Source organism: Schistocerca americana, chromosome 5, assembly GCF_021461395.2.
Source record: "Schistocerca americana isolate TAMUIC-IGC-003095 chromosome 5, iqSchAmer2.1, whole genome shotgun sequence".
In the NCBI taxonomy this organism is placed as follows: Eukaryota; Metazoa; Arthropoda; class Insecta; order Orthoptera; family Acrididae; genus Schistocerca; species Schistocerca americana.
In genome coordinates, this window is record NC_060123.1 from 362,600,562 (window position 1) to 362,888,919 (window position 288,358).

Below are 288,358 nucleotides of genomic sequence, written 5' to 3' on the forward strand. Positions count from 1 at the left end.
GAAAACGACTACAGAGTACTTTCAATACAGGATAAACAATATTACCGGTACTACAATGATGTGTGTAAAAACATGGCAGATTTACAAAAGTCGATCCGCACTGGAACAAGGTAAGGACCTTGCTGTCTAATCAATTATCCACTGTCTTGCCATTATAGAATATATCAAGATGTGTTATTCTATTATTGACATCCAAATGACGAAATAAATCTCGGGTGAACAGCCTGGTATGAGCGTGATATACATTACATCCTTAGCAAGGCGTGGGAACCAGCGATCACCCAGATTAAGAAGAAAAAGGATATTTCCCAGAGCGTACCGACTTCGGGGGAGGACGGAAGAATAACGAGAGCGGTGCCGGCAGACCCTCCTGAACGAGAAGACCTAGGACGCAGCGCCCAGACGGCGGGAGAACGGATGCTGTACCTGGACCGCGCGTGGGGCGCGGACCGCACCGACTCATACGAAGCGCCTGAGGGGGGAGGGGGAGGGGGATTGTCCTATATATACCTGGCGTCGGCCCACCGCCGGTCAGTACATCAGCGCACCTGATGATGGCAACGTGGTCGATTGCCGAAATATTGTGTCCTATGCACGCTCAGACCAGGCTGTTCACCCGAGATTTACTTCGTCATAAAATATGCCTGGAGAAATTGAAGAATCACGACATCCGAATGGCTCTAACTGGTGTGTATATATACGCAAGTATTCAGAACACAAATTAATACGACATACACAGTCAGTTTAGGGACATGGAACGAAGAAGTGTCAAGTAAAACTCAGAACATACTGTTATTTTACTAACATCAGGAGAAAGTCTCACAACATACTCAAAACTTGTGTATCATGTCAAAAGCTAAACTACAGAATTCATCGTCAAAGACAGATTTTCGTTCCTTAAACTCAGTAAACCTATGGGAAACGTTAGTACAGACATAAGTGGACCCCGTTCGACCAGCAGCAGCTGTGTAAATTATGTATTAGCCTTTTGTGACATATTTTCTAATCATGTTAAGCTTTACACCATAAAGTCTGCGACTGCAGACACTATCATCTGACGACTTTCATGTGATTACATTCGTCACGTGGGAAAACCAAAGTCAGTTTCATCTACAACGCCACGTACTACTTCTTTTGATATTAAGAGCATTTTTATATCGAAACATAGCCCTCAATCTAATCCCATAGACGGATTTTCAGGAAACCGAACAGATTAATGAAGACATACTTACCTACATAACATTCTAATTGGGTAAGGTATTTAACTCTTTTTGAAGACGTGCACAATAATCTCAGCATATATGATACTAATTACATTCCTCAAGAGCTAATGTATAACCCAAGAAATCTAATGAATATGCCAACCCGTTGCCGAAATTTACAAACTAACAGGTGTCGTATAATGAAAAGATTAGGGATGGTTTTACGAAGCTAGAACAGAATGCTAGTTACAGTAACCGGTTTTACGCTAATGCAATAGATAGAAGACAAGAATTTAAAGAAGGCATGCAAGTACTGTAGCGTACTCACCACAGATTTCTTACAATGAACCAGTGTAATGCAAAGTGGCGTCTGCTATACGAAGTCCCATATGTAATTGTTAATATGTCGCATCCTGGTGCATACGTAATAGAAAACCAGACAACAAATAATCACTGGACCTTATGCACACAGAGATCTGAGAGTATTTGATTCTAAGTAATATGTTTATCTGTAACGGGTAAGTAAACAAAATGCAGTGAAGTATACATACTGCACACCTCTTCAGTAGGAAATGTAGATAGCATTAGAAATTTCATTTTCAGCAGAACCAGCCTTCAGGAGACAGAAGAGAAAGGAGGACATAAGAGGTTTGATCTTCACCTTATATCAGAAAGGGATATTAACGCAAATTTTATAACGATATCTACGCATAAGCCATTCAAAAAATATTAATGACATAGTGAAACTGACAAACTGTGCCGTCGACCGGTGCCAATCTATGACTGATAGACGTGTACCCTAAACGAGAAACACTTCACGCTTGAAGTAGATTAGGTACACGTCATGTAGAATAAATTCTGATGACGTCAAGTCAAGGCCATATACACAAACTGCACACAAACAAAACGCGAAATCTCTGTATGTTTGAACTAAAATTTGTTTCGTAAGACGTTTATCCATTAGTATATATGCGCTTGAGCTTTTCTGCTGATGTTATCGAGATGCCGTGTCTAATCTTTCTAGTTTCAGGTGACATCATTTGCTAAAAGAAAGATTGATCGAGAAATCTATAAAATTTGTAAATATTTGTAAATGAATGTAAAGTGGAATTTGTAATACGTTAAAAATATGGGTAAAAGCAGAAGACTAATGTAAAAGGGAGGGTGAAGGGACATTTTCGTACATCACAGTGATTGTAATCGCGCTGAAACATTTGTGTAAAACCGTTAAAACCATTCTTTGTACCTCGCAATATAGTCTATAATTGCGATGGGACAGTGTATGTGAAACTGCATTGGCGTTTTTCGTTCATCGCAAATTAGAAACACCTAAACTGTTGGACCAGTGGTCGCAACGCATAAGCACTGAAGACAACTCTACATGTGGAGGTCTTTAGGATGAGATTTCAAAGAACGAAATGTTCTCGGAATGCGACGGCCTCTCACCTGAATTAATCGTGGAGCGATGCCAGAACGTTGCCGTCTGAAGTCTCATTCCATGCCTTCACGAAACAAGATATTGTAGAATAGTTATCCACTGCTCTTCATTCACACGACGCAAGACCTAGGAAAGCAGTGAAGATAAGTTTAAATTAACAACGCAGCGTGTGAACAAAGTCACGTAGCTGATATGAAACAGCGAACAATAATATCGATGTGCAACAACGTTTGCGTAGCAAACAAAAACTAGAAAAAAAAAACTTACCTCTGCATTATTATTCTATACATGTTGTGTGTATGAACATTGAACGACGACCCGCCGTACAAAGAATGGAAATCTGTAATCAAGAAACAATCTAAAAGCAACAAGTTCTGTCCAATAAGACACTCAACCAAAATTAATTGTATTTGTATAAACAGATATAATAGCTTTAAGATTATTTTACCTATTATAGATGTAAGTAGATAGTTTCTTCTGAATACTGCATGTAGTGTTCTGTTGCTCTGATGATTTTCACATACACACACACACACACACACACACACACACACACACACACACAGACACGGAACTGCTAATAAACTGTCAACAGTACGTTGCGAGATGGACTGGTAACGTAACAGGTCTTAACCGCACTAGAGACTACATGACTACCCATGCGTGCGGCAACTGTTGCGACCATTGAAATGTACATGACGCACCCGGCATACTTAAATTTGTGTACCTTGCACTGTATGCGAACATCACTTGTAACCAGAGAATAAGATGTGCTTTAGGGTGAATGCACTCCTGCAGGTGCGTCCTTTTGCCTCGCGATTCAGGGGGAACGTAATAAACAAATAAATAAAGTATCAGTTAAAATAAAGTACTATGAATGGTTGTATCGACTGTAGGATACAGACGCAGAAACAAATGTAGAATTAAGTCCCTCAATCGTTCTTGTGAAGCAAATGGCGCCTTTCCGTTTTAGAAGCGAGCCGAGGCTGGCGATTTTCTGCGACTACGGCAGATTTATACGGCACAACTCCGTTGTCTTTTATAATTTGTAGACACGTAATCACATTAGGCGCATTCCCATATTGTTGCATACAGTAACTGGTTTAATGTAAGTCCCATTATAAATTTGTTGTTTGTGTGTGATATTACTTAATATTTGTTTCATTCTGTGTCAAAAGTCATCCTCAGCTTTACTGCGCCTTGATATGGCGAAAGATTCCGTGTTCATTAAATGCACATAAATAATCCAGTACGAACACTTTCATCGGTGATTAAATACACTCCTGGAAATTGAAATAAGAACACCGTGAATTCATTGTCCCAGGAAGGGGAAACTTTATTGACACATTCCTGGGGTCAGATACATCACATGATCACACTGACAGAACCACAGGCACATAGACACAGGCAACAGAGCATGCACAATGTCGGCACTAGTACAGTGTATATCCACCTTTCGCAGCAATGCAGGCTGCTATTCTCCCATGGAGACGATCGTAGAGATGCTGGATGTAGTCCTGTGGAACGGCTTGCCATGCCATTTCCACCTGGCGCCTCAGTTGGACCAACGTTCGTGCTAGACGTGCAGACCGCGTGAGACGACGCTTCATCCAGTCCCAAACATGCTCAATGGGGGACAGATCCGGAGATCTTGCTGGCCAGGGTAGTTGACTTACACCTTCTAGAGCACGTTGGGTGGCACGGGATACATGCGGACGTGCATTGTCCTGTCGGAACAGCAAGTTCCCTTGCCGGTCTAGGAATGGTAGAACGATGGGTTCGATGACGGTTTGGATGTACCGTGCACTATTCAGTGTCCCCTCGACGATCACCAGTGGTGTACGGCCAGTGTAGGAGATCGCTCCCCACACCATGATGCCGGGTGTTGGCCCTGTGTGCCTCGGTCGTATGCAGTCCTGATTGTGGCGCTCACCTGCACGGCGCCAAACACGCATACGACCATCATTGGCACCAAGGCAGAAGCGACTCTCATCGCTGAAGACGACACGTCTCCATTCGTCCCTCCATTCACGCCTGTCGCGACAGCACTGGAGGCGGGCTGCACGATGTTGGGGCGCGAGCGGAAGACGGCCTAACGGTGTGCGGGACCGTAGCCCAGCTTCATGGAGACGGTTGCGAATGGTCCTCGCCGATACCCCAGGAGCAACAGTGTCCCTAATTTGCTGGGAAGTGGCGGTGCGGTCCCCTACGGCACTGCGTAGGATCCTACGGTCTTGGCGTGCATCCGTGCGTCGCTGCGGTCCGGTCCCAGGTCGACGGGCACGTGCACCTTCCGCCGACCACTGGCGACAACATCGATGTGCTGTGGAGACCTCACGCCCCACGTGTTGAGCAATTCGGCGGCACGTCCACCCGGCCTCCCGCATGCCCACTATACGCCCTCGCTCAAAGTCCGTCAACTGCACATACGGTTCACGTCCACGCTGTCGCGGCATGCTACCAGTGTTAAAGACTGCGATGGAGCTCCGTATGCCACGGCAAACTGGCTGACACTGACGGCGGCGGTGCACAAATGCTGCGCAGCTAGCGCCATTCGACGGCCAACACCGCGGTTCCTGGTGTGTCCGCTGTGCCGTGCGTGTGATCATTGCTTGTACAGCCCTCTCGCAGTGTCCGGAGCAAGTATGGTGGGTCTGACACACCGGTGTCAATGTGTTCTTTTTTCCATTTCCAGGAGTGTATTTTCCAAGTCCGATAAAAGAAGTTTACATTTAAAGAGATATTCACGGTCGAGTAAAAGAATCAGAACAGACCTTACACACTAAGCCATTGTCAAGCGTGCCAAACAAGAGTAATGTATTAACAAACATTATTTATTTAAGAAATTACTTGATTATTTTAGTAAGTGTGAGCCACTCCCTGCCATTTATCTATCCATGAACGGGTCGAAATTAATAAAAAAGAATTAAATAGTGAATCCATTTATCATCAACACTTTGGTATTGAATTACTATAATATGCGAGTTTTCAAAGGATCTTTTCATTTAAGCCAAATAACAAGTAAAATCACTGTCAAGAATTAAAAAAGTCTGATGACCATCTTTAAAGCACCTATAATACAAAATTGTGCAAAATATGTGCGCCTACTCAGTAACCACGGCAGTAGTAACTAGATCCAGGACACTGTGAGAACAAATATTTATTCTTCACACAAGTACACTATGTTACACGACAGTCATTCAAATGACTACGCACTTGCAGCAAGGTCTCACACCAACCGTTAGTACGGAAGTGCAGCCATTATACATACACGGTGTTGGGAACACAGGTGCATATGTTATCATCAGTGGTACCGTAATATGTACCCACTTCAGTGTTTGAGTTGTTTTTCCTCTGTGTCGAACAGGTTTCCCGCAAACACATCACTAACACATCACAAAATATACTACCTGATGTTTTCTGCATGGCGGTAACTGTGCCATGAAGTGAACCACACCTGTCAGTATAGACTTTCCGTGCCACGACTGTAACACTACGTTCAAACTCACTTAAATCTTGACAAACTGCCACTGTAGCAGCAATAACCGATCTAACAATTGCGCCAGACACTTGCCTTATATAGGCGTTGGCGACCGCAATGCCGTATTATGCCGTTTACATATATCTATATTCGAATACGCAAGCCTACACCAGTTTCTTCGGCGCTTCAATGTATTAATTAGCAAAAGCAGTAAATGCTGACTTAATGTTGTTCAGTAGACTGACCTCAATCATCAGTAGAAATATTTGCTCTTGTACCCCCTGACACCCTATATAATTCAACATGTCAGTCTAACACTGGAAAGAAAACACAGCAGACTGCACAACACAGTGGCGAGAGAACCCCGAAGATATAACTTCAAACAATATGGCTATACATGGCATTTGAAACAGAAACATAAATCTGTATAGTGTTTGGAACTATTCTTGTTCAAATTTTTCAGCTGACTGAGTCCATCGACGTCCTATATCTACAGAGCGTCCATAATTAAGTTCCAGACTCAAAACGCTGTAGAAAGAGAACCACTTCTCAGAATGACGTCAAATTCGAAGAGATTATTATTGACGCAGGATGAAATGCCATGAAACAAAAAACAAAAATTTGACAAATAGATGGCATGGCACACTGCTGTTTCTCAGTTTCTCCGAGACACCCAAATTTTCTGTCTCCACGAAGGATCGTGCGCTGCTGGTAAATTTCTTTCACAATAAAGGTGACTGTGCTCCAGAATCCCTCCAGAAGCTCCCTACACTCAAGGATGTGAAAAAAGGCATTGGTCCGATGTCTGCTAAGGGTCTGGGGGAAATAATCACGAAGTTGAAAAACACTAGTTCTTTTGAGGTCCGTTGTGGTGGAGAGTGGAAAACAGTTGATCTGACGTCTGTCAAAGATGTGGCCACAGCATGGCAGGAGGAGTAGAACGATGGTGTGTAAATATACGGAGCGCGGTAAATTGCCCGAACGTAGGACTTGCCTGCAAGCACGGTGGATGAAATCTTACGAAACATCCCGAATTGCTGTCTATACAAAATCACCCATGTTCAGGAATTGCTTCCTGATGACCTGCCAACAAGAAAAACATTCGCTCTGGAATTTCTTGCTCGTATGGAAGTGGACAAAAGTTGACAATAAATAGTCATGGAACATTCTTTGTACAGACGAAGCCCATTTCATCTCCAAGGACTGGTCAATACGCAGAATTGCTGAATATGAACAACTAAAAATTCGCACACACATCAACCGGTACCAATTCATTCTGCAAAGGTAACCGTGTGGTGGGGGTTGACGGCATTGGTTCAAATGGCTCTGAGCACTATGGGACTCAACTGCTGAGGTCATTAGTCCCCTAGAACGTAGAACTAGTTAAACCTAACTAACCTAAGGACATCACAAACATCCATGCCCGAGGCAGGATTCGAACCTGCGACCGTAGCGGTCTTGCGGTTCCAGACTGCAGCGCCTTTAACCGCACGGCCACTTCGGCCGGCTTGACGGCATTGTAGCGCCGTGTTTTTTCGAGGAAATTAGTCCCGCAGATCTTATTAACTGTACCGTCACTGTTAATACGAGGAGACTTTTTCCTTCAACACTGTGGGTGTTTGGGAAGTAATATTTTTATGCAACACAGCGCTCCTCCGCCCGTTGCACAGCCAGTGAAGCGACTCCTGCAGGTGCATCTCAGAAGTATTAGAATTATCAGGCGTTATATCCCCACAGCCTGGCCGTCGATATCACTTGATCTTAATCCGTGCGACTTCTGGCTGCGGGGTTATCTGAATGACGTTGTGTTCATTGCTCCAGTTACCAACGTACCAGAACTGAAGGCACTCAGTGTGCAAAGCATTCTGAATGTTGATATTTTCAACATTTCACGGACCTGTCAGCAACTGTATAAATATTACTTTTAAATTAACAACAACCTCAGTTGCAATGTAAAAATCTAGGTAAAGATTGAAACTGAGGCTGTTGTTAATTTAAAATTAACATTTTCTATGTGACCGCTGAGATACTCCGTTCTACTGTAGAACATGTTGTTTCTCGATTTCAATTTATGGCAGAAAAAGATGGACAGCATATTGCATATGTCTTGCCCCAGTCTTATTACAATTAGAAATCGATGTCATTTTGTTTTTTATGCGGTTTTCGGCTCCAGGACAATTAAAAACCGGTTTAACTTAGTTTTCGTGCGTTTTTTGGGTCCAGAACAGTTAAAAACCGATGTGGTACGACCTTTCTGTTGTTTCTGGACTTTCCTAGCAGTGCCACAACTGTTGATTGTCGAACTTTAACAGTCATGGACATTCAGTAGTACGGATGGTTTAATGTGCAACTCAAACCATAGCAGTCGAATTGTGATTCATGTGGCATCTGTAGGCGACCGCATTTGCTTTAAGACGTTTACCGCCTTATCTCTTCGTAAAACTTTCGTTAAATTTTTTCGTCCCATGACGTTTCCCTTCTTCAGTAATACGCTGTCCAAATTTGACGTCATTCTCTGAATTGGTTCTCTTTCTGCAGTGTTCTGAAACTGGAACTCTAATTATTGACACCCTGTATATTAGGCACTGTGATGGTCATCGGCTGTTGCGTAAGTCCTAGAATCCTCAAACATCAAAATACGACGTCCTTTAGGGACAGTTCATGTACACCATCTCGAAATTCACGGCTGAAGTCCGACTCCACACAATTGTTCCGTGTGTGCTAATGTGTCGCGGTAATAGCAACCCCCCCTCCCGCCCCCTTTTAATTTCGACTGAAGATAATTTTAAAAACATTCTTCTTAGGTTGGAGACTACATAATGTTTCGGTCACAGTCAAAAGTGGCGTTCATCAGGGGAAATAATACTACCGGGGCAGTGCAACTTTAGCTGTGATATATTCTCTTCACTACTGCAACTGAATTTCCATAAAAAATGTAATTAAATTCGTCGTATGTGTACCATAAAACGTACTGTATCTTCCTAACCTTAACTGGACACGCGGGAGCAGCAAAATGTCAAAAAAAAAAGAAGCTTCATCGTAGAGCTCTAATGCGAGCCAATAAAAAATCTTAAATTATTATTATTAATAAATAACGTCAACTTCCTACCTCCCCACTTCAGACGCTCAGTTATATGATTAATTTTATCGGAAAACTCCTGCTTAATTTCTCGTTAGTGACGATTGAATGTGAAAGCTGATTATTATTGGAAAATGAAAAACAGACGTAATGAAACAGTGATATCACATGAAAGAAAGATTTGTCAGTTTTGTCACAGAAGCGAAGCGCTGAAGATGTGGTGCTACGGGCTGACGCTGAAAATTAAGTGGACGAGTAAGATAAGTAGTGAGGAGATCCTGCGCATAGTCGATTAACTGACGAATGTGTGGAAAGCGCTGACTATCAGAAGGGAACGGGTGTCAGTTCAGGTGGTAAGAGATCTGTGAATAACTTCTACGGTTCTAGATGGAACCCAGAGAACAAAACTTCGTGGGGAAGAGAAAGGTTCGAATATAACCAAGAAACTGTCGGATACTTGTGTGTAAGTGTACTCTCATTTGGTACAGGAGAGAAGGTGATGACGGGCAGCATCAAACTTGTCGGAAGCTAAACAACAACAAAAAAGTTGCACAGTGCAAATGATCATAATTTTAGATTGGGACATCTATAGGAATGTACAACAGTTTCTGTATATTTTATATGCACTGCTAAAATCCTGCATAGAGACAACTATAGAGATTTCTTATGCTATGTTGGGGGCGAATAAACCACTTTATTTAAGATTTGCGTTGACTATAATTGACGGTAATGCAGACCGCACTACTCGTCATCCAATCGTGTCTCATACGTGTCCACTAGGAACGCATTTTCTGATGTATTATTTGTAACTCACAAGAGTCGATAAATAGGAGGGTTGACTGAAAAGTAATGCCTCCACCATCGTAACTCTTCAATAATTGGCAGCATTGGTATGTGCTAGGTACTGGCTTGTTCCATAGCCTCTCCTTTACAGCTCCAGTTGGCGGGAAGCATGAACATTGAACAGCTGTGTTGTTACAGTGTAATATATGGAACCCTGCGCAGACGGTAGGTCAATGCGATTTAAGCAACATTCAGTCACTGAATTCTTGACAGCAGGTGTCACCCCAAAGGAGGATCATCGGAGAATAAAAGCAGTTTACGGTAATTGTGTTGTGAGTACTGTGTGTCGCTGGGCGAGTAAGTTTAAAGATGTTGAGGCAGGAACATCTGACCTGCGTGACGAAGAGTTGGACGTCCTGTGACAGCAACCACCGAGTTTCACAGACAATATTGAGAGATCGGTTGACGACGATCGTCGTATCACTCAGAGAGAAATTGCAAGCTCAATTGGCATTTCACAAGGAAGGAAAAGGGAAATGTTTTCCTGCAGTATGACAATGCCAAACCACACACTTCACGTGCCACCACAGCAGGACTTCAGAGAATGAATCTCATCACCGTACGGCATCCTCCAAACAGTCCATATTTAGCACCGTCTGACTTCCATCTATTCCCGATAATGAAAGGCGATCTGCGGGGACATCATTATGCTTCTGATGAAGACGTTGAGAGAACTGTGAGACTGTGGTTGCGGAAAGAGAATGTCGACTTCTTCCGTGACGGCTTCAGAAAACTTGTTCATCGTTGGCAGAAATGCATCCAATAGGTTGGTGATTTTGTGGAAAAGTGAATATTGGTAAATAAAGATCACGTTCTAAGGATTACTTCTGCGTCTGATTTATTACAATTATCCCATCGAAACCCAATTATCGAAGGTGGAGGCATTACTTTTCATTCAACCCTCGTATCTAAGATCAGTGGATTACCATTGTCCTGTTTGGGGATGATTTCACTGCGTATTACATTTACTATGTGCTCTCTACCGTTCTGCTCTGTTTCCACAAACTTTAGAGGTGTAGGGCACAACTCGCTCTTGGCACCTCGAGTTGACCCCGTACTTCTCTGCATCACGGAGGGTAGTAGCTGTCCCTCTGTCTTATGGAAAGTCTGTATGCTTCGCCGACTCCGACTAAAAATTATGTACCCAGCAGTGTCAACACAATTCATAATCCAACCCAAAAATCTTTGCATTTGAAGTGATTTCTTCGCTCAGTGCGAACTGGAAATTTCTGTACTTTATTGTGAACAGTAAGCTCTCTGGGAACATACCTTACAGAAGACATGAACTAGTTCAGTTTGTTTTGAGTGATGGAATGAGTTGTGTCGACAAGGTATGTATTTCATAACTGATTGTATACCTCAGGAAACAATTAGCTCCTTGGGTATAATGGAAGAAAAATACCATGTGGGTCACTATATTTTTTATTAATGGTGACTGGTTTCAATACGACAAGCAGATAATCTTCAGATCTAGTGGAGCAAAGCACACTAATGACAAACTACACCCATATTTTAGGTGAGTGTGGAGTGACTGACAGGTGGGCCTCAGTGACACACTAGTTATGACAAGAAACAGTTTATTCAACTTTACATATACATCACGTCATTAGTATTGCGAGGCACATTCTTCTCTCTCCGGTGACCCTGGCCAGCATCGGCTCACAGGTGGCTGCTTCCGCCTTGGCGAAGAGATACAAGCACAGGTGCCCAGCGATGCTGAGGTCAGGCCCAGCTCCGGCCGGTGGCCAGGCTATAGGCCACGGTCCTCACTCCTTCTCCTACTTCAGATGCGATGGCGTTCCTCTGAGGAACGGCCGCACTCTGCAAATCAGGCCGCGCTTGCATCCACTGAGGAGGAGAGGGCAGATTGCCGTGGACTGGACACGAGCCGCTGCTCACTGGAAGTGACTGGCGACGGCAGGTGCGGATGGCAGGTCTGGCGCTGCCGCACCGACTTCCACAAGGAGGCTCAGTGCAGGCGGCGACTGGCCCACTCCAGTCTCCAACTAATGGCTGCAGCTGGCACTGCACAGTTATCTTGTTGTAAAAAGTGAATCTGACACCGTGCTGGTACTGCTGGTCAGTAAATGAATCTGCTTCAAAATTCACACACTTATGCAACCCTGGGGCGCATTTGTTGCACTATTACCCAGCTCCCGCTCACATCCAACAACGTGGCTCTTGCTTTGGTACGGTGACATCACCCTGCGCATTCCAGCTGTTACCGCCACATGGTGCGGGTTTCCACTGGGCGAGGTTAGCCCGTCACACAATCGTTCTTTTGCTTATGTGTTATTCTAACACATATGTTATCACGCCACGCTTAGCAGCCTGCAGTTGATACTGAAAAACTTTACGGCGGCTTCTTCACAAATTGCACTGAAAACCGGGTAGCGATACGACATATACATTAGCCACATTGAGCCCGATTAACGTTAGCAAAAAATGTGATACATTCGTTGTTTTTCATTGATTTACACGATATCTTCCAGGAATTTGTTCAACTGTATATTGTAGATTTCTTAAATAAGCGAATCAACAGAGGCTCCCAACGCCAAGGTCGTCATTGCTACGAGACGCCGGGACCAGTGCTTGCTGGTTAGGCTTCTGCGGCCACTTCTCCACCCACGTGTACAAACGTGCATTGTTTATGCAGTTACTATCGTTGTGTCTGTTCATCCAAGAGAATATTTCCGATTAATGTTCACTTTCCGAAAGTGTAACTGGTATTACAGTGTGCTGTTCTGCAAAATAATTTTCTTCACGTGAAAGGGTCATTGTAAATGTGACCTTAGAAGCTATGTTTATGGTTGACCGAAAACAATCTATCAGTGTTTGCACGGTTTCCAGCTAACACGATAGACTGAATTCCCTGCAGTAGGCGTTGCACTCATTACACATGGTGAAACGGTAACTGTTTACAACTTACTACGTTGGTGTAGAGGAAATTGAGGCGAACAATTAGATGTAGGAAACTAGTGAAAGTCAGGAAATTATCTCTAACTGACCTAAGAAAACCATCTAAGATACAGCACATGCAAGTCACGAGAGATTTTGTATTGACTCGCTCTCTTCGCGTAATCTATTGGAGAAAAACGAATGATTTTTTTTTTTTTTTTTTTTTGTAGGAAATTTAAAGTAGTTTACTTTTGTACGAGTATACGTTTTTGCTACAGACCGTGTTTTTTGATATATTCAAGGAAAACTTACAAAAGTGAAATAAAAACACACCCCCAGCTCTGCACTCATCCAGAACCGGTCACGATTTTTAGAATTGTTGATAGCAGCCGGTCACGGTGGTCTAGCAGTTCTAGGCGCTCAGTCCGGAACCGCGGGACAGCTACGGTCGCAGGTTCGAATCCTGCCTTGGGCATGGATGTGTGTGATGTCCTTAGGTTAGTTAGGTTTAATTAGTTCTAAGTTCTAGGCGACTGATGACCTCAGAAGTTACGTCGCATAGTGCTCAGAGCCATTTGAACCATTTTTTGATAGCACTCCCATCTACAACTGTACGAATGTTTACGAATTATTTACCATGTTTGACCTTTTTTGGTCTTGACTGGGCTGTTACACCAGTGACGTAGTCGTGCTCTTTCATAAAACTGACCTGTGTAAATTTTATCTAACACTTTTGCGAATTTTAACAACATAAATTTAATAATTAAATCATTTTGTCTGTATGGTCCTCTTACTATGAAATTGCATTACTTGTATTTTAAAAAAGTATTTTTTCTTTGATTACCCTTACGGCAAAGCTTAAATTAATAAAGGTAACGAAATAAAGTCGAATGTGGAAAATAATTCTTAGAGTCGTAAATTTTTTAGAGCTGTAGAAGGAAGTGCCATAAGCAAATGACTAGAAATCCTGAATGGTGGGGCGGCGGGGAGGGGGGGTTTAGTCTTGAGGTGGGGATGCATTTGATGGTCACGTTTTATGTTCTCTTTGAAAAACTGTAAGACAGTAGCTTCAGGCGAACACGTATTCCGGTACAAAATTAAACTACATTAAATTTCCTAAAAGAAAGGTTCTATTGTAAGTAGGCTGTTTATGTTTTCTTATTGGCAACGTTACGTAGCGCTCTGTATGACAATCACTGGCTGTGCTGTGTGCAGTCTGTGACTAGTTTGCATTGTTGTCTGCTATTGTAGTGTTGGGCAGCTGGATGTGAACAGCGCGTAGCGTTACGTAGTTGGAGGTGAGCCGCCAGCAGTGGTGGATGTGGAGAGAGAGATGGCGGAGTTTTGAAATTTGTAACACTGGATATCATGAACTGCTATATACATTATGACTTTTGAACACTATTGAGGTAAATACATTGTTTGTTCTCTATCAAAATCTTTCATTTACTAACTATGCCTATCAGTAGTTAGTGCCTTCCGTTGTTTGAATCTTTTATTTAGCTGGCAGTAGTGGCGCTTGATGTATTGCAGTAGTTCGAGTAACGAAGATTTTTGTGAGGTACGTGTTTGTGAAAGGTATAGGTTAATGTTAGTCAGGGCCATTCTTTTGTAGGGATTACTGAAAGTCAGATTGCGTTGCGCTAAAAAAAAATTTTGTGTGTCAGTTTAAGCACAGTCATGTGTACTTGTTAAAAGGGGACGTTTCACTATTCATTTCTCCTCATGGACTAATACTAAACAAAGAGGGCGAGAGAATGCATGCACTGTCGCCATGGTAGTTTTTGTGGACCAGTTTTAAGTAGTTTCCAGACTTGATACACTGCAGGAGTCCTATATCAATTTGTTCGTCTATGACTCCCTATCCTCACTATGGTACATTGTAAACAGTTATGCCTCGGGCATGGATGTGTGTGATGACCTTAGGTTAGTTAGGTTTAAGTAGTTCTAAGTTCTGGTGGACTGATGACCTCAGATGTTAAGTCCCATAGTGCTCATAGCCATTTGAGCCATAAACAGTTATCGTTTACACCCAGAATTTGTTTGTTTTATTATTAGAAGAACCTCTTAAGCCAAAACCAGTGTTGATATCATTTGTGTGTCTTGAGGCTGAAATACGGAACAAACATAAACATAAAAGTGTCTGTGTTACGCTGATAAAGGCCGAATAAAAGAGCTACAAACTACAGAACAAGATGCAGCAACAGCATTCAAATACAGTCAATAAAAACCGTATACTGAGAAGGCTATAAACACAAGTTATATATATTACGGTAAATTGATAACTTTTGGCCGGCCGAAGTGGCCGTGTGGTTAAAGGCGCTGCAGTCTGGAACCGCAAGGCCGCTACGGTCGCAGGTTCGAATCCTGCCTCGGGCATGGATGTTTGTGATGTCCTTAGGTTAGTTAGGTTTAACTATTTCTAAGTTGTAGGGTACTAATGACCTCAGCAGTTGAGTCCCATAGTGCTCAGAGCCGTATTGATAACTTTTATTTATGGACCGTCTGACAGCAACTGAATAAAACACAATTTTAGTGCCATACGCGTTACGCCTTTATTTTCTGCAAGGCATCATCAGTGGCCTGTAATATGTACATATGTTAGCTATTTTATTTACATTTTTGTCACTGTGCCTATAGGTTATAAACAGATCTGGTGGTTGGTATTTCCTATTAAGTAGTAATATTTTGAACTGTACTTACAGGTTGCGTGGACAGTTTCTTACATATTACACTCCTGTTGCAATTTTGGTGTTGTTGTTCTTGTTATGAACGCCAATTTGCGGTTTTTTTGCACATTCCACAGCACTATGCACTGAACGCTTGTTTTAATGCAATGTTTTGGTTTCTGTTGCCGACTGTCAAATGTTTCTGCCAAAGATCAAATATTATTGCCAAACTTATGAGTGTAACTATTGAAGTATCTGTGGTCTGTTCGTGTATGCATTTCTGTGTGCGTTTGTTTGTGCATGTGTGTGTGTGTGTGAGTGTTTTTTGGTGTGATATTAGTTTTTTTTTGTTTTTTTTTGTTTTTGTCCTGTGTGTGTGTGTGTGTGTGTGTGTGTGTGTGTGTGTGTGTATGTGTGTGTGTGTTTGTTTTGGTGTGATATATATTTTTTGTGCTGTGTGTGTTTGTGTGTGTGTGTGTGTGTGCGTGTGTGCGAGCGTGCGTGCGTGCGTGTCAAAGAGAGAGAGAGAGGGAGATGTTTTTCCCGTACAATATATTTTTTCCTTCTGTAAAACACTTTTTGTTCTTTGCTCTATTTTTTCAGAAACATAAAAGAAGCGCTTTACACTAAAAACATCTTTCTCCCTGTCTCTGTCTCTCTCTTACTTGTCGGCAAAAGGAAACGGTAACAGAGCGATAGCAGATGCTTCCACCACTATCAAAACAAACTAAACACGAACGCATCCCGCAATAGCAAAACAAAACACGCAAAATAACGAGAGGACAGTCCACAGAAGTGTAAAAGTGCAGTGCAAGTGCTGTGCGCAAATGCCGATACTCAACACATACACGTGGGAGACGAATAACAATGGTACAAACAACAAAAAACCGTGAGTAGTGAAAAGAAGAAAAACTGCTTATAGTAAAAAGTAAAGCATGAGAAATGTTAATGATCAAAATAAGCAAAATTTGTTAGAGGAAAAAAGCCATACTGTTACAGTGACCACTGTAGATACTAAAGTAAAGCGAAACGCGTCTGGTCGGAATAAGACTTTCATTACATTTGCTAAAGAAGGCAGTTAACCTACACAACTTATATAAATGTAGCACGTCAAGTGAACTACGAAAGCTGGAAAAGTGTCTTGGCCAAAACAAAGTTATGCGAAGAGTAATAGATGCTGTATTTCGTCTAATAATATAATGTTCATAATCTGTAAACGAATAGTAAGTAGCCATTCATACACAGAAACAAATCGCGCCTGCATAACGCGTGAACAGATTAGCTCCGTATCATCCTTATAATTTATGGAAGTACCAAGTTATCTTTTGGTGAAACGGACAAAACAGTGTCAGTATCTGAAACTGTCTGCAGAAGATGGTGATGTCCTCTCCTCTATAGATACTCCAGACTGATACAGGGTGTGTAGGCCGCTGTCTCTCACGGCGTGGCGTGAGAGCTGACTTCCTCTACGTTTAATTCGCGACAGTGACGTCCGCGCCGCCCGTAGGAAACGGCGGCTCAGCGGCGAGCTGAGTCGGCCCGTCAGCGCCACTGACAAGGTCCGTGCCGAGATAAGCGCGCCAGTGCTGCTGCAGCAACTCGATGGTCGGCGGGCGGCGCCCGCGGCCGGCCGCTATCGGCTGCCTGCTGTCGGGGCCAGGCGGCGTGTGGCTGCTGCCGATACCTGGCACCGGCTCACTGGCCGCCCAACACAACCCTGCACCCTTTTCCTTACGTACAGATGAGACCAAAATTATCAGCGATCTTCCAGGCATCCATTCTACACTACTGGCCATTAAAATTGCTACACCACGAAGCTGACGTGCTACTGACGCGAAATTTAACCGACAGGAAGAAGATGCTGTGATATGCAAATGATTAGCTTTTCAGAGCAATCACACAAGATTTGCGCCGGAGGCGACGCCTACAACGTGCTGACATGAGGAAAGTTTCCAACCGATTTCTCATACACAAACAGCAGTTGAGCGGCGTTGCCTGGTGAAACATTATTGTGATGCCTCGTGTAAGGAGGAGAATTGTGTAGCATCACGTTTCCGACTTTGATAAAGGCCGGATTCTAGCCTATCGCGATTGCGGTTAATCATATCGCGGCATTGCTGCTCGCGTTGGTCGAGATCCAATGACTGTTAGCAGAATATGGAATCGGTGTACTCAACGACGAACCTGGGTGCACGAATAGCAAAAGTCATTTGTTCGGGTGAATCCAGGATCTGTTTACAGCATCATGATGGTCGCATCTGTGTTTGGCGACATCGCGGTGAACGCACATTGGAAGCGTGTATTCGTCATCGCCATACTGGCGTGTCACCCGGCGTGATGGTACGGGGTGCCATTGGTTACACGTCTCGGTCACCTCTTGTTCGCACTGACGGCACTTTGAACAGTGGACGTTACATTTCAGATGTCTTGCAACCCGTGGCTCTACCCTTGATTCGATCCCTGCGAAACCCTACATTTCAGCAGGATAATGCACGACCGCATGTTGCAGGTCCTGTACGGACCTTTCTGGATACAGAAAATGTTCGACTGCTGCCCTGGCCAGCACATTCTCCATATCTCTCACCAATTGAAAACGTCTGGTCAAAGGTGCCGAGCAACTGGCTCGTCACAATACGCCAGTCACTACTCTTGATGGACTGTGGTATTGTGTTCAAGCTGCATGGGCAGCTGTACCTGTACACGCCATCCAAGATCTGTTTGACTGAATACCCAGGCGTATCAAGGTCGTTATTACGGCCAGAGGTGGTTGTTCTGGATACTGATTTTTCAGGATCTATGCACCCAAATTGCGTGAAAATGTAATTACATGTCAGTTCTAGTATAATGTATTTGTACAATGAACACCCGTTTACCATCTGCATTTCTTCTTGGTGTAGCAAGGGTAATCACCAGTAGTGTATATGACGTTCTGATGATTGCATCAGGTTGTGATACTACATATATTTTACTAGCGAATTAACCAATAAAACAAAATAAAAATCCTGCCTCTCAATTTTCTGTGAGTCCCCGATACGAGGGTGAGTTGGAAGTTACGTTCAATTGTTCCTCATGAACAGGACTAATTTCGGGTCAGGTTAATTTTAAGGCGACACCTTTCACATTATAGTCACTCTTACTCCATTAAATTTTGCGCGTGAAGCATCACGAAATCAAGCTCGTCTTCTAATATGAGAGGCGATGAAAAGTTTCAGTTTGAGGACGTTGCTGCAGCTTGACTTCGAGGTGGGTATATCAGCACCGAAATGTAAGTAAGGGATTGTGTGCCACTAGCGTCTTTCTAGTGGGTAAATGTAGAACGTGAACTGCGGTGACGTTATTACCAAATGTGCCTAAACAGGGCCAACGTGCTGTTACTCTTTTCTTGGCTGCCATGGAACAATCTGCTGTCGGTAGGCATCTAACGGAGAATGAAGAACATATATGCAGCAGCATATCTGCCGAAAACCGTTGTGGATTGAAAATTGTGACAAGGGTACTGTTGCTTCGTGATAACACACGCCCTCTAGTCTCAAATCTCGTAATTCAGAAGTTACGCCAATTCAGTTGAGAGACACTCGAGCAATCCCCCTCCCCTCCCCCCCCCCCCCCTCCACCCTCTCACCCTACGAAACCGGCCTTTAGTCCTCTGCCCATGCAATTTCACGTCTTAGGTCCCCTAAAAAAAGGTCTTGAAGCCTTGGATGGTCGACGATTTACATCGGTCGAGTATGCGGAGCTTGCAGTTACACACTTCTTCACGCAGAAGGACACTGTGTTTTACTAAAGAACCTGTGTTACTAAACAACTATGTTCAATCTGATGCGTCGTTGAGATTATTTCCTCAAAATTCAAGGCTATTTTATCTAGTTGACGTACTGATTCTCCACTGTACGGTCTTCGAAAGGAAACTTTTTGATCGCACGTTATATTTCAGCCGTATACCTTTCAGCCATATTCAGAGTGAGTCGAAAGACTGACGGTGCAATACTCGCTTCGACCTATTAAACTCGCGGACCGCGCCACTGAGCATGTGGCCACAGACACATGAAGATGTTGGTCACCAAGATTACGACGATCGTCACCGAAGATTCCTGATGTGAAGAAAGTCCCCAGGAGTGCAATGATACATTCGTGGACGGTAGTTATGGATTAGGAACAGCAAGGTAAAGGTAACCTGACAGGTCAGGAGAGCTGCCTTAGAAGTCACTAATAAGATATATTTTCGTGGGAACTGCCGCTTAATGAGGCAGTAGAAGGCAGTGCACTACGTGATTGTCTGCTGTATCATTTCTGGGACCGCGCTCTTAAACAGAAACCGGCGGGGAAATTCAGCCTCACTTTTGTTAAGTGTCCTGGATCAGTGAACAAGTAGCACCCGTGTCCATTGCAGACGACTTCGTTGACAAAGGTCAGACGCCGTCGACAAGTACTACCGCCTACAGCCTAGGTAACTCGCCATCATTCTCCACTGTTGCTCCTCGTTCGTAACAGTACTTCCTCTCGTTCGCCTTAAACTTATAGGAGCTTCATGGATTACATTTTTATAACTTTTATTGTAACTGTCACTTGATAATAATACTGAACACTAGCGTACACTTTCCTTCCGATTTCAATGCTTTATATTCTTTTCTGTCGCTTTGTAAGCCGTTAATGCCTAATATATCGCGATTACGGAATCAAATGTATGCTCTTCCCATTGTTGTGACTGTTGTGTGGCCCCTGCTATTCATCTACACGCCAAGATCAGTGTTAAAATTGACTGAATGAGTCACAGCAGCAAGTAGAATCGAGTCAGATGCTTCCAGGCCACGTGCTATGGCGTCACCCCGACACCTTCACTGGGTTCCGTTTGTTACAGAAGCGTTGAGCAGGCTAGGTGCAACACTACCGAGCCTGAAAACCCGGTTGATTTCTTGCATTTTATAAGTGAGGGGAGGTTCATTCAAGATGACTTATCAAGATTTACAAACCTCTGATATCGTAAAAGTAGGGTAAAAGCCACACACCTGTTACCACTAATGCTATGTACTTTTATGAAATGCCAGTTTTAAATAGGGTGTAACTATGTATTGTAATCACAGATGAAACTTTTTAAATTTAGTCTATTAACATATATAGACTATTAAACTACACAACATATAGTCATGTAAACATTCTGAGCATCTCGAGTGAGTCATCAATTTCACTCCGGAGACACACAAAGGGCGTCCGGAGTGGCCGAGCGGTTCTAGGCGCTACAGTCTGGAACCGCACGACCGCTACGGTCGCAGGTTCGAATTCTGCCTTGGGCATGGATGTCGTGATGTCCGTAGGTTAGTTAGGTTTAAGCAGTTCTAAGTTCTAGGGGACTGATGATCTCCGATGTTAAGTCGCATAGCGCTCAGAGCCATTTGAACCATTTGAACACACAAAGAAATACACTTTCTCTTAAAGTAGGCCTTCATGTTATCCATGAGACATATTAACGCCGAATTAACTTGAAAGTAGTTCCCGTCCACAGGGGACAACCAAGGTCTTGGGGGACCTTGTGTCGGTTGTGAGGAGTGTGTTGGAAATGCATAACCCTTCCCAAATGTTCCGTGTTGGGACTCACTCTGCACCGTTACCAGCTAGACTGCTATTTGCCTAATATGACGTAACTCTACAATGAGTCACAAGAATTTTAAATAAACTGAACTACTATAGTTTGTTAAGACAGTTGTCGTATAGTCAAACGACGTAATTCGTACGTAGATCCTTATCTTCACTTTCACGTTTCCATGATTAACATTAGACACTATTTTTTATTTATTCATACTTTTACTTCTTTTTATCTATTGCTGGATGTTGTTTTACTCGTCTTATTTCGTAATTTAGGGAAACAATACACTGTGAGCTTCATACTCATCAACAACACATTATACATTATCTGCGAATAGTGTGTATGACGGTTTGAACTGGGATCACTTTCAGTCAGGTGCCTCAATGTCTGAGGACGAATCAGCAGGCGGTCAGGTGACATTTCTGGAATATTATTGTACACAAACCGTTTCTTCACAGGTGCTGCTTTGTGACATGGTTCATTGAGATGCTGACGAGCAACTATAGTCTGCAAACTCTGTCTCTAACGTGCGCAGGACACAATGCTGTAAAATTTGTTCATGTCCTTCAGCATTAAGTTTTGTCTTAAGCGCAATAAGAGGACCACATCATAAAGAAAATGCGCCATAAAGACGAAACCACCCCCTCCGTACTTCACTGTTGGCACTACACATGATGGCAGATAACGTTCTCCAGGCATTCGCCAAATGCATAGCCCACCTTTGGACTGCCACAGGATATGGTCTGAGTACTCGCTCCAAATCATTCGTTTCCACTCACTGTCCACACATTTCACTTTTAGACCTAAACGTAAAATATTTCGTACACTATTGTCATAAGCGATTATCTTTCACACGTACCATGCCAAAACCGACATTTACTACCTAGTATAAAAAACTATTCCTTTCTTTGATTGTTCCAGTCAGTTTCCACTGCACTCACACGTAAAAAATGTAGTATCTTTCTCGTTCCACATACTCCTACCCGTATACATTAAGACTGTCGTCGTATACATGAATGGTGAACATAATCAGGGTATTGAGACATCGTCACAAAAAAGAGATGTCAGAAGTTTTTTCCTTTTTGTAAGTCGAAAGGTCGCAGTTGGGTAGCACATGAATGCACTCGATAAGTCATTCTCTTTCTACGTTTACACCCATTCTACTGTATCCACAGTCATAATCTGAAGACCGCTGTAAAGTGCAAGGAAGACGGTAGTTCTCGTTGTACCAAGCACAAGGATTTCTTCCAGTTCGATTCGAGTAATGAGTACGAGAATGACTGCTTAAGTACTTCTTCCAAGCTGTAATTATTGTAGTCCTGTTTTTGCGGTCCCTGTGGCACGGTAGGTAGAGTACTGTAGTATATTCCTAGATTTCTTATCTAAACCTGCTACTTAAAACTTATTAAATGAACTTTGGCATAATAGCTAACGTCTATCCTCAAGCGTCTGCTTGTTTACAGTTCTAGCACTTCGGAATCCAGAATGGTTGGCATGGATGACGTCAGTGCGTTCGAGAGACATTACGTTTAAGCTAAGTGTATGTATGTTTTAATATCCTACAACTGATAGAAGTAAATGATACAAAAAGGTAGTTCGTGGACCACTTGGCTCTAAGCATTATGGGACTTAACATCTGAGGTCATCAGTCCCCTAGACTTAGAACTACTTAAACCTAACTAACCTAAGGACATCACACACATCCGTGCCCGAGGCAGGATTCGAACCTGCGACCATAGCAGCAGCGCGATTCCGGACTGAAGCGCCTAGAACCGCTCGTTGTGGACCACTTCTGCAATCCTTTTTGTTGATGCATGTGACCCATATTGTCTACCAACTAATGGCCACAACTATTCATTCGAGGGATCTTTAACATATTATGATTTAAAGAGAGGCTAACTCAGCGGCGAAATTTGTCCACTCCGTACTTTTGTTACGATTGAATATACATTTAGACGGCAATCTAGACGTCATGCTTTTCGTTCTGTATTAGAAATGACGGGTATGGCTTATCACGATAGATGATGCCTCTGCTCGGTCTCAGTTTTTACACTATCTAATATGCTATGTGAAAATCATACAGCTGACAATTTGCTACAATGTTTCCTCCGGGTCCTGCAGACGCCAATGAGGAGAGTCTGCAAAATGTTACATAAGCAACAGCCTAAGCATTCCGTAAAGACATGACTCCTCGAATATGTGCAAGAGATTGCGTGCTTGCCAAAACGAGTCATCTTGAGTGTGTTAATTCAATTCTTAAAGTCTAGAGGGTAAAGTATGGACTGGCATTCAATAAAACCAGCGTTGTTACAAAAATCTAACGCAGGAACTCAAAAGTAAATAGTACTTGGTAGTTTCTAAGTTATGTGTATTTCTCATTTTTCTTTGTCTAAGGAAAGTGCCATAGGTCTAGGCGTTTAAAAGTAACCACTAAATCTTAAATCGTACGTTCGCGGAACTTTCGAGCAATCTTCCCGTTACAAAGAATTGGACACTCGTTACTTCTGTTACGAATCGCATCTGACAGAAACGCGCTGTTACCGATGTGTCGTGATTGGTTGACGGAGGACGGTGCACACGCCACATTTTATGTCATTTTTTTGAAGGTAAAGCTCGGAAATTTCGTTAGTTTTATGTTATAGCTTAAATCCCACGGAAAACTTCTGGGTGAAGCCGCTGGCGTTTCAAGAATCCATAAAGAAAAACCATCGTATTTGGTAGAATTTATTAAAATAAAGTGATAAATAAAATATAAATTTTGGTATGTTACGGATTCGACGGTGGGTATATATCAGGCTCCCTCTGTGGTATCTGGTGCCAGTGATACACCATTAAACCACTCTACACCTCACATGAACTTCTGAGCTGTGGCCTTTTCTTCGTATGTCGCCACCTTCCTGTTTGGAGCATCGTCTAGCCCGTGGGTAACGTCACAGGGCACCATACTTTTGTTGCATTACGGAGGAAGGTTGTAGACACAGTTGAGCCAAATCTGAAATGGGAGAGAATTAAGGGGATTCGAAAAAGGAATATCTTGTTCCGCAGTCTACGTCGTAGACGGGTTGTAATTGGCTGGAGTACGTCATCAGTACCTCCTTGTGTTTATGTCTGGACTGATGGCGCCAGTGCTGTTGTACAAACGGAAAAATTTAATTGGCAATTTTATGTGTCTCCTCAGCGTAAAGAGTTCTTTTACAAGCATTACTGGTATTATAACAGCTGCCGTACTTGAAGCTGTCCTCACAATTCCAACTTTTACTGATGCTTTAAAATCAGAATCACATTATCTAGAAGCGCGGAAGACAATTTTATTTTCTGTGTTTATTTCTGTGACTGTGCTCAGTAACTGCTGCTTCTCATGTCCCCAACTTGAACGTTCCTTTGGTTCCCTGCACAACAGTCGGAGTGGTAGACAGACAGCTGCAGCAGCTATGTGATGATCCGAGCAGCACGAGATGGGGCGGTAATCAGATTAAAGAGTTGCAAAAATTATTCTCCAATCTCTTTGTTATGCGGATGTATAGCTCCAGCAAACCGCACTAGTGTCTTGAGGAAAGATTTTCTACAAACAATAATGTCTTTCAGTTAAATGTCTTCGTTGCGCCAGTCGGCCTCATTCACATACACTCTTTCACGGTGGATACAATTAGATAGCTTTTAGGACGTCACAAGAGCGACTGTCATCATCACCGTGGCTGCTACTGACGATATGGGCGTCCGAGATCAGTTAAAGTGTGTTTCATACTAGCTCTGCCGGCCGGTGTGGCCGTGCGGTTCTAGGCGCTTCAGTCTGGAATCGCGTGACCGCTACGGTCGCAGGTTCGAATCCTACCTCGGGCATGGATGTGTGTTATGTCCTTAGGTTAGTTAGGTTTAAGTAGTTCTAAATTCGAGGGGACTGAGGACCACAGATGTTAAGTCCCATAGTGCTCAGAGCCATTTGAGCCATTTTTGAGTAGCCAACCTGCATTTACGATATTATCACTTGACTATTCTTGGGGATGTCAATTTAGTAAATTTGTTCTATATTTGAATAATGGAGTATATCCGTCTAATGTCGTCCGAGATCTCTTCCTCAGAAACAGTACAGTGACTTTAGAGAGTCATCGAATTATTCCGGTACTGGTATAGATAGAACTACACTACTGGCCATTAAAATTGCTACACCACGAAGATGACGTGCTACAGACGCGAAATTTAACCGGCAGGAAGAAGATGCTGTGATATGCAAATGATTAGTTTTTCAGAGCATTCACACAAGATGGCCCGGTGGCGACACCTACAACGTGCTGACATGAGGAAAGTTTCCAACCGATTTCTCATACACAAACAGCAGTTGACCAGCGTTGCCTGGTGAAACTTTGTTATGATACCTAGTGTAAGGAGGAGAAATGCGTACCATCACGTTTGCGACTTTGAAGAAGGTCGGATTGTAGAATATCGCGATTGCAGTTTACCGTATCGCGACATTGCTGCTTTCGATGGTCGATATCCAGTGAATGTCTGCAGAATATGGAATCGGTGGGTTCATGAGGGTAATACGGAACGCCGTGCTGGGTCCCAACAGCCTCGTATCACTAGCAGTCGAGATGACAGGCATCTTATCCGCATGGCTGTAACGGATCGTGCAGCCACGTCTCAATCCCTGAGTCAACAGATGGGGGCGTTTGCAAGACAACAACCATCTGCACGAACAGTTCGACGACGTTTGCAGCAGCATGGGCTATCAGTTCGGAGACCATGGCTGCAGTTACTCTTGATGCTGCATCACAGACAGGAGCGCCTGCGATGGTGCACTCAACGACGAACCTGGGTGCGTGAACGGCTAAACGTGATTTTTTCAGATGAATCCATGTCCTGTTTACAGCATCTTGTTGGTAGCATCCGTGTTTGGCGACATCGCGGTGAACGCACATTGGAAGCGTGTATTTTCATCGCCATACAGGCGTATCACCCAGCGTTATGGTATGGCGTGCCATTGGTTACACGTGTCGGTCACCTCTTGTTCGCATTGACAGCACTTTGCACAGCGGACGTTACATTTCAGATGTGTTACGACCCGTGGCTCTACCCTTCATTCGATCCCTATGAAACCCTACATTTCAGAAGGATAATGCACGACCGCATGTTGCAGGTCCTGTACGGGCCTTTCTGGATACAGAAAATGTTCGACTGCTGCCCTGGCCAGCACATACTCCAGATCTCTCACCAATTGAAAACATCTGGTTAATGGTGGCCGACCAACTGGCTCGTCACAATACGCCAGTCACTACTCTTGGTGAACTGTGGTATCGTGTTGAAGCTGCATGGGCAGCTGTACCTGTACACGCCATCCAAGCTCTGTTTGACTCAATGCCCAGGCGTATCTAGGCCGTTATTAAGGCCAGAGGTGGTTGTTCTGGTTACTGATTTCTCGGGATGTGTGCACCCAAATTGGGTGAAAATGTAATCACATGTCAGTTCTAGTATAATACATGTGTCCCATGAATACCCATGTATCATCTGCATTTCTTTTTGGTGTAGCAATTTTAATCGCCAGTGGTGTATACATGGACTGAGATGACAAGGCAAACATATCTGTAAACGCTGTAGATGCGTCTCTTACGACTGTATACGTTCAGGTTGGATGGAAGCTGCGGCTGGGAGCAAACCTCTTCAGCATGACTCTCTAAGCTTCGCTGCGCTGGCAGCAACGCTGCGCGAGCCAACCCGCAGTCGCAGCTGCTGCCGCACTCAGCACTCAGCGAGGGCCGCCAGCGGACTGCCGGCAGAGAGCCACTCCACTCCTGCCCGTGCCGGGGCGGGTGGGGCCAGCAAAGCGCGGCAGCGCAGCAGGGCAGCCTACGTGGCATGGCGCTGCTCGGCTCCTGCACAGGCTCAGGGTTGCTCATATATGGCAGCCGTCACACGTGGCGCCAGCAGCGGCGGCGGCGGCAAGCGGAGACCGCGCTAGTCTCTCATGCTTCTACATGCAAGCTATATAGGGTGTTGGTTTCAAGCAAATATCCTCTAAACGATGCGTCATACGAAAAATGTTCTGGGTGAAAAGTTAATATTAGTAAAGGGGACACCTGTCTGTGCTACAACTGGCCGCCTCCTAACCACCCTTACTGCGTGGGCGAGACAACTTAGTATTTTCAAATGGTTACCCACGACTTTTATTGCATACTCGTATTCTATGCCAAAAAATACATATCGTTTACCCAAGCTATACTTGTTTACCATTGGTGGTAGATAATACTGTAACTGAAAAATATCAAGTGTGCTTCTTTTTTGCGATTAACAACCTACGCATTCTATTCTACAAGTCCTTTACGATGTAAAAGTAAAACTGAGAGGTCTAACGGTTGGGATTTATGTTCGAAATTTACTTTAGTGTTGCAAATTTTATTGTTCAGTACAACTGTTAAGGTCTAACAGTTGTGATTTATGTTCGAAATTTACTTTAGTGTTGCAAATTTGATTGTTCAGTACAATATGGTCAGCCATTTTAGTGTCTGGTTAGAAAATACGTTTAACTTGACCCAGGAACAACGACACGGATATAATAGTTTTTTGTTCCCATTAGCATGTAGCGAAGCAGCCAACTCATGCCATATAGAGTTCATATGCTTTCCATTGTGTTCGAGTCTAGTTCACTATAACTAGCTATGACGTCACGAATATTGCGCAATACCTTAAAAGTAAAGTAAAGGTTGCAAGGTACAGCCGTGGATGTTGTATTATGTAATTCGGTATGCACGTAACAATGTGTTCGTGTTGTGGTAAAGTGTTAATTGCGGAACGACCTGCGCGATTTACTCTCAGTTTGCGTATGTCGTATTTTTACGTGTCGCCACAGGACGTACTTTCTACCATTACTAGCGTGGTGTTTGATGAGGATTAACTTCAAATTTTGTCGAGCATTCACTTTGAACATTTACATCGATAACGATTACTGAAGAGTTCCGTTACCTAGAGATAACAAGATCCGTGCAATAGACTCTGAACAGCTCTGATAGTACAAGAGCTGATAAGTAACATTGCTTGGGTAAACTTTTGTCTGGAACTTTAAGCTTCATCGTTTTCAGAATGTAGTGAAAATTGTTATAGTAAACTGCATTTTCTATGAATCCCAGACATCAGCCTAAATCCTCAGCATAATAAACTGCAATGATCAATAACTTTATTTCTCCATCAGAGTGGGCACAGTGAACTTTAATTACAGGCATCACGATTTTGCTAATCACTTTCTGGTTCCCAACATTGAAGTTAGAGAGCCTGTGTTGAGAATGGTAACAATAGAAATTTCCACCTGCCGCCCCACAAGCATGCTTAACATCGAGTTCACTTAGCTCTCGCTGTTTGTGATGCTTAATTTGGTTGGTCACCTTGCCTCTCACCACTGAGGTACCTGGTTTGTGTGAGTCCCTGTGCCTCTCACCATAACAGTAATTCACAATAAACGCACAAACCGACGACCTTCCATTTAGATACACTCATTATTTCGAGCGTGGAATTCACGTATGCAACTTAAAAGCATGACTGGTTGAGTGTTTGTGCAAGTATTTCCGATACGTTCTGTCATGTTCTGTCAAGTAGTTGGTACTTCTCCATATACTATGTCCTCCATATAAGCCCACAAGAAAAGTTCTGACGACCTAAGGTCGAGTGCCACTCTACCGATCCAGCCACCACTGTAATCGCGATTCAGGGCTTCTTTGGGTCCAGTGGAGTAATGTGCTGGACAGCCATCATATCACAATCACATGTTCTGTCGCACAACGACGGGTGTATCTTGTAACAAAATGAGGAGCTCCCATTGCAAAACTTATAATATCTTTCCCCGTTCAGTCTGCCTTCCACAACAAGGGCGCCAATTAGCTTGACGCCTAAGATATCACACCAAACGTTAACAGACTAGGGACGCCGACAAGAAATCTCACGTATCCACTGCAGATGTCCCACACTCTAACAATGCATGTTATATCCTGATTCGAAACATACTACTTCGGGATGGTTGATCCGTAACTGTATAGTATTGAGGAAATTTTGATGAAATTTTATTTTTTCCATCTCAGTTGCATATACTGCATGCATTCTACAGTATACACAAATATTTCTGTGTGACATGTACTTTGTAGTTCTTATGTGTGTGCATTGAGAATGGGCGAGTTAGCCTGAAACCGGTAATAACTGCACTAATAAATTGTATATTCATGCAACTGAGACGGAAAAAAATAAAAACTGACGAAGAAAATGCATATTATGCCGTTAACTTCGCCGTGCTTCATAAATGTTGACTTGTCAGTGAACATTGCCTGACAAAGGAATTTTGTGTCTCTGTGTTTGCTTGAACGCTCAATTGCTAAATCACATCTGCAGCAGAAAATTATTCCCACGGAGTTATTTAGGCATGGAGATATGGTAGGAATGATATTTTTGGCGGTGTAGTGTCGCCAAAACATCTGCGTGAGCAATTCCAGAATGCTGCTATATGTCTTATACATCTGCATGTGGATTATGAGCCATTGGAGTAGTACAGCAATTTTATTATTGACGTTCCCCCTACAGTTGCTCTACGAGTTCATTTCTTAAGCTTCACGCTTCTTTCGACAGTAAACTATTGTACAACATGAGGAACAGTTCCTTGGGATTGTGGCCAATCAGCAAAACGTTCGGCATAAAGAGCAACAGTAGAGTCAAACTTTCTTGCGGCCTCACCATATATTAAAGTTATCCCCATCTTCTCTGCAAAAGATGCAACATTCATTACGCCAGCTGTGTCAGAATAGCCTCCAGAGAGGAGTGGTGCAGAGACTTTTTTTTCTTTTCTGTATTGAATTTCAGTTCCCCATCTGGGGCAGGCTGGCAGCAGCTTTTGTGCTGCTTTTCAGCCAAAAGACAATAAGCATACAACAGAAGACATTTAAAATTACAAAAGAGAAAATATGGCGAACCAAAACATAAAAAAGGGGAACATAATGGACGAGACAGACAAAAAGGAAGGCGAGCATAAAACGGAGACAAAAACCTTAAAAAGTATTGAGCACAAAAAACCACACACTGGGACAATGAAAAGAACACAGGGTGCAGTATGTCTGCAGCATAAAAGTGTCGAGGGTCGGTGTAGCACATTACGATCACTGACAGTAACACTATGTTCAAGTCCAGTACACAATTAAAATCACAGCTCGTGATGCACAGGAGAACAGCACCAAACACAACACTGAAGTAGCACACTGATGATGATGAGCAAAACACAGGATATGCCAGGGGCATGGAGATGAGGGAGAAGGCAGAGAGGTGGCAGGAGAGGGGGTGATGGATGGGGGCACGTCGAAGAGGGATAGGGAGGGAAGGACGTGGGAGGGACACAGTTGAGAAGGGGGTGCAGGGACTCAGGGGGGGGGGGAAGGAGGAAAATCCGCTCTGGGAGGAGGGGAGAGAAAAAGGGAGGACCCTGGGGAGGGGAGAGAGCAAGGCCAAGTTACAGTTGAATGGAAGGGTATAAGTCATGGCGAAGTTCAACATCTGGGAGGGGGAGGTGCTGGAAATCTCCCTGATGAAGGAGATGGAGTGTGTGGAGGTGGAGAGAGGGAGGGATACAGTGATAGAGGCGCAGGAGTGGGCAGGGGGTGGGGCAGAAGGAGGAAACCAGGGGGTGGGGGGGATCAAGCCTGCGGACAGTGTAAAAGATGCAGAGATGTTGGAGGAAAAGGAGGAGGTGGGGGAAGGGAATGAGGTCATACAGGAGCCGTGTGGGGGAAGGATGGTGGATACAAAAGGAAAGACAGAGTGCGTGGCGTTCGAGGATTTGGAGGGCCTTTTAAAAGCAGGTGGGTGCAGAGGTCCAGGCAACGCTGGCATAACAGAGGATAGGATGGATGAGGGATTTGTAGGTGTGGAGGATGGTGGAAGGATGCAATCCCCATGTCCGGCCAGACAGGAGTTTCAGGAGGCAGAGGCGGGAATGAGCTTTCTGCTGAGTGGTCGGGAGGTGAAGGGTCCATGTGAGGTGACAGTCGAGGGTGAGGCCAATGTATCTCAGGGTGGGGGTGAGCTGGATGGGATGAGCATAAGGGGTGAGGTAGAAATCATGGAGATGGAAGGAGCGGGTGGTGCAGCCTATGATGATTGCCTGGGTTTTGGAGGGGTTGAGACGAAGGAACCACTGGTTACACCAAGTGGTGAACTGGTAAACTTTGGAGGGTGTGTTGGGACCATTGAAGGGTAGGATAGACAGCCAGGATGGTGGTGTCATCAGCATATTGGAGAAGGTGGACAGGTGAAGGGGCTTGGGCATATCAGCCATAGACAAGAGTTAAAGGGAGGGGAGAGGACGGAGCCCTGGGGGACGTCAGCAGTGGGATAAAAGATAAGGGATTTGGTATTGTGTTGGGTGACATAAGAAGGACGGCATGAGAGGAAGGAAGCGACCAGACAGACAAAATTGATAGGCAGGGCCTAGGTTTGGAGTTTAAAGAGGAGACTGGGATGCCATACATGGTCATAGGTATTTTGGAGATAAAGGGAAACAAAAATGGTGGAATAACGGGAGTTAAGCTGGAGGGAGGAAAGGTGAACGAGGTTAAGGAGTTGGTATTCGGTGGAGAAGGAGGGTTGGAAGCCACACTGGGTAAGGGGGAGAAGCTGGTGTTGATTAAGGTGCTGATGGATACTATGGGAGATGATAGATTCGAAGACCTTACTGAAGATGGAGGTGAGGCAAGTGGGACGATTGGAAGAGGCGACAGAAGGGGGTTTGTTGGGTTTGAGGAATAAGAGGATGCAGGAAGTCTTCCACAGTTCAAGGTAGAAGCCAGTAGAGAGAATGACATTATAGAAGTGGGCAAGGACAGTCAGGAAGGAGAAGGGGCTTTCACTAAGGTGGCAGTAGGTGACAGAATCGCGACCAGGGGCCATGTTGCGTTTGGATTGGAGGATAAGTTTAATGTCTTGTGCTGCGATTGGAGTGTTGATGTCAGAGGGGGGCAACTGCCCCACGTATTGGAGACTAGGAGCAAATGGAGCAACCAAAGTATCGGCGTATTCCATGAAGGTGGGGAAAAGAGAATAATCAATATGGGGATCATCAGGTATGGAGAAGACCTCGGAAAGGTGGGAAGTGAAGTGGTTGGCCTTACTGAGGTTGTCAGGAAGAGGGCGGTCGTTATGGGGAAGGGGGTAATAGGGTGCAGAATGGGAACCAGTAAAGCGATGGAAGGCGGACCAGTACTTGGAGGAGTTTATAGGGAGGGTAAAGTTGAGTCATGTGCAGGTCTAGCGCCAGTCCCAGCGTTTCTTTGCTGTAATAAGGTTCTGTAAGTGTCGCTGTATTTTCCGGTGGCGTTGGAGTGTGTCCCTGTCTCGAGTGTGCAGGAAGCCGCGATAGAGGCGGTGGGATTCGTGGAGGAGGAGGACAGCCCACAGAGGGCGAGTGGGACGGTGGGGGTGGATGGTTTTAGTAGGAACATGGGCCTCCACAGCATCAGTAATTACCTTTGGAAGGAAGGATGAGGTGTAGATGATGTCAGCAGGATGGTGTTAGGTAGGAGGGTGGCTTTCGACCTGGGTGGCGATGGATTCCCAGTAGGCATCTCAGTTGACACGATGGTAGTCATGGACCACCTTGGGAGGGGTTGCAGGGTGAGGAGTCAGAGGGGGGTGGTGAGCAGACTTGACGGTGAAAAGGATGGAGAGGTGGTAGCTACCCTTGGGGTCAAGGACGTTGATGGCGAAATGCCCAAGGAGGTTGGCGGAGGCAATGACAACATCGGTGGTGGTGTCGCTTTGGGCCAGGTGTGCTGGGGAAGGGGAACAAGGTCACATTGGATCATGAAGAGGAACTGATGCCACCGCCGAAGGGCAGCAGGGGAGTGGCTATGGATGTTGATGTCGGCGGCAGTTACATAGGTGGAGAACGTGTGGTCAGTGTGGGAGATGAGGTCATAAGGAAGAGTAGCAGTGGAGCGAAAATAGATGGTGGCGCAGGTAATGGTGAGGGAGGAGAAGAAGACGCTGAGGGTAAGGTGTTCGGTGGGGTCATTGAGGAGGGTTTGTGGTTGGGTGGGGATATGCTTAAGGTGGCCAATCGCGACTCCGTCCTGGACTCGAGGACCAGGAGCGTCAGTGCGGTGGATATAGGCGCATCCTCTTCAAGAACATCCACTCCTTCCGCACCAACAAATACCTACTCATGAACGCCCTCTCCCACCGCCAGGTCGACACCTACCTCTTGAACGAAACCTTTCTCCAGCCCCACAATTCTATCGGCCTCTCTCTATATATCCACCTCAGAAAGGAAAAAAACACAGAAATATTAAAGTGAAAAGAAAAAGTGGATAAATTAGTATAATCACAGTCTTTCACTCTGATATTACTGCAGTGCATATGCATTGTGTGTATAGGATAAGATAGCTATATAACCTCAAGGACCTATGTTTTTGACAAAGTCTAATTGCGATTACTATTATAATGCAAAACTAACTTTTTGCATTAACGTTAACACTAACATGCTTCCGAATTCCCAAGCTCGGTGCTTTCCAACGACGACTACTTGGCCTGAAGCTAATTCTTGTAAGAGAATGAACGTAACTTCCTACGAGTAAGAATGATGTTAAGCTGTAAGAAAAACAGTAACTTCTTGCCGATTTTATGATTACATATTTCCTTTTCTTAACGGAAATATGATGTATCCTCTTTTTCAAAAACACTTCTACTCTCATGTACAAATTTAAAATAACGGAACACATACTGCGGAACAGAGGTGATGTATTACACTGCCCGCTGTTTTAAAGGAGCATTTTATACCAATTTTATGTCATTACATCAGTACCCCTCCGCTGAGTACATGGGGTTCTTTTGAGACGCCCATACCGTTTATACTTTTTACATTTCATTGCTTACTAATCTCGCAATGATCATGGTCCATGACATCTCTCTTCTAGTTGTCATCTAGATGACCACTGTGCATATAGGCCATTAATTATTTCTTTAATTTATAATTACTTTGGTTAGGAATCAACGGAATTAGACACTTGGGGTCTTCAAAGACCCCAGCTGATTTAACAGTCTCGGTGTTGCAAGCAAATGGCTACAGTTGGCTGAACTTATTAAAATGAAAGTACATTTCTTGAGTTTCATACAGCATTGTTTATGTGCCGAAAGCAGTTGATGGAACAATATTTGTTTTCGGATATTACAGTTTTTCATGTGTGTGGGTGTTCCTAAATACAAAGAAAGGTTTGTTCATTACGGCGTAAGTAGATCGTGAATTATGGAAATTGTAGAAATTGTAGGGAAAACTATTGTCTGAGAACGTAGATTAAAATTTAAATGTAGGGTTAATTTTTGGTTTAGGGTTGATGGAAAACTTGTTCGGGCTTGAGAGCTCGACAAAATACTTCTTCAGTTGTGGGACGATGCTGATGTCGATAACAAAGGCATCTTTGACCTGGATGATGATAGATTCTTGCCTTCAGATAGTGAAGAGGAGGAAGGCAGTGACGTAATGGCAGAAGAAGAGGAAGAAAATGAATATTACGTCATTCATTGTGATGTTGATGTAATAATGACAACATTATGAAAAACTATTTCACTGGAAAAATGGAATGATTTGGTGCAGAGAGCCTCAACTACATGCGAACCTCCACCTCATAATATGATCCGTGATAAACCTGGTGCAAACGAGGCACCCCCTAGTTTAACAAAAGAAGCCTTAAAGCTCCTAATTACCTCAGAAATACTGAAACGTCTCCTTAGAAAAATTTATGAATGACTGTGCTGATAGAGCTCTCACATTATTTTATTTTCAAACAGCTGAGCAAAACTGAACGTACTCAGACATTTCTCTCTTTACTTATTCTGATCATCACTAAACTGACACACAATATTTTTAGCGCAACGCAGTCTGACTTTCAATAATTCCTACAAGAGAATGGCCTGACTAACATTAACCTATACGTTTCATAAATCACTTACCTCACAAAAATCTTCGTTACTCGAACTACTGCAATTCAGCGAGCGCCACTACTGCCAACTAAATAAAAGATTCAAACTACTGAAGGCACTAACTACTGATAGGTATAGTTAGCAAACGAAAGATTTTGATAGAGAACAAACAACGTATTTACCTTAATAGTGTTCAAAAGTCATAATATATATATCAGTCCATGATATCCAATATTACAAATTTACTCTTTCTGATGGACACACGTCCAGATCGTCCGCTCTCAAAATTCCGCCATCTCTCTCCCCACATCCACCACTGCTGGCGGCTCACCTCCAACTGCGCAACGCTACACGCTGTTCACATCCAACTGCCCAACACTACACTAGCGAATATTACAACAATGCTAACCAGCCACAGACTGCACACAGCACAGCCAGTGATTTTCATACAGAGCGCTACGTGGCGTTACCAATATAAAAACATAAACAGCCTACTTACAATACTATCGGTCACCGGTAAAAGAAACTAACAGAGAGGTTAGGCAAGTGTACAACAAGTGGAATGAAAATTATCGTAATAGTATACTTGAGATGTGGAAGGAACTATATGGGAAAGAGTTAGAGATCTTCATTGGTTTACTTAGATCTTTGGAGTCTACACATCAGGGCAGAAGGAATTGAGTAAACAGTGGAACGAGGAAAATGTTAGGCCTGTTTTTAGGGTAACAATCCGCCTGAAAAGGTTTCAATTTATCAGACGTTTTCTCAGATTTGACAATAAGGAAACAAGGGCAGATCGCACGATACATGATAAATTAGCTGCATTCGCAGACATGTGGGAAATGATCATCTCACGGCTTTCTTCCATATACAGTCCAGGTTCGGACATACCTGTTGATGAAGAGGTTGTTGAATTTAGAGGGAAGTGTCCATGTCGACAATACATGAAAAGCAAGCCTGCTGAATATAGTATAAAAGTATGGTGGGCTTGCGATTCTAGAAATGCATTTCCACTAAATGGACAGATTTACTGGGGAAAACAACCAGGTCAGCAGAGTGAAATCTTCGAAGCTTCCAGGGTCAGAAAAGATCGAACTGCAAAATGGTTCAACAAAGGCCACAATGAGGTGGCTGACAATTTTTTCAATGACATACCCATAGTGAAGGAATTTCTCTCAGTGAAAACCACCTATGTTGGCACTCTAAGGAAAAACAAGATTGAAATTCCTAAGGAGATGCAGCCACATCGTTCAAGATAATTCATCTGTTTTTTCGATTTTTTCATTCCATATGTAGCACCATATGTATAAAAAAATCGTCAGAAGTTATACTTGTTTCCTTCCCCCACTAATCAACAACTGTGGTAGACGATGAAAAGAAGCCAGAAGTAGTAGAGCATTACAACAAACAAAATGGGGGTGTTGACACCCTGGATCAACTTGTGGACACTTACAGCGTGAAACGCAACACCAAGCGTTGACCTCTTGTACATCGTACAATTTGATCGACATTGCTGGAATTGCTGCAATTATTACATAGTTGTGTTACCACCCACAAAGCCTATCTTCAAACCAGAAGAGGCGGCAGTTTCTGTTATAGTTAGGACGACGGTCTGTACATCCTTACATCAACAGAAGACAACTTCATAGGAGGAGCGTTCAAATGGGGGCAAAATGTGGTCTTTTTGGACTTATATATGACCAAGAGCCGAAAGGACACAGTGCGCGTTTGAATCACTAACCCACCAACAAGAAAAAATGTGTTCCGTTTGTGCAAGAACCCTAGAGAAAAATATAAAAACAATTTGTAATAACCATGGAAAATTTGAATGCAGTTACCATTGCAGACAGACTGTGATGTGCTACGAATGTGATAAAAATGAGTAGGTGTGCTGTGTTGCCATGACCATTTATCAGCACAGTAAGACTAACAGATTTTTCATTGTATTGAAATTTTCCTTTTCAATTTTTTTTATCACCATAGAAATAACATTAACTGAGAAATAAAAGAAATATTTCAATCGTAAAAAAAAGAGGAGAGAGAAGAAACGGTAGTTTACGGTAGCAAAAAGCAATGTAAAACAAAAAGTTGGAGACTATAGAATGTTGAAATTTTCCCATAAATCATAAAAAAAGCAATTTTCATTTGATTTATACGATCCAGTGATAACAAAATCAATGTGGAATACAACAATTTGATGCTACAACAAAGAAATGATGACAAAACCCAACAATAGACAAAGTGCTCCATTAACATGAACTGGGGTATTGAAAGACCCCAAGCATCATGTCATGCAACTTCTCCAACGTGTCCAGCGGAAGGTTACACGTTGTTCTTCCCTGTTCATTTTTTCGTCTCTGTGCATGTTCTGGATGTAAACTGTAAAATACTGACGAAAAAGGGCCGAAGCCAAAGAAGAATAGGGCGTATTAAAAGTAATTAACATTGTAAAAAGTTTTCAACTATTTTAAGATGGAAAAATGAAGTTAAATAAATTTTTTTAAACTATTTGTGTTCTTTATGATACAATGTATGAGGTGGGAACACCATTACTTATTTTCTTTGCCTAAGCGGTCGAATTAACAGTTAATGGACCATTTTTTGTTCAAAGTTTGAAAATTTTAATTTGTTGGTTCTTAATTCCTATATTTACAGAGGTAATTTACGTAAAATGACTGACTCTGTGTAGTATTTGTGCAGCATGGCATGGTGAAGTTACATTGTTTCATTAGAGTAATATCTTCTGACTGAAAAGTTCAAATTTTGCATTATTATTATTTGATTGCTGTTATTCAATTGGAATACGTAATTTGATAATTTCATCCCAGTTGGTCCCGGCGGAGGTTCGAGTCCTCCCTCGGAAATGGGTGTGTGTGTTTGTCCATAGGATAATTTAGGTTAAGTAGTGTGTAAGTTTAGGGACTGATGACCTTAGCAGTTAAGTTCCATAAGATTTCACACACTTTTGAACATTTTTCATCCCTGTTTGTGTTACGGCAATGACAGCAAAATCTATAAAAATGGAATGTGCAGGACATAATGATGTAAAATCATAGCAGAAGCTAGAGGATTCACTGAATCAGCGGTCGAAATTATTGACACTTGACATGCGAAATGTAGTCGCAGGCTGAGAGCGAAGAAATTATTTCATCAACTAGTTCTATTCAGGATCCGTTTGTGGTATTATATCGGTGTTCATAGGCAATGATGAAAATCATTTTGTCACACTTGTCATTACAGCAAGATAAAATATTCTGTCAGCGGGATAAAACGTCATCTAAGCTAAGAAAATTGTCATCGCCACAGGATGCTCTAATAACCGATATTTTGGAATTGAAAACCACTGATCAGGACATTCCTAAGGTCATACGAAGATTAACAGATGAAAAAATTTATATCAAAGAAACTATGCGGAAGCTAAGTGAGAAAGTAGGTAATACTACTGCTCAGCAACAAATTAACGGAACAGTTTGACGCGCGGAGGGAATGCTTTTACAGTATTTTTCGCAGTTTATTTGAGATAAGGACACCCAGATTATTGCAAAAATTAGATTCAGTATTACAACTTGTTATAGTACAGTCTGTTACTGAAGTGTTGCGTGAGAGAGGCAATTCAGAGGAATTGGTCAAAGTTAAACCATATCAAAACTACTTTAAGTAAAGATTTGTCTGAATAACAATATGCGGTTTTGTTCCCCAAATATCAGTAAATATTGAAGGGGCAGGATAAACTACAATACTTTGGAAAAACAGCATTTCCTTTAAAAAGAAGGATATCGGCTTTTTATAGTTTTTGTTTATCTGTTCGCACAGTCAGTTTTTTTATGAAGCAATCGCAACCGGTTTCAGCCTCATTGCCAATCTTCAGACGCTAAGAGTGGCATTTAACGTATAAATATTGACAACGAATAAACATTTGTTCACTAAATGCACTGCTAGTATCTGAATGTGGCCATTGTGGCTGAAACTAGTTAGGACAGTTCCATAAAAAGAGTTCTGTGTCAATAAACATAAGCAACTCACAAAACTGCAATATTTGTTGCGCATCATCTCATATGCGTATATGGCTCTGAGCACTATGGGACTTAACATCTGTGGTCATCAGTCCCCTAGAACTTAGAACTACTTAAACCTAACTAACCTAAGGACAACACACACATCCATACCCGAGGCAGGATTCGAACCTGCGACCGTAGCAGTCGCGCGGTTCCGGACTAAGCGCCTAGAACCGCTAGACCACCGTGGCCGGCTATGCCTATATGAATGTGCTTTATGCTAGCCACTTTCTGAAACCAAATATTTCACGACTTCCTATCTTCACTAAGAACTCTAGGTCGAGTGTAAAAATTCCTGTCTTGGTGAATCTGGCCTCTGTTCCTTAGATGCGATATCCTTCAGCAAATGTAAAAATTTTGAGTTTACTTACGACCTCAAGTCAGTGGTTAAGTAAATCTGTCTCCTGTGTGAGTCATTATCCAGCGCCATCATCAGACATGCCAATTAATGCTGCATATTCGACATACTGATTGTTCCATTTTCTCGAGAGTACTTCCACGGGTTTGAAAATAGTTAAATGAAGCCATTAATTTCGTTTTCACGATGGTAGAACTGGGTTTGTCTCTAGAGCCAAGGGAACAGCTGAGCTGCCAGCAGGACTGAGATGCATCGCCGCGCCCCCTGCCCTGCTGTGAGCTGCAGTCCTCGGCTCCTGGCCACATCCAGCCTCCCTGAGGGCCGGACGGCCTGATTGATCGGCGGCTGCTGTCGCAGTTGTACCGCCGCAATGGACGGAACCCCGTCCTCCAGAGTAAACACACGAGTTACTGTACAACGTCATACAGAAGACCCACAGGTTGGGCAGTGAGGAAGGGAAGGAGAAAATGTCTTTGGCACCAGTGTATTTCTCTGTTTACGTGCCAAATTTTTCATCTTGATCTGCTACCCATCCAGTCCTGCTCGTTTCAGTATAGATTATCTTCCCATACGAATATATTCTTACAGATACAATCAACTACGCTGTTGCCTCAGTAACTGCATCTCAGAGGCTGAGTGAAATGATTGCCCACTCAGCCTTTTATGGTACATGAAGACAAGTAGGTCATCAATGAAGAGTGTACGATCGTGCTCCATTGTTTTTTTATTTACTTGTGGCTTTAAAAAGTAAGTAATATTTACAAAATGAATACGAAGTGTCATATGGAATTATTAAAATGTACGTGTAGGTACACGTACATACACAACGATCCCTTTGGGCATATACCAAAAACTGCTAACAGGCTTACCTTGTACTGCACTACGGCCATTACATGGAGCTGCAAAGGGTGTCCATCTGCCTGGATTCCGCAGTGTATACTACTTCTATGATCTCTTAAGATAATTAATGTAGTCTTGTGTAAAATCATCAAGAACCTGATCAACAACAAAACACTTATTCACCAAGAGGATCAGAACGTACGTTTTTGAGTGATTACCGGTTTCTGTTATTTTTAAGCAATGCCTCTGTCAAAATAGGGAAGAAATATGACGTGACTATTATTTGCTAAAGAAGCCGAAACAGGTAACCTCCAACTACGGTAGTAGGCTTTGTGATCATAGGTTTCTCCAAGACACACTGTCTTTTTATATCACCTTCATCATTAACCCCGTCAGACTTTCATCCAGTACTGTGGCAATACATTCGTATCTGGAGTATCTACATCTGTAACGTCGTTCTCCGCCGGTCGGAGTGGCCGAGCGGTTCTAGGTGCTTGAGTCTGGAACCGCGCGACCGCTACGGTCGCAGGTTCGAATCCTGCCTCGGGCATGGATGTGTGTGATGTCATTAGGTTAGTTAGGTTTAAGTAGTTCTAAGTTCTAGGGGACTGATGACCTCAGAAGTTAAGACCCATAGTGCTCAGAGCCAACGTCTTCTCGAGGTTGTATATATCTTAACGATATGGGGAATATCATGGACTCTGGCAGCGATCGAAGCCAGTATGCATACTCGATCACTATTAGCCTTTCGACTAGAGGGAAATGGGGCTCTCTTTCCTCCGCAAACAAGCTATTAACGAAGCTTGCGCCACATTTCTCCGAGGTAAATCTGATATCCTCGTGATGTACGAGGCCCAAAATTTTTGAAGTTATATATATACCCATACAGTGAAACCGGAATCCAAACGAGACAAAAATAAGTGTTTTTAACATTGCAGCACGTACGAATAATCTTAACCTAGTTATTTCCGTTTCATCCCCATCGACGCGCAAGTCGCCGAAGTGGCGTCAAATCGAAAGTCTTGCACCCGGCGAACGGTCTACCAGCCGGGAGTCCCTAGTCACGCGACATTTACATTTACTTATTTATTTCCGTTCAAATACATCAATTATGTTCAATACTTTAAGGGCTCATATTTACGTCAGGCAGCAAACCTAATTTTATACTAAGTAAGATGCATAGGAAACTAGTCGAAAAAATGAGAGAACGGTGCACCTCAGTTTCAAATAAGGCGCAATGAAAAAGGAACGATCGTGATTCAAAGCAATACATACTGTTTTGTTAGATGAGAATTAAAACGCTTTGCACCAAATTATTTCAGCGACTTGTATGTCAACTAGAGAGATGATATAAAGAGACTGAAACTGGCGAAAAAGTGGGAAATTTTCCACGATTAATACGCAGTTTACAATGCATTTATCGCTGTTGCGCATAACTGAAAGCAGTCCACTGAGAAATACCTTTAGCTTGAGGAAACTTTTTTCCTGTCTCCATGCTGACAATATACTCTCTCTATACTGACAAAACGACTGTGTCATAAAACCAAAGCTCCAGCGCTCTGGTGACAGACGGACGAATCAGGGCTGACCGGACGCCCTGTCATCCTTAGCCACTGGCCAATGGCGTCATTTGGATGCCTTGCGGAGGGTCGTGGGGTCAGCACACCCCTCTCCCGGTCGTTGTCAGTTTCACAGATGTAGGAGGCACTCCTCCTCATTCAAGTAGCTCCCCAGATATCGTCACGACACTCAGCACATCCCTTTCCGGTCCTTCCATCAAGGAGAAACCATGAAGGCTCTGCCTGGGTTGACCGCAGACGTAATACAGAGACGGCCAAGAATACCCAGTCCTGTAACAGATAAAATTAGGTATGATGTACGTTTTAAACGCCGAAGAATATGCTTACCAGGTGCTTATTTTGCTGGAGCGCCTAATATATGTCACCTCCAGTAGTACTAGAATATCAAGAATAGAATGATTTATAAACCCACAGGCAAAAGAGATACCGCTCATATCACTCAATATGGTCAGCTGCCCCAAATTTCTGTTGACCACATAGGAGATTCTGGATTTGATATAAACTTACCGCTGTTTTCTTTCACTTAGTTCACGCTAAAGTAGCGGATGGCGAACGACTGATATTTTCAGTCTTCTGATTCGTTGAAGACGAAGCGTGGAAGGCGGAGCTCACCGATCTTCTAAACCGAAACAAACTGCTGTTTCCATCTTATTTCTCTGACGGCGGACACAACAACAGGTCACAGGATTTTCAAATTTCCGCCCTATGACTGAAATGATTAGGGTTTAATTAAGCACTATGTAGCAACAGATAGTTACATGTTCAATACAGTGGTAATTCGTAAATCGTTAGAGGGAAAAGTGCCACAAATCAAAGCAAAGAAAGGAAGCAATTTTGTGCATCACTTAGGTCTTAAAAATAAGAGAAAATAGGTTAAGGAAGTTCGAAAGGAAATTAAAGTACAAGGAAACATCGAAACCATACACATTTCTAACGGATCTTCCATCTATTACAGTACAAATGAAAGTCTAGGATGGAAATTAAATTGTGTTTAACCTCACTCACAAATCATCAGCCGGCCGGAGTGGCCGAGCGGTTCTAGGCGCTACAGTCTGGAGCCACGCGACCGCTACGGTTGCAGGTTCGAATCCTGCCTCGGGCATGGATGTGTGTGATGTCCTTAGGTTAGTTAGGTTTAAGTAGTTCTAAGTTCTAGGGGACTGATGCCCTGAGCAGTTAAGTCCCATAGTGCTCAGAGCCATTTGAACAAATCATCAGCTTCCTTCAGTGTGCGAAGCTATATATTGTGTTTCACGGTTATGCTTAATGACTTTCAGTGTTTTACTAGAAAAACTCTATATCTCACTTTTATAGAAATGCCGAAGTACTACTTATGTGCTACATACACTACTGTAAACGGTTTAAGCGGTTGATACTTGAAAATTTTTATTTAATTTCACATGAATTATTTAAAAATTCCTTCCGTATAGCATACTGCAATTAACCGCGACACTGGACTCGCATTCGGAAGGACGACGGTTCAATCCCGCGTCCGGCCATCCTGATTTAGGTTTTCCGTGATTTCCCTAAATCGCTCCAGGCAAACGCCGGGATGGTTCCTTTGAAAGGGCACGGCCGACTTCCTTCCCCATCCTTCCCTAACCCTATGAGACCGATAACCTCGCTGTTTGGTCTCTTCCCCCAAACAACCAACCAATTAACCGCGAATCACAGTGGATACTGTGAAGTGCGTTACACTGACCATTGCTTTTACCAGGTGTAGGAGTATGAATCCGAAATTTGGATGCAATAATTATACATCTGTTGTTTGAAACTGATAAACAACATTTTATTCACAATAATCTCCACTGCTTTTTATACATTTCTCCCATTTCTCTCGCAGGCTGTCAATGCGACCCAAAAAACCAGTTCTTCTTCTGAAGAGAACGAGTCAGCAAGCCATTTTCATACGAATTGAAGCGTTGTTCAGCGAGAGCGTGTCCCTGTGATGCAAACAGATCATAATCGGACGGCGCCAAGTCTGGAGAACAAGCCGCATGCACTGGTATTTCCCAACTGAATGCCTCGACCGCTTCTCTCACCGTTTTGCTGCCTGTAATGGGGCGTTTATCATGGAGCAATATGCCTTCGTTTTGCCTTTTTCTATATTCCGGTCGTTTTTCACATAATGCTCAATTTAAATCGATCATTTGCTGCTGGTAGCGATCAGTGTTAACGATTTCACCAAGTTTTAGCAGCTCATAGTAGATTACACCCTTCTGATCCCACCAAACGCCGAGCATTGTCTTCTTTCCTAAGCGATTTGGTCTTGCAGTGGATGTCGATGGTTTGCCGGGTTTCACCCATGATTTACGACGCTTAGGATTCTCAAAATATATCCATTTGTCATCATCTATCACAATTCGATGGAGAAACGACTTTCTTTTCTATCTTGCGAGCAGCATTTCACTAGTGGTCTTTCGATTTGCTTGCTGTCCTTCATTCAGTTCATGTGCAACCCATTTTCCCACTTTCTGCACCTTTCCCATAGCTTTAAAGCGAATAGAAACGGCTTCCTGCTTCACATTCAACCGTTCCGCTAGTTCCTATTGAGTGTGAGTATCATTTTCATACGATAATGCCTGCAATTCGTTGGCTTCGAACTTTTTCGGTGGTTTCCCGCGTTTTCGTCTCTCACGTCAGAATCACCAGTTTTGAATTTTTTGAACCACTCGAAACATCGTGTTTTCGCCAGCGCATATTCGCCGAAAGCTTCGACAAGCATTCTATGTGATTTTGCAGCAGTTATCCTCAAATGATAATAGAAACCCAAATCTGCCCGCAAATCGTAGTTCATACTCGACGTGTTTACCGGTGTGAATCAGATACCGACGTGCGGAACTTGGGTTAGTGTGTGTTGACATTCGTCGTCAGCCGTTGTAGGGAGCAGATGGCGCTGCAGATTCGGCCTCACGGGCCCTACACTGACGGCCATCATCATCCATAGGGATATTCCGGTTTCATACTTCTACGCCTGGTATGGAGAGTTATAAACTGGAAGACAGTACTATATCACAGCAGCATGAATCTTAAGTGGTAAAGCTATTACCAACTAGCAACGCGAACTGCATAGCGTCAGTGGGGTTGCGAGTAACGTGTTTAGTATGGAAACGCTTAGCTGTTGTTGACGAGACCATATTGCGCGCGCGGTTAACGCCGTCCCACCCTCCCCCTCCCATCTCGTTATTCTGATGCTTTTATTCGTTATTCTGAATATGCCAATAATGCATTTTTGTGGGAAGGTCCACCGAACAGCTGCAGTTTTTCTTTGGCCCTTATACGGAGGCCAGTCTGAGAACAAATTTAAAAGAAAATCTGTAGCTGTTCGCTGGATCTTCTTTCCTTACAGAAAAGATTACAAAGAGACGCCATCCAAATATCAGCCATGTGAAAATGCATAATAACAGTGAGTTGATTTGCACTTGCGAAATCTACATGGTTCGACCTAGTGGTACCTACAGTTTGATCGATAGCAGTATGCGTATAGGTTACCACATCGTACTCGCCTATCTAATCGGACAAGTGCTAATCCTATTACAATATGGACATTTATTTGAGCTCACCGACGTCGCTTTAAATGACACTATCAGGATTGTAATACATATGATCCCGCCGGGTCTCAGGTCGTCTTTCTAGTGGCATAGTCCTTTGGATATAGCTCTTGCTTGAGACGGTGAGGTTTGAGGTGCACATTAAGTGTCGTGGATCGATTTGCTGCTCATTCGCCTTATTTCACTGACTACTCTGTGTGTAATATTTGGTGGTGCTACGGAGGCAAGTTGGTAAATTTTGAGGCCAGGCATCCGGTTACAATCCTGGCAGACAGTGTCATTTAAAGCGCCCTCTACTTATTTTGGGTGGCTAGAAGCCTCTCACTATTCTCCGGCTACAAAACTGAGTCCCAATGCTGGTGATCAAAGAATTTCAGGTTGCACTCCCCATATTGAAACAGTTGTTTAATGTGTAATATTGTTTCTTGAACATATTTTTCCTCTTAAATCAGTGCACTGTTTTTGAATGACAGTGTAAGTCAAAAGTAAATATTTTGGCTTAATGCATTGTTGTAGTCTAATCCCTCTCCATTCTATTTCCAGCTGCCTTGAGGCTCCTCTTTTATGCAGGTTGGATGCGCATACTTGTGTTTTTTCAGGATTAGGTAGCTGGTGGCTACGGGTGGCTGTGGCCGTGCGGTTCTAGGCGCTTCAGTTTGGAACCGTGCGACGGCTACGGTCGCAGGATCGAATCCTGCCTCGGGCATGGATGTGTGTGATGTCCTTAGGTTAGTTAGGTTTAAGTAGTTTTAAGTTCTAGGGGACTGATGACCACAGATGTTAAGTCCCATAGTGCTCAGAGCCATTTTTGATAAACACTATGTAAAAATTAAATACATATAAATTAATTTCATTAAGTTCTGTATTCAGTATTTCAAGAAAAGGTTTTAAGTGAGAGGCTGATGCCGGAATAGCAAGCACTCAGTAAGCTCCGTCTGCAGCGTCGTGCGTCGTGAGTCACCCCTTTCGGCAGAGGAGAGACTGCAGAGCCTACAGCCGCTTCGAGTAACTTCTGCCAGCCCAGCGAAACAATCACATCCGTTTGTCACAACGCACTCTGCCGTAAGTGATTCACCTCTGTCGTGGGCGGACTTCAGCAGTGGTTCAACGAATTGCGCAAAAATTCCTACGTAACCAGTCGCACCAAAGAGGCGAGTTTACTTTTTTATGTATACTAATTTCGCTTTGCAGAGAGGCTGCCCTAAATTAAGACTTCTTGCCAGTATTTTGGTTTTGGATAGTATGAAATATGTCTGTAATACTGTCAAACCCGCTTTGTCTGTCCATGCTCTTGCATCGCCCTGCATGAAATAATGGTAGATTTCTCCGTTAGCCATTATTTTTCTGAGGTAATGTTTCTGTTTGCAAAATACAAACCTGCATCCCGATGAGGAAATCGCACAAGAGCAGCAGCTACAGTATAGCACATGGAGAACATCTAATAGGTTAAGAACAGGAGTTGCAAAACACAAAGTAAACATTATGTGGGGCTACTCTGAATTTGACCAGTGACAATGTGGGGAAACACATTTGCTCATGTGCCAACGGATAGGGTTTGTGTGCGCAGCGAAAGATCTATTTTTGTGCAGTGACCAGACCATTATAGGTGCAGAATTCTAGAGGAAGTGAGAAGTTCTCGCCCTTACAGGGAAAGTGAAGTAAATGAGCACAGTAGTCCTCCGTAGCTGAGTGACCACAGCGGCTGACTGCCATGCAGAGAACCCGGGTTCAATTCCCGCGGTGGGAGGGTAGGAACAGGGTGCACTCCGCCTGATGGTGACGCTTTAGGAGCTACTGGGACGCTACTCAAACTATGAGTAGCGGCTTCGAGGTCTGCAAAGCTGACAACGGCAGAGAGGGCGCTGTGCTTGCCCAACGCCCATCTGCAACACATCCAAATGACGTCACTAGCTGAGGATCATAGCGGGCGGGCGGTCCCGATTAGCCTTTGTGAGATCAGAACAGCGGAACTCTGAATGAGTTAACTCGGTAAGTAAAACGATAAAATGACTATCGGTCGCTCAGCTGTACGAATAATATGATTTTCCCTTCCCTAACATTAACTTCTATTTTGTCATCTTGATACCTCTCATACACTAAATCATTCGCATGCAGGTACGTTTCGTATTATACCAATGCCAATGGATAACTGAGTCTGAACCACAGTTTCTTGTTAGTGTTGCACAACTGCTGAGGTTCTTAGTTGTTGACGGTTCTATAGGATGTCCTAATAAGAATTATCTGTACTCAGAAATAAGACAGGAACGATAATACGGGCTTATCCGCTTTTCCGAATGGTTTCCGAGATACAACATGTTTAACAAATATTTTTATTTATTTTCTGTGTTATTCAATCCTTTGGCAGGTTCACGCATAAACACCTATGCTGCAGTTAAAACATTACGACATGCGTTTCACAAAGTACCTATTGAAAAATATTTATTTTTAACATATTCACCTCAAAGCGTTATCGTGCACGACACATTATACCTGTTGTACAGTTCACAATAAATGTTGGAACATCCCACAGTCAACTTCAATGGATTTGTGCACCCTTCGGAGAATATTTTGTGTTGTTTCTCTCTGCATGTTCCCTAATGAGGGAAACACCGTCATTGGAATGACCAAGTAGTTCTTCTCGCAAATTCATCTCCGACTATCCAACTCCGTAAACAAAATTCTAATGGCGTAAGGTTTGGCGACCCTGGTGGCCATTTAACTCCGGTTGAACTGTTCTTCACACGTCTAGTCTAGTAAAATGTGGAGGGGCTCCGTCGTATTGGAAGTCTATTGCAGTCCACGAGGCCAAAGGAACCTCCTCAAGCCATTCAAGGGACGTATTTTCTAAAAAAGTGCAAGTAATTCTATACCTTCACTCGCTCTTTTAAAATGACTGGAACTATGAACATACTATCAATCATACTGCAGAAACATTGATCGAACAACTACACTGGTTTCCACTATAGCTTGTGCATTTTACTGCGACCGTCGATTATTATGTACGTTGTTGATTTCACTCCGTGTATACGTGGCTTCATCATTGAGTTCAAATGGCTCTGAGCACTATGGGGCTTAACATCTTAAGTCATCAGTCCCCTAGAACTTAGAACTACTTAAACCTAACTAACCTAAGGACATCACACACATCCATGCCCGAGGCAGGATTCGAACCTGCGACCGCAGCAGTCCCGCGGTTCCGGACTGCAGCGCCTAGAACCGCACGGCCACCGCGACCGGCTACATCATTGAGCAGTATTAACGGAAACAATAACTGTTCTCATTTAAGCAGTGACAAAATACAAGTCGTGTGGCATTTTCGACAATGTGAAGATTGGGGAAACGCTCTATGTGAAATGATACAACTACTGTTCTCCATACATACGTTCGTGGGGCACTGATGCATGCAGCCGGCCGGAGTGGCCGTGCGGTTCTGGGCGCTACGGTCTGGAGCCGAGAGACCGCTACGGTCGCAGGTTCGAATCCTGCCTCGGGCATGGATGTGTGTGATGTCCTTAGGTTAGCTAGGTTTAATTAGTTCTAAGTTCTAGGCGACTGATGACCTCAGCAGTTGAGTCGCATAGTGCTCAGAGTCATTTGAACCATTTTTTGATGCATGCAGAATGTCGCCAGATGCTGGTAGTGGGACTACGCTGCACCACTTCAACAATGTGTCGCTATTCCTACACAGATTGCTGAACTCAGTTTCAGAAGAAAATTGGAAACTTGGAAGAATACTTGTTCCACGCAATACGCTAAAAAGGTTGGTAAACACTCAACGATCAGTAATTAGGTTAGTTAGGTTTAAGTAGTTCTAAGTTCTAGGGGACTGATGACCTCAGAAGTTAAGTCCCATAGTGCTCAGGGCCATTTGAACCAGTGGTCAAAGAAGTATGAACGATGAAGTGCAAAGTGGCAAGCCAGCTCGGTAACGACCACGTTTCACAAGACATGTGGGTGCCCAAGTGCTCCAAGAGAAGAAATTTGACCTCTGTGTCCGGCCAATAGAGATGACTTCTTTAGCGGCCTACTCACTTTGTGGCGTAACGACCACATACCGTTGTGAAACTCGGCGTATTGCAGCAGCGCTGAAACTGGCGAATAGGGCATGTTGTCACTGTAATAATTCAATAAGACCGATGCAGTTTTGCTTGACAGGTTAGCTTGATAAAACAGCGAACTGTCTCCGCAAACTAGTGTAGTAAATGGCGAGACAGATTTCCGTACTGACAGTAGCAGTAGGGAAGTTAAAATCTTCTGCAATCTTAGGACGCACCATATTTCTACAAACAATAGACGTTTCGAACCTGCTATTTGAATCTTCTTCTGGATTTATGGTGTTCACGGTAGACTGGGCACTGTCAGAAACCAGTGTCGCCTTCTCTTATAGAGGAGAGGTTTCCCTCACGCGTGCTGGAGAAGTCGCATTATTGGGTAACAACATTGAGCTGCCACTGTTGGACCATCGTTACTGGATAGTAAGACAAGTTTTCCCAAACTAGTGCCGAAGGAGGGGATTATTGGCTAGGACTCCAGTGGTTACCACTAGTGGGCCAACTTCATAGATCAAAAAGGAATTTTTCTCATACTTATGCTGGAGAAGGATTATTGTTTAAAATTCCTCCTGCTGCTATTAGTGGGCCCATATGATTGGCTAGAAGTGAAACGGCCAGAGCAAGAGAGGAGAAATGTTTATCTAAATTCTTTTTTTCTCCGCAGAAGTAGCTTTTAGAGTGTTGTTTGTATTGCTCGCATGTCGCGACTGCGTATTCACTTCCTTGATGGAGGGGAGCCACGATGCCGGACCACAACATTTTGGATGAGCATTCCCTCTCTCATGCTCTGCCGTTTCGCTTCTAGACAACGATATGGGCCCACCAAACGCAGCAGAACGAATTTTAAACAGTAACTCTTCTACAGCATAAGTGTGGGAACAATTCTTTTCTGGCCAATAATGTTGGCCCATTAATGGTAGCCACAGGAGTTTTAGCTAATAGCCCTCTTGTTGAGCAATAGGGCGGAAAAACTTTTGCTGTCCAGTGACGATGGCCTTCCAATGGTAGCCCAGTATAATTACCCGATAATCCCACTTCTTTAACAGAAGCCAGGCCAGGATGACGGGGCTGTTTCAGATAAGGACCCGCTAGTAGCAGCCACCGGTTTGAGGCGACGGCAGAGCAGTGCCTCTACGTACTATGTCTCTCCCGTACTTAATGCCACGGTGTAGCGGTCAGCACCAGATCACCTGCAGCATCATGTCTGATTCCAGCCCAGGGGGCGGCGAATCGCTCTCCTTGCGCACAAACCGTCGTCCACTATTGCGCGTCGGGCGTGTACACGAGTGGGCATCCCCCACCGTGAGGTAGCAGGGCGTCGCCAGGGGCCATAACATATACGGCACGGTCGAGAACACCCCGCTGGTGCGGAATCAGTGCGGCGGGCTTACGTAACGAGCTCTCTGGCACGGTGGAGTTCTGCGTCAGCAGCGCTGTGCCTGCAGTCAGCCAGCGAAGCAGGATTCGGCGACTTGCAGGATTCAGCGACCAGCCGGCTACTGATCTGGGGTATATGTTTGTGAATTGTAGGTGAATGCAATGAAAGAATGTATTGCGTGTATTTGTGTTGCATGATGGTGGCGAGAGTGAAACTCCGTTCTAGCTCATAGCCAGCTCCTCTCGAATACCGCTAAGGGGGTCCCCTAGATTAACGTTCCCATCCGATGGACGGATCTCAATCAACAGCATCACATGCCCTCACTTCATGGCACTTTGTGGAAAGGTTTGAAATTTAATTCAAGATATCGTCGTAAAGATTGCTGATCAGTAACTTTATCACACCATCTTTCCGCCCCTGCCTGTCAAATACTGGCACTGAACGTCTCATCTACGTCCAGGAGTCGAACCAGTTAACTTCCAGTCGAGTACCACCACGCAGGCGTCCTTATATAATAAAATCACGAGAGAGCCAACAAATGCACGTTCATATCATCGTGTATCCATGGTCAATATACGTGACACTTCCCTACTGCCATTATCCTAGACATTCCACAGTTTGTTTCAAGTGGCTGTTAGGTGATGATGAGGTTCACAAACTGACACCCCCGATTCAGAATACGAGCACACGGGATATAGGACCAGCTATGGGAATGTACTCAGTGGTTTCTAGTAAACATAGCATGTCATTCTCAACGGAGTGAAGTCTTCAGACATATAAGTAACTTCGGGCGTATCCCAGGGGAATTTTATTGGACCATTAATTTCCACAATGTATATAGGATGAGTCACGTAAGACGTAACCCCCCTTTAGTTTCGTGAACGGTTACACATATCGAATCGTGGTTTCCGGAAAATGTTAGAGCGTCGAGAGCTATGGATTATTGTTTTCTTGTTTCGTTAATGTTTTTAGCTTTGATATCTGAAGAAATATTAAAGCGAGTATAAGGTTTTTTTTTTGTTTTTTGTTTTTTTATGGAACCGTACACTTTTTATAACTGCATTTGACAGCTCTTGAGAAAACGGTTACAGTGATATAGCTTTTGTTAATGTTGAACGTTGAAACCTGACGTAAAAACTTCGAGAAACGTCAAAAAAATGGCTCTGAGCACTATGGGACTTAACTTCTAAGGTCATCAGTCCCCTAGAACTTAGAACTACTTAAACCTAACTAACCTAAGGACATCACACACATCCATGCCCGAGGCAGGATTCGAACCTGCGACCGTAGCTGTCGCGTGGCTCCAGACTGTAGCGCCTAGAACCGCTCGGCCACCCCGGCCGGCGCCCGAGAAATGTCCTAGAATTTGGGAACACTGTGGCCCGAATGAACATTAGTGGTGCAGACACCGCTAAGCAGAGCTCTCGTGCTACGCTGTGTCAGAATGTTGACACATTTGCCTGTTTATTTGTCTGCACTGCAGGCCACACATTTCTGCTTCAAGATTCGTTGCATGCAGACATGTATATCAATGAGGAGAAGTTGAATATACTACTTTCGTATGGAAAATGTAAAAGAAATTCGTGAAAATAGTACAGCGGTATATGGTTATCCATCCGGATCGCCAATGTCCGACGCACCAGGCAGCTGCACGAATTATTAAGACGCTAGCGCGGACAGGCTGCTTGAACCCCAAAATAGGACAAGAAAGAAGACTGTAACTGACAGAGAACACGAAGTTGTTGTGGCTACGACGCTAATTAGTCCGCACAATGATACGTGACACATTGACAAGGAACATGCAGTCAGCCAGACGAGTGTCATTCGCATCCTACATCGACAGAATTTCCATCCCTGTCATCTGTAGCTACACTGGGCATCCGATGACCGTTATTTCGAACATCGTGCAGAATTTTGTTGGTTTGTCCTACAGCAACTGAGAGATGACCCTGCGTTTTTCCAAAGTTCGCCCTTTACCGATGAAGCAACATCTGCTAACCATAATAATGTAAATTTGGATAGCATACGCTACAGGGCAGCCGTAAATCGACTCTGGCTTCGTCAGGTGCCACATCAACGGTCGTGGAGCGTAAACGTATATTTTGGAATGATAGGAAATTACATTGTGGCATCTTACATCATCTTAGGCGTTCTAAATGGACATGCGTATGCACATTTCTGAGGAACATTCTGCCGGTTCTTCTTGAAGAGGTACCCCTGGAAATTCGACAGTGTATGTTGCTGCAACACGATGTTTTTCCACCTCACTCGTTCTGTTTTGCAACGAAAACACTGGATGAGAACTTGTCTGGAAGTTGGAAAGAATGAAATTCCGATATCAAATGGCTTGCCTGGTCCCCTGATTTAACTCCTCTCGATTTCTTTCGTTGGCGAGCACACAAAGATGCAGGCTATGACGAAGCCCTAAATACACCAGACGATATGCGTCGTCGAATCACCTACTATAATTACATCTGTAAAAGTACCTCTCAGTCCATGCTTAACAGATTGAATACATGCATAAACAAAGGATGAAGTTTTTTTGGATGACCAAATTTATCTTATGTGATTTGGGAGGTTACCATATCATTGTTAATAAGCTGTTTATTTCATTTACTTGTGTACGAAACTGCACTGCGGTGTCAAATAACCCGACAGCGTGCATTGCACATAGCTGATCACTGTCATTTACGCGCTTAAGTTCAACATGAAACGACGTTTAGTTAAGAATATTTATTTTTCGGAGTACAGATGGTCACCAAAGTAATCTTAACAAAACGTTTACTTAAACTAATGTATCCCACATGATATAATTTAAAGCTGTGCATAAAGAGACAGTTGTCCGACAGCATGTATTTTACCTCTAAGAAACACACAGCCACGTACAGGAAAAGATAAATCATATCTTCTTTCTTCAATTAGATATTTAATACAGTAGTCGCGTTTTGCAGCGCGTAAGACCTCCTTATTTTTGAAGAATGAACAGCTGAGATCTCTGTTTCAGCTCCCGTAAATCTGGGAGGATACACAAATGTGAAATATTTTTCTAAGCCCTTTGTGATATGCTGTATTGTAGCTTATGTCGTATTTCCATATGCAGTATTCGTAGGTGAACTTGCATCTAGGTAGTAAAATGGTTGAAGGAGATATACAGCTTTATTCTCGTAGCGCAGGCCTACCTTACGGTATACAACTTCGCAGCCTGATCCGAGACGCATGCTTGGTAGTGTTTGCTCCGAAAATTGTAGGATAATTCTCTAATTATTTTGAAGACAGACTTCAACGTCAACGTTAACAAACTCTATATCGCTGTAATTGTCTTCTCATGAGCTATCGAATCCAGTTATAAAAGTATACGGTTCTATTTAAATAAAAAAAACATACTTCAGCATCTCAGTCGATACTAGCATTAAAAACATTAACCAAACAAAAACATACGTTCCTCTCGATGCTCTAACATTTGCCGAAAACCGCGTTTTGATATGTCTAACTGTTTACGAAATAAAAGGTGTGTTACGTCTTAAGTGACTCACACTGTATACAAATGGCGTAGAGGATAATCTAGGACGTTCGATGAGGATTTTCGCTGATGGAGCTGTTGCGGAATAAACCTTTAGCCGTCTAAATTTATAGTTTCTATTTTATTGAGCAATCCGCTACAGTGCTACAGTACGCCATCTTCAGGACCCCTGAGCGGCGTGTAAGACGAATCCCAACTTCGATCCAGTCAAAATGTGAGCCAGCATTCAGTGTCTAGTATACGTAGATTTTTGTCACAGCGATCGCTTCACCAAGTGATGATCGAACGGATCGCCGTGTCAAAAATCTACGGATACCAGTCACTGAATGCAAGCCCCTATTTTGACTGGACCAGAATTGGGATTCTTCCTACATGCCGGTCAGGGGCCTCAAAAAGGCTTAATGTAGCATTGAAACAGGTTGCTCAGTAAAATAACAACTGTAAATCTAGACAGCTGAAGGTGTTTTCATTCGACATTTTGTAATGAGCAGAGGAGGTCCTGCAACCATCGAATAAAGACGGACTTACCGAGCTTACAAATTTGTAGCAAAATGCAGGAAGACCCATAGAGGTTCGATGATTAGTGCACGAATTGGCAGCTGACCCCCAATATAAACAAATATTATATATTGGGCTTAAATATCTTAGAAGAACCATTATTGTATTGTTACACGGTTTCAGAACAACATCTGGAAGCTGTCACATCCATAAAATATGCAGAGTACCTGTACGAAGCAACTTAAGTGGAAATACCTCATAAAACTAATCGCGGGTAAGTCACATGGCAGACTAAGATTCATTGGATGAATCCTCAGGAAATGTGGTCCACCCACAAAGGAGGCAGCTTACAAAACCCTCGTTAGACCAACACTTGAATATTGCTCGTCATCCTGGCAGTCTGGGGTCTGTATTAGATGGGACTGATAAAGAAAATTAAGAAGATCCAAAGAAGAGCACTACTTTTCGTTGTATATTCATTTACTAAACACGAAACTGTCATATAGAAGTTCAGCCAACTCCAGTAGCCGACACTCTGAGAGAGTCATTTTGTATCGGTGCGGTTTACTATTAAAGATCCAAGAGCTTACATTCCTAGAAGAGTCAACCAATATATTGTTTCTTCTTATGTACATCTTGCGAAAATACCATGAAGGTAAAATCATAGACATTGGAGATCACGCAGACGCTCACCAATAACCGTTCTTGCAGCGCATCATTCGCGAGTGGAAGAGGAAAAGGGAGAAGTAAGAATTGTACGTGAAGTAACCTCCGTCAAACACCGTAACGTGGTTTGCGGAGTACAGATGTAGATGCAAATGTACGCTCTTCGGTTCTAAGCGCTCAGTCCGGAACCGCGCGACTGCTACGGTCGCAGGTTCGAATCCTGCCTCGGGCATGGATGTGTGTGATGTCCTTAGGTTAGTTAGGTTTAAGTAGTTCTAAGTTCTAGGGGACTGATGACCACAGATGTTAAGTCCCATAGTTCTCAGAGCCATTTGAACCATTTTTTTTGTACGCTCTTCTGTGGCTTCTAGCAGATTTTGTGATAAGTATCACTTTGCCTGTCCTCTGGAAGTTTAAATGGTTTAAATGCTGTTCCGCTTTACTTTCCATTTGTACCATTCAGCAAGTTAATAAAATATCGAAGGGTTCAACCTGTCAATTAAAAACTTAGCTGTTGTTCTTTTCTTTCTCTCAATGATTATGCTCTCCAAATTGCACTTACCTTTTGATCATACAGTATAAGAACAAAATTTTATGCACAACCTCGTTCTCCATCAGACACAGGACGTTTGAGTTGAGTGAACATTAAACCAGTAGTGAAGCCTCCACTATTTTGAGACCACGCCATTTGTTCGCGTGTTGCTGCTCGCAGGGTCGCTAAGACGAAGAGCAACGACTTGAGTGTTTAGAGATGGCGAAATTAATTAGCTATCCTCCACCTTTTATTATTAATCATTGAATTCCTTGTTTTTATTGATGAAGTTCAACTAACGGTATTTTTCTGCCTAGTGGCCGCTAAAGCCCCAGTCACCTGCCCTGGAGGTGTCGCGTATGGTCGCAGATTCGAATCCTGCCTCGGGCATGGATGTGTGTAATGTCCTTAGGTTAGTTAGGTTTAAGTAGTTCTAAGTTCTAGGGTACTGATGACCTCAGTCCCGTAGTGCTCAGAGACAAATGAACCATTTGAGAGTATATTCGCGGCAGTGTACTTTTCCTCGCCTTGCCGCTGCTGTCAGGTAAGGCGTGTAGTTCGACAGCCTCCTTGATTGTGGTCCGGATATGTCGTTTGTTTTGGACTACTTTGGTCGTAGTGGTACCTTCTGCTTCTGGATGTTCTAAACACCAGATTCTTAAGACGCAGTGCTGACCGCCAGTTCCGTCTTGTCTGGGTTATTCCATCGTTCTATTGGTTATCAAACGATTCTGCAAGAGTGTTGGTCTGCGTTTAAACCATCACTAGTTTGAGTTGCCATCCGGTTAAGTGAATTCAACTTTTGGCTGCCTGTCTCATTGGTTATGAAGTTGACCGTCTTTCCCAGGCCGATTCTAGGAGCACTGTCTGAGGCCTACTTCTCTCTTGATTTGGTCAGATTGTGATGATTGTCAATAAGTCCATCAGCAGTGAATGCAATTTGTCTTGAGAATTTTTAATTACATATTGTCTCTTGGTATAATTGTGCCTTTTTTTATAATATCTTAGTAAGAATTTGCTGTCTAGGCATTCATCTGTCAAATTGTTTTTGAGTAATTACTATTGGGTCCTTCAGCCGACAAATAATTCGAATTTCTTGTCAATAAAGCCTTCAGCTGTGAATGCAACTTGTCTTAAGAATTTTTAATTAGACATTGTCTCTTAATACGATTGTCCTTTTTTATAATAGCACACTGGACTCGCATTCGGAAGGACGACGGTTCAATTCCGCGTCCGGCCATCCTGATTTAGGTTTTCCGTGATTTCCCAATATCACTTCAGGCAAATGCCGGGATGGTTCCTTTGAAAGGGCACGGCCGATTTCCTTCCCCATCCTTCCCTAACCCGAGCTTGTGCTCCAATGACCTCGTTGTCGATGGGACGTTAAACACTAATCTCCTCCTCCTCCTTTTATAATATTTTAGTAAGAATTTGCTATCTAGGCCTTCAGCTGTCAAATTGTTTTTTTTTAGTTATTACTATTGGGGCCATCAGCTGACAAATAATTTGAATATCTGGTCAATAAGGCCTTCAACCGTGAATGCAATTTGTCTAAAGAATTTTTAATTCAAAAAATGGTTCAAATGGCTCTGAGCACTATGGGACTTAACATCTATGGTCATCAGTCCCCTAGAACTTAGAACTACTTAAACCTAACTAACCTAAGGACATCACACAACACCCAGTCATCACGAGGCAGAGAAAATCCCTGACCCCGCCGGGAATCGAACCCGGGAACCCGGGCGCGGGAAGCGAGAACGCTACCGCACGACCACGAGCTGCGGACGAATATTTAATTACATATTGTCTTAACAGTCAAATTTGATAATCGTTCCTTGTTGTCACCCTTATATACAATTGGTTCCAAATAAAGTGTAGGCGCTTAAAAAAAAACCTGAGCAACCAATGGTAACTGAGTAAGGCCCCGTCCACACCTAACGCTGCCTTTCCCTAAGTACCATGTCTCACTGGTCTAGTCCCAGTAGCCAGATTTCGTCACCAACATGAATATTGCAAACAATAAACTTTTAAAATGACATGAAGTTTGTGTCACGAGAAGAGATAAAACGGTTTTATCTAGGAAGACAGCAGAATTAGGAATACGTGTAAGTACAAAAGATAAAGACGATATTCATGCTCCATGAACTGTGGAAGTTCGTAGCAATAGCTGCCGCTATGATCTAAGTGCTTGATAGCACGGGACGATGCAGAATGACGTCACGTTTACTGCAGTCTTCTTGCCCTCGTTTAGGAATCGACGTGTTATCTGGAGGCACAACGAGCGACTGAACTAAGCTGACGAGCCATCAAACTGGGAGCGACCACCATAAATGTAGTTCACCCCGCTCTGCGCCGGCACGCCCGCTCGAAGTCCGGAAGTTAAATGAGCAACGCATTCCATGCTGTCCCCTCCAGGCAAGACCATCGTCTCAACAATCTGTGAATCTCTACGAGCTTATTGCACTAACGTTGAGTGTTCTTCCTCCTACTTGGGAATATTGTCTGCAGGAGAGCTACGTAGCTGTGTAATTGTATTTGAAAGTACAATGACTTACAATTTTCAGTTCCTGTCATCGAATCACGGTGGTTCACCATAAATATAAATCTCATGTTAAAGCTCGTAAACGAGAGTAACAGCCCGACAGTATCGGGGTTACAAGTTCAAAAGGTTTCAGCTCGTCACATAGTTCACACGAGGGACTGCGAAGAGCAGGAAATGGAACAAACACATTAGTTGTTGACAGTAAAAATGCCTTAAGGAAATAGTCATCAAGGCTGTGGATCACTATGTTTTAAAACTATACCCTCGTATTTCGGATCCCAAAAAGATACGCCTGGTGCCAGGTATTGAAGCAATTCATGTACACACTATCGGAGTGGTAACAGATCTGTAACTCTTATTTAGAGCTGATATCAGAAAGACAGATTTTAGTGACTACAATTTTACCCATTTCTCTCCCAGTACCTTACAACATCCATTAAATGCCCATATATAAAGCTGCTTACTTTAAACTTTCCGTTTCACATATCGGGAAACGTACTTTTAAAACTTTAGTTGGTATTACATGCAATTTTTATTCTTCTGTTTATTTTTTACCTGTCAGTTCTGCCGTTGTCTTCAACTGTCCTGAACAAAAAACTCTTCAACTGCTGATCCACTAAATATTATATTTCGTTTCCTAACATTTGCGCGTATCCATTGCGACCACCTTAGTGTGAGTTGACAGAGTGAAGATACTGCCCGCTTGGTTATACGGCCACAGATGCACATGGGGCAGAGGAACTGATAGGCGGCAATGACGTATGTATATATTGAATCTGTGGCTGCGCTGTCTATCCATGCTGGGATTTTGCCGCATATTATGAGCTGCACAGTAGCGACGTCTTTACAAGTTTATTAAAGAAATCTCCGGTTTTCACGGTTTGTCCAAACTGAATACGCTGTATCTGTTAATTAAATTCTTCTCCAAACTAATTACAACGGCTTCCTTCACCATCTGTTTCCGAAAAGATGAAATCGAAGCTGAAATTTCGGCATCTTCATAATGCTTTGAGTGACCGGTGGCGATGTAATGTCCTGTCACAGCCGATTTAGTGGACTGTAAGAGCCAGGTGTACCTACGATGTTCCGTGCATCTTTCATGGATTGTACGAATCATCAGTGCGATGTACGAAAGGCGGACTTCCAAGGAACCATGTAACCCGAGCCTTCCGAAGCTTCAGTTCATCTTTGACGGAACCGGAAGGTGCTGCTGTCTTCAGTGAATGGCAAAAAATCCCTTCACTTTGCGTTTGGTGAAGAACTACCCCATTTTTGAAGACAGGCTTCTCAGATATGCTAGGAAAGACACACATTTAAATCTTCCGATATCTTCTTCCTCTTTTCTTACGTTCACCTAATATTTTATCCGCAGCGCCTCAAATATCAGGTGTCTTGGATACCCATTTGTTCCAAAAACTTCCTATAAATGTAGACTTTCAACCTGCACACTACTCTCACCAGCAATAATATATGCTCTGTGAACCAAGGTTCTGAGAACATTGACTCTTGGGAATGATGACTGCGGTTTGCATGTATTGCAAGTCCTTGTGAGTCGGCTTCCGATAAACCACGTGTCCCCAGGTGCTGTCATCTTAACTATGAACCAAAAGATTCAAAACTGGAACGCATTCCTCTTTTTCGATTTCCATTATAAACTGGGGTTTTCAGTGGACGGAATTTAGGTGGTTAAAGATTCTTCTAGTTATCTTCGCAGTGTGGCCCCACTAAAACGTGTCACCAACATATCTCGGAAATACGAGTACTATGGGATTCAAATAAGCAGGCTGCAGTGCTTTTACCTCGAACTCTTCCATAAATTAATTGGGCACTAAGGGTGACAACGGATTACCCACGGCTACAACATCAGTTTCTTCCAAAAAGTTGTTAAGGAATTTAAGGAAGTAGGTAGGGGTCAACACATGTTTTAACATACGCTCACGGTATTTTAACTGTAAGTCACGCCGTGATCGTATAGTGAAAAAACGACAACTAGTATAATTTTCTGGCAATGGAGCCATAAGATTGATTCCCAAGATGTACGGTGAGTACCAGTTCCGCGAGAAATTGTTCCTATTTAGTAGGAGAATAATCTAACGCACATGAAATTTATTCACAGTTGCGAATGAGGACAACGAAAATTTGTGCCGGACCGGGACTCGAACCTAGATATCCCGCTTATCGCGAGCTGTCATCTTACCATTACGTTACCTGAGCACACTTCACGGCCAGATCCAAACTTCCATATGTCGTCAATCTTGTGTCTACAACCTGCACTCGTACACCCATTACGCATATTCTGTTACTTGGGAAGCATTTTAATTTTTTAATTGAAAGTCATTTGCCTGGCCCTCGCTTCTAAATACGATATTGCAGAGCTTGTGTTCTTCAGAGGTACGATGCAAAGTTCTTTCGGCCATGCATTGCACAGCAGTATCGTATCACAACAATAATCTGATTGGCTGCTGACACAGGAAACAACTCTCCAGATACGTCAGATTTTCTTATTGACATTTGACAAAGTGTAGTCAGGCTCGTCTGTAATGCGGAATACACTCTCCATAGAAAGCTTTAATCCACTTATTTCAGATCGCATTTTTACAACATTTCATAATAAGAGATTTAATAATAAAATTTGAAATCACGATGTTCTGCCAAATGTGCTCTAAGAAGCAATGTGATTCGAGCTGTCCAGTCAGTCTGGTGCGAGGGATCGAACGGTATGGCTCGCGTCACTGGCCGGACAATTAAGATCTCTGATGAGCACCACACAAAATTGTATTCAAATGAGGCTACTCTGCTTGCGAAGCTGATAAGAACAGAGTAACAATGTATATAATTTCTGTGAACATCTTTTCTTTAATTTGCCATTGACGAAGGCACTAATGTACGCAAGGCACTGCAGTACTTTGAGCATTACGCATGCATTGCACATGTTTTGGTTCAAATGGTTCAAATGGCTCTGAGCACTATGGGACTTAACTTCTGAGGTCATCAGTCCCCTAGAACTTAGAACTACTTAAACCTAACTAACCTAAGGACATCACACACATCCACGCCCGAGGCAGGATTCGAACCTGCGACCGTAGCGGTCGCGCGGTTCCAGACTGTAGCGCCTAGAACCGCTCGGCCACTCCGGCCGGCGCACATGTTTTGAACGTAGTCCTGAAACACATGCTGCAAGACAATTACTTGATAAATAAGCTTGGAGTAGTTTTTCCATGATGACGATGATGATGATGATGATGATGATGATGATTTTTGGATTGTTGGGCGCTCAACTGCGCAGTTATCAGCGCCCGTACAAATTCCCAACCTTTTCTCAGCCCAGTCTCGCCACTTGCGTGAAGGATGATAAAGTGATGAGGACAACACAAACACCCAGTTATTTTGAGGCAGGTGAAAATCCATGACCCCGCCGGGAATCGATCCGGAACTCTGTGCTCGGGAAGCGAGAACGCTACCACGAGATCACGAGCTGCGGGCTTTTTTTTCCCACGATATATGCTGGTAAATATAGTGACCGTTTCATGAAGAAAACTGGTGACATGAATTCGATGTAGACAATCTTTAAGCAAGAAACGTAGAGTAAGTGTAACAGCTTGTTTAAAATGCTACACTATGTACTAAAGCACCACGACAAAGTCATGGAATTACATCCGGAGAGGGGTGTCTCTGAAAAACTTACAGATTACGGAAACATTGCAAAAGAACTCCAGACATTTTAGAGCCAATCAGAGATGCAACAGGAATGATAGAAGGCGAGAATTTCCCAGCGGTTCAGATTGTTTTGTTATGGGTGCACAAATCAAAAAGCCGTTGCAATGAAGGACTCGAAGATATAAAGGTGAATACGTTTAAATTACTGTAGACTCGCTGCATGTTCAGCAAATGAAAATTGCGCTTAATTGTAAAAAGCCACTTTCAGTGTCACAGGCATTTTGGAACAAGACTACAACGGCCGTATTATCATCTGTTAACTGTAAGTACTACGAGTACTGAATCATCGCTGACTCCGTCTCGCAGATGAGAAAGTCGAAACTCCGGCGTTGCACAGAATAGTAACAACTGGAGACAATATTTGTTTCTGACAGAGATGAGACGTTAGATAGTGTGGGTCAAATATGTGATGAAATATCAGGTTCTGATAAGCTAGAACAAAAAAAAATTTAGTGCGGTTTGGAACGTTATCTCTGACTGAAAAAGCGAACTTGATCCGAAACGAATCGATTCATTGTAATTACGCCAACAGCGAATAATTTGGAGAGAGTTTTGTTCTTGTTAGATTTCTAATTTGTTAGGTCGTCAAGTTCGCATAAGTACATTTGAACCAATAGGGCAGATGGTGTCATTAAAAGCAGTAACCTGATTTTTCATTATGACACCCACAAAAGTTGGTAGATACATAGTTTTCCTGTGAAATTCCAATTTGTTTCCAAAATTTCGTTGTTGCATAAAGCGAGCTTTTTGTCTTATGGATCACAATGATGTCACGATTAGAAACTGCCACCCAGGAGTATACTTCTACAGCGTAAACAAACTGATCTGACAAGTGAGTGTAGTTCCATCAGGTGGTGGACCGACACCAGCCTGCCGACACACATTGGTGGCAGCACCAGCGCGGCGAGCGAGCAAGACCGGCCGGCTTCTGCCTTCCCCAAGCCAAGGAGCCTCCTTCGACCAGAGCCCGCTTCGAACGTTCGTCCTCGGGGAAGCCATAACCGTGCGCGTAGCGGCCGAGCGGGTACGAGCGAGCGAAACCCCCAGTTTGCAGATCTCTACTGTAAAGTTGTTGGATTTGTTTCACAGTGGACTGCTCAACTTGCCTACAAGCAATGGCTGGGTTGGGTTGTTTGGGGGAAGAGACCAAACAGCGAGGTCATCGGTCTCATCGGATTGGGGAAGGATGGGGAAGGAAGTCGGTCGTGCCCTTTCAAAGGAACCATCCCGGCATTGTCCTGGAGCAATTTAGGGAAATCACGGACGCGGGATTGAACCATCGTCCTCCCGAATGCGAGTCCAGTGTGCTAAACACGGCGCAACCTCGCTCGGTCAAACAATGGTGTAAAGGCCCGCTTAAAAGACCAAACAATCTGTCAAATTATAGTATGTTTGTCTAATATTTGATCATGTAAAGTGCTGTGATGTATTTCCCAGATATTTTGGAAATTTGTGGTAAGTTCCTATGGGACCAAACTGCTGGGGTCATCTGTCCCTAGGCTTGCACTCTAACTTTAACTAGGGACAAAACACACACACACACACACACACACACACACACATGCCCGAGGGAGGCTACCCTGCGTGGCCAGAAATTTTGATTGACGGAAAATTTGACAGGATGGTACAACGCCATCAGTGGCATTGTAGCGAGAAGGAAGCGACTTGCCTTACTTCTTTGGTTTCTGTATCACTAACCTGGTGTCTTGCTGCTTCGGTATTCCGTCCCTCGTCGCACAGTAGTAGCGCTCAGGCGCCAGATTCAATGTAGGTGATGTTGTGAAATGTCAACAACGATTTGTACTATATTCGTTTTAATAAAGAAAATACTTTGACTCACACTTCACAGAATTTCCAATATGGTGGCTCTTGGCTACGCTGTTATTCAACCCTTTACAACACACTAACACCTTTCTGACTTCCCATAATCGTGATACACACTGGCCACGAGACATGGCATTCGCAGACCTTCACTTTATGTCATGTTTCACAGCTGGAATATTTACTCGCGACCGTTCTTTTGATGCCGCCCCCGGTTACCGGTTACTCGACCGTGCTTTTTGAGTGGCGCCTCGCGACTAACTCGCCCTGTCTTCCCGATCCACAAGAGAGACCCCTCCCCCTTTCTCCCTCAGCCAATAAGGACACTTCTCTCGTTTCCTACACACACACACACACACACACACACACACACACACACACACACTTTCAGCCAATGGGCGTTCAGATCGCTGTCGCTAGGCGGATCTGACATCACTTTTGCGGACAATGTGACGGAAGTTTGTCTCGTAACACTGTCTCAGATTGTTAGATCCTACTCTCGAATAGTCTGGATCTTGTCCCTACTAAGGTTGCACAACCTTGCCTCCTATAATTTCATCACTAATGCTCCTTGCTGACGCTTAATTGTCGAATGTACATTATCCTGGCTGCTACTGAGCATTCCCGATCGCATAAATGTGCGTAATACTTGGCTTAAACACGTGAAGGGAATGCACGTATGCTTTACAATGGCAGACGTTGTGTGTGTCGATGTTTCCCCAGATATCTTTAGTGAAAAATAGTTTTATTGCAATTTGTCTCACTGTATCGTCAGTTTCCACTACTATGGAAACTACGATCAATGATAAAAACAAAATAGTACTGACAGTGACCAAAATGGTAGCGGTGTTGCACCTTCCCAACCATGTATTACGCAGGAAGAAGTTAAGAAAAAAATTAATGTCCTACGAATACCATACAAGAGGGAGTGCAACGAAATATAAGAATGTAAGTTCCCCGGTTCTTCCAAGGGCGATGTGGGCTATATCCTCCTACGTTGGGCCGGCCGGAGTGGCCGTGTGGTTCTAGGCGCTATAGTCTGGAGCCGAGCGACCGCTACGGTCGCAGGTCCGAATCCTGCCTCGGGCATGGATGTGTGTGATGTCCTTAGGTTAGTTAGTTTTAATTAGTTCTAAGTTCTACGCGACTGATGACCTCAGAAGTTAAGTCGCATAGTGCTCAGAGCCATTTGAGCTCCTACGTTGTGGTCATTAGAGGACCAAGGGCAAGAGAAGATTCCATATTCCTAGATTTCCGTTTATCATTTGACACGGTGCCACGATTCCGGCTGTTCAAGGAGGTACAAGCATACAGCATACGTGCTGAGGTATGTGAGTGGTTCGAAGGCTTTGTAACTAATATTGTCCTCGACGGCAAGCGTTCATCAGAGATAAAGGTATCGCCAGGAGTGGCCCAGAATTGTGATAGGGCCACTGTTATTTTCTACACACATAAATGATGTGGCGGACAGGGTAAGTAGCAGGTTGCAGCTGTTTCCTGATAACGCTGTAGTGGTTGGGAAGGGGCGTCATTGAGTGACTTTAGGAGGATGCAAATGACTTAGATAAAATTTCTAGTTGTTACGGATGAATGGCAGCTCGAAAAATATAAGTTAATGCAGATGAGCAGGAAAAAAACTTATAAATTTCGAGTATAAAATAAGTAGTGTGCTGTGCGACAGTCACGTCGATTAAATATATAGGTGTAACGTTGCAAAGCAATATGAAATGGAATGTGCATGTAGGGATTGTAGTAGAGTAGTTGAATGGTCGACTAAGGTTTACTGGGAGAATTTTAGGAAAGTGTGGTTCATGTGTGAAGGAGGCAGCATGGAGGACACTAATACGACCCATTATTGATTTCTGTTCGAGTGTTTGGGAGCCGCACTAGGTCGGATTAAAGGAAGAACTTGAAGCTGTTCAGAGGCAGGCTGCCAGATTTGTCACCGGTAGGATCGAACAGCACCCAAGCATTGCGGAGGTGCTCACGAAAATGAAATGCGAATCACTGAAGGGAAGACGACGTTCTTTTCGAGGAACACTATTCAGAAAATTCAAAGAAATGCCATTTGAGGCTGACTGCAGAACGATTCTACTGCCGCCAACGTACGTTTCACGTAACGGGCACAAATATTAGAGAGAGCAGGGCTGGTACAGAGGTACGTAGGCAGTCGTTTTTCCCTTGCTCTTTTTGCGAGGGGAACATGAAAGTAAATAACTAGTAGTGGTACAAGGTACCCTCCGCCACGCATCATACCATGACTTGTGGAGTATGTACGTAGACGTAGATGAAAAAGTACAAGAGAATTGATTTCAGCATACTTGTATTTTTTAGTAGGACGACGAAGAAACACTAAAGAAGTTATTAGAAGTTTCGTTGTACATCCGCATAATATTGATGTTATCACTAGGTTCTGGAGAGTAACATTTACTTCAATAGGTTTTCGTGTGTATATTTCTCTTTTTAAACCATTCCCGTGACCAGTCTCTTGTTTTCTTCTTCTTATTTAAACACAGTACCAGAGTCAGTGTTAGAAATGTTTTACCTGCTTCTGTATCCATTTCCACTAGTATCAAAATACAGCATACACAATGAGCGTCTGCTTCTAAAGTAAAGTTAAATTTGCGAACTAAGTTGGTACGTGTACGAGCTTGTTTGACACATCCGTGGCTATATAAGGGCAAGTTTGACAAACAAGTTAGCTCATTTACGAAACACGACGTCAGAAATGAGATCCGAGAAAGATCCTGACACTGCGACGGGAGCTTCATCCAATGAGGCCATGGCTCACGTAGACACAGGAAGCTGCGCGTTTCCAATGGGCTAACGTCGAACTTTGACAGTACCTGACTGGCGGAATGTAATGTGGCCACGCGAATCAAGTTTTTCCCTATATTCAAAGGACACACGCTGTCTAGTGCATCGCAGGCCAAATGAAGTATTTCATCCTGAATGTGTGCCATGTCATGATCAAGCCGGAGGTGGATCTATGATGTCTTTTGGATATTACCCTTACCATCAATTTGACCGGCTCCCTTAACTGAGCACTAAAATGAACCAGTACGTTTTTCTGAACATTCAGAATTATCAGGTTTTGCCTTTCAGTCAACTTCTGCATGACGTGCATGCCATTGTTGCCCCTACTTCTCGAGTCGGCAACAGAAAAGTTCATCAGACTGGAAAAATAAATGAGTCGTTATTAGAACACTTCCCCACCATATTACATCTCGATTGCCCTGCAAAGTCACCTGACTTGAAACTCTTAGAAACTGTAGGACATGTAGGGACAGCGGGTAAAACCCAGTACACACAGCAAAAAATGTTTTGCATCACCCCGGTTCCGAGACTACCGGAACCAGTACAGAAAATTGGAATAGAGATCAACATAAACATTATTTCCATCATTACTATTGCTCATGAAAACCACACATTGCGAGACCTTCAGAGGTAGTGGTCCAGATTGCTGTACACACCGGTACCTCTGATACCCAGTAACACATACTCTTGCATTGATGTATGCCTGTATTCGTCGTGCCATACTATCCACAAGTTCAGCAAGGCAGTGTTGGTCCAGATTGTCCCACTCCTCAACGGCGATTCGGCGTAGTTGGTGGATCACGTCGCCGATAAACAGCCTTTTCAAACTATCCCAGGCATGTTCGATAGGGTTGGCACTCCAGCCGAGAGATGTCGTTATCCTGAAGAAAGTCATTCACAGGATGTGCATGATGTGGGCGCAAACTGTCGTCCATGATCGTCCATGAAGACGAATGTCTCGCGAATATGCTGTCGATATGTTTTCACAATCGGTCGGAGGATGGCATTCTTGTATTGTACAGCCGCTACGGTGCCTTCCATGACCACCAGCGGCGTACGTCGGTCCCACATAATGCCACCCGAAAACAGCAGGGAACCTCCTCCTTGCTGCACTCGTTGGACAGTGTGTCTAAGGCGTTCAGCCTGACCGGGTTGCTCCCAAAAACGTCTCCGACGATTCTCTGGTTGAAGGTATATGCGACACTCATCGGTGAAGAGAACGTGATGCCAGTCCTGAGTGGTCCATTCGGCATGTTGTTGGGCCGATCTGCATGGTGTCGTGGTTGCAAAGATGGACTTCGGGAGCGAAGTTGCGCATCATGTAGCCTATTGCGCACAGTTTGAGTCGTAACACGACGTCCTGTGGCTGCATGGAAGGCATTATTCAACGTTATGGTATTGTTGTCAATATTCCTCCGAGTCATAATCCGTAGGTAGCGGTCTTCCACTGCAGTAGTAGCCCTTGAGCGGCCTGAGCGAGCATGTCATCTACAGTTCCCGTCTCTCTGATTCTCCTCCATGTCCGAACAAAATCGCTTTGGTTCACTCCGAGACGCCTGGACACTTCCCTTGTTGAGACCCCTTCCTGGAACAAACTAACAATGCGGACGCGATCGAACAGTGGTACTGACCGTCTAGGCATGGTAGAACTAGAGACAACACGAACCGTGTACACCCTTCCTGATGGAATGACTGGCACTGATCGACTGTCGGATCCCCTCAGTCGAATAGGGCGCTGCTCAAGCATAGTTGTTTACATGTTTGGGCAGGTTTAGTGACATCTCTGAACAGTCAAAGGGACAGTGTCTGTGATACAATATCGACAGTCAAAGTCTATCTCTAGGAGTTCTGGGAACTGAGGTGATGCAAAACTTTTTTGATGTGTGTATTATCACCCGCGCAGTTTGATGATATTCAACGATCAAATCCTCAGCTGGTGGCTTAACCTGAGCGTGACGTACGTGCACAACCTTGTGTACTCACGTCATGACCTAATCCAAACGGTTATCAAGTCTAAGGCGGAAATACACGGTATCAAATGAGGCGTGTAATGATTTCTGTAGGGCTTTGTCCAGTGAGCTTACCTGGCTGCAATAAAGCGAGGAACGGCCCGGCTCAGCACTGAGAGCTCCAAACAGCTTCCGACGCCCTTTTCTGCCGAGTGTATCACCCATCATCTCACACGCGTTCGAACCCAGTTTCATTCAATCATCACAATGCCCTAATTTTGGTGCAACGTAGGTGGCTGTGGCTCAGTCACAATGCCTCATTCCATAGGCTCTAGCGTATTTAACTATTATTTTCATGTTTAACTTATAATTTGTATTTCAGATGTCATTCGTATATAGCATTATTGCAGGTACACTATGTGATCAAAATTATCCAGACAACCCTAGAAACATACGTTTTTCATATTATGTGCATTGTGCTGCCACCTACTGTCAGGTACTCCATATCAGCTACCTCAGTAGTCATTAGACATCGTGAGAGAGCAGGATGGTGCGCTCCGTGGAACTAACGGACTTCGAAGGTGGTCAGGTGATTGGGTGTCACTCGTATCATACGACTATACGCGACATTTGCACACTTCTAAACATCACTAGGTCCACTGTTTCCGATGTACTAGTGAACTGGAAACGTGAAGGGACACGTACAGCACAAAAGCTTGCAGGCCGACCTTGTCTGTTGACTGACAGAGACCGCGGACTGTTGAAGATGTTCGTAATGTGTAATAGACATCTATCCAGGCCATCACACAGGAATTCCAACCTGCACCAGGATCCACTGCAAGTACCATGACAGGCGGGAGGTGAGAAAACTTGGACCTCATGGTCGAGCGGCTGCTCATAAGCCACAAACCACCCCAAACGACTGAACAGTGGAGAAACGGTACACAATGTTGCGATCCGATGGCAGGGTGGATATTGCCAACAGTAAAATTCGGAGACGGTGGTGTTATGGTGTGGTCGTGTTTTTCGTGGAGGGGGCTTGCACCCCTTGTTGTTTTGCGTGGCACTATCGCAGCACAGGCCTACATTGATTTTTTAAGCACCTTCTTGCTTCCCACTGTTGAAGAGCAATTCGGGGATGGCGATTGTTTCTTTCAACACGATCGAGTAGTGCGGCTGATCCCGGCGGAGGTTCGAGTCCTCCCTCGGGCATGGATGTGTGTGTTTGTCCTTAGGATAATTTAGGTTAAGGAGTGTGTAAGCTTAGGGACTGATGGCCTTAGCAGTTAAGTCCCATAAGACTTCACACACATTTGAACATTTTGAACGATCGAGCACCTGTTCATAATGCATGGTCTATGGTGGAGTGGTTACACGACAATAACATCCCTGTAATGGACTGGCCTGCACACAGGTCTGACATGAATCCTACAGAACACCTTTTGGATGTTTTGGAACGCCGACTTTGTGCCAGGACTCACCGACCGACATCGATATCTCTCCTCAGTGCAGCAGTCCGTGAGTAATGGGCTGCCATTCCCCAAGACACCTTCCAGCACCTGATTCAACGTATTCCTGCAAGAGTGGAAGTTGTTATCAAGGCTAAGGCTGGACCAACACCATATTGAATTCCAGCAGTACCGATGGAGGTCACCACGAACTTGTAAGTCGTTTTTAGCCAGATGACTGCGTAGTTTTGATCACATAGGGTGTACTTAATGTGAATTTTAGGGTCCCTGACAGTTTAATTCGACATCTGTGTCGTACTTGAATTTGGTTTGCTGGCTGCAGGAGCAAATCAAGGTATGCAACGCACGAGACACCTGAAGCAGTTGGCAGATATCTATAGCTATGACTGTTCTTCTCTTGCAACAGTTCACCATGTCTCTCATTTGTAAATTAAAGCAAACACTTTGAGTGTTTTCAAATGGTTAAAATGGCTCTGAGCACTATGAGACTTAACTTCTGAGATCATCAGTCCCCTAGAACTTGGAACTACTTAAACCTAACTAACCTAAGGACACCACACACATCCATGCCTGAGGCAGGATTCGAACCTGTGGCCGTAGAGGTCGCGCGGTTGAGTATTTTCATTGCAATGCTCTACATGTATTGTTGCGACTGTAATTGTACTGAGACTTGTAATGTACAATATTGTCACATATCCGGGACAAAAAAAAAAATGAAAATACGCCGCCACATTTGCAGAACACTTCGCAGTACGCGCTCTGTACCTTATTGACAAAGAAATGGACCTGAAAAGACCCAAAATACAGTACCATTTTGCAAGCTCTCAACCCAGTAATAAATGCATTGCTTTTCGAAGAAACTAATGACTGCTAAGTCAAATATGCAACCTATAATTGCACGTCACGTAAGTTGCCCTCGGGCTTTGACAAACAGTGATTTATGACCCACAACATCACTGATTGAATGAGTTGTGCGTCAAGTGCTCAAAACTCTCGCAAGTCTGGCAAATATTGTAATTAAATAATAATGGCAGCGAATTTGATCTATAGTGATCAAGGACGCTAAATGTAAGGCTACACACTGAAAGAAGGTATTTAGTCATTCATGGAAGAAAAATGTATGAACAGTGGTCACACAATAATTATGCAGTGTTATGTGTGGAGGACTAATAATACACACGAGACTTTCAAAGTACACTTAAGTGTGCATGTGCATGAGCAAGTGCTAGCAGTACTCTCGAAAACTGTTATACACTTGTGTAGTGCATAAATGTGAAATTTCGTAACGCAACAGCTTTACTTACAATGAACGTACAGTGAATTAAACTCAGTTAAAAGTGCATTATATTGCTTTGAAATCCACTAGCAGAAACGTTAGTGCTTCAGTCTCAAAGGAGTCTACGAACATAACACCTCAAATATTCCTAATTTCCGAGTGGTGCCCAGTGTCTCTCACTCACATAATGTTATTGTGTATCACCTGATCTCCGGAAGACTGTGAACTACTTTAAACTTCGAGCTGTTGTTTAGTAGCTCACATCCGCCAAATGGTAAAGTATAAATAAGGTGCCGCTGCCGTCCAGGACTGTTACTTAGCAAACTGACGATTCATTTAGGCTTTCTGATGTGTCTTGTCAACCGATCCCTTCCTTTAGTCTGATTATACCATAAGTTTTCTCCCTATTTCGGTTCAGTTCCTCCTCATGGGTTATTTTAACCACCCATCTACCATAAATGACACGGAGGCGGCCTTGGTTGTACAAGTCTGCATTTTGGCTGTTCAGGAAACGCCCCACATCGAAAATCATATCTTCGTCATTCTGGAAATGTTTTCCATGCAGTGGTTTCTTCATCCGCGGAAAGTGGAAGATATCAGTGAGTATCATGTCAGGAGTCTGACTGCGCTCTGCACAGAATGAATAACGAAGATTAGAGTTTACCGTCCCGTCGACACCGCTGTCATTAGAGACGGAGCTCGTGCTCGGATCACGAAAGTATGGCGAAGGAAATCTGCCGTCCCAGTTTTGAAGAAAGCTTTCCAGCAATTGTCTCGAGCGATTTAGGGAAATTACAGAAAAACGGATGCCCTGATTGTGATTTGAACTGCCTTCCTTCTGTATGATAGGTCAGTGCGCTGACCACTTCGCCACCTCGCACGGTCTGTGCAGAGTGAGCTAGGACGTTGTCGTGGGGCAAAACTACCCCCTTGGAAAACTTCCGGCAAGGCTTCGTCTTGAAAATGCCACCACAAGATTTCTGCAGTAAGCTGCTAAGACAGCTTGTCGCCAACGAGGATAATCTATTTGCATCGCACCGTGGCAGTCCCAAAACACAGACTGCATCATCTTGCCCACTCATGTTTGTGTCTCCCCTCTTTCGGCGGTGATGAATCCACTTGTTTCCCCCATCCGCTTGCTCCTTCGTCTCGAAATCGGAATGATACACTCAGAACACATCCATGGTGATTAGGCAGCTGCAGAAATTTTTCTGGATTGGCCATACACAACTGCAACATATCGCTGCTGCCTAAGTTCGGGCGTTTCGAATGTACCACGTGTGCGGAACTGCTTGCGAGTTACGTAGCTGATCGTGACAATTTTTTGTTGAATATCGTTACGGGCGACAAAATATGGGTTCATAACTTCGAACCGGAAACAAAACCGCAATTCACGGAGTGGCGCCACACAACCTCTTCTCTGAAGCAAAAGTTCAAAACCGCACCCTCAGCCAATAAAGTCATGGCGATGGTCTTCTGGAACTAAGAAGAGGTTATTCTGGTTGATTTCCGCCCTCACGGTGGAACGAACAACTCTGAAGTATACTGCGCTACCCACATCAGAGTGCTCGTCTCTGCGAAAATTCAAACGGACTTTTCCTTCTCCTTGAAAAAAGGAAGGGCTCAGACAAGTATGCGCACCTGAGACGAACTCAAAGAATTTCATTTGACTGCTCTCCCTCATCCACCCTAAGGCAAGGATCTCACATCTTTCGACTTCCATCTGTTTGGCCCAATGAAGGATGCACTCCGTGAGAAGCAGTACATGTATGATGGGAAGGTTATTGAAGCAGCAATATATTCAATCCTATGTCGACCAGTAGAGTGGTACCATGCGGCCATACATGCACTCCCAGTAAGGTGGCGTAATGCCTAGCATTGAACGGAGATTATGTTGAAAATAGGGTTTTGTAGCCAAACGGGTGGGGAGAAATACGGTGTATCGATTCTGAGTAAAAAACAACCTGTTATCAGAAAAATGTGTTGCGTTACTTATTGAACGTCCCTCGTATGGCGATGCATTGCTACCATACACCTACAACAGCTCAACATGGTTTGTTGCACCGTTCTCTCCTTCTAATGCGGAAAATGGTTTACCGACAGATACTCGAATGTATCACTCGGTTTCGTCAGCTTTTTTTGGCTCCAGAAACTGCGTATTACGGTACTCTGACGCAGAGATTGCAGTTTCTTCCATAACTGTAAACATGTACCTCCAAATAAACAAAATTAATTACGTAACTTTAACTATGAAACTGCTAATGAAAGTTTTATCACCAACTTTCGTACGTGAAAACTGACGTAGAGTCAACATTTTGAAGTGGTAAGTGGACACCTCACCCCACTGGTCATTTCCTGGCCTTAAACTTTGTCCTATGCCTAATGGTACTGATAAAATATGTGTTTTTCTAAAAGATGTGCTCGGTATTTCAAACAGTAACACGTAAATAAACGTGGGTTTTCACATTAAGTGTATATGTTAAATCTTTAAGATATTGCACCCAGAAGTCTCTGTTAAAAAGACAGTCTTCATAATGGGCTGAAATTAGGAATTACCTACTTGGTTTCTGTGTTCTGGCACAGAAAGTATTTGACGTCCTGAAACACGCAGTCAGTGCTAACAGATACCAGGCTCCCCCATCGTTGAACACATCGTTTATTATTGTGGTTATACGGATCTGAAAACAATTTTTTTTATTTTTTCTGCAGTCATTAATTTACATAATCAGTTATAGGTCTCTTAACTTTCATTGTACAGGCGTCTCCCAAGTGCTGGAACATGCGCAAATCAATTTTTGTTCATCCGACATAGTATTACTTTCTTACCTGAACACGAGGTTCACTCTTGTGGTTCACAGCGTACAGCGAAGTCTCTGATCCTCCAGGTGGTAATGGGGAAAGTCCAGGGCCAAATGCCTCGTCGTGATTCCGCTCGCCAGCAACTCCACCCCCTTGACAAGCTGTCCATCCGTTCCTGTTCTCTCAGCTTATTCTCCCTCACCCCCGCCCCCGTCACCACCTGGATAGATTGTCTCTCTACTCGGCCAAATCCCGCTCTGTTCTCAACGGCTTTGCATGAGAAGCGAACGTCACCCTGCGCTTCAAGAAACTACCACACAGAGAGAACATTTAATGTTAAGTTGCGGTCTTCAGTCCCTCTGGTTTGACGCAGCTCTTGATGCTGCTCTATCCCTTTGTAGCCTCTTCATCTCTGTGCAGCTACAGAAACATACATCCCTTCGAATCTCCTTACTGAATTCATACCTTGGATTCCAGTTTTTACCTCATTTCACCCAATTCCATCCATTAACAAACCGACAAATGATTAATTCCTTACGATGTTTCCTTTTAGATAAATGGTACCATATATTCTTTTTCTCCTAAATTCGATTCAGTTCCTACTAATTATTTATCCGTCTTACTCATACAATTTTCAGCATGCTTCCGGAGTACCACCTATAAAACGCTTCTTTTCTCCTGTAGCCTAAATAATTTATTCTCCATGTTGTATTTCCTTACAAAATCACACTTTTAACGAATACCTTCAGAATACAGTTCCTAATATTTACATTTATATCCGATGTTAACAAATTTCTCTTACCGAGAAATACTTATCTTGCTATTGTCTATTTAGATTTTACTTTCTCTCTACTTCAGCCATCGGCAGTTATTTTCTGCCCAACGGGTCTCATTTTGTAAACTGATTTACTAGGGGTCAACTGAATTCAATTATAGTTTCATTACACTTCTTTTACTACACAGGCCAATTTTTTCTTGAACGACCGTTCTACATTGTTTAACACCTCGTGAAAAATCGGATACTGGACCAAAACACAGATACAAAATAGTAGCCCTTGACAACTAACTATGGCAGTCCTAATTTGTGGCATAAGTGACCGCCGCCAGTTACCAATGCAGTAGCAGTAAAAAGTGCACTAAAGAGGGCAGGACTTTGTGTAGTCAATCAAGAAACAGCAAAACATCGCGAAACAGTGCTTAAAAGACCCCACTAAAGCTACAAAATGTGGAACTAACACACTACTTTTTGTAATGAACGAAACCTTCTACAACAGTGAGTAAGCGTAATTTTCTTACTGTAATATTGACTGAAAATACCTGTGCTGTAAATGACATGCTGCAATTATTATTGACTTAAGTAATAGTCGAAAAAGCTGCAACAGACGATTGTAATAGCGAAGTTACGACACATTCTAATAATATCCACCGCTATAGTTACAGAGGGGAAAAAATAGACACACATTCAGAATATCACAACAGTAGCGAAATATGTCAAACATGTAACTGTGTTTTTTTTATGGCGGATTTTGTTAACTATATTTTATGCAACCAAGGACACACAGCTTAAGAATCCAGAATGACTGTATACACATACAGAAGGAGGCCAAGTACATTTGTTGTTTCATGGTAAAGATTCTCATAAAGCCACAGTGCTCTTTCCAATATGCAGTCTAATGTGCTTGTTTGGAAGGTTTAATACATTTAGAGATTTTATTTCATGGTGGTATTACGTACATAAGCGTTAAATACTCGGAAACTCTGTTGCTACACAGAGAAAATAGCATTCAGGAATGTGTCAAATTACAACTGTAATCACGTGTGACAAGTCCTCCCTCGTTGGAAATGTAACTTATGAAAAGCTTCATATAACAACTTCAGTTACTCTTATTTCGCCATTTACGGACTGTAAAAACCCAACTCTAAGGAACATCTACATAAAAACTTAAAATTTACAACTGTCGTTCTTTTGTTGTTCAGTTCAAAGACTATTCTGATGCAATTCTCCACACTGACCTGCCCCGTCCTAGACTCTTCAACCCTGCATAACTGCAGCAACTTGCTTACTGCATTCAAGCCTTCGTCTGCCTCGACAATATTAATCTTCCCCCACACCCTTAGGACGTGTGTGCTATCAACCAAACCATTTTTTTAGTGAAGTTCTACCAGAACTTCCTTTTCTTTCACTTCGATTCAGTAGCTCTGTATTAGTTACTCGAGCTAAGTATCGAATCTTCAACATTATTCTGTTGCACCACATTTCAGCAGCTTCTTTTCTCCTCTTCGCTGAGCAGTTTAACGTTCACATAACATATCCAGCTACACCCCAGAGAAAAACTTCCTAACAAATTTATATTCTATGTTAAAAGATTACCCATTTTCAAAAATATTTTCGTTACTATTGCCAATCTGCTTTGTATATAATCCCTACTTCGGCCGTCACAAACTATTTTGCTACTTAAATAGCGAAACTCGTTTACAACTGTTAGTTTCTCGTTTCCTAGTGTAATTTCATCAGCGTCGTCTGACTTACAACTACTTCAAATTATCTTTGTTTTACTGTTCATTATGTTAATTTGATAACTTCGTTGCGAGAGGCTAACCATTCCGTTCAACCGTTCTTCCAAGTACCTCCCTTGTATAGCTCTTCTGTATATACCTTTCATCTTTCAGCTTTCCCTTCTTTGCCCAGTACGTACCTGCCATCTGAGCTGTTGACATCCGTATAGCTGCTTCGTTTTTCTGCAAAGTATTCCCCAATTTTCACATAGGAAGCATCTGTTTTTCCCCTTGCTACGCATACTTCTACAGCCTTGTATTTGCCTCTACCCAAGCCCACTCATCCATTTTACATTCTCTGTCAACCTCATTTTTATACTCCGCAATCGCTTTCCCCTCACCATTTATTGCTTTTTAAAAATATTTTCTCCTTTCATCAGTTAAATTTAAGAAATCGTGTGTTATCCAAGGATTTTCATTGGACCTTGTCTTTTTACCTGTTTGTCCTCTACTGCGCTCGCTATTTCATCTCCTAAAGCTATCCATCCACCTATTGTGTACCTTTCAATTTTTACAGTGAATCGTTGACTAATGCTCCTTTTAAATCTCTCAAATCCTCGCGAATCTTTAAATGATCCACGTCTCATTAAGTTCCTACCATTGTGCAGTTTCTTCGGTTCTAAGATGCAGTTCTATATATGTTATTGGAAATGTTTTCAATTCAGAATATAGTTTCCAAATCTCTGTCTCACCAATATTTAATCTGTCTGATACCTACCGGTGTCTCCAAGTCTTTTGCACATAGTACAACTTGCTTACATGGTTCTCGAACCAAGTGTTTCCACGATTCGTGAGGGGAGACGGGAAGAGGGAGTTCAGACCACTAGAAGAGAAAAGGAAGAAGTAGAATTAATCTCGGTTTTGTAGTTTGCACACGAGTATAAATTTCTGTTAATTTTTTGCGATCCAACACCCCAAAATGTTGGCCAGTAAGGTCACGGAGGGAGGTGGCGCATTGGTCAGCTCACTCGACTCACATGAAGCGGATGAAGGATTTAATCCTAATACAGTCATCCACATTCAGGTTTCCCGTTGTTTACCTAAATCATTCATGTGGTGGAATCCCCTTTCTGAAGAAGGTTACGCTTTTTATGTTGAAGTGACGAGTGAGTGTCTTTAGCTTGGGACATCCTACCAATGCTTACGAGAGAAAGGAAACAAGAAACATATAAAAATTTCACTATATATACTGATACTATGTTTCGATGTCTCGTTTCCCGTTTTGTAGTTAGTTAATTCTGTTCATACGGTAGTATCATTGCTTCATATATATATATATGTTCGATCGCTGGCTTTCGTGCAACGGCTGAGCTATATGAGACCGAGATAATACAAATGCGGAATCGATTAGTTGTCATGTTTACGCCACATGGCACAAAATTCCAACACACTATTGAGTCTGGAACGCAGGGGGAAAGTAGGGTATCCTATGCTCACGCGACTGCCTAGTGCGAACTGTCGCCTGCCGAGAAATGAGCAGCAGTTTATTTTTCCATCACAGTCAAGCAGAAGTTACAAGTGAATGAAAGATTACGGAAAAACTAGTGAGAAGTCATCGAAATCAATGGTAAAGAGATGAAACGAAATTTTATTTGAACTAATAAAGACCTAAATTGGATGTATACGCAAAGAAAATCAGAAACGTAGAAGGAATCTCTGTTACGAGAGCACACAACCAGAACAGGTTAGGACGGTACAAAAATGACAACCAGTATACGGCTACTTTGTTTTTATTTCTGCTGTTTAAGACACCTTCAGGTAGCATAGTTCTGTTCATAACAGGAAGAGATGTAAGTCTACTGGCCTCTAGAGGGGGAGAGTGAGATCACACAACGGAACTCCAGTATAAAGATTATATGTAGAGAAACAAATACGTTTTGTGGAGACATAAAGAGCAGCTAGCGCGCAAACTGAGACTGATGATGTAAAAGAGCGCGTATTGATACGACAGGGGTTTTTCGAATATGTATTATATCCTTGAAAATTAGCAACGTCACTAGAATACTTGAAGAAGTATGGAAGATTAGAGTCTAACACGGTTATTACAGAGCCGGCCGGTGTGACCGTGCTCTTCTAGGCGCTTCAGTATGGAACCGCGTGACCGCTACGGTCGCAGGTTCGAATCCTGCCTCGGGCATGGATGTGTGTGATGTCCTTAGGTTAGTTAGGTTTAAGTAGTTCTACGTTCTAGGGGACTGATGACCACAGATGTTAAGTCCCATGCTGCTCAGAGCCATTTTAACCATTTGAACGGTTATTACAGACAGAAAACAATCTCGGGAAAACTATCTCGGATTGGATAAAGGTGAGAAAGGAAATTGGCCATATTCTTATCAATCTTATTTCGCCATAGCCTCTGTAAGTCCATCTTTGTACGACGTGGTGGACGGACTGTTCTTTGTACGACGTGGTGGAGGGACTGTTCAATATGAAATGTAAAATTAAAAAACCTACAGATGTCTAGAAAATACGACATTCCAAATATAGACGACTGAAGGTTTTGCATATCGCCTTAATCGAAAAATGAAAAGCATAAAAAGTAACTCGGATGAGTTGATTTGGACCCCATTCCTTCTAATCGCGAGTCCATGGCACTAATGGCCGCGCCTCTCCTCAGCCACTGTAATGAATTGTTAGAATCAACTGTCTGCTGACGCACATGGGGGGTGTGTATTGTCTATCGGTGATCCCACCACGTCACACAATTTCCGAACTCATAGTGAAAAGTATTCTTTATTATGTTATTGTACCCTTGTAAACGGAGTGGTGTACCGTTGGTCTTGGTAGCACCGTAGAACACTCTATTCGAACAGCTGAGCTTATCGTGCGACTAATGTATTTACTAAGAAATTGAATGAGCCTTCCAAAGTCTTTGTTCCCATCTGATGATATAATTCAAGTCAATTTTCAGCAAATCAAATGGTTATTAGTTGCTTAAACTATAAGTGTTCTGAAGATAATTGACATAGTCCTGGAAACTTATTTGTGTTAACATTATTCAATATTCTTTCATACTATGCTCGCATTATCAGACCACTGATTGCTTCCGTGAGATCGTATGCTTCTAGTGTCATGCTAATCAACGGATCATTTCCATCGTATAAACTTTCTATCTGTTCCTGCATTATATCTCTCCTTCCATCTACATTTAACATTGGCTTCCAAAGAGAGCTTAAGGGATTTCTAAGTCAAATGTGTGTATTTGATATTCCGTTTGTAGACATAGAATCATTTAGTACCTGTTCATTTTTTTCTTTACTATATCTTTATCCATTTCCTTACATGAAACTATAAAGCTCTCTATTTCTGGATTTTTTCATTGTTTTTTACCTATTCTAGTTGAATTCTGTAAATTACATTACACTGTTGCACTGTCTTCTACCGATAAACTGAAATGCTTTACCAGTTTCTCATTCTGCACACAGTCAGAGACTGATTCTGTCACCGTAGGGTAATCGTGGAAATATCATGTCTGCAAGTAAGCTTCTTGTCACACCCGGCACACCCCAGCTGGGTGGTGGGTCCATGAATGATGACACCAAATACTTAGCAAAAAGGTTCCGGTATTGCGTTTTGTTTGTTAAGACCAGGAACTCGTAGATCATGTAGTGCCATAAATCGAGGACATCCTTTTCGCCGCTGCGGTACATGTAGTGTATCGCTGTTCCTTGTGCCCAATTGACCGCTTTCATCCGTGTCATCGAGAAATAGACAGCGTCGGGATGAAAGAGGTCCAGCGGCACAGTCGAAACATAGGGGCGGCGTAGAAGGAAAGCCAGCGCATCAGTTTCCAGCACTCGCTTGCAGGGGCACAGTTCATTGTTCGTTCGCATCTACCGTGGCGCAACGGCGGCACATGAAGTTGTCAGTTAGGTGAATGGCATGTAGTCTTCGTCGGGTCGGAAATTTCTCGTTAGTGACCACATACCACGTCGACCGCACTAACGTGTGCAGGAAAGGCGTGTGGATAGTTCGCCAAACCTGCCTCCAGTCGACCGTGGGGTGGCGTCGTACAATGTCGTTAGCCGGCTTCCAGCGTTGGAGAACACTATAATAAATGTTTGCTGTCGGGTTTCGTGTCTCCGGTATAACCCACAACATATGGCTGTGCTCCACGAAAAGCGTCGTAATATGTGATAGCGAGGGCGATAAATGTCCAACGGGTATGGGTGGGCGCAGCGTGTGTGGGGCCACCTCTGCTATCAGGAGGCCAGGAAGACTGTCTGTTGGTGAAACCCAGAGTTGCCGCACTGAGCGATGGTACAGAGCCAACGCTCTGTGCCTGACGTGAGTGAGTCCATCACCTCCTTTGTGGAAGGGTAAAGTAAGAGTGACAAAACGGATCTTAGAAACTGGACCAGCGTTGACCACGTGTCCGAACACTGCCTGTATCTTGGAAGCCGTCGGTAGTACGTGGGCGTAATGCTTAAGTTGAGAAGCCATGTACACATTGACGTACTAGCGCGTTGCGAAATGTCCAACGATCTAAATTTGTTGAGGCGAGCCTTTATGCGGAGTCGTCGTAATACCTTACGATACGTAAAGGCCGCCGTAGGTTCTACTTGTCGATGCAGCGATATGCCTAAACATTAGAGCATTGAGACTTTTGTCAGGGGTACATCCAGTTCTACAGGGATGTCTCGTCCCACCTCTATATAGCGTGATTTCCGGAGGTTGGTCACACACCTGCCAACGCACCATATTGTTGGAGTCAGGGAAGAGCCATTCGTATTGCGTCACCATCCCGGGCGTATGCGTTACATCGAAAGGTCACAGAGCGTCTCCGCAGTCCGTGAACAGTGGGTTTGAGGACAATGGCGAATAACACGGCAGAAAGAGGACAACCCTGTCTGACGGACCTGTTGATACGGGCGGGGGAGGACAAATAGCCGTTTACCATAATTCTCGTGACCCCCCGCCCCCATGGATCAAACGAAGCAAAACAGATGTCGTCATGCATGGGATACCGATGTGTGCCATAACTGCACGCCGAAAACCATGTTCGAAGCGATCGAAGGCGTGGTCAGAATCCAGCGCAACAAGAGCGCCCTCGAGACGGCATGTCTGCATCAGCGCCACCACGTCTCTATACGTGCTCAAAGTCGTAAACGCATTAGTGTTGCCTCAGAGGCTGGTTTGATCAGTGTGAGTGGCCGCCACTACCGTAGATCTGAGGCTCTCACGGAGGATGCGGGTCAACAGATTGTAGCCGGTGTTTAGCATTGTCAGTGGTCGAAAAGCAAGTGGGTGACAGCCTCCTCCGGGCACCGGAATCAGGAGGCCCTCACTGAATTCAGAGGGTACTTGAAAATCGGTTTTCAGGAGTTCTCTGTACATCCTGGCCCACACTGGTCCCATAAGATCAAAAAATCTTTTTTAAAATTCAAGAGGGAGACCGTCAAGGCCTGTCGTTTTGTTGGGAGCACCGCATAATTTAGCCTCTCGTAATTCATCCAAAGTCATCTCCAACATGAGGGTGGCATCATCCTGCGGGCTCCGAGAGACGGGTAGGTCGGATGGGACTTCCCTGACACCTACTCTCACTCGTATAGAAGTGTATATGACTGTGTGAACGCTCGAATGATGTCCATCTGCTTTTCAGCTCGTCGTCCATCCTCCGTCTCGACATCTGTAATGAGTTGCCTCTTGCGTCTTCTCCTATCTTGAATGGTGTGGTGGAGGGAAGGTCGTTCTCCTCTAACATCATCAGTTGTCCTCGCCCGCACCCACACACCCGCAAGACTTACGGCGTTGATACGTAGCAATTGTACCTTGACATGGTGTTCTGTGGCTTGTCGTTCGGGCGACGAAGGTTGCACGGCCAGTTCGCGGAGTGCAGTGTAGTACAAATCAGTGGTCGCGTTATACCGGCGGGCTCTATCAGCTGGCTAATGTTTGGCACAAGGCGGGCTTGTCACACAGTAACCACCGTTGAAGTATGGAACCATAGGCGGGTAATGACCAGTGGCATCTGCTCCATGTGGACCCAATTTCACATCTACAATTTACCTCATCAAGAAGGGCCACAGCGAGGCGCCACGGACCTCTACTTCGTCCGACGCATTGGCGGGGGAGGGTGAGAGTACACAAATACCCTAGGTGGTCCGTGAACGCTGCCGGCTACATCTCAGCGCCGACAACTGTCGATCGCAGGCCGCGTTTGACGTAAACTCGATCCTAATGGCTGGCGAAATGACTAGTAAAGTAGGTGTATGCCTTTCGGTCTCTGTATTGTATCACCCATGTGTCTGACAAAGCCAAATCCTTCAAACGTTTCTGAAGTGCTGGGCAGGTGGTACAGCGCAGCATCTGGTCGGATGGTCTGACCACACAATTAAAATCTCCGCCTACTACCAAGTGGTCGGCATTGTCCTGGAAGAGTACAGCTACGCCTTCGGCAATAAAGGTGCGGCGTTCTCTACTTCTGTCGGTGCTGGAAGTAGCATACAGATTCAACAGACGAACTGTACCAACCGTGAGTGCGACCCCCCGGGCCGACGGTAAATAGGATACATCAGTTGCCATAATCCCTTCGCTCAGCAGAATATTCGTACTTCCTCCGCCCACATCTGAAGGCATAGTGTAGGCGTCATATCGGTAGGTATCGTTAAACAGTCCTGATCGAACTTCTTGAAGGAAAACAACACCCAGATCCACAGCTCGTAACGTATCTTGCACCATACGGGTTTTGAGAGGAGAAGTAGTGCCGTTGACATTGATCGTGGCGAGGCGCTATGCCTGTTCCATCAAGTCATGGGGGCTGTCCTTGATATTACAGATGGAGCGCCGTCAGGGCGTAGAGACAGGAAGCGACGTGTGTGGGTCATGCTGGCCTAGGCATAAGTCGCCGTCAACGTAGATGTTGCCAACGGCATCGGTGTATCGTCAGGATTTTGAAATGCATCCTGCATCTCCATCTCCTGCGCTAAGCCTCCCAGGGTGGTCGATACCACTGGATCGCGAGAGGTAGACGTAGTCGTGGGTGCCTCATCGGAGGGAGGATCTGCTTTGATCTCCCGCGGACCCACCGGTAGCTTGAGAAGACAGCAGACCGTGTGGTACGTTAGTATAGACTGTGCCGGATAGGTTTATCGGCTGACGCACCACATCATCCATCGTTGCTTCCTCGGACCGTTCTACTGCATCGGTCGTTATGAGCCGTTTCTTATGGCGCTTCGGCGATTTCTGTTTACGCTGACTCGCCTCTGTGTCCGGCACAGAGCAGGGGGGTGGACGCGCCGTCCTGCTCTTCAACTTCCAGCGCACCGTCGACTTGTCATTGTAGTGATGCGCCTGGGATCGACGAGAGGGCGACAGAGGCATCGGCGTTGGAAGACGCAGGGGGCTCCTCAAGAACTGTTGCAGGGCCCTCCAACACTTCCACCAATATAGAAGGGTCGTCATAAACAGCTGGCGTCTCTCGTCTCGCCGCCGCAACATACGTAATCGGCAGAGATTTCCCTACCGTCGGTCGAATCTGATCGGCTGAGGGCGTCTGCACGAGACAGCGTTGCAGGCATTCGGTACGCACATGTCCTATCTGTCCACATCCGGAGCAGATCCTCGGCTGACCGTCGTAAATAATTATCGCCCGGAAACCAGCGATCGTGAGATACGGAGGTATATGGCGGTGCTGTTCGAATACAGACCTTCCGCACCCCGTTACGGACCTTCCGCATCCTTCCTCCTGTCGTCTTTCGAAGGTCTTCCATTTTTCGACCGTATGGCCGAGGACTGTGTCATTGGGTTGAAGAGCAAGGGTGACCAAATCTGCTGGAAATTCAAATGGTAGTTCAAACACGCGCACATTTTGTATTCCCAGTTCAGCACGTTCGAGCGTTCCACACCCACGTTTCCGTCAGAGTGGCAGAACCTATAACCTTCCGTCGATCGTCTGAGAAGGTTGTCACAGACCTCATCGTCAGTGAACTTAAGGTAAACAACGCTGGAGACGATAGATAAGTGGAGACCCAACAGCTCTTTCGGGTCAATATGTATCACGTCGCGTAAAAATCTCTCTACTTCGTGGGCCTTGGGTCGAGAGTGCGTTGTGTCAAACTGCAGCTTGATCGTGGCATTCCGATACGAAAGAGCCATCGGATGTCAGGAATGTAACTATGACACTCAACACTAGCGCGGTGACGCGGTAAACAACACCACACCCGGAAACGCGACACTGAGCGGCCGGGACGTACCGCACCGCTCCACAGCCAAAAGCCGACTGCCGACTGAGCGACCCATGTTCAGGCCTTTACTTCCGCATATACTTCGTCTCCTACTTTCCAAACTTCACTGAAGCTCTCCTGTGAACTTGCTGAATCCATGACATGACGAGTTGCAGTGCTACGCCAGGAAAAAAGGAGGACCGACACAATAGTAGGAGATATCAAAATTTGCTAAGGTCATCAGTCCCTAAGCTGACACACTACTGAACCTAAATTATCGCCGGCCGAAGTGGCCGTGCGGTTAAAGGCGCTGCAGTCTGGAACCGCAAGACCGCTACGGTCGCAGGTTCGAATCCTGCCTCGGACATGGATGTTTGTGATGTCCTTAGGTTAGTTAGGTTTAACTAGTTCTTAGTTCTAGGGGACTAATGACCTCAGCAGTTGAGTCCCATAGTGCTCAGAGCCATTTGAACCATTTTTGAACCTAAATTATCCTAAGGACAAACACACACATCCATGCCCGAGGGAGGACTCGAACCTCCGCCGGGACCAGCCGCAGCAGTAAACATCCCACGACTTATGTCACCTCAGTGTATATGCTACCAAGCTTGGTAACAATACTAAACACGGAAAACACTAATGCACTCTGGCGGCCGTTACACCTATCACAGAGATTGCAATTCAAATCATTTCCATACCCGCCCGTGGAGCATACATGTACGAACTTACATTTTCGCTCTTCTGAGTGCTTCAGTGTTTTTGTCAAGCAGCGCCTAAGGAGACCTTTCAGACTCTATCACTTTCTAATCACATCTGCCACGAAGTCCTCAGTTTCCCACAGTTAGAATAAAAATTCTTCGAAATTACAAATATCCATAAATACCGGCGGTATATTAAAGAGCATTCTTTTTTCGTTAAATCGGCACGGATTCTAGGTCAATTAATCACTTTCTAAGAAGACTAAATACTTGGGACTCAATAGCCACCGCGTGGTACATAAAATCGCGAATTTAGCAGGAATATACTCTCCAGAAAGTCACAAGCACATAAGAGATTTTAGCGTAACAAATTTTCAAATTTACAAAATACATGCCAACGAGCGACCACGTGAACTCACACAAAAGAACACAGCAAGAAACTACATTGCGAAACATTGTATACACGGAAACACATCATAACAGAAAATTTCGAAGCAGACAATTTCTGTAACAAATGATCAAGGTAACATTAAAACTGGCTATTTGTCTTAGAGCCACGCTGACTTTGAAGAAGCCTCACTCAAGAAGAGATTTTAATTATCAGTTAACTAATTAATTTACGTAATTGATTCCAATAATTAAATTTAGAGGAGATATATAGGGACAAAAGTGATATAAAGTTAATTTCCGCCCTCTCGCGCAAGCGACATGATTACCCTGGCTCTGCAACGACGGCGGCCAAGTCCGTCACAGCTACCGTCTCCGACACCAGCGTGAGTATTAGAGTTTCTACGCCAGTGTGCGCCAGCTTAGCTGAGTGGTGACGTGGCTACTTACCATACAGCGGGCCGGGGTTCGGTTCCCATCCGGGTTGGAGATTTGCTCCGCTCGTGGACTGTTCCTTGTGTTGTCTTCATCACCGTTTCATCCTCACCGACATGCAAGTCACTTAATGCGGCGTCGCTTGAAATAAAACGTGCAAATCATCCATTGCAAGTTGTTTCCTCAAGTCCCAAACCGCCTTCACCCGACAGGCTGCTACTCTCCACGTTCCTAACATAGCGACCTGCCCGTTAGAATTAAAAACGCTCTCTATGTCTGTATTCACCTCCAACATGATATGTTACGAAGCCTGTAAGTACTAAGGTTCCCATACGTGAGGAACTCATAACCAAGTATATTTACTTTCCTGCTTCCACGAGAACAGCAATGACGGAATCTCCTAAAAAGTGCCTCCCAAACTCATTGTAAAAAACTAATTCAGAACTCGACATCGATGACACAGTTTCACCGAAGTGCTTCTTATCACAAGCTCTGTTTCAAGTGGTTGCTGCTTTTCATTTGTGGAAGTGAATGATAAACAGTGTGTTCCTCAAATATCATTGTACGTGATGAGATGTGTTGTACACATTGCTGACCAATAAAATTGCAGCAACAAGAATGATAACCAACAACGAAATTTTAACTATTGCTGGTTTACGGTGTTGTGTTAAGAATTCTTCAGTAAATTTTTAAGTGACTTTTTTATGGGAGGGGGGGAGGGGATGTATATGGCGCGAAATACAGCACACAAAGAGCCTCCTCTGGCAGCAACAGTGCCTCTAACCCCGCGGAGTGTTAAGATGAACCGAACTTGGATGACGGATACGGGTTATGTAATCCCTTGCTGCTTCGGTGGTATATGATAGTGCGTGGCAAATGATGGCGTGCCAATCTCTCGGCAAACAATGCCCGGATGTTTTGACTGAGTGAGAGATGTTTAAAACATGATGGCAACGGAGCAGTCGAACAGCTCCCCCGCCCCCTCCTCCCTGTGACTTCGAGTGATTTCGAAGATAGGGTACAGCCACCAGCATTGAAACATCAGAAACGGAACAGCGTTGTCAAATCTACGAGCCATGTGATCCACTGGTATTGAGTACCCAATGGTAGGGGAAAGTGGGGGAATTTGGTGCACCCAAGTCATTTTGAATATAACCTTTTGTCTATTAACACCTATAGGTTCCAATTTTCGTATAGCATTAGCCGCAAATGTTTAATGTAACAAATCTTAGAACCATAAATATACAGCTACACATATTAGTAAAATACTGATAATTATTACAACATTGCACTGCGTCATTTTACACGACAAACCGAGTTAAATGACGCAGTAAGTGGAGTAAATTGGTGCAAGGAATGGCATGAGGTATTTAATACCACCCAAATTGTAATAAAAATATGTATTGAATATTATGTTTATTAATAAAAACACTGAACAACATTATTTACAAAAAGAAAATAGCGAAAATATCAGCTTAGTTAACTATGGAATAGATACAAAATAGTAATACGAAGAATAATAGATTTCTTTTAAAATAGTTCCAAAAATTAATAAGAATGCTAGGGTAAAGCGTATTCAGTAACTAACTCTTATTCACACAGGAGTGACAGTTATAGTTTTCAGGACTGTCATAGCCACCGTACTCAGAATGACACCAAAAAGCACAAGGAGTACATCGGTATCATTTCTCGCCATTTTTGCCGACTTCACCACATACTACGAGTATACACAGATCTTTGCCTCTAATATGTTGCACTGGGTGGCGCTCTGTCTAATAAAAGTCCAATTATCAACAACACTGACGGCATTCCTTAACTCACCCGCTGTCCAAGAAGCCCTCTCTGTTTTATGGGTGTATGACCTCGGTATATGAGCGGAGGAACCCATTCTTACAAAAATTATGCACTATGTTGTTTCCAGTTTCATTAAGTTTGTATTAACGTATCTCATTTACCTACCTACTTTCATTAGTATGAAACTGAAGTGGGTAAAATGACGCACTCGGCCTCTGAGCGACTTTTTCCTTTATTGTAATTTTAATCACCTATACAGGCGGGCTGTCAGCAGCATATTACGCTGCTCTTCAGCCTTAAGTGGAACAAGAACATGACATAGAGGTGATACAGATAGGGGACTTATGACCACAGCAGTTGAGTCCCATAGTGCTCAGAGCCATTTTGAACCATTTTTTGATACAGATAATACAAAAAAACGGCGGGCAAAAAAATGGAGATACAAAAAAAAAAAAACAATAAACATGAAGCCTTTCGCGCTGGACGATAAAAACACTAACACTTGTTGACACGGCGCACAAAACACGGAGGACGGCGACGGCACATGTGAACAGTGGAGTTGGAACTGCGAAAGAACGCGAAACACAAAACGAAGCACACACACGAGACACTCATGGCGATGATCTCCGGCGCGCGAATGTTCACTATGCGTGTGCGAGTCCGGGGACCTGCCAAGAGAGGTGGAGGAGGAAGGGGAGTGGGAGAGCGAGAGGGGAGAGCAGAGATGCCACGGGCAGGGGAGATAGGGGGGAGGGAGGAAGGGGGAGGGGAATCCCGGTGGAAGAGGGGTGGAGGGAGGGGACGGGGGAAAAGGAATGAGAAGGGAAGGGAAGAGAAGGGAGGGAGGGTGCCTAAAGGAAAGGACACCGGAAGTGGGGGCTGGGGCAGGGTCAAAGTTGATAGGAGGGGTAGATGGAGGGGAGGAGGACATCATCAGGGAGGGGGAGCTGGCGGAAGTCACCTTGGGAGAGGGTAAGGAGGGTGGAGAGATCAGGTGGGACGTGGGAATTCAGGCGCGGCAGCGGGCGGGGGTGAGAGAGGATCGGGGAGATGAGCGGGTGGGGAGGATCGAGTTTATGGGAGGTGTACAGGATCCGTATCCTTTCAAGGAAAAGGAGGAGGTGGGGGAAGGGGATGAGATTGTACAGGATCCGCGTAGGGGAGGGGAGACAGATGCAATAGGCGAGGCGGAGAGCATGGCGTTCAAGGATTTGGAGGGATTTATAAAAGAAAGGGGGGGCGGAGATCCAAGCCGGATGGGCATAACAAAGGATAGGGCGGATGAGGGATTTATAGGTGTGGAGGATGGTGGAGGGGTCCAGACCCCACGTATGGCCGGAGAGGAGCTTGAGGAGACTGAGTCGGGAGCATGCCTTGGCTTGGATTGTCCGGAGGTGGGGAGTCCAGGAGAGGCGACAGTCGAGGGTGACGCCAAGGTACTTAAGGGTGGGAGTGAGGGCGATAGGACGGCCATAGATGGTGATGTAGAAATCAAGGAGGCGGAAGGAAGGGGTGGTTTTGCCTACAATGATCGCCTGGGTTTTGGAGAGATTGACCTTGAGCAACCACTGGTTGCACCAAGCGGTGAACCAGTCAAGATGGGATTGGAGAAGGTGTTGGGAGCGCTGCAGGGTGGGGACAAGGGCAAGGAAGGCGGTGTCATCGGCAAACTGGAGAAGGTGGACGGGGGGTGACGGCGGCGGCATGTCCGCCATGTACAAAAGGTACAGAAGGGGGGAGAGGATGGAGCCTTGGGGCACACCGGTGGAGGGGAAAAAGGTGTAGGAATCTGTGTTATGGATGGTGACATAGGAAGGACGGCGGGAGAGAAAGGAGCCGATCAGACGGACGTAGTTAATGGGAAGGGCGAAGGTTTGGAGCTTGAAGAGGAGACTGGAATGCCATACGTGGTCATAGGCACGTTCGAGGTCCAGGGAGAGGAAGATTCCGGAGCGACGGGAATTAAGCTGTTCGGAAAGGAGATGAGTGAGGTGAAGGAGAAGGTCGTCGGAAGAGAAGGACGGCCGAAAGCCACACTGGGTAACGGGAAGGAGGTGGTGCTGGCGGAGATGCTGGTGGATGCATCGGGTGAGGATTAGATTCCAGGACCTTGCTGAAGACCGAGGTAAGACTGATGGGACGGTAGGAGGAGATGGTGGACGGCAGTTTGCCGGGTTTAAGGAACGTGAGGATATGGGAGGTTTTCCACAGGTCAGGGTAGTAACCGGTGGACAGGACTGTATTGTAGAGCCTGGCCAGGGTGGAGAGGAAAGAGACAAGAGCTTCACGAAGGTGACGGTAGGTGACACGATCGTGACCAGGAGCGGTGTTGCGTTTCGTGCGGAGTGTAGCAATGAGATCCTGTGTAGTGATAGGGGCATTGAGTTCCGTGTGTGCAATGTTGTCCAAGTACTGAAAACCAGGAGCGAGGGGAGGGACAGAGGTGTCAGTTCGGTCGCGGATATCCGGGAAGAGGGAGTAATCAAACCGGGGATCATCCGGGATGGAAAATACATCTGAGAGGTAGGAGGCAAAGTGATTGGCCTTGCTAAGGGTGTCAGGGAAAGGGTGATCATCATGGAGAAGAGGATAGTAGGGGGAGAGTTTAGTTCCGGTAAGGCGACGGAAGGCTGACCAGAACTTGGGCGAGTTGATAGGTAGGGTAGCAGTTAAACGGGTGCATGTCTGTCGCCAGTCCCGGCGTTTCTTAGCCGCGAGCAAATTACGAATGTGTCGCTGGAGTTGCCGGTGGCGTCGTAGTGTGTCCGGGTCACGCGTGCAGAGGAAGGCACTGTAGAGACGGCGGGATTCACGGAGGAGGAGGACGGCCTGTGGGGGTAAGGTAGGACGGTGGGGGTGGATGGCGACAGTAGGGACGTGGGCCTCCATGGCCTCAGACAAGGTCCGCTGGAGAAAGGAGGCGGCATGGGTGACATCATCGGGGTGGTGGTAGGTGAAAGGGTGGCTATCGCCCCGGGTGGAGACTGTATCCTGGTAGGCATTCCAGTGGGCATGGGAATAATCATGGACGTACTTAGGGGGAGGGTCACGACGGGTGTCGGGGCGGGGGCAACGACCGTCTGAAATGGTGAGGAGGACAGGGAGATGGTCGCTACCAATAGGCTCCAGGACATCCACCGTTATGCGGCCAAGGAGGTTGGGGGATGAGAGGATAACATCAGGAGTGGAGTCGGATTCGGGACGGGTGTGCTGGGGGATGGGAATGAGGTCGCCTTGAAGGGAGGAGAGGAACCGATGCCACCGCTGTAACTGGGCAGCGGAACGACTTTGGATGTTGAGGTCGGCGGCGATCACGTAGGAGGAGAAGGTACGGTCGATGTGGGAGAGGAAGGGAATAGGAGCGTTGAGGCGGACACAGATGGTGGCGCAGGTAACGGTAAGGCCGGGAAAGAAGAGACTAAAGATCAGGTGTTCGGTGGGGTCAGGAAGGAGAGATTGGAGCTGAACGGGGATCTGGCGATGGTGTCCAATGGCAACTCCGCCACGCGCAATTGGGAGGGGATTATCGGAGCGATGGAGGAGGTAGGGCAAAGTGTGGACGGTGTGGTGGGGTTGGAGGAAGGTTTCATTAAGGAGGAAGGCGTCCACGAGGTGGGTGGCAAGGGTGTGTAGGAAGAGGTTCTTGTTGGCGGGAAGGGAGCGGATGTTGTTGAAAAGGATATGGTGCTGCCGTGCCGTGACAGGGATTTAAACGAGGGTGTCAAGACGGGAGAAGGTGAAATGGGCCTGGTTGTTCGAGTAGGTGGCGTACATTTTGAGGTGGAAAACAGAACAGGCGGCGAGGGAGATCTGTTGGAGGATGTGTGGGCGCTGAAAAGGATGTACATTCTGCAGGACAATGGTGAGGAATCTGATGATGTCCTCAGCGGTAGGGGGTGGGCGAAGGGAGTTGCCGGGAGGGGTGGGGGCGTCCAGAGGGCGGACAGGAACGGTGAGTTCAGGAGTGGTAGGAGGGGGTCGGGCCTTACACTTCTGGGAGTAGGTGGGATGAGGGAGGTTACAGGTATTACAGGAGGGGGTGGACTGGAGATTGAGGCACTGCCGTAAAAAGTGGGCTTGCCTACAGTGTGGGCAGTTGGGGGCCTCGGGGCAGTCATATATTGGGTGCGCATTATACCACAAGCACCTTTGGCAGCGGAGGGATTGAGGAGGGGAACGGGAGGGATCAACTTTATAATGCTGGTTAAAAAGGAGGGCACCCTCCTTCAGAAGACGGTCTATGGAGGGGGCGTGCTCAGAAAAAAACCGCATAAGGCGGGTGGGGCTGGCAGCTTTATGGATGAGCGAACCGCACGCACCTCCAGATGGGGATGGGCCTGAAGCTCCGCCAACACCTCTCCCTCCGTGATCACTGGACTGAGCCGAGTGATCACGGCGGTGAGGGTCGGCAGGCGACGTGGAGGTTGGGGTTGGCGGGAGGGAAGTGGTGAAGGAGCAGGGGTGAGAGAGGCATGAGGGCCAAAGCGGGTGACAGGGATGCGGGAAAGGAGGTCTGTGTGGCAGGTAGGGCTGGGGGAGGAGATGAGTACCGAATCACGGCGAGGAGTGAGGTGGGAGATGGGGGCACCAGGACAATGCTGGCGAAGGAAGAGGGTGAGGTTCCGGGCTTCAAGGAGGGAGGGATCCGGGCGGGAGAAGAGGTAGCAGTAGGAGGAGGGGGTAGAGGAGGAGGAGGAGGGGGCAGGGACGGGCGGGGAGACATCCATGGCATCAGGGGTGGGGGAAGGAGGACGAGGCGGAGCCTTTTTGGGAGCAAAGGAGGCCGGGGTGCCGCTGGGGCGCTTGACGGCGGTGGAGGAAGTGTGGGGGATGGGAACAACTGGAATCTGGCGGGGAGTGGCAGGTCCCGGGGCTGGAGTCGGCGCCGGAGATGGTGAGGGCGATGGCGAAGGCGATGGTGAAGCCGATGATGAAGACGATGAAGGTGAAGGGGAGAGTGGAGCGTGGGCAGTAGCCCGCCGGGCGACCACCCTGGCGGGGGCCGCAGAGACGGAAGGAGCAGAGGGAGGGAGCGGAGGGAAGGGATCAGAGGAGGCGCGGGAGGGAGGAGCCGGAGACGGGGTGACAAATAGGGAGGGAGATGAGAGAGTGAGGAGTGGGGGGATGGACTGAGGGGGGAGTGAAGCGGCACACCACGTGACAGTGGTGGCAGCAGCGGAGGGGGAGGTGTAGATAATGGCAGTGGTGGTGGCGGTAGAAGAGGTGGTGGGGGTGGACATGATGATAAGGGGGAAAAAACACAGTACTAGACAAAGGAGCAAACGAGAGACACAGAGGAGAGAGGGACGGAGAATGAAGAATGAAGAAGGAGATGGGGGCCGAAGCCCCACTCTGCTGCCGCTGGGGGGGGGGGGGGGGTGGCGACCCGGCCGGCTGGCTGGTGGGGACGCCTCGGCTGCTGCTGCTGGGGGCAGCTAGGACCACCGCTGGCAGCTGGCTGCAACTGCTGGTGGCGGGACCGTCGCTGGATGCTGGATGCTGGGTGGTGGCCGCGGGCTGGTGGCCGCTGGCTGCTGGCTGGGGCCGGCGTAGGCGAGGACCGCTGCGTGCTGCTGGCGGGGACGCTGCTGGCTGCTGGCGTAGACCGCCGCTGGCTGCCGGTGGGGACCGCTGCTGGCGAGGACCGCTGCTGGCGGGGACCGCCGCTGGCAGGGACCGCTGATGGCTGCTGGCTGCTGGCTGCTGCACGTCGATGGGCTCGCTGGCTGGCTGGCTGGCTGGCTGGCTGGCACCTGCAACACCTAACACTTCGATCGGTACCAGAAGAGCACAGATCGAAGGGCGGTATTCGACTGAATTACCGCCGAAGATCGTGTCTGTGCGACCGACAAGCTTGGCTTATATAAAACTCCAGTTTCGCCCTCGCGCTTTGCTTAACACGAATAATACTTATAGAATCGTATGTGTTAATGTGCATTGATACGTATAACAACAGAAATTTGTATTTTAACGTAATATGAGTGGCCTACCTCTTAGAAAGTAGAGATCAAGTATTAGAAGAAATGAAGACAAAACACACTCTTGCTACATGCACCGACTACTGGCAAGCAATGGTTACCGTGTTCTGTATGTTTATTTGTGTAACTGAGCATGAGATGGCAGCACCGATCGGATAAGACTAGCTCTCACAGTTGAAGACATATTGACGAGTGTAATTTTACCCGCCGCGCCCAATTCCGTCACCCCCCCCCCCCCCTTTCCCCTACCCCTACCACGCAACACCGCAGCGACAGAATTGCTATCTATTTCATAATGACTGAAACCTGAATTTCTGCTCACATTCTGGTCACATCGTATGACGAACATCGATGTGTTATAGCATGCTGGAATCGTGAAAATGTCTACTTTTATTTGGTGTATGAGCATTACATTTTATTTGAAAAGAGCACGGCATACACAGTAATACTAAAGAGAAAGTGTGCTTTTGACCATTTTTTGGCACATGTCAAATTAGAGGAGTCATAGAAGTTATGCGAGAAGTACACAGTTTACACAGTTTAAAGATACAACCATTCTCCACTTCCAGACGAACTGTCGTTGGTGTCCGAGAAGCCGTTATGTTGTAATGATGGTAGGAGTAGATTGCTGAAATTCACATAATGGAGATACATGTTAACAAGACGAAAAGTGTAAATGCATGCTCCGTTGTTGCCATTCACAGCTGTTATGTTTTTATGCACGTAAATCTCCATAAAGCGCTAATATCGCATCTTTAATTTATTTGATTTTCCGTTTATGTGCGCCGCGTGCTCGCGTGTGCCATGTTGCCGTCCAGCTGGACGGTTATTTCCACTTCATTGTTTACTGCGGCTACCCGTCAGATGGGAAACAGTTCTACTACCATTCGTTGTAGTGTATTCGTGTGAGACAGTGCTCTTTACACAAAAAATGGTTCAAATGGCTCTGAGCACTATGGGACTTAGCATCTGAGGTCATCAGTCCCCTAGAACTTAGAACTACTTAAACCTAACTAACCTAAGGACATCACACACATCCATGCCCGAGCCAGGATTCGAACCTCCGACCGTTGCGGTCGCGCAGCTCCAGACTGAAGCGCCTAGAACCGCTCGACCATAACGGCCGGCCTCGTAACACAATTAGTTGTCTTCTACCTGTGTGAAACAATGCGTCATTTACGGAGTTGTGAAAGGTCTGCGGTGACCAGCGCGCGTGCTTACTTAGAGGCAGAAAAAGAACAGGGCGGCAGCAGTTCCGTATCACAGCCAGTAAACAGAACTCATGAATTTCTCGGTATTAGTAAAAGTATAGTGAAGCGAATTTCGAGAGAATATAGAGAAACTTGATGTCCTGCATCACCAAAAAAAGACCTTTGGCATGCGACAGAAGTTTGTATTGCACGGTTTTACACAGGGCACGACTTCTATGTGGAAAAGCAGTTTCCAACAGTGGCAGCCGTGATGGAATAGTTGAAGACTGTGGTGGAAGATTTTTGTGGTATGAGTAAAACAAGCCTCTGGCGTGCTATTGAAAAATTGGGCTTCAGATACAAGAAGTCCATCAAAAAACCTTCGCTGGTGGAAAATAACCAAGTAGCAGAAAAAAGAGAAGATTTCTTGTGGGAAATAGGACACTTTCTCAACACAGGATGGACTATTTATTACAAAAAAATGTTCAAATGTGTGTGAAATCTTATGGGACTTAGCTGCTAAGGTCGTCAGTCTTACACACTACTTAACCTAAATTATCCTAAGGACCAACACACACACCCATGCCCGAGGGAGGACTCGAAGCTCCGCCGGGACCAGCCTATTTATTACACTGACGAGAGCTGGTGTAGTGCAAATCATTCAGGAAAGTTTAGTTGACAGGAACAAAAAATACCTTATGCATCAAAAACGTATATGATGATGACAGAGGAAGTGTTCAAGAGGGGAATGGCTTGGAAAAGAGGAATTCAAACACTGTCCGTTTCTAGAAAAAGGATTATAAAGTGCCACATTGGGAAAGATGATGGGTTCGTGCAAAATGCTGGCTTATGTTTTATTGGTAAAAAAGGAGTTGCAGATTATCATTCTCAAATGAATGCCAGGCACTTCGAAGACTGGTTTAGCAGCGTTCCCGAAAAATTACCAGACAAATCCGCGATTCTTCTAGATCAGGTCCATATCATACGATATAACTCCAGTGTCACGAAATTCATCTATGAGGTGGAGAAAGAATCTTATTATTGAATGAATGGAAAGCAATGATGTAGAGCTTCCATCTAATGCCACATCACATGACGAATTTACTAAAGTTGGCCTGCTGGAACGCACGCGACCGCTCTTCAGGACGCAGGAATACTTTTTGGAAAGTACATTGCAATCATCCGACAAGGAAACTAAAGTTCGGTTGTTGCCTGTATCACACTGCGAATTTAACTCCCTTCAACTTATCCATGCGTTTGTCTAGAACAAGTAACAAATGAGGACAAGAATTTTTAAGTAAACGATACCTTACAGTCCCCAAAATGACTAGAGGAATTTGTTGCATCACCTACACAAACTTGGAAGCAGTAATGCTCTTGACATAGTGATAGAACCGTTGCTGATCCAAGTAGACGCCTGCAATAGCAGCAGCGAGACCTCAGCCAGCCGCGAATGCGATTATGGTACGCTTTATTTCAGTTACCTTTCTTTACTCCAAATTAATTCGAACTAATCGGCTTTTCCTTTTACTGTTGAAACGTGCTGTACATATGTCCATTTATTGTGAGCTACTTATGTGTAGTGTGGTGTCACCGCCAGACACCACACTTGCTAGGTGGTAGCCTTTAAATCGGCCGCGGTCCGTTAGTATACGTCGGACCCGCGTGTCGCCACTACCAGTGATTGCAGACTGAGCGCCGCCACACGGCAGGTCTATAGAGACTTCCTAGCGGTCGCCCCAGTTGTACAAACGACTTTGCTAGCAATGGTTCACTGACAAAATACGCTCTCATTTGTCGAGACGATAGTTAGCATAGCCTTCAGCTACGTCATTTGCTACGACCTAGCAAGGCGCCATTACCAATTACTATTGATACTGAATCATGTACAGTCAAGAGCGACGCTCATCATTAATGGATTAAAGTTAAGTATTCCACCAGCTACGTCCGTTTTTCTAAAGTCTAATTTCCTTGTCCTGTTCCAGACCTCACGCCAGCCTGCGTGAGTGAAAACGCGTGCCTTTCGGCTTCCTCTAGTACCCGGTGTTGGCTCTCCTGCCAACCCACAACATGTAGAGCATTTATTTGCAATTTTCCTTTTTATTTCCCTCTACTCGGAACAAAAACTGAACGCGCCAATGCTGTTCTGAAATGCTGCAATGAAGATGCCGTCCTTGCCTGGTGGACAGGCGCTTATGGCGGATTACAAAAGTGGCGGCGCGCTGGTGTGACAACTGCGCTCCATCACAGCCTCGCATATATCGTAGGTAATAACCAAATTGCCTTACAATCTCCTAACCAACAAACACGAGGCGTATTCATTAGTAAATATATATGATGTGAACATCGAAAGTTCAAGCTAAAACCAGTGCCTTCTCCGTCGCAATAGCTACAATGATAAACTCAATCGCAGAGTCTTGCGTTTGACACTATAAAGATGAAATGAGCACTCAGAAAATAACGAAAATCCACATGTAAATAGGACAAGGTTGTACCTTTAAACAGTGCACAACGGAAATTGATTTTTATGCGAGCTTAAAGTTGAGACTCGCCGAAAAAACCTAGGAAAAGCATGGCTTCTCTTAAATATTACCGCGTATGACGTCGATGTTTCAATTAAGCTGTAACATTTATACACTAAATAAAAGTAGACGGTTGCGCGATTCCAGCAATGTATAACATATCGACATTCGTTATGCAATGTTGTCAGAATAAGTCAGGGGTTAACGCACTATAAAATGTATAACAGGGCCTGTATGACGATGACGAAAGCAATATGGCAACGTTCGATCTCCTCTGGGGCTCCACCTGCAATATGTCCATCAAGATGCTGTACCCAGAACCGGGAATCGCCTTAAAGAAAGCTTCATTCCACTCTTGTGTCCAGTGTTGTCGTTAGGCGTATAATTCTCGACGTGCCTCCTTCTGCGCGGCGTCAAGGGAGAAAGGTCGCACTACTGGTTGTGGTGCTCTGGGAATCGTGGCACTGTCAAAATGGTTCAAATGGCTCTGAGCACTATGGGACTCAACTGCTGTGGTCATCAGTCCCCCAGAACTTAGAACTACTTAAACCTAACTAACCTAAGGACATCACACACATCCATGCCCGAGGCAGGATTCGAACCTGCGACCGTAGCAGTCGCACGGTTCCGGACTGCGCGCCTAGAACCGCGAGACCACCGCGGCCGGCGTGGCAATGTCGGTACGGATACTTGTCTTGCTGCTAATACGTCAATTTCCTGACTGCTGGTATGTGACGTGGCTGTACGGTCCTGCACGGCTGAGTAATATCACTCTCAGCTCGGGTGCAGCGAGCTGATGGTCGTTTATATGGCCTTCCTGAACACATCGATTTCAAATTCACTAGACAGCAATATCGTGGAACTGAAGTCTCGATCACAAGCTTCCAGCTGTCGGTTTCCGACAGGTATTTCTTCCCACATAGACATGACTCATCTTCTGATGAGCAACCAACCACCTTCAAATTCTCTCTCAGAATGATAACTTCCTGCGTAATCTTTCCTCGTGCAAAGAATGTATATGGTATTAGTCCTGGCTATTTTGTGTGGTTGTGCTGAATATTAATCATTAGTAAGTCTAAGCATGTAGAATACTTCCCGACAATTTGAGTTTTGTTACGTACCACCTATATGGCTTTCCACATTTCGTGGCCACCAGTGTACATTTTCCAGAAATCACACTACAGTCCAGTCGAGAGGAGACTTATTTATTATCAAGGTCGAGGAAAACAAAACTGATCAAAAGAAACTGAAGACCTTATGAAAGGACTTGCATACCTACTAAGTATGACTCAAGTTATCATACAAATCCAATATTGTTTCCTTCAAGTCTGGATACGATGGTGTCGGAGCAACTTCGAAAGAAAGTAAGAACCTGGCTCGCATTCTTGCCAATCATCGACAACGAGAATGCTCCCGGTCAGACAAAGATGAGTGGCCGGGAAAAAACGACAACACCGATGCAACTCTCCATGTGAGTCCCCGTATTCTTTGCGTTCCCTCTAACGTAAACGGACGAAAAAGCTATATGACTTCTGGCTGTAGAAGACACGAAAGAAATATCAACAAAGGAATAAAACAGCGTCTAGGAAAACAAATACTCCTACTGGTTTTAAGAAATATTTTAATATCCACTACTGATTACATGCATTGAATCTGCTTAGGTGACAGCTGCTTAAGGCCTTTGGCAGTGCGTTGGTGGACACGAAAATATATTCCGTAGCATGCGGTTTCATACCGCAACTAATGATGGAATAATAACAAGTGTCTCTGCAGCATAATGAAGAGCGAAGCCACTTCAACTGCAGGGTTTATGACTCCCCCTCCCTCACTTAACTGAGAACAATACCTCTCCTTTTTGACGTGATATATCATTGATTAATTAAAAACATTTAGTTACAACAAGGTGAAGTTCAGAGGTATAACAGACTAAATTGCTACTACTGATTTATTAATGCCTTTCTATTCAACAGTTATGAAATCAGAATAATGAAATCATGCCAGGTAATTCTAGTTATAACTTCCACTCAGAAATCTTCCATTTTGGGACGACATTCCCTACACTCACGCTAACGTTAAATATTATTCGCGCACGTGGCCGAACGCATATTACGGGACCACTTTAACGATGTTTCTTAACGACTCTGGCCAGCTCTGAACGAGAACCGCGACTGCTGCCCTGCGCATTCAAAGAGAGGAAAATCAGTCTCACTGTTCTAATCACGCGTTTCCGCATCTCAGAGAAACTACATTTGTTCTCCAAAAACAAAGGTGCAGTAATGGCAATCTCACAGGTGGTAGTGGCCGTGTACTTGTTAGTATTCTGTCACGAGGTGTTGCATAAAGCCGTATGCTACTGAAACTATTTCATGTGTACTGAATCACTCCGCAAGGGAAACTGACGCCACAGGTGTAATTTCCATTCGAGATATTTCTCTGCCTATGTTCTTTGCGCACCAGAGTGCTGGGTCAATTGTACAGTTTTCCATAATGAACGCCTAAATTCCTAATTAATTGTGAGAGGACGGTCACATGCTGTCTGATTACACACATTCGTTCCATTCGCCACCAAAAGTGCAGTGCGTGGTTCTCTTGTATAGTTCTCGTATTAAATATTGTCAACATTTCTCGGCCCTGTCAGCAACTGTATAAATATTAATTCTAATTTTACTAACCAACAGCCTCAGTTGCACCGTTCACTTAGAACTTACCTAGGTTTCAGTCGGGATAACCCGACCTTCTTCAGAATAAAAGTAACTACCCTTTGTCCATAATGGACATAGACAAGCTAAAACTACAAATGTGTAAATCATCGTCAGACTGTAAAAACTTATCTGAAACAGCCAAGTGGGGCCGAGGCGGTGTCAGGTAACTTTTTACAGTCTGACGATGATTTACACATTTGTAGTTTTAGCTTGACTATGTCCGCTATGGACAAAGGGTAGTTACTTTCATTATGAAGAAGGTCGGGTTATCCCGACTGAAACCTAGGTAAATTCTAGGTAAACGGTGCAACTGAGGCTCTTGGTTATGTAACCTCCCCACAAAACTATAAAAATGAAAATGAACCATGAATAACCTCCCCAAAAAATTATTAATTAAAAATGAACCATGAACAAACTCCCCACGGAAATAATAATTAAATGAATTTTTTTTAATATTGTAACCTCTGAACAAAATTGCCTCCCATTTATAATCTCTGTGCAGAAATGCATTCACATTTAATGTTCCCACAAAATCCTTTTCTCATTTAATGTTAAGTTCGAAACAGAAAAATTCCTAAACACCAAAATAATAAAAAAAATTCAGTAACCTGGTAAATTTTATGACGACAGCAGCGCTGCGCCTCGGCCCTGTATTCTGAATGAAAAAAAAGCAAAAATTCTTACCTCAGTAAAAACAGCGAATATATCTGCTCTTACCTAAAAACTTTTCGGCACAGCTCCGTGCAATGCTGGCCTATGCTTTGTGATTCATGAAAGCAATAATTATCCATTGGATATATTCTTTAAATTGAAATGTATGCTTTTTTTTAAAAAAATTTCTTTATATTATAAAAATTGTTATTGGGGCATTTTTTAAAGGAAATTGAATGACAGTTAACATACATTACTAGATGTGCGCAAGGCTGCTTCTTTACCTTCTACAATTATATTCATCCTCCAGAGTCCCGACCAGAGCAGACTGCACACAAGCGCAGACACGCGCAGACTCCTACCGACTACTGCCGACTCACGCAGACTACTGCCGACTCACGCAGACTACAGAAGACTAACGACAAGCAGCAACTAACTACATACTGCTCTCTGGTCAGAGAGTCTCCTCTATGCCTCGCCTATTGCAGGCAGCGCATATAGCGCATACCTCTTACATAACCCTCCACTGGGGGGGGGGGGGGGGGGGGCAAAAATTTGGCAGCGATGGTGAGTCAATTGGACTTGCCATGAGCAACAAATTTTTCTTAATTAACTAAGTTTACAATCACAGAACATATACATATATATATAAGTGCAGAACATGAAATAAAATATAGTGCACATGCACTGAGTACAGAACGTATCAAGCAATGACAAAATGTATACACAATGAGTACAAAACATATTAACAAATGGCAAAAGTGCACACACACTGTAGTACAGAACATATCAGGAAATCACAAAATGTATACGCAATGAGTACAAATCATATTAACAAACGACAGAAGTGCACACGCACTGTAGTACAGAACGTATCAGGAAATCACAAAATGTATACGCAATGACTACAAATCATATTAACAAATGACAAAAGTGCACACGCACTGTAGTTTTTTTTTTTTTACTATTTTACAAGAACAAGGATAGGAAAGGGAAGGATTGCATCATGGCTGTAGCACATTAAGTTGCACGCAGCTGCACTGAAAGTCCATACCTTTCTACAGAAGTACAACACCAAGTGAGACAATCTGAAGTTCTTTTCCCTGAAGTATTAATCAGTGTAGCCAAGACACTGAAATGTCGTAGTAATATTCCATGTTATCATTTTGGTAGTACATTAGGTACACCAAACAGTGGGACCATAATAACATCTCCATCGCTCAAGGTGGTGGACACCATGCCGTGTCAACACCACGTTCTTGTAAGGTACACCAACGTAGAATTAGTGCAAAAACCAAATATAGTGCTCCATGAGCATGAGGATAGACGGGATAAACGGATATTGTAGTAATTTCTGATAATTAGGTCAGAAGGTGAAGGACATTAAATCTTATGCCAGTCATCATTGAGAATTACACTAGTCTATCAACTGATTTGAGTAATTCGTGGTACTCATCGCCCAGTTACTGAACATTTCTGTACCATGTATGAAGTATTACAGAATAATGTTCATAAGTAATCTGTTTACAGAGAACATTGGCACTCATTGACCAGTTACAAACAATCAGAAGCCATCATTCAAAACAGCATTTAATGAGTGTATAGCATGCATGCATTATTACAAAATATCATTCACTATTACTCAGAACTCATCATTCAAGTGACGTAAGACATAATTAAAATGTAACACTCTGTAACTATTACTCAAAGTCTGTGATTAGACAACATTCAGTATTACTCATAACTCTTTTAAATTGGTAGCACTATTTGGGACTGGTAATACATTTTTTTTTTCAGCAATGCATTGCGTTGGGATCGATAATTAATTGCTGGGGCATAATATTTGCATTTGACTTATTGCTGCAAATGAAGATGTGTAACGTCATTCGTCATGAGTCAGCTGTAGCAAGGTTATGAAACAAATAGAGTATATGTGATCACATTCATGAATGACACAGATTTAATGACCAACTGCTTATAGCACATTAATTTCATGAATAATTTCTCCTGCAAAAAATACAAAATGGATTATTAAGCTGAAAGAAGAAACGCATATTATGGTGAAAAGTAGTGAACTTCGAATTAACAGGTAATGAAATGTGTATTTAATATATATGTTCTCTAGCTGTCCTTTCCAAAACCTTCAGTCATCATACCAAGCGACATAAGACATACTGTCAAAACGAACTGCAACAAATACCTAAATAACTACATAGCATTTCTTAACTAACAGTAAATATATAAACTTCATCATTATTTTCATCTGCAAAGAAAAACTTCATTATCATTACTATCATCACCTGCAAAGAAAAACTTCCTTATCCATATCACCATAACTCCATTATTATCATCACCTGTAAAGAAAAACTTCATTGTCCATATCACTATATTCTTCATCATTATTCATCACCATTCATTATCATCTGCAAAAAAGTCACTTCATTATACAACTATTCATAGTATAGAGTTCCTTATTTCTAGCATATTTCATCACTAAAACTAAGACGTGTAGTTCTGTCTGACAGTCTGCATCAATCGCCTCGTGTTCTGAAAGAAAAAATTAGTTAAGACTGCCATCATACGATGTGTATAGTATGTTCTTGTTAATGCTTGTTAATTCTGATCCATTTACTCTTCGTGACGAGGTATTGCATCTTCTTTCGTTCATTCCGAAGGTGAAATTCCCATTTCTGTTTAATTTATTTCCTTTACACGTTATTTCTTTCTGAAAATGATGAACAATGATTAATGTCTTGCAATTAAATCATATATCCATTAAATAAAAGCTGGTTTATACTGATATAATTGAACATACAGCATAGCATGACAGAAAACGTAATATGTCAAAAAACGTAGACAGTGTTCAGATGCAAAAATGTACACAGAGTATCACAATGTAGCAGAAAAAAAAATGTAAAAATAGTCACGATGTTGAGATATCATAAGGCAAAATGTCAAAGTCAACTGGTGTTTGTTATATCTTAAATATTTCATAGTGCATACAAACAAACAGTAAAACAATCATACATACATAAAAATGGAAAATGTGCACAGTCTGATGTGTAACGAGAACAAAAGCAACCTGCTAACCTTACCTTGCCAAGCACTTGCCAAGAAAATATACGATAATCATCAGTAAGTGTTCATGTGAATATAATTGCATAAGTGGTCATAAAAAAGTCAGGAAATAGCATTACAGTGTGATAAATCATAAAGTATGTTCATTCAATAAAGGGTTTGATGTTGGAGATATGGTGATTCCCTTTGGTTTTTCTGGTTCTCAGAGTTTCGACGTGTACTACATTGGGGTGAGGAATGCTGCGAATACGATGTGGACCTGCATATAGAAGCTCAAATTTATTACATCTACTTTTTCCTCTATTAGATAAATAATGTGTGAGTACTAATATCTTCTGTCCAATGTGAAAGTCACGGCGTGTACAAACCTGTTTTTGCTGTCTTCTCCGGCGCTCTGCGGCACGTTTGATATTGTTCAGCGCAATGTCAATTATTTCATGGTGTCGTAGACGACGAGATGTAGGAAAGGTTACAAATTCTATAATTTTGTTAGGTGGTTCAACATTTTTCAGTATAACAGACGGAGATAGCATAATAGATTCATTTGATATGGAATTAATTACATACTAGAATGAGAATATGTGTGTGTCCCAATCAATATGTTTTTTATGGCAGTATATTCTACATAGTTTACCAACTTCTTTCATTAATCGTTCACAAGGGTTCGAAGAAGCATGGTACCTGGATATGTAGATCGGAGAAATGTTTCTAGCTCGTAACATACGTGTCCATATAGCAGATCGAAACTGTGATCCATTGTCGGAAATTACTTTCAATACATGCCCTACATGAAATAGAAAATGTTTTACAAGTGCTTTCGAAACAGTTTTAGCAGTAGCTTTGCGTAACGGAGTGAAGGTTACAAATTTTGAAGTGAGTTCAACAGCGACAAAGATGTAGCAAAAAACTCTATTAGTTCTGGTAATCGGACCAAAAATGTCTACAGCGGCCATGTGTCTCAATTTAACAGGTACAATGGGATGTAATGGAGGTATATGTGAAGTCGTATCTGACTTAGCTTTCTGGCAGATTTTACATGACGCTAAAACTCGTCGAATACATTTCTCCATGTTGGTAAAATAACTGTTCTGTCTCAGTATAAGAAAACATTTTCTGGCTCCGTAATGTGCGTGACTTAAATGAGTATTCCAGATTAATTTGTTAACAAGCTCGTCAGGAATGCATAATAACCAATTGTTGCTGTCAGGGTGAGAGCGGCGAAACAGAATGTCATTGTGTACAGTGTAATGGTTTCTAATGGCAGCATTATTCCTATCTTGCCAAAGGTGTTTAATTTCTTTCCATACGTTGTCTTTACTCTGCTCTTGTGCTATGTCTTGTAATGACGACGAAATGAAATTCTCAAATGCAACTTGTTGAATGCACATGACGCTGAAATTTGCTTTGCAGAAGTTGGTTGCGATGTCTTGCTGATTGTTGCTGAGAGAACGGGATAGTGCGTCTGCTACAACATTTTGTGTACCGGGAATGTGAACAATTGTAAAATTAAATTCTTGTAAATAAAGTTTCCATCCGCTTAAACTGTCGTGTGTAAATTTAGCGGAAAGTAAAAACTGTATTGCTCTATGGTCCGTGTAAACGTTCGTATGTCTTCCATAATGGAAATGCCGAAATCTCACAAATGCCCATACAACACATGATGTTTCAAGTTCTGAAAACAGAATAATTGCGTTCAGCAGTTGACAGAATGCGACTCGCAAAGGCTATGTTTTTAATTACTGTAGTGCCATCTTCTTCAATTTCCTGAAAAATGTGTACGCCTAAAGCGGTGTTAGAACTGTCGGTGACAATGGAAAAATTTCTAGTAGGATCTGGGTGCGATAAAAGTGGTGTATTCAACAAAGCATGTTTCAGGTTCATAAATTCAGAATGTGCTTGCTTATCCCAGGACCAAATAGTGTTTTTACCTGTCAATTGACATAATCTAGGGGTGTCTAAAGCAGAGTAATGAATAAATTTACGAAAAAAGTTAATTAAACCCAAAAAAAACTGCGTAGTTGTTTCTTCGTCGTAGGAACAGTAATGTCACGTAAAGCTTGAAGTTTTTCCGGGTCAGGCGTAATGCCCTCTGCTGAAATTATATGTCCAAGAAATTTTATAGAAGTTTTACCAAAGTGCGATTTACTGAGATTAACTGTGAGTCCTAGTGCACGAAAAGTTCGTAACAGTTGTTCAAGAATCAGATTGTGTTCAGACCAGTTAGCTTCTGCAATAAGAATGTCGTCTACATACGTTGTGATTCTGTCTTTTAATGAAAAAGTGTGTATCGGATTTCGTCAAAAGTAATAACATTTTCGTGAACAACATTCTGCGTGTCAAAAGTAGTGCTTACGTTGTTGAAAGATGCAACCTGTACTGTATCTGGTCAAATTCTATCTGACGTGCTATTATTTACGGGAGGATGCTGTGGCATTTACACTATTTGTACTGTTCTGTTATTTCGTCCTGACGTACTACGTTCGGGATATCTACTGTCTGGTTCCTTCATGATAATATGTTGTTGTGGATGATTTTGCTGCTGATAAGACCGACTGTTATTAAACGTACGCTGAAAATTGTGCTCATTACTTTTACGTCTGTCATGATAGTCATTTCTATACGGTGCATTGCGATAGGAATTGAAGTGGTGTGTTTTCTGTACGTACTGATTCCCTTTCAAATAACTTCCGGGAATTCAGCCAGGTAACACTTTCAGCGACCGCCGATATTTCGGCGGGAGAACACCCCGCCATTTTCAAGGCAAACTGCAACGGACAGGCGGCGTACATGCAAATTTAATACCTCGGTTCTCGGACCCAAGCAGGAAAGATAACACACACACACTGAACACTAGTGCCACCAAAGATGGCCAAAGTCAGAGCTATCGATAGTGAGACTATGAATTCGCAGGTGAGGTAGCATTGAGTCTGTCCCTCTGTTTCTTGACAAGGGAGAGAGCCGGATTCCAAACAGAGTTTAAACAGAAACCTCCATCCCTGTTAACAAGGTTGCTCGCTAATTTAATCTCAACTGCCTCCCGAATCACACTGTCCCAATAGCTGGACGTGCATGCCAATATCTCGGTGTTATTATATAACATGCAGTGACCAGTATCCAAGCAATGTTCGGCAATAGCAGATCTATTTGGCTGCTGTAATCGTGTGTGCCGTTTATGCTCAGTACATCTGTCCTCCACGGTCCTGATAGTTTGACCAATATATGCCATGCCGCAGCTACAAGGGACACGATATACACCCGCCTTACGCAGTCCAAGATCATCCTTAACGGAACTCAAAAGTGCTCTAATTTTAGATGGAGGTCGGAAAACACATTTCACATCGTATTTCCGTAAAATACGACCGATCTTATTGGACGTGTTTCCTACGTAAGGCAAGAAGGCAGTAGACTTAGGTGTTGACTCAGAATTATCATCAATCACCTGATGTACAGTTGGTCGATAGCGCAACGCACGTTCAATCTGTCTATCACTGTAACCATTTTGACGAAATGTAACTTCAAGATGGGACAGCTCAGCTGGCAAAGTCTCAGCGTCAGAAACGATATGTGCCCTGTGTACCAAGGTACGAAGTACCCCTTCACGCTGAGCCGAATGGTGACAACTATTAGCTTGTAAGTACAAGTCGGTGTGAGTACGTTTCCTGTAGACTGCATGTCCCAATGATCCATCATCCTTCCTCCTAACCAACACGTCGAGAAAGGGAAGGCAACCATCCTATTCCACCTCCATCGTAAAACGAATGTTCGGGTGGATCGAGTTCAGATGTTCTAGAAAGACATTCAAATTCTCCCTACCGTGAGGCCAAACAACGAAGGTATCGTCAACGTATCTATAGAAACAGGCGGGTTTCAAAGGCGCCGACTCCAATGCACGTTCCTCGAAGTCTTCCATAAACAAATTTGCGATCACAGGAGACAACGGACTACCCATCGCAACTCCATCTGTCTGCTCGTAATACTGGTCATTAAATAAAAAGTAAGTGGATGTCAACACATGCCTAAAGAGATTAGTTAAATCAGCACCAAACCTGGCTTCAATTAACCGCAACGAATCAGACAGAGGAACACGAGTGAAGAGAGAGACCACATCGAAACTCACTAAAATATCAGAGTCATTCAGCCTCAGTCCCTCCAAACGACGTAAAAAATCAGCTGAGTTCCTGATATGATGTTCACACCGTCCTACTTGTGGACTCAACAGAGATGCAAGATGCTTGGATACACGATATGTCGGGGCGCCGATGTTACTCACTATAGGACGGAAAGGAACCCCTTCCTTATGAACCTTTGGAAGGCCATATAACCTAGGGGGAACCGCACTATAGGTGATTCCCTTGTTGCTGTGCGTTACTATTTGTTGGAGCTGACGCTATACGTGTAGGCGGTGAAACATTAAAGCTTGGTTGACCTTGTACATTACATTGCTGGTTAGGTATGCTAACCGGCTGGTTTTGTTCCTGTTGTTGGGAAAAAACTCTATTGTTACCAAAATGTGTTCGTGACTGCTGAAAATTTTGTACATACTGATGATTAGAATTTTGCCTGTTATTAAAATTGCGCTGTTATTTCTTTTCATTCTGGGAGTGTCTAATGAAAATTGTCACTTTCGGTAAAATTTGTCGTATCAGGTTTTCTTAACTAATTCTTAATCCTAGATAGATAGATAGTTGAAGAGCTGTTTTGATAGGTATAAAGGATAGTAGAAGAGAAGGCAGCAGTGCAGAAAACTAAAGATGAAATAGCACTACTACGGCTCGGGGCCCTGTGCACGCTACGGCACATATTCATTAGAGCGTAATGAATCCCCTGAGGTCTATTACACACTACAAATAAATTTTAGCTTCTGCGTTACAGGCAATGCCGGTGAAAATTCAAAAGCAAGTTGTTGCATCAAACCCAATTCTAGTTTTTGCGTTACACGCAATGGCGCTGAAAGTACAAAAATAAATCGATGTATCCAGTTCAAAGCCTATACCTGTGCTCTGTCATTTTTAAATACCTTAGATTTTTTTACGGATAAAAATTTCTTATAATCAACGTTATCGTCTCTGAATGTGTGAACAGGTTCAGGATTGCGTAAGAATCTATTTGTCTGTGTCACTTCGGATTCTAAGTCGCGTGGTCTCTGCAAATTACCTAAGTTATACTGGCTGTGTGAGTGTGACAAATGTTCGGAATGTGCCGTATGCTGTGACGTGTTATTGACTGAAACATTTTTCATCTCTGTCACTTTTTGCTGTAAAGTTGACAATTTTCTACGTAATGTGTTATTGGACGAATCTATCTCACTGATCGTGTACTGTAAATTTTGGAATTCAGGTGTTTGATTAAACGAAATCGGTGAAGTATCGTCTGATTTGCTGCCATTATTACTTTCAATAACGTCCATACGACTGGCCAATTCATCATATTTTTCAGTCAGTATTTTTACCTGATCGTCGTTTTTAGTGTCACAAGCATTAATCTGTTTTTGTATTTTACGTGTGGTTTCGTTCAATTTTTTAACGTCCGCTTTGATGACATCGGGATCCTGTATTAGTTCTAATTGTTCAAGTCTATCAGTCACTGTCTGAAAGTCTACTGTGTGATGTATGTTTTTGCTTTAAGATCGGAAATCTCATCACGCAACTCGGTGTTCAACTGTTTGATAGTATTAATTTCGTCTGATACTGTAGCAATATTCTTGTCTACGTATGTTTTAGCTTTCGTAAACAATTTACGTTTATCTTCCTGTCTCTGTGCGGTAATTGTTTCCATGACTTGTCGTTTTACTTTATTCTGTTCCTGTATGAATTTACGGTAACGCGTTTCACTGTTTTGTGGGTCGTGATTAAAACGTTCGTCAATTTGACTGTTCTGTTGGTCAAATTTCGCGTCTACTTTTGCATCCAGTGTGCGTGAAAGTTCTGCTGACATTAATTTAAACTCGTCGCGTAACTGTGTTGCGTTTTGAGAGCATTGTTTACTGACTGCACTTATTTCGTCTCTAAGTAATTTAGTTGTAGCTGCATGTCTATTATTTAATTCTTGTGCCACAGATCTAATTTCTTCACCACTTTTCCTAGCACAAGCCTTAATTTCCTCACGTAATTGTTCCTTAGTATCATGACATTGCGCGGCAACGGCTGTAATCTGTTCACTAAGCTGCCTGAAATTGTTGTCTAATTTTTTATTAAGGTTGTCATATTTTTCATTAAGTTGCTTGAAGTTGTTGTCTTGTTTTTCATTAATTTGTTTGTGATTGTTGTCATATTCTTTCCTAAACTGTAGCAATACTGCCATAATTTGATCCAAGCCGAAATTACCTACTCTATTCTCTGTGGTGTTTGATGACGTACCTGCAATTGTCACGTTTTGTGTAACCATTTGGTCATTCTGTGATTCTCGAAAAGGTTTCCCAAACAGATAAGCACTGTTAGTCACTACCTCGGAATCAAATAAATCTGCCGTACTTTGAGTACACTGTTCATTTTCGTTAGAAAAATTTATCTGTTCACAATTCAAATTTTGCAAATCGGGTGTGTTAAACTGGGTAACATTCATTGTAACAGAACGTCCCGCATCTTCAATTGTCGTTAAATTAACAGAGGACACAATTGAATTTGTTTGCTAATCATTAGCATAAAAATCATTACTAGTGGTCGGTAGGCACTGATTGTCTGTAAATGGAGGACTATCATTAAGACACTGAGTGTCGCTAGTATTATCAGTCAAAATATTCGGATCGGCTATTTCATTCATTGCACATCGCGATGTACCGTTAACAGTTTTTCGCGGCATTTTTCACAAATCAGAATTAAGCACAAATGAAACAAGGACAGTGCAAAATGCAACAAACACAGTTACAACAAAGAGCAACAAATTGCCGATGATCTGTGAAGGAAAGAGTGACAAATTAGTAAATGCGTTGTGCCAGATGCAAACTACATTTAAGTAAATAAGAGCAGTTATATGACTACTTACCAGAAGATTCAGAAAGAAATACGATCGTGGCAGGGTCGCCAAGTGTAACCTCCCCACAAAAATATAAAAATGAAAATGAACCATGAATAAGCTCCCCACAAAATTATTAATTACAAATGAACCATGACTAAACTCCCCATGGAAATAATAATTAAATGAATTTTTTTAATATTGTAACCTCTGAACAAAATTGCCTCCCATTTATAATCTCTGTGCATAAATGCATTCACATTTAATGTTCCCACAAAATTCTTTTCTCATTTAACGTTAAGTTCAAAACAGGAAAATTCCTAAACACCAAAATAATAATAAAAAAAATTCAGTAACCTGGTAAATTTTATGACGACAGCAGCGCTGCGCCTCGGCCCTGTATTCTGAATGAAAAAAAGCAAAAATTCTTACCTCAATAAAAACAGCGAATATATCTGCTCTTACCTACAAAATTTTCGGCACAGCTCCGTGCAATGCTGGCCTATGCTTTGTGATTCATGAAAGTAATAATTATCCATTGGATCTATTCTTTAAATTTAAATGAATGCTTTTTTTAAAAAATTATATTATAAAAATTGTTATTGGGGCATTTTTTAAAAGAAATTGAATGACAGTTAACATACATTACTAGATATGCGCAAGGCTGCTTCTTTACCTTCTACAATTGTATTCATCCTCCAGAGTCCCAACCAGAGCAGGCTGCACACAAGCGCAGACACGCGCAGACTCCTACCGACTACTGCCGACTCACGCAGACTACTGCCAACTCACGCAGACTACAGAAGACTAACGACAAGCAACAACTAACTACATACTGCTCTCTGGTCAGAGACTCTCCTATGCCTTGCCTACTCCAGGCAGCGCATATAGCGCATACCTCTTACAGTTAGTAAAATTAAAATTACGTGTGAACCATAGTTTGTTATTGACCACTGGCAACAACACGAGATAGATATTCAACGTTTTGATGCTCGTACTAGGAGCTGAGTGTTCGAATGAAGTCTCTGTGGTGTACTACAAAAGAAAAGGTAACCTCCAGTGCTGTCATCCCTTCTCGCCGTAAAGTGACAATGTGCCTGCCGTTTAAGCTTGAATTGCCTCTTTGGAGGAATATTGAGAGAGTGAACATTGTACACAGGCAGCAGTGTCCTGTCAAGTTTGACGACATAGCGTGCTCTATTGTACAGCACTTCAAATGCAAATTTACTATAATCTCTATTATACAGATTGCTCTACATAGCGATTTTCTTTGTTAGAAAACGTATAAAGAAGTTTACCGGTAAAAAAAAAAAGTAACCAAACTATCCATGGCAAGTGGGAAAAAGGTTTTTCATATCAGTGTATTCACCTTTTCATCGCAGAAGATCTTAGTATATTTCCTCCCTTCAACAACCTCACGAACGCATGAGTGATAGGTATTGAGATAAATTTTTTTTCTAAGAACTGACATATTATCAAACGGAAGTATGCGACAGTATGAAACTTTATATAATAATTTATTATTACAACGTCTCCTATATTAACTACACTATCACCTAACCAGTTTCGGTAACTTACAGCTATCATCAGATGTGATCGAGTAACAGGTTTATCATATGTATGTGTAACTAGAATTTTTACAAATCGTGACGAAGCTCTTAGTAAATTAATCACATATGAAGACGAGAATAAACTATCGAAAGCGGTTATGTGAAACTAATTATTAGGTGACCTTGTCATAATAAATTATTATATGAAGGAAAAAAATGATCAGGGAATAAAATCGGCAAGTAATGAAAAGTCATCTGGACTGGATGAGGTACTTGTCAAAGCATAAAGAGCTTATGCGAAAGAACTTTCTCCCCTTCTACCAACACTGTTTCGTAGGTCGCTGGAAGAACTAACGGTTGCGAAAACACATGGGAGTCCCCTTTTCAAGAAGGATCGTCGAAATGATTTATATCTACATCATACACCCCAAGTCACCGGACGATGTGTAGCGGAGGGTATTTCTGGTACTGCTAACTGATCCAAGTTGCCCTGTTCCACTCGTGAATGGCGTGTGGGAAAAATGATTGTCAGTAAGCCTTTGCATTAGCTTTAATATATGGAATTTTCTCTTCGTGATCCTTTCGTGAGATGTAGGTGGGTAGGTGGGTACCCGTGGTGTAGGGGTAGCGTCTTTGATTCATAATCAAAATGTCTTCGGTCCCGGGTTCGATCCCCGCCACTGCCTAAGTTTTGATAAATAATCGGCATTGGCGGCCGAAGACTTCCGGCATAAGAAGTCACCCTCATTCTGCCAACGGCCTTGTCAAAGAGGGCGGAGGAGCAGATAGAGGTTCAGGGCACTCTCTTGGCCTAGGGGTGGGAAATTGCCCCTAAAGGCGGAAGAATCAGCAATGATCAACTACATGAGGATGCAGAAGCCAATGGAAACCACTGCATTAAAGACACGTAATGTGTATCCACAGGACATGTGGCCTGTAATCGAAGAAGTGTCATGATGATCTCTCCACTGGCAAAAGATTCCGGAATAGTCCCCCATTCGGATCTCCGGGAGGGGACTGCCAAGGGGGAGGTTACCATGAGAAAAAGATTGAATAATCTACGAAAGGATGACGTTCTACGAGTCGGGGCGTGGAATGTCAGAAGCTTGAACGTGGTAGGGAAACTAGAAAATCTGAAAAGGGAAATACAAATGCTCAATCTAGATATAGTAGGGGTCAGTGAAGTGAAGTGGAAGGAAGACAAGGATTTCTGGTCAGATGAGTATCGGGTAATATCAACAGCAGCAGAAAATGGTATAACAGGTGTAGGATTTGTTATGATTAGGAACGTAGGGCAGAGGGTGTGTTACTGTGAAGAGTTCAGTGACCGGGTTGTTCTAATCAGAATCGACAGCAGACCAACACCGACAACGATAGTTCAGGTATACATGCCGACGTCGCAAGCTGAAGATGAACAGATAGAGAAAGAGTATGAGGATATTGAAAGGGTAATGCAGTATGTAAAGGGGGACGAAAATCTAATAGTCATGGGCGACTGGAATGCTGAGGTAGGGGAAGGAGTAGAAGATAAGGTTACAGGAGAATATGGGCTTGGGACAAGGAATGAAAGAGGAGGAAGACTAATTGAGTTCTGTAACAAGTTTCAGCTAGTAATAGCGAATACCCTGTTCAAGAATCACAAGAGGAGGAGGTATACTTGGAAAAGGCCGGGAGATATGGGAAGATTTCAATTAGATTACATCATGGTCAGACAGAGATTCCGAAATCAGATACTGGATTGTAAGGCGTACCCAGGAGCAGATATAGACTCAGATCACAATATAGTAGTGATGAAGAGTAGGCTGAAGTTCAAGACATTAGTCAGGAAGAATCAATACGCAAAGAAGTGGGATACGGAAGTACTAAGGAATGACGAGATGCGTTTGAAGTTCTCTAACGCTATAGATACAGCAATAAGGAATAGCGCAGTAGGCAGTACAGTTGAAGAGGAATGGACATCTCTAAATAGGGCCATCACAGAAGTTGGGAAGGAAAACGAAGGTACAAAGAAGGTAGCTGCGAAGAATCCACGGGTAACAGAAGAAATACTTCAGTTGATTGATGAAAGGAGGAAGTACAAACATGTTCCGGGAAAATCAGGAATACAGAAATCCAAGTCGCTGAGGAATGAAATAAATAGGAAGTGCAGGGAAGCTAAGACGAAATGGCTGCAGGAAAAATGTGAAGACATCGAAAAAGATATGATTGTCGGAAGGACAGACTCAGCATACAGGAAAGTCAAAACAACCTTTGGTGACATTAAAAGCAACGGTGGTAACATTAAGAGTGCAACGGGAATTCCACTGTTAAATGCAGAGGAGAGAGCAGATAGGTGGAAAGAATACATTGAAAGCCTCTATGAGGGTGAAGATTTGTCTGATGCGATAGAAGAAGAAATAGGAGTCGATTTAGAAGAGATAGGGGATCCAGTATTAGAATCGGAATTTAAAAGAGCTTTGGAGGACTTACGGTCAGATAAGGCCGAAGGGATAGATAACATTCCACCAGGATTTCTAAAATCATTGGGGGAAGTGGCAACAAAACGACTATTCACGTTGGTGTGTAGAAGATATGAGACTGGCGATATACCATCTGACTTTCGGAAAAGCATCATCCACACAATTCCGAAGACGGCAAGAGCTGACAAGTGCGAGAATTATCGCACAATCAGCTTAACAGCTGATGTATCGAAGCTGCTTACAAGAATAATGTACAGAAGAATGGAAAAGAAAATTGAGAATGCGCTAGGTGACGATCAGTTTGGCTTTAGGAAAAGCAAAGGGACGAGAGAGGCAATTCTGACGTTACGGCTAGTAATGGAAGCAGAGATTGGAATACGTCAAGCAAATAATTGAGGACGTAGGTTGCAAGTGCTACTCTGAGACGAAGAGGTTAGCACAGTAAAGGAATTCGTGGCGAGCCGCATCAAACCAGTCCGTAGACTGATGACCAAAAATATATTGTCCGATTCTGCCCGCAAAGTTCTCCCTCGAAATTTCAGTAGTAAACCACTCCGCAATACATAAATACATAATGCCTGTCTTAGAGCGTCTGCCACTGTAGATTATTTAGCTTATCTGTAACGCTCTCACGGCATTCGATCGATCCCGTGACGAAACGTAGCTCTCTGCGAGTAATCTTCTCTATGTCTCCTATCAATCCTGCCTGATTTCGATCCCAGATTGATAAACAATACTCAGGAATCCTTCGAACAAACGCCTTTGAAGCCATTTGCTTCGTGGATGAGTTAAGCTTCTTCCTACGAATCACAGTCTCGCATTTGCTTTTTCTACAATTTCCTTTAAATAGTCATTCCACTTAAGGTCGATTAGGATAGCTAGTTCCACATATCTTCCTGCTGATTATGTTTCAAGAAATTTGTCATCAATAGTGTAGTTGTGCAGTTGTGGATCTCTTTCCATAAGCACGCGAAATATGTTACATTTACTTACGTTCACGGTCAACTGCCAGAGCCTGCACCATTCGTAAATCTTCTGCAGGTCATTCTATAAACTGATACTGCCTCTGCCGTTGCTACATTCATAGCCGTATCATCTGCGAACAGTCTTATAGAGCTTCCGTCGCTTTCTGCTAGATATTTTACATATACTGTAAACAGAAACGGCCCTATCAAGCTTCCTCCTGGTACTGCGGAAATTCCCTTTACAACTGTCGATTTTGTACCGTTTAAGCGACGCGTTGATCTCGGTGTGTAAGGACGTCTTGTATCCAGTCGCATATCTGGTCCGATAATCGATAAGCTCGTGTCTTTTTCACAAAACTGCAATGCGGGACGGTATTAAATGACTTGCTAAAGTCAAGGACACGGCATCAACCTGAGCGTCGTTGTCTGTAGCACTGCGGATCTCATGGAGCAACAGAGCGAGCTGAGTTTCGCAAGATCTCTCTTTGCGGATTCCATGTTGATTTTCAGAGAAGAGATTTTCGTTCTCTAGAAATGTCGCAATACGTAAGCTTAAAACATGTTGACGTCATCGATATAGGCTTATAATTATGCGCATCTGTCCTGCGACCCTTTCTTGAGAAAGGCAATGACCTGTGCCTTTTTTTCCAGTTGTACAATCTTACAGGAGTCTCATCTGGTCCTGATGCCTCTCGACTACTAAGTGATCGTAGTTGCTTTTCTATGCCCGATCGGCTATCTCAGTATCTGTTATTTCGACGTTCTTACAAAAATTGAAATGAGGGACCGTGTAACGATTTTCCGCGGTGAAATGATTTCGGGAGATCGAATTCAGTATGTTATCCTTCTCTCTGTCATCTTCCGTTTCTGTCCCAGTGTGGTCACTGAGTAATGAATAGAGGATTTCTAACCTCTCACAAATTTTACGCAAGACCAGAATCTCTTAGGGCTTTTACTCAGATGGGTTGACGAAATTTTATCTTCAGAGTCACTGAACGTGTTTCTCTTTACTCTCCTTACGCGCATTTTCGCTTCTTTCAGCTTTTGTTTGCCAGCCAGATTTTGACTTCTATTGAATCTGTGACGCAACTCTCGTTGTTTACGTAGCAGTTTTCCAACCACGGTGGGTCTTCCCCATCCCTTAAGACTTTGGTCGGAACATATCTCTCTAAAGCATATTTGATGATGTTTTTGAATTTTTGCACGTTTGAGCTTCACATTTTCGTCTTCATGATTGAATATTTGATGCTGAATACTCTGCAATTTGTATCCTGCCTCTCTTGCTAAGCAAAAAATATAGTCCTACCATTCATAACTGTGGTGTCACCGCCAGACACCACACTTGCTAGGTGGTAGCTTAAATCGGCCGCGGTCCATTTAGTACATGTCGGACCCGCGTGTCGCCACTGTGTGATCGCAGACCGAGCGCCACCACAAGGCAGGTCTCGAGATACGGGATAGCACTCGCCCAGTTGTACGACGACTTTGCTAGCGACTACACTGACGAAGCCTTTCTCTCATTTGCCGAGAGACTGTTAGAATAGCCTTCAGCTAAGTCCATGGCTACGACCTAGCAAGGCGCCATTAACCGTATCTGAAGAGAATCTTATTTGTATTATCAACAGCGATGTACCACAACATGGAATAAAGTTAAGTATTTGAGGAGCTGCATACTTTTCTTATTAGAATTCACTACTTATCCTGTTCCAGAATTCACGCCCGTCTGCGTTAGATAGCTTCCATTTCGGCCTCCTCTATCTACAAGTTGTTAGCACATTTACCAACACAACAATAACATTCTTTGCAAGTCCCGTAGTCACAGTTTCTGTCCCAGTTTTACGATTAGCAGTACCTTCCTCTACGTTACCTGATTCGATGCGGTCAGATCTGTTTGTCGTTAGGAAGTCTAAGACGCTAACTTCACGTATTGGTTCTTTATCTCCTCAATGAAATTTTCGCCCAAGACAGTCAGAATAATCCAAATGAATCCCTGTGTCAGGCACCAGTTTTGACAGCACGATTTTCCCAGTCTATATCTGGCAAGTTGAGGTCACCCCCGATCACAAAATTCAAAAGAAATCTGGAAAATTACTAATGATATACTGTGGGTTCCCTCTGAACCGCTCTACCACTACAGCTCCAAACGCAGGAGGTCTATAAAAAAGAGTCCGATTACAGTTTATGACCGACCTTATGATGCTTAACTTCAACCAGATTAATTCACGTTCGAGATCCGTGACAATATCGCTGAATATTATCGACTTCCTTATTGCAATGAAAATGCCACTACCACTGGCGACTAGCCTGTGCTTACGATAAATATTTAAATATAAACTTAGGATTTCATTGCTAATCGTTTCTGGTTTCCACCACCTTTCTATTCCTAACACTACCTGAGGCTTATAACCTTCAATTAACGAGACTAATTCGGGTCCCTCCCTTGGTAGCTCCTGCAGTTTATTAATATTATATGGGTCTACGTTTATGTTGTCGGCTTCGAGATCAGACGCGTCTTGTTTTCTTGATCGAATTATATTTTCATTTCGTCCCCTTTACACTGGATGTTGTCTGCGCCAGAACACGGTTGGCTCTTTTAAATATTTTCCTTGGTTTTCCATAGTTCCTCTTTCCAGAAGATACTATAATTATACTTTGGCATTTTATTCCCTGTTTCAGATCACTTATGCTTTTATTTGCCTAATGACGATAGGACGATGTTTTCTTATAATTTTTATATTAATGTCAGCTGCTGGCATAAAAGGACTGATGCTGGCTCAGCACATTACTTCTCACGTAGGTTCACACTCATTGGTAGTTGACGGCCACACAGCATGGAACTTTGCCTCATACAACCCCCATCCGTAGCCAGCCCGTCTAGGCGCGCGGTCTAACGCGCTGCTTCCCGAGCGGGAAGGCGTGCCGGTTCCCGGCACGAATCCGCCCTACGGATTAGTGTCGAGGTCCGGCGTGCCTGCCTGTGGGTGGTGTTTAAGGCGGTTTTCCCTCTGCCCTGGCGAATGTGTGCTGGTTCCACTTATTCCGCCTCAGTTACACTATGTCGGCGATTGCTGTGCAAACACCGTTTCCATTTAGGAGTAAATCATAATTACTCTAACGTGCAAACTTTTGGGCTTACAGTCGTCTGGTATGTGACGTTCCCGGGGAGGAGTCCACTGGAGGCCAAACCGTACAGTAACTCTGGGTTCGGTGTGGGGCGGCAGTGGGGTGGGTGGACTGCTGTGGCCTGTTGTGGGATTTTGAACCACTGAGGGCTACGGTGGGACGAAGCCTCTGCGTCGTTTGTTGGTCCCCAGTACAATGCACAATACACACACCCCTATCCGTCCCTTTTTAATGTACCTATGCCTCACAATGGTATTTTACACCCCTAGGTTAATCTGAAGGTTCCCCACAAGGCAGAGATGCGTCATTCCTAATAAAAAGATAAAAAAACATTTGCAACCAAGAATATTTCAAGTAATTCCCAACCCGTTACTGTACCACGCGCCCAGTATGAAATAGAACCAGTTTTACTTGAATTTATCTTGTCAGGCAATCAAGCTGTCTGTGACAATAATATGAAAATAGTAGCTAAAAATAATGAAGACTTCTGTGAATATACAACTGAACAAACGGTACATCCATGGGAGTTAACTACCTGTATAAATTCGTGAACATTTGTATATAAGCAAGGATAAGTGCCCCAGTGAAATGAAGAAGACTTAGTGAAATGTAGTAGGACCCTTATTTCCAGTGAAATCCAGCAGCTTTATAAAGAAAAGAAAAACTTAATCTTTTGTTGTACAAGGCCTATTTATTGCTGTAAAGATGTTAGCTTGTGATCCTTCAGATAAATTACTTATAATTCTTAATTATGTTTTACGGGAAGCTAGCCAATCGATACCTCAGACACATGCTCAGAGGTTGCATAAACTACTAGAAATTGGGTACCACAGCACTAAGAAGCAACATGCCAGTACAGCACAACATTTTCCCATTGTCGAACGGGTGGTAAACCTAACTAAGACAGAGTTCAGTACACAATAAATGTAGCTATTGAATAAATATTTAAACTATTGCATGCAACCGAGACCTAATAATAAGACCACTACAGGCAAAAATGCCACTGCGAACTTGAAAATCGCGCTTGATGTCACCCTTTGCAGTAAGGCCTGAGAAATAAAAATAACGTGTAGAGCAAGACAATTAATCCAAAAGGCTACTCGCAATAGTTCTAAAAATAAGCAATATCTTAGTACCATCAATGATTAGCTAAAATCGGATCACGTAATGGTAGTACGTGTTAATAAGGGTAATCCTTCAGTTGTTCTTTATAAAAAAGCTAAAATACTCTACTTTTTTTAAGACAATAACATTCAAGGAATAGAAGGTGACCCAACTGAGGCATATACTAAAGAGTTAAAAACTTGTCTCGAGGCCTGGAAAGATGAAAGTCACGATCCCTAAAGCCACTACGCTACTTGTGAAAAACTCATAAACCAGCCTACCCGATTCACCAACTTTCCAGTTGGATAGGAAAACCAGGAGAACAGATTTCTGAATACTGATTACAGTTGTTGAAATACCACGTTGTTTTTGAAGAAAATTTTGCGATTCATAACAGGAAAGTACTGCTTCATCCATTGTGTGACAAAATCTTTCCTACCGACTGTTTTCTATTGTCTTTGGATATTAAAACTCAACATACAAAAATCCTCATTAGTGAGACTATTATCCTTGCCGAAAACAGCTCATTGTGGTCAAGGTCATTGGAACCGTTTCACTTCTTAAATTAATCACTTCATATAATTATTTTTCATTTAATAGTCAGTTTTTTAACCAATACAAAGGGCCATCTTCATTGCCGATGTTTTTGCTAATCATTTATAACGTGGTTATTTTATGAACGGTGCAGATAGATCTAAGCTGATCCTTTTCTATAAGCGTTACGTCGACGTCATTTTTATTATTTTTGATGGTACTGTGCAGGATGTACCGAGGCTAGTTGCAGGTTTTAATTCGCTACACCCTGACACTGCCTTCACTCACAAGCTAATAGATGGCAACAAGATTCTCAATCATTTACATCTCCAATTACGACAAGAGGGAGGTAGTGTCAGCTCTGACATCATTCGCAAAACTACAACAAGCGATTCCATCATTCACTCCTCTTCTTGTCACTCATATCGTCACAAGATGAGCTGTTTCAAATCAATGATCCACCGTATCAAAAACTTCCCCTCAGCCAGTCTTACCAATCCCGATGAATCTAAATTTCCACTAGATATTTTACCCTCTTGCAACAGGTTTTTCAAAATCCCTTTTGTAGGAATTATAATGCATGACTTCGCAAAGCTATTTAGAAAATAAGGTGAGTAAGTCGTCTTTTCATCCAAAAATGAGGTCCAGCATACTACATCCACAATTAACTACTTACGAAAGACAGATCCTCTGCCTCCGGGGTTTATAGAATTGAGTGAAGCTTCATATGTGGACTACACTGGTAGGAAATTTCGAACAAGATTTATTGAAATTTACTTAACAAGCAAGGACAGATTAAACATCATTCGGCTTTCGCTGAGCAGCTGAAATCTTGTGGCCTCCGGCCCCAGACGTGGAATCCACGCCGCCCCCCCAAAGGAAGAAAGCTAAATCTTTTTGAAGAATTGGAAATTCTTAAGCACTCCGGTGCAGAGGTAGGTATATTATTGAACTATCAACTGGTTAGTAGAAACCAATTTCATTATGATACTATGATACCAACTATACTAAACTATCGAAATTCGAATCCGATATCATCGCAGAGATATCTAAACCTCTGGTTTAGGTCTTCCACTACGTTCCAAACCAGAAGACCACGATCAACCGTGGGTACGATGCTACAAATAGTCCGCTCAGCCTCACGTACAATGGTACTTGCTTTTAGCAAATCAGCCATCTGTCGAAAAGAAGCAAGGATGGCCGGAGTCTTTAGTGCAGGCAATTGCACCCAGTGCGTTCGACAACCGCCGGCAGAGACTCCTCCACGCCATGGACGAGACCCCCAGCGAAGATACCGATTGCACGCTGGATTTCTGCACGCTATTTCCCTAAGGGGCTCCATCACCCACTTAACGTTAGAGCTCCCAATGGCTACCGCCCTCTGCACTTCTCCGTACTGTGCAGAAAAATATGCCGCTGGCCCTTCAGGAGAGGCAACCCGTGGCAGTTCAGAAGTATTATCAACAATGGCTGCAGAGTAATAAGCCAGTAATGCGACCCATTCCTTCTTACGCCTTCTCGCCAGTGACACGTGAAGCACCATTGTCATGAACTCACTTTCAACTGAACACAAACTGTTGAGGTGTTGCATATCACAAGACGCAGCGACAACAGGGCACCGGGAGATTCCAAAGGCATCAAGGGTGTCGCAGGTCTCGTCACCGGCGCCCTGTTGTCGTTGCAGATTTCGGTTCAAATGGTTCAAATGGCTCTGAGCACTATGCGACTTAACTTCTGAGGTCATCAGTCGCCTAGAACTTAGAACTACTGAAACCTAACTAACCTAAGGACGTCACAAACATCCATGCCCGATGCAGGATTCGAACATGCGACCGTAGCGGTCGCTCTGTTCCAGACTGTAGCGCCTAGAACCGCACGGCCACTCCGGCCGGCGCAGATTTCGGCAGTATTCAGAAGTCTGTTGACTGTGGCTAATACCGCCTACTGTTCTTTACAGCCAGAAGACACTTCCTGTGTCCCTCACAACAAACACAGTCTTTATTCGAACCGTACTGTCTAAAAATTGTATAATAGTATAAAAACATCAACAACGCCGTGAGGAGTAACTGTAAAAGTACAAATAGACCAATGCAAAAGAGAAATTACTCAACTATTGGTTTCTGAGGGTAAAAGCTCAAGCTGCTATGTAAACAGTAAATCACTGAACAACTGCAGAGCACACTGTCAGACAACGGACTGAGGCTATCAACTGGTGGCTGTAAATGTGCAAACTACTCGACTGTGGCGCTGCAGGCAGTCTAAATCTGCACTACGTACGGACAGAAGCACATGCAAGGAAACAAAAACTAGCTTCTGTGTCTTTCATATGGCTGCGAAAGCGATAATAACAATCAAAGTCTCAAAATTAAAAGCGCATATTGCCACATAAACACTAACTCACTGAGTGCAACTGCACAGCACACAGGCAGACAACGAATGATGGATACAATTATAGGCCTATATCGCCGACTTCAGTCTGTTAAAGAAATATGGAACATGGTGTTTGCTCTCACAGTATGACGTTTCTGAAGAACGAAATTCTGCTCTATAAGAATCAACATGTATTCTGTAAGTAAAAATCTTTGTCTAAGAAACCAGAGCGCCGTAGACAAAGACGTTCTGTAGTTGCCATGATCTTTGACTTAAGGAAAGTATTCGATACAATTCTGAACTCTCCTTTAGTAAACAAAACACGAGATTACAAAGCATTGGATAAATAGAACAAGCAGTCGTAATACATTGCGGTTAAAAGGATGAAACCGGTAGATGGAAAGATATTGCCTAGAGTACCCCAAGACAGTATTATAGGCCCTTTACTGTTTGTACTGTGTGTGTGTGTTTTGAACCAGGGACCTAGAAACGACGGAGAGGCTTCGTCCCGCCGTAGCCCTCAGTGGTTCACAACCCCACAACAGGCCACAGCACTCCACTCGCCCCACCGCCGCTCCACACCTAAGTGGAGCCCTCCCCGAGAACGTCTCATACCAGACGAGTGTAACCCCAAATCTTTGGGTGGTAGAGTAATTACGGTGTACATGTACCTGGGATTGTGTTTGCGCAGCTATCCCAGACATAGTGTAACTGAGGCGGGATAAGAGGAACAGCCCGCATTCACCGAGGCAGATGGAAAACCGCCTTAAAAACCATCCACCGGCTCGCCAGCACACTGGACCTCGACACTAATCCTCTTGGGAATCCTTTACTGTTTACTATATATGAAAATCTAGTGAATAAGGTTGGAAGTTCAATGAGGTTGGTCACAGACGACTCTGTAGTCTATAACAAGGTTCCAATTCCAAAAGACTTTATCGAACTGCAGGAATACCTTCCAAAGCTGGAAGAAGGGTACAAGAAATGGCAGTTAACCCTGAAAGTAATAAGATAAATGTAACGTTTCCACATTGCTAGGCGAAGAGATGAGCTAGTTTTCGATTACGCCATGGTAAATCACTAGAAACAGTAACGACCGTAAAATACACAGGAGCTACCATCCGGAACGGGCTGAAGCTAGCAGTAGGAAAAGAAAATGCCAGCCTGAGATTAATTGGAAGAATCTTAAGAAGGCGTTATCCATTACGAAAGAAGTACCTTCAAAACACTCCTAACACCGTAGCCTGTGGCGAATATTTAAAATGGTTTTATCATTGATAAATAGCGTAGAGGCTGTGGACCCATACAGGAAGCAACCGATTATAGTGTACTGCCCATTAGTCTCAGCTGTTACCATGTTGGATTAGTAGAAGGGATAGAGAAGATCCAAAGATGACCACCACATTTCGTCATGGGTCGTTTACTCGACGCGATAGGTTTACAGAGATGCTCAACAAACTCCCGTGGCTAAAGTTAAAAGAGGGGCGTTGTGTATGACCGAGAGTTTTACTAATGCAATTACATTGCATATATTGCAAGAAGAGTCGAACAACATATTACTTACACTCCCATTCGTCTCGAGAAGTGACCACCACTCGTACCCTCTACTACACAGTGTAAGGTTGCTGGCGGAGTATACATGGTGTTTTAAAATTTCTAACACCACAACTCTGTGGGTGAACATACATTTTCTACGTGTTTTACGAAGTCTGTTTTATCAATGGTACTGAATATTATTTTTATACATATGTTGTCAAGTTAGAAATGCTGTTTGTTATTTGGGAAAGAGAATACGTGTGTAATGTTAACATTTTGTAAGTAGCTGGCCTAGTCAGAGAACAGCTAATGTCAAAGAGTATAATAAATTGTAAATGCATTATCGCTGGGCGTGCGAGCGCGCCAAAAATGTAGCTGTTCGGAGTCGCGAGCAGATGGTTGTTGTCGTTGGTTGTGTGGCTATGCAAAAGTGCGGAGATAAAAAGTCTGTTTTCGAAGTGCGGAACAGTGTAAACTGAAATGGTTGTTTTGGAGGATGTTTAATATGGGCAAGCTATGCGTATGGCATTTATTGGACACAGCACAAATACAGCAAGAGTAATACAGTAAACATCAAGAGTACCTTTGGCCGCTGTTCTTGGCTATGGTACGGCAAGATGATCAACCTGCGCCCTATTTTATCGCCAAATGAAGTCGCTCGACAAACCAACGGCATCATAATGTGAAGTAAGTTCTAGACTTTTTATAACTAGAAGCGTAATAGACAGACCAGCGTAGCTGGAAATTTATTGCTCAAATAACATTGTTTTCGTGCATATTGTCACGTAAATAATTTTCCTAAGTCTTTATCCAAGTAGTATCCATCCATCCCTTTGTACGAACCGAGATAATCAGAAAATGAACTGAAAATAAAGTGAACATTAATTTATTAGATTAAAACAAAACATAATTTTCCCAACTTTGGACAATTACGTAATAATGAAATCTTTGGCCGTAGTATGTATAATGTCTGAAAAAGAATGATGTAAAAGCCACTATTAATTCATTTGCTTAAAATAGAGTAACTCTGATAATAAAAAATTGGTAGTAATACTTTATGTAACTTGGACACTGAATTTCACTGTCAAGGCACAGTTTCTAATTTGCAGCTTGTGGCACAATTTATAGCTTATATTACAAAGATATATCAGAGTAACTGCTAGGCAAATTATAGTCCTTACCAATGAGTAAATTAAAACAATCTTTCTGCTTTCTACAATTACGACAGTCAGTATTACGGTCAGTAATGTAACAAAAAATTTCTGTCCACAGCCAGTAAACAATCTTACATTAATTGATCTTTGAACATTAATATAATATGTTGTATGTGTTTGCTATTTGATTATTATCTGACTACTGTGACATGTGTGGTGTGAAGTAATTGAAAATGTGCGCTAGGTACTGATTCTACGTAATGACGCCGGTAACTATTCTTACGTAAGATTGCTTACGAGTATAACGTCCAGTTTCAATTTAATTATTCTCTCTCCCGTGAGGAACTGGCGACTGTTGGTTATTTTCATTAATACATACTTTGAAAACCTTTTTTCCAAATTTCCCATCAACTACTGCTAAGTAAAAATTAGCTAACGTAATAAAAATATTTAAAGTTAACCGAACTTTGTTTCTAATCGTAATTGATAAAGTAATGAACAGTGGCGTTTCACTTATAACTTCATCTACTTCTTTCGGTTTTGCATTATTCTTCGGAGTAGATGCCTTTTCCCCTCGGATTAGGGACTTTAAGTACACGGGCATATAGAACAGCCTAATTAGTCAGAGAGGTAGGAGGGTTATAAATTCCTTTCAAAGACTTCTTTGATAAGGAATTCAGGTCCAGAAAAGTACCATTTGAATATAAAATAAGACTGGAGATCGAATCACTTTAAAATTTCCCGCTTTACGATACACGCCTTGCTGAAGCAATGAATTGTGGCCTTTGTGCTCTGCAAGAGTTGCTGCTGTTCGTTCCACATGATATTTCGGCACACGTTTTCATACATATAGATCACAAACCCCGGTGAGCGTCCGCACTCCCATTTATGGACGTATAATGCAGCCTGTAGCTAAATAACTGCGTGTATATGGGCAGACACCAACTAATGATGGAACACACTCTACTTCATTTTGGAAACCACCTGAAGATGGTCACCGCAGACCGAAGCCGATACTGAACTTGTAGGGAAGCAGCCTACCCACACCTTATAAAATTCACATCAATCTTTCCATTGTGTGCCAGCCAGTCCGCTGTAACTAGCTCTGACGTCATAAATGTTGCACAATACTTTAAAATGAAGTAAATAACCTGAAACGTTTCTAGCATGTCAGGAGTAATACAAAATCAGTATGTGTTGGATATCAGTTCAATAACTTTAACCATTTTCGAAATTTGGATGTTTTTCTGTAAAAATCATTGACGCAACAGGAAAGAGCTAGTAACTTAAAAATTTATATTTACATTCCTTTTGCATAATAATTTAGTAGAAACAGTATTCTGGATCTCACAAATTAAAATTTTAGTTGAAATTCATGATTTTCTGGTTTTTGTCTTAGAAATTAAGGAAGCAAGATAGATTAAGTAGGCGAATAAGTAAAGCTAGGATGTTTAAAATGTAAGTAGAAGGGATGTCCGCTATAATCATAAAAATGTGAGAAGTTTCAACAGAATAACTATAAAACTATAGCTGTAGCGTATCTCTAAAGAGCAAGTTCAGAGCTCGTCTACTGTGTTTAGTGTAATTAAATTAATTCTCTCGCCCAAAATATTTGACTTAGCCACATCAGACATTTATTATGATTACTTACATGTGTGCTGATTGCACAATTAAATTGAAATCTTCATTGGCCATCGGCAAAGGAAGCAATGATTTATTCGATAACTTAAAGAGGTGCATTACTAGCCCAGCGGCTAGTCGGGAGAGCAGATTTGATCAGGCGTTCCCTTAGTCGTCCGCCCCGCGGCTTTATATGTAAGAATGCTGCGCGAGAAAAGGAAGGCCCCAGTACTCTCCAGACGCTGATTAGCGCACCACCTGTGCTGGGAGTCGCGTCGCGTCGGTATCGTTGATATAAACAGCCTCGGGTGCCGTAATAAGTTACTCGGCAGACGCGTAACCATGAAATCGTTTAGAGTGAAGTGTTAATTCTGGGATGACTTTAATGATCTATCTTCAGTGAACATTTTAGAGAGAATGGTTTTTGATTATGAATCCCAGACAATCTCCTAATTCCTCAGGGCTATAAGCTGTAGCTATAAATGTATTTCTCAGATGAAGTGGGCACTAGGAATTCTAATTACAGGCTTCACGTTTTGCTAATCACTTTCTGGTTGCCAATACTGTAGTTAGAGAGCCAGTGTTGAGAACAGCAAACAGCCTAAATACAAAACATATATTCTATTATTCCACCCGCCGCCCCACATATGGTGCATCGGCCGGGAATTAAACTGAGTAAAAGTGAAAGTGATTTTTAAATATTCGGATTTGGGAGTGAAATGCGACACGCAACTGAGTAATAGAACAGTGATAGTGTTACGTGTGCATGTGGACGACGCAATTGGATTAACAACGCATCTGGATTGACGGAGCTGGCACTGAGTCTAGCGGCGCTGCCGACATCGCGAGAAGCCAGTTTCGCCTCACCGCAGTCGTCCGCCGGAGCCGTGCCTGTAGTTACGGGCCACCCAAACACACAGCAGCCGTCGAAGTGCCGTCTGCAGTTCAACGCGCTGCGTCGCATCAGTAATCCTGGTACGCCGCACTGGCAAAGCCAAACGTTGTGCAGAAGGAACTAAGTTAAGTGAAAAGCTGTTAAAATTTTTACTAACCTGCACTAAAAGACTGTCGGCGATGGAACCGCCAGAAGAAACTGAGGTTAAACTTAAATCAGAACCTATGTCTGTTGAGGGAACTGTAAATCCAGACAACAGCTCAAGTGTAAATATGCATGAAAATAGTAATGTTAAAGTGAAATATGAAGTATTGTCTCCTGACAGTAGTGTGAAAAGGGGCAATGATTCAATAATAGAGACCCCTGTAGTAAAGCAAAAATCAGAAATTGTTAATTTATTGGATGATAGTTTATCTGATGAGTTAAAAACGAAACAGTCATCAGAGGTGGTAGAGTTTAAAAAGTAGAAGTTAGATATGACTGATCAATCAGATGTTTCATTTCGTTTTGATGATTCTGGTATTGGAGCTAGTTTTTCGTCACCTGAGTGTGATAAAAAACCAGCTAGTGAGCAACCCAAAGATACTGGGGCTATTGACCTAAATGTTATATTACAATCAATAGCTACCAGTAATGCTAAAATGACAGCTGAATTAAAGTCTGAAATAACTGAGGACAAAAGCAGTAATGCTGAATTAAAGTATGAGATTGTGGCCAGCCAAACTAATTTTAATAAACGATTGGAGGTAATGGACAATACCTTCAAGGCTGGTTGCAATAAGTTGAAAGAGGATCTGGACAGTTTGAATTATAAAATTGATTACAATCATGAGGATATTAAGAAAAAGGTTGCTCAACAATTTTCTGAAATGTATAAAACAGTAAAATCCGAAGTTGCTGAGGTTCGCAAAGGCTTCCAAATGGAAGATGCGAAGCTGGAGCACAAGTTAACAGAAAAGATCGAGGCGGAATCTGGACTGTGCTAAGATAGGTTTAAAGATGTTAACATAAAAGTAAACATATGTCAAGCAGAAGTAGATGCAATCAAAACTGATACTACTCATATTGTGCAAAGAGTACATAATGTTGAAATGAGAGTAGAATGTATTAGTACTAACATTGCTAACATTGAGAGTAAAGTAGCTTCAGTAACTTCTGGTAATGGTAGTATACAACAAGTTGTAGCTGCAAACGCTGCATTTATCGGATGTCGGCAGTTCTTGCGGTTCGATCCAGATAAAAATATCCACCCGCTAAATTTCTGGAACGATTCTGAAGATGTGATTCCACCAACTTGGTCTGAACGAGAGAAAATCTCATTTATTAGAAGCCATTTAGCAGGTGACGCCATGCGTTGGTCAGCTGATGTTATGTTGAAATGTAAAACATTAGCGGAATTTAAAACAGCTTTCATTAATGAGTATTGGTCTAGCAATAAGAAAAATGAAGTGTTGAGAGAGTTTTGGAGTGGAAAACGCTTCAATGCAGGCAAGGAATCTATTAAAGAGTTTGCTAGGTCATGGATTTCACGTTTGTCACATTTGGCAGAAAAGCTGAAACCTGAAATGATAATACTAGGTCTTGAAGCCAAACTACCATGGTATTGGCAAACTAGAATTATATCTGCCCATAGAGACAATCTTGATCGTTTCATTGAGTATTTGGAACGTGTAGAGCGTGTTGCTGCCAATGAGGAGCAAGCACGTAATAACAGAAATGGTAATAACACTAGTAGTAATTTTAAGAACGAGCAGAATGGCAATGTAAACAGCAGAACAGTAGGTGCTCGCCACCCTAAGAGAGGTAGGAATTGGAGAAATAATTATCAGAACCAACAATGGCATCCAAATGATAGTAATTTTGTCCTGAACAAAATTATGCAAGTAAACAACAGTGTTGAAAGCAATGCTGTGCCAGTTAACTATAATGCAAATAAAGGTAACAGTAGTAGACAGAGGCTGGAAAACTAGTTCCCGTCTATGAGGATACTGGTGCTCACCGGGCGGTTGCTTTCCCTAAGCCAGTAATTACAGTAATTAGTATGACAGATCAGAATACTCAAACTGAGGATTCGGATGATGGGTCGGTAGCATCCAATGATATTACAGAAATGTTAAACCACTCAAAGTATTTGATAGATACCGTGTTAGAGACGCTTTCTAAGTGGGAAGAGAAAGAGAAGGCGCAGCAGTGTAACGGTAGGGAAGAGCTACAAAATACTGAATTGTCAGGTGAAGAAGCAGAAGAAATTATATTTACGATGAGGATGATGTGCTCTTATCTAAAGTGCCTGTTCAGGATGTTGATACTGTACTAATAGATTTAGGACAGGAGGTAAGTGAGAATGTAGGGGATAGCCTGTTGGGGGTCGATGAACCCAGTAGCTGTGACCAGTTGTCACTGGAGAAGGAAACCGACGATAATAGTGAAAGTGGTTTAGCTGTAACTAGTGTTATGTCCGGTCTGGAGGCGAAGAATCGCTCAGGCTACAGTAATTTGGGTCATGTTCAGGAAACTAAATGTAATGAAGTCGTGCGGTGTTTCGATTCGAAATTAGTAGACCGACTGGAAAAGGCAGCTGAAAGTGTGGTTCAGGAAACCCCTACACACTTTGACCTAAATGTAATGAAGACAGATGTCAATCACTTTAGTTGGAGACAAATCCAAAAGGAACTATTGGATGAGTTTGAGGAACCACCTGTACAACCTAGAATAAGCCACCCTATAATAATAGTGAATATGTTGGGTATCAATGTACGTTGTCTCTTAGACAGTGGAAGTGAGGTGAGTGCGATATCTCAGTCCTTCTTTGATGCATTACCTGGTAAAGACAAGCTTACCGTAATGAGGGTATCAGGACTAAGAATAATTGGTGCTACTGGCAAGGTGTCAAAAACGGTAAAACAAGAAGCTTTGCTGCCCTTTAACATTAATAGTAATTTAATTGATCATCCATGCTTAATTGTAAACAATCTCAGTATTGAGGTTTTAATTGGCATAGATTTCTTGTCGAAATATCAGAGTGTTGTTGACTTTGAAAGAAGCCAGTTAAAATTGGTCTTGCCGATAACCGGAGTAATTACGGTACCTTTTATTGATAAACATGTAGTAACTAATGATGAAACTTGGGAGCTGTTTATACGAATTCTGAAAAATAGGAGATATTGGGACGAAGGTGCTAATCTTAGTAAAAGTAATCTAAACACAGAAGAAGAAGAAGCAATTATTTTGGACAAGATAGAAGCTAAATTGCAGGAAATCGATAAAATTTCAGCTAATCAGAAGGAAGAACTGAGACAGGTTTTAAAAAGGCATCATACATCTACATCTACATCTACATGACTACTCTGCAATTCACATTTAAGTGCTTGGCAGAGGGTTCATCGAACCACAATCATACTATCTCTCTACCATTCCACTCCCGAACAGCGCGCGGGAAAAACGAACACCTAAACCTTTCTGTTCGAGCTCTGATTTCTCTTATTTTATTTTGATGATCATTCCTACCTATGTATGGTATTTTCAAATCGACCTGGCGTGGTCAAAGGTTATGAATGTCAATTAAAGGTGAAACCTGGCCAAGTGTTTTTCAGGAAGCCATACCAAATACATGTAGCTTGGAAGGAGGCGGTTCGAAAGGAGATACAGAGAATGCTAGAGTGGGGTGTGATTGAAAAAGCGATCAGTGAGTACAATAATCCTCTTGTTGTTGTACCAAAAAGAGACGGGAGTGTCAGATTGGTCTTGGACGCTCGTTGGTTGAACGAAATAGTGGTTAGGGAAAGTGATAGACCGCAGAAGATGGACGAGTTATTGCAAAAGTTCTGGAGTGTAAAATTCTTAACTTCTATGGACATCACGTGTGGATATTGGAATTTGCCACTGGCGGAAAGTTCAAGGAAGTACACAGCTTTCTTGTACGAAGGAGTTTGTTACCAATACCGTGTGGTACCATTCGGACTTAATATCTCTGTTTGTGCCTTCGTACGTGTGACGTGCCATGTTTTAGGACCGGCCTTAATTAATAAAATCACAGTCTACGTAGATGATCTGTTAACAGCAACTACTACCTGGGAAGAACACATAGTTTTATTAGAGGAAGTGTTAGAGGCTATTGAGAGAGGTGGCATGAATATAAAGATTGAAAAGACAGAGTGCGTTAAAGAGGAAATAGGTTTCTTGGGATATATGATAAGTGGAAAAGGTATTCTGCCTGACCCAGGCAAGCTAGCAGTCATTGAAAAATTTGAGGCTCCCAGAAACAAGAAGCAGTTGAGATCGATGTTCGGTCTTTTCGGCTTCTATAGGCGTTTTGTTAGTGATCAGGCTTTTAATGCGCCCTGTCTTCACCTCCTGCTGAAAAAGAATACCCCTTGGGTTTGGACAGTAGAATGCCAACAGGCGTTCGAGGTGCTTAAACAATCTTTAATTAATAGTCCTATTTTACATCATCCTCACTTTGAAAAACCATTCTGTATGTCTGTTGATGCTAGTGGCTATAGTATAGCTGTGGAGATATTCCAAGTAGAAATAGAGAACGAACAAGAAGTGCACAAGACTATAGCTTTCGCAAGTCGATCTTTACAGGCAGCAGAGAGAAATTATGGCATCTCAGAACTGGAGGCATTGGCAATTGTATTTGGGGTACAGAAATTTGAGCAGTATCTATTAAGTCACAAGATAATTGTTTACAGTGACCGTAAGGCGTTGACCTTTTTAAAGACCTGTAAGTTGAGGAATGCTCGTTTGGTAAGATGGTTATTGTATCTCCAGCAGTTTGACCTTGAGGTTAGATATACTCAAGGGAAAGACAATCTGGTAGCTGATGGGTTATCTAGAATTGCGGAGCTATGTGATGACGCGGGAATTATAGCAACTGACCTAAGTGAAGTACGAATGTTTGCGTTGCACGAAGTAAAGGAAGAAAGTGCATTAAAGAGGGTGATTAAGAACTTGAGAAGTGAGCAGAATGCAGATGACCAGCTGAAATTAGTGAAGAGCTATTTAGGAAATGCGAACTATCCTAAGGTTTCGCAATACTATTGTCTGCATAAAGGTATTCTATTTAGAAGGAAAATTGTAGGAGTTTCAGAGTGGAAGCTGTGCTTTCCCTCACAACATGTAGACTTACTAATCGACTACGTACACCTGAGGTATGGGCACTACGGTGCAAAGAAGTGCATTGCCAAATTAAAAGAGAAGGTTGTGTTTGACAACATGTACCGCCGTGTTGCCAAGCGTCTAGCATCTTGTGTAGTGTGCCAGAAAGTCAGTGCTGCTAACACCAGAATACAAGGGGATATGAATTCAGTAGAGCCAACTGAAACCCTAGAATTACTGGCTTCTGATTTGTTTGGCCCTCTTCCTGCTTCGAGAGGTGTGTGCACCCATGTTTTTGTTGTTGTGGATGGATTTAGTAAATATGTTAAGCTATACTCAATTAAAAGAGCAAATGCAAAAACGTTAGCAGAAATGTTGGAAAAAGATTTCTTCATGAACGTTGGCGTTCCGAAGAGTTTGTTGTCAGACAATGGGCCTCAATTTACTTCTGATAGATTTAAAGAATGTCTGGATAATGTCGAAGTGAAACATCTGAAAATATCTGCGTATTTCCCCCAAGGAAATTTGAGTGAACGTATTATGAGAGAATTGAATAGGCTTTGCAGGACTTATTGTGCTCGGAAACACTCAAGTTGGGCAGAGCACATGAAGTATTTTGAGAATGTAATTAACAACTTAAGGCATGATGCAACTGGTTTTGCGCCTTGCGAATTGATGTTTGGACAAGAACCGCACAATGTGATTGCAGATATGGTAGAATTTCCTATTCTGACGCAAGTATCCACAGACGAGAAGAAATTAAAGGCTAGGGCAAATATAAGAAAAAGAGCATTGGAAAGGAAGAAGCGTCATGACGCAAAAGCTGTACCCAGCAGCTTTGAAATAGGTCAGTTAGTACTTGTCAAAACCAAGGAAAAATCAAAGAAAATAAATGCAAAAACAAAGAAATTCATGTTCGTATACCAAGGACCTTTCAGGATCATAGGAAAACCACATGCCAATGCATATAGGCTAGAGTACCCTAAGAGTAAAAAGCTATTAGGTCTCAGGAACGTGATCGACCTAAAGAAGTTCATAGGTAGTGAATGATTTCTGTAGGGAGGAGGTTGTTCTGTAACCTTTACACAGTGTGGCAGCTGTGCAGTCCCAGCTGTGTGAGATCTTCTTTCCATTTCAGGTCTCACTCATTCTTCATCTTTCCTATCTACCAAAGTTTCGACTCCTCCTTTGCATTACTAAAATTTTCTGTCATGGCTATCAAGCCATGAGTTCTGTAACCATTCTATCCACCGATTAGTGAAGAAAATACCTAATGTGACAAACCTAACAGTGACATAAACAATAGAGAAGTATGACGTAATTAAGATACAAATGTATTTGAGTAACAAGTATGTATAGAACCCTGGTAATATTGTAAGTAAAAAGTGTTGTTTTATTGGAAATGGTCCCACAATAATATTTAAAAAAGATATACAAGTTCGTTTATAAGCAGGATCTGAAGTGGCAATGAGACCTAGTGTATGCATTAGAGCTAACTAATAAATAGTAAGAGAGAGTGCTTAGTGTTATGAAAAATAGACAGATAAGTTGTACAAATGAACTCACCTTGTGTAGCAAGGAATGGCAGTGTAATAGAATTGAGTAGTGTTTGTGGTTGAGACGTGATGGACACGTCCCTGAAGTATTTATAAGGTTGGAGCTGGCCATTATTTTGGTGTTGGGTGTGTGGTGACACACCTACATGAATTGAGGTCATGTGTTGGAGGCGTGAATGCGACTATAGGTACCTTTATGTTAGATGAGACAGAGCAGCTCATGGTGTCCTATAGGTTTAAGGAATTTAGCATTACGCTCGTCCATAATTACTTAATGCACTTTAGTGGTAGGTCGAGAGAGACTACCTGTGTGTCCGATCGAGTGGAAATGGATTGCCACGTGAGCAAACTGATCAGCTGCAATACACTATAGATATGAAATAAATGTGCTATACTATGCTTTAAATTTTAATGGAGTGAGTATTACTTAAGTTCATACACTAGGAAAGTAAGTAAGTACATAATTGCAGATGTGGAACTGACACAGCAGCAGAAGACCAATAAGTGGATTTAGTAGTCAACTAAACGTAGTGTGTTTTGAACACTCAGATCTGTACTAATACCACAAGTTACTCACATGTACTAAGAAGCTGAGAAGACAACTACTAATCAAATATACTCATACTATCTGTAAGAATAAGGTAATCGAAGATGAGTCAGCTAAGTAATTAAAATACAAATGTATCAAGAGTGTACCGAGCATTGATTCAATGTTCTGGCCCAGAAATAATAAATTGAGATTAAATAGGATTCATGATTGTATGCCTTGAGCATAAATTTTCTCTAGTACGTGACTAACGGCGTTTTGAGCCATTTGTTTACCGATTTTATGACAGTTATGTAACTGCGAGAGTAAAATTGAAAAAGTTCTGTTAACTTTGTTCCAGTAACATATTGAAAGATAAAATGTATATATCCCCATTTCATTGTGACCCACCCTTAGATATTAAGTGAACAGAGTCTAAGGCACTCTTTTTGTTTGTTCTACGGGACAAACCAGATAATAGCAGCCTGGTAGCTGCGTGAAAGCGTAGAGTGACTTGGACACAACTCACAGTGACTCCCCCCCTTTCCCCATGTAAGTTAGAGTGGACGTGAAGGCGCACACCATAGCAACTTCCCCCCTCTACCCTTGTGAATGGAATTGTAAAACGCCAGCCAAAATGGCTACAACCACGTGTGGGAAAATGAAATTGTCATGATCTGTGAAATGTCCTTTTAGGTTTAGAAAAGACTGCTAAGATATAATTATCTGTTTATATATCTTGAATAACTGTGTTATTTTCTTTGAATTTGTGTATGTAAAAATATTTACAGACAATTTAATGGAATTAAGATTTTCATAATTTTACACATTTTTATGTGTTCGTCTGTCTAAGGCAATATGTATGCCAAAGTGTTTCATTGATTTTGCTTAAATTTTGAGTGATGATGTTGCTTAAGAGGCAGTGAACATGCCAGCAATTTAAATAATTAAATTAGGTAATAAGTTTTCTTTTAATATTTCTTTATGTTTACATTTCAATTTTAATTTTCATAGGGAGTTAAGCTCTACTCTTGCTTCCCTTTTTGTAATTTTTTTTCATTTACATTCCAAAAAATTAAGTAGAGGGTGATGTAAGGAAGCAGCCTACTCACGCCTTATAAAATTCACATCAGTCATTCCATTGTGTGCCAGCCAGTCTGCTGTAACTAGCTCTGATGTCATAAGTGTTGCGCAATACTTTGAAATGAAGTAAATAACCTGAAACGTTTCTAGCATGTCAGGAGTAATACAAAATCAATATGTGTTGGATACCAGTTCAGTAACTTTAACCATTTTCGAAATTTGGATGTTTTTCTGTAAAAATCATTGGCGCAACAGAAAAGAGCTAGAAACTTAAAAATTTATATTTACATTCCTTTTTCATAATAATTTAGTAGAAACAGTATTCTGGATCTCACAAATTAAGATTTTAGTTTAAATTCATGATTTTCTGGTTTTTGACTTAGAAATTAAGGAAGCAAGATATATTAAGTAGGCGAATAAGTAAAGCTAGGATGTTTAAATTTAAGTAAAAGGGAGATCCGCTATAATCATAAAAATGTGAGATGTTTCAACAGAATAACTATAGAACTATAGCTATAGTGTATCTCCAAAGAGCAAGTTCAGAGCTCGTCTACTGCGTGTAGTGTAATTAAATTAATTCTCTCGCCCAAAATATTTGAATTAGCCATGTCAGACTTTTATTATGATTACTTACTTGTGTGCTGATTGCACAATTAAATTGAAAGCTTCATTGGCCATCAGCAAAGGAAGCAATGATTTATTTGATAACTTAAAGAGGTGCATTACTAGCCCAGCAGCTAGTCGGGAGAGCAGATTTGATCAGGCGTTCCCTTAGTCGTCCGCCCCGCGGCTTTATATGTAAGAACGCTGCACGAGAAAAGGAAGGCCCCAGTTCTCTCCAGACGCTGATTAACGCACCACCTGTGCCGGGAGTCGCGTCGCGTCGGTATCGTTGATATAAACAGCCTTGGATGCCGTAATCAGTTACTCGGCAGACGCGTAACCATGAAATCGTTTTCGAGTGAAGTGTTAATTCTGGGATGACTTTAATGATCTATCTTCAGTTTGCGTATGTCGTATTTTCACGTGCCGCTGCAGGACAGACATTCTACCATTATTAGCGTGGCGTTTGATGAACATTATCATCAAATTATGGCCATCATTCACTTAAACATTTAATTTGAACAGTTATAGTTGCATCAGCGCATTATACTCTGAACTGCTCTGGTAGTTGGATTGTGTGGATTCTTTTTGGTCTGTGACTTTCAGAATATAGTGAACATTTTAGAGAGAATGGTTTTTGATTATGAATCCCAGACAATCTCCTAATTCCTCAGAGCTATAAGCTGTAGCTATAAATGTATTTCTCGGATGAAGGGGGCACTAGGGATTCTAATTACAGGCTCCACGTTTTGCTAATCACCTTCTGGTTCCAATATTGTAGTTAGAGAGCTAGTGTTGAGAATGCAAACAGCATAAATACAAAACATATATTCTATTATTCCACCTGCCGCCCCAGAAACTGATGTACGTATGTGATGTAGCCTGTAATCAAAGAGGATTAAGTGAAATAAACACCCATTTTCTGATCATTCTATATTATATTTTGATTATACCTCCCCACTAACTTATGAAAGTGATAATCATTATCGTTATTTTTCCTTTCCAGAGAAACAGGACTCATTGTACCGAGAGGACGTTTGCTGAAATATATGAAACAAAAATCTGATCGGACAGTCTGGGTCCATGCTGTAGATTCTTCGTAAAAACTTAGCGATAAGATCATAAAAAGTGTTTCGTATTAATATGTAATTTAATTACCAGTGTCTTTAACATCAAGATTGCCAGCCAGTATGGCTGAGCGGTTCTAGGCGCTTTAGTCTGGAACCGCGCGACCGCTGCGGTTGCAAGTTCGAATCCTGCCTCGGGCATGGATATGTGTGATGTCTTTAGGATAGTTAGCTTGAAGTTGTTCTAGGTTCTAGGGCACTGATGATCTCTGATGTTAAGTCCCATAGTGCTCAGAGCCATTTCAACCATTTTTTTGAACTTAAAGATTAGATAGAGTAGTGTAATCGTTTCAGAATAGATGAATCACAAGCTTTACGCATGTAACAACGGTGTATGTTCCCATGAAGTACATTTCTATCAAAAGGTATTTGATAATGTGCGTAATATTATCGTAGATGAGGTCAGCGTGATTAGCAATGGCATATTTCATAAAAGAAAAGACAGCCAGAAACAGATGACATGAGCTTCGGTGGGCTGGTATGATACTGCTAGCTACGTAACCGCTTTGCGCCTGTTGTTTCATATCATTTTCGACGTTGTAGTAGCCCTCGAATTCACTCAACATTAGACTTTTAAGGCCTTTTTTTTACTCATTTCGAAGCAAGCTTACTCTGGCTTGTGGTTCCTATAATTCCGAATGTATTTCCGAGTCATATGAGACAACAGCTTCCGTTATTTTGTGATTTTCAATTTAATACCAACTTTCACTTATATTCTAGTGTATATTTTTATTGCCTCACTTTGGATCTTAGTGCTACTCCGCTAAATCTTCATAATGACACCCGAGCCTGTTTCCTCACTAAATAAATTTCCACGCTACACCAACTTGTAATTTTGCATAAAGCATATTCGTAACAACGACCGAGCGAGGTGGCGCAGTGGTTAGCACACTGGACTCGCATTCGGGAGGACGACGGTTCAATCCCGTCCCCAGCCATCCTGATTTAGGTTTTCCGTGATTTCCCTAAATCGTTTCAGGCAAATGCCGGGATGGTTCCTTTGAAAGGGCACGGCCGATTTCCTTCCCACTCCTTCCCTAACCCGAGCTTGCGCTCCGTCTGTAATGACCTCGTTGTCGACGGGACGTTAAACACTAACCACCACCACCACCGTAACAACGACGCGCATGCACCCACGCTGGCACGATGACGTCACGGCTAAAAGAAATATTGCGTGACATACACATAGAGACGTGATCTACCCATAGTGGACTCAACCATTGTTTACAAATTATTCGTCTCGTAGTTGTTAACCATTCGAACGTTACGGTACTTTGTCATATAAGAAAGCTCGATCGACGAGGGAGTAGAATTGTTCACGTCAAAAATGATGTTAGTGGAACGTACTACGATCAAACTCACAGTCTTTCTCATTAGACAGTTGAGGGAATAGACGTTTTCACGTCAAATACACTCCTGGAAATTGAAATAAGAACGCCGTGAATTCATTGTCCCAGGAAGGGGAAACTTTATTGACACATTCCTGGGGTCAGATACATCACATGATCACACTGACAGAACCACAGGCACATAGACACAGGCAACAGAGCATGCACAATGTCGGCACTAGTACAGTGTATATCCACCTTTCGCAGCAATGCAGGCTGCTATTCTCCCATGGAGACGATCGTAGAGATGCTGGATGTAGTCCTGTGGAACGGCTTGCCATGCCATTTCCACCTGGCGCCTCAGTTGGACCAGCATTCGTGCTGGACGTGCAGACCGCGTGAGACGACGCTTCATCCAGTCCCAAACATGCTCAATGGGGGACAGATCCGGTGATCTTGCTGGCCAGGGTAGTTGACTTACACCTTCTAGAGCACGTTGGGTGGCACGGGATACATGCGGACGTGCATTGTCCTGTTGGAACAGCAAGTTCTCTTGCCGGTCTAGGAATGGTAGAACGATGGGTTCGATGACGGTTTGGATGTACCGTGCACTATTCAGTGTCCCCTCGACGATCACCAGTGGTGTACGGCCAGTGTAGGAGATCGCTCCCCACACCATGATGCCAGGTGTTGGCCCTGTGTGCCTCGGTCATATGCAGTCCTGATTGTGGCGCTCACCTGCACGGCGCCAAACATGCATACGACCATCATTGGCCGGCCGAAGTGGCCGCGCGGTTCTGGCGCTGCAGTCTGGAACCGCGAGACCGCTACGGTCGCAGGTTCGAATCCTGCCTCGGGCATGGATGTGTGTGATGTCCTTAGGTTAGTTAGGTTTAACTAGTTCTAAGTTCTAGGGGACTAATGACCTCAGCAGTTGAGTCCCATAGTGCTCAGAGCCATTTTTGAACCATCATTGGCACCAAGGCAGAAGCGACTCTCATCGCTGAAGATGACACGTCTCCATTCGTCCCTCCATTCACGCCTGTCGCGACACCACTGGAGGCGGGCTGCACGATGTTGGGGCGTGAGCGGAAGACGGCCTAACGGTGTGCGGGACCGTAGCCCAGCTTCATGGAGACGGTTGCGAATGGTCCTCGCCGATACCCCAGGAGCAACAGTGTCCCTAATTTGCTGGGAAGTGGCGGTGCGGTCCCCTACGGCACTGCGTAGGATCCTACGGTCTTGGCATGCATCCGTGCGTCGCTGCGGTCCGGTCCCAGGTCGACGAGCACGTGCACCTTCCGCCGACCACTGGCGACAACATCGATGTACTGTGGAGACCTCACGCCCCACGTGTTGACCAATTCGGCGGTACGTCCACCCGGCCTCCCGCATGCCCACTATACGCCCTCGCTCAAAGTCCGTCAACTGCACATACGGTTCACGTCCACGCTGTCGCGGCATGCTACCAGTGTTAATGACTGCGATGGAGCTCCGTATGCCACGGCAAACTGGCTGACACTGACGGCGGCGGTGCACAAATGCTGCGCAGCTAGCGCCATTCGACGGCCAACACCGCGGTTCCTGGTGTGTCCGCTGTGCCGTGCGTGTGATCATTGCTTGTACAGCCCTCTCGCAGTGTCCGGAGCAAGTATGGTGGGTCTGACACACCGGTGTCAATGTGTTCTTTTTTCCATTTCCAGGAGTGTATTATATGAATCCAACGCGATGCGAGCAGACGTCTAGTCTGCAGCCGCAACCAGTTGCAGTAACTTCACTACTCGCCGCCTGGCGCTGTCAGACGGTATTCAACAGGTCGAACAAGCTTCGCAAGCGAAATAGATTAGCATTTATGTAGAGCTGCACTCTATCGAACCTGTGGTTCGGTAGTTTCGGAACAGTACATAAATGACATAGTAAATGGTATGATTATCGGTAGTACTAGTAGTATTGGTAGGAAACGAAACATAAATGAATGTTTGAAAGAGAAACTGGGAGCCGACGACTTCTCTTTGTTTTTTGTTATTCTGTTTCTTTGTTTTGCACGTAATTAGAACCGCACATCGTTCTGTATTAGTCCACAGTGTATTTTATATCCTTACAAAATAAAAATTGCTTTTTATAACCAATAAAAATTAATTGATCACGTTAGTTCTGCGTTTTTTATGTAACCAAAGCAGTTACTTTTGATGCAAGTACAGTATACACTCACAAACAGAAAAATATCTGATAATTATTGTTATTATTTTGTATTCAACAGAACGTTACCATGATGAACAAAGTCAAGAGTTTCCTGTTAGTATTGATAAATCCGGAATTTGCTTAGAATAACCGAAACACCTATTATATATTCTCGATGAAGCTTTGAAGCGATATTTGATATGTTTTTGTTTTGTGGACTTTTTATCTTACCTGTTTTTTAGAAAACTGGGTTTTCTAGCGCTATATGACAAACCGGCGTTTTTTTTTTTTTTTTCCTATGCCATCCCTATATTTCACGTTACGAATTAACAGTTTTCGAATAAAATCTGAATTAAAGATTGACATTTCAATTTTGCTGTAAATACTGTTTATTTTTAAGTAACAGACAGGAAGATACCTATTTAGAACAAAAATGTTCTGAAGGTTACTTGGTTCCTAGAAGGCTAACCGCTTCCAGTTCCTAGGGGAAACTTCGAGGTTCGTTCAATATGTAAAGCAATACTTTTTTTTTCTTTCTCCGCCAGTTTCGATTGAAAAAATGCGGAGCTTGTTGTGGGACGTTGTGGAATATTCCCCGCTTCAGCCCCTGGAGTTCCGATAGTTAGCCGCGTTGTATGTAGCGTTCAAAAAGGTGTCTGTAACGGAAGTACTTTGCAAGAAGAGAACTGCCATTCAGTTTCTTGTGCCCGGAAACCAGAGTATCGCAAGTATTCATAGGCGCTTGCAGGATATCTACGGAGACCTGGCTGCGAACAAAAGCGCAGTGACTCGTTCATCATCGCAACAAGATCGTGCAAACCTGTCCGATGTCCCACGTGCCGGCTAAGCGCACACAGCTGTGACTCCCGCAGTGCTGTAATATGTGGACAGTCTCATTCGAGGTGACAGATGGATCACCAGCAAATGCCTCGCTGTACAACTGGACGCTGGTACTGCTGACACACTCGTCCACCAGTTGAGGTACTCTACATCTACATCTCCATGGTTACTCTGCAATTCACACTTGAGTGCCTGGCAGAGGGTTCATCGAACCATTTTCATACTACTTCTCTACCATTCCACCCTCGAATGGCACGTGGGATAAAGAAACACAATAAATCTTTCCGTTCGAGCTCTGATTTCTCTTATTTTATTATTATCATTTCTACCTACGTAGGTGGCTGTCAACAAAATATTTACGCATTCGGAAGAGAATGTTGGTGATTGAAATTTCTTAGATAGATCTCGCCGCAAAGAAAACCGCCTTTGTTTCAGTGACTGCCATCCCAACTCGGGTATCATATCAGTGACACTCTCACCCCTATTGTGCGATAACACGAAACGAGCTGCCCTTCTTTGCACTTTTTCGATGTCCTCCGTCAATCCTACCTGGTAAGGATCCCATACCGCTCAGCAATATTCCAGCAGAGGACGGACAGGTGTCATGTAGGCTGTCTTCTTAGTGGGTGTGTCGCATCTTGTAAGTCTTCTGCCAACAAAGCGCAGTCTTTGTTTCGCCTACCCCACAATATTATCTGTGTGGTAATTGTAATTCCTAGGTATTTAGTCGAATTAACAGCCCTTTTATCTGTGCCATTTATCGTACACCCAAGATTTATCGGATTTCTTTTAGTACCCATGTGGATGACCTCGCACTTTTCTTTGTTTAGTGCTAATTGCCACTTTTCGCACCGTAAAGAAGTTCTCTCTAGATCATTTTGTAATGGGAATTGTTCGTCTGATTATTTTACTAGACGGTAAATTACAGCGTCATCTGCAAACAATCTAAGGGGGCTGTTCAGATTGTCACCTAGATCATTTATGTAAATCAGGAACAATAGAGGGACAATGGCACTACCTTGCGGAATGACAGATATCACTTCTGTTCTGCTCGATGATTTACCGTCTATCAATACGAACTGTGACTTCTCTGAGAGGAAATCATGAATCCAGTCACACAACTGAGACGATACTCCATATGCACGCAATTTGATTAATAGTCGCTTGTGAGGAACGGTATCAAAAGCCTTCTGGAAATCTAGGAATACGGAATCGATCTGAGATCCCTTGTCGACGGTACTCATTACTTCATGGGAATAAAGACCTAGCAGTGTTGCACAAGAGCGATATTTTCTGAATGATTGTTGGTTATATTTCAATAAGTCATTTTCTTCAAGGTGATTCATAATGTTCGAGTACAGTATATGCTCCAGAATCCTGCTACAAATTGAGGTCAGTGATATGGGTCTGTAATTCAATGGGTTACTACTATTTCCCTTTTTGAATATTGGTGTGACTTGCGCTACTTTCCAGTCCTTAGAAACAGATCTTTCACCAAGTGAGCGGTTGTAACTATCTATTTCAACTTCACTACAAGATAAACTACTACCAATAGACCTAAGGTGTCTGCCTTCTGTGCTCCTCACTCCCCAACAGAAGATCACAGAGAGCAACTAAGGATGATCTATACGCAGTTGTTTGCACATTACGAAGCTGATCGTGTGGATAGTTGGGAGGTTATTGATGCAACAAAATGTTGGCTCCAGTGTCGACCAGTAGAGTGGTATCATGCGGACATACAGGCCCTCTCACAGTAAGGTGGCGAAAGGATGTCGCATTGAACAGAGGTTATACTGAAAAATAGGTCTTTGTGGAAAAAGAGTGGGGAGTAATATGGTGTATTGGAATCTTGAATAAAACCAGCCTCCTTTCATTAAAAACATATTTTGTATTAGAAGGGTGAGTCAAATGAAAACTTTAAATATTTTTTTAAATATTATTTATTGTGCAGAAGTGGTACAAAGCTAAACCACTTTTCAACATAATCTCCCCCACGCTCAATGCAAGTCCTCCGGTGCTTACAAAGTGCATAAATTACTTTAGAAAAAAATTCTTTTGGTAGTCCGCCCAACCACTCATGCACCGCGTGGCGTACCTCTTCATCAGAACGGAACTTCTTTCCTCCCATTGCGTCTCTGAGTGGTCCAAACATATGGAAATCACTTGGGAGAAGGTCTCTTGAGTACGGTGGGTGAGGAAGACACTCAAAATACAGGTCTGCGATTGTTGCAACTGTTGTACGGGCAGTGTGGGGCCTTGCATTGTCATGTTGCAAAAGGACACCTGCTGACAGCAATCAACGTCGCTTTGATTTGATTTCAGGCCGGGAATGATTTTTTAGGAGATCATTGTATGATGCGCTGATGACAGCGGTCCCCCTAGGGACGTAATGCTCAAAACTGACGCATTTTTTATCCCAAAAGAGAGTCAGCATAACCCTTCCTGCTGATGGTTCTGTTCGAAACTTCTTTGGTTTTGGTAATGAGCAATGGCGCCATTCCTTGCTCGCTCTCTTCGTTTCCAGTTGGTGGAAGTGAACCCAGGTTTCGCCCCCAGTAACGATTCTTGCAAGGAAGACATCACCTTCCCGTTTAAAGCGCCGAAGAGGTTCTTCACAGGCATCAACACGTCGTTCTCTCATTTTAGGAGTCAGCTTCCGTGGCACCCATCTTGAAGACAGTTTGTGAAACTGGAGCACATCATGCACAGTATGGTGTGCTGACCCATGATTAATCTGTAAAAATGCTGCCATGTCATTCAGTGTCACTCGGCGGTTTTCCTTCACTATGGCTTCAGCTGCTGCAATGTTCTGTGGAGTCGCAACTCGTTGTGCCTGACCTGGAGGAGGAGCATCTTCCACTGAAGGCACACCATTTGCGAACTTCCTCCTCCATTCGCAGACTTCCTACTGTGACAAACATGCATCACCTTACTGAACCTTCATTCGTCGATGAATTTCATCTTCATACTGATACTGTGACGGTATGTGTGCATCTGCACTATGCTGCCACCTATAGGCAATTCTGCACGCTGATTGTGGCACGCTTACCACGCTTACGGGATAACGGCGCCAAATTTCGATTTGTTATTACAAATTTAAGGTTTTCATTTGACTCACCGTCGTACTTATTATACAGCTTCCGTAGAAAGACACTTATTGCATCCGCAGACGAAGTGACCGACATGAAGTAACGCGTGAAAAATATGCAACACGTACAGGTAACACGGTTACTATCTTGACTGACCAAGGTTATTAGGAAAACTGCTTTAGACTACGCTTACTTATGGCGGTTAGCCTACGATAGTTTTACAACTGCACACCTGAGTACGTACTACAATCACGCGGGAGGTGAGGAAAACCGGTGAGGTGTGGGGCGGGTGCACGGGCCAGCCGGCGTGGCGCCCGAGTGGCCCGCGGCCGGGCAGGCGCAGTGGCGGCAGCGGTCCTGCCGGCGCGTGGCCCACGCCTCGCCTTCCAGTAGCGCAGCGCGCGCCGACCCGCCCGCTATGGACTGCGGCTGGCGTCGCTGGCCGCCCCCCCAGCAGCATGGCGACGGCGACCGCGGCGGCGACGGCGTCGGTCAGCGGCGGCGGGCCTGGCGCAGCGGCGGCGGCAGCGGCCGCTGGACCGCAGGGGGCCGCTAGCGGCGGCGGACACGGCGCCGCCTCCGCGCCCGCCCCCATAGACGACCACAAGGCGCACGCGGTACGTCACCGAGCTCCCGTACTGCGGCGCATCCCTGCTGCTCTCCCATTCCGACGGAATGATTCGCTACCCTTTTGCGCGCCACGTCCTAGAAGGCTGTCTGTTACTGAACCGTTCTTCAGTGCTTAATGTCACCCAGACCGTGCCGTGTTTACGTCAGAAGTAGAGAGCTTACACAGAAGAGTAACGGAGGCAAGCTCTCACAGCAAGTGTGAGAGAGTCACAGAAATACTCGACATGACTATGGTGGATAGTACAGGAAATAAAGCACAGAATCACCTGAAGCTCGCACCCGTTTTATTTCGTTAACGGTTTTCAATATCACTATCGGACTTCTGGTAATGATTATAGGCAAAGAGGCGCATAATCTTGTTACACATATAATACTCTTAATTCTTACTTTGTACTTCAACCGAGATACTGAAGCATGTATGTATCATTTTTATATAAGGATGTACTTTTTTGAACAGCATCGAACTCTCTCGAAAACGAGCGTACAATAACGTTTCTTAATTTTGGCGCTGAAACTTTTCGCAAAGACTTTTCGACTCTGTCTACATTCCATGAGCCATGCTGAGATGATCATATTTTACTCACTTGTTTTGCTATTTACACGATAATTTATTTCCTCGGCTTTTGCGAATTGATATGGCCAAGCTGATGTCATTTGCTACGGAATGCAGGTACCAGTAACACAATAAAGTGATGGTCTTCAGCACTTGTGAATAACTCCAGTGCAGATGAAGAAAACGTAGCTACAATGAGGTCTTTCTACGTATTAACATTTCGCAATTAACTTTTCTTGACTGGGGCCACAATTATGTAAGCTTTATAAAAGATCTTATGGCTGCATTTAACTGTAAAAACTATTTATTAAAGAAAAACAGCCATTTCGGTTGTGTCGTCATTATCTAGCGGAGAATTGCGGAACTTGAGAAAATAATGTGTTAGTTGCATTTACATAAAGCCATGAATATCACTGTTGCATAATAAAGTTGCAAGTCATTCACATTTTAAGGTTTGTAATTCAAAGAACAACCAGCCACAAGTATGGTTTAAAAAGGTTTGTTTGAATCAAACCACGACCGATTTCAAACTTCTTACAATACATCTTCACTTCATTGTTTACTTGTTGAGGCCTCGTTTTGTATTTGTTTCTAGTTTGCTGCACAAGGATACAAGAAACTTTTTTCTCTCTATTTGGTAAAATTTGCTATAGATTTAGTTCCTTTTACCTCTTTCGAAATATTTATGAAAATATTTTTTAATTATTAAAACCCGAAATATGACAAAAACTTACGTTTTGTTGTGAATTTTAAAATCGATACATCTATGGACGTGCACTATATGAGTCTCCAAGGGTTTTCTTACGAATTTTAAAATCAACAAATTCGTAATAAACACAAGAGTGATTTCGTTAAACAGACTCACACAGCACGCAAGTTTCGACCACATTTCACCTTTTAATAACTTTGAAACCTTTTCAGAAATGTTTGCATAGAGGTCAAAAAACTAAATCTCTAGTAAATTTTACCAAATACTGGACGAAAAACTTTTTTTACAATCTACGGCAGCAAACCCAAACCAGCACAAAACGAAGCCCCAGTAAGAAAAAAACGAAACGTGTAACAACCATCTGAAAATGGATTTGTAAGAAATCCGAAACCAGTCACGATGTGATTCAAATAATTATTTTTAAACCATGTCTGTGGCTGGTTGTTGTTCCAGATATAAACCTTATAGTATTACACCAACGGTTCTTAAAGTGTTAATTTTCGACAAAATAGTGTACTCACAACATGCTTCAAAAACGTCAAAACTTAGAAAATATTTGACTTGCGTAAAAGTCATCAACAAGTCCATAGGGTGAGTATTTAACTGAAAAAAGCGTCTCCATTAAGCGAGAAAGATAGTTACTACACAATAAAGATGGCAAAAAATTATACGCACTGTAACCGTTGTTGTCACATGATGCATAATAATAATCATCCACTTCAAGTGTTCACTGTAATTTTTGTTTGCTGTTGTAGGACATCATAAGCTATTGAGCAAACATCTGCTATCCGAGCATCTTGATAAAAACTTTTAATTCAGCGTTCTGTATTATAATGCAACAACATTATTTACGGAAGAGTGTGGGTAACTTACTTACCAAGGTCAAACGAAAAAGAATGTAAGTGGTAGGTATTGAAGGACTTCAGAGTTGCTTTTATGCACGTAACTTACAGCAAACCGGATAGTGATAATAATATATACCGCGTTACGAATGAATAAATTATAAGCACTGAATATGAACTATACAACTGCAAAAAATAAGTTTTATTATACGAAGTACTTCAAACGTAGACTGAATGAACAAAGAAATTAAAATTATAACTAAAATAAATATGCATGCTGAGGTACTCTCCCATCCCATACGCAACACTGATTGTACATGATATATAAACATCGAAAACTGTCACTGCTTTCTACGTAGCTCGAAAAGTTGAAAACTGCAATTTATTGCATTCATTTTTATCTGAAGTTTATTCAATATGAAATCTGTATAGCAGCGCAACTTTTGTGTGCAGTACTTAAAACTGTGTAGCTTGATTTTCTGTCTTCATCTAGTGAGTACACGTATTTTTTTTTTCCTGGCGTGTCCAAATTATTATTCATATATCTCATAACAGTGTGTAGGTATAGTGGAATGCTGCATTTCGTTGGGATGGTACTGGGAATCTGTTGTGTGTGTTACGCTTAGGAAACGTCTATTCGACCCACACCGGTTGTTGTTGTGGTCTTCAGTTTACAGTACTCAAGTTTACAGGATTCTTACCAAGTCTTACCACAAAGCGAAATTGACAAATATGGAACAGTGCGGCGCGGATAGTCACAAGCTCATTCAATTGACGAGAGAGAGAGTCACAGATATTCGTGAGAATCACAAGATTCTTCAACTTCGAGCGAGAGAGAGCCGCAGATACTGCTGGAAATGAGAAGTAGGAAGCTGTTACACTGTGCATGAATTCAGTGAATTCATAGAAGAGGGTTTCCGAATATCAACTGCTTCCAGGTACAGTTTCCTTAGAGATCGTGCAGATGAAATTAAAGTAATTACAGCTCACGGAGAGGCGTTCAAGCAATCTTTTCATGTGTCCACCACTCAATTGGATAGGAATAATACCTTGATGTATGACATTGTGTAAAGTAACTTATGCAGAAAAGTTTATACGTATTCGCTAGGTATATCAGCAGCTCTATAGAAATTCCGAGTTAGAATAACCATTTGTTGAATTTCATAAGAAACTTGCTTACTGACTAGAACTATAAAATGAGAATTGTTAGAGGGTGCATGAAGGCTTATTGGAAGTCGTTCTTCCCTCAAATATAATACGAATGGGGGAAATTATACTAGTGCACTATTTACACGTGTCGTTCATATTACGATGCTTTTGAAACAGTTTGAATGAAGTACGTCACTCTCCTCAGACTTCCTAAAGTATCTCATACAAAAATAATTAGCCGAAACACAGTATAGCTCTGTAACCAAAATAATAAACGTTCAACTCCCCATAATAGTGATATCGAATGACTGAGGACTAATGTATCTACCTTTATCGCTGAACGCCATTTTTCATTGAAAGTGTTCCCATCTGGTAACATTTTTCTCAAAATACTGACAGTTTTGTTGACGTTCAACATAGTTTCCTTGTACCTCACTGCGTTACTTAAACATCATTTGCAGTTTTAAGTCTGAAACTTCCATTTATGTTATGGAAGGTTGGCTACACCCAAAAATATGCTATTGAGATTAGTGATTCATTTATCTCCAGAATTCGGACAGTGAAAATCTAAAAGCACACAACGTTTTCCCAATACCTGGAATATTACTTTCCTAAACAAACAGTCTGAATATCTAGCCTGGCCATTTTGCACAAAATAAGATCAAAAACATGATTCATTGGCTTCTAATGTACGACTATATACGTTCACTTTAAGGCCTGATGCAATCGCTTTCACTTTTATACGTAGTTCTAGACAAGACGTGTGGCGAGTAAGCCCAGGGTGCACTCGCTAGCAGTTCCTACCGCCAAATTGTCAATCAAGTTTTAATCTGACATGAACTATTCTACTACTCTGTGTATTAACACGCAATTAGTTGTGAGACACTGGTGATTCAATAAGATAATCGACCAAGAAAAGGAAACAAGTTAGTAATCACAGACACACAACTACGGTAGTGTCATCTCCAGAACTATCCTAGTAAATGTTAATGGTCTTACACCCAATGTGATGATCAGCATTGAACTTTTCTTTTGTTTTTAGCGACAGTACAACCTAAACAACAACGAGCGCTATAGTTGGGTGTCCGAAACTATTGCAAACACCAAATGACATTGCTCAAGTGAAAGAAAGCCTACATAATCGCGTCGCTGGCTACCTGTGGAACTAGTAATCAGATGGTAACCACGACTATACACAATAAAAGTGGGCTTCATCTTTTTGGTTTTCTGTTGCAAGCCTGCCGTTGACTTCTAAATGAAATGCTTTGCGGAGAACCGCAGTCTTTCGTTTCTTCAGATGATGCAATGTTCGACCTGGCAAAGAATGTTCATTTTTTAGATCAGGCACCACCGTGCAAAACGATTTAGAAAACGTATCTGAATGGTGCGAAAAGTGGCAGCTGACCATAAATAATGAGAAGTGTGAGGTCATCCACATGAGTGCTAAAAGGAATTCGTTAAACTTCGGTTACACGATAAATCTGTCTAATCCAAAAGCCAGAAATTCGACTAAATACCTAGGTATTACAATTACGAACCACTTAAATTGGAAGGAACACATATAAAATGTTGTGGGGATGGTTAACCAAAGATTGCGTTTTATTGGCAGGACACTTGGAAAATGAAACAGATCTACTAAGGAGACTGCCTACACTACGCTTGTCCGTCGTCTTTTACAATACTGTTGCGCGGTGTGGGATCCTTAACAGATAGCACTGACGGGGTACACCGAAAAAGTTCAAAGAAGGTGAGCACGCTTTATATTATCGCGAAATAGGGGAGGGAGTGTTACTGAAATGATACAGGATTTTGGGCTGTACATCATTAAAAGAAAGGCAACGGAATCGTCTCTTGAAATTCCAATCAACAACCATCTCCTCCGAATGTGAAAATATTTTGTTGACACCGTCCTACATAGGGAGAAACGATCACCACGATAAAATAATGAAATCAGAGCTATACGAGGTTGGAATAATAGAGAATTGTGAAGGTGGTTCGATGAACCCTCTGCCGGGCACTTAAATGTCATCTGCAGAGTATCGATGTAGATGTAGATGTTGTAAGATGAGCAGCCAAAGCGTAATGTCGAGACTGCAATTTCCGGGCCACTGTGTAGTCACGGAGGCACTAGAATTGCTTTTGTTGTGTACTCTGTGTTGTATACGCTCGTGAATAAAGTTGGCGATTGGGTATTCGATTGTGATCTCTTGAACATATAAGCAAAACTGATTCTGCAAGCCGTCCTTCGCTTGTGTATAGACATCAATCAAGCGAATCCCAATCTTGTCGGCTATGTCATATGATAAGAAACAAAACTTCCACTCGTCTCAGGTAGGTACCTTATGTCAACTGAAGTTACTTAGAGGCACTTAAACTGGAATTTTAGTGATGCACTAATTGCACTTGGGGGAAGAAAATTTCTCCGATTGCCCCAAATCTTCCGAACTACTCCAATGCAAACGCCCCCAGTTGCACTATAAGCCTCTAAACGCGTCCAGCGTTTTACACAGAAATATGATTAACACCTGTAATTGGAAATAGTGACCAGGCTCAACTGTGACGAAGCACAGGCGCATAGCTTAACGTGACATGAATTAATTTTTAGATGATAAGCATGTCATCATTTAGACTAAATAGTGCCCGACATACCACTTTCGATTGAAGATGCAAATAAATGTAATTAGTTACATTTGCTGTCCTTACCGTTATGCATTTCAGATAACTAAACCTTCATCACCAGGTGTACTTATTTCAATTAAAAAAGCGTGGTCGATTTCCATCTACAACTTTTCGCTAGTAGCCTGTGATACTGTGCTTCAGTGGTCGCAGGCTCATTTTCCTATCTTATCTCCGTCACACACATTTTTATAAAATAGAAAATGTAGAAATATAGAACCATCCTTTCTATAAACTAGAAAGTCCTAGTTCATTAAAAACGGTAGGAAAAGATCCTGTGATCATTGAAAAACCGTGCCACAGCTCACTCACAAAAGTCTTACGAAGTTTGATATCTCGAAAAATTGTGAAATTTCAGGAGGCTCTGAAGGGAGTTCTAAGCTATGTGAATACTACTCCCGACATACACATTGCCACAGGTTAGCATTTATGATAGACGAAAGCAGACGTACAGATGACCAGCATTTTTCAAAATGCTATCAATATTCCTGGATGGAAAACGTGGATTGTAGTTGATTCTACCACCGTGCATGTAAAAGCTATGGATATTTCCTTTCGCCTGTACGGGACAAAATAGTGCTAGCCGAAAGTATTGTACCTTGGAACACTTTTCAGACAATCCAGAACTTTAATAGAAGTTTAAATTATTTTCTTATTTTGTTTATAAATAATGGCATGCATTTTTTGTGTGCTGCAGTCTTTTTCATAAATTACAAAAACTGCTTCAGAAAATAAGATTTTTCCAAATGTGAAAATGTATTTCAAGGTACAAGAGGACCATGTACCTTGGAACGAAAATTTTACTGAAATATTCGAAAGCATTGTAATCGATAAAAACCTTGTCTGTTACATTATTACTCTACTACACATTAGGAATCAGTAAACGAAATCAAATTAAGTGGAAGTAGTATTAAAACCGGTTACAAGTTAAATACGTTTTGAAATAAAAGCTACTGGAAACGAACTAAAATTTTCGCTTTGAAGTCAGGTAAAATTGTTAATACATTAAAGAAATTCAGTTCATTCGGAAATATCCCGTGTTCCACAATAGAAGGCTTCTTTGTTCCGAGGTGCAGGATGGTGCGCGACTGACGAAATATAGCTTAACCATCCGCACTTTATGAAACTAGTTTTAAAAAATATATCGAAATTTACTTGTCATAAAAACTTGAAACTGAAGAATAAACAATATTTTCCAAATAATTTATGTATTATACAGCATTTAAATATGTAGAAATTAAAGTAGTTGCAAATGCTGCACAAAACACGACCTCAAGTCACAAACAACAAAAACTGTGAAAATGGCGGAGTCTCTTGTGAGACGTTCCTTCCTTCGTGTGATTCTACAACCGCTCATTAGATTGAAGTACGGGACAAGGAACATCACATGTTCCTAAGTATACTATTCTCAAGGTACAACTTCTCCATAACATGCAACTCCCTACCATAGCTTCAATGAAGACGAGGCGGAAAGTCCTAGCAGACGAGTGATAAAATAAATATTTCTTAACTGAAGCAAAGAAGCAGTCGGGAACAAATATTTCGACTGCAGATAAAAGACAATTCATATTTAGTGTGTCCAAGCGAAGTACACTAACTCTAAATTTTCAAAAACCATCTCGTTGTTTTATGTAAAGCTGAATCAACATAATAGGTCTACCTTTATGTGGTTTTTTTATTATTATTTGAGTCATCAGTTTTCTAAGTGCGGCACGCAAGAACTCTTCTCCTGTGCCAATCTCTTCATCTCAGAGTAGCACTTGCAATATACATCCTCAATTATTTGCTGGATGTTTTTCAACCTCTGTCTTCCTTTACAGTTTTTACCTTCTACAGCACCCTCTGGTACCATGGAAGTCATTCCCCGCTGTCTTAGCAGATGTCGTATCATCCTGTTCCTTCTCCTTGTCAGCGTTTTCCACATATTTGTTTCCTCTCCGATTCTGCACAGAACCTCCTCATTCCTTACCTTATCATTCCACCCAATTTTCAACATTCGTCTCAAGCACCACATCTCAAATACTTCGATTCTCTTCTGTCCCGGTTTTTCTACAGTCCCTGTTTCACTGCAATACAATGCTGTGCTCTAAACGTACATTCTCAGATATTTCTTCCTAAAATTAAGGTCTATGTTTGATACTAGTAGACTTCTCTTGGGCAGGCCCTTTTAGCCCGTGCTAATCTGCTTTTGATGTCCTCCTTGCTCCGTCCGCCATCGGATATTTTGCTGCCGAGGTAGCAGAATTTCTTAAGCGCATCTACTTCATGATCATCAATCCTGATGTTAAGTTTCTCGGTGCTCTCATTTCTGATACTTCTCATTACTTTCGTCTTTCTTAAATTTACTCTCAATTCATACGCTGTATTCATTAGACTGTTCGTTCCATTCAGCAGATCATGTAGTTCTTCTTCCCTTTCATTCAAGGTAGCAATGTCATCAGACATTCGTATCATTAATATCCTTTCAACTTGAATTCTAATTCCACTCCTGAACCTTTTTTTTATTTCCATCCTTTCTTCTTCAATGTACAGATTGAACAATATGTGGGGGGGGACTACATCCCTGTCTTACACCCTTTTTAATCCGAGCACTTCGTTCTTGGTCGTCCACTCTTATTATTCCCTCTTGGATCTTGTACATATTGTATATTCCCCATCTCTCCCTGTAGCTTATCCCTTTTTTCTCTGAATTTCGAACATCTTGCACCATTTTACATTGTCGAAGGCTTGTTCCTGGTCGACAAATCCTATGAGCGTGTCTTGATTTTTTTAGTCTTGCTTCCATTATAAACCACAACGTCAGAATTGACACTCTGGTTCCTTTACCTTTCCTAAATGCAGACTGATCGTCATTTAACACATCCTCAGTTTTCTTTTCCATTCTTCTGCATATTTTTCTTGACAGCAAGTTGGAGGCATAAGCTGTAACGCTGACTGTGAGATAAGTTTCGCACCTTTCAGCTCTTGTAGTCTTCGGAATTGTCTGGACGATATTTTTTCGAAAGTCAGATAGTGTGTATCCAGACACATACATTTCAGTCACCAACTTGAATAGTCGGTTTGTCGCCAGTTTACCCCATGATGTTAGAAATTGCATCATAATTTCTATCTGTCCCTTCTGCCTTGTTTGATCTTAAGTCCTTCAAAGCTCTATTAAATTCTGATCCCCCATCTCTTCTAGACCGATTCCTGTTTATTCTTCTATCACATCAGACAAATCTTACCTTTCATAGACGCCTTGAAATGCACTTTTTCCACGTATCCGCTCTTTTCTCTGCATTTAACAGCGGAATTCCCGTTGCACTCTTAATGTTACTACCCTTGTTTTTAATTTCACCGAAGGTTGTTTTGACGTTTTTATATGCTGAGTCATTCCTTCCGACAATTATTTCTTTTTTCGATTTCTTCGCAATTTTCATGCAGCCATTTCGTCTTAGCGTCCTCGCACTCCCTATTTATTTCATTCCTCAGCAACTTTTGTATCTATATTCCTGAATTTCCCTGAACATTCTTGTACTTCCTTCTTTCGTCGATCAACTGATGTATTTCTTTCCAACTTTGTGATTGTCATTTTTAGAGACGTCAATTCCTCTTCAACTGAACTGCCAACTGAGCTATTCGTTATTGCTGTATCTGTAGCCTGAGAGAACTTAAAGTGTATTTCATCATTTCTTAGTACTTCCGTATCCCAATTCTTTGTGTATTGATTCTTCCTGGCTCATCTCTTAAACTTCAATCTACTCTTCAGCATTACTTCATTGTGGTCTGAGTCTATTTCTGCTCCTGGGTAAGCCTTACAATCCATTATCTGATTTCGGAATCTGTGTCTGATCAGGACGTAATCCAACTGAAATCTTTCTGTATCACCTTGCCTTTTCCTAGTACACCTTCTCCTCTTGTGATTCTTGAACAAATTATTCGCTATTACTAGCTGAAATTTATTACAGAACTCAGTTACTCTTTCTCCTCTCTCATTCCTTGCCCCAAGCTCTCTCTGCCCTTCTTTCCTATTCATATCGAGTCCTACTCCTATTATACCATTTTCTGCTGCTGTTGATACCACTCTATACTCATCTGACCAGAAATCCTTGTCTTCTTTCCATTTCACTTCACTGACCGCTACTATAACTAGCTCGAGCCTTGCATCTACTTACCAATGAGACATATGTTGCACCAATGAGACATATGTTGCTAACGTACCATCAATAACTTCATAACGGAGTTTTTAAAGTGCTTCCTCTTACTCCTAGTTCTTTCCCCCAATTCTGGGAGATCTAGCTTGTCACAGGACTTGAGACAGAAGCGAAGAGGTTCCAGCATGTATCGTTTGGAAGCAAAGGAAACAGAACTGTCACGCGCGTAGATTTGTAATAGTGGTACGCTATTGTTTCCAATCGAATGTCCTGTATAGAGTCCTCTCGATTCAACACCTACTGATTGTATTTTTCAATGAAAAATGTAAAATGCGTTTTGAAGTTCAGTGGCAGGTATTGAGTTTTCGTTTGTTGGAAGAGCTGATATTTTCCATTTCACAAAGCTTTTGTTTCCTTGAAATTGTGTGCACTATCTGTCGACGACCCGTTCATAGCTACCTGCGAAGACGGGTTAAACGTAAAACTATTGATATTATTTACAGTAGGCGGTTCCAACTATCTTTTATCTAAATACATCAATTAGTTAGTCTTTCTCAAATATTTGCCATACGAAAATCACTAACAAATATTTCAGATGAGCTGCACGGTAGCTTAAAGTTGTAGAAATTATCGGACATGAGACATATTCAAAGACTACAAAACAAATTAATTGTGTATACGTGAAAGTAGTCAGTGTTATGGTATAGTACATCTGTAAGGGCGTCACAGAAGTATTCAGAATTGCGCTGCTGACTGCATTCATCAGACAATTTTCGCACTAGATTTGTTACACAATCGACTTACGCAAACCCGCATTCATTTACACACAGAGACTTGGATAGAAACTTTCGCTTATTAGTCTTTGACTAACTACAATTTATTTTCAACCCTGTTGGTAAGTTATCGTGAGATATTTCAGCAACAATGTGGTATTTTAAAGTGTCTTTACGACTATTGCGTTGGACCTTTTTGTTCGATAGGTAATAGTGCTATACATTTCTGTTATCAGTTGTATAATGTAATAGACATACTTCAATGTCATTTTGCTATGCATAGTATCGGCTTGGTTCTATTTTAAACTGAAAACTGCAGTTATTCGTACTCAGACAATTTTCACCATGATTCTCGTCGGAGCTAGGAGCTTAAAACCTCATACTAGGCATGACTTGTGATCCTATACAATACGTAAACAGTCGAATAGACTGAAACCGAGTTGGGTAAAACTACATGTGGTATGTATTGCACAAAGAGACAACTAGCGTCACAAGTGTTTCTCGTAAATTCTTCAAATATTAGGGTGATCCATCTAAGCAATGGTAAATTGCCATTAATTTTCTTTGTGAGCTTCCTACTGCTATTCAAAAAATGCTCGTCTGGTGAGCCAAAAAGTAACAATTACTAACCAAACAGTGTAATTCTAATCATAAAATGCTGGCTGTCACGGTCGGCATTTGCGTTCTATAAGTATTAGGCCATGGTGTGGTCCATGGCTTAATTCTTTGCCTCATGTTTCGTCTGGAACGTCGTCAGTGGCTATAACAACTCAGCTATAGTTACAAGCTCAGCAAGCCGAACCACGGAATGTCCGGTCCGTGACGTCATGAGCCCGCTGTCTAAGATCGCGAAGTCGCACCGATATATGTCATGGAGCTTTTTTTACACTGATAAGTCAAATCAGTATGACCACTGCCGTCGTGACGTTGGATGCCTGCCTGGTGCCGCTGCGGGCACGGACCCTGTAACAAAAGTATATAAGCGGAGCTGACACTGTCGAGGAATCACCTAGCAAACATTTGGGCTGCAAATGGAGGAATCTATTGAGATAAGCGACTTTGACAAAGGGCAGATTGACATTACGCAGAGTCTATGAACCAGTATCTCAAAAACGGCGAAGCTGGTCTAATGTTCACGTGCTACAATCGTGAGCATCTACGGAGGAGGCAGACGGACAGTGAAACAACCCCTAGGTGCTAAATGATTGGACGTCCACGACTCTTAGTAGAATGTGGAGTTTGGAGGCTTTCCTTCTCGTTAAAGATGATGATCTTTGGCGTCTCTGCCGAAAGAGCACAATGTTGGTGCAAGCACAAGTATTTCTGGGCGCACCGTGAGTAGTACATTGTTGAACATGGATCTCCGCAGGAGATCACCCCTACGTGTTCACATGTTGACCCAACGACATCGTCAATTGCAATTTCAGTGGGCACGGGACCATCTAGATTCGACCGTCGATCAATTGAAACGTGTCGGTTCTTCTGGTGAACCCATTTTTTGCTACACAAGGTCGATGGTCGTCTCCACAGACGCCGTCATAGAAGTGAACGGCGAACCAAACGTGCAGCGCTCCACGGTGGGAGCAGTATTATGTTGTGGGAGACATTCTCCTGAGCTTGCATGGGACCTGTTGCAGTAATCGAGACACGCTGACAGCGGCAAACCACCTGCATCCCTTCATGCTTGATGTCTTTCCAGACGGCGATGTCATATATCATCAGTATAATTTTCCATGTCTCAGAGCCTGAACCTTGCTACAGTGGTTTGAGGAGCATTATAGTGAAGTCAGCTAATCTCTCGGCGACCAATTTCGTCTAATGTAAATCTTATGGAACCCATCTGGGTCGCTATCAGACGCCATCACCGCGTACGCAGATCATCGGCCCGTTATTTACGTGAATTACATGACGTGTGCATAGACACCTAACGCCACATACCTACACAAACCTACCAACAGACTGTCGGATTCTTGATACGCAGAATCAGTGATATATTTCCTTTCAGTGACGGACAAACAGTCTATTAAGCAGGTGGTCATAATGTTTTGCTTCATCAGTGTATACTGACAAGGGTACCTTATGAACTTCCCTTCGCCTATTTGATTCATATTGACAGGACTCTAGCATATGTAAACAGGGGGACGCATCTCTAAGCCGCTTTTGAGAAAATCGAGTTTGAAAATTTTATGCGTGCTTACAACCCCAAGGGTCGTTTGTATTCAAGAATTCGACTGAGTACGCGTGTAGTTTTTTCATTAAAGGTAAGGTCGCCGGATCGGTTCCCTCCTTTGGTACGAGACGTGTTTTTTAAGTAAGTACCGTTTTGAAATTTAAAAAAGACATGCTAAGATATCTCAATAATTTTATTTTTACATGAAAGCCTGTACCTTAATCTACGCACTGATGCCATTACAGTTTGATTTTTCCTTGTTTACGTTGTTTACTGAGTGTTTAAGATGCCTCCGATAATCGTGAGTCCCGCCGACTGTGAAGTACGGGGTGTTATAAGATTTCTTAGTGCTAAAGGCCTAAAAGCGATCGATATTCATCGCGAGATCTGTGCAGTTTACGAAGAAAACATTATGAGTGATGGAATGGTAAGAAAGTGAGTGAGAGCATTTAAAGATGGCCGCACCAATGTGAATGATGAACAATCGAGTGGGCGTCCTTCGGTCGCTAATGAAAGTTTGGTGCAGGAAGTGGACAATACGGTGAGAGAAAACAGAGGCTTTAAGATTTCCTCCTTGCGGGATGATTTTCATAATGTTTCTCGTAGTGTTTTGTATGACATTGTGACCGAGCACTTGAATTACCGAAAATTGTGCGCACGTTGGGTACCGAAAATGTTGACGGATGTGCACAAAGCCAAACGTTTAGACAGTACATTGACTTTCCTTGAGCGGTACCACAACGACGGCGATGATTTCTTAAGCCAAACTGTTACGGGCGATGAAACATGGGTGGCCTACGTCACACCAGAATCAAAGCAACAGTCCACGGAAGTTGAGCAAGGGCATAGTTTTGCTGTAAGACAATGCCCGTCCGCATCAGACCAAAGATCTCATCACACCTTTTTGATGGGAAACTCTAATCTTCCTCTGTACAGCCCCGATCTGCTGCCCAGTGACTACCATATGTTCCTGCACTTGAAGAAACACCTGGGCGGTCAGCGTTTTCAAGACGATGATGAAGTCAAAACAGTGGTGATGCAGTGGTTAACAAGTCAGGCGGCAGACGTCTACGAGGAGGGTATTCAAAAACTGGTACAACGTTTTGATAAGTGCCTCAATATTGACGGAAATTATGTAGAAAAGTAGATTAAATTACAGGCTTTCATGTGAGAATAAAATTTTTGAGATATCTTAGAACGACTTTTTTTAATTTCAAAACAGTACTTACTCAAAAAGCACGCCTCGTAAACTTTTTAGCGCCATTTTTCTCTAATGACAGATTTTTAAGATTGTGCAAATTATGAAATTTCTTTCTGGATGCTCTCTCGCTAGGCTGACGACCCTAATCTTGTAATAGTGCGAAACAAAGTCTCTGTCCATTTTCTCTTACTTCTCTCCGGGCTCGTAATTGTCTGAAGATAAAACAACTTCTTCGTTTTCTTCAAACAGAAAGCCTTTGTCGATATATTACTCGGTAATTAGTTCATCTTGTATCACGAGATGTTTCTCCGCTACCATTTCAAGGACGTTGTAAAATATTTCTTCTGCAATATCCGTGAGTTCTGGTGTTATTATTGCTGTACAATTCAAAACGACGAAATTGTTTTGGAGAAAGAGCTGTACGCTGTATATATGACTGCCGTTATTAATCGCACATTTGAAACTCCTCTCTAAAGCGATTCGTGTTTACAACAAGGTCTCCTTTTATTTTGCTCAAGAATTGCCAGGCAGGTCACTACATTTAATCGTAAAATCGGACTCTTGAAGCTCTGCGAAGCAATTATCTCGGGATCTGACATAATAATGAAGTGTTATCTGGGTTTGTGAATGTTGATACCTTTCTCCGACAACCAACCGAAAGCCGTTTGCTCACATGCTGTTTCTAGAGAATCAAAACTACGTGCAGGAGTACCTGGAAAATGGGTTCATACTGTGAGTCACAGTCATAAAAAATCCGTCGTTAGAATTACATTGAAAAAGAACGACAGCCACATACACACACACACACACACACACACACACACACACACACACTCACACAACAGAAGTATAGGCAAATAGATTCTATCCAAAACGTTGCGCATATGAGACTAAGCGCTTACTCGCTTGGCTAGGAACTCCTTGCATACAAGCGACCATACAACGGTTATAAGAAAGCCTCAAATTTTCAAACTAGATTTTCTCGTAAACGGTTGATGATTTCGTCTTCCTGTATGCTTATTTTGAAATTCTACTCGTGTTCCACGCGCCCTGTCAATAGAATCAAAGCGGCGAGGGGAATTCCTTGCGGTCCCTTTGTGAGCCCACATTTCCCTAACTTCAATATTGCTTCTTTTCTGTTACAGTTGTTTTTTGTTTTGAATTTCTATGATCTCTTTGTGCATCCAAGCATAATAATGATTCGATTTTTATAAAAATATCATAACAGATAAACGAATTTGGTGGTTCCCTGGTCCCATTTCAGTTTTATGGTCTTGTTTGAGATCGTAACTGCTATCTGAGTTGCTATAGCCTCTAACGAGCATTGGAAAACGAAACATTAGGCACAGAAATATGCCTTGGAACATGTCCTAATACCCGTAAAACAAGTAACACCGAAATGTATGATTCCAGCCCCTATGAGTACTAGCGTACTATCACTTTGTAGAAATCTTCTTTCAATACCTTCAAATATTATGCACATTCCGTTTACATTAGACATAGCCTAAACTTTTTTTGTATTATTCGATTTTGAATAGTCGTACATTTATTTATGTGACATATGAATGTGGTTGTCGCTCCTTACATTTTAAATTAACAGAAACTTATTTGTTATGTTTCATTAGCACTGTAATACCAGTTTTACCTTTTTTCTCTGATCTTTCAAAACGACTATTGACTATGGTTTACTAGTGAAGCCATGGAACTGAAAAGTACTCCGAATGCTGTTTTTCGTGTTACATATGAACTACTAAAAATGCTGAGGGATGTATGCATACTACGGATTGAGTCCCAACGAATAAACTTCTGTAGGCTGTGTTATGATACAGTTGTAGGTTTGCCTTCGGCTTTGTTCCATCATTATCTCCCCATGGAGCCCTCTTACGCCGATCGAAAGAATGATATGATAATGCTCGTATAATTCCAGTTTGGCTCACCACAACGACCTCCATGCTCCGATACTGTAAATAAGTGTCATTATTTTGCGGTAACATCGGTTTTGAATTTTAGATTCCCCGATAATGGGATGCAGATTGTCGAAACGTATCTGCATGCGACAACAGCTACATCTAATCTAATAAAGCCGGAATGGCACGGTCGGACGCTCATGACATTACGATGGGCGAGCACGCCCCCTGTCACTTTCCACTCTGTTTACGCAGAGTTCGTCCAGTTCGATCCGAGCGGACAGGCAATGGCATCAGCTCTGAATACCTCAGAAAGTGCTAATGGATACAACGAAACGTGAATGACGCACTACAGGGAAATTTGTTGATATCATCTACATTTCTGGGAATAGTGGTGGTTTTACAGATACCACGGAAACGGGTTTCCTTCCATCGGTTATGTGTTGCTGTAAATTCAGGATATACCGCTCATTTAAGAAATAGAAAGCTAGTTGTTATTGCTGTGATGATTCCTTATTATTAGTCACAGTAACTCATCGACCCAAAACTTGAGCTCTAGACGAAAATAATTACCTGCACAGTATAACCTGCTTTTACATATCTAATGGCCGCTAAATCCTAGGTACTACTGAAAACTGAATAAATAGCTTCCCTGTACAACTCTCCGTGACATAGTTTTTCACGGATCACAAGGAAACAGTTACTTGTGAGGCACGGCGTCCACCTGTGCTTCAAAATATCCTGGAGCACCGCATGACACAGTGATGCAGATGCTAGGTATATCGGAAAATGACCGTACACAATGGGTACCACTCACAGTGTGGAGGTTCGCTTCCAGAATAGCATGGTGTGTGATGTCCTTGCACGAGATTGCGTGTTGCTCCGTGCATAGTCTACCAATTAAGTTTTCCAGCAAGAATTTTTGTAACAGTTCCCACCGATGGAAAAGTGTCCTCTGGATGTAAGCAGTTACCCATGGTGGTGGCTGAGGGTTGCTGTCTTGCTGTTCAAGAGTCACAGAAGCAGAAAGTTTATTTTGCATGGAGAAACCAGGATATACCAGCTGCAGTACATTTTGATGACCCAGGGGTTACAAAATCAGATATTGCATAGTAGGGTTTACGCAGGAGCAGACACAGCTTTAAATCACAATTTATTAATGAAGTGTAAGCTTTAACATTAAAAAATAGTCATAAACAATGTGCAAAGGAGTGGGGTACTTCGGAACCGAGCAGCGTCGGTGCGTGTTTGAAGTTCTCTGATGCTGTAGATAATCCAGTAACAAATGCTACAATAAGTGGTTCAGCTGAACAGGAATAACAACCCTAAAATGGGCAATCACGAAATTTTGACAACAAATACAGGTAACTGAGAAGAAACTTTATGAAACAAATGAAATACAATCTAAGAAAGTAGAAAATACAGGCATGTTTAGGAAAATAAAGGAATACTGGAATATACAGGGTGTTACAGAAAGGTACGGCCAAACTTTCAGCATTCCTCACACACAAAGAAAGAATATATGTTGTGCGGAAACGCTTACTTCTCTTCAAATCACATTAATCCGTAAAGAGAACATTTGCACTGAAATGAGGATCGACACATTGTTGGATGAACCATTCGCAGAAGTGTACCCGTGAAGGCCAATCAGCTGCTGATAGTGCCTGCACACGCTGTACATGGTACGGAAACAACTGGTTCTCCCGTAGCACTCTCCATACAGTGACGTGGTCAACGTTACCTTGTACAGCAGCAACTTCTCTGACGCTGACATAAGGGTTATCGTCAACTGCACGAAGAATTACCTCGTCCATTGCAGGTGTCCTCGTCGTTCTAGGTCTTCCCCAGTCGCGAGTCATAGGCTGGAATGTTCCGTGCTCCTTAAGACGCCGATCAATTGCTTCGAACGTCTTCCTGTCGGGACACCTTCGTTCTGGAAATCTGTCTCGATACAAACGTACCGCGCCACGGCTATTGCCCCGTGCTAATCCATACATCAAATGAGCACCTGCCAACTCCGCATTTGCAAACATTGCACTAACTGCAAAACCACGTCGTGATGAACACTAACCTGTTGATGCTACGTACTGCTGTGCTTGATGCTAGTACTGTAGAGCAATGAGTCGCATGTCAACACAAGCACCGAAGTCAACATTACCTTCCTTCAATTGCGTCAACTGCCGGTGAATCGAGGAACTACAGTACATACAGACGAAACTAAAATGAGCTCTAACATGGAAATTAAGCGTTTCCGGACACATGTCCACATAACATCTTTTCTTTATTTGTGTGTGAGGAATATTTCCTGAAAGTTTGGCCGTACCTTTTTGTAACACCCTATATAAGAAACGTAGAGATGAAATCAGTAGCAAGTAAACGGAAGCTAAAGCGGAAAGGCTGCAAGCAACATGTAAGGGAAGCGTATAGACTTTGTGAGTACAGTTTGAGCATGTAGGAAAGTCAAAATAACTTTCGGAGAAATTGGAAGCAAAAGTTTCAACATTAAGAGCACTAAAGAATTGGTCTGTTAAACGCAGAGAAGAGAGAAGGAAGTTGTGAGGACCTCTGAAGAGGGGGGGAGGGTTAAAAAAGCCTCCTGACGTGGTAGAAGAAGAAATGGATATCGCTTTAGAAGATGCAGGCGATAAAATGTTAAATTCATATGATGTATCTTCGTAAGTTTGGGTTCAAACAAGGAAGAACTAAATTCTTAAAATCACTCGGGAAATGTAACCAATATGATTATTCAAGTTAACGCGTAGAGACGGGATATATACCAACTAACTATGAGAACAATGTCATTCACACAATCCTGAAGATAGCCTCGGCACATAAATAAGAGATCACACAACCAGTATAAGATTTCATACATCCGAAATGCTAATAAGAAGAATGTACAGAAAAACTGAAAGGAAGTGGTTACTTCATATTGAACGGAGTCTACTGGGGTACACTTATATGTGGCTCCCGAATATTGTAATGATACTAATGTAAACTAAAATGAACATATTATATTCTTAATGACGTATGTCTCTGATAGGCTTTATAAAGCGAATCGCTGAATTTGCACGACCGCAGTGCCAAAGATACTGCTTCTAGTCTGAGATTGTAGTGATGCAGTAAGAGAGCTCTTGGCGCACAGCGGGAGTATGTAGCAGTCTGTGAGCGAAAGAGGATGCAGTAGGCAGTTCTTTTTTATCGTGTGCTCTGTAAGCTGCCAGTGTTAGATTACAATGTAGGAATTTTCTCATACCAATATTTTGTGTTACAACGCACGTAAAATAAGTGGTGAAAAATGATGAGTGATTTTATAGTAAAATGTAAATTTAATTGTGACGAGAAAAGATTACTGCACTGATATTGCGAGGAAGCATTACGATTACATGTATAACAGAAAATACAAATGTGGAAGCATAAGTCTTCTCGCAGATAAGGTAAAGAAGACAATTTTTTATTATTTTCCTTTTGTTAGCGCCTTTGTGTGAATGAGTTGGCTTACAATTGGTAACAATGAGTTCTATTTGAGTAACCCCAGATTATACATAAACAGATTTGATATATAGGCTAGTTAGGTATTTCCATTTTGTAATGTTTCTAAGATTTGTTACCACAGGTATACGTAATTTGATGATTCGCCTTTATGCTTTTTAGTGATGTTAGATAATATTTGCTGTATAAATCTCATTGTTGTGATTACGTCAGCAGAGATAGGTTTTCATTTAGTAAAAAGGGTGAAGTTTTTCTGAGTAATGTAATTTCAATTGTCAGATGTTTCGAAAAGCCAAACTTAACTTCGAATACAACGTCACATGTAAAAGTCAGTGTTAGTAATTCACCCAAATAACTACCACCTCCCTGTCTACGTCAGATGTTTTTTAAAGAAACTGAATGTTTCGTAAATGCCTTCATTTATCAGCTAAAAGAATTTCACGTATATTTCACAGTATTACGGCCTGCAATGCCCACCGCTGAGGCTGTAGCTAGTATATTTTATTCTTCTTCATGAGAGAGCAGACTATCTTGCGATCCATCATTGCTGCTTTAGAGGTAAAACAATTCTGTTTATTTGTTATGTGCACAGGGACCAGAGTTTTCAGTTTCGAACAGAACCAGACGATTCAGTGCCTAAGGGGCTGGATGTATTTTGCAGTGACTGTATTTCTTTATTGGTATTGGGAGTTGCATTGCCCAAATCAGTTCGTATAAGTTTTTGCTAGCAATAACACAGAGTAAGCACACCACTTGCAGTTACAACACGCTACATGATAACTCCAGTTTTGTAGGCATTTCCAGTTCAAGCAATCATTTATATTTTTCCATAATTTCTACAGAACGTTACAATATCACTTTGGATTTAAGAAATTTCGGAGGCAATTCTCACGTTGAGCTGATAAAGGGACAAAATGTATAAAAATAAACACTGTTTCATATGACTTCTCAATGTAGAAAAGGCTTCGTGAAATTGTATAACATGTGTGTAAGTCTTAGAAAAGTAGGTGTAAGCTATAGGAAATGATGGATACTATACAATACACAGGGTAATCATGATGATGGGGAGAAACTGCAAGAAACGATTCCTGATACGATAAGAGGTAAAAAAGGTGTATCGACACATGGCCAGAAATGCGTTTCAGAACCCATTCGAAGATGGGGTTGAAAAAGCTTTGACAGAGTAGGTCTCAATGGTTGAAAGCACACGTGAGGAAACACCAGGAAAGTAAGATGTCCTATTCGTACTAGCATTTTAGTTGTTCTCGTGGCCTCTTCACCGAGTCTTTAGTTTTTGTAGGTGTAAATCACTGAAAGAACAGATGAGAACATACCAGACAAATCGAAATGCTCTGTCTGGAAAAATGTGAGTTGAGTGAAGAGAACTGGAGCAGCTCCATCTGTAGCCATATTACCATTCACACCATTCCAAGAAATTTAAGTGAGTTATTTATAATTTACGAGATTTTCCCTTATGTTGAGTCACATAGATTATTGAACATGACATACACACATTTCTGTGATGCAAGTTTGAATATCTTCTTCACCTCCCACTCCTAAATCTGGGAAATCTTCAGCCGTAACTCACAAGCAGTTGTTACAAGATTGGAACAGGTGCACAGTGTAATGAAGTCATCTGCAAACAACGAGCACTAGACAGTAGTCTTAAATGCGGACGCAGTACTGATTGTTACACCTAAAACAGATCCCCGAGGTACACCATTTTTAGTGTTCATTTCTCTGTGATAATTTTCGATTCGACTTCTGAAGAACCGTCTATGAAATAAGAACAGCATGGAAATGGTTAACTAACCAGCTCCTTTTGTTGATCAGTCCACTGTTATCATATCTTCAAAATTGTAGTATGTCATTTCAGTACTGAACAGTACACCAATGAGAACAGAATATTGTTTATATGCTTCCAGCAAAGTAAGATTGTCGAGGGGTGAATGACATCTAAATCCACTCTGCAAGAGATTACCCTATAACCAATGTTAAACTCTGGTCTACGACGAGTTCTAGTTAGTACTAGCGTAATTGTAAGTTAGGACCATACCATAATTAATGAACAATGTATAGCCCTTCACTGTTTTCAGGAAGGGAATCAAGATTGCCTACCACCGCGACGAGTCGCGGAAGTCTCCAACATGCCAGGTTTCATTATAAACAATTTGTACAAGATTCGATCGTGCCTGACGCAGTTCTCTGGGCTTCAGACAATGGAAAACCCAGTTCCGACATAGAAAAGCGCCATTATCCATCATCCGATTAAAACATGATGGCAGCGGAAAGCTGAATACTGGTTTTTACTGTTGATCGACACTGTCACCATATACTATGTATTTTCTGGAGAAATTGGCGACACGCATGCACCAGGAAGCAGGTATTGGTAAGCTGACAGCATTTTTTCTCTAAGATCTCTCTCACAGAATAAAGCTGACTCAATATCTAAATAGCCGTATGGACAGCAACAATATGACGATATATCATAAAGTTCCAGAACTAGTGCTACTGTTTATAAAAACACTTGCCATATTCATTTCTTGCTTTTTCTGATTGTTCTTCTTCTTTTCCCCTATAGCCTATTAGTCTATTCTTACTGCGTCTACATTTAACACAAACAAGCAAGTCAAAAATTTTGCTTGTAAATACACGTAATCTAAGCGAAATTAATATTAATTTTTAACTAAACTGAATAACAGAAACTGAGACAGAAAACACGTGCCACTGAATATTCTTTCCTACAGATTTGGCACAGCAATTAATTTTCCAGTAACATCCGCTACAAGTGCATTTTTACTTGTTTTGCTTTCATTGGTGCTCAGCATCAGATTTAATTTTATATTCGCATGCATTCAAAGTCTGTTGTTGAATATCTCCAGAGACAAATCGGAATGCATCCCGTTTCTTCTACTGCCTCAGCCCTTCGGAGCAGGATTTGATTGGGGCAGTCCCAGAGCTGAAGAGGCACAATGTCTTTACTCCTCGAATGCTCACTTCTCCTGAGACTGTAACGTCCCCATTGCAATACTCTGCACGGAAATTGCTAGGAAAAAATCATATTCGGTTAACAGTACGTCACTGTACAACGCCATGATGAATGACAATTTCTACATTCCCTCTGGTCGGTACTAGCCTGTTAATTTTTCAGATGTATTTCACACGTATCATCATTCGATCCTCTGGTACACTCTTGTAAGTCCTTCGCAGACTGAAGAGATTCCAACAATACCGTTATACTTGGAACGTTGAATTAAACTTACTTTTTTTCACTAATCAAGTGACTCCGATCTGTTTAAAAAGAAGTGCATATCATGTGTTGTCTCAACACGGATCTTCATGTCGATATCTCTAGCAATAAAACGCGTCACGCTACACACACATTTAAGAGTATGTGGAAGTGTACAACCCTGGCCGCGGTGAGTGCCAGAAAGTGTTGCAAGTGACAGTCATCGGTTAGTTCAATGATACCTTTTGTGTATGTCATTGCATCGTGATGTTATTTAATAGACCAGCGTTTCGGCCAGTGCTGCAGGTGGCCTTCATCCGGATGGTACATTTCCTTACCGCATCAACATTCAGGATGATGCGATCACATGAAAGTCTTACTGTGAATAGCAACGGCCGCAGAAGACTAAAGTGACACATTCATCAGTTGGTTTGTATACACTCGGCTAGGAGCAGTGCCCAAAACGAAGGTCATTTTATTGCATGATGACACTGCTATAGACGATAGATGACTTTCATCAATACATTTGACGGTCTTCACATCACTAATCTCTAGCCAATGTTGTGTCCTCCAAAAAGTATCAAAACCAGATTTTAGAATACAATAAAATTTGCATTAAAACATTGAAGAAGACGGCAATGCTACTAATAAGAGTAAGAAAGTATATAAAACATTTTTCGGCTTAAGTCCTATCGGAACACGTGCATAGGTATCTCAGTTTGCTACTTAGAGAAATGTAGAGGACGTGACAAGATCTACACGTTCTGCTGGCGAGGTCTCACACTTCATCGAGGGCCTGTAGTTTGAGCCCAGGCGAATAGAACGTTGGCTTTATGGTATTCCTTCAGCGTGGCTTCTATGGTGGCTGCATAATGGATGAGTATTAAGATGTTACTAATTTTCCTGAGCATTCAATATGTGATGTTACAGAGGGAGATTTCTGATAATTTGTAAGAGCATGGCACAAAGGTTAACTATGCGTTCACTGCAAAGCTAAACTTATTTTAATGAACGGTATGGAAAAAAATGGCTCTGAGCACTATGGGACTTAACTGCTACGGTCATCAGTCCCCTAGAACCAAGAAGTACTTAAACCTAACTAACCTAAGGACAGCACACAACACCCAGCCATCACGAGGCAGAGAAAATCCCTGACCCCGCCGGGAATCGAACCCGGGAACCCGGGCGTGGGAAGCGAGAACGCTACCGCACGACCACGAGATGCGGGCGAACGGTATGGAGAATGGAGGGAGAGGGCAAGGATCATCAGACCACAGACCACCACGACTTCTCGCTCCGTTACCCAATTGGCTCATTTACTTGTTCGATCTACGAGGAAAATTTACTTGACAGCAACACTAATGAAAGGGAAAAGGAATTAGATGATGACAGTGTTTGGTTTGTGTGGCGTTCAACTGCGCAGTCATCAGTGTCTGTAAAAACTCCCAATTTTTCCAAAGTCCAAACTAGCCACCCTCACGAATAATGATGATGATAATAACGAGAACACAAACACCCGGTCCCAGGGCAGAGAAAATCCCCAACTCTGCCGGGAATCGAGCCCCGGACCCCATGATCCCGATGCAGCAACGCTAGCCACTTTTTTGTGATCTCATTTTGTTCGTGTTTTTTTTCCGGTGCGGACGTCCCATGTCGCTTGTTCAAGTTCATCGTTGAGCGATTAACTCAGTTTTTTTTTTTTTATTGCAGAGGGCATCTAACCCTCCCACCAAACACCCTGAGCTGCGGTGCCGGCACCATTAGACCACGAGCTGCGAACTGTAATTAGATAAAATGAGATGATGATACGGAATGAAGAATTCGATGGAGAGCTTGAACACTTGATTCGTGACATGACTGCTGGAATAGACGGCATACCCTCAGATTTATTGTGATTCTTGGAAGAGCTAGCCGCGATGAAATTATTCACTTGGCGTGCAAGATATATGAGATAGGCGAAATAGTGAAATACCCACAGCCTTCAAGAACAACGAAATAATCCCAATTACAAAGAAATTGTGTATTGACAGATGTGAATATTAACGAACTATTAATTTAATAAGCCACGCTTGCAAAATAAGCATGGAAAAATTGGTACAAGGCACTTCGAGAAAGGTTAGTTTGCATTTCGTATAAATGTAGGAACATGGGAGGCAGTACGGACTAAAAGTATTATCTTAGATGAGACGTTAAAGGAACGCACACCTACCTTTATAGCATTTGCAGATTTAGAGAAATTACGATTGCCTGGAACACACTTTTCGAAATTCCGGGTTAGTCACAACTTGTACAGAACACAGACTGCAGTTACAAGAGTCCAAAAGAAGGATAATGAAGCAGTGGTTAATAAGGCTGAAGACAAGCCTATGCCCGATGACATTCAATCTGTACACTAAACTAGCAGTAAAGAAAACAATGGACTAATTTAGAAAGGGAATTAGAGTCCAGGCAGGAGGAGTAAAAACTTTAAGGTTTGTTGATGGTGTAATTCTGTCAGAGGCAGTAAAAGACGAGGAGAAACAGATGAACGGAACAGATAACGTCTTGAAAAGATGTTGTTAGATATAGACTACAACAACAGTGAAACCATGGTAATGGACTGTAGTCGAATTAAATCAGAGGAAACTGTGGGCCATAGACTGGAAAATAACACACCAATACTGTTACATGAGTTTTGCTATTTGCACAGAAAAAGACCTCTGATGGGTACAGCGGAGGGATATTAATGCAGACTGACTATGGTAACAAAAGCAATTACGAAAAGAGGAATTTATTGACACATAATAATAACTTAAAGTGGTAGGAAGCCATTTCTGAAGGTATTTGTCTGGAGAGTAGCCTTATACGGAAGTGAAACGTGGACGACATGCAGGGTCAGGCAAGAAGCGAGGTGAAGCTTTTGAGTTGTAGTACTACAGAAGAGTGCCAGGTCGAAAAACTGATGAGGAGGTATTGATTCGAACTGAGAAAGAAAGGCATTTATTCCACAGCTCGACTCAAAGGAGGACATGCTGGAAGGACACATCCTGAGACATCAAGGAATCGTCAGTTTGATAATGGAGGGTTAAAATTGTAGACGGAACCAAGAGATGATGACAGTAAGCATGTTCCGGTGAATGTAGGCTGCAATAGTTATTTAGAGACGAAGAGTCTTGTACAGTAGAGACTAGCGTTGTGAATTGCATCAAACCAATGTTTGGACTGAAGACCACAATAATATCATATGTTCCAGTCTCTCCCTATAGATTTTGCGCTCAGTGACGTCGTCTGATAAAGTGGAAATTATTTCATCTTGCGTTAAAACATCTCTTATGCTCTCTGTTCTTATGAGAGTTTTCGGCATATGCCTCTCCTCGCTAATTCTACGCACTACGTCCTCACCTCTTATCAGTGTGCCTTATTTGTAGTGTGCTTATATAGCGCCACATCTCAAACACTGTTTCGTCAAACAGTATATTGTATTTATTTATGAGGCTGTCCTCGGTAACTGCAGATTTCTTGAATTCTCGATTTTCAATATGCCGTTGATGTTCTGTACAGTGACCAGGAACGGTGCGGATGGACTTACCGATATAACTGTCTCCGCACTCACTAGTGATGTAAGTCCCAGGGATCCTGACATGGAGACTGTCCTGAACAGCGCGTAGAATCTGCTTTATCTTCTTATGGGGCCAGAAAACAAATGTTATACCTCGTATTCCAAGGAATCTGCATGATTTGCTGCATGTAGCGCCGCAGAAAGAAAGGAATAAAATGGGTGATTGCTGTAATGTTTCCTTGGAGAACGCTGACTCCATATAACGTGAACCATAGCCGTTCTCTGGAAACACGATTTTCAGATGATTAATTTCGGAATCCAGATGGTCCTCGTCAGAAACAGTTTTCACTCTGTGTACCAGTGTACTCAAAACTTGTTCCAAAATATCTAAAACTGGCGTGCATCGTTCTTTCTCTGTCTCGACGGTGAACTGGATGTTTGGTTGCCTACTGTTCATATGTTCAGGGAACTGCTCAAGAGCTTTTACAGCTTGTGGCTGGACCATAAACGTGTCGTCAACATAATGGTCGAATGAAAATGAACTTTTCAGAAAAATGTACCATAAAAAGTAGGCCAGTGCTGGAGACAACGGAGAACCCATTAAAGAGGCCATAGAAGTAAGAATGTGAGAGAAGATCTTCAGCCTTGTGACAGCGGATATAATCTGAACGGTGCATGGAACCGATCTTTCGATGCAGAGAAGAGGCAAAGATATTCTTCGCAATGTTTGCGCTATGACGAAGCGGTGGGGATTATACAAGGTAACCGCAGCAGCAGTCTTGACAGTCAGTTGCTCGTGACGAAGACGCAGGTAATCGCTGAAACCTCGAGGTTTTACCCTGAGGTGACGCGGCAAGAAGTCCTAGAACGTTTTACACTGAACATCATTTAACACAGCCATGATTTCCCTCTGTATTCTTCTGTATATTATTTTTGCCAGGAACTTTTGTTTCACGAGCTGTGTGCCTGATGTGTGTTAAGTTCCTAAGGTTAAAACTTACCACAGGGAATGTATTACATATTGGCTTGGTGTCATGTTACAAAGAAGCACTGTTAACTGAAGACGACTTTTTTCCTAGAAAGTTCTGTGACATCATTTTAAAAAACACATGTCTCGATCCCTACATAAATCACAAAAAAATGTCTCTGAGCACTATGGGACTTAACTGCTGAGGTCATCAGTCCCCTAGAACGTAGAACTACTTAAACCTAACTAATCTAAGGACATCACACACATCCATGCCCGAGGCAGGATTCGAACTTGCGACCGTAGCGATCGCGCTGTTCCAGACTGTAGCGCCTAGAACCGCTCGGCCACCCCGGCCGGCCATGAATCACACCGACCTGCCAAAACATTATGACTACAGCCAACTGAGAGATTGAATCCCAACTGGTGGCGTAGGAATACAAACGGAGCAGAGAGGACTGAGGAATCATTTCTGTTACGATGCGAACAGGAAATGGGGAAATCTCCTACATAAACTATTGTTATGGGCCGGCGACTAAGACCAGGTACCTCGAAAATGGCGAAGCTGGTCTGCTGTTGGCTTGATACTGTCGAGACCATTTATAGAAAATAGCTGAAGGACGCCAAATTCACGAGTAGGCTGCAAGGCGTTGGATGTCCACACGTTATCACGTAATTTGGAGATCTGTAAAGTAGGATTTTCATTGCAATGGGAATGGTATCGTCTATAATGGACCGTAGATCAATAGAAACGTTACACCAGGTCGATGGTTTGTCCGGATATGCCGCCATCCAGGAGAACGGCTCCTCGAAACAAGCACCGGGCCACAGCTGCAGATCGGTGGGGACAGCTTTATGCTATGTGGGACACTCATCTCAGCTTCCGTGGGACCTGTGACAGTAAATGCAGGCACCATGACAGCTGTGAGCTACGTGCAAGTTATTGCACTACACCTGGATTCTTTGATACTTGACTTGTTATGTGATGGCGAATACATCTTCCAGCAGGACAGCTGCCCTTGTTACAAGGCTAGAATCGCGCTATAATTACTTGAGAAGCATGACATTGTACTCGTTTGATGTGTTGGTCAGCACATATAACTGATCTGCACTCCATGGAATACTTATGGAAGGCTAAAGGCCGGCAGCACCGTGCCCACTCCCGCAATCTACGGCAAATACTATACGTAGACATATAGCGCCACATACATCTGGAATTCACTTTTGTATTCCATGCAACACACAGTCATGCGTTCCACATGCATACGAACATGCTGTCCTGATGATGGTCATAATGTTTTAGGTCATCACTGTATATGATGGAGGCACCTAATTATTGCGCAGCCTTTCGCGAGAACAATATAGTCTTTCTTCTAAGGATTCTCATTTCGTATACGCTATATGAAGTTGTTGCCAACCGCTTTGCCGTAATGGTAACACCGGTTTCCGACAGATCACCGAAGTTAAGCGCTGTCGGGCTGGGCTAGCACTTGGATGGGTGACCATCCGGTTTGCCGAGCACTGTTGGCAAGCGGGATGCACTCAGCCCTTGTGAGGCAAACTGAGGAGCTACTTGATTGAGAAGTAGCGGCTTCGGTCTCGGAAACTGACATACGGCCGGGAGACCGGTGTGCTGACCACATGCCCCTCCATATCCGCATCCAGTGATGCCAATCTGCTGAGGATGGCACGGCGGCCGGTCGGTACCGTTGGGCCTTCAAGGCCTGTTCGAGAGGAGTTTATATGAAGTTGTTACAGGTTGTCCTAGATTTTTCTCAATGTCTCAAGCCATGCCTATGTGTTGAGGACTCCTAATGTTGGAGCAGTACTCTTGCTTGGCACAGCGTCTTGTATGTGGTTCCTTCACTCAGAATCACTCTAATGTTTCTATGTTGTCCATCAGCCTGCCTTCCACTGATTTTAAGTCTTCGTTCGATAGTAAAAGACAGAAAACACTACACACTTTAGTTCATGTTGGATGTTATACTAGGCCTTGAAGATAGTATATGGGCCTTCTTATTCTTCAACTAAGTTTGCCGGCCGTTGTGGCCGAGCGGTTCTAGGCGCTACAGTCTGGAACCGCGCGACCGCTACGGTCGCAGGTTCGAATCCTGCCTCGGGCATGGATGTGTGTGATGTACTTATGTTAGTTAGGTTCAAGTAGTTCTAAGTTCTAGGGGGCTGATGACCTCAGAAGTTAGTTAGGTTCAAGTAGTTCTAAGTTCTAGGGGGCTGATGACCTCAGAAGTTAAGTCCCATAGTGCTCAGAACCATTTGAACCATTTTTTCAACTCAGTTTGTTGTTTCATAATCGTATTAGGGCTACTATTCAGGTGCTCATAAATTTCGATTTCTTCCAATATACTCATTATTTTACTTCTCTTTGCAATGTATATAATTTGTAAACTACCAGTTACGCATTTCCATTATTTGTCGATCAAATTTATCGCCGGCGTAACTTCATGTAGGAACTTTTGCGTACATTCAAAATCCAGTAGATTTAGTTGTCTTGTGACAGCCAGAGCGAGAGCACCAGCAGCAGCGAGTACTGTTTGTATAAAGCGTTTATTTTGCATTTTGTTTACGACCTTGTGTTTATCTGCTCTGCATAGTAACTAACAGTTCTTGATAAAACTTTACGTAGTTTTCGTGTTAGATTTCTTAGTGTTTTCTTGATCGTTTAGAACAGAAAGCGCCCTAAAACCGTCTTTTGTTTGTTTCGCGGCCGTTAGCCACTAGTCACTTGAATCAGCAGTTGTCTTGTGACAGCCAGAGCGAGAGCACCAGCAGCAGCGAGTACTGTTTGTATAAAGCGTTTTTGTACTTATTTGCTGCGCTTAGCTTTTAAATAGTTTTTCTGGGAAAACCTAGCGTAGTTTTCGCGTCTCGTATTTCAGTGAGTGTTTCTTGATTATCAGAGTAGCTCATCAGAAGATTATCTTGGGAATTTGTCACCGTATAGAGTAGGGCAAACATAGTCATGTGTAGGGACTGTGGTTGTTGTGAGCGGACGCAAGGAGAATTGGCCACTCTTCGGGGGCAGGTGGAGGCTTTGTCTGTTAGGCTCATCGAGCTCGAGGCGCAGGCGTCGGCTCGTAGTGGCGTTGGGGCAACTGTGGTGAGACCTATGCCTACTTCGGTGGCCTTGGAATCACATGGAACCCCTGATGTCGCTGCGTCTTCCGGCAGTGAGCATCTTACCGGTCAGCCATCACTCCAGGGTGAATGGCGGACAGTGGTGGGCTCGCGCGTGCCTGGCCGAAAGGCAAAGGTGGGATCTGGCCACGTGGCAGCTGCCTTACCCCTTTCCAACAGGTACGGGGTGCTTCCTAGTGGTGATGACATCGTTTCCGAGCCACCACAGGATGCCTCGCCTGTTGGGCCAGTGGCCGATTCTCCGGCAAGGTCCCGACAGTCACAGAGGGCGGGCCTATTAGTTATAGGGATCTCCAACGTTAGGCGGGTTATGGAGCCCCTCAGGAAAATAGCGGGTAGGTCGGGGAAGAATGCCAGTGTGCACTCGGTGTGCTTGCCGGGGGGTCTCGTCCGTAATGTGGAGGAGGCCCTCCCGGCAGCTATTGAACGCACTGGGTGTGACCGGCTGCAGATAGTAGCACATGTCGGAACGAATGACGCCTGCCGCTTGGGTTCTGAGGCCATCCTTGGTTCCTTCCGGCGGCTGGCTGATTTGGTGAAGACAACCAGCATCGCACGCGGAGTGCAAGCTGAGCTTAATATCTGCAGCATAGTGCCCAGAGTCGATCGCGGTCCTCTGGTTTGGAGCCGTGTGGAGGGTCTAAACCAGAGGCTCAGACGACTCTGTGACTATAATGGTTGCAAATTCATCGACCTCCGTTATTGGGTGGAGAACTGTAGGGCCCCCCTAGACAGGTCAGGCGTGCACTACACACCGGAAGCAGCTACGAGGGTAGCAGAGTACGTGTGGCGTGCACACGGGGGTTTTTTAGGTTAGAGGGACCCCCCCTTGGGCGAAACGATAAAATACCTGACGGCTTACCAGAGAGGACATTATCATCGTTGATAAAGAACGTCCGTCCTCAGAGACCAAAAACAGGAAAAGTTAACGTAATATTGGTAAACTGCAGGAGTATCCAGGGCAAGGTTCCTGAATTAGTATCTCTTATTGAAGGAAATAGTGCGCATATTGTATTAGGAACGGAAAGTTGGTTAAAACCGGAAGTGAACAGTAACGAAATCCTAGACACAGAATGGAATATATACCGCAAGGATAGGATAAACGCCAATGGTGGAGGAGTATTTATAGCAGTAAAGAATTCAATAATATCCAGTGAAGTTATTAGCGAATGCGAATGTGAAATAATCTGGGTTAAGTTAAGTATCAAAGGTGGGTCAGATATGATAGTCGGATGCTTCTATAGACCACCTGCATCAGCAACCGTAGTAGTTGAGCGCCTCAGGGAGAACCTGCAGAACGTCGTGAAGAAGTTTCGTGATCATACTATTGTAATAGGGGGAGACTTCAATCTACCAGGTATAGAATGGGATAGTCACACAATCAGAACTGGAGCCAGGGACAGAGACTCTTGTGACATTATCCTGACTGCCTTGTCCGAGAATTACTTCGAGCAGATAGTTAGAGAACCAACTCGTGAAGCTAACGTTTTAGACCTCATAGCAACAAATAGACCGGAACTTTTCGACTCTGTGAATGTAGAAGAGGGTATCAGTGATCATAAGTCAGTGGTTGCATCAATGACTACAAGTGTAATAAGAAATGCCAAGAAAGGAAGGAAAATATATTTGCTTAACAAGAGTGATAGGGCACAAATCGCAGAATATCTGAGTGACCACCACCAAACGTTCATTTCTGAGGAAGAGGATGTGGAACAAAAATGTAAAAAATTCAGAAACATCGTCCAGTACGCCTTAGATAAGTTCGTACCGACTAAGGTCCAAAGCGAGGGGAAAGATCCACCGTGGTATAACAATCATGTACGAAAGGTACTACGGAAACAAAGAAAGCTTCATCATAGGTTTAAGAGTAGTCGAATCATAGCTGATAAGGAAAAGCTGAACGAAGCGAAAAAGAGCCTAAAGAGAGCAATGAGAGAAGCATTCAACGAATTCGAACATAAAACATTGGCAAACAATCTAAACAAGAACCCTAAAAAGTTTTGGTCATATGTAAAATCGGTAAGCGGATCTAAATCCCCTATTCAGTCACTCGTTGACCACGATGGCACCGAAACAGAGGACGACCGAAGAAAGGCAGAAATACTGAATTCAGTGTTCCGAAACTGTTTCACTGCGGAAAATCGTAACACGGTCCCTGACTTCAGCCGTCGCACGGACGCCAAAATGGAAAATATTGAAATAAACGATATCGGAATTGAAAAACAACTGCTATCACTTAGTAGCGGAAAAGCATCCGGACCAGACGAGATACCCTTAAGATTCTACAGTGATTATGCTAAAGAACTTGCCCCCTTTCTATCAGCAATTTATCGTAGATCGCTGGAAGAACGTAAAGTACCTAGCGACTGGAAGAAAGCGCAGGTCGTTCCCATTTTCAAGAAGGGTCATAAATCAGATGCGAATAATTATAGGCCTATTTCGCTTACGTCAATCTGTTGTAGAATAATGGAACATGTTTTGTGTTCTCGTATTATGACGTTCTTAGATAATACAAATCTCCTTCATCATAACCAACATGGATTCCGCAAACAGAGATCATGTGAAACTCAGCTCGCCCTATTTGCCCAAGAAATTCACAGTGCCGTAGACACTGGCGAGCAGATTGATGCCGTATTCCTGGACTTCAGGAAGGCATTTGATACGGTTCCGCACTTACGTTTAGTGAAAAAAATACGAGCTTACGGAATATCGGACCAGGTTTGTGATTGGATTCAGGATTTCCTAGAAGAAAGAACACAACATGTCATTCTTAACGGTTCAAAATCTGCAGATGTAGAGGTAATTTCGGGAGTACCGCAGGGAAGCATGATAGGACCTTTATTGTTTACAATATACATAAATGACTTAGTTGACAACATCGGTAGCTCCGTGAGGCTATTTGCAGATGACACGGTTGTCTACAAGAAAGTAGCAACATCAGAAGACTCGTACGTACTCCAGGAGGACCTGCAGAGGATTAATGCATGGTGCGACAGCTGGCAGCTTTCCCTAAACGTAGATAAATGTAATATAATGCGCATACATAGGGGCAGAAATCCATTCCAGTACGATTATGCCATAGGTGGTAAATCATTGGAAGCGGTAACGACCGTAAAATACTTAGGAGTTACTATCCGGAGCGATCTGAAGTGGAATGATCACATAAAACAAATAGTGGGAAAAGCAGGCGCCAGGTTGAGATTCATAGGAAGAATTCTAAGAAAATGTGACTCATCGACGAAAGAAGTAGCTTACAAAACGCTTGTTCGTCCGATTCTTGAGTATTGCTCATCAGTATGGGACCCTTACCAGGTTGGATTAATAGAAGAGATAGACATGATCCAGCGAAAAGCAGCGCGATTCGTCATGGGGACATTTAGTCAGCGCGAGAGCGTTACGGAGATGCTGAACAAGCTCCAGTGGCGGACACTTCAAGAAAGGCGTTACGCAATACGGAGAGGTTTATTATCCAAATTACGAGAGAGCACATTCCGGGAAGAGATGGGCAACATATTACTACCGCCCACATATATCTCGCGTAATGATCACAACGAAAAGATCCGAGAAATTAGAGCAAATACGGAGACTTACAAGCAGTCGTTCTTCCCACGCACAATTCGTGAATGGAACAGGGAAGGGGGGATCAGATAGTGGTACAATAAGTACCCTCCGCCACACACCGTAAGGTGGCTCGCGGAGTATAGATGTAGATGATGTAGATGTACAATGTATCTTGAGCACGGCACGCATAAATGAAAAGGACAGAACAAAAAGAGTAGAATGGTTGTAGCCACAAGGCACAACCTTTAGGAGATGAAGTTTAGCATTAATAATTCACAAATTACACAACTTTTCGTTGGGAAACGTTGTTATTTATTTGATGAAGACAGCCACGTAGTTTCGTTCGTGTTAGCACCACTTACTTGACGGTCAAACATTTTTTTTTAAATATTTCATCAACAAGTACACAACGCTTACGACTGTCATAGGAACAGAAATCGATGGATTTAGGAAAGTCATAGTCATCGCCACGAGGGATCTCACGACACGATGACAAACGCCTGAGAACGGATTCGTACATCCACGCCGAACACCTTCAGTCAGGAAACGGGCTTCTTTGCAACAAGACAGGTGACCAGACGAACAGTGCGATAAAGTCTGCAACGCCACGGACTGTCAGCCGGTGACCATTGTTGTGGTTCCCCATAACGCGTCAGTGGAGAGTGGGCCGCCTACAGCGGCTCCTCCAACGACAACCCTGGACATAACATTTGGCGTCACGAGATCGTATCTTCGCACAGCATCACGATGGTAAAATTGCAGGGGAGATGATCTGAGCAGAATGAGCATTGCCAGCTTCCATTCACCATCATCAACACGCCGGCTCATCACGTGACGTGATTGTATCGAATCCCATGCGCTGCACAACAGGATTACTTCGGTTTCACATAACCTATTATTTGGACAGGAGGCATTACACTTCTGACTTGTTTTTACATCCACTCTCGTTGAGGCCACCGTGAGATTACCTTTCAACAAGATCATGTTTGACCGCACATTCCCCTTGCTGTTCTAAATTACCTCCACATATGGGATATTTGACTGTCCCATTTCCCCAGATCTTTCACCCGTTACAGAAATTTGCTCATAGGTTACAGAGAGAATTGCATGCCAACACTCATCAGCCAGTACGTTTGATGAACTAAAGCAGCATGGAATGAGGTGCTCGTCATTTAACCTGAGTTGGACTCAGTGCCAAACTGGGGTTAGAACAGTTGTTGCTCCCCTCGTTCGCAGCTCTGTGTACTAAATTTCGCACTATGTTAACCCCAAATCATCAAAAAGCGAAGCTCCCACTAGAAATGGCCAGATGTCAGTGTAGCTCCATACATGCACAGACAATCATCTGGCAGATAAATGATCAGAGTTGCAATTCTCTGTGACATATACGGCTGCCAGAACGCATTAGTTTTGTTAAATTTTACTGGTGCTACCATTCCTGGTAGGGTATAAAGGGCAGGGACAGCGACAAATGAGGAGTGATCACAGTGAAGACAACGTTAGCAGTACCTGTCAGTGTTTGAAAGGGTATCTCACTGTGGGACTAGATCTGGCCGGCTGGTCAAATTTTACAGTATTTTTGGAGCACTTAGACGCAAAAGGGCCAAAATTTTGGACTACATGGTAGCGTAAGGCAGACATCTGCTTTGTCAAGGTTTCTGTTGATCATGTCTGATCACCGCAGTTAAGGATCACCGTGTTGTGCACACATTACATACTAACCTCCCTCCCCCCCCCCCCTTTCAGGTCTGCGTCTGCCATCCGAGAACAAGAAATTGACTCCCTGCAACGTTCTCCATCATTTTTCATCAGCGACTAGCAGTGCCAGAGTAGGGAATTACTGTGTCATGTGTAGGCTGCCGTTTAACACCACTACATAATCGCCTGTTTTTGGAGCGGTTCATGACCGATAAGCATGCACTGCCAATGATTGAAATGGAAATTAAAACACCTGAAGGGATATCTTTTGCATTTAATTTATTTGTGCATTCAGTATCAGTGGTCTACTACACCATCTTCAGACCCCTTGACGAACGCAAATTTGGAGGGATCAAACCTCATGTACAGTCATAACAGGAGCCCATATACAAAATAAATGGTGACCGTAGAGCCCCCGTTTGCAGGACACTATCTCTGGTCGTGATCTACGGTCATCAGCTTTTTATATAGTGACTCGTGTTGTAGCTGCACAGGAGACTGAATTCCCCTCAATTTACGTTCGTCAGAGGGCCAGAAGGTGGTATAATGTAACACCGAAACTGGTTGCGTAAATAAATTAAATGCAAAAGAAAAGCCTGCAGGTTTTTCATTTTCGTTTCATACTAACCATCCGAATTGCCTGTAACCACTACAAGGACGGACATGCAAAGAGCTGATGACTGATGCCGCATTGCGTACAGTAATGAATTGAGCTCCTGCACTATCCCAGATGACCGTAGTCTGCGAGTATGGTGGCGATCTGGGATGAGATTCCATTAATATTGTGGGGAAACGTAGAGGTTTTGCTGCTGGCCTCATGATGTCGGTAGCCATTGGATATTACTTGAGGAAGTTATGACAGCACAACGGTACATCATGGACATCCTGCGTCCTCATGTGCTACCTCTCGCGAAACAGGACAACGGTCAACTACGCGTGGCACGTGGCACTATGAACTGAGCGTGATGTTGAGGTACTCCTGTGACCAAGAAAAACCTCAGAGCTGTCTCCGATAAAACATGTGTGTGACCAGATTGGACGTAAACTGCGCCGCAGTGCCACTACCATGGATATCTATACTCATGCTCATTAATTAAGGATAACTGCAGAATGTGATGCCACGCCGTGGCACTACTTCAAACTGGCGCTAATAGCATAGGCACATTGGAAACACATACGACACAGATCTGTAAGACCACGGTATTGGTGATAAGTTGAGAAAACAGTCCCGAAACACATGTGCTACAAAACGCCAATGTTTCCTGCGCATGTACCCCGACATCAATATGGGATATGATCACCATGCACACGTACACATGCCGCATAACGGGTTGGCATACTCTGGCTCAGGTGGTCGAGCAGTTGCTGGGGTATAGCGTCCCATTCTTACACCAGTGCCTTCGGAGCTCCTGAAGTGTCGGAGGGGTTTGAAGACGTGCAGTGATACGTCAACCGAGAGCATCCAAGACGTTCTCGATGGGGTTTAGGTCTGGAGAACAGGCAGGCCACTCCATTCGCCTGATATTTTCTAAGTACTCCTCCAGGATGGCAGCTCGGTGGGGCCGTGATTTATCGTCCATCAGGAGGAAGGTAGGACCTACGGCACCCCTGAAAAGGCCGACATACTAGTGCAAAATGACGTCCCGATACCCCAGACCTCTTGCAGTTTCTCTGTCAAAGACATACAGGGGTGTACGTGCACCAATCATAATCCCACCCCACACCATCAAACCACGACCTCCATACAGTTCCCTTTCAAGGATATTAAGGGGTTGGTATCTGGTTCCTGGTTCACGCCAGCTGGAAACCCGGCAAGAATCACTGTTCAGACTATACCTGGACTCGTCCGCGAACATAACCTGGGACCACTGTTCCCATGACCATGTACTATGTTCTTGAAACTAGGCTTTACGGGCTCTCCTGTGACCAGGAGTCAGTGGAATGCACCTTGCAAGTCTGCGGACGAATAAACCATGTCTGTGCAGTCGTATGTAGACTGCGTGTCTGGAGACAACTGTTCCAGTGACTGCAGTAGGGTTCCGAGCAAGGCTACCTGCAGTACTCCGTGGCCGTCTGTGGGTACTGATGGTGAGATACCGGTCTTCTTGTGGTGTTGGACATCGTGGACGTCCCGTACTTGGACACGTTTCCGGTCTACTGGAATCGTTGCCATAATCTTGAGATCACACTTTGTGACACACGGAGGGCCCGTGCTACGATGTACTGTGTTTGACCAGCCTCCTGTCGCCCTAGTATTCTACCCCTCATACCGTCATCAGTACGTATTCTTTGAGCCATTTTCAACACACAGTCACCATTAGCACGTCTGAAAACATCTGCGCACTTACTCGCTGCACTGTACCCTGACATACACCAACACACCTCTGCGTGTGTGGACTGCTGCCAGCGCTACCGTGCGACGACCGCAGGTCATACCCTGAGGTGATTTAAACCATCAAACCGCCCACCAGAGCGTTGTTTCACCATGTATCAGCATTATTCTTAATATATGAGCATCAGTGTATGGCCAGCTACAGCAGCCGTGGACCAACTAACTTCAGGAGAAAGTACGACGGCTTTAAGACGCCCTCCCCATTCAAATTAGTTCATGCACCCAAGCCAGACGGTGAGCAACCTCGCACTGATAAGTAGACTCATAGTGCCAAGTTCTTTCTAAATATGACCCGAAATTGTAATCGTTGAAATAACGTCAAATACCATCTGAACCCGTGAAGCTCCGACCCGTTTTCTCCTCCAGTTCCGGATGCTTCGCTCTGTTTTGTCAGACAATATATTTGGTCGTTTACTGTTTATACCGTGCGGTACGTGGGTAATGAGTAAAACTTAGTTATTTCCTTTCCTTCCTGGAAGTGACTTGCAGTGCATATATATCATTAAAGGCGACTGTGTGTAAGGTGCAATGTCAGTCGCAGGAAGTGGAATGAGCAGCTACCTGCAGCAGGGGCAGCTTGCGACTTCGGTTTGCTTGTAGGGGTGGTCGGCGCGCGCCCTATCTCCGTCTCGGGAAGGAGTCGCCCCGCGTTCCGCTGGTGGCCGGCCTCCCGGTCGGACAATTTGCGCGCCGGCACCAAGTGCTGGGCAAATAATTCCCCAACAGTTTCATTTCTACAGCAGCTGAGTTAATTAGCGCGCCAATAATGCCTTGCCGGCTGCCAGCGATATTGATTGCAGACTTAATTGTTCTCGTCCATTAATGCGCGTAAGAGCATTTCGGTTTAAAGCGGCCGCTGTTAATTGATATCGACCCTAATCAAGCCACTCGCGGGGAAATTAATGCGGATTTTTCGTAACACGAGAAGAACGAGGCCGATCCTGGATCCGACAGCTGTACCATCAAGGTAACCCGCGTTATTTCCGGCTGAATTACTGCAGGATGTGTCAGGCACAATAGTGCCCTATCATCCGTATTACGTTTCCCTCTCTTCTGAAATGCGATACGTCACATACCGTCAGCCATTTTGTTATTATAGTCCGTTTACCCCTGCACTAGGGTGCGTAGTTTTCAATTCTGGCGAGTTTACAACTTAGTCCAGTATTCCTTAGTCCTGGTGCTACGGAAGTTCTACCCTTCACGAGTCCACTCGATTTTCCTAGCACACTTGTACTACTCGTATCTGATGCAATGATATCTGCCGTGAACGTCATTGTGATCCTTTCAGTTACTGTCTCTTTCTTTTTGCTGCTATGATGCGCTCTAGATGATCGCAGAGTTCCTTATTGTGACACAGTCTGTACACATCATCTACTATCCTTTAATTCTAGTTTCCTGAGTAGTCCATTTCTGTCGTATTCAGACATTCGTGTGTTTGTAGGCGTATATCTACCACATTAATGTCTTTCCCCAATGAGACTGTGGAATGTGGATCTCCGATGTTTCAGATGGACGCTACTTTTTTGATGGCGATCTTCAAATCACCTTTAGCCGCTATGTGGCTGACGGTGGAGAGTGAGTAAGAAGGTTCTTCTATAGTGGACACCAAAACCGCCAGGTCGTGAGCGAAAGCAGGGCAATTGACTACTTACTTCTCCATTTTGTAACCGATTCTCAGCCCAGGGTCCTCTGTAAATATCATCATCCACTCACAAGTAACTTATTCCACCAGGCAGCAGAGGGCATAGTCTCTTTCATTGTCTAACACCAGTTAACGTCTCGAAGGTTCTTAAGAGTTCTTCTGTGAAATTCACTTTTTAAATCGTCTTGCTAAGGGTCGCTTTCACAATATCCGAAGCGCCGTTATCTAGGACGATTTCGGTCACTGAGTAGCTATTTCACACATTTTTTGAGAACGGGTATCTCTCTTAACGTTTTGCCTTTCGCAGATTGTGTAGCATCATGTACGCCAGAAAATTTCGTTTTAGTCTCCTAGCCGCCCATTTCACTTTTGAGATTTGAAAGGAAACGTGAAGTTACAGGAAATAAAATGAAACTCTTACGGATGAAGCCGCATAACAAGATTTAAAATGAAGACAAGACAGTACAAATAACAAAAAGGGCATCCTAAGAGGAACGAGAGAGCGTGTTAATGAAATTCTGAAACTCAGCTTTGTATCATTACAGCATAAACTTATAGAAAAGATACCAGTCTCAGAAAGATTAAAAACAAAATTATAGTTAATAACAACTGGAGATATTACTCGGCTAATTATTCCCAAAAATTTTCTGCAGGTATTTTGGGACTGAAATTTAATCACGTATGAAGTAAGAATCATTTTTTGAAAATGGATGGGCAGGATGCAGTAAATTGCTTCTGCGCGGAAGAGGATATAAATCACGTCTTATTTGAATGGTGAATATTGCCAACGGAAATCAGTTAATTTAACTGCATTGTGAACTACCAACTAGCATGAGAACACTTTATTTCAAGAAATGGGCACAATATTGAAATGGACATAAGGCTTTAACTCACATATGTGAACGTTAGGTCTGCGTAAAAGTTCCTTTGAAGATAGTTCACACCTCATCAAACTACCTAGAATCGTTTTACTCCAATTTCCCCATAAAATACGAACAAGACTCCTTACTAGGTCTCTTCTTCCATTATTGCAAGTTTAGAATGAGGGTGTGTGTGTGTGTGTGTGTGTGTGTGTGTGTGTGTGTGTGAGAGAGAGAGAGAGAGAGAGAGAGAGAGAGAGAGAGAGTGTGTGTGTGTGTGTGTGTGTGTGTGTGTGTGTTTTATAGCAAATAAAGCGCTCAGCAACGAGGTTCTTCTCGCCGTTAGGTATTCAACGGTTTCCAGAAAGTTTGTAAAACTGCCTCAACTAAACAATTTTCACATACCATACAATACAAGCTTCCATTAGATATCATCATTATACTGTGAAGTACAAATCTCTGCTAAACGGTATTAGAATAACTTAATGATACATAAACTGAGAAAATGAAAAGGATTTATGTATCAATGGAATACATTTGAGTCAGTGATAATAAGACTAATTTATAATCAACAAGATAACAGTAAAAATTAATAATTAATTTATAGTTCCAGCTGATGAATATTTCATTTTTATGTCAATCAAAGACAACTGAACTGCCAGGAAAAGAAATTAAACCTTAAGGAACTTTATTTCCGCTTTTCAAGAGACAAGATCACGCCGAGGGGGCCACTTAACGTAAGGTGGGAAGATGACGTCAGAGAACATGCAAGATCGAGGGGGTTCGTGTAGTCGAAGGCCATAAGTTTTGGAGAAGCTGTGAGCAGAAGTTTAGCCAACAATTATAACTGAGTTTCAGGGTTACTTTTTAACTTGCTCGTTTGAGCCCTTCTATTCATTTCTGTAGTTATTTACACTAGAGGCAGACTGATCAACGGCATCCCCAAATGTGGATGTTCCATTAACACATATTCACTCTTCTTTTACCGGTTTTAGGGATCTGAAATTTGCCTGTTAAAAACCAGTTTCGTGCATTCTCCTAGTTTGACTCTCCCGTTCTTTACCCATTTCCCATAGTCGTGGTGCAGACCATAGGAAGCTGGAACAGTGGCGTGTATATATTCTTCACTATATTAATACAGGGTGAGGTAATGACTTGATTCTCAAGGACTGATTGTACCGATCTTGTTGAAATCGAATAAAAATGTCAATAAGTGAAGTATAATGACATTGAAATTGGTGAATAATTGACACCATCCTGCGTTGTATGCATTATAAAGAAATTGAAGTAAATAAAACGACTGAAACCTACGACAAAATACTATGATTTATGACACAGAATATTGAACACTTAATGTCTTTATTTGAACAAAACAAATATAACGAGAAGCAAATCCGCTGAGCCATGAAGATTTGGCTACCGCAGGAGACAGGTGAAGATGAATGTAAATCATTCGGGAGGACGACGGTTCAATCCCGCGTCCGGCCATCCTGATTTAGGTTTTCCGTGGTTTCCCTAAATCGATCCAGGCAAGCGGTTCCTTTGAAAGGGCACGGCTGACTTCCTTCCCTGTCCTTCCCTAATCCGATGAGACCGATGACCTCGCTGTTTGGTCTCTTCCCCCAAACAATCCAAAGAATGTAAGTCAGTAGTGTTTCTATTGCTTCCATCCACTGCCACTTGTAGGACCACATTGGAACATATTAGGGACAACGATGACAGGCTTTTGACGACGTTTCCTATGTAGGGTCGCTGTATCTGGCACTTGATTCACATCGATGAGACTCATCAACTACATCCATTGTGAAGATGGCGACCAGGTGGTCCGCTGAAATATTACGTCAAACTTATTTTGAGATCCAGCAGCAAATCCAAAGTGAATGCTGTGAAGTATTGCAGTGGATTCGTCCAGTAGTCACGCCTGATGTTACTGTTATCCTTGTCTTACACTCTGTAAAAAACAGAACATCTTCAACTATTGGAGATGGCACCTTCTTATTCACAGGACGTGTACATTAGTATGTTCTGTAGAAATGGTTAGCATTTCAGTCATCTCGGTTCAGCATGTGTCCTGTTACTTAGTGGGCACAAGGTCCGCCGTGGACCCAGATAACTTGTTCCATGCATGATGTCAGAGATGCGTATAAGGCGCGAATGGCATCCTGTGGTACAGCCATCTACGCTGCGTTCACCTGGTTCCAAAGTTCATCTGTGTTGGTTGATATTTGGCTCACAGTGCTACACCCGTCATTTCACCATACACCACACATTTTCGATTGGCGACAAGTTTGGTGATCTGGCAGGCCAGGGCAAAAGGCTGGCATCCTGTGACACCGAGAAAGCACGTGTTCATGTAGCAATGCGTGCATTGTCTTGCTGAAAAATGGCGTCTGGGATGCTGTGCAGAAAAACTATGGGTCGCAGGATGTCATTCAGGTAGGTAACACTGCTCACAGTGCCCTGGACACGCCCCAACTGTGATTTGTGGTTGTACCCAATAGTAATGTGCACGTAGTAAGACAAGACACCATAAGGCCTTGAGCTGGTGCCGTATGTCTTGTGCGAATGCAGTCATTGTGATTCTGCTACCCTGTCTGCGGCGAACCAGAATACTGGCATCATTTCCAAAAAACAGAATCTGTATTTGGCCGGAAACACTATCTGATGCCATTCCTGTGCCCAGTGACGTCGTTCCAAACACACTGCCGTCTAGCATCTTTCTTCACTTTCGTCAAAGGCAAACAAAGAAGTGGACGACGCGCATATAACCCATGCCGTAATGGCGATGGACTGTCTCTCCTATAGTGTACGATGTGTTCCACTGTTCCACCACAGCCAACGCACATGTGTCTTGGAATGCCGTTAGGATGACGTGTCGATCTTCTCGGGAAGGATGGTCTGGGTGGTGCTACCTGAACTATGTCGCCGTGTTCTACGGCCTTGCGTGAACCATTCTGCACATATCCGTTATACTACCAAGTCAATTCGTCCCACACGACAGCAGTTTCCTGCATGGATGCATCACATTCTCTCATGCCAATAATGCACCCTCTTTCAAACTCACTGATTTGACGGTACGGTTCGCGCATACGTCTGCGAGGCATCCTGCACGTCTGCTCAAGTCACACTGATCCATTACCTTCGGTTTACAGTGGCAACAAGAGTCTCAGGCAGATTTTACCGTAGATGATGTTGTGCAGTGATGTGGATGTTGACTTTGAAATCGTGGGCCGGTGAAATTCAAATGTTAATAATTTCTGCAGAACATACTGATGTTGTACGTATCCTGTGAATATGAACGGTCCACCTCCAGTCGTTCAAGGTGTTCTCTTTCTTATGAACATCAGTGTATTTATCTGCGTTTATAACGATAGAGACTCGTCGACGTACAGATCTGAATAAAAAGGGCATTCGGTAACTAAGACTCCCCTTCTTCAGCGATTGAGAAACAACAGCGTCATTCACGCACTGATACCCGGCAGCTATCATAAATGGTGTCAGCGACACCCAAGATACATGTACTTTAAGCAGTTATACGGAACACCATTACTGTTTGGAGCTACATTTATGCCTAGATCCCTATTACGGAGTGTGGAGGAGAGTGCTTTGACCAGCATTATCACTTCCTCCGCATTCCTGTCGCTGATGATGGGCAGGAAGGAAGGTTGTTGGTAAGCCTTCCTCTGAAATGGAATCACTTTAATTTAACTTAATGAGCTTTTCTTTAGACATATGTAGCACAAAGGAAAATTTTATCGACTCTTCTAGAGACGTACGCCCTCGGAATTTTCACAGTAAACCACACCGTGACACAGAACGCGACTCTTGCACCGTTTGCTACTTGAATTGGTTGACCATCCCCGCTTTCGCGCTTGCTGTATGGGCATATGGACCTATAACGAAATGTGCTGCTCCTCTTTGGAACTTCTTTATTTCCTGTGTCTGGTACGGATCCCAAACTGACGAACAATATTTTAATATTGGTGCAACAAGTGTTTTGTTAGCTCTCTTCTTTACTGATCGGCTGCACTTCCAGAGAAATCTTCCGGTGAATCCCAGTCTGGCGTCTACCTTACCTGCAGTCATACAATACTGTGTATTTATATTCGTGTGTACACAAATGTTTATGCTGAGGGTCAACTGCCAATCCCTGCAGCGAGCGTAGATCCTCTGTAGGTCATCTGGCATCTTGCGACTTCTCTGTATACAATAGTATCATCACGAAAAGCCTCATGCGGGTTCCGACGTAATCCTGTATGTCGTTTACGTGTTTTGTGGAAAGGTATGGTCTTATAATACTCCCTTGGGATATGACCAAAGCTACTTTTACGTCTGAAGATTTCTCTCAGTTGAGAATGTCATTTTATCTTTGCTAAATACTCGATAATCCACTCTCCTTCTCTCGGCATGATTGATTAATAGTCGTCGGGTTTTGCTGTTATATGTACTCGTGGTCTGGACTCTGACCATAGTGTGCAGTATTCCTGGTGTCATGCAGCTATTTATAGTCGAACTCTATTCACAACGCCATTTGATGCTCTTATGTTTTTCACAACTCGCACTCATATTCCGCGAAATGCAAATTATGTCAATGATTTCCAACTCTTGTGGAGGTAATGAGGGACGAGATTTTAATGAATTGAGTGCCGGACCCCAAGTGTTATTTAAATTGATACCGCCATCCCTGTTGATTAGCTTTCTGACATCATTGTTTCGATAGACTCTTCAATTATTCTGTCCCAGAAACTCCACAATATTGATCACGTCATATTTCATTTCATGATTATATTTGAGACAGCGCTCGGCGATAGATTATCTGCTTGGTTGTTTTAGTCGGGTATGTCGACGTTCTACGTGCCTCTCCTTGAATGTTTTGACAGTTTGGCCCGTGTAATTCGCAAGGAATGCGATACACATCCGCCTTTTGGAGATCTAGGTTGTCTTTAACATTACAAAGAATACTTTTTATCTTAGTTTAAGACAGCGAAATACTTCGCAGTCCATATTTTCTTAGAGTCTACCAATCTTTACGTGTTATATCAGCTCCTTGGAGTCCGTTGTAGCTTCTCTCCCAGTGGAAGCAGCAGAAGAAGTTCGTCGCGAATTCCGTAAAATCAAGATTAAGAAAATTACGGCAATTAATAAAAATCGAAGTTCTTATGAAGGCGCCAGTGCTAAGATCAAACATCTCCAAGGTAGAAGAAGTAGCACTAAGAAAACTGTGGACGTACAAGGAAACTGTAGTTCTGTCAGCTGGCAAGAACAACGCTATGGCCTTAACGCCACGTGTGGACTACAGTTAGAAGACTTTTGGTCGTTTCAGTGCCGTTGCATACAGACAGATGGGTATAGATCCTGCGAATAAAATAGAGAGGTAGATAATGACACTTCTCAGTAAGTCTGGCTTTCCACGTAACAGCATTAAGGGTCTTAAAACACGAGGAGCAGCGCCCCATGACTATACGGCCTTCTTGAGGTACACAAAGAAGGAATTCCTGTAAGGCTCATAATAAGTACATACCAGCTGGAAAAATACCTGGAACACATTCTCAGCGAATATGTGAGGAGGGTGAATGCCACATCCGCAAATCCGCTGAGTTACACCGCCTCACTCAGTTACGGCTCCAGGGTATGAACATTCCCGTCAGATTCGATGTAGTTTTCCTCTTTGAGAGAGTTCCACTTAATAATTGCTTGGAACTAATCACGGAATAGTTTGACAGTTATTTCACATAACATTTTGGCCACGTTCTGTCATCTACTTATTTCTTGTTCGACGGGAAGTATTATGAACAAACCAATGGTGAGGCGATGAGTAGTCCGTTATCACCAGTCTTGATGAACGTATACATGGAACTCTCCGAAGCTAAGGCACTAGAAGCCGCCAGGCTGAAACACACGTATTTCTGTCGACACGTTACCCACAAATTTGTTGACCAGAAAAGTTTCAACAGTTTGTGGAACATTGAAACACCATCATTCGTAATACAAAATTCACGATGGAACTTGAAAAAGAGGGCCAACTACGTTCAAAAAGTGTGTGTGAAATCTTGTGGGACTTAACTGCTAAGGTCATCAGTCCCTAAGCTTACACACTACTTAACCTAAATTATCCTAAAGACAAACACACACACCCATCCCCGAGGGACGACTCGAACCTCCGCCGGGACCAGCCAATTACGTTCCCTCGAAGTGTTAGCTAAGGAAGGAAGTTGGTCCCTGAGTCACAGTGTATTTGGGAAACCTACACACACTGACTTCTATCAAAACTACTCGAGACTTCGCCATCTGTCAATAAATTCTGTGATAAAGGCAATGTGGATAGCTCGAACAGACAAGGAGCGCCTCGCCGAAGAATTACAACATCTAGGAACAGTGTCCTACGGTCGCAGGTTCGAATCCTGCCTCGGGCATGGATGTGTGTGATGTCTTTAGGCTAGTTAGGTTTAAGTAGTTCTAAGTTCTAGGGGACTGATGACCTCAGAAGTTAAGTCCCATAGTGTTCAGAGCCATTTGAAAACCTAAGCTTTGTAATGTTAAAGACGACGTAGGTCTCCCAAAGCTGTGTTGTCGCATTCCATGCGAATGTGATATGTCATTTGTGGAGTAGACTAACAAAACAGGTCGAGGAGAGATGCATCCAGCATTAGTGACACTACCGACTAAAACAGCCAAACAAATCAACTGTCCCCGAGCACTGCCTCGAACATAATAACGAAGTGAAATACGATAAGATTATTACGTGCTGCAAACACTAAGTTTCGGAGTCAGTATAATTAAGAACCCGAGGTCTACGGTAAGCGTCTTGGATTGGTGATTAAAGCGTCTCCGGTCCCGTTTTCGAAACCGGCCACCGCTTAAATTTTGGATAAAAATCGTCAACATTGGCAGTTGACTTCCTGGATGAGAAGCCACCCTCATCCTGCCAACGGCTTTTTCAAAGAGAGCTGAGGGGCGTACAGAGGTTCAGGGCACACTCTAGCCCTTGGGATGGGAAACTGCCCCTAAAAGAGGAAGAATCAGTAACTATCAACGACATGAGGATGCACAAGCAATAGAAACAACAGCATTATTACACCGTTTGTTCCAACATTTTCCGATGGAATTTAAGGAAGAGCATGGAGACGTTATATACTACTGCAAAGAACGTTGGTTAGTTCGAAGAATACGCCAGAAACGATTTTTCGGTTTAAGCTCCACTACTTTTGAATTTTTGAAGGAAAAAGTAAAGCAAGAACTAAAATGAGAAGCTCTGGAATGGATTACAGACACTGCATTTTAAATACAGTTGACTGCAGACTGCCGTCTGGAAGGTGAGAAGCAATTTATTTCTGTTGCCATGGCGAAAGTGTGTGCATTTAAAAAGAAAATCGCATTGTGGGAGGAACAGCTTCTGACAAAGTACACTGTCCATTTCTCAAAGTTCATTGGCATTAAAGAAACCTCGAATGATGAACAGTCATTGTGGCGTTGAGAGAATACAGGACGTTTGAGGACACTGCCAATCTTAAATCTGTTTTTGAGCTGTTTTGGGGATCATTTGCCACGTCAGTAGAATGTGTTGCTCTGTGTGACTGTAGATAGAACTGGTCGATCTGTGATATAAGTCCCATTTAAAATGGAAATTCTTTTTCGTTAAGTATCTAGGGGTTTTACATAGTTTTACTCAGGAAGAGCTGCGAGCGTGATATCACTGTTTCGAACAACATATGTCTGTGAAAGGCTTTTTTCAGTTATAAGATAAGATCTGCGAAAGTGTCTGCGTGTGTCCGCATACCGACAGTGTGTTAGAGATCTATATTTTATTATGTCTTCAGCGCACCAAAAATAATTAAATAATAATAAAAATTTATTTTTCTTGTGATTTATGTAGTTGAGAAACGTGAAATATTAAACAAAGGCACGTGTCGCATGTGATGATTTCTCATCCCCTCCCCCCCCCCCCCCCCCACACACACACACACACCTTTTTCCTCTTCCCGCCCAGAGGTAGAGAAAGAAGTGCGCATTCCGGTGAGAGAGGTTGGCAGGTTGAGCACTGCACGCGAGCAGAGTTCTTGGCCGTCTCTTTCGTAGCTGAACAGGGCGAGCTGGATTTCACGAGATCGTTGGTTGCGCATCCCAAACTGATTCTAGCAGAGGAGTTTTTCAGTCTCTTAAAAGGTCCTAACATGCTCGTATAAAATGAATTCTAAAATCATATTGACCTCAGCGTTATAGGTCTACGGTTTTGTGCGTAGCTTTGACGACATTTTTAAAAAAATTGGAATGACGCGAGTTTCTTTTCTTTTTTCAATATCTTGGAATGCTTCACTCCTCCAGCCATCTACGATAGACTGCTGCTACATGAGGGGCAAGTTCTTTTGCGTACTCAATGCAGGGCCAGTCGCCTTTCTCCTGTAGAGCGATTTCAGATGATTTTCTTTCCCGCAGTCCCCTACCTCGATATCAGTCATTTTGACATTCATGCGACTATTGTGTAGAGGAAACGTACTAGGGTCGTCCTCACATATTTTTGTGAAAGGAATTTAGCATTTCAGCCTTTCCTCTCCCATCGAACATGCTGGTCACTGATAGTCTGGACAGATGGCTTTGATGCTGTTACTGATATAACATAGGATCAAAACTTTGCTTCTCCCCTCGGTGAAATATTTTGGAGAATGGGATTTAGCATTTCAGCCATTACTCTGTCATCCATCAATCTGATGTCGTGCTGGTCACTAATAGCCTGAAGAGATATCTTTGGTCCTGTTACTTATTTAATGCAGGACCAAAACTTTGAAGGATTCCCTGCCAGATCGGTAACTGACTTTATTTTATAATTCGTTCAAAGTTTCACGTATCGCCCTCCTTGCGCTAATATTACCTTCTTTCAGTGTTTGTTCGACCACGAGGTTTTTCCTTTGTCTACACTAACAAGTTGTGATCGTCCCTGTCCAGCCCCGTTACATTGCCTCATCCGCTGAAGAAATAGTTACCCTAGTTGCCATGACCATAGTTAACAATAAGCATTCCGTGAAACAAACCTTTCATAGCGTCAAGAACTATGACTCTGTTTAAACCTGGTAACTCTGTCACATGTTTTGTGGAAAGTTAATGGTTTTATTGGAAACCCCTATAGCAAATTACTGCCTGAAAGTGTAAGAGATGATTGACGGAAAAGGGTAAAATTCAAATGCAACACTAATTTCAATACTTTATAGCCTGGCGCCACTATTTTCGTATCTGATGTACTAATTATAAATGGAATGGTTAAATGATACACTAGTACATCTGCGTCATAGCCTCAAGCAAGTGAAACACTTAAAATATTAAGAAATGTAAACTGAAACCACAAGAAAAGTCCTGCTAAATACGTGATGTAGATGTAAAAGAAAATAAGGAAATGCTGTGGAACGCTCAACAAATGAATGAAGCCTAAAATTTGCTGAAAGTGAGGTTCCTGAAAGGTTCTGAGGCACCAGTTGCTGCCTACAGAAATCCACGGACTCGCAAATGAACGACAGGGACCAGAAAGGCTTAGGAACGACGGTTTGGTTCGGTTTGTTCAAGAACTAGAGAGGGAATGACAAAAGTGATGCTGAACGCTACGTGCTGACAACTTGGTTTCCGGTACGAGGTAACTAGTGAGCTGTTTCTTGTTTGTCGAAACAGGATCTGGTAGCGGTACCCGAAAGCACGTGCTTCATTATACCACTGTGACTCCCTACAGCTGCCAACAGAGGGCGTGCGTAGCCTGGCACGCTCCCTCGGCGTAACACCGAGCCCTTGTCTGTATAGGCCACGTTAGCCGAAATGCCAACCTGTAGAAATGTCAGAGCAGAGGATTCGCGAAGAACTAGCCGTCCTCACAATACCGTCTTTTAGTATGGCCATCGTGTCCCTGCACAATCTCAAAGGCTGTTTAAACATCTCTGTTTAAGGCAGCAGAGGATTTTAGTTTGAAAACAAAAAAAAAAAAAAGAAACAAAAAAGAAATTTTAAAATGTTCGTACAATCGACGATACAGTTATTTTCTTATTTTACGTTTATCCTGGGTCGATACCCAATTATACTGCCTGCCTAAAGGAAGTGTAACACTCAAAGAGGCAGCAGGAAACGAGAGAAACTTCACAGGTTCAGAGGGTTCGTGATGCTGTTGCAGTGATTACAAATTCGAGTCATATTTGAAAAGAACTTGACGCTATAACCCCACGTTGCATCCACTGCGGCCTGGATGCTCGCAATAATTCTGTTGGAAAGAATATCGTAAAGCAGTTTTATCTTATGTGAGACAAGTTGGCTCACAGCTCATGGAATTAGTCCCTGATAGTCTCACTGGGGCGAAGTTGAGTTTCGAGCTAGTTCCAGCACATGTTTCAACAGGCACAGACCAAGGGATCTTGTTGACCACGGCAGTATCTCAACATCACGCAGACAGTTCGTACATTTTTTTAAATTATTATTATAGGGTAGAGCCCCTCCATGTCCACACCGGCATGATGGCCAGCACGAAAGATCTACTGCCACTGTATATGGGTTAGTGTTTACTAAGAGAGGTCTTGCAGGACGTAGGTACAGCGATGTTTTCGTACGTCTGATTAAGATTGAACATTAAAAGGCGCTCATCTGGAGATAGATTGGGTCGGCCGGCTGGAGTGGCCGAGCGGTTCTAGGCGCTACAGTCTGGAACCGCGCGACCGCTATGGTCGCAGGTTCGAATCCTGCCTCGGGCATGGATGTGTGTGATGTTCTTAGGTTAGTTAGGTTTAAGTAGTTCTAAGTTCTAGGGGACTGATGACCTTAGAAGTTAAGTCCCATAGCGCTCAGAGCCATTTGAACCATTTGAACCATAGATTGGGTCGAAAATTCAACGAAGGTTAGCAGTTTGAAGGGCAGAGAAGAGAAAGTGCCAAGGCAAAAACCATAGGAAAAAAACCTCTGTGATAGTCATGTCAGGTAGTAAAAGCAGTAGTGGACAGCTTGCTAACCGAGACAGATCAAGATAGGATTAGTTAAGTTAGTAGGGGGTACCAAGCAGGCGGATACCTTTGACGCTGCGAAGAGTGGTCACTCGGCGAGCATCAACATACCTCTAACCGTTGCGTTCATTACCGGTTAGTATCCGTACAGTACAGGTAGTAGAGACGGCTTGTTTGTGCGTTAGTTTATCGGCTTCCCTGCTGTTGGGTGTTGGTCGGCTGTGATACAGCTGTCACTATTGCTGATGTGCAGAAACTCGCCGATGTTCTCGCATGTGAGTGGGTGGTTGCTCGCCGTAGGTGGCTAGACCTTCGGGAGCAGTGTCTTTGGTCGCTTATGCTTCCGCTTATCGTTGTGGGCAGTTCATAGAGGCAAGTGCCATGCCTGGACATTGTGCTGCTGAAAAATGGCAATCGGCCGCTGTGGCCCAGCGGTGCTTCAGTCCGGAACCGCGCGACCGCTACGGCCGCAGGTTCGAATCCTGGCTCAGGCATGGATGTGTGTGATGTGCTTAGGTTCGTTAGGTTTAATTGTTCTAAGTTCCAGGGGACTGATGACCTCGGATGTTAAGTCCCATAGAGCTCAGAGCCATTTGAACCATTTTTTTCGGCGGCATCTCCATGCTCCTCGTAGTGGCCATTCAACACCTGACGCTGTTCATACCGTTTAGATAATCTACTATGCTTGATAATAGAGCTTAACAAGAAAAGCAATAATGCATTCTGGTGAGAAAGACCAAGTTTATAAACTGAAGAGGAAAATAAGTTTTAATAAACATTGCTTAGCACATAATGTAGACCCAAAATATGTCAACATTATTATTAAAGGCAATTCTAGAATTATATCTTGAAAATATTTCAAATTACAAACTGTATGGTGTACACCCTTTATACGTAGTAAAGTTCCACCTTAATTTTTTTCAATATTGCTCTTTCTTGTAGATGAAAAAATAATTATATATTGCAAACCGACAGGTATCATAAGAAAAAATAACGTTTCGTTAATCAACAAAATACGATTTTCGAAGAAAGTGTACATGAAGTCTATCCCAGAGTTACAAACCTAGCGGATATTCAATTTACTGCATCTGAATTCGACTAACTGAGTAAAGATTTAAAATATAATTTAACATCAACTCTCAGTTAGACCGATTTCAAACACATAATTTCAGATGCTAAAATTGCCAGAAAGGTTGCAAAGTGTGTTGAGAAGTCTACAAAATACCGCTGATGACCGAAGAATTAATTACAAGAGAAAAAGCAAATGTAGAGCAAACAGCGAATCTGAAATAATTAAAATACGATTAATAAATTCACTTAGGGCAAGAAATCATTACAAAAACAGACAACTGAAATGCATTAACAACACTTGAATGAAAAAGATTATGTTTCCAAAACTTTAAACTTTTTTAATGAAAATAAGATTACTGAAATCAATAAGGACAGAATGTCCAACTTTCAAGCTAAAATTAAAAACAAAAAGTTTGTTGAAGATATCAGTTTTCCATTCGTGCCTAGTGAGAAACTGTCACTTAAAATCACGGATCCACAAGTGCCAAAACTGAGACTGCAGTTTGAGACTAACATATAGATGTTTTAAGTGCCGAACCGTGTAGCCTTAGGAGTCCGTGTGTTTATGTTCTCTCTTATCAATACCCTCCTGGTACTGATCCCAGACAATAGAAAAATAATTTAAAATTGATAGCATAGTTGACGTACGTAAAATGCTTCGAACTCCATCCATCTGATCGTCCATCATGCATAAAAACCACCTGTTTCTTGTTCTTCTTAATCATCTGCTATTACAGCACTTTCAAATCTGTTACTATACACCGACAAGGGGTGCTAATCTCCTCCACATGGGCGCATCTGACGAAATTTTGTGCACTAAGATGGGCGAGGACTCGGCAAGGTCCATTCTTTCACAAGACGCAGACTGTAGTGCTGTACTTCTGGTCAGATGCAGATTAAATCGGTAACGCTGCAGGGTGGGTTGGTCAAAGACAGTGCGAGGGGATCTTTCAGTCTCTAATTTTAGCCTAAGACTGTGAGAATTCTCTGGGACTCCCATACACATAGAAATAGATCATAAATTATGCACTATGCTGGAGGTGCTAGAAATATGTAGAGCACTGTCTGGTATACTTTGATGATGTATATGTTCGAGAATTAACAATGAATAGATGCACTGCACAGTCGTCTATCAACATTCGCTATGATACTCCCAAAGTAGAGCATGGGCAGTTTAGCGATGGTACTGAAATTGTGAAACATACTGTTGCGTCACTGGTCGGAGTTGAAATTACTGTAAAATTGCTAAAATTGTTCGCAGTATCAATTGTGATGCTTATAATTACAGTACATCGCCGGCCGCGGTGGTCTAGCGGTTCTAGGCGCTCAGTCCGGAACCGCGCGACTGCTACGGTCGCAGGTTCGAATCCTGCCTCGGGCATGGATGTGTGTGATGTCCTTAGGTTAGTTAGGTTTAAGTAGTTCTCAGTTCCAGGGGACTGATGACCAGGGATGTTAAGTCCCATAGTGCTCAGAGCCATTTGAACCATTTTTACAGTACATCTACGGTGTCTTTTCCATCCCATCCATCCACTATTATACTGTTGGTTACCACATAATGATGGACTGACATCGTTTGTTTGAGATGGAAAAAGAGTTTTGATGAAGGGCAAAACCTTCTGGGGATGGCTAGCACCGAAACAGTGATCGTCCACCTGACAGCAATATGAGGAATCTGTCAAAACAGAACACAGAGCCATCAGCTATTCCATCACTGTGGTAGGTGAGTTTCAAAGTAGAGGTCGTCGGTTGCAGTTTTGAAACGCTCCGCAACGACGTCAAACTCTTCCAGTTGCCTTATGTTGCAACTTTTATTTAAAATCATCCTGTGTGTGCGGTGTGTTATGGTAGAAGCAGTAACAACATGCAAGGTCTAGTTTTCTGCGAGAGGCAATGGATAGGAACATATTAATGTCAGTTTAGTACTTGACACAGACCTCAAAGTCATAGCAGAAAAACAAAATGTATGTCAGTGTACAAAGCGTGTTACAGTAGAAAAAAATCAGTGTTTCAAACAACGACAGGGTCACAGGGAGCATCTCTTGCGACTTACAGTAGAGTCTGTGGGATACGGTCATCCTCCTACAGTACAGGTGACGCAACTTTAAACTGGTCTGTGCAGTGGATCAATACCTGTATTTTTAACCTATCGGGTGCAGTTAGTGGAGCTTTCATAGTTCGTAATTTTTCACTGTTGGATGGACCAGAATAACAACGATAGCATGTGGGAGTGATAGAGGTGAGTGGCTCATGAGGGACACAAATCTGCTTCGGACTGCAGTACTCTCCCAGTTCCCGTGCTGCCTTTTTACTACTTCATATTGCAGGAGCAGGCTTCGTTTGGCACTGACCTTACACATCGTACATTGTTGGTGGAGCTACAAAAACATGTTCGCATTTCTACAGAATGTTCAGAACATGGTCCTGTCGCACTAGCTCAGGTCAGTTTGTTTCTACATAGGTTGTAAAAGGTTGTAGATATAGCTTTCTCCGACTTCTACTCAGTTCTGACTTAAATTGGAATGGCCACATGCGCAAAGCTGCAGGGGTAGTAGCACAGAGTCTGAGGGGCAGTTGCAAGATGCATTGGGACTACTGAAAACCACGGTGGAATTTTACTGTAGCAGATAGGTTGGAGAAAGGTGACTCTTTTCGAGATCTGAGAGAGCCAAAAATATGATTCACTAGTGGCTGTATTCATTAAAGGACTTCTCCATAGGATCCAATGCAGGTATGTGGTTGAATGGAAAGAGTTGATTCCAAATCCCAGACAGTATTTCTACCGGATAGTGTAACACTAGAGATCTGGAAAGCCTGTGTACGTTTCTTACAACCTCAATCAGCACACCATCTACCGTTTGTGATCCTTCTCAATCAACCTTGGCCTATGGTGTTGTTGTTGTTGTGGTCTTCAGTCCTGAGACTGGTTTCATGCAGCTCTCCATGCTACTCTATCCTGTGCAAGCTTCTTCATCTCCCAGTACCTACTGCAACTCACATCTTTCTGAATCTGTTTTGTGTATTCATCTTTTGGTCTCCCTCTGCGATTTTTACCCTCCACGCTTCCCTCCAATACTAAATTGCTGATCCCTTGATGCCTCAGAACATGTCCTACCAACCGATCCCTTCTTCTAGTCAAAGACGAACTCAGTGGGTATATCGCGGAACCTCCGGCTTGGCATCGAGACATAATGCAATACAAATACTGGAGAAATATCTAGCGGCGGCGTGAGGGAGTTGCAATTACCGGTTTCATAACACGTTCCTTAGCCGAATCACTTTCTAAATTTAGTAATTTTATTATGAGGTTGGACCGTCAGCGACGTGTAACTGCACTGTTGGTCTGATAATACACACTCCAGCGATCACCGTCTACATTCAGTGTCACGGTTGTTGTCTGGAAAAACCACTTAATTCGGAGGTAATGCCATACCTCGATTTATAAAGCCAGTGTAGCTTGTAATATGGATACTTTTCTGCACCTGTAGAATCAAGACCGCTTCTGACAGTAACATACAGTAGTTGTTGCGGAGTATTACTGGCGGAGTATTATACTTAGTAGTAGTGGATGCGTGACAGATTCGCCTTGGGTGTCTGGTTTATAAAGTATGTGTGTAAATGTGTGTACCAACATGTGCAAAAGGACTGACTATTTCCAGTCGGGGGGAAGGTATGGATTTTACGTGGAATACTGTGATAGCAAAGAGGGAAAGTATGTCAAGTCGTAAGAATTTTATTTCTAGAGCCACAGCCGTCAGCAGGATGCATTTCCGATACTTTGCTCATTGTCGAATGTCGTTCAATTGAGACTGTGATCGTAATATTTAATTGTAAGTACAGTAATAAAATATAAATGTAGCCGGTTTCCTAGGATGACTCTGTCCGCGTCGGTGGCATGTGGTGGGAATGATTCACGTTTCTGAGTAACGGTAGGTGCTGTCTGAATGGAGAGGCCTATTGGGATGCATGAATGTAACTGACTTAACCATGCCGTCCTCTAGACTGCCGAATAGCGAATTAATACTTAGTATGTGTTGGATAGCTTTGGTGGTCGGTGGAAATTTGAGAAGATTCAATATGGAGATGGGTTTGCGCTGGTCTCTTATTCCCTCCCACGTAAATTGTCGAGTTGACTGCTTCTACATATTTCTCGCCTTTCTTGAGTTGAGGGGGCGTTCACTGCTTCTACATATTTCGTGCCTTTATTGAGTTGAGGTGCAACAGTTGTGGCGTGTGCATGTAGCAGGTGAAAGACGGGTGGATGACACGTTTTCTGGTTTTCTAGACATGAGAAATACATTAGTTGACTTTGTAAATTGTAAGAATGAATTGGAATCTGTTATTTCACCATCAGTATTAGCGAGTGGAAATATCGGTTTCCTCTGCTATTTTTTTTTCGAGTTCTCACATAAAGGTCTTTGCAGATGGGATAAGTTTCTAGTTACTCAGTCTCTTACAGCGCACTACACCTCGCTAAAGTTTCAGGTTTCTAGAGAAATAATTTCCAGTCTATATCTTCGGAACTGATTCGTTTATTTCAGAAACCAGTCACGTACCAAGTTTGTCCATTTTGGGAAAATACAAAACACTGTCTACCATCATACTACATATTTCGGTAGTGACTTTGATATTTTTTTCTGAAAGTTGTATATATTGCAAATCATTGTATAAAAGAAAAATTCTTTGGGTTTTTTAACATTGCTGTCAGTGGAACGAAAAAGAATTTCACTTAACTGGTTTCGGCAGTAAACGAGTAGAGCAAACATAGTTGTGTGGTATGATTCTCCATATTTTTAGGATTTACAAATAAAACTCTTATATTTGGGATAGAACTACAGATCAAATAATCAACTACTTCAATCATCACGATAGGAGCTACTCAATCCCCACAAACAAATTCCACAGCACATTCCGCCTCTGTAGTAGGCCATTGCGAAATACTGTCATAAAATGTTTCACACCCCACCAGGCTAGGTCTTAGGGCATATTGATAGGAACCTAAATCAATAACGAAGGAATTAGGGTTCAGACCTAAATACGAATGGAGAACGGCCAAATAATTTATTATTTCAGACTGCACTACAATATTTTAGGTTAACGTTTCAATGAAAAAATATAGTTACACCTAACAGTAATTTTGTGTCAGTTGCCTAATATATTATTTATAAACTTACTTTTCCTGAAAGGTAGACAAAATTGGTGGGTAAGTCAGGAGCAGGCGCTGTTTTCAGCAGTGTGAAAATTGACTGAATGATTCCATCAATGTGTCACTTTACTGCTACATTTCCAGGCGCATTACTGCTGTAACAAAATTATTTGTATGTGGATATCTTGAAATTCTCCCTTTCATCTTTAGGAACACAGCTACCAGAAACTTCCTGGCAGATTAAAACTGTGTGCCCGACCGAGACTCGAACTCGGGACCTTTGCCTTTCGGGGGCAAGTGCTCTACCAACTGAGCTACCGAAGCACGACTCAGGCCTGGTCTCACAGCTTTACTTCTGCCAGTATCTCGTCTCCTACCTTCCAAACTTTTTTAATCTGCCAGGAAGTTTCATATCAGCGCACACTCCGCTGCAGAGTGAAAATCTCATTCTGGAAACAGCTACCAGAAGTTTCGTCTGAGTTTGTAAGCTTTTTGTAAGTATGAGGCAACCATGTTTTGAAACTTCTGACATCTTGGAAGGAAACTTTGTGTACAGTAAAACGATTTGTTTTACTGGCTTTCGGTATGAGCCCCATATATTGCACTAGTGTATAAATTCGATCGACTTTTTTTCATGACACGCTTTATAGCCCCAAAGTCTCTGTCACATGGTGAATACGACTGACCACAAACAGGGAAGTTGCGGGTGATACTGTCAAATCGCCCTTTGTCACACAGGTTCATCGAACACCTAACAACTGTGTGGTTCTTATTCTGTCCTGATGGGCCATCACTAAAAAGGGTCAGTCCCTTTAGTCTAATGGATATTTCAGTCTCTATGTAATTAAAGAAAATAACTGCACACCTCGTCTGGAGACACGTTACCTTCACCCTCATGATAACGATAGATTTTAGACTTGTTGCTTTCAAATTAGGGATACTAAAAGCGTTAACCCATAACTGCCGCATGTAAAAAATTTCATGAACAGGAATATTCGGGAGGGGCGAGTTTTGCATATAATCAAAACACAAAGCGACGGTTTCTTCGTCATCATTTTGAGACACTTCTTTCATACTAATATCAAACTTTTTGACCCTCCTCTTGTGTACAATGAGCTCTACAGTTGCCGTATGCTTAACATTTATCATTCAAGGATTTATCCTTCAGGTTTACGTTTAGGCTTTCAGATTGAATGCATATATCAACCTGTGGTCGACCAAACGAGTACCCAAAGTTCTCATGAAAATAAGAATAGTAAAAATGGTACTTGACAGTATCCTTTAAGTCAGAGTTGTCATTAATGAGCATCTCATGAAGTTTTGTGACATTTAAACGGGCATCCAAATACTTTCTGTGTTGCCCACCATAATGGGTCTCTTTAACTCCAAATTTTTCAATAAGGTCATGGATACCTACACAAATGTTGCCAGGAAGAGTATTGCCACTCCTGCTGGGGCTCCTCGTGTCTTTAGGAAAAGTATTTTGAAGTAATAATTGTCGAATTCTCCCTAATCTGTTATGTAATATACCATGGATTTCCATAAACGCCTTCTTGCTATCATGTTTTATTACACTGCCAATCTTTACATCATATCTGTAAGAGTGATTTCTTTTAAAACTGCCTTCAGTATGCCTACCACTTTCTTTGCCTGACCACTTGTCTGGAGCTTGTTTTCTCCATCCACGCTTAACTTCATTAATCTCAATCAAAGTATGCATATATATATCTTGACAGTTTTTATTTTCAAGAGAATGAAAATATCTCCACGTTTCATTAATGAATTCGTGGTTAATGTTTAAGTAACAATTTGCATTGCACTTACAAAGGATACCGCTGGGCTACTTTTTCATAAGTACTTCCTTGTCAGAGGAAGAAACATAACCTTCTCCTTTACCCTTGCATTCCGAATACGATTACATTTGTACGAGTCATCGTTTACTATTCCTCATTTCCTTTTTTGTTGATTCGTCTTCTGAACTTACAGACACCTCACTTTGATAAAGGCTTACTGTCATCACAAATATATGAACACAGGAAAACAGAACATACTTATTCGAAAAGCTCAAGCTACTTGATCAGTGACAACAATGAAAACATTTGTCGATTCAGAATGGGAGTACCAACTGACTAGAAAGAAAGATAAAGTGTTCCCACAATTTACTGCAGAAACCATACAAATGAAGTCGTTGGACTAGTTTCTGATGTAAACGCGAAATTAAACGTCATGCTAGACAACAACAATTGGAGATATTTGATTGATTTCTGCACTGAAATGTGCAATTACCCTCAAAGGCAAACACGGCGCCGTTAACTCATTTTTTTTCTGGTTTTAGTGCTTGACTAGTTTCTGAAATAAACCATTCAATTATACTGTGCGAGCGATATTACTGCTATGCAAGTGATATTGATGTGTGCTTGATATCGAGAAGTATCGCGTAAATGTTATGATATTGTGGCAAACCATGTGCAATTACGTATGTTCTTGTAATCCCAGGTTCTGGAGAAACAGTAATGCCTTTGTGCCAAGGGGAAATGAGCCCGTATTCGTACAACAGTTTGGAGAGTGACTTTGGCACACTGAGTGCGCTCTAATCATACATCGGGAGCAGATGACTTGTGACCATCAGCCGCAGTGGATGACCGCCCGACCTTGTGGGAAAATATCTAATGAAGCAAGAAGTATACCTGCGGTGCCTGTGCTTATACGTCTGTCTTCACGGTATATGTACGAGTGTCTGGCGTCGATAACTATATGAATGATACAAAAGGGCGATTTTGTATGGCACAGGATACTATGTTTACTACATCGACACAGTACGCGGTGATATATTGTCGGGTTGGAAATCAGTTCCATCCTCCTATATTCAAGCTTCTGTCCTCAGTTGCAGAGCAGTGCAATTGAGTAAGAGTCTTTCTGTATTTGACCAACTGTAGGCCACTTTTGCAGGGTTTAACTGTCAGTGCAATATGGTGACCTACACAAAACAGTTTTTCTGCTGAAAGTCTCATCTGCAGAAAGAAAACGGCAGACAGTGCTTCCTCACTGGCGGCATCAGTAATTTGGTGGGTATATTCAGCACGAGCCAATCATAATGCTCCATTCATTCACAAGACATCTCTTGTGCTGGCTCTATATAGTGGTGAGAGTGTTTGCGTTTTGGAGATGTTTGTTGAAAGTAGGACTTAACGATTTCCAGGAAGAGTAAGATGTGATGGATGGGGTGCCACCTTAGGACTATCAGGAGGAATGCATTCAGAGTTAATTTGGGCTATTTTCGTAAACAGGTTCTGTTAGGACAAAAATATGGACAAGCTGAGACATCATGAAAGCTCCTACATAAGCGACCATTAACTATTTCTGCGACACTTTACACTTTCTGAGAGGTCGACTTGGCTCTTATTTATATAGCCATGTGATGTCAGTATAACATTGAGAGCCTTTTAGTTGCGCCTGCGATGGTAAGTCGCTATGTGAACATTTTGTGGTGATGCATCAGCCACACTGGGCAGGTAGACACGTGCATGGCTAGATGGAGCTCACATGTCCCATTAGGATCGCTAGGAACAATGGACCCTGTGTTATTCTGGGAAGCATTGGAACAAATTTCTGTGACATCAATATAAAATGGATAACCTTTTAGCAGCATCTGCGAGGGTGAGCCACTATGGAACCATCTCTCTTGGCTCTGGATGGACAAGTACGCCTCAGCCACAGTGGTTAGGTGAACACATGAGGGTCCAGAGGGTGACTTGGGTCTTATTTACATAGATATGTGACATCAGTATAACACTCGTAGAACTCTAACTGTATATCCGAAAATAGACAGGGCTTTCACCTGCTGGCTGTGAGCAACAGCGGCGTCAGAGCGATGGCTCACACTCCTGCGTCTGGCTGCCCCTGCTAAGCGCCTGTGCAGTGTCAGCGTCGTCGTCATGTTCGCTGATACATCATGGTTGACACTAGTTCGAATGCGTATTTGAGGTGCACAGAGTGTTTGTGCACTGCATTATTTTCGGCTATTTAACCGCTGTGAGCTCGTTTGCAGAGTCTCTTACAAGCATTATTTTGACAATTTTCGAGTTGTATGAATGCAGAGTCTCGCGGCGATAACAGTGAATAAAATGTTCTTGGGTTTCCAACCGCGTCAATTGCTTACAACTACTCAGTAGTTTTAAGCAATGACACGGTTGGAAACCCGAGAACATTTTATTCAATTTTCGAGTTGCTGCGTGTCTGTCTCTAAGCTGTGCCATGTATTATTTCGGTAAATTACGAGTTGTTTGAAGGTCTGTATGCTGTGTACAGCATTATTTAGACAGTTTAGAATTAGTGAGCGTGTCTGCAGAGCGTTTTATATGCATTTTTTTGATAATTTACGAGTTTTTCTCGTGTCTGCACATCAGTATACTGCAGTGTATTGGTGATTTACAGATAGTTTGCAGATATGTAGTCTATTTACTGTGACCCCAAGGACGTCAGGGCGAGTGTTTTGTATCAGTGTAATGAATAAACTACGTGAAATTCGTCCCTAAATGAATTCTTCCAAAATAAATAAAGTACACTCCTTCCTCTTTCCAGCAGCCCAGCACAGGCTGAGTCCCTTTCCTGCCATTATTTCCCAGACCACCGGGGGATGATAGTGCCCTCTGGTGGCAGTACTATGTACCATGTCAGTAGGACTCCAGACCTCATGGTGAACACACTGGATGAAGATACTGCCTCAAATTGTTTAAACAAAGACTGCTTGCCAAATAAAGACTTACATCCAACTTTTCCAGTGCAGGCTCTTTCCACACAAATACCCAGGATGAGGTTGCGGTCGAATGCCTTAGGTTAGTGGAGGTAGTCCAATTGAACTATTTTCCTGCCATTTTCTGAGATTAGGGGAGGTAACCCAGGTGAACTTTTTTCTGGCAAAATTTGAAATTCCCAACATTTTCTGGTGGAGAAGGGGGAGGGGGGAGGGGAAGGGGGGTTAGGTTACTGGAGGTAGCCTAACTGACCTATTTTCCCGCCAAAATCTGAACTTCCCGTTATGATGGCGTTTTGATGTTGCCATATCTATTGCCACCATCTTAGATTCAGCATCTTCAATAAATTTGGCAACAATGGAGAGTGGGGTACCACGCAGATTGTCCTACTACTCTGGTGTCAGAGCAATCTAGACAATGTTAGCCGCTTAATGACCACAGCTGAGTATTGGCTACACCTCTAAACTCCGAGACAAAGGAGCAAATCACGTAGTGGAAATGTGTTGATTGTCGTCAGGAAAATCATAGGCTTCACAGTGACATAGTGATGCCGAGTGTGTTTTGGGACTTCTGTGGTGTAGTTCTTTGGAAATTTGGTGTAAGATCCAATGGGACCAAACTGCTGAGATCATCAGTCCCTAAGCTAACACACTACTTAATCTAACTTAAACTAACTTACGCTAGGGACAACACACACACCCTTGACCCAGGGAGGACTCGAACCTCCGGCGGGGGGCAGCCACGCGAACCGTGACAAGGCACCCTAGACCACGCAGTCGTGGTGTAGTGCTAACATATTGTGCTCGTAAGAAACAAATCATCTCAGGAGCTTACTGCCAAAATCTATGAAGAGGTTAAGGGAGACTGCTAGGATAAAGGGTTGTGGGAAGCTGTCCAAGGTTTATTTTTGCTCGACCACACTGTTCCATTGATGCAGGAGATTACATGGTGGCACTTGCTTTTCCTCTGGGCTAAGACATTTTTCCATATCTCTTATTCTTCCAACACGAGACCCGGTGACTACTTTCTCTTTCCTCAGATGAAGAAATCGCGACGTGGTAGGAATATCCAGAATTACTACGTGGTGATTTTCTGTGTAGGACCTTTTCTGAACAGGCAAAATATAGACTTCCCAACCAAGGTCTCCGCCAAGTCATGCACAGCTGAAAGGTTGTGTTGCATTGAAGGGTGAATTTGGAGAGTCTGATGGGCGGACATTTATATTTTCGAGGTGAGAATTGAAACAATGAGTCTACTCTTCGTACTCTCCGTGCAGCAGTTCTCACTCATTATTCAAATATGTTAAATATCTGCATGAAATCAATTAACTTCTGATTTACAATTAATTTGTTGTATACAACATTACTGAACGTTATCTCGTTCATGGTAGATACCATATGGAAACAATTTTCCTCTAACAATCACATAGCCATTTAAGCTCATATTACTAAAGTGAGATATCGATATTTTGTAATTATAGCTCGTTGTGTTCTACAGTATTACTTTTTTCCACCGTGTACAAAGTCTAGTGATAGAAAGATGAGAGGATACGTAACAGCAAGGGTCTAAGGAATTTATATTCGTAAATGTATGGTTTCTGTGCCAGAGACTATTTACTCAATCGTACTTGGCTACAGAGACTGCGGTCTAAAAAGCGCTGTACCATGCAGGCACAGCTACACCATGCATGATTTCCTATTAGAGGGTGGTACTGTTCCTCATACATCATGCCCGAACGCCCTCTGCTGTCATAGTAATTGGTAGTGTTGCGTCCAATTCACTTCTCTTGCTGACTCACCTTATAGTGAATGTGATACAGCGTTCTACACAGTGGTTCCCTATTCGAGAACTTGCCGACATGGTGTTTACTTACCGAAAGGGAAATACAGTCCTGGAAATTGAAATAAGAACACCGTGAATTCATTGTCCCAGGAAGGGGAAGCTTTATTGACACATTCCTGGGGTCAGATACATCACATGATCACACTGACAGAACCACAGGCACATAGACACAGGCAACAGAGCATGCACAATGTCGGCACTAGTACAGTGTATATCCACCTTTCGCAGCAATGCTGGCTGCTATTCTCCCATGGAGACGATCGTAGAGATGCTGGATGTAGTCCTGTGGAACGGCTTGCCATGCCATTTCCACCTGGCGCCTCAGTTGGACCAGCGTTCGTGCTGGACGTGCAGACCGCGTGAGACGACGCTTCAGCCAGTCCCAAACATGCTCAATGGGGGACAGATCCGGAGATCTTGCTGGCCAGGGTAGTTCACTTACACCTTCTAGAGCACGTTGGGTGGCACGGGATACATGCGGACGTGCATTGTCCTGTTGGAACAGCAAGTTCCCTTGCCGGTCTAGGAATGGTAGAACGATGGGTTCGATGACGGTTTGGATGTACCGTGCACTATTCAGTGTCCCCTCGACGATCACCAGTGGTGTACGGCCAGTGTAGGAGATCGCTCCCCACACCATGATGCCGGGTGTTGGCCCTGTGTGCCTCGGTCGTATGCAGTCCTGATTGTGGCGCTCACCTGCACGGCGCCAAACACGCATACGACCATCATTGGCACCAAGGCAGAAGCGACTCTCATCGCTGAAGACGACACGTCTCCATTCGTCCCTCCATTCACGCCTGTTGCGACACCACTGGAGGCGGGCTGTACGATGTTGGGGCGTGAGCGGAAGACGGCCTAGCGGTGTGCGGGACCGTAGCCCAGCTTCATGGAGACGGTTGCGAATGGTCCTCGCCGATACCCCAGGAGCAACAGTGTCCCTAATTTGCTGGGAAGTGGCGGTGCGGTCCCCTACGGCACTGCGTAGGATCCTACGGTCTTGGCGTGCATCCGTGCGTCGCTGCGGTCCGGTCCCAGGTCGACGGGCACGTGCACCTTCCGCCGACCACTGGCGACAACATCGATGTACTGTGGAGACCTCACGCCCCACGTGTTGAGCAATTCGGCGGTACGTCCACCCGGCCTCCCGCATGCCCACTATACGCCCTCGCTCAAAGTCCGTCAACTGCACATACGGTTCACGTCCACGGTGTCGTGGCATGCTACCAGTGTTAAAGACTGCGATGGAGCTCCGTATGCCACGGCAAACTGGCTGACACTGACGGCGGCGGTGCACAAATGCTGCGCAGCTAGCGCCATTCGACGGCCATCACCGCGGTTCCTGGTGTGTCCGCTGTGCCGTGCGTGTGATCATTGCTTGTACAGCCCTCTCGCAGTGTCCGGAGCAAGTATGGTGGGTCTGACACACCGGTGTCAATGTGTTCTTTTTTCCATTTCCAGGAGTGTAGCTACGGGCGGCGGGCAGCAAGGTTGTATCAGGAGGTGTACCCCACCGAACAGCAACCAGACCATTCAATGTTTGCAACAGTATTTCGCCGTTGGTCTGAGACAGGGTTGTTTCAGCAAGCAGGAAATCATGAATGACATACCCGAAATGTTCGGACACCTGACTTGGAGAAAAATGTGATTAACACTGTGGAAGGAGTACACGATGCCAGTACCAGGCATTTAGACTGCCAGTACAGCGTAAGCCAGACGACCGTGTGAAACATTCTCCATGACAATTGTTACTACTCATCACTTAGAGCGTGTGCAGGGCTTACTAGCGACCGACTTTCCACCTCTGGAGCTGTTTTAACACTGGGCTTTTCACGAGGCCACCACTACTGCGGAATTTGTGTCATCCACCGTATTCAGAGATGAGGGCGCCTTTCGGCGCAGCGGTATCTTGAACTTGCATAACAGTCATCTGTGGGACAGTAGGCAGAACCCCCATGGTTGACGTCAGCGAATCATCAGCATCAGTGCAGCCGGAATGAGTGGTCCGGCATAATTGGCGACCGTATTGCGGAACCAGTCTTCCCCTCACGTTGCTTAAAAGGCCGGAACTATCGGTGGTTCTTGCGAGCGGCTTTACGTCCCCTGCTGTATAAGTGCCATTTATGATTGGAAGGGTTATGTGCCTACTACATGATGATAATCCAACTCACTTCGCCGTTAACGTCCAGGCACATCTCTATCGTGTCTTCCCTGGTTGATGGATCGGAGGAGGGGGACTAGTTGCATGGCCTGCTCGTTCACCGGATCTCAAACCGTGCGGCTTCCGGTTATCGCTTACGCAGAGCCCATTCCAAATATGGAGACACTGGAGCAGCGAATGCATGATTCATTTTACATTGTTCGGATGCAGCCTGGCGGATGTAAACGTGTGAGACACAACATACTACGGCGCGTACACACATGCGATGAGGCGCATGGAAGCAATTCTCAACACATACGGTAACTGCGGCTGCATGGCATAAATGGTATTAGACCGGAGTCTCTGTAACAATGTATGATTGAATAAATGGTCTCTAGCACGGAAACCATGCATTTCCGGACATACGGCCAGTAGACCTTTTTTTCTCCGTATCCGCTCATCCATCAATACCTATAGTTTGTACACGGTGGGAAAAAAATCACTCAGTATAAGCTGTACATTTCTGTTTGTAAGTTATCATCAGATTACATGTCGTGGGAATAGAAAACACATAACGTAATAACAATTTTATTTTATATGAACTCCGCAGCAGTTAATAATTGTCAGTGACTAAACCAGCCAGCCGTAAATAATTTAAAAACCTTTTTATATCAGAGTCAGAACGGGTTTCCGGCGTTAATGCCGAACTTCAGTTAGCTAATGTTTCCAGTTTCATGAATATTTTCATCAACAGCGTATCTTCATCTACAGCATTACACAAGAACATTTAAATATTTATTAGCATTTTTACAGTGTTACCATGACAAAAATGTGCTAACAAGTGTTTCATCTTATATCTAAATAAAGGCAGGCATATTAGCATGTAACATACTGGAGTTCTGAGGTCGGAGAAAATACTAATAAATTAAGGATGGATCCGACTTCTTGCAAGTACACAAATTATTATTTTTGTTTTATCACACAAACGTGTGTCACAACATTTGTGGCATCCTCAGTGGGCTTATTAATATTTTCCTTTTACTTTACATTGTGTGTCTCCTGTAGCTGCAACCAAAATCAGCCACAGGTCTAAATTAGTACATCTTCTCATCATTCTAGTATTTGGTAGTCGCTAGCTGTGACAAGTTCGTTTTTATGGGCCAGACGTGTTTTGCATAGTTAAATTGAACATGAATACTGTGTCCTGTTATAACAAAGTTGTCACTGCTAAGGACTAGCAAAACACTATAATGGTGACGTGATGTCCTAATTTAAACCTGTGGCTGGTTTTGTTTGGTAGTTACAGGACACAAACAATGTAAAATAAAAGCTAAATAATAAAGTAAAAAAAAAAAACACTGACGAAGCCACAACTGTGGTGAAACATGTTTGGGTGATAAAAAAAAAACAGTAATTCGTGTACTTGCAAAAAGGCGGATTCAGCCCTAATTCTTTATAATATTGGCATGTTTTTGCTATCAAAACAACATGAAAGTGGCACTAAATATTCAAATATTTTTGTTCAGTGCTGGAGGTAACTGCATGCTGATGATAAATTCGTTTATGTAGGTGGAAACGTTAGCTATCTGAAGAGGGACATGAATGCACGAAACCAGTTATGAATTTGAAATAAAAGCGTTATAAAATTATATGTCGCTAGTAGCATTATTCTCCCAACAATAGCTATTACGTTTAAATGGATGTGATTGTTGTTACAGTGTAAGAAATTTCCTTGATTTATCATGACATGCAACAACAAAACGTATAAAACCGGACATCATGAACTGACGTAGTGTTGACCTCTGGAAGAGACCGGTTACCTTGTCATCCGAAAAAACTGGATAATTGGCAAGACACCTGTTTCGACTGTACAGCTAACATGAGATGTTAAGAAAGCAGCGGCTCTCGGAAATCGAAACCGGTTAACTATTCAAAACCTGTTCAAAGTGTCACCAACACTACGAATTCTACAGTTAATTTTCACGTATAACTCAATTACGTTTATCGGTGTCATGGTCACGTTATCGGAACTACCTAAACGAAGAGGTCCTCTAAAGTCATTTGGACCTCTTCATACTTGTAATGGAGGCCATGGTCGTACAACGAGTACAGCACTAGATTCTGGTCATTGAGGTCCCAGTTTCAAACCCGGATAGGGGTGGAGGCTTTTTTCCTTTTTTTCCCTTGTTCTCTGAAGTCGCTACAGGCCACCTCCTAGTGCAGCAGTGAAGCAAGGCTGAGCTCCATGCACTCAACAGCTTGCTCAAGTGCTTGCGCCACGAGTTCACTTAACAATACACGTAATCAGAACAAAAATATTATTAAGAGATTAGACAATTTTGGCGTTATGATTACACATGGCGCAACCCACAGAAGTGTGCACCAGCAGTAGCTTCGACATCGTGATTCGGTTTGCTCGTGTCCTTAGCAGTGCCTGAGAAGTTACGTTACTCAGGACTGCTGTCGACACAGGAAGTAACGGGTGGAGCCCCACAGCGCCGCAGCGCGGGCGACCTGGTCGGCCGCGCTCACACGCGCACGCACGCACACACACACACACACACACACACAGACACACACACAGACACACACTCCCACAGAAACATGTGTGACTGGATTCAGCTCGTTTCTGGAATTGCCGCTGCGTGTAACATACGAGCCAGCCGGCCCACTGAGAGACCCTCGACACGACGGCACGCCGCACGCCAGCCCGCGTGTTCCCTTCTCCACAAGCTTGTTACTCGAGTGGACCATGTCGTTCGTTGGCAATCGCATATCGCATGGTTCCAGATAGTGTATTTTCTTGCTCTTCTGGGACCACTTCGGGAAATATATACCAATTTTTTTTCACCTTGACAAATTTTAAGTTTTTCATATTCTTGTTGGATTTTCCTAAATGGTGTTAAACAGCAGATAGAGCAACGATGCTGTGGTTTTGTAATGCACCAATTATTATAGTCTAAGACATCGGCTCACTGCTGCGAAATTTAGCACCTACAGGATGAACCAGGGCTCCACCAACAAACTTTCAGAAGTGGCAGTGTTGGCCATAACAACTACAAAATGTCTAATAAATATGGGTTCTAAAATACATTTCTTCATCTTTCCTAATATCACAGACATTTCTTCTACAAGAAGCTCTTTGGTCTCAATATTTTGAGAGGTGATAGTATGGAACAAAACAAGAAAAAATGTCCAGTGATCATGGGCTCTACGGTGCATACAGGATTTACCGTTACATACATCACTCCTACCGAACAAGTGCTCATAGCTCTTAAAAGTGTGGATTTGGTAACCCATGCTCACTAGCACTTTTTTCTTGTTTTCGTCCATACTTCCATCTCTAACAGTTTGCCGGTGGAGTTACAGTTCACACTGTAAATCACTCATCTACTATCTCATTACCTGGAACCCGCTACCAGTTGCCGGATGTCTATCCATGGGCTTCCGGTGGCAATAAAATTTTTATTTTCAATATCTCTCGAAAATACTGACTAAACAATTAATTTAAAATGAAACATAGTTTCAAAATATTACGAAATATTTTCTTGTTGACCCCTTCCACAAAATGATGAAAGAAAAGAGTTTATCTTTACTATATTTTCGCTGTTCATGCAGTAAACCTTCAGCACGAGGTATGATGTTTTAATTTATTGCTTCTTTGTTACCCGTCCTGTTCGCAACATAGTTTGCAGAAAGAATGCATGTACACTCATTGAATGTACATGCTAAGTAATATCGTTGTTCGGCACATATTTCAGCAGTTATAACGGTACGGACGTTTAGACGGGTAAAAAACTAGCTTCTGTTTCAGATGGCGGGCAGCAAAACTTCAAAAGCAGGCAACGCGTTTTAATTTATTCTTTTCTTTACTATTAACTCTATACGAAATACATTTTGCAGTCAGTATCTGCACGTATCACTGAATGTACCTACAAAATTATACGACGCGTAGTTCAAGAGACATGACGTCATAAACGTTGAGATGCAAGCAGAACTTGCTTTTCCTTAAGGTAGAGCACAAATTACCCAGACAGTACTCTTCCAGTGTCTCATAATGAGAGCACGTAGCGATTTCCAAGAAACTTTAAGTATAATTTCAACTATTTTACGTTTACGTGATTAATGTCTAAAATTTAACACGTTAACTCATCTGCAATCAGACTTTGAATCTGTTTTATACATAGCACTTTGATTCTATAAAGAATTGGGGTTTTGAAACTTTCTGGCAGACTGAAACGGTGTACTGTACTGTGACTCGAACTCGGGACCTTTGCCTTTCGCGGGCAAGTGCTATGCCATCCGAACTACACGAGCACGACTCGCGACCCGTCCCGAGTTCGAGCCTCGGTCCGGCACACAATTTTAATATGCGGGCAAGTGCTCTACCGACTGAGTTACCAAAGCACTACTCACGCCCCGTCCTCACAGATTTACTTCCACCAGTACTTCGTCTCCTGCCTTCCAAAATTCACAGAAGCTCTCCTGCGAACGATGCAGAAATAGCACTCCTGAAAGAAAGGATATAGCGGAGGCATGGCTTGGCCACAGCCTGGGAGATGTTTCCAGAAAGAAATTTCATTCTGGAAATATGGGAGTGTTAACCCATCACCTATTTGACGGCTGGAACGCTGTCGGACACATTTTCAGTTATGAGTATGAACGTCCGTGGATGAATGGCAAGAGCCTCAAGAGGCGAAACCAGAGAAGCTAGTGATGCTGCTGCACTCTGGGATCTGGAGCCAAGTCGAAATTTTCACTCATCGAAAACGAGCTACGATCAGTTCAGCTCGGATCTATGGGCGGGCTAGTCCATTTAATGAATGTCGTTTTAATAAATGGTTGCTTCACGTGAATATGCTGCTTTGGCAGGGGGCACTGTCATCCTGATAAAAAAACCTCACCCTCTACAGTACACATTACACAACGCTGTAAAACGTAAATAGCTTCTGCATTAACCGTTTTCTTAAGCGCAAGAAGGGTATCACACCCCAACCAGGGAAAACACCCCTATTTCGTAACATCATTACAAATGATTGCAGTTAATGCTCTCCAGGAATTCGTCAAACCTACATCCTTCCAGTCATTCAATTTCCAGTGGCTTCGCTATTTACAACATCTTCAGCATTGATTTGCATAACTACATAAATACGTGGTTTATGAGGAGCTACTCGAACATTGCACCCCATTCTTTTTATCTCCTATCTGACAGACCATAAGAAGGAACCCGCTCCATTTAGCCGGCTTCTCGAATCGTACAATATCCATATTTGTGAAGCGTTCGGATGTAACAGTAGCATGATGGTGGACTGCATGGAAACATGATGGCAGGCATACTCATCATCAAGGGTACGCTCGAAAACATCTGACCACCAGAAGGGGGAGATCGCCGTACTGTACACCAAGCGCCTCGTAGCCTACCATCCGAGAACAAGCAGTGGATTCCGTGTAACCATTGGTCATGGACTATCAGAAGCCGGACTGGGGAATTAAAGTCTGATGCACAGGCTGACGTTGAAACCACTGCTCATATGTCTGCTTTTGGAGTCATGCCCTGACGGGGATGTATCGACTGCTGATGGCTGGCGTCGCATTACTTTCAGCGACGAATAGCGGTTCTGCACTACAATGATACCCATCGTCGACGAGTATGGCAGTGACCTGGATAGAGGTCCCAGTCTTACAATATTTTGGAGAGGCATTGCGTTGTTACTCCTGGCGTTGAAGGAACTCTGACGCAGCATCGGTACGTCTTCCATCCACTATCGTAGTGCCAATTTTCAGCAGGTCAATGCTCGTCCACAAATAGCACGTGTCCCTATGAACTGTTTGCGTGTTGTTGAGGAAGCCCGTGATGTGGGATCAGATTGGATGTCAACTCTATCCCAAAGACCGCACGCAAGCTAATTTAAAGGAGCAGAGGAGGATGATTCAACTGCCTTATGACACCGGGTCACTGGGTGCTTCCAGGCGAGACAGAGTGAAACGTCTTATTCAGAAGTGGGAGCATATTCCAATTTATGACGTGAGATACCCTCTCAACTTGTAAAGATCCATTTCGCTTCCAAGTCCCCTTCTGGGTGCTTGACGTTTATGGTAAGGTACTGTATGTAATGGAACGCGCCGCATAAAACACTGCGATTTGGACAAATCATTTGTGTTTGAAAACAGCCTCACTCCAGTATCGTACAGCTACCGCCTACGATCCTACTACCACTCTTACAATAATGTATTGCGAGTAGCCGACTTTCCCGCCTTCTCATTGCTGTCTACCAGCGCTGTTCCCCGTATACGTTCTCGGCTGTATAGGTCGCCGCTTGCCCGATCTATGGAAGTCGCACACCGAGAGTTGCTCCGTGGCCACGCCCCAACCATCCGTGATCCTCCAGTACGGCACCCTCGCCAAGCGCAGCAGAAACGCATCGGGGATCGTTCCGGGACCAGCGCCGATATCCGCCGATCCTGAGGAATCATCTCTTGGCGGACCCCGACCAGCACTGTACCTCCAGCGACCGTTAGAATCGTCCCTCGGCGTATCTCCTCGCTGACCCACGGATCGCGGCCCCCTGCAGCCTCTCTAAGGGTATCCGGTATTAGGTTACGAATCAAGAGACTGTTACTATGTTTGTTCATATTGCATCAAGTTACGCACCAGAGATGTTTGTTCTTTCTACTTAACATAAGGGTTCATACCTAGTGGCGTGTCGTTCCCACTCTGTCACGAACATAAAAATACTAGTAAGTTTGATGAACGGAAATAATTAACCCACACATTTGACTATTGGAATTCTGCCGTCGAAGATACCGTTGAGAGTAGAATGTTCACTAACAACTTTACGCTGGATATCGTCGTGGAAACGGGTTAAATGGGAACAGAGAAATAGCTGAGTCATCATCCACCTAACGAAATTAACATTGCTGTCAGTGTAGAGGTCGACAATTTCTTGTAGCACATGGAAATTCCGTAAATTCGTGAATAATCCACAACGTAGTTCGCCCAATTATATATGGCACCACACGGCCTACAGGTAATTCCTGGCCACGATGACTACGAAGGAAGCCATGGAAAACTTGAGATTTCTCACAAACCAGACGCGGTAAGAACTTCATTCAGCATTTCCTCAAGAATGTCGCTGTGAAGAAACGTGTTGTCGAAGAAACATTGTTGGAGGTAACTGATAATGTGATACCTGGTAAATCTATAAGTGGCAGAACGAATTCCTCATGGCACACAAAATAATCAGGACACTAATACAAAAAAATGGTTCAAATGGCTCTGAGCACTATGGGACTCAACTGCTGAGGTCATTAGTCCCCTAGAACTTAGAACTAGTTAAACCTAACTAACCTAAGGACATCACAAACATCCATGCCCGAGGCAGGATTCGAACCTGCGACCGTAGCGGTCTTGCGGTTCCAGACTGCAGCGTCTTTAACCGCACGGCCACTTCGGCCGGCACACTAACACAGAAGCAACAAAAAAAGCATGCCAAGGGTAAGAAAACACCAAAACCCAGGAGTGGCGACGGTTCACAGACGCTCAATTTAGGCACTCTTTCAATGCGAGATGCATTTAATAGCTTCCATAACGAAATTCTGTTTGGAAATCTGGTAGAAAATCCAAAAGTATGCCAACAGTAAGATATGATCAATACCCTCAATGCGTGATACCAGTCGTAATGTTACCAATGACGGAGTCACCGAAGCGGAGTTACACACGGTTTTCTTAAAGTCTTTCCCGAGGAATATGAAAAAAATGTTCTAGAATTTCAGTAAATAATTTTAATAGTCATGTACAACCGCTCACTCAGCTAAATATTCGTACCTGAGGGCTGAAAATTTGTACAGGTCACACTAATACACGAGAAAGCAAATGTAAATAAGCTGCTGAATTATACAACCATACCATTAACATCAATTTGCAGTAGGATTTTGTAACAAAAAAATGGCTCTCAGCACTATGGGACTAAACATCTGCGGTCATCAGTCCCCTAGGACTTAGAACTACTTAAACCTAACTAACCTAAGGACATCACACACATCCATGCCCGAGGCAGGATTCGAACCTGCGGCCGTAGCGGTCGCGCGGTTCCAGACTGAAGCGCCTAGAACCGCTCGTCCACATCGGCCGGCGATTTCGTAACACACACGGTGTTCCAACATTACGAAAAATCTTGAAGAAAAAGACCTATTGGCACCTATGCAATAATTTTGGAAGATATCGTTCTTTTGATACACAAGTCTCTGTATTCATACGAAGTAATGAGTGCTATCGACAGAGGATCTCAAATTGATTCAATATTTCTAGATTTCCGTAAGGCTTGTGACACTGTTTCTCATAACCTGCCTGTAAGAAAACTGCATGCCTATGCAGTATCATGTCAGTTGTGTGACCGGATTAGTGATTTCCTGTCGGAAATATTACAGTTCGCAGTAATCAACAGGAAATTAACTGTGAAACCTAAGTTATTTGTGGGGTTTTCCATAGAAGCGCTATGGGTCCTCTGCTGATCTTAACCCAGATAAACGAATTAGAAGACAATCTGAGATTGCCTGTAGCTGATGTTGTCGTTTATCTTATAAAGTTAGATCAAAACATGAAAACGAATTACAAAATGATACAGACAAGGTATGTCCCTCAGGCGAAAAGTGATAATTGACACAACAAGCACAATTACAGTGTGTTTTGGTGAAATGCGAAGTGCTTTTACGACATTATTTTGTGAAAATACGTGTTGCATTTACGTGTGCTTGACAACTTACCGTGTTGCAGAGAATAAAAGGGCTTGCCACACAAAAACATGACAAGATACCTGTAATAAATAATAAACAAGTGGTCCTGAAAAACCATACAACCGAGTGTGAACATTAAATAAAACAGAAGCCCACTGATGATGGCACAGAGGTGCTGAAACATGTTTGGGAACTTGGAAAAAACGGTGTTTTACATAACTGGCGGACCTTACATCCAGCGATTTTGACTGCAAACACGGTAAACACAAGGAGCAGCAAATGCAAATGATGGATGATCACGAACGATAAAAAGTATGAGTCTTACAAAATCCGCTAAACTTCTATTAAACGATAAATCCCACAAATTTAAGGGCTGCCGATTGAGTTACGTAGTGAGGAAGTCTGCTGAGGAACAATTTAAATCGGGGATTTGAAAGCCTTCCCTCACTTCCCCATAAATAACGCTGCACGCAACAGCTTTGGTATATACATTCCGTATCGGGTAGTAACCGGGAGGCGACAGGAATGGTATCCGGCCAATTCTTGCCAAAACACTTAAAAGATACGAAAATCTACTAAAGAAACAGCTTGCATTATATTTGTCCATCGTCTTCTGGGGTATTTCTGACGATGCGGGAGTTGTAGGAGATAGGATAGGCGGAGAACTTCGAAGAAGTTCAAAGAAGGGCAGCCTGATTTCTATTGTCGCGAAATAGGCGACACAGCGTCACGAACAAGTGAATTGGGTTGTTAATCATTTAATGAAAAAAGGACATTTTTTTTGCGGCAAGATTTTTTCACGAAATGACAGTCACATACATTCTCTTTCCAATGCAAAATGTTACAAAACGTCGACACACCAGAGTTGTATTTTTGAAGTGCTCCATCCCTTTTAAAATCTATTTTGTCATTTGATTTGTACGTATACATTGTGGCGTAGATATTGTTAGGCGTCTGACTGATCTGCTAGAAGTGGAGACAATTAACGTGCTAATCTACAGCAATATGTGTAATTTCTCTGGATGGATTATCATTTTCTTGGGTTGGGGTATGAGAAGTATTTTAATTTACTTCTGGGACAACGTTATCATAAAATTTAAACTATGCTTATGTATGTGTTTATATGTTGTGTTAGATTAGAAACGCATGTTACAGATCTACTAAGAAAATATGATAGCTATTAAAGTAATTTCGCTTGCACGACTGCTTCTAATATGACTCGTTTCATTAAATATAAGAGACAATAAAGTCAGCTGAAACGAAATTTTTGATTAATGTTCAAGGATGTACCTTTAAAGACAAAATATGAAACAATACGATAACATAAAAACTTTAGATGTACTGTATTTGCGAAAAAATAGAGTAAGGGTGCATAAAATGGAACAAATATATTAACAAAATGGAGGAGACAGATTAGTCAAACGAAAAAATCAATTATAACCCAATAGGAAAGAGAGATGTATCACGACCGGGGAACAACGGGCTTCTGCCTACTCCATGGACTGAAGAAGAATACATAAGAGAGGAAAGTCTACATTGTATATATTGGTTCAAAATGAACCTATGAATGTTACACTGACTGCACGGGTGACTCGTTTTATTTTTTATCGCTATTACTGTTTATTTTTCTATAAGCGAAGGATTATACAAATAAGCTGCGCCTACCTGTGACGTGTGAAAATGGAGAGTGATGCTACAATCTCTGATTCCTCTGTTACTGTATACAGTATGAGAGCTCCTCTTCTTAAATATCACGAAATTCGCTGTTCAGATTATAGATGGTTGGTCAGTGAGCGATTATCGCTGCAATTTGAAAGTTTTGAAAATTAATTCATATAGTGCGACTTACGGTCGGACGTTCAGTTGGGCTGAGTATTAAATTCACCCAAAAGCGGTAACATTTGTACAGATCGCTCGCTCGGTTATTATTTAACAAATAGGCATTTCTGTAATGTTTATATATGACAGTAAATTCTACGTAAACTTCAACTTCTCAAACATTCTTTACTTCCCTTTTCCGTAACGTTCTCCCTTGTTTAGGAGAACAACTCCGGATTCACGCTCTCATTATCAGATCCTTTTGAACGGTACTCTTCGACCTTCTAGAGTGTAGACTCACTTTAAAAAACGTTCCATGCAAGCTATTAATTTGTTAATTTCGTGTTAACAAATCACCAAACGGTCTCACAGACGCCAGTGCTATCTAGCGTCCTGTCCATTACCTCTCTGCCGCCGGTTAAAACCACACTTCTTACCGATAAGTAATTATAAGGGTCTTTTACTATAACTTGTTGCTCGTCGAACAGTCTAACAGACGTCATTACACGTTCAGTCACACACTACTGCCCTTTAACTATCTCTATCTCTCTTTTCTGATTTTACAGTGATGTTAATTTTTTTTCGTGTACTACTTAAATTACAATACACATACCTGTAATACATTTACACATATTCATAAAACTTGCGTATTCCGGGTAACTAAAATGATATTAACTAGAAAAACACATAATAATGATAGTAATACAACAATAATGGCAATAACAATAATAATAATTAAAATGAGTAAAACACACAATGAAAAATTCCGTCTCAGGACACTACATCATCTGAAAATGCATGTAGCGCTAGAGTTTAAATTTCCAGTAAAACCCAATCATTTTCTTCTCTTTTTTTTCCTTAGCTTGCATGTTGAGCTACAGTCTTACGAGTGCAAAACTGACCTAAGATTCATTTTTCAAAGATAAGAAGGATTCTGATGTCGACAATCGAAATATTCGTTTTCCAGTGCCATCTGTTTTTCTCAAAATTTTAGATGATTGTAACTTAAAACTTGTAACATACTTTTAGAGAGTACAATCTTCGTCTATTATGCACCTAAAAACCTATTGGTGGCTCGCCCAATAAGTTCTGGAGAGATGCAACAGGTCTTCAAATACGTAAACATCCGGAAGTTACAATTATGGTGACTGCAATTTAGATTAACAAAAAAGTGTACTATTCTTTCCTTACCGCGAACGTGATCCGCATTAAATTGTTCTTCACGCACTTACTATTGACAACGGCAGTTAGAAACATCACCAACGTAGACGTTGATGTAAACAATCAGTAGCCGAGCTGTTTCCTTCTGTAGCTCATAATAACGATGCCGACAAGTACAATACTCTCTTATCATCCACATCGAGCAAGTACCTATTATAGCATTTCTAACGGCATATTAGCAATTTTATCTAATTTTCCTTGTTTCCCTGTTTCAGTAAATAGTAAACTGGGTTGGTTTCTTATTTTCGCGACCGTGTCCCCTTGGAATATCTCAACTGCCCAATATTGTTCGCAGTAACAAATAGGGCCTCGTACATTAAATAGCAAGGATGTTCTCAATAATTACAGCAATTCGTAGCCGCAGACATTATAGATGTCTGACTACAGATGTGTTATTTGTGATGAAGAAAAGACATATGTATATGAAACATGTGCCATAATGACTACGGTCTGGAGTAATCAGTTTTGAAAATAATTTATCGTTTAAAACTAGTGTCCATCTTTCGTCGGACATACTTCACTTCTTACTTCCCTCTTTACCTTTCCTCCTGCTAGCTGCGATCTATTAAGCCATGTATCAATATAAGTTTTTAAGTGAGAGTAATCTACTCATTTTTGTTTAAACGTTCTGTAATATTTTATTCTGTATCATTAATAATCTTGGTATGTTAATGACAGGTTTTGCAGTGGAAGTGCGGGTGAGCCTGATTATGTGAAAACGTATAACCGGATTGCGCCATGTCTGTTGAGCCACCGTTACGGTTATCTCATTGACATCGCTACGAATTATTGTAATTATTAAGAACTAGCTTGCTTTTTAATTTACGAGGCCCTGTTTGTTAGTGCTAACGATATTGGTCACTTGAGATATTCGCAGGGGCTACGGTCGCGAAAACATGAAACCAACCCAGTTATTCCCGAGTCATATAGTATCTCGTTCAGCGTGAGATTTTCTGTTACTCGGCGCTTCAACCCTCTAGTAGTGTTAAACATTTTATAGCACCAAAAAATTCTTTCCATGAAATTTTTGCTGTAATTCGACCAACATAAGGAAAATTCTACTGTGATATATTCCGAAATGCCCATAAACATTAGGAAGCAAATTCGAATCATTGCTTGCGAGGAGCGTGTTGGGAAATATTAAAGACAGCCCAACCTAGTGTCGGCTGCGGTTTGTCCCTGTGATCGACTAAGTATTTTAGATTATAGATGACGCAATTGTCGTGATTTCCTTCATCAGTTTATTTGTAATTATTAGTATCAAGGCTGAATGTTCTTTGTAACTGCTAATGAGTCATAAAATGTCTCTGGAAAGTGAGGTAATCCTCACGTCGTGGTGCTAACAGTCTTAGAACTGGTATGAGGACATCAAGCGTATACCTGCAGCGTTTTCACTGTTAAAAGTAAAACCGTTTACTGAATATTTTACTCATCAAGTCTGTGCTCTATACCAGGAGCAGAGTCCGGATACATCTTGGTATTTTTCTCTTCCTCTTAACTGTGCATTCTGCGCATATGTAACGGAATGTAAAGCCACATTTACCGTTCGAAACTGTGTTGAGTCTGGGTCTGTGACGCATTATAATGAGATTTATTTATTTTACAGTTTGTAATTCATATCGTCATTGTAATATGTTATAAATACACAGTTCTTTAAAACCAGGCATGTACTTTCCATATCTCAAAACTATAAAATTAATGAAATGAAGTATTATATGATTCCTGTATGACTTAAATGAGGTTGACGTGTGGTTCGATATTACAGTTATTTCGTGACAGCGCTGTTAAATAACATCGATGAGTACAATAAGTTACAATCATCCCCACTCCAACCGCAGACCTTCTTGTGTATGGGGATAGCTCACATAGTGAAGTAAGAATCAGTAACAAAAAGAAGTGCGAAAGATTGCTTCGATTCATGAGTTTTAAACTGGTTTATGATAGTCACACCGATAGTGTCTCTGTGAGTATTGAAACTCCTTTAGCTTTTCTCGACTATAGTGCATCGGTGCAAAGTAGTTCCCTTCGTCCAACCGAGAGCCTTGACGAGTCAGGGAAGAAATTGGCTCATTAGAAGGCTCTCTGAGGCACACTGTTCCGCGCTGGAAGAGCCACCATTTTACCACTTCACTCCGCAGCGAGTGCGGTCCGACATCCTGAAGATTCTTCCTCTGCCTGACATATCAACAACCAAAATCAGGTTACGAACTTGGGAAAAGTTATTAACCTATGTTCATGTCATTAAGTGTGGAAGTAATAGTAGCTTCAGTCAAATCAATTATGTGATTCAGAATTATTAATATTTTGCTATCTCCATAGGCGAGGGAAATAAGATTACTTTCCTGAGAAAGATCATGAAATATCTGTTTCCTAATTGGGTTTGCATGCAGCTATTTTGTCAATTTCCTGTTTCAGTAGTGACAATTTAAGATTATTAATATACTTTCGTTTCAGCACTAAGTCCTTGATGTTTGATACCATGGTTCATTAAAGTCGAGAAGAATGCTGATAAAACTGTTCAGTGAATCCAGAGTCATGGGCTTATTGCTAACTCTGAGAACGAACTACAAAAAGCTTGTTATATCATCTCAATTTCATAAGCTGTGTTCGTATTGAATTAGCTATATAGAGATTTAATACACACGTGCAATGCTCACCTACGATCATTATCAGCAGATGGAGTAGCTTTCACAGAATAGTTTCTGAAAAAAAGTTTCCAAACACTATTGTTTATTACTCCGGATTTTCAAAACAGTGAAAGAACTGTAAGATATAAAGGCAGTTGCGCACGTCACAGTACTTGAACCCTGTGGTGCATAACGTCCACTACAGTGGACATCTATTAATTGTCGCATTTTTGGCGTTTTCAATCCGATATAAGGCTGCAAATGCACACTGTCCACTGCAGTGGGCATTCGCTACTGGTGTTGTGCCGTACCTGTATTTACAGCTTCATGGCTGATTGAAAATGCTAGATAAGTGATCATTAAATGCTGCCCATTGCAGTGAAAGTGGTGCACCACTCGTAATTTATTTCCTAATTTGTGGCACCATGGTTGGAGTGAATGAGTAGTACATGAAGAAATTAGCTTCCAGTTTTCTACTTGAAACAAGACACACGAGGAGAGTGACTATCAGAAGTTTGTCGGAGTATGATTTAATAATAGCGCTCTCAAAAGGCCCGTGGACGTTAGTAAATATTGGCCCGTTAATGTAACACTTTGTGTGGTTTGGCCGGCCGCGGAGGCTGAGCGGTTCTAGGCAATTCAGTCTTCAACCGCGCGACTGCTACGGTCGCAGGTTCGAATCCTGCCTCTGGCATGGATGTGTGTCATGTGGTTAGGTTAGTTAGGTTTAAGTAGTTCGAAGTTGTAAGGGAGCCATTTGAACCATTTTTTGTATGGTTTTAGAGTTAGCACATTTTGTCAATATGTATTTATTACATTCCTATATTAGAGCACAGAGAGAAAGCTACATCTGTTGTAATATCATATGTATTTCATTGTAGATCTACATATTTGAGCTAACAAAGCAGCTATCTTCTTTTTTTTCTTTATTTTTGGATCCTCCCCCCCCCCCCCCCCCCCCCGTCTCCATACAGTTTTGATGAGGCTCGCTACGAATTTCTCTCTTGTGCCAGTTTCATCATCTCAGAATAGCACTTACATCGTACGTCCTCAATTGTTTCCTGGGTGTGTTCCAGTCTCTGTCTTCCTCTATGGTTTATACCCTCTACAGCTCCCTCTAGAACTACGGAAGTTTTTCCCTGATGTCTTAACAACAGATGTCCTATCATTCTGTCTCTTCTTCTTGTCAGTGTTTTCCATATATTCCTTTTCTCTCCAGTTCTGCACAATAACTCCTCATTTCTAACATTATCAGGTGAACTTATAGTCAACATTCGACTGCAGCACCACACCTCAAATCCTTCGATTCTCTTCTGTTCCGGTTTTCCCAAAGTCCATTTTTCACTACCATACAATTCTGTGCTTCGAAGGTACGTTCTCAGCAGTTTCTTCCTCAAATGAAGGCCTGTGTTTGATGCTAGTCGAATTCTCTTGCCCAGGAACGCCTTTTTTGTCAATACTAGTCTGCTTCTGATGTACTCCTTGCTCCGTTTGTCATGGATTATTTTACTGCCTAGGTAGTAGATTTCCTTAACGTGTTCTACTAAGTGAGCATCAATCCTGATGTTAAGTTTCTCGCTGTTCACATTTCTGCTACTTCTTCCCTTTCACTAATGATAGCAATGTCACAGCGAACCTTATCCCTGATATCCTATCGTACTGAATTTTAATTGCACTCTTGAACCTTTCTTTTACTTTCATCATAGTTTCTTCTATGTATTGATTCAACAGGAGAGGCGAAAGACTAAGTTCCTGTCTTACACCCATTTTAACCGGAGTGCCTCGTTCTTGACGTTCCACTCTTGTTACTCCCTTTTTGCTATTGTACAATAAATACACTGCCCGTCTCTCCTTATAGCTTACCCCTATTTTATTCAGAATTTCGAACATCTTGCACCACTTGACACAGTTGAAAGCTTTTTCCAGGTCGACAAATCCTATGAAAGAGTAAAGGTTTTTCTTTACTCTTTCTTCCATTATCAACCGTAACATCCTAACTGCTTCTCTGGTCCCTTTACTCTTCCTAAAGCCAAACCAATCGCCATCTTGTAGATCCTGCATTTTCTTTTTCCATTCATCTGTATATTATTCTTGTCAGCAATTTGACTCTATGAGCTGTTATGGTGATTGTGCGATAATTCTCGTACTTGTCATCTCTTGCAGTCTTCGCAGTTGCGTGGATAATTTTTTTCGAAAGTCGGATGGTATATCGCTAGACTCATACATTCTGTTACATCCTCGAGCTCAGGGGTTGTAATATTTCAGAACGGCCGAGAAGTATGATTTGGAAGAGAGTGTATAACTGACGCCGAAACGTGCAGAGAAACACTTGCAAGCGTGTCATTGACTTTATTACGCCGAAGGTACACTGCGGGCTTTGAACTCGGCGATAACGCCGCGCAGCGTGCGTGGGTCAGTGACACGCGAGTACTGGAATCTGCAGCGTCGGCGTCCGATTGCCCAGCGTTGCGGACGTAGTGATCTGATTAACGCCACGGCCTAGTGGCTGCCGCATGCGTTAACTGTGCCCGTGGCCCGGAACACGGCTGACTGCTGCCTTAAGCGCGACTCCTGGATCCCATGTAGAGCGCAGAAGGGGAGCCTTTGCAGCTCTTGCCGTCCGCCCAGGACCGTTCGTTCAGCGCCCGCAGACAGCTCTGCACCCGAGAGGCCGCGAGCTTGCGCCCCGGTCCCACCCCTGCGGACGGCAGCTTGCAGACGCCGGGCAACGCCACCCAGAGAGCGGAGGGTAGCAGCCCTCTCGCTCCTCGCGCTGGTTTGGCTCAAAGGGGCGACGCGCCCCGCCACAGCGATGACGCGTCCGTGAAGCGGAGGTAGCTTCAGCGGGCCGGTTGGCCGCCGATATCCATAGCCAAAAGGTCGTCATGGTTGCCCTGCAACTTAAAAAATCGTCATTCTCTCCGGTAATAGACGCAGACGGAATAGCAACACTACTGCTCTCTTTTAGCCTCCCGACTCGCTTATTCATACGTTTTTACTCTACGCCTCTGATACAAGTAGAGTGCTCTTTGACAATTACGTCAGCTTACGTCAGCATGCTTGAAAATGGTTCAAATGGCTCTGAGCACTATGGGACTTAACATCTGAAGTCATCAGTCCCCGAGAACCTAGAACTACTTAAACCTAACTAACCTAAAGACATCACACACATCCATGCCCGAGGCAGGATTCGAACTTGCGACCGTAGCGGTCGTGCGTCCCAGACTGAAGAGCCTAGAACCGCTCGGCCACAGCGGCCGGTTCCTCAGCATGCTTCGGCACCTACACACAGGTCACTAGGCGCGTCGTAACTGCCACGTATGGGTTTCTCGCAGTACGTCGGTTCCCTGTGCTGCTCTCATTACTTCACCTTTATGTACTGTGCACGCCGGGCTGTGCCTTCTAGCCTGCGAGCGGTGGCGTAAACCTGCCTCGCCGAATCGTTTGCAAAATATCAACATCATTCGCGCCTGCCACCCGATGTACAAATCGGTCCATTAGCTATTGCCTTCCAGCCATAGCTGCGCGGGACTTAAAAGAATTCTCCAAATTGACGCCAGAACATATTCGTGGTGCCACAATTCTACACACCAATACGAACAGTAGTTTTGTTGCCCTTTTTGATTTTAGAAATTCTATTGTAATGTTATCTATCCATTCTGCCTTATTTGATCTTAGGTGTTCCGATGCTCTATTAAATTCTGACTCTAATACTAGATCTCCTATCTCTTCCCAATGCACTCCTACTTCTCCTTCAATCAGATCAGACACGTCTATCCCCTCATGGAGGCTTTCGCCGTTCTCTTTCCACCAATCCGTTCTTTTGTCTGCAGCGGAATTTCCATTGCATTCTTAATATTATCACTCGTGCTTTTAATGTCACTGAAGGCTGTTTCGACTTTTCTGTATGCTGAGTCAGTCCTTCCGACCATCATTTCCTTTTCGATTTCTTCACATTTTTCATGCAGCCATTTCGGCATAGCTTCCTTGCATCTCCTATTTATTTCATTCCTAAACAACTTATATTTCTGTATGCCTATATTTCCCTGAACATGTTTTTACTTCCTTCTTTGATCGATCGACTGAAGTATTTCTTCTGTTACCCAAGGTTTCTTCGCAGCTACCTTCTTTGTGCCGATGTTTCTCTTTCTGTGATTGCCCTTTTTAGGTACGTACATTCCTCTTCAACTGAATTGCGTACTGAGCCCTAGAAAACTTAAGGCGCATTTTTTCATTGCTGACTAGCGTCTTAAAACTATGCTTACCCTTCACCTCTACTAAATTGTGATCCGAGTCTCTATCTGCTCCTTTATAAGCCTTGCAATCCAGAAGCTGATTTCAGAATCTCTCCCTGACCATGATGTAATCTGACTGAAATCTTCCGGTATCTCCTTGCCTTTTCCAAGTATGCTTCATCCTGTTGTGATTCTTGAACAGAATATTTGCTATTACTAGCTGATACTTACTGCAAAATTCAGTTAGTCTTTCTTCTCTCTTTTTCCTAACACCAGTCCCATATTCTCATGTAACCCTTTCTTCTACTCCTTCCCTTACAACCGTATTCCAGTCCCCCATTACTATTAGATTTTCATCTCCCTCTACATATTGAATTATCCGGTCAGTACCTTCATATACTTTCCCTATCTCTTCATCTTCAGCTTGTGACGTCGGCATGTACATCTAAACAACTGTTGTGGTGTTGGTTTGCTGTCGATTCTCATGAGGAAAACCCTATCACTGAACTGTACACGATAACACATTCTCTGCCTTACCTTCTTATTCATAACGAATCCTAATTCCGTTATATCATTCTCTGCTGTGATTTATATTACCTATATGCATCTGACCAGAACTCTTTGTCTTCCATTTCATTTCACTGACCTCCACTGTATCTATTTGAGCCTTTGCATTTCCGTTTTCAGACATTGCATATCTTTAATTCAGTGGTTTCCATTGCCTTCTGCATCCTCACGAAGTTCATCATTGCTGATTCTTCCACCTTAAGGCACAGTTTACCACCCCAATGGCAAGACAGTGCCCTGAACCTCTGTCCGCTGCTCCGCCCTCTTTGACAAGGCCGCTGGCAGAATGAGGGTGATTTGTTTTGCCGAATAACTTCAGCCGACATAGCTGATGATTTTTATTTAAAAATTCAACGGTGTATTCGAATGCGCGACTGAGGACGTTTTCATTAATAAGCAAAGACGTTACAGCTATACCACGGGTTCATTAACTATAAACGCAAAATAACACAGGAATCAGACATTGAAAAAGCACACTTGATTCCTGTATTATCTCATAATATTAATTATACAAGAACTTCATGCCCGTTAAGGCTATTGTGAAACATTTTCCTTACGTGCCATGAGTTACATTCAATCTGCGTATAGAGCTCCGCGTAGTATGTTTCCAGTACAAAGCGAAGAAACCTTTACTAGACCAGATGTATTTTTTGCTACAACTGATCCGTTGTGAGATCATCCACAACGTAGAACATGTTAAAAGGAAAAGCATACACAATAAATATTTACAATAAAAAACAAATATGCTGACGTAGCTTCCAAAGATCACAAGTGGAATGATCGTCAAGGATATGGAATGAATCAAACAAATTTAAACATATTTGCATTGATGAGATATTAAACACTGAATAGGAGAATCATTTTACAAGACTTATTTATAGTGATCGCATTACTGCGCTGAATTTCTACAGAAGTCAATTTGTGCTAATATTCGCATTATTTTATATTATTAGTAACGCACACACACACGTCAGTACATCGGGTGTTTCTACTATGAATGTCCTCAGTGGAGGTGGCCATCAAGAAACCCTTTACGCTCCTCTGAAACTGAACTTTATTGAGAGTTAAACTTTTTATGGCTGCTAGCACGTTATTGCAAATGTGTGTTCCAGGATAACGGACACCTTTTGTGACCAATATAAGTGACTTTAAATCTTCGTGAATATTAGTCTTATTTGTAGTATTGATTCCAAGAACTGAGCAGTTGGTTTGAAAAAGAGGTATATTTTTAATGACAAACTTTATTAAGGAATAAATATGTTGGGAAACAGTAGTTAATATCCCTCGTTTCCTAAAAAGGCATCTGCAGGGTGTTCTCGAGTTCATATCATAAATAGCTTTTATTAAACTCTTTTGTACCCGAAAAAGTTCATCTTGGCTTGATGAGTTACCCAAAAAATAATCCTTTACAGTATTATGGAATGAAAGTAAGCATAGTATGTCAGCTTTCCTCTCTTTAATATAGAGCTTATTGCTTGTTCTCTCGGACAACTGGTATGCAGCAAATATCAATTGTAATATTTCTCCAATTTGCGACCGATCACTCTGTGTTACTTAGAAACTACGCCGTCTTCCTCGCGTGTCTTTCCTTAAGAGGTTTCGAGACACATCTGCAAACAAGATAGGCGTCCGCAAGGGAGGGCAAGAGGGAGCACTAGTCCCAGGCTGGAACCTGTGGTTCAGACTTTATACTGATTACAGAATTCTCACACATGTCTAGATTTGATTATCTGTGATTTTACTACTCCGCAGGTCTAACATTGTCGACTGCAGCGGGAAATTTTGTGACTGTAGCAACGACTACGTAATGCAGTATACTTCATCTATGGACCCAATTTAATCAATCAAGAGGTATCATTTTCTTTGGTGGGGCCGGCCAGTGTGGCCGAGCGGTTCTAGGCGCTTCAGTCTGGAACCGCGCGACTGCTACGGTGGCAGGTTCGAATCCTGCCCGGGCATGGATGTGTGTGATGTCCTTAGGTTTAGTCAGGTTTAAGTAGTTCTATGTTGTAGGGGACTGATGACCTCAAATGTTTACTCCCATAGTGCTCAGAGCCATTTGAACCATTTTTGTGGAAGAGGGGGGGCGGGAGGGGGGGGAAGAGACATTTGAAGGTAGAATAGGTCTTCACTCCACAAATCGAGACCTTCTTAGGCTTCATGGTATGCAACAGAGCTGAAGATGCATTTGTAGAATTACCGATTCTGCTGCCCAGTTTTTGTGGCTGCACAGTAATACGTCCGTCTCGGAAGACGAGGTCCGTCTTAAATTAGTCCTAGACGGATATAAGTTGTAATTTTTATTTAATTGTCTTAATCGCATAGCTTTTGGAAAAGAATTACCGGTTTCGACTATACAATAGTCATCTTCAGACTCTGAAATAGAAGTAAAAGGAACTACATTACTAGCTACTACATTAAGAGACTGAAATAAAGTGACGGAAGTGACAACAAAACCACAATGAACCTCACCGTTGGCCGGAATGACAATGATCATACCCATTTGGACATCAGATAAAGCTTTGTCCCGCTGCGACACGTTTTATATACCCTCCACGCTAGTGCTGCACATACTGTTTGTGGGTGGTTACAGTTCGTTGACGTCAAACTAGACCGTGCGTACGTGGGAAGTGCTTTCTGTGGCAAGGGAAGTTTGTTATCTTGTCACAAAGAAATTTTTGCGGCAGCATGCTGTCCACACTAGTTGTTATTGAGAAATTTGCTAAACACTTCCTTCAAATTTTACTTTTAATAATGCTGTGACGATTGCTCATTAATTTTTAAAACCAACTTTCTGTGCAGCTTCAGGGACCACGTATTTCTATATACCTTCCACGTAACACCAGCAACTTCTGAAACGTCAGTAAATGGGTGGTATTGAAAAGTTAACCATCTGTGCTCATGGCATGATTCAGCACAAATTCCTGTCAGTTGGTTGCGTCCTTAGTCTTAATGTAGTATAAGGATACATCCAAATTTTACTTTTTTCTAGCTCGGAGAATAAATTGCTTCCCTCCTTCAGCAAAGTGTCGCGAGTAATAATAAATAAAAATCTAAATTGAACTGAGCATATAACTGCAATGTGCAAGAAGGCATCAGCATCTCTCCATGCCCTACAAAAATTTAAAACGACTGACCTGTAAAACGAACTTGTACAAACACTTATACTTTTAGTCATTGATTACACTGATGTTATCATGCGAAGTCTTTCTCAGGAAAGGTCATAGTGGCTGGAACTGATTGTGAATGCCTATTTTCGTTATATCCCTGATGTTCGGCTCTTTGATTGCATTTCACCGCCATATGCACAGCTGTTCTTGCTACCTGCAGACAAGCACAGAAATTTCCATGCCATCTTCTCTACTGTCTTGTGAACTAAAACTGTTCTTCATATCTTTCCTCGATCCTAACGCTCTTATCTGAACAACATGGTAAAAACACTCGTTCCTATCAGAGCACAATCCTTTATGTCCCACTCCATCGCTCAGTCACTTCCTTCTCAGCAGCAGCAAACCGACTCTGGAATGACGTACCACATTATACTATAGAACTGAATAACACCTCCTGCTTCAGAAGACAGTTAATGACGTATCTACTACAGCAACAATAAGGGTTACCACTGTCCCTGTACGCACTCGTTACCCGTGCATCCTTCTTCCCAGTCAGATGTTCCTCTTTTCCCAGTGTTCTTATCTAATGCAGTCTCCTTAAATTTCATTTCTCCAGAAAATGTCTGCCTTGCACACCTATTAACTCTTTTTGTATCAGCTTTTGTCATTAGTGCTGTTATTGTCATTATTATTGTTATTATTATCACTACTAATGAGAACAGCTGCAGTACTAAAAGTACGCTTGTATTAATTTCGTCATAGTGTTATTTACTCACACTGCCACTTCGGACACTCAAATCATTTTAATACTATTTGTCATATTAAAAGTGTTATTCTTAGGAAACTATGATGTTGAAAGGGCACTGTATGTGTGAAACCCTGGTCTAATGTGAAAGAGCGCCTGGTGACCCTAATCAAATCAGCTTAAATAAATAAAATAAATAAATAAACTTGTTGTGCCTGATTGTGGCACACACTTTACACCATGTCCTTTGAGTGCATCACTTGTTTTCCTTTCTACACGTTATCACTAGGTGGTAGCAACTGCTTAAAGAAAGCTGCTTATCGCGGTGTCAGCATGTCCTCCATAAATAAATGTGTGCTCCGTTTTTCAGCTATTTCTGATTAGTATGTGATTAGAAAACGCTGTAATATCCTAATACACCCTAAGCTGTAGAAAAAGTGACTTCATTTCATCACAACAGTACAGCGATACATATATTTGATGCAGCTCTGTGGTTACATTCGGCACCGACCTGTATTTTCACAGTCCAGTGTCATTTTTTCCATAATTTTAGGTGTTTAATGTTTAAATATTGCATATAATTCAATTATTTTCTGACATAAACAGTACTGACTTTGGATACGTTCTAAAATTTTGGTGAATCACAATATTATATTTTTTAATTTAGTATTATGTGTCAGGGAAATGCGTTTATTACCAATGTAAATGTTTTATTCATAAAATATAAGCTCAAGACTGAGGAGATAACACCTACAGTAGTAGTTACCGATCTATTAAACTCTGAGGCGTATTACACTGTGAGGTTCAACTGCACCAATCGTGGAAGCTGTACGGTACCATAATGGATCGTTTCAGTGCACCCCCAAGCAATTTTCGGCCATTTTATATTAAGAAATATTATGTAAAATTACACATGGAACATTAATGCGCCAATGGCTGTGAATAGCACTTTTTCGTTGCACACCCAATACAAAACCCGTCAAATGTGGCGCTTAACCTTGATAATTATGAAACGGTGGCGTGTGTACGGCGCGAACTCATTCGGCTAGTCATAGCACAGGAGTCTCGGTGTGTTTGCATGAAGACGTTTTGGTTACGAAAGTAACCGACTACAGGGCATTTCAAGAAGATTCACGCGATTTTACAAGACTACACCTTCGACTTGGAGTGGATTTTAACTTATTTCGTCGTACAACGAAGCGCCAAAAAAACTGGTAAAGGCTTGCGTATTCAAATACAGAGATATGTAAACAAGAAGAATACAGCACTGCGGTCAGCAACGCCTACGTAAGACATCAATTTTCTGGCGCAGTTGTTAGATGAGTTACTGCTGCTACAATGGCAGGTTATAAATATTTAAATATTGAGTTTGAACATGGTGTTTTAGTCGACGCACGATCGATGAGTCACAGCATCTCTGAGACAGTGATGAAGTGGGGATTTTCCAGGACAACCATTTCACGATTGTACCGTGAATATCAGGAATCAGGTATAATTTCAAATCTCCGATATTGCTGCGGCCGGAAAAAGATCCTGCAAGAAGGTGACCAACTATGACTGAAGAGAATCGTTCACGGTAACATAAGTGCAACCCTTCCGTAAACTGCTGTAGATTTCAGTGCTGGGCCATCAACAAGTGTCAGCTTTAGAACCATCCATCGAAATATCATCGATGTGGGCTTTCGGAGCCGAAGGCCCACTCGTGTACCCTTGCCCGACACAAAGTTTTGGGCTTCACCTGGGCCCGTCAAGACCGACATTGGATTGTTGATGACTGGAAACATATTGCCTGGTCGGAAGAGTCTCGTTTCAAATTATATCGAGCTGATGGACGCGTACGGGTATGGAGAAAACCTCATGAATGCATGGACCCTGCATGTCTGCAGGGGCTGTTCAAGCTGGTGGAGGATCTGTAATGGTGTGGGGCGTGTGCAGTTGGAGAGATGTGGGACCCCTGATATGTCTAGATACTATTCTGACGGGTGACACGTGCGTAAGCATCCTGTCTGATCACCAGCATCCATTTATGTCCATTGTGCATTCCGACGGACTTGGGCAATTCCAGCAGGACAGTGCGACACCACACACGTCCAGAGTTGCTACAGAGTGGCTCCAGGTACACTATTCAGAGTTTATAAAACTTCCGCTGGCCACCAAACTCCCCAGACACAAACATTATTGACCATATCGGGATACCTTGCAACGTACTGTACGCCCTCGTTGTGTCATTTCCCTACAGCACTACTTCAGAAATTAGTCGAATCTATGCCAAATCGTATTGCAGCACTTCTGCGTGCTTGCGGAGGCCTTACACGATATTAGGGAGATGCACCAGTTTCTTTAGCTCTTCACTGTATTTTACAAGGGAGATCTTCTTCATGCGTGTATATGGCGCCTGGTAGGCGACTCCTCAGCACAACAGGCAGGCCATTCGGGCAGCCACCCCGGCAGGAGGACGTGCGTAAACGGCTCTCAACAGCACCGACAAACGATCCTTATATGGTCTCGGCTGCTTACCACCGAGTTACACGCCGCCTCCATATCGTCTGGGAGCGCCAACCTCGTCAACAGGCAGTGTGTTGTCGCAGTAGGGAGCACTGTCGGTAGAGTACTATTTTGCTACACCAGGGCACATGCCCTCGCAGCGCTACGCCGATATCCACCCGCACCCGACTACTGAGGCCACCGTCGGTGTGTGCTAGGCCATTTACGCTCTTCACTTCAAGTAGACAGTACCAGCAGCTCAGACTGACCGCATCAGCCGTTCAGACTCTGAGCTACAAGTTGGCAGTACCAGCAGTTTCGCCTCAGCGCTCCATGCCGGCAGATCCGTCCAGTTCGTCGTGGCCCTCACCAGCAGTACGCCAGCAGTCATAAGCTGGCAGCACCGGCGCAGGTATGTCCCAGGTCTTCACGCCGCTACCTACTAGACTCCGGAGGCCGTCGTGTAGTTACATCACAGACAACGGAGCAGGAGAGTCATTTCAGTTATGTGTACTTGTGTGCTTGTGTGGATATTCATCCAAGGACATTATAGCTTACATCTACGTCTACATCTACATGGATACTCCGTAAAGTGTCTGGCAGAGAGTTCATCGAACCACCTTCACAGTAATTCTCTATTATTCCAATCTCGAACAACGCACGGGAAAGACGAACACATACATCTCTCCGTGTGAGTTCTGATTTCCCTTATTTTATTATGATGACCGTTTCTCCCTATGTAGGTCAGCGTCAACGACGTATTTTCGCATTCGGAGGAGAAAGCTGATGATTGAAATTTCAAGAGAAGATTCCACCGCAGCGAAAAACGCCTTTGTTTTAATTATGTCCACCCCAAATCCTGTATCACGTTAGTGACACTCTCTCTGCTATTTCGCGCTAATACAGAACGTGTTGTTCTGCTTTGAACTTTCCCGATGCACCCCATCAGTCCTATCTGGTAAGAATCCCAGACCGCGCAGCAGTATGGAAAAAAGGGGACGGAGAAGGGTGTGCAGGCAGTTTCTTTAGTAGATCTATTAATTGCACCTTCGCTAACGAGCAGATATTCTTTGAAACTTTCTTTGATCACTCCTCATTACACTGATACTTCATAGGGTAGTTGTTACAACGTTGACGGCCAAAGCTTTCACTTATGTTTCACAAATGCTGAATATGCCACACGATGGACGGTTGACAAACATAGGAACTGTAGTCAGACTCGTCCCACACCTTTGTGAGCTTGTGGCGAGGTACTGGAGTCGCTGCTGTTGCGATGCGTTGCCGCAGTTCACCTAAAATTGTTGAGAGGGGAAACACGTAGACGGAGTATGCCACAAATCTCCCACAAAATAATCACAATCCGTGAACCTAGGCGACATTTAGAGGTCAGTGTTTCAGAGTGAAATCCGCACGTCTCTTACGCTGTGGGATGTTCAGTGCTGTACTCTCGACGAAAGTCATGCTCACATTTCTACAATAACAATTGCACTAGCTGAAACGGAAAAATGAAAATTCCCTTTTTTGTGGTGTTACTGCCATCTCAACTAAACCCATATCGGTTAATTAACGAGCGAGTAGCTACAACAGTAAGTTTCCTCTCGGTAACTACATGGATTACTTCCAGCTGGCTCCAAGGTGAACTTTTACGTTTGGTAATTAAGTTAAAATTCAGATTTCTGCTTTTATTCACGTAGAAGATACAATGTTGTGAAATCGGTAGTATCTATGTACACTCCTGGAAATGAAAAAAAGAACACATTGACACCGGTGTGTCAGACCCACCATACTTGCTCCGGACACTGCGAGAGGGCTGTACAAGCAATGATCACACGCACGGCACAGCGGACACACCAGGAACCGCGGTGTTGGCCGTCGAATGGCGCTAGCTGCGCAGCATTTGTGCACCGCCGCCGTCAGTGTCAGCCAGTTTGCCGTGGCATACGGAGCTCCATCCCAGTCTTTAACACTGGTAGCATGCCGCGACAGCGTGGACGTGAACCGTATGTGCAGTTGACGGACTTTGAGCGAGGGCGTATAGTGGGCATGCGGGAGGCCGGGTGGACGTACCGCCGAATTGCTCAACACGTGGGGCGTGAGGTCTCCACAGTACATCGATGTTGTCGCCAGTGGTCGGCGGAAGGTGCACGTGCCCGTCGACCAGGGACCGGACCGCAGCGACGCACGGATGCACGCCAAGACCGTAGGATCCTACGCAGTGCCGTAGGGGACCGCACCGCCACTTCCCAGCAAATTAGGGACACTGTTGCTCCTGGGGTATCGGCGAGGACCATTCGCAACTGTCTCCATGAAGCTGGGCTACGGTCCCGCACACCGTTAGGCCGTCTTCCGCTCACGCCCCAACATCGTGCAGCCCGCCTCCAGTGGTGTCGTGACAGGCGTGAATGGAGGGACGAATGGAGACGTGTCGTCTTCAGCGATGAGAGTCGCTTCTGCCTTAGTGCCAATGATGGTCGTATGCGTGTTTGGCGCCGTGCAGGTGAGCGCCACAATCAGGACTGCATACGACCGAGGCACACAGGGCCAACACCCGGCATCATGATGTGGGGAGCGATCTCCTACACTGGCCGTACACCACTGGTGATCGTCGAGGGGACACTGAATAGTGCACGGTACATCCAAACCGTCATCGAACCCATCGTTCTACCATTCCTAGACCGGCAAGGGAACTTGCTGTTCCAACAGGACAATGCACGTCCGCATGTATTCCGTGCCACCCAACGTGCTCTAGAAGGTGTGAGTCAACTACCCTGGCCAGCAAGATCTCCGGATCTGTCCCCCATTGAGCATGTTTGGGACTGGATGAAGCGTCGTCTCACGCGGTCTGCACGTCCAGCACGAACGCTGGTCCAACTGAGACGCCAGGTGGAAATGGCATGGCAAGCCGTTCCACAGGACTACATCCAGCATCTCTACGATCGTCTCCATGGGACAATAGCAGCCTGCATTGCTGCGAAAGGTGGATATACACTGTACTAGTGCCGACATTGTGCATGCTCTGTTGCCCGTGTCTATGTGCCTGTGGTTCTGTCAGTGTGATCATGTGATGTATCTGACCCCAGGAATGTGTCAATAAAGTTTCCCCTTCCTGGGACAATGAATTCACGGTGTTCTTATTTCAATTTCCAGGAGTGTAAAACAACCTGTTCTTTGCAACGGATAGGTGGATCAACAGTACCGAACAGATGTTGTCTAAAATTTAGTCGTCACTTTTACAGATTTATTCATGAGACTGTCTCCTAATCACTGCCATGTTAGAGCAGTTGAACTGTTTTTGGTTCGGTTGAAAGGGAATGTAGCTCCACAGAATAAAAAATTTTGTGTAAATGAAGCTGAGGAACAAATTACTCACCACCTGGAAAACGTAAATGAAGAGAGCTGCTGAGACGCACTGAAACATGGAATAGCGAAAGTCGCAATCGTGAGAGTGTTTTAGAACTAAATTTGTACTGTATTTATGCAGACTGAATGGACGAATGTAAATTTGTGCCAAAGCTGGGACTGAAATTCGGGTCAGCGGCTCACTTGGCAGCTGCGATAATCGCTACGCCACCCTGGCACAGTGGCTTTGCACAACTACCCTAGTATACTACCTTCTCAGTTCAAATTCCCATTCAATCGCCTCACTTTTCTAATCAGGAAACCCAAATTCGAATCCCGCCTTGCTACAAATTTTCGTTCGTCACTTTATTCGGTATGTATACTTCTTAGATAGAATTATATACGAGAAGCGTTCAGTAACTAATGCAACACTTTTTTTTCTGAAAGCAGATGGGTTTATTTAATATTCCATCATATCACATTATTCCCCACTCTTCTGGCTACAAAACCCTATTTTTCAACATAATCTCTATTCACTGTGACTGCCTTATGTCACATTACTAGAAGAGCATGTATGCCTGGATGGTACCACTTTATTGGTAGACGTCCTGCTGTATCATAACCTCCACGTACTGTTTTCCACGGAGAGCCTCCTTCATTACACCGAACAGATGGAAGTTGAAACGTACGAGATATGTGCTGAAGGCTGGATGAGGAAGAAGAGTCCAATGAAATTTTGTGAGATCCTCTCCGGTGCGCAGACTTGTGTAAGGCCTTGCGTCTTCATGGAGAAGGAAAAGTTTGGAGTGACGGACCTGCTGAAGCTCAGTTTCCTGAGGATAGCACAATACGCTTCAGAGTCATCGTTGCACTATGAGGGAGGACGTCAAACAGAATAACCCCAGGAAGCCTGGCCGGTTGAGGTTGAGGCTTTAGACTTTTTCTCCGGAGGAGATGTGGTGTGTTTCCGCTCCATGGAGTACCGTTTTGTTTCCGGTTCAAAGCGCTGAACTCATGTTTGGTTATCTGTGACGATGTTGGAATAAAATTTGTCAGGGTCAACATCGTAATGCGCAAGAAGTTCCACACCGACGATGCTTGGTTGCTCTTTATGGTCTACAACTAGGTGGAGAGGAACCCAGCGGGCACGCACGTCTAAGTACGCCAACAAGTGGACGAGTATGCAAGCACCGCCAGCACAGATGTCCGATTGTGCAGCAAGGAGTTTGATTGTGATTCGACGGTCACCTCGAATGAAAGCGTCCACACGACAGAAGCCTCGCCCAACGACTCACTGGGTTTTTGTTCATTGCCAGGCCTCTGTGGACATTATGCAAGAGCCTATGAACATCTGCGATACTCTGGTTTCCCACCAAAGAAACTCAATGACAGCTCTCTGTTTGAAAAGCACCTCCTTTACTGACGCCATTTTGAAGCCTATGTGTAGCAGCGCCACCGATCGGAACTTCATGAAACCATGAAACTATTGGGGCTGAAGCGAAAATATTCCACAATGTCCCACTACAAATCCTGCATTTTTTTCAAGCGAAAGTGACCGAGAGCAAAAAATTGTTGCATTAGTTATTGAATGCCCCTCGTAGTTTCAAAGAAATTTAATTTTTTAAATTTTAAACAGGGCTTCACTTCAGCAGTGGTGTACGTAGAAACTGATAGGATTGGAAATTACCATGGCTTCGACAAATATAAATTTCTCGAAACCGTGAAAATAGTTAGTAAAGTTTTAATTGATCAACGGGTTGAATGTTATTTTCCCATCCTATAGTGTTTCAGAATTACTTTCAGTTGCTCGTGGTCTACCAGTTTTTGGTTACATAAAACCAGTTGCTGTCACACCTTCTCTCGTTGTCATCGCACTTCGTGGCGGACGCTACCACAACTGTGCCGGGGAAAACCTAACATCACTTTGCAAGTGACCCGCTAATCCAGCCGATGGCAATGCTGTAGCGTCACGTGACAAACGTCAAATAATCAGTAGTTCTACCCGCCTCCGTAGCCGAGGTCGCTAACGCACGCTTGTGCGCTGGCGCTCGACTCGAGATACGCCATTTCGAATTGTGGACGGATGAAATTCTCACCGCCAGTATTTGGCCAGCAATGAGAGAAAAGGTGTTAGCGTGAAGTAACTTGTCAGAAGTCTTTGAAACATGGTCACAGATTAAATTCCACAAGACTGTGCAGCGTCTAATGAGGTGAGGGCATGTGACGCTGTACTGTAATCTATTCTCTCTTCAACAAAACAATCTCTTAACAGCAAATGATTACAATTAAGGTGCAAGAGTCAGTGACATTTAAGCAAATAGTTACTCAAAAACAATTACGTCCAATTTTCAAAATTTTTAATAGCACAGAACAGGTTTACAACGCCTTTATAATACAAAACCGAGCGAAAACAATATTTTCAACTTGTGACCAAGAGCTTCTGGTCACCCGATGATGCTAATATTTAAACTTGAACAACTTAAGTAATATCCTAGGCCCAACCCGGTTGTTGCAGAATAGTGTACTAGAATACAAGAAAGCCAACTAAAATATGTCTAGAGTGTTAGTCCCAATACATCTGCCCACAGTGAGTCAAAAGTTTGTAATAAATGGGACCTCAAAAAATTTTAAAAGTACGCAGAGGATTGACCTTACGTGCAATAATCACAATTAAAACAATTGGACGACAATGACACTGAAGATATGAATACTCAGATGAGGACCACTACGAACTCGCAAAGATTTCAAATTTTAGAACACTCTGCAGTAATATACCGACAGCCACCTCTCGATGCCACTGTCAAAGTGTTTGACAAGTACCTTTAGAAAAAGGATTTGACATCGAAGGCCGCGAATAATTACGATTAATATGAGTCCTTCAGACTATCAGGAAAATTAAAGAATTAACTATTAGCATGACTAGATATTATAGTAAAGGATTACCTGCAAGCACAGCAATGAAACTAAAACGGAAAAAAAAGTTTTCTTCATCCAAATGGTAGAGTGGCTGACAGTTTGAGTTTCAACCGGAGTCTCAGCATCAACAGCACACCCGAAGCCAGGCTGCCGATTCCACGTGCTCAGCTCACAGGGGTTCCAACATTCTGCAGCAACTGCAGACCCCGAACTAAACACAATTCCGCCAACAATGCTTCATGAATATGCCGCCAAAATCGATATACTGCCACTCGGCGCCACCTTGGTGCCCCTGGTGGTAATGCATCCTTCAAACTGGTCAGAGACATTTCTTGTGAATTGTTACTGTTGATATAAGCAAGTGGTCTCAATATGGAAATTAGGTTGTTTTGAAACGAATTAGCGTTCTACTACCGTCATCATCCCACCATAATCAGATCTTTCTTAAATTATAATAAGTATACTATTTTCCATTGTTCATGTTTGATAATGGTTACAAGAATCAAAAGCAAAAACAGTGCTGGCCATTAAAACTACACTCCTGGAAATGGAAAAAAGAACACATTGACACCGGTGTGTCAGACCCACCATACTTGCTCCGGACACTGCGAGAGGGCTGTACAAGCAATGATCACACGCACGGCACGGCGGACACACCAGGAACCGCGGTGTTGGTCGTCGAATGGCGCTAGCTGCGCAGCATTTGTGCACCGCCGCCGTCAGTGTCAGCCAGTTTGCCGTGGCATACGGAGCTCCATCGCAGTCTTTAACACTGGTAGCATGCCGCGACAGCGTGGACGTGAACCGTATGTGCAGTTGACGGACTTTGAGCGAGGGCGTATAGTGGGCATGCGGGAGGCCGGGTGGACGTACCGCCGAATTGCTCAACACGTGGGGCGTGAGGTCTCCACAGTACATCGATGTTGTCGCCAGTGGTCGGCGGAAGGTGCACGTGCCCGTCGACCTGGGACCGGACCGCAGCGACGCACGGATGCACGCCAAGACCGTAGGATCCTACGCAGTGCCGTAGGGGACCGCACCGCCACTTCCCAGCAAATTAGGGACACTGTTGCTCCTGGGGTATCGGCGAGGACCATTCGCAACCGTCTCCATGAAGCTGGGCTACGGTCCCGCACACCGTTAGGCCGTCTTCCGCTCACGCCCAAGCATCGTGCAGCCCGCCTCCAGTGGTGTCGCGACAGGCGTGAATGGAGGGACGAATGGAGACGTGTCGTCTTCAGCGATGAGAGTCGCTTCTGCCTTGGTGCCAATGATAGTCGTATGCGTGTTTGGAGCCGTGCAGGTGAGCGCCACAATCAGGACTGCATACGACCGAGGCACACAGGGCCAACACCCGGCATCATGGTGTGGGGAGCGATCTCCTACACTGGCCGTACACCACTGGTGATCGTCGAGGGGACACTGAATAGTGCACGGTACATCCAAACCGTCATCGAACCCATCGTTCTACCAATCCTAGACCGGCAAGGGAACTTGCTGTTCCAACAGGACAATGCACGTCCGCATGTATCCCGTGCCACCCAACGTGCTCTAGAAGGTGTAAGTCAACTACCCTGGCCAGCAAGATCTCCGGATCTGTCCCCCATTGAGCATGTTTGGGACTGGATGAAGCGTCGTCTCACGCGGTCTGCACGTCCAGCACGAACGCTGGTCCAACTGAGGCGCCAGGTGGAAATGGCATGGCAAGCCGTTCCACAGGACTACATCCAGCATCTCTACGATCGTCTCCATGGGAGAATAGCAGCCTGCATTGCTGCGAAAGGTGAATATACACTGTACTAGTGCCGACATTGTGCATGCTCTGTTGCCTGTGTCTATGTGCCTGTGGTTCTGTCAGTGTGATCATGTGATGTATCTGACCCCAGGAATGTGTCAATAAAGTTTCCCCTTCCTGGGACAATGAATTCACGGTGTTCTTATTTCAATTTCCAGGAGTGTACAATAGCATGAAGATGGCATGCAACGCATGTGAAATTGTCATAAAGTGTACTATATGACTTAGTACTCACCCTCTTTTCGCTACAAAACCGCATTTTCATAATCTCTGTTCAGTCCGACGGCCTTAGGCCACCTTACTGTGAGGGCCTGTATGCCCATGTACCACCCTCTTGGTCGACGTCATAGTCAACGTCTTGCTGCATCAATAACCTCCCCATAATCCACGTATGGTTTCCTGAGGAGAGCATCCTTCATTGGGCCAAACAGATGGAAGTCTTCTGTTAGGCGGCAAGGAACCCAGTACGCACAGACATTTGTGTACCCCAGTCGGTGGACGAGTGTATCAACACTACCAAGAGAGACGTCCAGTGAGCAGCAAGATGTCTGATTGTGATTCATCCATCACCTCAAATGAGAGTGTCTGCCATTTCAACACTGTAGGAGTCACAGCTGGGTGCAACCGGCTGGCAGATGGGAGATCGGAGAGGTTTGCGGGACCTTGTTGCTACGATGATAGACACCTCACCCAGCGACTCACCGTCTTTTGTTCACTACCAGGTCTCTGGATACACTGTGCAGACATTCCTACGATGCTCTGGTTTTCGACCAAAAGAAACTCAGTGACAGATCTCTGCTTGGAACGCAACTCCGTTACAGACGGCATTTTGAAAGCTACGTATAGCACTGCTTTATATCGGAACTTTACGAAACTATAGATGCTGAAGCAATAATATTCCACGATATCCCACAAGAAGCACTGCACTTTTTCAACGACATTGGTCGAGAAAAAATGTATTGGTTTACTTATTGAACGCCCCTCGTAGATTCTATATCCAAGGAAATAATAAGCAGCAGCTACCTAACGTTGTTTGTTTGTGATAAGATCGTGTAACGCTTCATGTAAGATAAGTAAACTACCAGCACGTTTCGGAATTCGATAGCAACTGCTTCACGAAATACCGAAACAGAATTTTACTTCTCTACATTGCTTCTTGCGTTGGTCAGGGTCTCAGAAAAATGGAATCGATGGGTTCAGGTGGGCCATAGCCAACGCCATGCGAAACCTCAGTGGCCCTGCACAAACACATCGTTCTCTCGGCTATGCAGGATTACATAGGCCCATCACGTATTTTTATTCAGGTTCAAAAATGGTTCAAATGGCTCCGAGCACTATGGGACTTAACATCTGTGGTCATCAGTTCCCTAGAACTTAGAACTACTTAAACCTAACTAACCTAAGGACATCACACACATCCATGCCCGAGGTAGGATTTTTTATTCAGGAAATAGGCTAGTTTTTAGCAACAGAAGTATCCACTAAGAGAGTGTGATGGCATCTGGAGCACCACGGACTGTCAGTACGACGATGACGGTTAAGGCTTCGCTTGGCGGAGCAGTAGAGCAGGGCACATTTCAGTGGTGCGCCCAGAGTCAACACTGCACACAGTGATGGCGCCACATCGTCTATTGCAGAGAGTCCGATTTCTGCATACAGCAAAGCACAGTGAGCCGTGCCGCTAATTGAGAGGGGTGCTTTCCTTCGGGAAGACTATCTTTGCGAGAATTTCCAAAGGTCGAGTAGAGAAGCTAGCCGCCAGAGGTCGGGGTTGCGGCGCGATCAAGAAGGAGACGCGTCACCGGGTTATTTGGTAACCGTGATAGCCTTACGGAGATGTTTAATAAACTCAAGTGGCAGACTCTGCAAGAGAGGCGCTCTGCATCGCGGTGTAGCTTGCTCGCCAGGTTTCGAGAGGGTGCGTTTCTGGATGAGGTATCGAATATATTGCTTCCCCCTACTTATACCTCCCGAGGAGATCACGAATGTAAAATTAGAGAGATTAGAGCGCGCACGGAGGCTTTCAGACAGTCGTTCTTCCCGCGAACCACACGCAACTGGAGCAGGAAAGGGAGGTAATGACAGTGCCCTCCGCCACACACCGTTGGGTGGCTTGCGGAGTATCAATGTAGATGTAGATGTAGATGTAGAGTTCTGAGGGCCCGCACGGAGTGTGGAGACCGGCCCAGAGTCTGTCGGCTGGTGCTGCCTTGGTCGGCTACGATTGTCCTTCGCTGAAGTGGTCCGTGGAGCTGTGAAGTGGTAGCCTCGTCTCGTATTAATACCACTGTGTACACTGACCGATGTGCCCCACTCCGACGATTGAAAATGGTGGGCATTGTTGCTCATCGGATAAACCAGAGTATAACGAGTGTTTACAAAGTGGCGAGTTGGATCACAAGCTGGTTGTGAATGTTTGTTGTGAATCAAGCTTAATGTTTGGAATTGAGTATGCTCACGTTTGCATTTGACTTCGTAGTATAGTTTGGTTAGCTCTATTACATGATCTAACTGTAAACGCTCCCTTGCCGTTTCGTTCTTGCTGTGATTACATACATTGAACCTTATTAGAGCAGATAGCCAGTAATTTGGTACATTCAGTTTTCAGTTTTCTTTATTGTCAGAGAACGGAGTTTAAATCTTGTATCAATGCTCATGGGCCAAGCGGCCTTTAGGCAATATAAGTTTCCGGTGCAGCCAAATATTGCTTCTTAGTAATGTTATAAACTTAGTCTGTTTTCATGCACTACTTCACGGATCCTGTAATTGGACGCCTTTCCCTCTAAGTTGTTGGGCAAGCAGTTCAAGTTGTTTATGGAGGGCCAAATAGTCTGGGCCGATCATTTGATGGAGGAAGGAAACTGCACAATGCATTAACCGTATTTGTAATTTTACTGCGAAAAAGGCGAACGGAACGGTACCTCTGCCTTGGATTATTATGGGCTAAGTTATGTACATAACAGTTGTGTTAAAGTTATTCTGTTTAAAGGTTTATTCAAGTGCCTCGCTTAATTTGCTTGCCACTTGGCAACTGAACTGTGTTAAGTACGTATCTAGCAGTATTTTCTTACATTATGTGCGATAGCACAAAATTCATTTAATCACGTCTTACAATCTGTAAATTATTATTAACCAGTTACTGCATGTGGGTTTTACGATTTTACCCAGTTTTGTGTCTTGAGAAGTGATTCTTTCTGAAACGAACTGACTAATGGTCTTATTTGTGTTGGTATTCTTGATGTTATAAATTTAATCAGTCATTTTCTTACGGTCACTATTTCTTAGCCTCGAGTTTTGGCACGAATTCAAGGAGCTGCTATTCGTCCAAGATGTTAACTGCCTAAATAATTGCTAAATATGTAAAGCTTTGCCTTAGTAATTGCTAAATATGTAAAGCAAGCATCCTACTTAAAACACTGTTTCCTTGCGATTTCTTAAGGCTAATTTTTATCTTATTAAGAGGTAATTATTTTATCATATCTGACATCGTTCAAGCTGATCCAGATCTGAGAAAACTATTTCATTATCATAAATACATGCTATATGAAATTAAACTTGACAATTTTAAATAAATTTTCTGTTAAAAATTTTTTAACTGTGAATGATGTTGCTGTTGTTAGCCTTCGGTTATCCTTCCACACCGTAGACCTTGTGCTGTCCTTTACCTTCCCCTCATAAAACCCTTTTCACATATATTAGTCCTTCTTCGAGAAGGACTAATGTTGCCACACTCCATTCTTCATCATACAATTCAGTACCTGGCGTGACGGTGTGGGGTGTCAATGGGAACTCAGGACGAGCCAGTATGGCTGGCATGCCCGGTAATTCGTCAGTCTGAGAACTTGCTGTGTCCTACCGTCTAACCCCTTAGGGACATGGCTGCCAATAAGGGAAATAAAACCAATGTGCATACCGGGTGGAGTAATTCCAGATGTGGAACGGGTCCTCTCGGATGCCACGAAGAGCACGAGGTGCAGCCAACTGCAGGTGGTTGCTCACGCAGGTACCAATGATGTGTGTCACATTGGATCAGAAGAGATTCTATCAGCGCTGATGCTCAAATCGTTATGGGCTCTGAAAGCTGGCTAAAGCTGGAGGTAAGCTCAGCCGAAATTTTTACGAAGAACCTAACGGTGTTCCGACAGGACAGGCTAAACACGGTTGGCGTTGGCGTATTTGTTTCTGTTAGAAGTAGCTTATCTTGTCACGAACTTGAAGTAGATACTTCCTGTGAGTTAGTATGGGCAGAGATCATTGTTGGCAACCGGAATAAAATAATAATTGGATCCATTTACCGACCTCCCAGTTCAGGTGACAGAGTTCCTAAGAGGTTCAATGAAAACTTGAGTTTGGTTACAGACACGTACCCGATTCATACGATTACAGTTGGTGGTGACTTTAATTTACCCTCGATACGTTGGGGAAAATATATGTTTAATTCCGGAAGTACGCATAAAACATCACCCGAAATTATATTAAATGCATTCTCTGAAAATTATTTCGTGTAGTTAGTTCATGAGCCCGCCCTAGTAGCAAACGGTTGTGAAAACACGCTTGACCTCTTAGCAACAAATAATCCTGAGTTAATACCGAGCATCAAAACGGATACAGGGATTAGCGAACACAGGGTTGCCGTAGCGAGATTGAATATTGTAACCCCCAAATCCTCAAAAAATAAACGACAATCATACCTACTCAAAAGAGCAGATAAAAATTCACTTGACGCCTTCCTGAAAGACAATCTCCACTCCTTCCAAATTAATAATATAAGCGTAGACCAGATGTGACTTGAATTCAAAGAAATAGTATCGGCACCAATTGAGAGATTAATACCAAATAAATTAACAAACGATGGAGCTGACCCTCCTTGATACACAAAACAGGTCAGAAAACTGTTGCAGAAACAACGAAACACACATCCCAAATTTAAACATACGCAAAATCCCCAAGACTGGCGATCTTTTAAAGAAAATCGAAATTTAGCGCGGACTGCAATGCGAGATGCTTATAACAGTTTCCACAACGAAACTTTGTCTCGAAACCTGGCAGAAAATTCAAAGAGATTCTGGTCGTATGTGAAGTATGTTAGTGGCAAGAAACAATCAATGCCTCCCCTGCGTGATAGCAATAGAGATACTATCGAAGACAGTGCTGCCAAAGAACTGTTACTAACCACAGCCTTCCGAAATGCCTTCACAAAAGAAGACGAAGTAAATATTCGAATGAAGAGCAGCTGCCAACATGAGTAATGTTGAAGTAAATATCACTTAATAAAAGCAAGTCTTCTGGTCCATACTCTATATCAATTACGTTCCTTTCAGAGTATGCTGATGCATCAGCTCCATACTTAACAATCTTATGCAACCGTTCGCTCGACGAAAGATCCGTACACCAAGACTGGAAAGTTGCACGGGTCACACCAGTATTCAAAAAAGGTATAGGAGTAATCCACTTAATTACAGGCCCATATCATTGACGACGATATGCAGCAAGATTTTAGAGCATATATTGTGTTCGAACATTATGAATTACCTCGAAGAAAACTGTATATTGACACACAGTCAACATGGGTTTAAAAAACATCGTTCTTGTGAAACACAACTAGCTCTTCATTTGCATGAAGTGTTGAATGCTAGTGAGAAGGGATTTCAGACCGATTCCGTATTTCTGGATTTCCGGAAGGCTTTTGACACTGTACCACACAAGCGGCTTTTAGTGAAATTGTGTGCTTATGGACATCGTCTCAGTTATAGGACTAGATTTGTGATTTCCTGTCAGAGAGGTTACAGATCGTAGTAACTGACGGAAAGTCATCAAGTACAACAGAAGTGATTTCTGGCGTTCGCCAAGGTAGTGATATAGGCCCTTTGCTGTTCCTTATCTGTATAAATGAATTGGGAGACAATCTGAGCAGCCGTCTTAGGTTGTTTGCAGATGACGCTGTCGTTTATGGACTAACAAAGTCATCAGAAGATCAAAACAAACTGCAAAACGATTTAGAAAAGAAATGTGTGAAAACTGGCAGTTGACCATAAATAACGAAAAGTGTGAGGTCATCCACATGAGTGCTAAAAGGAACTCGTTAAACTTCGGTTACACGATAACTCAGTCTAATCTAAGAGCCGTAAATTCAACCAAATACCTAGGAATTACAATTACGAATGACTTAAATGGGAAAGAACACGCAGAAAATGTTGCGGGGAAGGCTAACCAAAGACAGCGTTTTGTTGGCAGTGCACTTAGAAAATGTAGCATATCTACTAAGGAGACTGCCTACACTACGCTTGTCCGTCCTCTTTCAGAATACTGCTGCGCAGTGTGGGATCCTTTCCAGTTAGGACTGACGGAGTACATCGAAAGAGTTCAAAGAAGGGCAGCACGTTTTGTATTATTGCGAAATATGGGAGAGAGTGTCAATGAAATTATACAGGATTTGGGCTGCACATCATTGAAAGAAAGGCTTTTATCGTTGCGACGGAATCTTCTCGCGGAATTTCATCACCAACTTTCTCCTTCGAATGCGAAAATATTTTGTTGGCATCGACCTACATAGGGAGAAACGATCACCACGATAAAATAAGGGAAATCAGAGCTCGTACGGAAAGATAAAGGTGTTCGTTCTGCAAAAAGATTTGAATTCGCCCGGGGCGCTGGCCTCGGGCGATCGCAGGCGCTAGGGCCCCAGGGGCACAGTTTGGACGATCCTGATATAGGTGTTCGTTGTTTCCGCGCGCTGTACGAGATTGGAATAATAGAGAATTGTGAAGGTGGTTCGATGAACCCTCTGCCAGTCACTTAAATGTGATTTGCAGAGTATCGATGTAGATGAAATCGCTGTCTTCCAACAATACAACGCAAGAACGCTCTTTGCCTGTGCTATCCTGACCTATCTCGATACAGGGCGTGGTCGACTTTTGCCCATAGCTAGCGTGTTCTCCAGATCCCTCAGTCATTTAAAATATCTGATCACGGGTCGCCGAGAGCCTGACATGACACCTCTCGCCAGCCACTACGATTGATGAAACCCGACGGAGAGTAGAAGCAGCGTTTAATCACGTCCCTGCATCTGTCACGCAAGGTGTATTCGATTCGATGCTGAGCCGAGTTAGTGCGTTGGAACTGCCATACGTAGCAGCTCTGTGCACTAAATTGTGCATCCTGTACTGCCAGAAACCACGTAGAAGCTTCAACACATATTCTTCCTATTATGGTATGTCGCACTATTTTAATGGCCAGCAGTTTAGGTATGTAGAATTTTTTTAGAAGTTGAAGAACGTTACGCACGTTGGTGAACCGTCGTCCAACAGGCCTCCAGAATCAGGACTGCACCTGTTTCATACATTTTGGACTTTTTTTCCAGAACGTTGCCAGCAGTTGTAAGGTTTTATTGTGCTGAGCTGCAGCAGTGCACCGCGACAACTGCGCATGCTTTATGCAGTGGTGGGCGGGGCGCCCGGCGCGTTCACAGGAGTAGCGTGACGGATGGGGGGCTACTGCTGCGCCGTTGTACTGCCGCTCTTTTGTCTACTGGGGCGGTGCGTGTGTCCGATTATTTATAGACCTGAAAACTCGACGCTTTTGTGCTCTCTCTTTCTATACTTAGATTTAATATCTCGAGAGCAGTCGAATTATTGGGAATAACACAGAAAATTTCTATGAATGTGCATAGCTATAAGTTTAATTAGCGTCCAATTAATAACACATTGCAAACAAATAAACAGTTCGCGGCTGGTGCATAACAATTTCAAATAAAAAGTTTTATACGCTGCCTGTTAAATGTTTCAGATGACTAAAATGATGTTTCTGTACAAGTTAGGATTTTTCTATGATAAAAATATTATTGTGATGTCAGGGGGCATTGTAATTTCAACGGAACTCGCAATAGAGCATTTGTGGAATCGTCCAGATTTATGAACCGGAGAAGATGTGTAACTTACTCTTCTTCTCATGTATGTTGTGTGTATGGCTTAAGTACGGTCCAGTGCAGATCTTTCCTGATGATGCTGTGACTGAAGTGTACATTGGTGCTTGATAAGTGCCTTAAATATGAGCAACCGGCATACCACTGACGCACAGGTAGCTAGGGTTATATTCATGTGTTGGCTATTACCCTACTTCTGGCGGATTTCTGCTATTGTTTTTTGCGTACTTCCCTGGATGAAAAGCTAAATCTGTAAAGGAATTTCGTATTTCGAATAGTGATGTTAAGTACAGGGATAAATTCTTCTGTGCAACAGGATCCGCATCCTTTTTCAAGTAGTGAGACATCGGAAGATAAGGACACGACGATTAAGCATTTGGAAAGAGAATTTGCCAGGAAACTGAGATTATCTTCGTCGGTAAAAACACACCGATGAGTCAAAGCATTATGGTCAACTATTTAATAGCCTGTTGATCCACTTTTCAGACACAGTACAACTGCGATTCTGCTTGGCATGAATTCCAATAGTCGTTGGTAGGTTTTCAGAAGGATGTGGCTCCAGATGTCTACTCACGGGTCACTAAATTTCCACAAATTACTGGACGGTGGTTTACCGGCACGCAGTTGGTGCCCCATATGTGTGCCAAACGGTAGAGATCAGGGGCATTTGCTGGCTAAGACATCAGTATCAGTTCAGTATCATGCTCCTCAATCCACTGCAGCACAATTCTGGTCTTCTGTTGCTGAGAATACTTCAACTATGAAGGGATGCCGGTGGTCCGCAATACGTTCACTTAGTTCACTGCTGTCGTGGTGTCTTCGGGTGCTATCGTAGGTCTCATAGTCGCCCAAGTCAAGGTACCCCATAGAATAATTCTGCTCCCACCGACCTGTATCTGTGGTGAATGACAGCTTCTAAGGACATAACCTGGTGTAACAAGAACTGCGATTCATTCGATGGGAGACAAATTTCTATTGATCCACGATGAAAACTCAGTGATGCTGTGCCCACTGCAATCGTAACTGACAATGTTGTAGGGTTAACACGGGAACACGTAGGGGTAGTGTGATGTGGAGCTCCGTGCTCAACAATGGCCTATGAACGACGTGCTCCGAAACACTTGTACCTCTACGAGCACTGTACTCTGTCGAACTTCGCCGCTTTAGAGATTCTCTTTTCCAGCCGCAGCGCCATAACAACGATCTCTTTGTCGGAACCACTTATATCACTGGATTTCCGCATTTGCGGCCCTTAACTGCGGTATAATGACTGCCCATTCGTCTCTCGTCCGGTTATATTCTTTCCTTACTGCGCCATACTCCTGCAACACCACTAGGACCTAGAAAGACCTCCAGTCATAAGATTCGCTACAAGGGTAGAGACAAGGGGGAGACCCGGACGCGCTGTTTCAATATAAAACAAACACCATTTAATTCTTGCGTACTGGTCAAAAGCTAATCTCCCGTAATCTGTATTCGTGTTAACAATGCTATCAAAGTTAGATGTCGCGCAAGAAGCACGGGTTTGTACACCTCCAAGAAGAGGTCCTTTGTTGGCGTGGATACCAGTGCACCATTTTCAGAATTTGTATTTGCACTGATGCTTGGTACAAAAGAACCGACCAAACAAACTGGTATAATCAACGATTGCAAGAAGATCCATGACAGTGGGAAAATGTGCATTCCTCGGTTTGTTCAACTGATGAGAGTTCTCGAACGATATTCTTGGCGGTCTAGGTGGTATGTGATGTAGCTTCCTACTACGAAAACAATATTTCCCAGAGAGATATTCCATGGATGTATGCACTTATAGAACCATGGAGTTCCATAAGCCGATAAGAAATGTGAACCGATTAAAACACAGATCTGCCAAACAATACGAACCCATGAACTTTTTTTCTACTGCACCCGGAGCAAGGAAGCTAGTATCGTAACACTTTCTGAGAACCCTGTCGTCTGTAACGGACGCTTGCAACCCTCCATGATTGTGAGGTGGCGAAACATTGCTTCGGACTTCAGGACGACGCAGTGGCTCCCTTATGCGCCTGTTGTGGGCTAAATCAGCGGGGCGAGAGGGGCAGGAGAGCGGCCGCGGCATGATAGCCGGATTACAGCAACGCTGACATCAGTCTGCAGCAGACATAAGTGTGCGCCGTTGCTCGGTGTCGCAATCTGGCGTTGATGCACGGCGTCTTAGTGCCCGGTGTGACGATGGCGGTCGTGCTGGAATCCCACGTACTGCTGAGGTGGCGCTCAGACCAAGTGCTGCGAAGGCGCTAAGACGTAGCTGGGGCAGGATTCTCGCATGTCGGAGCGAACGCGCTTACTACAGCTAGCGGCGACCTGGCCAAACTTCTCTGATGATCCATCGTGGATACGGGACAACCACCGGTCAGATATTAACCGAAGAAAATTTGCCAAACAGCTATATGCTCTCAGAAGTTATTTTATTTGGACGACCAGTTTCGGCATCTCATTAATTACATCTTCAGGTCCCTATGCCTTCCATGCATACACAACCTGATAGGTACATCGTTGCATAACTTGAGCAATCAGTATCTGGATTCCGTGTATCTTTTTATTGCGTATGTACTTCAAAGACTTGTTATCAAATGGCGTACGTATTTCGAAGACTTGTTATCAAATCTCGCAAGTACACACTCCACAAAAAATTCGCGGAATCCTGATATTGATGGCTCCAATTATGCTTGCATCGATGTATCTGGCCGTCTATGCTTGGAAGGCATAGGGACCTGTAGATGGGATTAATGAGATGCCGAAACTGGTCGTCTAAATAAAATAACTTCTGAAAACATACGGCTGTTTGTCAATTTTTCTTTGGTTAATAGCCCAAACCTACCGCGTCCACTGGCTTCCGTGACAGTCAGTGGTGTCGAACGTCGGACGGCAAGGAGCTGTGACGGTGGCTTCCTGGCAGAGGTTGCCAGATCCGACACACGAGTCCGCTGAGTCCCATAGTCGAACTCTTCACTGCTACTGTTATCGTCCCGGCACAGAGTTGTTTAGTTGTCTGGACGCAGTGGCACGCAAAGTGGATTGGAGACATTCTGCATCGATGCCTCGTTCTAGTCGTCCCAGGTATGACATTGGCTCGAAGTCTCTTTATGTATTAGAAAACAGTACGTTCTCCTGGACGTCGAATGTTCATCAGAGACAAAGGTATCGTCAGGAGAGCCCCAGTGAAATGTGATAGGATTGTTCTTGTTCTCCATAGAATTTGATGTCGTCATAATGTTACAAACATTCAGGGATGATGCAGAAGGGTAAATGCACGAATTTGAGGTCGCGCTGTTCCGGACTGAGCGCCTAGAACCGCTAGACCACCGCGGCCGGCGCTCTCCGGAACACATCAGCATGCACCGCATTGCGTGGAACTACGAGTATAAGTCATTCGCGTACGATTATCTAATAGAATTGAAATCAGCAATAATCAAGCAGTATTAAATCAATATGAACCTGTGCCAAGGGGATAGGGTCTTTTTCTAGTAATCGAAATATTGTTTGTCTCGATTCGAACCCATCCACTTCTTAAATTGAATACAGATCATCAGCAATAGCCGCCGAAGACTTCCGACGTAAGGAGTCACCCTCCTTCTGCCAAAAGTCTTACCAATGAAGGCCGAGGAATGGGCAGAGTTTCAGAACAATCTGTTGCCTTTAAGATGGGCAACAGCCGCCAAAAGACGGAAGAATCAGCAATGATCAACAGGAAGAGGATGCAGGAAGCAAGAGACGCAGCTGCGTTACGTAATGTGTATCCAAAGGACATGTGTACTGTAATAGAAAAGAAGGTGTTGATCTCTCCGTTGACGAAAGATTCCGGATTAGTTCCCTTTCAGATCTCCAGAGGAGGTCGCCAAGGGAGAGGTAACAATGAGAAGAAAGATTGAATAACGTACGAAATAGTAATATTCCAAGTGTAGGAGCGAGGAATATCAGATGTTTGAAAGTGGTAGGGAACCTAGAAAATCTGAGAACAGAAATGCAAAGGCTGAATCTAGATACGGTGAGTGTAAGGGAAGTGAAGCTGAAAGAAGACACTGATTTCTGATCATATGAATGTAGGATAATACCAACAGCAGCAGAAAATGGTATAACAGAAGTAGGATTCATTATATATAGGGAGACAAGGCAGAGACTGCGTTCCTGTGGCCGGTTTAGTGATATGGTTATTTTTATCAGAATTGACAGCAAACTATCTCCGACAAAGATAGTTCAGACATACATGCTGACGTCACAAGCACAAAATGAAAAGATGTGGGCGTAAGAACTGCGCCTAGCTTGTATTATGTAACAGCATTTGACAGTAAAGTAAAGATGAAAATTTCCTCAAATTACCAATAATTTATTGGATTATTACTAGCCTTGTAAAGGAAATTTTATACCTGTAATTTATTGTATTATTAGTAACCTTGCAGATGAAATTTTTCTTGATGTAGAATGCTGTTACGTAACACAAGCAAGGCGCAGTTCTCGCGCGCATACGTTTAGCGCCTTCTCCTTCCTAATTTTTCCTTGTCGCTTGAGTTGGTCTTTGTCTCTGGCATGGTGGATATTTATGTTAGGCAAATGTTTTATTCTTTAGACTCCAGTTATTAGTTTATATAGACAAGAACATTTACCATTGGGCGAATACATTTGTGCCTTTATTCTGACGTCAGGTAGACAGAGGCTCCGGTCACATGGTCTGGAAAACCAAAGGTGTACAAATTGTCCTTCCAGCCAGCCTGCCCCTATCTCCGCCGCAACCATTACAGCAGTTCAACCTGATACAACGGAGACACAAGAGTACATTTTTACTGAAGCAGAATGGTTAAAACAGACCAACTTAGATTTCCGCAAGCCTGTCAATCTTTACGGGACCCGTTCAGCCTGCTGTATCTGACAGCAGGTTGCGCTGTTAATCCGAGGTGGCTACAGAATAGCCAAGTAAATGTCTGCCTAGTTGCTTCACTGCAGCTCATTTATCATAACGGTTGGAGCAGCAAAATTAACAAACCAAACGTAAAGGAGACTGAGGAAAAGTTAATAACTGAGGAGTATATACCAGCCAACAAACATCCCAACTCAAACAGGGAAAAAGTTATCGTGTTTTTATGAGGCGCCTTCATATAAATCGGTAGGTGCCTCGCAATGCAAACTATGTAAAAAGTTGTTAAACACTCATTCGGGGATCTCAAATACCTTACGACATGTTTGTTAGTTTGACTAGCAGTTTCCTCATTCTACAAATATATCAAAAGAGAAAAAAGACAGGTGACTAACAAATGCGTAGAAATGTATGCTAAGTATTTGTGGTCATTCAACAGTACATAGACTTTCTAAATTTAGAGCAAACACTGATTGAAATGGTAAAATATATGGCTCAGTGGATATTAAAAAACACGTTATGGTTGCATGCAACGTAGTGCTAAGAAAGCTTAGTATGGCAGAAGAGCTCCTTCATTCAGACATGTATTTCTTAGATTAACATAATATGTTTGTTAAAATGCATTTGGGGAATTTAGGATGAACTGTTTTGGCCACTTAGAATAAATCCAGTGAACCGGCAGTACATATTGTGGAAAAAGTAATTAAAGTTGCTGTAGCTAGGGTCATATTTCGTTGGAACGCACTAAGGTTACAGAAAAAAGATTTCCAGAGGATCTCGACTTTTAGAGATGGTTTTCATTACTTCATAAAACATGTGTTAGAGGCGAACTGATGATGGTTCGCATTGAGATTAACCAGTACTGCTCGAAAGAAGAAGTTACAGAAAAAACTGTTCATATAGAAGTAAATAAATAAGCCTGAAAATGCCTAACCTAAAATGATCCAAAATCCATATATATTCAACTGGGCCTCCTCCTGTGTTAGGTATTTTCAATAACTTCAGAACACTACAATGAAAACGTACAGAACAAACGGCTGCGCAGCGTAGCACAGTGAGAAGGGCGGCAGGCAAGCAAGACGCTTGTAGTCCGCTTCGGCTGGCCACTGCTTGGCTTGGATGGGGGTAAAGCAGCCTGCCCGTTCTGCTGATAACGTGCTGCGGCTTGCATGCCCGCCTAACGGGCAAGCGTGGACACTTTAAAAGCGGAATGGGTACACCGCTTGGGAAAACCCACCCGTTCACGCGAAAGGGGGGGGGGGGGGGGGGGTAGCCGCCATAGCCGATTTAACTAGCCAGAACAGACATCAAATAAGACTGAATCCATTAAAAACTAAGCCCAGCAGTGACATGGTTACAAAGACAAAATCAAGACTAGTGCGTGGGTGAAAACTCGCCATCGATATGGAGTGTAGCTTTTAAGTTGTTTCACGTTACACAATTTATGTCTATTATCTTTAAAAGTTAATATCTCGATAACGCCTTTGTCTACGGATACATCTCATGAGCACTATTTTTCTATTATAGTAGCTTTTTATAAAGATTATCCGTTTTTACAGGCTGTAATATACATTCCATACATAAAAACCTGTATTTTCTCATAATTAAGATACGAAACATTAAAAATAGCGGCAACATTACTGTTTACATAGAATTTGCTATTTATGAGTGTAATTAGTTTTAAACATTTATAATTACTGATAACATAACAAGGCAAAATAATATTTACATGGACAAAACCATAATTTCTGATCAGACTAAGTTAGAGGAAAACTAAGAACAGCACTAAAAAGCTGTGAAAACGTATGTGCACATTCATATATAATACATGGATGCAATATTACTTTTAAAGTTTTAAGTATGTTTCGGAAGTCAGAAGTATGTGCACTTGACTCACGTCAATATAAGCATTTAAATGGCAGTGACCATTTTCGTGCAAGGCTTTTTGCATTCGTGGATCAGTCGGGATTGAGATCTGGAAGAGACGGGGTGCATGTGCAGCAGTACATCACCTCCCGAATATTCCTAAGCATTTGGTCGTGGACATGGTGAACTCGTTTCTGTCGACAGTTAACAGTCTGAAATATCTCTGAATATTATGGGTTAGGTGGTCTATTGTAGACCTTAAAACTTCTGTGCGGTAAATTTTAAGAGTGGTCTGCATTCGAAATTTCGTTGTTTCGGAATTGTGGAACTTCAAATTAAGGCTTGTGCTAAGGAAAGCGTAATTATTTTTCGTGAATTTTCGAAAGTTTACTGTTCAGTTTATTTAACCTCTCAGACAGACGATTATTACTGTAGTAACGAACGATTATTAATTGAGATGTTCTACTTTATTTTTGAAATAAACTCAGTCTGTTAAAATATAAAATGCTGCGAGCAGTCAACATTATGTCACTGCAAAGTGCTGCCTGTGTGTATTGGACGTGCTATGTGTTTAATTCGACAGATGCATTGATTGGCCCCTGTACTGTAACGTAGCCAACTTTTAAGAAATCCAGCCTCGCACCACAAAGGCCCTATTGCCTTCCAATTTATTCATTCGTGCTGATGCATGTGGTGGGCCACGAGTCATTGATTGAGCAACAATTGGGGAAAGCAACAAGTTTCAGCTCTATACATCATTCGTCCGTCATGTATCCATCAGTGTCAACAGCAGAGATAAAATTCTCGTTACTTTATGACACATATATTAATCTCGTCTTGGACGATGAAAAGTTAGCAAGGAACAACATTTATCCGTGTTGTCATAACCGCCAGGTCACTTGCTGAGTGCTGATGCAGATGATGTAGATAGACTCTATTGGATTCAGTGCTGAGAGCACGTCGGGCCAGTTTTTCAATGTGCGGCTTTACCTGGCCTGAATGTTACTGTGGACACCGCTAGTCCACCGACGTGAGCAATTGAAAAGAATCCTGTGATAAACATTTCCTTTTTAAAAAAATTTCCACCTATCAAGCTTGTAACACGCCCGGGAGTACAAATGGGGGTGGGGGACCCTTAAACTGTTTTCGCTTCTGCTTTTCTTGACCGTGCGCCCTGTCCACATCACGTACCTGGTAATCCCGCGGCGGTCGTGCTGTTCTGCTCAACACTGTTGCCTGGTTTGCCTGAAATTATCTATCGAATTATGCAAGCGGGTTTAGGGGAGCCACTCAACGTTAAAACACAACACTGTTCGACGTCTGGTATGAACAACTGTATTCTGAGACGATTAAAGGAAAATCGCAGGTTGCACTGTTTACATTCTAGTTCAGAAGTGTTATCCCAATCAATGGATGATCAACAGTCCACAGTATCATTCGGACGAGCGTACGCGTAACCGACACGACGCGGGTGCTTGTTGATGATGCAGAAGCCGAATGATCGCACGAAAGTTCTTACGCTCTTCACGCATACAGATATTTGGTACCAGTCCTCCTTGACACTAGTAACGATTTTTCAACACTGTTCGTAATCTTTCAGTTCTCACTTGTACGAGCGTTCGCGTTGATTGTTGATGATGAGGAACGCGATGATCGAACGCACGTTTTCACGCTCGCTACAAGACACTGGCACTTAAATGCTCTCTTTTGTGGTAAATAGTATTACTAATTCACATTAGTTCATTCTTGGAGACCGAACACGGCGCAGATGATTGATACAGTACGGTATGAGACGCAACGAGAGGATACACAAATACGTTATCAGCAGCACTGCTCATTTTTAAATTACTTCTTGACGCACTTTCCTCTGAATCATTTACTTATTTTATCACTTTACTGTAATAGCACTTGGAGCAACATTTCAACTTCCATGCTAACTAGGCCTCTCATATGCAGAGCTACACACTACACAACGTAACAGTCCCGTGTCCCGCGCTCGACTCTCTAGACGCGGCTGCCCGCAAAGGTACTCCACAACTAAGCCAGCGATATGGCAGTACACTTACAAGCTACAATTACAAACATGTGCCAAGACAACGAAAACTAATTTTTTTTTCTGTTAACACGTCCCCTTCTCGTAATACCAAACATGGCTTGGATCAAAGATTCGTTCAGAATGGTTATAAGCACTATGGGACTTAAAATCTGAGGCCATCAGTCCCCTAGACTTAGAACTACTTAAACCTAACCAAACTACTTAACTAACCTAAGGCATCACACACATCCATGCCCGAGGCAGGAATCGGACCTGCGATCGTAGCAGCAGAGCGGTTCCGGACCGAAGCGCCTAGAACCTCTCGGCCACAACGGCCGTCTCTGGAGGGAGAGGGAGTGAGAGAGGTTTTACTGTCTCCCCTGACCACAAGTTTATTTATTTATTTATTTATCACTTGCCCTTGGCCCTCCCCCAAACACAAACTCTTTTAATGTGTCATAGATGCGGTTTTAAAAATAATAATAATAACAATAAAACAAATCACGCACAAGAACAACTGACGTGTTAAACGCAACTTAGAATTAGCGACATTTCTTGCCATTTTGAGGACTTAGTTTTCACTTGACTTTATCCTCCTGGTGAATTTTGGAAATATATGTAAAAGTATAAACGCTACCATTTTTTTTCTTTTTTCTAATCTCCTCCTGCACCTAACTTTTCTTACTGTCTCATACTGGCCGGCCGCGGTGGTCTAGCGGTTCAGGCGCTCAGTCCGGAACCGCGGGACTGCTACGGTCGTAGGTTCGAATCCTGCCTCGGGCATGGATGTGTGTGATGTCCTTAGGTTAGTTAGGTTTAAGTAGTTCTAAGTTCTAGGGGACTGATGACCACAGATGTTAAGTCCCATAGTGCTCAGAGCCATTTGACCCATTTTTGTCTCATACTGTATTAATATCACGTGGTCCTGTTTCACAGTAAGGCAGCCAGGCTGATTTATTAGTGCGTTCGGAACTAGCACTAGATGCCGCACAGCTGGTGTTTGGCGAATAAAGGAGACGGAAGCAGCCCTCCGGCGGACTGGCCGCTGCCGCCGCTACAGCCGCTGCTGTTGTGCCAGCTGGAGGCACCTTTTGTGCCGGCGGTATTGAGAGCGCGGCGTGCTGGCGCGCTCTGTTATTACTCCAGACACAAGCAAGACGGCGGCAGCAGCCGCCGTAGCCTCAAATCCGAGCAGCGGCCTGTCAGTGATCCGGCGCCGCACTGCAGGTCGGCCGTCAGCACGGCCCCCAGAGCTCAGGCCCACCTCACGTATCGAGTAACTGCGAGCCGGGTAGACGTGATTGGGCGCACGCCGGACAAGCCGATACCGACGATCCCCCGAGCCGAACGATGGAACACGACACAGAGATCCGTTTTGTGCACTGGCAACGACAGATTAGAACAAATATGAGGTTTACACCCGCAACCGTGGTTTTGAAGAGATAATGTACTGACATGAAAAACGTATGGATGATCTCACTTCCAAGTAAAAAAGCTCGGTAAAACTTGGACCATACATAGAAAGAACTGCAGCATTATAGTGCAAGAAGCTACTTTTTGATGCGCAACGAGACGAACAAAAATCACACTATTATACAAAGAGCATATTTACACTGGGATCGCCGTGATTTATCATGGTTCTCTGGACATAAGGTCCTCTCGACATTACAAAAGGCGGGACGTGGTTCTTAATAGGGTGACGGCAATGCATGGGATTTGAGTCGGGGGGAAGGAGGAGGCCAGTCCGTTCACCGAATATTCTCTCGTTCCACGAACTCCTCCACCTGAACTGTTCGATGCGTCGCGCACTGTCATCCATAAAAATGAAGCCAGGTCCGAATGCACCCGTGAAAAGAGGCACATGGGGAAAGAGCTTTGTGTGACAATAAGCTGAGTGGTGAGTGTACCGTGTGCAGAGATTTATAGGTCAGTGCGACCATACTCTCTGTAACACCTAGCCATCAAAACGATTATGTTCGACAATGTTCCTGGGCGAATTAAGTGTTCGACGTCGCACCATGAAAATACGTGTAGAGTAACTACTGAGACTGAATCTGCTCTCATCAGAGAAGAATACGCGATCCCACTCCTCACTGGTCCAGTCCCTATCCTCTTAGTACCGTCGCAAACTGTGCAGCCGACGTGCATGTGTCAACGAAACACAACATACTGGTCGTCGGCAAGAAAGCACCCCCATGCAGTCGACGTGCCACTGTGGAGCGACACATTGCGTGTCTTGCAGTCCTGTTAAATAGGGTTGCAATTGCACTGGCTGTTTGACATAGGTCCCTCCTTACCTCGTACACAATGTAGCGGTCATCTGCTGCTGTCGTTGACCGTTGTTGTCTGCCTCATCTCCTTCAAAAATAGTTCAAATGGCTCTGAGCACTATGGGACTCAACTGCTGAGGTCATTAGTCCCCTAGAACTTAGAACTAGTGAAACCTAACTAACCTAAGGACACCACACACATCCATGCCCGAGGCAGGATTCGAACCTGCGACCGTAGCAGTCGCGCGGTTCCGGACTGAGCGCCTAGAACCGCTATCATCTCCTTCGAGCAACAGGGACTGTCGTGGGGGTAGTTCCGAATGCTGTTAGCAATACCAAAGTCCTGGGCTGCACTCGTCACACTTTGGCATTCTTCCAATTTACCGATGATTCTTCCCTATGACGTTATCCAGCGGATGTCTCTGGACCATGTTGCAATGAAGAAGACCGCCACAGTACACCGTAAGGACTCGCTCGTTGACAAACAGTGTTTTTTCCCTTTGCTTCAACTGCCTCGTCTTGAGGGGCCAGCCCCATTTGGTGCTAAGTCACGCTGACCTCATCCCAACTTTCTGTGCACGGCTGGGAAATCTCTGGAAATTTGCACCCGCATTTTCATTCACTTCCACCGAGTAGTTCAAAAATGGTTCAAATGGCTCTGAGAACTATGGGACTTAACTTCGGAGGTCATCTGTCCCCTAGAACTTGGAACTACTTAAACCTAACTAACTTAAGGACATCACACACATCGATGCCCAAGGCAGGATTCGAACCTGCGACCGTAGCGGTCGCGCGGTTCTAGACTGTAGCACCTAGAACCTATCGGCCATGCCGGCCGGCACCGAGTAGTTAATACTTTACATTGCTTTATGTATTTCATCCGTAAGATTTGCAGAACAGTGTAAAGGACATCATATTGCGCGTACCCATGTGGGGTGTGGCATGCTTTACAACAATTAAGGTAACATTTGTCAGCAATGAGATACATAACATAAAGTTGGCATCTTTTTCCAGTCAGTACAAACTTTAATTTTATTAATGTATTATATACCTAATATGTTTTAGAACAGTTAGTCTAATGCTGAAGACGACGCTCATAGTAGCGTCGAAACCTGGCCAATTTTGACTCAATATTTGTGACCTAGGGCTTATTTGTTCTAATATAATCACTTTTTTGTGCTTTTATTGGCGAGCTCGAAAAGCACAGTGTCTAGCGAGAATGTTTTCCAATCAAAATTAAACAAAATTTAGTTTCCTAAAAAAAAGGTCGTATTTATTTTTACTCCATGACTAATAGTTCCCGTGTTACAAGGATGAAAAATCTAAGATTGTTAAAACAGTGTTTTAATAATATAAAATTAATTTTCATTGTTAAATGAAGTGATAGAAGAAGAAATATTAAATGTGTGTACTACATACTAACGCAGCAGGATCTCTTAAGGGATGATCTGTGTTTTTGGGGCTGTGGCGTGGTGCATAGGGATGCGGAACTCTTGAGGGAAGGCAGGTCGCCAGTTGTGTTCATGCAATTCACTCCTTCGTAAGAGAGGCATTATTGTATTATTGTTCTCCTTTGTAGACCTGCCATCTGAAGAGCGGACAGGCGAGTCACCACTCCGCCTTCTCCACAGCGTCACAACAGTCAACTATAAGTATTTCATAAACTTATTCAGACCCTTCCGCAGCCCGCCCTATCAGTCACTTGCGATGTAGTGTGCCAACGATCGCGTGGGTGTTAGTTTTCCATAACACTGAATATTGCTCCGAGTTTCTAATAACAGTAGCGCAGGAAAAGTACATGGACAGATTTTACGTAAATCTCTGCACATTTTTCTACATTGCTACAGAGGAAATTCACTTTTAGGATCCTGTACGGCAGATGCCGCGTTCTTCCGGGAAAGGTGACTTTCTTCACCGCCAGCGCTGCTCGTTTTCAGTTTACAGACAGGTTATATCTCTCGAGCATTTTCTGAAAGCAGAGAAAATATAAACACTGTGTGTCTCTCCTAAGAATTCAGGCGCATTTTCTGTACTGTTTCAGCAATTATTTGCAATTTATTTTTTGCACTGTGTAGCTGAAGTCAGTCCCAACAAATACTGCTCATCACGTCTTTCATGCGATACCCAGCGTCGACGGAAAGCGTGGGTCTGTTTCACTTTACAAAGAAAATTATTTTTAAATCGGAATTTTACGTGTACATTCGATAGGGTGCTCCGAAATTCGTATAGTCCGATATCCGTTCTATCGATATGTAGTAACACTAACAGTAAAACATAAAGAATAAACAGCAGTCCGAAAGCGACTCAGCAGCGTTGCTGCATGGCGGTAGCAGTCACAGCAGGTCAAGACAGTGTTGTCGCTGCTGGATTACTTGTTATTGGTCCAGTTTTACTGTCTTCGTTGGTATATATAGATGAAACTAGTAACGGACTAGACTAATCTGAGACCGTTCTATCGAATAAATGCGTAAAATTTCGCTTTAAAATTATTTTGCTCGTAACGGGAAACGAACCGAAGCTTTCCATCAACAATGGGCGTCACGTGGAAGACATGATGAGCTACACAATAGAATGCAAAAATGAAATTGCAAATATCTGCTCAAACACTAAAGAAAATGAGCCTGACAACTCTTGGGAGAGACAACGTGTATTGTGGAGTTGTTTTCAGTTTATTGAGTGAATACTTAATTAGATTTGTTCAGTGAGCCTTTATGTGAAATACATTCCCATAAACAAAGTTTGAGAAGTGCTTAATTTGTAAGTCTGACATTGTCAGCGACGTATGTAGTGTTGGTGGGAAATGGACTGCACTGTTAAATGTGGCATCTTGCTGCTATATGTCGTTGACAGCATATTGTAATTCCGTGTAATCGTGTTGTAGTCATTTGGTGTTCGTTAATGAACGACCAGAAAGTTACTGCACTTCTCTTACTATTAATAGTGTTATTGGTAGAGTGCTGGCACTTGTTGTAGAATAGGCAGGATTGAGCGGAGACATTTAACGCACATCCAAGGTGTATATTGCAAGGTAGGTGTCAATATGTCTGATGGACTGGGATTGATCATGATCAAGTCTAGAACAGTAATCTCCTGAAATTCCATTGCTTGACTTGAGACGAAACATCTGAAGTTCCACTACATCTAGGTAACATACTTCTGTTACAGAGGAAGCCAGTTCAAGCCTTTGAGCCTCGATCCCGTCATGCTGTCAAACGTATTCCAACAAATGACAGCGGAGACAATGAAATCAACATTTTCGAATATATATTTCCAGAATATTACACTTGGGGCTGGCCCTTCAGTGTGGATGACGGCTCCAGCTACGGAACCGTGTTACATAGTAGCTCACATAACAACTGCCAACAAGTTCTCATTTAATAAACCGAAAATAGCTTCACTATATAAATACGGCGTCAATGAAGTTATTTTGCCCACTTATCTGAGAGAATTTGATAGGAAATGTTGGGGAGATATACTCTGTCTTGTTCTGGTGGTGGGGCAAGTTGCCTTTTCCGCAAGAACGCTACAACTGCCGTGCAGAATGACTAACAATCAATTTCCCTCCAGCAGTGTAGAACTTTATAGATTTACAAATGGTTTGTTCGTATGCGTTAGTATTATTAGTAATTCATAGCTGTATTCCATGTAGTATTAACGCACTTAGTGGAAACAGACACCCTGGGGAAGACTATAAACTACGATACTAGTGACTCGTAAGAAGAAATGTGAAACGGACTGTGTAAAGTTATGAGACGCCCTTCAGTTGCTTTTTATGACGTAGTGCAGTACAGGGAATGGGGAATGCCTGCTCGCTCTTCAGTTTGCAGACTTACGAAAGAGGTAAGTTCATTACTCCAGTTCCGTGACTTACCTTCCCTCAAGTTCCTACCTCCCCCCCCCCCCCCCCACCCCAACTTTCCGCATTGTTACACCGTCAGAACTGCATTTGATGTGGTACACACATTTAATATTTATTTTTAACCCACTTCATTTAACAATAAACATTAATTTTATACAATTAAAACAGTTTTTGAAAACCTGCGTATTCCATTCCCAACAATGCGAGAATTATCAGTCCTAGAAAAAACGAATACGACCTTATTCTTGTAAGAAATTTGATTTTGCATGAAAAATATATTTCCTGGATACCGAGGTCATCGATTTAATCGAGAAAAACGTGAAAAAGTTAAACACGCTCCCCTCGCACTCACATAACCACGCTTACACCCCACTCGTCAGGAATTTTAGTATGATATTCTTGACACTCCATCCTAGCTCTGAACAAAAATTTGCGACTACACGAATCCTTTCCCTAATTTTCACCTATGACCTAAGATCGTTTCATTTCAGATTCCTCAAACTTGTTACAGCCAGCTGTTTATATGATCTGACCAGTTACAGTTGTGACTCATGGATATTGTAGTCATAGAATACTACGTCTTTACTTTTTCTAGAGAACAAAGGTTTACATTTCTGAACATTTAAAGCAAGTTACCAATCTTTGCAGCACTTGGAAATAATATCAAGACCTGACTGAATATTTGTGGAGCTTTTTTTCGGATAGTACTTCATTATACACAACTGTATCATTTACGAAATGTCTGAAGTTACTTTTAATATTGTCTACAGTTCATTAACATGCTACATGAACAGTAACAAACTTCACTATGACACATCGGAAGTTATTTCATCATCTGTCGACTACTATTCACGCAAGATGACATGCTGTTGTCTCCCAACCAAGAAATCTTCCGCTCGGTCGATGTGTACCACAGGTGACGTAATGCATTCACTTCTCTTATTCACGTACTGGTTGAAACATAAATGTATTTAAAAATGTATGAAAATAATAGGTGCCATTATATTTCTCATGTCAATTGTTACAGCTGTTGCCTCCGTTGCTGTAAAATGGAACATAAGGATTACTCATGTCTGGACTGTGGTGTGAAACCAATTACGTATGAATGAGAGTAGCCTAGCGCCAAACCCTAAACAACATTATAAAAACTTCTACAGTCATAAGCAGAACATGAGGTGCACTAGACAATTTGCAGGTTACAGATCTATGTTAAAAGAAGTTGGTAATATCTTCTGTTCTACAGGTCAGATACAGCGAAGAAGTCTTTGTCGACTGCTTTCTTTCAAGAGACATTCCAGGTGACCATGACATAGACATTTTTATATATTTCCAAACTTTCGACACAATCTTTCATTCTGTACTTCCTCTCGAGAAAGTGAAACACAAGTTGCGTCCTCAATAATAGTCATGGCTCCTGCATTATTCCATGGTAATGTTGACCTCGATACCAGAGGCTCTTTCTGTTCTGTAACCTGGAAAAAATAAGGGCAGCCATAAGAGTCTACTTGAGTAAGCACAATATCTTGCTAGGGAAGACAATGATCCTGACCCACACCCCGATACACTAGGATTCAGTTATTAAGAACGACTTGGGAATCAGCCTCTGCATTAACAGCTGTAGTAGAGAGCCGGGAAAGAACGCATGAATGAATGGAAGACGGTGCTTCTTGATACAGCGACATTACGGAGGAGTATGAGGTACAGTCCGCACCACCAGATAATTTAGATCTGTGGTTTCCCGAGATGTCTGTGCCAGTTGTTTTCTTGCATGACACAATGAACAGTTTTCGAAAGCTTGGAATGTTATCAAAATTTAACGCAACTGCCTCTCCCGACAACATTTTATACATTGGCGAATGATATTTCGAGGTTCACAGACATGATCAACAAATCCGTAGTTTCTGTTAACGTTTATCGATATATAAGTCACTGTTAAATAGGTCGATTGACAGACTGAACAGTTTCTGGAGTTTTAACATAAGAGCAAGTAGAGGCATGTTTCTAGATGAATGATAATCCTGATAGCCTTGCTCATGGGTATGCCCTATAACGTACCTTTTCTACGAGGGTAATCCCAAAAGTAAGGTCTATTTTGTATAAGTACATAGACCTGTTTATTTCTACAATGTTTTACATCAGCTTACAGCTTGAAAATTTAGCTATTTTTCGACATAGTCACCATTTCTCTGCTTCTTTGTAGACGCTGTGACAGTATTTGTATGCCCATGTCATACCAGCTCGCCGCCATGCTACGAAGAAGGATGCCGCCACTGGCGTGATTGTTGCTTGGCCGCAAGTGTAAAGTGGTATGTCCAGGTTTCGTCACCCGTGACAAAAATTGGCTCTGAGCACTATGGGACTTAACATTTCAGGTCATCAGTCACCTAGAACCTAGAACTACTTAAACCTAACTAACCTAAGGACATCACACACATCCATGCTCGAGGCAGGATTCGAACCTGCGACCGTAGCGGTCGCGCGGTTCCAGACTGAAGCACCTAGAACCTCTCGGCCACACCCGTGACAATTGAGTCCAGAAATTTGTCCTGTTCGGCTGCAAGGCGGTGAAGAAATGCGCGGGAAGCATCAACTCGTTGCCGCATATGGTCCTCAGTCAGCATGCGTGGCACCCATCTTGCGCACACCTTCTGCTAGTTCAATGTTTTCGTTAAAATTCTGTGAGCGGTGCTTCGGGAAACCTCAGGAACCAACGTGCAGAGATCATCCAGGGTGATCCGCCTATCTCCACGCATGCTTTGCTCAACCTTCAACACTGTCTCCTCAGAAATTGACGGTCTCCCGCTCCTTTGTTCGTCGTGAATTTCGGTCCGACCAGCTGCAAACTCTCTACACCACTTACGAACATTTTTGACATCCATGCACGACTGACCATGCACTTCCGTCAGTTGGCGATGGATTTGAATCGGCGCAGTGCCCTTTGCATTCAAAAACCGAATAACTGCGCGCAATTCGCACGGGAGCTCCATTCTCAACGGCTGCCAAGCCAAGACTGAGCGCCTCAGCGCGGCGTGCGCATCTTTACACACAGCGCGTGAAGCGCTCTTTATAACCGTGTGACCAACTGCCACACAAACAGAGTTATAAAAAAAATAGGAGACCATACTTTTGGGTTTACCCTCGTATGTGAGGATAACTCCATCAGAGGTATAGCTGTTCGGTTTTGTTCAAACTGCCTGTCTCAGTGTCCTATCACTGCAAAGTTTGCTCGTGCTATATCACTACGAAATTATGTGTACGTGGCAACAATAGGCGATTTATTTCCCTCCCAATATAGAACTGTGTGTTTAAAAAATATTACAGAAAATTTCGTACATGTATTGATAACACAAGTTGGTTCCATAATTTGAAGCTTTTACATGTACGGGAGTAGTAAGTGTAGACTGTGTTTTATACAAGTGAAATTCTGAAATACTTACCTATTAAGGACGTACTGGAACTCAGAGAGATACCATAGCCATTAAATAAGTATATCTAAAATATTTTATAAAGGATGAACACAACAAATGTGGGATCATAGTGTCAGCGAAAAATCGAATCAAATTCAAATACCCAGCTAAAAGCTGTGGAAGTATTTGGGATGTCTTACAAAATTTTAAAACATAAACTACATAAAGTAGATGATGTGTATACATTTAAATTACTTTTCACGACTTCATTTAAATGGGGTTCATTGTTACTAAGACGCCACAAGAACAACCAACTCGTTGTCTCCAGTTGACTCACTGGCTCAACAAAAAGGGGAAAGCCGCGGGGACAATACCAGCCTACTTCCCTGCAATCTTCCATGTGATGCCGGTAATAAAGTTAGTTTACATCACAGTAATGGCATATCGTGGCTACAGAGTCTTTTCAAAATTGGATACAAGGTGCACAATCGTAAATGTACGTTATAAGACACTGAAAACGCTAGGCTGTGTTGACCTCATTAAATGCACTTCAAGTGACCTTCGAAGTGCAGCGTTCATGATCATACATAACCACTCAATTTCGAACAAATCTACTAGGTAGACTTTTAAAATCAATTACATTTTTTTTATTTGTTTGTGTGCCCGTTACCTGTTTTCGAAGAAACAAATGAATTCACTTCCTGTTGCGGCAGTCGCCGTAGCAGAATCGGTACGGCATTTATTATTGGAAGATTATTAATAATGTGAGCCCGGTAGAGTTATGGAATTTCCTCCACCACACTTCGTAATGAAGGCGACACTTCACTGCGTCGAGTTTTATCAAGGATTAAGCCTTAGATAGGATAGCGTCGGTAGGTTCTACAGGTCCCACTTAAATCCTGTTTTCTGTATTTCAGTGAATTCTTTACAAGTTCAGTACCTTATACGAAGGTCTAACAAACCACACATGACTGATTAGGCCCTTCATTGAAGCAGCACCCAATTAATTACACGGGGTGCAACAGTGGGCATCAATGTAAGACACACGTCTGCATTGGTTACATCTTGTAAAGCATTGAGCAAACAATAAATACGGAGACAAGGTGGCAAATGTGGGTGTGGCAGTGAAAAACTACGTTCCTCGCAAAAAAATATTTTTCCACTAACAGAATGATAAACCGAATATCCTTGTTTAGATAGTCTATGATTAAACTGTAACGAGCAAATCAGTAGATTTTCTACTTACCTGTTATATGAGAAATGTGACGCTTGATAGTTTACTCATCAAACATTCCCATAAGTAATCAGGTTAGAACTGAATTGTGATGATGTTGACTGAAGCCAAAGGCTATTCACTCGACGTATCGCGACTGATCTGCTGCTCTAGAGCTGGGACGATTCCTACTGCTTCTCCAACTTCTGCGTCTCCTAGACGTTTTAAAATGGAATCCATCCGTATGTCCTTGTGAGGTTAATCCACTAAAATATGACAAAAGGTAAATAAATGCTTTAAACGTCCTAATTCGACATGACATATTGAATCTTGAACAAGAGACTTGGTACTTTTAACGAGTATGTGCATAAGTGGCCAATTCTTACAGTAACTGATTTGATATTTCTCTAGTGTTTCAATGTAGAAAGACAAGGCGAAACGTATATACGTAAAATGTACGAAGTGGCACTTCACTCCTGCTGAATACTTTAGTCATAGCACGTCGAGCTGACTGCCGGTGAGAGCGAGAGTAATTCCACAGCCACCTGACGAGCTATTGAGTCTCCGCGGCCAATCACAGCCTCTTTCAGCCGCACGCGGCCAATCGCTGGTGCGCATTCTCCACGGCGGCACACTGCGGGCATCGCACGCAAATCTGCTGCTCCGTGACAGGTGAGCCGCAGGTAATTTCCCTGGGGGAATGTTGGCGCACCTGAATGAGTGACTCGCGGTGGCGGAGGCAGCAGTGCGTGCAGGTCACGTGGCGCTTCTCGACGAGAATGACCTGTCGGGGAAAAGAAAAAAAAAGCAGGCATATGTGTATGAATGTGTGTGTGTGTGTGTGTGTGTGTGTGTGAGGCATGGGCAGAGAAGGACACAGAGATGAGATCTGAAAGGAGCGACAAGCGAAGTTGTGAATTAGTATCGGGGGAGTGGAGAGCAACGCTAGTAAATATGTCATCTGTTTTTGGATAGAAGGAAGAGGTTTACCAACAGTGGAATATTACTCTCCTTTCGTTTCCAGGTTCTACTTTCTACAGAGGGAGAAGGAAAAGATACCAGAATCCGCAGAGCAGGGATGAAGACTGTGATAAACTTTTAATATATCCATCATTTGGATTTCTAGCTCCTTGAGCCGCGCGCGGTAGCCGCACGGTCTAGGGCGCCTTGTCACGGTCCGCGCGGCTTCGCCCGTCAGAGGTTCGAGTCCTCTCTCGGGCATGGGTGTGTGTGTTGTCCTTAGCGCAAGTTAGTTTAAGTTAGATGTGCATAAGCTTATGGACCGATGACCTCAGCAGTTTGGTCCCATAAGACCGTACCACACATTTCCAACTTTACAGCTCCTTGAGTTTACCGTGTTTGCAGTTAAAATTATAGGATGTATGGTCCGCCAGTAACGCAAAACACCGTTTTCTCCAAGTTCCCAAACATAATACGTGTTATATATACGTGTGCATCACAACACCTCAGAATGATGCTGAGAATAAGCGGGCCTGCCACACGAAAACATGACAAGCTACCTGAAATAAATAATACGCAAGTGGTCCTGAAAAATCATGCGCGCGAAGTGTAAAGATTAAATAAAACGGAAACCCGCTGATGATGGCACAGTGGTGCTAAAACATGTTTGGGAACTTAGAAAAAACGGTGTTTTGCGTAACTGGAGGACCTTACATTTTACAATTCTAATAGATCTGTCGTCTACAAAAATCCTTAAATCGAAGATGAGCGGCACAGGACTTCTGTGTATGGCTTAAATAAAAAACTTAAAAAACGGTCAAATCTTTTGTGAATTGGTTTGTCTAAAAGTAAGAAATAAAATATATTAGAGGAACGGTTCACGTATTTTTGTATGGTGCTCGAAATCGTGTGCAGCAAATGAAGTGCCGATTGAGAGTTTAAAGTTCAATTCTTAACTTAGAATTTTAAGGAGCACTAAAGGCATAGATGATAAAAAAGTGTGTCAAGGCAACACACCAGCAGACTGTATGGTTCCCAAAAGCAACTATACAAATATCCTATTGTACTGATTAGCATTCTGAGATTCTAAGTTAAAAATTGAATTTCAAATTCCCAAATTTCAGCTCATTTGGGTGTAAATGATTTCGAGCGTTATTCAAAGGTGCCAAAAATGTTTCTTTAATCTCTATTATAATTTACTTTTAGACAAATAATTTCACAAAAAACTGACCGTCTTTTTCATTTCTTTCAAGTTTTGTTCAGAAAGAAAATAACGAAAAGACAAAATTTTTGATATTTCACTTGTCTTCCTAGTGTCTGTTTTCTCTAAAAGTCCTAAATTTAGTACCTAATTCGAAGGAAGCGATTTTTAGAATTAAATTATCCAATAATGCAACGTTTTTTATGCAAAATAACTACCCCTTGAAGAAATGAAATTTCTCACACACCATTTGTCTTCCTAATGTCTGCTGTCCTCGGGAAGTCCTAAATGTAGTGCTCCATTCGAAGGAAGCTATTTTAAAAATCAAGTTACACGCTAATGCTATTTTTTGTATGCAAAATTGCAACACGTTGAAGGTTTGAACTATTTGATACTTCATTTGCTTTCATTTCCTTCATTTCGTTTGTTCTCCGAAAGTACTGAAAGTTTCACGTAATTTGAAGGAAGCCACTTTGAAGCTTAAATACCAATCACAGTAGTGTATCTTTTCTTGCTCAAAATTGCTAGACCTTCAAGTAATTAACCTTTTGATACTCGTTTTACGAGGTCGTGCTGAAAATTATTGCAGCCGAATTTTGTATCTGACAACTCTAAGAGCTTTTTATATAAAACAAACGTTACTAACATTCTATATCTTTTTTTACTGGACGTCATATTCGACGTTGACTGTAGGAGTTATTTATTTCACAATTGCAATTTCGGCCTTTGGGCCATTTTCAAATGATACTGCAATGGATTTTCCTTCATCACATTTCAGACTTTAAAATCCTCCGACATGTATACATGTTACGCCAAAAATAGCCCTTTTCACAATATTAACATCCATCACATATATCGCTACAAATAAATGTTCTAACACACTGTTTATGTATGGCCTTAGTTCGCATTCTCCCCTTAAATGCAAAGAGAAAAATGCACTTTCTGCGGTGTCATAATAAACACAAACACAACTCCTAAAATGGCTTGCATATATATTGGGTCAGCGATTTCAGGTAACGAGTGTCACCGGTAACTTCGTGACATTACAGTGTCAACGAGGAGGGCAGTCACGATGACTAATGATGAAGCCATTCATTTTTGATTGCAAGATGAACTTCTTGCAATCTCTTATGTATACCGAGCGAGGTGGCGCAGTGGCTAGCACACTGGACTCGCATTCGGGAGGACGACGGTTCAATCCCGCGTCCGGCCATCCTGATTTAGGTTTTCCGTGATTTCCCTAAATCGCTCCAGGCAAATGCCGGGATGGTTCCTTTGAAAGGGCACGGCCGGCTTCCTTCCCTAATCCGTTGAGACCGATGACCTCGCTGTCTGGTCTCCTCCCCCAAACAATCCAATCCAATCTTATGTATAGTCTGTACGAGGCGCAGTCGTAAAGTGTTAATTATCACATTGAAATACTAAAATTATTTGGTTATGTTCTGCTTGTTTGCAGGTACTTGTGTGCAATCCTGTAACCCTCGTCACAGTACCGCAAGACGGCGCTAGAGAACACATACTAAATTGATGCAGCCTGTTGACAAAGTGTAGTGTCGTGCGATAACTCGTTTTCTGCAATTTAATGAAAACGACGCTGCAACAATCCATGCAGAGGTGGATGCCAAATGAACCGTTACGCGTTCTTCTCGAATTTCGTGTAGTGATACGTGCAGTGAAGTGGGTGAATTACAAAACGTGGATTTCTTCACATATACTGTTGATTTATTCCAGAATTCGCGTCGTTTTCCACCCGAGACTGCTTTCAGTGTACACAGATAACTTTTTAATCCTTTCCGGGGTATTTCCAACCCAGAACTACTACACTCATGACTAATGGTACGTTGGACTGCAATAAAAATATCACCCCATTTTTATACCAATTTCAAGTAACAGTATTAAAATCCCTGCTCATTGGTCGGCCGGAGTGGCCGTGCGGTTCTAGGCGCTACAGTCTGGAACCGAGCGACCGCTACGGTCGCAGGTTCGAAACCTGGGCATGGATGTGTGTGATGTCCTTAGGTTAGTTAGGTTTCATTGGTTCTATGTTCTAGGCGACTGATGACCTCAGAAGTTAAGTCGCATAGTACTCAGAGCCAACCTGCTCATTGACTTTCTGGAACACGGAGCCACAATTAACGCACGGCGATACTTGAACACTTTGCAAAAATTTTAGGGCGTCATGGAGTCCTGAATCCCAGGAAAGTTGCTATCATTCTGTTGTAGGATAATGTCTGCCCACAAGTTGCCACGATTGTTTCGACAACGCTACAGAAGTTTCTCTGGGAAGTCCTCAAATATACTCCATACGGCCCCTGTCCCATCCCCGACAATTTCCGTGTTTCTGGAGGCCTGAAAAACGACATGTGTGACCTTCGCTTAACATTTTTCCGTGAAGGCACTGACCGCCTTGTCCCACAGTTCAAAATGTTTCAAATGGCTCTGAGCACTATGGGACTTAACTGCTGAGGTCATCAGTCCCCTAGAACTTAGAACTACTTAAACCTAACTAACCTAAGCACATCACACACATCCAAGCCCGAGGCATGATTCGAACCTGCGACCGTAGCAGTCACGCGGTTCCACACTGTAGCGCCTAGAACCGCTCGGCCACTCTGGGCGGCTGTCCCACAGTGAGATACACGTATTAACAGTTGTGGTTATTACTTTTGAAATAATAAAGAGTTCACTTACTATTTTCCCATTTGTATCGTTTTTATTTGATTACATCATTAGGGGCCTATACTGCGCGGTGCCCCCGTAAGGTATTAAAGACAGCCGATGTAAGCCGCCCGTAACTAGCTGGCCGAAACATGACACTGCGAACGTTATTGAAGCTGTTACACGACAGTTCAGATTTAGCATGTCATGCAGTAGTGACGCTGTAAAATCAGGCTGATTCATGCGCACGAAGAGTGTACGGTTATTATTTGCCTCTTACACGGGCACATAGCGGACATATTAAAGATCTGTTCCGAGCAGACGTTGCATAAATTTGTTGTAATTGACAACCCAAAGATGCGTGTGTGCAAATATCTTTGGTTGTCTATGTGACACACGTGATGCACTGGTAGCGAAGTATATGTTTCTTGCTGTAAACTTTGTATAAAATATTCTCGGTATTCGGACTGCGTTAAGACTGAGTCAAAACTCGAGTTTTCGAAGATAATTACAAGTTTGTCATTTGTCGGATGGCGTCGCTTAATGTTCTAGATTTTGTAAGCTGAGAGACGTCATTTGGGAAGAGAGGGATTCATGTGCTCCAAATGCGGGGAAATCGGCAATGAGGCAGTAAACCCCTGTCCCTCCTCTCCCTCTCCACCACAGTGCTAAGAGTAAGGGGCGGAAGAGGAACAGCGATAACCCCTAGTATCACCTATCCCTTTAAGAATTACGTATCTTTGCTTTTATTTCTTTGAAGAAACTCTGTATCAAGTGTCCGCCTCCAGCACCGTTCAGACTGTGAGCACCGTCTCTGTTGAAACACATTCGAATTTCTACCACATTCTTTATTACAGTGCTCTACTAAGATGATGAGTGGGAGAGGATCTTCGTATTCGCAGGGTTGGTCCTATCTCCGTCCGAAAGGATGTGTTTCGCAGTAGATGATGCTTCACAATTTTCACATTTCATGTTCCGTTTTCAGTGTGGCGTTCGTCTACAGTGCAGGTTGTCTGCCTTACGTAATTTTCACCGTATTCAGATGTCATGTTGTAGACACATGGTCCTCTTATAAGCAGGTTGTCTATCACAGGATGCAGCAAGTCCTGGATTTCCCGAAGAGGTTCGAATGCTTGTCTTACACCGTATTTGCCTGATGTGCAATCGATGTGTTAGCGGTTGCACCGCAGACTGGAATGGGTACTATGGTATTATTTCGTTTCTTGGGATTGTAAGGGTATGGCTGAGATTTCTACATACTCCTGTAGATAGAATGATCTGCATCAGTTAGGATAACCACTAGCCAGATCGGTACTCATGGGTCATATGCATTCCGTACGAGGGCTGCTTGGAAAGTCATGGAATGGAAAATCCGATGAAGTTTTGCACAGTATGTTGGGCAGTGTCTCTAGTACACCTGTCGATCCCTGCACGTCGTTCTTTTCACTTCTGAGCACACAGTGACCATGTAAAGATGTTTAGAACAATAGTCGCCCGCCAAGTGTGGGTGCTTCCTGCGGGTTTACGCATGATTTCATGCAACCCTACATAATGTACCTGTCGTGTCTTTCCTTCGTCATGAAAATTCTCGGTAGTACACTTCAGGGGCAATAAGGACCCCGCTCCATCGGTTTCAGTGAGCGAGGTGGCGCAGTGGTTAGCACACTGGACTCGCATTCGGGAGGATGTCGGTTCAAACCCACGTCCGGCCATCCTGATTTAGGTTTTCCTTGGTTTCCCTAAATCGCTTCTGGTAAATGCCAGAATGGCTCCTGTGAAATAGAAGTGGATAGTTCCTGTGAATTATTATGGGTGGAGGTTACACTCAACAACCGATCTAGGTTAATAATTGGCTCCTTTCATCGACCTCCCGACTCAGCAGCATTAGAGGCAGAACAACTGAGAGAAAATTTGGAATACATTTCACATAAATCTTCTCAGCATGTTATAGTCCTAGGTGGAGATTTCAATTTACCAGATATAGACTGGGACACTCAGATGTTTAGGACGGGTGGTAGGGACAGAGCATCGAGTGACATTATACTTAGTGCACTATCCGAAAATTACCTCGAGCAATTAAACAGCGAACCGACACATGGAGATAACATCTTGGACCTACTGATAACAAACAGACCCGAACTGTTCGACTCTGCAAGCGCAGAACAGGGAATCAGTGATCATAAGGCCGTTGCAGCATCCCTGAATATGGGAGTAAATAGGAATATAAGAAAAGGGAGGAAGATTTATCTGTTTAGCAAGAGTAATAGAAGGCGGATTTCAGACTACCTAACAGATCAAAACGAAAATTTCTGTTCCGACACTGACAATGTTGAGTATTTATGGAAAAAGTTCAAGGCAATCGTAAAATGCGTTTTAGACAGATATGTGCCGAGTAAAACTGTGAGGAACGGGAAAAACCCATCGTGGTTCAACAACAAAGTTAGGAAACTACTTCGAAAGCAAAGAGAGCTCCACTGCAAGTTTAAACGCAGCCAAAACCTCTCAGACAAACAGAAGCTAAACGATGTCAAAGTTAGCGTAAGGAAGGCTATGCGTGAAGCGTTCATTGAATTCGAAAGTAAAATTCTATGTACCGACTTGACAGAAAATCCTAGGAAGTGCTGGTCTTACGCTAAATCAGTAAGTGGCTCGAAACAGCATATCCAGACACTCCGGGATGATGATGCATTGAAACAGAGGATGACACGCGTAAAGCTGAAATACTAAACACCTTTTTCCAAAGCTGTTTCACAGAGGAAGACCGCACTGTAGTTCCTTCTCTAAATCCTCGCGCAAACGAAAAAATGGCTGACATCGAAGTAAGTGTCCAAGGAATAGAAAAGCAACTGGAATCACTCAACAGAGGAAAGTCCGCTGGACCTGAAGGGATACCCATTCGATTCTACACAGAGTACGCGAAAGAGCTTGCTCCCTTCTAACAGCCGTGTACCGCAAGTCTCTAGAGGAACGGAAGGTTCCAAATGATTGGAAAAGAGCACAGGTAGTTCCAGTTTTCAAGAAGGGTCGTCGAGCAGAAGCGCAAAACTATAGACCTATATCTCTGACATCAATCTGTTGTAGAATTTTAGAACATGTTTTTTGCTCGCGTATCATGTCGTTTCTGGAAACCCAGAATCTATTGTGTAGGAATCAACATGGATTCCGGAAACAGCGATCGTGTGAGACCCAACTAGCTTTATTTGTTCATGAGACCCAGAAAATATTAGATACAGGCTTCAAGGTAGATGCTATTTTCCTTGCCTTCGGGAAAGCGTTCGATACAGTTCCGCACTGTCGCCTGATAAACAAAGTAAGGGCCTACGGAATATCAGACCAGCTGTGTGGCTGGATTGAAGAGTTTTTAGCAAACAGAACACAGCATGTTGTTCTCAATGGAGAGACGTGTACAGATGTTAAGGTAACCTCTGGCGTACCACAGGGGAGTGTTATGGGACCATCGCTTCTCACAATATATATAAATGATCTAGTAGACAGTGTCGGAAGTTCCATGCGGCTTTTCGCGGATGATGCTGTAGTATACAGAGAAGTTGCAGCATTAGAAAATTGCAGCGAAATGCACGAAGATCTACAGCGGATAGGCACTTGGTGCAGGGAGTGGCAACTGACCCTTAACGTAGACAAATGTAATGTATTGCGAATACATAGAAAGAAGGATCCTTTATTGAATGATTATATGATAGCGGAACCGACACTGGTAGCAGATACTTCTGTATAATATCTGGGAGTATGCGTGCGGAACGATTTGAAGTAGAATGATCATATAAAATTAATTGTTGGTAAGGCGGCTACCAGGTTGAGATTCATTGGGAGAGTGCTTAGAAAATGTAGTCCATCAACAAAGGAGGTGGCTTGCAAAACACTTGTTCGACCTATACTTGAGTATTGCTCATTAGTGTGGGATCCGTACGAGGTCGGGTTGACGGTGGAGATAGAGAAGATCCAAAGAAGAGCGGCGCGTTTCGTTACGGGGTTAATTGGTAAGCGTGATAGCGTTACGGAGATGTTTAGCAAACTCAAGTGGCAGAGTAGCTTGCTGTCAAGGTTTCGAGAGGGTGCGTTTCTGGATGAGGTATCGAATATATTGCTTCCCCCTACTTATACCTCCCGAGGAGATCACGAATGTAAAATTAGAGAGATTCGAGCGCGCACGGAGGCTTTCCGGCAGTCGTTCTTCCCTCGAACCATACGCGACTGGAACAGGGAAGGGAGGTAATGACAGTGGCACGTAAAGTGTCCTCCGCCACACACCGTTGGGTGGCTTGCGGAGTGTAGATGTAGATGTAGATGTCCACATTTCTCGGAAACTGGTGTCCTTACCTTTCGTTTCCTTTTTTGTGTTTCTTTTTATTGTTAAACAGTGAGAAGCCCCTTTAAAACATTTCTTTTTTAAAGGCTGCGCACCGTGCTTAAAGCGGTGGAGAAAGTCAGCCCATCACTTTACAAAAAGAAAAGAATTCCTGACGACAATGTAGCTCCGTAGTTTCTCAAGGAACGTCGCGACCACTATTTATTATTGATGTCCTCCTACCCCTCTCTCCTCCTCCTGCACAACATTCTCGAAATGCAACCGTCGGCCCAAAATAAACTTCATATGTAATTGGCCGGATGGCACTGCTTGTAAAACTTAAGATTCTGCGTGAGCGCAAGTGTTCGTCATGTGACGTTGTATGACTTCTGTGAACGTAGACCTGGGCCTCATATTTCACAGGGCGGATTATGCCAGACATGACTGGAATGCGACTCGCGGCGTATGTGCTAAACAGCGCCTCGACCACTGTGTGGTACCTGCCATGGGCGGTCTCATCGCCTCCTCTGAAAGGCGAGCAGCTACTACAAGTGGAGCCAGGCGGGACACGAAGTCCCGTCCTGGACTTCCGTACCTAGCCTGGCTCACGATATCCCTAGCTAAACTACGGAATATTTTATGTAAAAGAGGCACTTAGAAAGAGGAGGAATTTATATAACAATAGATGGCTTAATCCTGGCAGTCACTGATGATGCTTATTATAAGCGTTAAATATTTTATTTATTGATGGGAGCAGAACTCTGACATTAATAAGTTAAAATCAATTATGAATAACACATGACATGTGGAGTCCAGCATTGGACTGAAATAAATGATGCTGGATGGGCCTACACTCGAGTTTATCACTGAATGCCGCTCCATCTTGATGTAGTTTATGTTCCTCGTGAACACATCCTGATGGTGTTTTAATTCAGATCTCAGGTCATCATGATCTTAAAGTGTCTGTGCTCTGTAAACAAAGTTCACAGCGCAGACGGCTTCTGAAATAGATGGTGGAAACTTCGCTCTTTTACATAAAGATCTGTAGGCATCGACATTCTGTACACAGTATCCCCAACCCCAATCCACATTGTGTTTGACCAATACATCCGAAAATGGATTCTTATCTCCAGTTTCCACTTCTTTAGTAAATCTGATGTTCAGTGTTCTGAACACATGTTATTCAATAAGTGGTTGAGTGGATTCTTCATGTGAGGCCAGATTAATGACGTGATGTCCATGTACCTACGAAATCAAATTCGGCGGAGAGGAGCAAATTGTAAAAGCCCTTTCCTCGACATCTTCCAGAATGAAATTAGCCGCAGCTAGTGGTACTGGAGAGTCCACGGCCATACCGTCGGTCGTTTCGTAATATTTTCCTTTGCACGGAAAGTAAATGGTTGTCAGATCGTGTTGAAAACGTTCGTAATGCCAGTTAGAATTTTTTTTTCCAAACATGGGAATTATACAACCAACCGACTGAAAATACGTGTTTGGTACGATTGACCTAGGTCTTGGCACTTACTAAGGGTGTCTTCTTCAGATAGAAATTTTGAGAAACCGTAAAATTACACTGCGAGAAAGCAATGGTAAGAATTTAAAGCATCTAGACTCAAGTCAAAAAATAAAATAAAATACGTTCCAACCTGGACCTCGTAACCACGTGCTTTGGTTTCCCTGGCTGTTTATGTTTTTTATTGCACTCGTTTTCTTTCGCAGTTTCTCATCGGAAGCCCTATAGAACTTAATGCAGAAAATTTATTTACTTCACGATTTTACGACTGGCAATGTTATGGTTTGGTATAACTTTAACCAACTCTGTGGAAAAATGATTGTCTAGTTCGGAATAATGTTTCATTTATGACCGGTTTCGGCTTCATGTAAAAATCATCTTCAGAAAATGAGCACTGTAAGAACAATACTAGCAGAGTCACAGAAAAACTGATGACTACGGTGTCACAGGAAAGTATAAAGAGGTACCGATGTAGGATTTACCCATCTGGCTGCTCCTCGGATGTTCGCGAGCCAACACGATCGTAAACTGATGATTGGTGGCTGCGAGCCACAGGTTAGATAGTGTGCAAATTTCGCGGCGAAAACGGATTACGTCAGCCCCAGCCGATAGTAAACGCTTCACGAAAGGTCAGATATTAATGCCACAAGGAATTTACAAACTAATTTACCATAAACCAAATATGAATATATAAATTCGTAAATAGTTACAGGTCATCAGACATGTGGTCTCTTTATGTAAATGTAAGAGAGCTTTCAACTTGAGAGAAGATGAAATGCCACCTAATAACACTGATACGATTTATAAAGAGGTCGATCTTAATAGTTTCCAGCCGACAAGCAAGAGAACAAAACCAGAAAAGTTTACCTTTTTTATACGTGGTGGTTTAATGCGACTTACAATAAGCATTTAATCACATTAAGTGATGAAAATATTAAAATATATATACAATGCCCAATAAGAGCAAAGGAAGCCCTCTAGTGTGTACTGAAAGTGATCCCGTTCCCAAGGTAACACAGACACCAAGATGGGAGCTAAGAAGGGAAAGAAGTACATATAGAGGCGCCTACTGTAGTCATGGTAGCGGTACAAGTCGATAGACGGTTCTTAATAAAATATTTTTGCTATCTAGACTTCTTCTTAACGCATTTGTATCAGCACATCGCTGTTACTCCTCCTGGCCATGTCCAAATTTCTGATTAGCTAATTCTGTGCACAGGATTGGCTGTGTATTTGTATCTGCAATATGTTTCTCTTACTTTTTTCTGGTTTTTCCATTATCTTCACTGTGAAGATATGTACAACGTAACTTTCACTGTCACTGTTTATGAACTACAGTACGAAAAACGGATTGTGGACAGGTGGATTTTGTTTAATTATTTAGTTTTGAATATGGAAGGAGGGTTGAGGGATTGGGGGTAGTGTTTATGGATTGGTGTTGTCTCACAGTTTTTTGAGGGCAGAGAACAGAGTTCATTTATTGTTTTTTATCGTTCAACTATGGCTGTTTGCATTTGATAGTATCTTCAGTTGTTAGTTTTTGTGCTACATTTGAGAATTTGCTAGTAGTATAATGGCTGTAGGGCTGTTTTTCATATCCATAAGGCATTCGGCAAATGTAGAATGACAGCTGTTACTTTTTAAATGCTCTTCTGTTTCCTGTATATCTGGTATTGTAGTTTCTGCTTGTCTGTCCTATACAAATTGATTTGCAGTCTTAACACGTCAGACACGAGATCAGATAACGGCAGCAACATGATAGTGACAAAGCAGAAGTAATACAAAGATAAAACCTTTAATTTCTACAGAACAACACCATAACAAAGCTAACCAGTGATTCAACTCAAAGTTACCAGAGAGGTATGCAACTGTTTCTAAAAAATACCTCATTTATATTCACAAAACAGAAAGTGAAATGGCTTAAACGAAGGAACTCCGATGAGTTCCAACTTAACAGCTTATTAAAGATTTACGAAAGGGATATTGTGTTACACCCATTTTTAAATTTCAAAGGTAGACCCTCATGTAAACTAGCTAGAGAAATACATACATAATTTTGGTAAACATTTTTGGAATGCAGTGATCAATTAATTGTTATATTTAGATTAAAGTTCAGTCTTGATCACGTTATGTCTGTTTTAATGAGTAACCGGTTTCGGTTTTTTCTATAAAACCATCATCAGACCCATCAGTTGACTGCACAGCAGCAAGGAGAGCTCCACCTACCAACCCAAGGGACCAATGGGTCTGATGATGGTTTTATAGAAAAAACCGAAACCGGTTACTCATTAAAACAGACATAACGTGATCAAGACTGAACTTTAATCTAAATATAAATACATACATACTTGCAGAAACATTATGTATAAAGAAAGGCAGTGCAAATAGTTACAGATTTATTCGATGTTTAGAGAATGACACAGAGATGCTATAGCAATTGAACGGCAACTGCTTGAAGATAGACGTAAACTATCCCGACAAAGCATACTTTCAAAACTTCAACAATAAGCTCAAACTGATAAATCTGGGGAAATACTAGTACGCCTTATGTGTCATTCCCATTGGAATTACAAAGACATGATTCGGCTAATTACAGCATGCACAGGCGACTTTCTTCCCACCCTAGAATGAGAATAATCTGTAACAACTGGTACAAATGGAAGTAGCCTCTGACACGCATTTCATAGTAGTTCGCAGAGTATGGGCGTAGATGCAAATACTCACATCATTCGTTATCATACACAGTTAAGCGAATATCGTCACCACTGGAACCATCAACATAATCAAATAACTATTAGAACAACAGAAAGACGTTCCCAAATCCCACATAAAACGAATAACGAGCATTATAAAACTAATCACAGAGCAAAACTGTTTCTCATTTGAGATCCAGTTCTTCTCACATGAAGGGCTTCCCATGGAGTTACCAGTCAGTGGACTCCCAGCCAACATCATCTTCAGTCACACTGAAAAAAAATACACACACCAAAAAGAGTTTTGCATCACTCCAGTTCCCAGAACTTTTGAAAATAGATATTGACGGTGGATATTGTATCACAGACACAGTCTCTTTGACTGTTCAGAGA

The 288,358-nt window shown here is 43.0% G+C and overlaps 1 non-coding gene across 1 annotated transcript; it reads right to left on the reverse strand.

Annotated features, from left to right (window-relative positions):
* Positions 1 to 205,096: 205,096 nt before the first annotated feature.
* On the reverse strand, positions 205,097 to 205,171 carry Trnas-cga. Its single transcript has one exon. It is a non-coding gene; the product is annotated as a tRNA-Ser (tRNA).
* Between the last annotated feature and the right edge of the window lie 83,187 nt (positions 205,172 to 288,358).